This window comes from Meriones unguiculatus, chromosome 5 (assembly GCF_030254825.1).
Source record: "Meriones unguiculatus strain TT.TT164.6M chromosome 5, Bangor_MerUng_6.1, whole genome shotgun sequence".
NCBI classification, from domain to species: Eukaryota; Metazoa; Chordata; class Mammalia; order Rodentia; family Muridae; genus Meriones; species Meriones unguiculatus.
In genome coordinates, this window is record NC_083353.1 from 14,347,286 (window position 1) to 14,634,736 (window position 287,451).

The following is a 287,451-nucleotide window of genomic DNA, read 5'->3' on the forward strand; positions in this document are numbered from 1 at the left end:
TATTTTGAAAATTTATTTAATTATTTGTATTTTATATACATTGGTGTTTTTCCTGCATGAGGGTGTTTTCCTGCGTGAGGGTGCCAGATCCTCTGAAACAGGAGTTGCAAACAGCTGTGAGCTGCCAGGTGGGTGCTGGGAGTTGAACCCTGGTCCTCTGGAAGAGGACCACTGAGCCATCTCTCCAACCCCTTGTCATGACTTTTCAAAACAACAATTCTTTTTATTGTACATTTTACACGTTAAACACTTCTTTTTCAGAACTAAGATTGCCTTGTCCTTTTTGTTCAGCTAAAACTCTGCTGTGCCGGAAGATGTGCCGCCCGAACACGGGCAGGCAGGTGAAAATCACGCATCTTCTGTGGCCTCTTCCAGCCCAGGGAGTCAGAGGCAAGTCTTGGTATCTGCTCTGTGCTTACTCTCACTGCAGACTTCTCACTTGTAGATAATCCCCTTCTCGCTTGGCCCTCTGCCTCACCCTCAGAATTTGGTTAATATATCTAGATTAGATAATACAGATTATAATACATGTAACGCACGGTTATATACTATAATTAATATCGTTAATATATTATATAGAGTGTGTGTGTGACTCTCTCTCTCTGTGTCTGTGTGTGTGTGGCCGTGTGGCTGTGTGGGTACCCAATGAGGCCAGAAGAGGACTTCAGCTCCCCTGACGCTAGAGCTGCTTTCAGTTGTGAGCCGCCTGATGCGGTGCTGGGAACCTATCTCAGGCCTCTGGGAGAGCAGCAAGTGCTCTTCCACTGAGCCATCGCTGGGCCCCCTCACTTTGTTAAGAGTCCAGGGTGGGGCTGTGGCTGTAGCTCAGCTGGTGGCATGACCTAGCATGCCCTGGGCTCCTTCTCCAGCTCTGTGTGGACGAGGCATGGTGCTGGCGCCCGTGACCCCAGCACAGAGCGGTGACTCTAAGCTCCGAGGTGACACATGAGACCCTGTCTCAAAAGAAAGTGGAGAAGCCATGGATGTCTTTTGGTTTATTGCATTTATTCCCCCCCCCCTCCAACCAGCTTGAATGCCCCTTGTTATGCTTTATGGTATATTCTTATCTAGTTCACTGGTGCATGCTTGGGTTTTCAGCTCTTAATAAGTGTTTCGTGCATTTGTGATGGCTACAGGACAGCACTATGAGAGACGTACAGACAGTCACTGGTTACCATGGTGAGGCAGACTGGGCATCTGTCATCCCACATCTTTACCTTTTTCCGGACAAGAGCTATGAAAAGCCCCTCACAATACACTTCAATTAAGATTAGTCCCCAAACCTATTCCCTCTCCATGGCTGGTAGTCTGTGTCCTTTGACGCGAAAGGCCCCATTTCCTCCCCCACCCCCGCTGTGGTAACCACTGTTCCTTATCTATCTTTTCGAACTGAGCTTTTGTTTTTTTGGTTTCACATCTAAGTGATATGCATTAGTTTTTCTCTCAATACTAGTTTACTTAGCATAACGTCCTCCAAGCCTATCTACCTTACAGCAAACCGTGGGATCTTCATTTTCACAGTGCAGTAATGTTCACTGTGTATTAAATACACCATATTTCCTTCATCAAGGGACACATAGGTGGCTTCCATATCTTGGCAAATGTGGGTGATGTTGCAATGAACACCACAGACTAGAAGAGGGATTCCATGCCACATGGTAATTCTCTCTCTTTTATTTATATTTGCAGTTAAAATTTATTTTATTATTTTCAATTATGTGTATGTAAATGTGTTTGTGTTAGGCTACGTGCCTCTGAGTGCAGGTGCCCTGGGAGGTCAGAAGAGAGTGTTGGGTCACCTGGAATTAGAAGTGGGTGTAAGCTGCCCACCCACTTCTGACCTTCTGGGAGGTCAGAAGAGAGTGTTGGGTCACCTGGAATTAGAAGTGGGAGAGCAGTATGTGCTCCTAACCACTGGGCCATCTGCCTACTCCCTTCTCTCTTTACTTTTTTAAGGAGCATGTTTGTGTGCTTAGGTGTGTGCATGCTCTCGTGTGTGTGGGGGTCAGGGAATAGCTTCCGGTGGCTCTCTCCTTCCACCACGTGGGGTCAGGAGCCAAATTCAAGTCATGAGGACTGATGGCAAGTGATTTCACCTGCAGAAACACCCCGCCGCCATCATTTTCTCCTTTCCTTGAGCACCTCCAGAGTTAAGCCACCTCCCCCCAGACTTAAGCTGCAGCAACCTACATTCTTACCAACCGTGTGTTGAGGGTCCTGTTCTTTACACCCTCAGCAATATTTGTCTGTTTTAATAGTGGCCACCCTTACGGTATGAGGTAACATATTATTGGTTTCAATTTCTCTCTGATTATTGGTGGTATTGATTTATTTAAATCACATAGCTCTTAGTCATTTTTTATTTTTTAAGCAATGTCTGTGTAGATAGAGATATCAAGACAAAGTCTCACGCAGAGCACGCTGCCTTGAATCTGCGTATGTGGCTGAGGATGACTCTGAGCTCCTGATCTTGCTGCCTCCACCTCCAGAGTGCTAATAACAGAATCGTGCTCATTACGCCCAGAACAACGTGAGTGCTGGGGCAAGCCGTCTGTCAATTGACCTATACCCCAGACCTGCTTTTTGACATTTGAAAACCAGGTCATTATGACTCCTAGTTTTTGTCACTGAGCTTTATAATGTGGGGATCTTGACCACTCATCAGATCGTGACTGACAAGGATTTTGCTGTCTTCGGCTAAGCTGATGATTCGTTGACCATGAAGAAGACTCTTAGTTTATGCATGCAGTGCCCCGTATTTATTTTCACTGTCACTGTCCGAGCCTTTGTTGTCACATCTGAGAAACCATCAAAACCAGCGTCAAGGAGCCTAACCAGGAATAATATGACTTTGGCATATTTAGTGTGCGCTGGCTATGAGCTGACCTGTAGTGTGGGGTATTTTCTTGACACTATTTACTGGAGACATCTCTTCTCTGTTGTGTCCTGTTGCCTGGATTCAGGAGGCCAGCCAGCCAGTCCCTGGCTCTGCACCTCAGTCCTACAGCTCCCTTTGTGTCTGCCTTTGGGAGCCACCTTTGATCTTCTTTGGAATTCGAGTGTACAAGAAACAAATAAGCACATTGTTAGATTTTTTTTAATGCATTAAAATTTAAGTCAATTAATGAAAACAAAAAGAGAAATTATTTATAATGAAGTATCTCTTGCTCCTGAAATGAAATTAAGTCTCTTTTGCGGAGGGAGTTTTCTTTTCACCCCTACATAGTGTGGTCTTGAGGCGGGTGTCCTGCTTCGGGTGGTCTCTGTCTCCTCATATTCTGCACAAGTGGCTGTGCATCCAGAGTTCTGTTTCCTGTGGGTGACCAAGTTCTTTATAAAATTACAGTCATTTGTACACTTTCTGAATCTCATTTTTCTCCTTAGTGCTCTCTTGTATCCCAGTCAACTTTTCCTGACTTGAGGATATCCTAGGTTGAAAAGGTGTTGACTCTGCCTGGCCTGCGAAGCCCCCAGCTCGCGGCACTGCGCATCAGGAAGTGCCGTTTTCGGCCCCTAGGACCTTGTGGCCCACCGTGAGCCACAGCGTGCTGTCGCTGCTCCACTTTTGAAGACTGTTATCACACTGATCTTACTAACCAAGGCAAGAGCAAAACTCAGAACTCAGGCTTCGGTGTCTTCTGAATGTGCACACTATTGCAAAGCCAAGAGACCGTAAATCCAGGGAGGTGGAGGTTGGAGTCCATCCACCTGGCAATCTTGCCAATTCATTTTCAAAATAAATCTATCTATCTATCTATCTATCTATCTATCTATCTATCTATCTATAATCCATCTATCCATCTATCCATCCATCCATCCATCTATCTATCTATCTATCTATCTATCTGTAATCTATCTATCTATCTATCTCTATCTATAATCCATTTCTCTCTCTCTCTCTCTCTCTCTTTTATCTACCTACTCTGTTAGTAGGTGTGCATGTCTATGAGTGTGTGTTTGTGTGCGCTCCAGTGTATGTACTTGTGCCTTCCACAGAGCACTTGTGGAACTCGGAGGACAACTTTCAAGAATCTGTTCTTTCCTTCCACACTGTGTGTTAGAGTGATTGAACTTCAGCCATTAGGCCTTAGGACCCATATGCAATGAACAATTTTGCTGGCTTTCAACTTATTCTTTTAAAGTCATTCTGGTGGTTCGTGACATTTTGGGTTCTACCTAGCCAACACTTATTAGATGATTATCTCTTGATGAACTTGGGGTTATTAGTTATTCTTGTACCCTCCAGTTAATATTGGGGTGATGATCTTCGTGTTTATTCTTAAGGAATGATGTTTTTTCCTATATTGGGGCTTCATTCCCAGGGCAGTTGAGCTAGACCATCACTGTAACTGTCACAGACATTGTCACCAAGCTCCTTTCCGAGTAGCTCAAGTGCATCTTCTCACCATCAGCCATGCCTTGGTCACAGCTTTTGAGACCTTGTTGCTTGTCTCCAGCTCCATACACAGTATAGGCTGACCTTAGGCCTTCTGATCCTCTGGCCTCCACCTCCCAAGAACTGGGATTTCACGCAGTGCTCCCTTACACACAGACACACTCTTGTGCCGCCACATATGGCTGGCCTTACCCTTGTAACATTTCACCTGCTGAGTGATGCGTATGCTGATGACAGCTTTCATTTGTCCACAAAATCTGTTTGAGACAAGTTGTCACTATGTTAGCCGGGCTGTCTTGGAACTTGCTGTGTAGCCCAGGCTGGCTTCTAATCCATAATCCTCCTGCCTCCAAGTCCTGAGCTCTAGGACTATAGGTATGTATCTCTATACCTGGCTAGAAAAGGTATTTTTGTTGTTGTTGTGTTTGTTTGTTTGTTTTTGAGACAGGGTTTCTCTGTGTAACCCTGGATGTTCTGGCACTCACTCTGTAGACCAGGCTGGCCTTGAACTCAGAGATCCGATTGCCTCTGCCTCCCAGATGCTGGGATTTAAAGGCATGCACCACCATCACCTAGCTTGGAAAAAGTATTTTTTAACTGGGCCCAGGAGGCGGAAGTCAGGGTGATCACCGGGGTAATGACCACCTGGGCTACATGGTCTCTAAACAAAACCAACAACAAACTGATGAGAGATTTGGTATAAACAAAGGTCACAGGAAGAAAAATGAGAATCTGTGAGCCAGCTTTCCCCATTTACACACTGACACACACAGGTTCTTGATGGATATTGGATCCAAAAAGGAGAGGAGAGGAAAGTGGGCATGTTTGAAATTAACAGCCACCAAGACTGGCCAGGCTGGGAGCTAGCTGTTCAGTGAGGAGCCAGTGTCCTGACAATCAGGAATAGCTACAGGAAAAGTGTCCCTGGATCCTACCCTGCCCTCACTTGCCTTCCTCAGGGTACCTACAGGCAGGCTTGCTCTCAGCCAGGCAAGCTGACTGCCTCTCGAATGATGACTCCTTTGTGTGCTGAGTGGTTGTCAGGCTTCCGGCTCAGGAGAACGTGGCTCTTCCCTGAGCCAAGCAAGCCTTTGTTCTCTTTGTTCTCTGTTGGCCCCTGTAGCCCAAGGCAGATCACTGGGTCTGGGACCAGACCCGTAGAAGGTCTTCCGCACAGGCCTGCGTGCCTACAGCAAGCATTGTACTTCCGCACCTCTGAGTTTAAGCAGCAGTGTGGCTTCGGGGTGGGTGCTGGATGGAGGGGTCAGCTCTGATTCTCCTTCTCTTGCTGGGGCTTGAAGGCAGGCAGAGCTTTGTGAAGGTTGACTTTCCCGCTGTCTCCTGAGGGTGGAGCACAGGGGCATGGCCTGCCCTGAGCCTGGCCTGGTGCGGACCAGCAGCCCGCCTGAGGCTCACAGGATGCTGGAGGTTCTGGGAGGGGCACATTGAGGAAGGTGGGCCTCCACCCCCAACCCACACCAACCCATTCTTCCCTCATATCTTTACCCCCACCCAACCACAGAGACCTTCACAAATCTCCTGTGAGAGGCTGTTGAGACACCTCACAGCCAATTTATGCCTTCTGCCTCAGGTCATACCATCCCGGCATTTTTCTCTTTGTTTGTCCAGGGCTGGTACTAAGCCTGGGACTTCCGGGCAGTTATTCTCAGAGTCAAGCAAGTGCTGACCTTGAGCCAAGGTCCACCATGAGCTTGGGCCGGGCTACATGTATTCCATTCACAGCTGTGTCCTTGGGGTTTACTGTCTGTGCCGAAGCCTCAAGGCTGGCATATATGGGCACCATTCACAGCTGTGCCACCGAGCTTGTGTTCTTTCTATGATCATGAAGCCTGTGCCACCTATTCTGGGTAGAGAAAGCATTCCCTGGTACCTGATGGCCTTGGGGAGCTCAAAAAGCACATGGATGGGGAGCTTCAGAAGGGGAGCACAGGAGGGAGACAGAAGGGGAGCACTGGAGGGGAGCACAGGAGGGGAATACAGGAGGGAACACAGGATAGTACAGGAGGGGAGCACAGGAGAGGAACACTGGAGGGGAGCACAGGAGGGGGATGCACTGGCTCACTCAGTTCAGGAGAATCTGCTTTGGGAGAGTGAAGAGCCCTATTTGGCGTTTTACTTGGTTTCCTCCTCAGTTTCCTGCACCAAGGCTTAGGAACACTGCCCGTGTGAACACGTGACAGGAAAAGCCGGTGGGCTTCTATAGGCTGTGGCTTTCTCTGGTTGGTGAACAGGACCCTGAGGGGTCTTCTTGAGCCTAGCGCCCCGCTAACTTGGTCTTTCCCTGTTGCTCTCCTCCTGATCCGTGTACCAGGACAGGGAAGAAAGCTGGCCCAAATAAGTCCATTTGAACTAGTACCAAGATTCCCGAGGAAGAAGGCTCAGACTCCACAAGGAACAGCCTATCTCAAAGCAGAACAGTCAGGCACAGAGGCATGCTCTTTTAAGCAGCACTTGGGGGTGGAGGGTGGAGGTGGACACAGGAGGGGAGCACTGTCAGCAGCTCAGTGACAGCCAAGACTACATAGCAAGTTGTTGTCCAGGACTTTTGAGATCCGGTCTCAAAGGGACAATAAATCAAACCAACAACAAAAAACAAAACCGAATACAAACAACCTCCCTAAAACAACAACACCATCCCCCTCCCACAAAGCCAGAGGGGTGGTGCGTATGTCCACGTGTCCCAGATTGTGAGAACATGGATTCAGATCCGAGTCCGTGCACTCTAGGGTGATTCCGGGAAGCAATGACTCATGTCCTAAAGAGTGTCAGTGACGAACTGAGGAGGTTTCCTAAGAAATGGCAGAGGAAATCTCTCTGTCCTTTGCCACCTGGAGAGGCCTGTGACCCCAGGGCTGTTTCTCTCTTTCTCTTTGACTGGGTGGTAGATTCGATAGGCTTCACAGCCCACAGGAGCTGGGGAATCTCTTTCTGAAAACAAGCCGCCCACTTCCTATATGGTGCGGCGGAGCTGCTGTGTGGGGGGCACAATGAGTGAGGATGAAAGAGAGGGAGGGCTGGTGTCGGAGCCCCCCGCCGCCCATGGATAGGCCTGGTGGGCAGAGCACCTGCCGCTGCTTTTCTTTGAAGGAGACAGAGACCACCAGGGCTGTTTCTAGATGCCTCTGCTTGCTGTTGTCAGTCCCCCACAGGGCAGAGGGCAGACACGGCTGCTTAAAGGCATTATATCAGACAGCCAAGGCCGTTCAGGCTGCAGGCGAGGGGCCTGCCATGTTGTGGCCTCAGACACACTACAATAATTGTCATGCTACATTTATGGAAGAATTGCTTGTATTTAAATATTGTAATTTTTTTTTTACAACAGCAATGTCTCTTTTCCAAAAATTAATATGTGAAAGCACAGATCCACACAACAAGAGGATCAAACACTAATTTTACTCATTTCTGCAATGTTCTATACTTGAGGTTTTATTTTTATTTCTCTATTTTGAGATGAGGTCTCAAATTTATTATGTAGCCAAAGATAACCTTAAACTTCTGATCCTCCTCCTTCCACCTCCTGAGTGCTGAGACCACAACTATGGCACAGGGTTCGTGAGGTAACACAGCTGAGCCCAGAGCTTCATGCACACCAGAGAAGCACTCTACTACCCGAGCCCCCTGCCTCTGGCTTATGCTTCTACAAAGCAGAAATGGAAGGTCACTGCCAATAACAGCTTAATGTAAATTCTTTTTTATTAAAAAAATCATTTTTGTGCAGATGGTCTTTAGCCTGCATGAATGTCTGTGAATCCTTGCATACCTGGTGTTTGAGGCATTGGATCCACCTGGAACTCGAGTCACAGACTGCTGTGTGAGACCATGTAGGCGCTGGGCTTGAACCTGAGTCCTCTGAAGAGCAGCCAACATTCTTAACCAATGAGCCATCTCCTGGAGTACCCCCCCAATATAATGTTTTTTATTGATTCCTTGGGGCTTTCACATCATACAACCCATCACATCTGCTTCCCAGTCCGTCCCTGCCCTTCCCTGCCCTTGGCACTTCCCCCCTCCCAGCAAAAACAAACAAAAATCACCCAGAACAAAGCAAAAAGTCTAATTTATGTTACTTATGTATTCACTGGGGCATGGTCTAACCCTCAGTGGCCTGCCTCTGGATGGAGCAGAGTCCTTCCCCCCCTCCCCCCAGAATCCCTGCTGGACGTTATCCACCTTGGAGGGAGATGCCCAGCATGCTACCACAGTCTTTAGTTTTCTCTTGGAATGCATTTTTATAGCCCCTTTTCTACAAATATAAAAATATGTTTGGTGGTCTCAGCAGATTATTAGAAAAAAATCCACCTTGTAGAACAATGGGGTGATAGTTCCTTTTTCTTAAGTATTTTATTATATATATATATAACACACACACAGATATATATACTTTGAGACAAGATCTCACCAAGGCCCTGCTAGCCTTGAACTCACAGAGATCCACCTGCTTTTATTTCTGAAGTGCTGGGATTAAAGGCACTCAGCTAATATATTTCTTAGCAGTGGCATAAACTCACTTATAAAGCTGGATCATGATTTATCTAACTAGTTCCTTGATGCTTCCACCTTTTTTTAAAACCATGCTGGGTGTTGAACCCAGGGTTTTGAAATCATTTTTGTTGGGCCTTTGAGTGTTTGCAATTTTAGGCTACTAGGCAGAACCAGGAGGAACAATTCAATGTGTGTTTCCTTGTGCTTGGAATGTGGCCTGTTTAAAGTGAAGGCCGGCATAGTAGCATAACGTATTTATTGGAGACATTTCGGCAGTAGTGACAGCTCAGCTCTGTCTTGAGTGCTGAGTACAGAGCTCCGCACCGCAGCCCCCTGCAGCCAGCCTTCATCCAGCTGAGCCATCTTAGCAGCCCCCTGCAGCCAGCCTTCATCCAGCTGAGCCATCTTAGCAGCTGTCTGCCACACTGCACACGGCCAGCCCAGCTGCGCCTGAACGTGTAAACAAGCAAATGTAACTGCAGAGACAGAAGCAGGGAGATGCTCAGACGCCACAGTCTGAGGTGGATGAGCTATCTTGAGCTGTGCTCTTCCTTCCGCTGTGGACGGGTCTGAAGCTGCATGCAGCTGGGTTGTACTGTTTCCACAGCGTGGCGAGGGCAAGAGACCACCTTGACCCTTTGCCGTCCTCCCTCGAGTCTTGGGACATGGCCTGTCATTTGCAGAAAGCATTTGTCTCACCTGGGGGCCTCCTGCACCCCACTGCGTGACCCCCACCAGCACACCCAGCTCTGCCTCAGTTGCATCTCAGATGCAGGAGTGGGCTGCACTGCGCTACCTCTGGAGGGACCCTTTCTTCTGTGACTGTCAGAGACCTCAGAACACCCTTCTCTGAACTGCAGCCGGATGGATGGACCACGGTACAAGGCTTCTGTGAATGCACACGCCAGTTGCAGCAGGCTTTGCCTTGCTGGTCATAGGCTGCAAAGCCCACAGTGGGGTAATAGAGGGGCTTGTTAAAATTTGGAATTCTTCCTCTCCACCCTGACTCCGGCTCTGCCGTTGCTCCTTGGTCACTCCCTCTTTGGCTGCAAAGCTAAAACATGATTAGCAAAGGAACAAATCGTAACTCTGGTTTTACACCTTTGCTTTGGTACGGGCTTGTCTTGATGCAGGAATCCCTGGCTTGACCTTCATGAGCAAGAGCTGAAATGGAAATAGGCCTGGACAGTGGGGACGCAAGGTGATAGGTTTTTATGTCTTTATTCTGTAAAACCTGTTACCTACAGAAGTTCCTCTTTGTAATTGTCAGCCATGTATGTTGTATGCCTGTTCTTTTTTCCCCTTATCTTATTACAAAAGAAAAAAACCAAAACCTTAGCAAGATGTATTCAGGAACATGACGGCTACTGATGTGTAAAACCCCATTATGCTATAAAGAAGAAAGTTCTTTTTTTGAAAAAAGAAAAGTTGAGCTGGGCACGGTGGCACAAACATGTGATCCCAGCACTCTGGGAGTTCGAGGCCAGCCTGGTCTACAGTGTGAGTCTAAGACAGCCAAGGCTACACAGAGAAACTTTGTCTCAAAAAAAAAAAAAAAAAGAAAGAAAGAAAGAAAAAGAAAAAGAAAGAAGGAAGGGAAGAAAGAAAGAAAGGAAGGAAGGAAGGAAGGAAGGAAGGAAGGAAGAAAGAAAGAAAGAAAGAAAGAAAGAAAGAAAGAAAGAAAGAAAGAAAGAATTGGCCAGGATCGGCTGGCAGGATACCTCAGTACAAGTCTCATGACCTGAATTCTGGAATCACAGCAGAAGGACAGGATCAACTTCTAAAAGTTGTTCTCTGGCATTTACACATACACACCACACACATACATGTAATAAAAAGTTTAAATTAAAAAAATTGCCAGGTATGGGCTCATACTTTTAATCCCAGCACTCAGGAGCTAGAGCCAGGTAGATATCTATAAGTTTCAGGCCATTTTTATATTGAGTTTTAGGCAAGCAGTAGCTACATAGTGAAACCCTGTCTCATAAATGGCTGAATGAATGAATGAACAAACAAATAAAATAACTCTCCTTTTTGCTAACAGACTCCAAAGTCCTTCAACGGCTGGCACAAACACCTGTTCTTTTCTATCAAAAGAGCTTCTAGTATCACTGTGGGTGAAAGCGTGTGTGCGTGTGCGTGCGTGTGTGCGTGTGCGTTGGCCCCAAGGCAGCATGGCCTGGCTTTGGGAGTCCCGGGTACTTCCTAACCTCTTCATCCACAACTCAAGTTATGGGCACATTGTGTGCCCATGTGAGGGTTTTAGATGTAAGCTAAGAACACACAAAATGAACTCACTTTCTCCCATCTTTCTCTCCCCCTTCCCCGTGCCCTGTGCTGGTGACTGAACCCAGGACCTTGTGCACTCAGGCTACACTCCCAACCCTTGTTACTTCTTTTTGACTAAAGTCAACACTCTTGCTATAGAGGGTCTATCCTTGGATGTCACAGAAGCCACTTGTGTCTTTAACACAGGATTTTATTTGACAACCAAGACATTTTCATAAAAAGGGCAAAGAGAAAAAATATACAAGCCACGAGAGACGAGAAGTGAAGCTTAAGGAATTTCCTGCTAGGAGATTCCTTAGTCTTACTTCTAGCAGAAGTCTGTCTACTGACCCAGCAGGTTCCCACCCCACAGTGAGGCGTGAGACCGCGCTGGCTGTGGAGAGCCTGGGGGCCGCTTGCAGGAAGTCTCACTCGAGAGCTGGCTTCTCCTTGTGAGGATGAGCAGTCTTTAGCGGCTCTCTCCCGCGAGAGCAGCTAAAGAGGCTCTACCAACCTGCCCTACCAAACAACTTACAAAGACCGCCATCCAAGGTCCAGTCCAGGAAGGGTACAACCCGCCCCCACACACACCTGGGGTGCCCCGGTGGGAATTCTTGGTTGCTCAGCACACTCCGTGAGTGACCCTGGATTCTGGGGCCTTCTCCGTGAGACTCCAGGTGAACAGTCAAGTGGTTCCCACGCCTGCCGGCCACAGACAGAATTTGCAAGTGTTCAAAGCAGGCAGCCTGAGCAAGGCGGAGGAATCTCCATCATGGAATGGGTCCTCTGTCGGTAGTCCAGATCTTGTTTTTTTTTTTTCCAGATCTTGTTTTTTACGGAGGGCTGCCACTGTCCTTTTGTAGCAAGTTCTTGGTGTTATGGGTGCTAATCATTTGTGAAACCTGGGAAGCAACAGCAAGTTGTAAGACTCTTATTTTCAGGCCCAGTGACACTGCGTTTCTTTAGCAGAAGCAAATGGCAGACGGAGGAGGAAGCAGGGTGCCTGTGGCTGAGAGCTCTGTTAGAATGGTGTTTAGTCTGTTTCTATCATTTAAAAAGGCAAAAGGCAAAAATAAAATAAAATAAACCCAAAAAATGAAAACAACAACAAAGAAAACCAAACTAACAAAATAACACACATACACAGAAAACATATCTCAAAACTGATCTAGCAATGGGGGCTATGGTGCATGCCTATAGTCCCAGCAACTGGGGAGGCAGAGGCAGGCAGATCTCTGAGTTCAAGCCTCGTCTGGTCTACAAATCAAGTCCAGGACAGAGAGTGCTACACGGAGACACCTTGTCTCAAATAACCAAAACCAATGCAAACAACAACAATAAATGTTCTAGCTTTGAGGCCAGTGGGTAGGAAGCTTGTTCTGATGATGTGGGTTCAATAACCAGTACCAGCTGTTCTGACCTGCCACAGAGTGTGCGTATTGGCAAAATAATTTTTTTAAAAAGCCCCAAACTTCAGCTTTGATTGCTGTTGCTTCTTGAAGCCCTTTCTAAGATGATTTGATTACAAGGGCATGCAGGAGGACAGAGGTGATGGGCCACTGGTGCTCTGTGATGGTAGAAGCTTGGGAACACCTGCCTCAAACTGTGGCTTGAGGTTGCTAACGGCTGAGCTGTGAGGGCCGGGACTGCTGTGTCCGTACCTGGACCATAAGAGCAAAACCAGAAGGAGTTTTTAAAAGTTTCAAATCCACAAACCAGCTGGGCGTGACAGAGAATCAAGAGTTTAAGATGAGCTCAAGGCCACCCTGTCTCAAAACACACACACACACAAATCCGAAAGTAAATAAATCTAAAAACATTTTCTTTGAAATACTTTCTTTTTGGTGTTTTGAAATAGAGTCTTTTTGCTTATCCCTGGATCTCCGCTATGTGGAACAGGCTGGCCTCAAACTCACAGGAGACCTGCCTGTCCCCCAAGGGCCAAGACTGAAGGAATACGCTGCCAAGCCTGGCTAAATTACAGGTTTTTGTTTGTTTGTTTCCCTTTTTGAGGCAAACTGGCTGTGACCTTGAACTTCTGATACTTTTTCCTTACCTCTCCACCTTGCCAATCAGCACATCTTATAAGTAAATGTGAAAACAGACCATAAGTCCTGGTGTGCAGGTGCACAATTTTTTTATCCCAGGACTCAAGAGGATCTCTGTGAGTTGGAGTCCAACCTGTTCTACAAAGTGAGTCCAGGACAGCCAAGGCTACACAGAGAAAACCTGTCTCAAAGCCCTTACCGCCCCCCCAAATATCAGAGGACATGTTGGGGTGTGCCCGGGTTAGGCTGGCTCTCTACAAAAGTCCACAAAGAATAGGGTTCCCCCCACCCCCACAGAACTCAATGGAGTCTAGTCTTCTGTGCTCTCAATTTACGGTTATCGTCTGTTAGGTGAGGATGGTCTCTAATTCCTGCCCACAAAGCGGAGCTTGCTCACCATTCAAACTATAATCGTCATTTGCCCATAAAACATAGCAGGCAGGGCAGGCGGGATGGCTCAGTGGGCAAAGATGCTTGCAGTCAATTCAGATCTAGACCTGTCTCTCCTTGAGCACAAGGCTTTATTGCCCTCTTCCATCTGGAGGCATGGCCTTTACTTTCTTCAAATGTGTGTGTGTGTGTGTGTGTGTGTGTGTGTGTGTGTTCTGAGATCAACTTGATATATATGGCAGCCAGCTGAGAAACATCCTCCATGCTGAAGAAAAAAAATAAATCAAATCCAAGGTCTGGGGTGTGGCTCTGTCGGCAGAGCTCTTCTCTCAAGCCCGGAGTTTGATCTCAGCACTCACCTACCAGGCATGGAGGTGCACGCATGTAGTGCCAGCACTCAGGAGCCGGAGGTAGGAGGATCAGGAGTTAAAGGTCAGCCTTGGCAAATAACAAGCTTGAGACCAATGTGGACATAGGAGACCCAGTCTCCCAACAGCAGCAGCAAATCAAATCCAAGAACCTTGTCTGAGCCTGGGATGGGATCTTCGGCCTGAAGTCAGGAGTAACCACAGCCTCTGCCTTGTGTGAGCCTCTGGCTCTTGCTAAGGGCTGAAAGATACAGAGGGCTGACCTTTTCCCAACGCATTTTTAAAACTTATGTAGCTGGTTAGTTATTTCTGAGATAGGGTCCGTAGCACAGGTTGGCTTTGTACTCACTAAGTAGCTGAGGATGGCTTTCAACTATTTGTTTTTAAAGACAGGCTCTCTCTAGCCCTGGCTGTCCTGGAACTCACTATATAGCCCAGGCTGGCCTCAAACTCACAGAGATCACCTGCATCTGCCTCCCAAGTGTTGAAATTAAAGGCATGCACCACCACACCCACTAACTTTGAATTCACGTGCTAGTTCTGGGATCACGGAGTAAACCACTACACTTGGTTTACGCCGAGCTGGGGAATCGCTCCTCAAGTCACCCGTGCCCTCAGGCCCGTCCAGGACTTACTGTTTCATGAAGCGGATTCGGGCTTTCCTCCGAAGGCCTGGAAGAGCAGAGAGAGGCAGGTCAGGGCTGGTTGGTAGATCACAAGCATCAAGACTCAGAGCCAGAGAGGAAGACAGCGCGGTCAGCCAGCACCCACGACTTCATCTGGGGGTGCGAGGGTGGTTCCCAAATTCTTCACATTTCACATTTTGTTGTTTGCTTATATGTTTATGATATTTTAAATCATTCATTCCACGTTTTCATCAGCCTTCACGCATGCTACTAGGTCCTTCTACTACTCTGTCCCTCTCACATGTGTAGAAACATTGTCGGATAGCTTGCCGGAAAGCCGTGTGGCTAGTGCCAGGGTCTTAATGCAGTTCCTCTACTCCAGTTTTTTACCTTAAATAAGCTTTCCTGGGGACTGGGGGCCTAACATGGGGATGGAACCCAAGGTCTTGGGTTCAAATCTCAATAGAGCAAAATAAAGGTCATTGCCTTTTGCAGCAGAGGGCACTGGAACTTAAGAGGAAAACTAAAGCAGCTCACGCGTGCTCCTTCCAGGCTGCAGGGGAGAACGGGAAGTGGACTGTGCTTACTTCTAGAGAGTTTCTAGTTGCTTTTGAAACAGGGTCTTAGGTGGCCCAGGCTAGCCTCAAACCTCAAATCCACTACGTTGCCAAGGCTGGCCTTCAGCTCATGATCCTTCTACCTTTACCTCCCAAGTACTGGGCTTACAGGCCTGTGCACCAGGATCCGAGTACTGGGGTTCTTAGAATTGTGTGTGAGGGTAACAGTATACCAAGATATTCATGCCCTCAGCTGCAGTTCCCTGGGGAGGGAGCCCACAGCTCTCAGAAGCCGTGACCTGAAAAAGTTAAAAGCCCCTGATCTGGTCTGTGTCCCAGATGCCGTGGGAGGAAAAGTGATGTGCTCAAGGTGGCAGAGGTAAACACCAGGGCTGCTCGGGCCTCTCTCTGTTCTCCTGTCCATTTTGTGAGGCCAGTGTCTGCAGAGCCCGGGGACAGAGGAGCTAGGGACAGCAGGCACATGAGTGAGTCTCTATGAAGTGTCACTGAGGGGGCGGGCCGGCTTCTAGGAACAGCATTTAAAGGCCACTGGTGAGCTATTTTGGGTACTGGGCTTTCATCTCTACTGCCCTGAGCTCCCATGTACCCAGCACGTGGGTTCTGAGGATGTTACAGATAGCAGGTGCTGGTAAGCAGGCAATGTTCTACAGAGGGTGAAGCCCCTGAGGCCCACTGAGGCCAAGATCAAAGTCATCCGAGGAGGGAGCTGCCTCAGCGGACCTAGGGTTTGTCTGGCTACAGACCCAGGAGGAGTCTCACATTGGCCTCCTTGGTCGGTGAGGGGGGTGTCTCATTGGTAGAGAACATCCAACATGCCCTGGGTTCAAGTCCCGACACTCCCCCCAAGTCCTTCAAAAACAGAAAGAGCCACTTGCAGACCCATAGCATTTGTTGGGGCAAATTTACCACCTTCTCTGCTGCCCTAGTGAACAAAGTATGCCTATGTATACCTCAGGGAGCAAAATGTGGGCCCTTCAACATCCTGTAGCATGGACTTACAGAGAAAGTGGACGGCCACACTCAGGGACACCAGCAGGACCAGGATGCCTGCCAGCAGCAGGCTGAGGGGAACGAGGCTGCACATCAGGCCTGAAAGAGACGCACAACACTTACAGTCAACACTGATTCAGACACGGCAAGGAACTGGCTCACTTCTAGGCTGGCTTCTTGTTTGGTTTTGACACAGGGCCTCACTATGCGGCCTTCATTTTGTAGCCCTGGCTGGCCCAGGACTCACTTAGACCTGTGTGAGTCATCTCCCAGAAGGCAGCACCTCTGGTTGCATTTTTCAGAATTCTTCCTTATTGTTCATTTTAAAAATCACTTTAAATATTACTGAGGTAATTTCATATTATGTCATGTTACATATATGTTTTTGAAATGTTAGCTGGAGAGATGGCTCAGCAGTTAAGAGCACTGGCTGCTCTTCCGGAGGACCTGAGTTCAATTCCCAGCACCCACATGGTGGCTCACGACCATCTGCAATGGAACCTGGATTCCTTCTGGCGGTGCGCATGAAGACAGCACACTCACCTACATAAAATAAAGTGTTAGTAAAACTCAGGGGCCATTTATGTTCAAAGAAAGTAGACACATCTCATGCCTAGTAATGAGATTTTACTATTCATTAAAAAAAACACCTTTATTTGAATTTCACACACACACAAAAAAGCTATATTTTCATTGTATTTTACACAGGGTTAGAACACTCACAGACCATCACTAGTAATTTGGCAGTCTTCCCCTTTGCATCTAACACACAGCAAACCCAGAGGTTCTCCTGTCTCTGCCCCACCCCCAAAGCTGGGGTGCAGGTGTGTGTTGCCCAGCTTTTCGTGTGGGTGCTCATGATTTGTTCAGGGCCTCGTGCTTTCCTAGCGAGCACTCTAACCTGAAAGCCATCTCCCTAACCTCTCTCTTTGCTTTTTGATTTTAAAGATAAGGTTTCCTGTGTCCCAGGCTGGTCTCTGATTCACTGTGGCCGAGGATGATCTTGAACTTATGATTCTCCTGTCTCCATCTCTCAAGTGCTGGGATTGCACTTGTGGGCCACTATGACCGTTTATGCAGGGCTAGGGATTGAACCCAGAGCCTTGTGCATGCTAGGCAAGCACTGTACCAACTGGGCTACATCCTGGCCCCTTAGCTTTTTCCTTTTTCGTACAGTGGGCTGTACTGTGTCCATTTTTCTCTGATATGCATCCCTCTCTATATATAAATGGTCTCTCCTCATTTCTTACTTTCTTGCTCCTTCCTTTCCTCCCTCTCACTCTTCTATTTTGCCCCTCTCTCCCTCCCTTCTCCCCACTTATATATGTGCATACATATATATGTATGTAGACATATATGTATGCATGTATGTGTATATTTCTTAATTTACTTATAGACAAGGTCTCATTCTGTAGATTACCCTGGCCTAGAACTTACTATGTGTCCCAGGCTAGCCTCAGACTTACACTGACCCTCCTTGCCTCATCGTCTTGAATGCTGAGATTATATGCAAGAACCTTCGTGCTTAGCTTATTTATTTATTTGTTTGTTTGTTTGTTTGTTTGTTTTTGACAATGTCAGAGATTAGAAAAGACTTAGAATGAAAAGGCCCAGAAGGTGCCTGGCTGGCTGGTCTGTGTGAATCATCTACAGATGTTCAAACAAGGAACTCATTGGCATGTGACACTCTCATCTATGTGCGTAGCTTGTGATTTCATGCCCCTTCACTGGCTATTTGTAAGAGAAGAAATCAAGGCTGTCCCCATATCTAGTGCAAAACAAAATTTGTATTTGTGTGTGGTGGGGCATCCAGGAAATGTTGAGACTCATCGTGAGTAAGGTTTTTAAAGGTGTTGGGATTTTACACTTCATTCCAACATCCTTAGAAATCCCACCACATCCACTGTTTCTTTTCTGAACTCTTACAGCTTCTTATAGAACTGTGCTTCACAGAACATGATTCATCTCATTATGTTATGCAGACTATTCTCAAACTTACAAGAATAGTAAGTTTCTGGAAAACTAGGCCTTCAGGGGCTGTATTTTGTGGGGTTTGTTTTTATTTTGTTGCTTGCTTGTTGTTCTTTCTAGTAAAGTTTTCAGGGCATAATATATTATAAAATAAAGTCACTCTATCTTCCCCTTCATATTCAGTAAGACTTTACCTTTCTGTTCATGAGTTTAGGTTTTCTTTTTCGGTTAGCGTCTTGATTTGTTTAAGACAGGGTCTCATTTAGCCCAGACTGGCCTCAAACAAGCAGTGTAGCTGAGGGTGACCTTGAACTCCCGATCCCTTGCCTCATCCCCAACCCCAGGTGCTGGGGTTACAGCTGTAAGGCACCAAGCCTGGCTGGGTTCTGATTTTCTCTCCACAGTGACCTCAGGAGGCAGTCCCTCCCCACCTCCTGGACCCTACAGGGAACACCTCCGCTGGGGCTTTTGTGTGCCACCATGAAGCCAGGCTGTACCCTGCAGCCTGGGCTGCTCTTGTGGTTTCTGCTCTGGGCAGTGGCAGATGTGGAACTTTCTGTTTGTCACCAGTAACTCTGGGGGGTTGAAGTCAGTATTTTTCCAGAAATACCTTTGAGCTAATGGCTTCAGAGGAAGTTCGCGTGTGCCCTCCCCGGCCGAGATGCCTGGCTGTTAGCTCGCTAGCTTGCCTGACTCCCACCCTTTGTGTTAGGCCCTCTGCTAGACATAAAGGCTGGAGAAGAGGGACGGCTGCTCCTCTGGACTAGAAGGTTTTGTTCAGTGACAGCTTGATTGGGATATGATTTGCAAACCAGAAACCCCACCTGCTTAAAGTATATAATTTTGAGCAGGGTGTACAATCCATGAGCCTAAAGTAGAAGGATTTTGAATTTGAAGTCAGCCTGGGGGGTTAAGCAGTTAGTTCCAGCCATCCTGTATCTACATGGGAAAGCCAGGCCTCCGTAAAAACTTAAAAGCACACTGTAAGGATTTCTAGGGTCCTCCTAGAGGCATTGAGCCATCACACCATCTGACTTTGGGACATTTTGAGAATCCCAGAAAACACAAAAGTCTGTACCAGTTAAGGCATTCTCATCACGCCCTCGTGCCCTCCCGTTGGGCAGCTGCTCATCCATTTCCATTTCCGAGACCCTCAGAGTGAGTCATGGGCGTTCACGTCTGTGGAGCCACACAACACATGGTCTTCGTTTTTATCAAGACAGGCTCACAGTGTAGCTCTGGCTAGCCGGTAACTTTCTTAGTAGACCAGGCTGGCCTTGAACTCACAGAGGTCTGCCCACCTCTGCCTCTGAGTGCTGGGCTTAGAGGGGTGGGCTACCCTACCTGGCTAAAACATGATTTTTGTTTGTTTTCATGTTTGTTTTTGTAACTGACCTTTCACTGTGAACTTTTCATGATTTATCCAAACTTAAGCATGTATCAGTATTTTATTTTGTTTTTTTATGGGGGGTGGCTTTTGAGAAAGGGTCTTATATAGCCCAGGCTAGTTTCAAATTTGACGTATAGTTGAGGCTATATTTGAACTCCTGATCCTCTTGTTTCTACCTCCTTGTGTTCTGGGATTACAAATGTGTGCCACCACATCTGGGCTCTCTCTCTCTCTCTCTCTCTCTCTCTCTCTCTCTCTCTCTCTTTCTCTCTCTCTCAAATCAGGGCTTCTCTACATATCTCAGGCTGACCTTGAACTTGTGATCTTCCCTCAGCTTCCAGAGTGTTAGGATTATAGGCATGGACTGCCATACCCAGCCAGTACTCAATTCTTTTTTAAAACTTACATTTATTGAGTGAGTGAGTATATGGTGTGGGCGCTTTAGTGCCACAGAACACATGTAGAGGTTAGAGGACAGCTCGCAGGAGTCTGTTTTCTCCTTCCACCATGTGGGTCTCAGCGACTGAACACAATCAGGCGGCAAGCGCTCCCAACGGAGCCGGTACTTGCCTCTTTATGTGCCCTGTATTACCTGCGCTCTGTCTTGACAGCCTAAGCATCGGCTGAGAAACATTGTTTCCACTTTTCTGGCTATGATAAATTGTTCTGCTGTGGTCACCTGTGTGTGGGGGTTGGTAGATATATTTTCTTTAAGTCTTATTCTGCGACGATTTGTGAGTGTGGCCTCATTAGACTGCTGTTATACTCAGTGTCCTTTTTTTTTTTTTTTGGCACCATTTTGGAGCTAGAGAAATAGGCTACAGAGCCAAGATATGGTAAGTGTTTGTAGAAGGAAGAAAGGATGGAAGGAAGGAAGGAAAGCAAGAGAAAGAAGGGGAGGGGCAAAGGGGAAGTGGAAAGTTGTCCTTTCTGTATGGGAGCAACTTACCCTTCTGGGTCTTCGGGCTGGGGAACGGGCACTGTTTCTTCCTGAGGCTAGTCTTCTTGGTGGTCTGGGGAGTCGTAGAAAGGACATCAACTACAGAGAGAAGCAAGATCCATATCTTAGCCGGGGAAGCGGCAGGACACACAGGCAGACTGTGTGCCTTCCTTCCAGGCACTGATCTCCGCGCCGTTGTTCTGTGTCACAGGACTTCGGGTCACAGAGCTCAAGAGTTCATAGCTAATTTCTCAGCGCTCAGATCAATGTGGGTGGAGATTAGCCAGGTGTCCTGGAGAGCGGCTGTGGGGCCACCAGATGTGAGCAGAGCCTGGTGCCTATGATTAACGACTGTGCAGCCTGGACTAGGTCCATCTGCTGCAGATGGACTTAAAGGGAGCTTAGGGAGAGGCAAGTAAGTTCTCCAGGCCCTTCTCCTTTCCTTGAGTGGCCCCTCCTCTCCTCAGTTTTGATCCAGCGTCTCACAGTGAGGGGTGGGAGAGGGGTGGGAGAGGACAGTGGGACTGATGCACTGAGCACGTTCTGAGGCGTGCAGAATGGGACCATCTACCCTTCAACTTTGTTAGCCAAAAAACCAGATCTCCTGCATACTACTTTCAGCAAAGCAGTAAGGGAAGGGCTAGGAAAGACCGTCTCCTGTGCCTGACAGAACATCAGCCACATTATTAGGCCACTGCAAGTCTTTGACCATGGCACCGAGGAGCTGTTTGCTGTAAAGTGACAGCCAATAGCAATGACAAGGTCAAAGAGTCTGGCCCTGCTGAGTATTAAGTCCTTTAAATGCTCAGAGCCCCTAAACTAAATCCATTTGCCTCATCTTATAGCACAGAAGCAGGCGTCTCTCAGATACTCAGGGGAGAGCCTTGGGGAGCAAGCTGCAGCCTCCAGTGCCTTGGCTGGGAACAGCAGCCTGCTCTGATGGGAGCGATGGGGACAAGAGGAGGTTGTTTTAATTTCATCTTCTCTGAGTCAGGTCCCTCCATCATCTTTGCGTTCGACCTCTCCCTGTCTATTTTGGAGAGAGTTGGGTCCTTGGAACTCATAGTGTGCCCGAAGGCCTGAACAAGGCCTGTTTTCCCTAACAATATGTATACTGCTCTAGCTTCTTTTCCAAAACACTGGGACCCTTCAGCCAGGCAGGTAGGCTCAGGCTCAGGTGGCCTGTCACTGGGGAGATTTTATCCAGGGACAAACTTTGGGAAGACACTGCTGTTCCTGGGCTGTTCCTGCAGGACTTGGGAATGTGGAAGCCAGGATAGGTAGAGATGGAAAAATTACCATTTACCTTTCTCAGACCCTGAAGCACTGGGAAGGCATGGGGCTCATAGAAACAAACCCAAAAACTAACAAAAACCAACACAACTCCCAAGCCCCACAGAAGCCCATGGTCTCATCTGCCCTCATGTCTGAGCAGACACTAGAGAAGCCATGGAGACCTCGCTCTGTCTTTGTTGTCACTGTTTTGTTTTTTTGTAACCCCAGCACTACCCCATTTGTCTCTGCACCTCTTTAGGCCGAGTGGCCTAACTTTTGGGGGTACCCTGGGTACACTTGTGACTTTTAGCCTACAGGTGAGTGGGAAGCAAGAGTGAGAGGCCAGTACTCTGTTGAGCTGGAGAAAGCTACAGCCAACCACTGGCCTGAGAGACTCTATGGTGACCCCTTCCACCCCAAGAGATGAATCCTCACTGTCCACTGGGGCTGATCTAAACACAGATAGGCTGTATGCATAAAATACATACCAAATGCCATGCACGAAAACAGGTCACCTGTTGGCATGCTAATACTATTTTGATAAATTTGGTTCATTAAAATGCACTATTTTGTCCTACACAGATGCCTCTTTGAAAATGGAAAATTATGCCTGTGGTTTGAAATGTACTTCTGCATTTAACTCATGAAACGGAGGCTTCTGAGAAGTAGAGGTGGGCCAGCAGATATGGAAAATGAGGTCTTGGTGGGGAAAGGCATGTGACGGATTGAAAGCCCGGTTAGGCCTGGGGTCCAGTTTCTTTACCCATTGAAGCCCCAAGTGTGGATTTGATCCGTAGAACCCCACAAAGAATGCTCAGAACAACCTCTTCTTTGCTACCTCGGAAATGCTGAGTGTGTGCCCAAGGCAGTGAGAGTCTATATGTACACTCAGCATTCCTGAGACTGCTGTCTTGTCTCCATCAGAATCATAATCATATGTATACTGACTGACCTATCTGTTTTCATCTCATCTGACTCCCATCTTCTGGGTGGATGGCAGCTTTAAGGGACAATGCAACCTGAAAGGGTGCTTGGCCTGGGTAACTCAATATATATTTTCTATTAGACTTAGCAGTGGTGGGTTGGTTATGGCTGCAGTGTGAGATAGCTCCAGTACCTGGTGTGAATGTGTGTGTGTGTGTGTGTGTGTGCGTGCACTCTATCAGAGCCCTGAGAGCATTTCTTACCTACTCTCAGCTCTGTTGCTCTCCCAAAGATTATCCTGGGGGTCCCAATCATCATGCAGACGTAGAAGCCACTGTCCTCCGGCTTCACATCGGTGAGGTTGAGAATGTACCGGGTTAAATCTGAAAATACCATTATATTCTCCTTCTTCGGCTCTTCTCCGTACATAGTGATTCTTTTGGAAGGATTCCAGGAGGCCAGGAACTCATAGTGCTTGTCCTTGGTGGGGCTCTGGCGGTCTCTCAGCCAGTAGATGATGTTGTTCTTATTATTTAACGTCTTAGACTCACAGGACATTGTTGCTGTTTGGTTGGTTAGAACTGTCATGGACTGAGGGGTCTGAATGAGGGCAGAGCTGCTCCAGAGAGCTACAAGAAACCAGAAGAAATAAACCAGGCTGTTGCTATCACATATGAGCTCAGCACTATGGGCAGAAGCACAGGAACGTCAAGTTTCATTACATAGTGAGTTCAAGGCCAGCCTGAGCTACATGAGAACTTACAAGAAAGAGAGAGGGGGGGATGGGAGGAGGAGGGGTTTGTGAGGTAGCTCAGCAGGTAAAGGTGTTTGTCACCAAGCCTGGCCTCCTGAGTTCAACCCCTAGAACCTAAAAGAGCAGAAAGCATCAGCACACTTTTCTGGTGCACAATGGCAGAGCCTTAGAATCACAGTGAGTTTGTAACTTTTGGACACAGAACATGCAAACACTGACTGCAAGGCAGGCGTTCGCTGAGCTGGCCTTTACCGTGGCTGGTGCTTGGCGACGCACGGAAGTGTTATCTTAGCCAGTAAGCTAACTTGTTTGGAATCTCACTGGATTCAAATCCAAAGAGCCAAAGTTGAGAGCCAATGCTGGTTACCCACCTCACCTAGCTGTGAGTCTGCATAGATAAGCCCTGAGGAGCTCTACACAGCCGAAAGAGACCTAAAGCAAGCTGGGAGAGGAGCCTGGAGTCCCTGACACAGTACAAGGCTGGTTTGGACAATCAGATTTCCGGACTGAGTAAAGGGAGCTGACCCTGGGAGGCCATTACTCCCCCGCCCCACAAGGGCTTGATCACCACTTTTTCACTGCGAAGGGCATTTATTGCAGAAGCAAGGCTGGCAGCTCAGACTGTGTAAGAGGGGAAGTGTGGCCAGGCAGAAGGAGTTGCAGACATGGCTCTGCACAGAACTTTTGCCCTGTAGGAGCTGTGGGAGCCCAGAAGTCACCAAGCTATGGTATCCTGTGAAAGAAGGGCAGCTTGGCTTGGAGCTGTTGTCCTGCTTGCTGCTGAAGGTTCGAAAGAAGAGAAAGGCAGGAAGGCATGATGGTGCACACTTAGGATCCTAATGCTTGAGAAGTTGAGGCAGGAGGATTGCTTTGAGTTTGAGACCACCCTGGGCTACGTAGTGAATTTCAGGGGGAAAAAGAGAAGTGAAGCCATATGTGAACAGGGAAGCACTCAAACAGGTAATCATGGGCAGACAGAGGAGGAACCCATGTGACACGCTCACACAGGTAAATTCTGCTGGCAAGTGTAACGGTCTCAGGGGGATGTTCTGGGCACCAAGTGAAGGTGTGTGTGGAGGATCAGACTAAGTTTCTTTGACATCCATCCAAGACCATGTGGGTTCCAACAAACCCAGCTGACCCAGAAAGCCCTTTTTTTGTGGCTTAGAGCAGAGGGCCACACTGAATACCATAACCAAGATATGACACAGAGGACAGGTCTGGCTGGGCAGAGGCCAGAGGATATGTGAGCCCAGGAGAACCAGCTGTTTGGGTTAATGGTGCAGATCCCTGCCTGTAACTGTGGCTCGGGCCTTCTGGCCTCCTCACAGCCTTTCCCTAGGACTGCTGTGACGAACTAAGCCTGAACCCACCCGCAGATACTCTGAGCTCCCACTTGCATGGAGAGAATGAATATTCCCCTGTGGCTCAGGCGCTGCTACATCCCCCTTCCCCCGGGGATCAGGCTATCACTGCTGTGCCTTGGAGCTGTTTTTATGTTTTGGGTCACTGGCCCCTTTGGGAATGTTAATATGAAGTGATAATGTCAGTATGAATTGCGTCAGGCACAGTTCGATTGTTATCTGATTTAATCCTCAGTAAACCCTACAGGGACTTATTTTACACGGGAGCAAACAGAGTCCAAGGGAAAGGCCACACAGTCTGTGTGAAGCGGACTCACACTCAAACCCAGCTCATAGGACTTGGGTGAATGAACATGGAGCCATCGAACTGGGGAACCTGCGCACAAAGCGGGCCACATTTCCAACGATGGCAGGAGCCTTTCCAACAAGGACATGCACATGGGCTTCGAGTCACACAGAGTCTCCTGATCTGCTTGGCAGCCCAGGATTCCATTCTCAGAGGGACCTGGTAGTTCCAGAATGATTAGCAGTAGCTTTAGTGACTTGAAATAGCCTGGCCTCGTTTCCGTTTGTGATGCAGCTGAGCCAGCCTGGTCAGAGGCAGGTGCTGGTTTGGGGCTTTCTTTAAGTGGTGCCAGACCAGTGGGAATATGAGGGGTTTTTCTTTAAAAAAACAAGCTCGCTGGGTCTAGTCACAATGACAGTCTCTAGGCCATACCTCTGTGCCAGCTCCAATGTCTCATCTGCAGTGCTGCTTCTTGAGGGGGCCACACTGCACGGGACCCTAACTCCAGAGGACACTGGAGAGCAAGGCGCTTAGAGTGTCCTGCCGAAGCTGTCCCCGAGCCCAGCTACAGCAGTGTTTGTCCAGTGTACCAGAAGCTCTTCCCGGAAGTGATAAGAGTCTGTGTGTAGACCCTAGCCTGACCCAGACTGCACCTTTGGGAAGTTCACGGGGCACTCCTCTGTGGCACCCTGAACAACTACCTTTCCCCTTGGGTTCTGGGTTTCTCTCTCCCCTTCTCTTTTTTCATCCTTTCTACCCTCCTCTCCTAGTTCAGGCTGAGGGACAGAGGTGGCTTCTGCCCTAGGCCTCTCAGACCTCACTGGGTAATGAGCTTCCCATGCTCAGCCTCCCCCGTCCCCACAGGCCAGCTCATGTCTGTTCCTGCTGTTGCGGAGACTGCCAGTCCTTGCTCTATCGCAGACCTGTGGTAGCCCCACTCTGGGTCTTACCTGACAGCTTCACACTGAAGACCAGCCAGAGCCATGGCTGCATCTTGGTGCTCTTGGGGACACCGGCTCCCCTCTGGGCTCTGTCAACTGAAAGGCAGGTAAGGAGCCAGCACCAGCCTGAATGTGAGAAGTGGGGTGCTGATGGAGTAAGAGGGTGGGGCCACCAGGGCAGGGGCGGAGTCATGGTTTGTGCCTGTGTGTGTGTGTGTGTGTGTGTGTGTACCCCACAGCCTTCGTCCTCATCCTCTACAGCATCAAAGGCTTTGGCTTTTCAAAGGGCCCACCAGGACTCTGTTTTCTGGCCAGGAAGTGATAGCTCTCAGTTATGCCAAGCAGCTGTGTGATGCCGCTTATCCTGGGGAAGGCTCAGGAGAGAACACTGACACCCTGTGCCCACTGGGATAACTGAGTCCTGAGTCACAGAGGTCCGCATGCGCCAGGCCTCACAGCTTTCTGAAGCTGGGCCTTAACTCAGATACTTCTTCGCTTCTTTCTGGGCAGCGGGAAGAGGGGTTCATCTTGGTTTGAGGACACAGGCCACTGTGGTAGGGAAGACATGGGTGGCTGGAGACTGTGGCTTTACATCTGGGTGGTTCAGCAAAGAGAGCAGCTGTGGAGAAGCTCCTCAGGCAGGAGTTCAGCTGGAGCAACCAGACCCCTGGGGGGAGGAAGGAAAGTCAATAACACAGAGAGAAAGAGGCAGAGGGGCAAACTAGAGTGCTGCTGAGGGGCTGGACCTTGCCTGGAAGTGAGGCCAGGTCAAACTTGGATCTAGAGCCTGAGGAGTGGGGTTGGGAGGGTGAGTGTCTGCATGTCTCCCTCTCCCACCCCATCTTACAGTGCTGCACGCTCCAATTTTGAGATCAAAGCCCCAGCAGGAGCTCGTGAACATCAGGGAGACCTGGTTTGGCCTATGGAGGTTGGCAGAGGTGAGTTGGAGGAGGGCTGTGCAGGGAAACTGCCCGTGGTGATCTGTCTGCTGGGCAGAGGGAGGCCAGGGAAGGGCTAGAGGAGATAGAGAAGGACACAGTGTCAGCGAGCACCAGCCAGGCGGGACCTGGAGCCGTGGGCTGTGAGAGCTGGGGTGTCAGAAAAGAAGATGGGTATCATTGGTGGCTACAGCTGGCAGCGGGGTGAGAGAAGGAAGCGGTCTTGTTCTGAGCTCAGCTCTCCAATAGCGTCCACCATATTGTCCTCTTGTCATTGTTCCCAGGAGAACCTGCAAAGGCCCAGAGGTGCACAGGGTAGAAAGTCCTAGGGAAACCACAGTAGTGCTCAAAATGAAGGTGAAGCACACTTACCACAAAGGGAAGCATGTGAGAGGACACAGTCCGTTGGCAAATGAACGGGTGTTCGCTCCCCATCTGCCGCTTGTGCCAGACCTGGCAAGCGCTCCTCTTCATCTTTGTGCTGCACTGACCTCACAGGTGAAACTGCTCAACTGATGGCCTTAGTAAAGCGCCTTTTTGGTTTTTCGAGAAAGGGGTTCAGGCCCAGAGATGACTTTAAACTCCCGATCCCCCTGCTTCTACCTCCCCAGGACTTCTTAACCTTTTTATACTTGTGATCCTTTCTGCCTCTCAGAATCTTCTATGTCCCCTGGTATAAGTCTATGAAACAGATATGCAGAGCAACCACTTACTCATAACCAATCACAAACAAATCTGTTTTGTTCTGCTTTTTTAAAAAGTTTATATTTCTGTGTGTTTGTGGGCCAGAAGACCGCATCAAATCTGTTGCAGCTGGAGTTACAGGATGTACGAGCTGTCTGACACAGCAGTTGGGAGCCTAACTCGGGTTCTTTAGAGGAGCAGCAGGCACTCTGAGCCACTGAACTGTCTCTCCAGGTCCCAAGAAAGTTACTTCAAAGAAATTCTTTGCCATACATATAATGTTATCATTAATTAATGATGAAAATAAATTGCATACTAAAGGAATAGATATACTTGCTTATTTTTACATGAAGAATTAAATCTGACCTAAATATTTGATATTGCAGGAGCAATATACAGAGCAACAGAGTTGAATAACATTTTGATTTTATAATTGTTAATTCAGAGAAAGCTGCTTTACATAAAGATAGCACAGAATGGCAGATGTGTGTTTAGGGACACCAGAAATTATTAGCCCAATTTCAGGCCAAAATCCACTGAATGATTTAAAACATTTTTAAATGTATTTATTTCATTTTATGTGTATGAGTGTTTGGCCTGCACGTGTGCATGTGTTTCATGTACAGGCCTGGTTCCTGCAACAGTTAAAAGAAACTGTTGGGTCCCCTGGTACTGGAGTTACAGAAGGCTGGGAGCTGCTGTGTGGGTGCTGGGAACTGGCCCTGCGTCCTCTGTAAGAAGAGCAAGTGCTCTTAACTACTGAGTCATCTCATCATGGTTTTTTGTTTGTTTTGTTTTAAATAAAACCCAAGTCAGCAACTCAAAAATTAATTATAAAAATCAGACATCTTAGCCAGGCGGAGGTGCATATGGCATTAATTCCAGCACTTGGGAGGCAGATGCAGACAGATATTTGAGTTTGAGGCCAGCCTGCTCTGCAGAGTGAGTTCCAGGACAGCCAGGGCTACACACAGAAACCCTGTCTCAAACCACCCCCCCAACCCTGCAAAAAAAAAAAGAAAGAAAACTTAAAAAAATTAAGCATTTTAACATGGTACAATATAAAATATACTAACCCAATATTTGCCTGATAAGAGGTAATACTTGGAAAATACTAAAAGTTCTCGTTTTTGTAACTAAACCAGGGTGTTTCTGTAAGAGCAGAGAGTTTAGTACCTCCAATACAAACATACAATTCACAACACGAATTGTCTCAAATCAGACTTCAGTTGCTCATGTTTTGTGGCGTGACAGTGCAGGGCCAAGAACCTGCCCTCTGTATTCAGAACCAAGACTGCAGGGCCCCGTGGTAAAAATGAAGTAAGCACTGGGGTCATCAGACACCTGACTTTTTTGGTCAGCGCACATTCGGAAACCTTTCATCACAGCCAGATTTTGTACAAGACCCATATTCAGTTACACGATCGCGTCTGGGGTGGTAATCCACACTTTAAACTGGAAGTGCCCAAGTGCCGGGTGTATGCCGCCACACCCAACACAAGCACGTGTCTGAGTTCTCATTTTTTTAATCCTCTTGGGTTTATACCCGGGGTGAAGCTAGGTCTTTTGGTCAATCTGTTTGGGAACTGTCTGTTTTCCACAGCAGTGGCTTCAAGTGCACCAACAATGGAGAAGAGCTCCAATGTTGCCACCCCCTGCCAGGCCTGGTACTTGTGGGGTTTGCTTTTGTATCCAGCGTAGTGTCTGTGAAGGGCTATCTCAGTGTAGTTTTTGTGAAGGGGCTTTGGTTTGCATACTAACTAAAGATGTCAAGCCTCTTCTTATTGTTTATTGGCCATTTGTATGTCTTTGTATGCCTGTTTAAAATACTTGATTTGGAAAACACATTCTACCTCTTTCAGAGGAACGTCTGTGCTGTTCACGTGGCTTTCTTGGTCCTACTCACTGCTTCTCACAATAGAATAGAATTGCCTCAAGTCCGTTTGGTCAGCATGTCACTGTCAAGTGCCTCATCTCGGTCAGTGTGACCATCCATGTATACTCAGTGTCTTTCCACTTTCATGGACACTCAGCTGTGCTGGTTAGCTCAAACTGTCAACTGGACATAGCTTAGACCCAACTCAGAAGAGCTTCAGGTGAGGAATTAGCTAGATCAGGTTGTGGGCATGTCTGTGGGGGATTAGCTGTTAATTGATGGAGGAAGGCTCAGGCCACTGTGGCTCAGCCCAGCACAGATCCCTAGGCTGAGCCCTGAAATGTGTAAAACTAGAGAAAGGCACCAAGAGATCAAGCAAGCAAAGATGCATTTGTTCTTTTTGCTCTTGACTGTGGATGTTATATAACGAGCTGCTTTGAGTTTCTGCCTCAACTTCCCCCTAGTGATGGATGTGGAACTTTAAACTGATATAAACCCTTTTCTCCCTCAGGTTGCTTTTGATCAAGGTGTTTTGTCACAGTAACATAAGTGAAACTACAACACCAGGAAGCAAATTCTCAGTGAGGGATTAAAAGCAACTGTTCTCTCAGGGGTGTTACTCAAAACCACAGAGAGGGAATACCTTAGTGCGAATTTCCCTTGGTTGGAAACTCTCCACCTTGTGATAAATTAACCTTGAAATATTGGTGAAAAGCCACTGAGTCATTGGTGTCGTTCAAACGCAGTGTGCCAGGCTAGGAAGTATGTGCTCCACTTGCTCTGCCTGGGACCCCGATCTTTCCGTTTTCTGAATTCCCGTATTCAGCTCCAGGAATCTCTGTGCAAAGTAAAGCCAATAGATGACTTCACAGCTCGTGGTGGGGAGAGCCCTAGAGACCAAGACCTAAATCATACAGACTCCCCCAAACTGCAAGGATATAAAAACAAAACAAAACAAAAAACAAGAGGGAGGAACCTTGCTGCAACCTGAGAGGAGACAGAAATGAAGTCACTGTGACTCAGCCTGCATCCACCATGTTGGCATGGCAGAGAGGGTCCCATTAGCTTTGACCCTCTGTCACTTACTTGTCCTCAGACCTTGATGATGATGTCACCATGCAGGGCATCTCGAGTGCTTTTTATAGTGACATGCTGATTGAACATCACAGGGCTCATTCAGTGGCCACAGTCAAGGCTATTTATTCTTTCTTCTCCCCAACCCCCTTTCCCCTCTCACCATCAGACAGTATTTTAAAGCTTGTTACATGTGCACAGCATGTGTGTCGATGTCGAAGGACAACTTTCAGGACTTTTCCCTTTCCACCAGGTGGGTCCTGAGGAGTGAAATCACTCTTCAGGCGTGGAGGCGGGTGCCTTGACCTGCTGAGAATCTTCCCAGCCTATGGTCCCATTATGCTCCTAGTACCGGCCTTAAACTTGGGGACTCAAGCAGTCATGGCCCTCAGCCCCATCTTTTTGCACATGCTTGGAAGTGTCATTTGGTTATGGGAGCAGTTTGGAAGGACACTGAGGACTGGGCCAGCCACATTGGCAGGGTGTGCTCTGGCAGTTAGTGAGTAGGGTTAAAAAAAGCCAGGTCTGCAGCGTGGGGCCTCTCCTGGGGCCGCGCAGCATACAGCTGGGGGTCCAGTCATCCTTTATAATTATCTGCACTGAGTTCTGTCCTGCATCTCAACTTAAGTACATCTCTCTCTCCCTTAACATGTTTTAAAAGCCACCGTGGACCTCTGTCCCCCAGACAAGTGGCCTTTGCTGCTGATCAGCTCTGATGTTTCTTCACTCAGCATTTGGTCAGCAGCAGCTGGCCTGAGTGGTGAGGGACCTCACTTGACGGCAGGTGTGTCAGAGATGGCTGTCTGAAATGCTCATAGGTTCTTTTGTTACTGTCGTTGTTTTGAGGCAGAGTCTTACAATATACCCCTGATGCCCTCCCACCAGAGAAAATCCTCCTGCCCAGCTTAGCAGCACGAGTGAATATGAAGAGTTTCTTATTTGTGAATTTTGTTTCAAGACAGTAAACATGTCATCACAAAGATTTGTTAAAAGCACCAACCAAGTAAAGCTATTATGTATGTAGATATGTATGTATGTATGTATGTATTTCTGAGACAGGGTCTTTATACATAGCCTTGGCTATCCTGGAACTCAGAGATCTGCCTGCCTCTGCTTCTGCCTCTACCTCCCAAGTGCTGGGATTAAAGGTGTGAAATAGCACACCCAGCAAAACAATTGATGGCGGATCAAACCTCTCAGCTTCGCCCTTGAAGGTAGAAGCAAGAGGATCAGGAGTTTGAGGCCATCTCTGCTATACCCCCAAACACACTGAGTTAGAGGCTAGCCTGAGCTTCATGAGACCCTGTTTCAAAACCAAACAAAATGAAACTAAACAAAACGAAGCTAGACTCATTTGGTAAAGGGCGTTGGTCTGATGAGGTAGGGTCTCCTCTGGGCTGTGTGACCCGCGTATTTTGCAGTGGCCACTGGCATGGAACTCTTGAAATAGCTGTGGAAGGAATGACTGACAGGTGAAAGGCTGACTTAAATATTAACTGCGCTGAGGTTATGTTTGGTGGTGGAGAATGCGCTTGCGAAACCCAGAGTTCAAGCCCCACAGCAAACCAAACAGCTGTCAAAATACTATGAGCAGAAAATACCCAGCTGATCTTAACTCAGTCTGTCAGAGAACCCTTTGACTGTTTTAGGAGGGAAGCTTATTGAGTTGTTGTTCATGTTCCACTTGCAAATCTCACACTTATATCTAAACAAACAAACAAACAAACAAACCTAGATCTAAAGTACTCTGGCTTCAATGTACATGGCATGCCAGAAGGCAGAAGAAGCCAGTTCTCCAAACTCCAGGCCAGCCAGGGGCTTTATAGTAAGATCCTGTTTCAAAACAAACAAACAAACAAACAAACAAACAAACAAAAAAAGCCATTTAGATCATGTGGTGGACACACACACACACACGTTGCTATAGAGACCTTGACTTGGAATATGGAATTGTGCTTTGACTTGCAGAACAGTCGCGTACCTGCCAGTTGTTCCATTGGCCTGTGTAGGGAGCAGAAAAGGCCCTTAGTAGGTGTGTACTGCTGACATGGCCATAGGGCCCCAGAGCCTCAAATCCACGGAAGAATGGCTAATATTTTCTAACTGAAAACATAAAGAATATACAAGAGATCAGGCTACTCAAGGACAGTGTATGGAGAAATAAATGGAGGGAAGGCAGAGACAGGAGGGAGGGCAGGGGTGCAGGGACAGGAGGGAGGGCAGCTCCTGAATATACTTCTGCAGGTCTGACCAGCTTCTGTGCCCCCAGCAACCCGAGGCTATCTGCTGGCAACCAGTAGCCTCTACTGAAGACTTGGGCTGGAGGACATCACCAAGCCATTCTTCAGCTCTCTTCCTCATTCACTTGACCCTTTCTGGGTTGGCTCACTGTCTGAGGTAGACTGAAGGCACCACCATTATTATTTTTTTTTTTTGGGGGGGGTTATTTTGTTTTTCAAGGCAAGATGCCACATAGCCCAGGTTAGCCTGGATCTCAATGACCCGAGGTTGACTTTGAACTCCTTACCCTCCTGCCCCCACCTCTTAAATTCTGGGCCACAGACTGCACCACATCATGTTTATTCAATGGGTGGGGTTGAAGCCAGGGGTTTCTGAACGCAAGGCAGGTGCTAGAGCGACTGAGCTACATTGCAGCCCATGGCTTTATTTCATCTTTCCCATCCTTTCTCCAGCACCTAGATTATTTTAGCAACTTATGTGAGCTTAGCCTGTCTCTTCTTTGCCCCAGTTCACTCCCATACAAAGCTAGATTTACCTTTCTGAAAGAGCCTTCACCTTGATCAGCAATCTTCACGGCCTCACGTTCTGTGGGTAGGACCCAGTCCAGAGCCAGCCTAAGTCAGTTTCCTGTCTTTGTGTGTGTGGTGGTGATGAGAGTGGGGTGGTGTTGGATTTTCAAGACATTGCTTCACATAGCTCAGGCTGGCCTGAAACCCCATATACAGGAGAGGATCACCTTGAATTTCTGATCCTCCTGCCTCTGCCTCCCAAGTGCTGGGATTACAGGTCTGCACTACTCTTGCCGAGTTGTATTGCTTTGTTCGTATTTAATTCTGAATTGTTCAAAAGTAGCAGTGGTAGAACACTATCACTATGTAGCACCCACAAATCCAGAGTCACAGCAACATTTTTCTTTAAGTTTTACAAGTCCCCAGTAATCTTTAATATGTTAATTTGAGTTACTCCATTCCAAAGGGTAGAGCGAATTGTCTGAGGTGCATTCCAGCTTGTCCCAACAGCCTGAGACGAATACGAAATTCCTTACAATTCCTGAGTAAAGCATGCAAGCAGCAAGGCAGGTCTCATTCCTACCCATATGCTCAGGACCCCTTCACTGACCTGTGTATCTCAAGCTAACAACCTCATCAAATGTATGCAGAGTTCCTTTACATCATGCTAGTTTCTTTCTTTTTTTTTTAGATTTATTTATTTATTTTTTCATGAATATGAGTGTTCTATCTGCATTTACACTTACAAGAAGAGGGAATCAGTTCACGTTATAGAGGGTTGTGAGCCACCATGTGGTTGCCAGGAATTGAACTCATGACCTTTGGAAGAACAGACAGTGCTCTTAACCACTGAGCCATCTCTCCAGCCCCCCATGCTAGTTTCTTAAGACTTTCATTAACATTTATTTATGTGAATGCGTGTGTGTGTGTGTGTGTGAACAAAGCAGGGCTTGTGAGTGTCCATTTTCTCTTTTCAACACATGGGTTTAAGGAATCAAACCCTTTCTGGCCTCACATCAATTTAACTTCTGAAACGAAGGAAGGGGTCAGAGATCTGGGAAGATGGCTCAGCAGGAAAGGGAGCTTGCTATTAAGCTGAATGACCTGAGCTCCGTCACTGGAAGCATCCCCAAGCTTGCGGTCACCAGCCTTCACGGTAAGTGCTAAGGTCTTTACCTGTTGAATTATCTCTCGCACCTCCTTTCAGTTATGTTGGAGCATTCTAAGAGCCCTGGCCAGGGGCTGGGGCATCACTGAGTAGTGGAGCATAAGAATACACACACATGCACATGAGCTCACACACACACACACATGCACACACGTTGTCTAGTGTGGAGGCTAGCTGGCAGGAGGATTACTTGTAGACCAGAGTTTTCTACTGCACAGATCTTAGCCAGAGGGATGTACCCAGACTATGAGACCAGCTTGAGCAACATAGTAATATCCGTGTCTCAAAAGAAAACCTGAAAAAGCAATTTCACGTGCAGTGAACGAGTGCAAGAACACCAGTGCCGGCTCGCTCTTCCTCATTCAGTCCGAGGCATGCTACTGCCCACATTCAGGATGGGTCCGCCCATCTCTCCCCAGCAATCCCTCACCGGCATGCCCAAGGCCAGCCCCACCTACACAATCCCTTGTAGACATTCCTTTCCCTGGTGATGCTACGTCATGTCAGGTTGAGCACAGGTTTGCTGATCTCATGGGGGAAGATAGTATTTGATTTACTGTTTACAATTTAGGTCCAGGTTCTGTGACCTTGTTTACTTTTAGAAGGTTAAATAGCTGCAAAGGAAGCTGGCCAATACGACTCATACTAGTCATCCCAGAATTTGGGAAATGTAGGCAGGAGGAACAAGAATTCAAGGGTAGCCTCGGCTACATAGTAAATTTGACACCAGCCTGAGAGACTCAAGACTTTGTGTTTAAAACCCAACTAATCAAACTGAAAATAAATAGATATGTTACACGTAATCTTTGGAAGAGTGCAAAGATTTTCATTGAGTAGAAATGCTGACCTCAAAATTATGGGATGGCCCACAGGACGGCCACTGTTTTTATGTATGTGAATATTTGCCCGGATGTATGTATGTACACCGTGTGTGCGCTGCGCCCTTAGAGTTCGCATGAACTGGAGTCGCAGACAGTTGTCAGTCACCACGCGGGAAAGTCCTCTCCAGGCCCAGCCGATGTTCTCAGCTGCTTTGTCAGAAACCATGTTTGTGTCTAAATCAGCATACATATTCCAGCACCAATCTGTCCCCTGGATACTTTTTACATTAAGTCTACCATCCAGTCTGATCTTTCCTTCTCTGCACACATGCAGGAGCAGAGGGAAGGAGACACGACAGTGTGTCCTGTGCGGTGGTGTTCTGAGTGTGACGGTGTGTGTCACATGTGGTGGTGGTGTTCTGAGTGTTATTTAAAGGGTCAGGTCTTGCTCAGGCCCTCGGATGGTGGAAGATGCATCCATCTCTATTACATCATCTCTGCTTATCTTCCTGCCTGCGCCAATGTCATCTCCATCTCCAGCTGGATGTCTCTATCTATAGCAAGGCAACTATTGTAATACTCCCTATGTATGTGTGTGAGGTTCTGTTGTTTCCCAAAGCTCAAAATACTCTCCGAGAGGTTGGTCTAAGGCCAGGCCATGTTCTGAAAGACTTTGCGCTCTAGCTATATGTCTTCGGCTCTGCTTTGCAGTCTGTCTCACCTCTTTGCTCTAACCCACCAAGCAAAGAGGAGGCTGGCCGCTAACTACCATCCACTGCCTCGTTTGGACAGCTGTACCACGTCCTTGTTTGCAAGACAGAAATCTGCACCTGCTCTGGACACTGGCTCATTGTGTGACAGTCTGTGTGCTGCCATGGTTTAAGGCACACGCTCCACTGTCCCAGGCCCTGTACATTCTAGGCAGTGGCATGTACGCAAGAGCTAGGCAAACAGAATTTCTGTCCACAGGGGTATACAGTCTTCATGAGATAGACAAATAATAGATACTATGAAAAAATGGGCAATTTGTACAAAGTTGTGATAATCTAAATAATTTTTGGTGGGGGCTGGGGAGACAGTTCAGTCTTTAAAGCACTTACCTCACAAGTCTGAGGACTAGAGTTCAGATCCTCAGGATGTGTGTGATGCCTGCTGGGCATGACTGCCTTCCTCCAATGCCAGATCAGACATGGAGATGCGGGATCCTCAGAGCAAGCTGGCTAGCAAGACTAGCCACATCAGCGAGCTCTGGGTTTGATTGAGAGAGACCCTGTCTCAGTGAATAATGAGTAATCCAAGATGAACCCTGACATCAGCTTCAGACTTCCACATGCCCCCACCTGTGCCCGAACACATGGGTGTGCCAGCAGAGACACACACACACACACACACACACACACACACACACACACACGGAAATGGGAAAAGAAAAATAAATGAAGGCTCTCATCCTAGGCTGGCCTTGAACTGAATATATATCTGAGGATGACTGAACTCCTGATCCTTCTGCTTGTTCCTCCCAAGTGCTAGGATTACAGACATGCATTACTATGCCAGGCACTAGTTTAAAGATCTTAGCTGGTTTATTTTCTAGTCTAGAAGAGGGCAGCACTTCAGTTCAGAAAAGAGAATTAGTGTTCCTAATACCGAAAGCCCTTAAACTCTGTAGCCCTTCTGTTAAGACCTGCTTTAGTTCTTAGCATGACTAGCTTTTCTGTTAACATTCTCTGTTAACACCTGCTCTTATCTTCAGCACAACAGAAGCCATTTTGTCTGTAAGTTTCCTTTTGGGTCGTAAGGTAAAATTCAGCTCAGGTTCTCAGGATCTACCTGCCTAAGAACTTGAATAGTCTTTCACACAATTCAATACTTGTTGAACATTCTGCTTGAATTACTGATATATGTTCTACCTAAACAAATCCACGATACCCTGCTGTGTTTCTTTCTCCCAGAACACTAGGGAACTGCAAGACCAGCCAAATTAAAGGTTAGGTAGAGATGCTTTGCTTAGGTAGTCAAAATGATGTAATGCTGCCCTCCCCACACTTCCTGCACCTGGTTACCTGGTTGTTACCTGTCTACAGGTTTTTCTTATAAATTCCTGCCTTAGAAACAGACAGGCATCACAGTCTGGTTCCCAAATCCAGGCTGTGTCCCTGACCACAGCTTTTGTTCTATGCCCAATAATCTTCCATCAGTCTGAGTCTGTTGTTCCTGTGGGCAATGGGCAGCTATTCCTGAATGCTAATACTAACGGCTGATTTTCTTATGAGACCAACTTTCAACACAGAGAAGGACCAAAGCACTCAGAAACAAAACCAAGTCTGTGGACCAGGCCATTTCAAAGGCCCTGTCTTCTAAGGTGAGGACAGTGTGATGAAAACTAACCGATGGTTAGCATTTAATCATTTCAGGGTTTTTGATTAAAGGATGCAGGAACGCAAGGCAGAGGCAACATCATTATACATGAAGTTGGAAGAATCTGGCTGTTACCTTTCATTTCTTCAGTCAAATAAATGGCTTAGAATTTGATGGCATGGCACTTCAGCATGCTGACTTCTTTCTCCTTGTTTTCTCTTTCTTTGTCTCTTTGTCTCTTTTTTTGTGTGCATGTGTTCCTGTGTACATATGCATGTGTGCAGATATACATGGGGGCCAGGGTCACACACAACTGTCAACACTGGCTGTCTTCCTCAATCAATTTCTACTTTATCTTTTGAGACAGGCTCTCTCACTGAACCTGGAGTCTTCAGATTTACAGATTTATGTAGACTGGCTAGTCTGGAAGACCCAGGTATCCTCCCGTCTCCATTTCCCAGGGCCAGCCATACAGGTACTGATAAAAAGTCTACACTCAGGTTTTGTGTTGGGGCTGGAACCTGAATTCATGTTGTCAGGCTTGTATAGAAAATGCTTTACCATGACCCCCTCTGACTCTTTGTTTCTTGCTTTTGAAAACAGGGTTTTTCTATGTAGCCATGGCTGTCCTTGAACTTAAGAGATCAAGTTTAATCTGCCTCTGCCTCCCGGTTGCTGGGATTAAAGGCGAGCACCACCACACCCACCCCCTTTTTGACTTTTAATCTGTTGCAGTGGCACACACTACAAAAGCCTAGTCTGGAACAATGACCTTCTATATTTTTATTTAACAAATGAACTGATGAAGAAATATTCGTTTTATTCAAGGCCACAGTGCAGAAGTGTGTGTGCATGCATTTATGACTGTTCATCACTTTGATGCATGGGAAGACGTGTGTACATGTGTGCTTGCATACATGTTTGCATATTAATACCCTGATTGATACTCAGCATTCTGTTAAATAAGTTGAAGGCAAACCATTGGTTTATCCTTAACTTCATCATGCTGCAGCTCTATGCCAAGTTGACCTAGGAGAGAAAAGAGCCCAATTCCAACCAGGCAGCCGTCGTTGTCATAAAGACGCCTCCTGCACGGTAAGGCCTTTGTTTTGGCTTTTCTCAGCCCTTTTCCGCTGGTTAATCTGTGTTTCAGCCTTCCATCTGAGTCTGTGAACCCCTGCCTGGAGGATACCTGGAAGGGGGCACCCAAGTCCAGCTTCTCTGTTGAGCAACTTTATACCCATTATATACAGATATTTAAGCATATCTGTGAATCCGGGAACCCCACCTGCATTAGAATAAAAAGCAAAACAAAACCACTTCTGTCTAGTGGAATCTGCTGGAAATTCCTCAGCAGGCCCTGCGGCCTGAGCCACCTGTGAGGCAGAAAAGCCAGAGTAGGACCTAAGACATGTGTCTCCCCAAGGCACACAGGCTTGGGCAGCCACAGGAGCCAGCCCCCACCCCATCGTGGATTACTTTCCTTCACTTCCTGCTTGCTTTCTGCCTCTCCACCTTGGCCACAATTCTGGATAAAGACAAAATGTTTAGTCCTGGGGTTTCAGCCAGGACAGAGGAGTCCAGCCAACTGCACCCTCTGTGCTCAGCTCGGCCGTGGACACCGCTGAGCACAGCCCTCCAGAGCCAGATCTGCTGCTTACAGGATGCTGTGCAGGGTCTCCTGAGACTGAATCCTTCTGGTCAAGCTGGGCAGCTCGGACCATACAGCGCACAGCTAAAACAGATGCTGAAAGATCACTGCTTCCCGATTAGACAAGGCTAGCCTGGACTTGTCTGGAAAGCCCCTGTTAAACACCTCAGGGTTTCATAATTGGTAGAAATGGTGTGTCTAGCAGCACTGTTTCAGTCAGGGCTAATTCACAACCACAACAGGATTTAAGAAGAGAAAATTAAACACAAAAAAGTAACAATAGTGGGCATGCTGGGTGTGGTGGCACACGCCTGTGATCCCAGCACTGGAGGCAAAGCCAGGCGGGTCTCTGCAAGTACATCTGAGGCCAGTCTAGACAGCCCAGGCCACAGAGAGAACCGTCTCAAGAAAGAAGCAAGAAAATAATCTGCACAAAACAAAAAACCCAGGACTCTAGGTGCTCGCTTCTGCAGCACATATACTAAAATTGGAGGGATACCAACATTAGAATGGCCCCTGCGCAGATGGCACACAACTTCATGAGGCGCTCCATATTTTTGATGCTCAATCCTCATTCAGAAAGGCAAATGTGATAGACATTGGAAGGAGGTGAAAACAAGGAACAAGATAGGAGCCTACCACAGAGGGCCTATCTGCCCTCTGGGCATTAAAGTAGATGATGAGACTCATAGCCAAACTGTGGGCAGAGTGCAGGGAATATCATGGAAGAAGGGGGAGATAGAAAGACCTGGAGGGGACAGGAGCTCCACAAGGAGAACGATAGAACCAAAATATCTGGGCCCAGGGATCTTTTCTGAGACTGATACTCCAACCAATGACTATGTATGATATAACCTAGAACCCCTGCACAGATGTAGCCCATGGCAGCTCAGTCTCCAAATGGGCTCCGTACTAAGGAGAACAGGGACTGTCTCCGACATGAACTCAGTGACTGGCTCTTTGATCACCTCCCCCTGAGGGGGGGATCAGCCTTACCAGGCCACAGAGTAAGACATTGCAACCAATCCTGATGAGACCTAATACGCTAGGGTCAAATGGAAAGGGAGAAGGACCTCCCCTATCAGTGGACTGGGGAAGGGGCATGGGAGGAGATGAGGGAGGGAGGGAGGATGGGATTGGGAGGGGATGAAGGTGGGAGCCACAGCTGGAATACAAAGTGAATAAAATGTAATAAATATATTGGGAAAAAAAAAAAGACTCTAGGGTGTGGATTTACAAGACTTCTGTAAAAAGCCAGATAGTATTTGGGGGTTCTGGGCAAGAGTCACACTCAAGGATATCACACAACACAAAATATTTTCACAACATTTTTATTGATAAAATGGATGCATGTTTTAAAAACTGTCTTGTTTATTTATTGCGTGTTGGTTCTATAGGGGATGGGTGCATGTATGTCACACGTGGAGGTCAGAGAGCAACTTGGGGTAACTGGCTCTCTATCCTCCCACCACTCGGGACCAGGGATTGAATGCAGGTAGGCTTGGCAACAAGTGCTTCCACCCACTGAGCCACTCACCAGGCCCACAAGCATACACTTTAAAATACAATTCAATTAATGAAGGCATCTCCACTTGGTCTAGTTGAGATTCAAATACAAGAACCACAGTCAGCTCAAGACCACCCAGCAGGTGGCTGGCTGTGACCCGCAGGTGGCTTGCCTGGGGCAAAATGGGTGGGGCTGAGGAGGCACAACTCAGAGCTTAGGGTCCTTTCCCCACACTGTGGATGGAACTGGGTCACACCGCCCACCAACAAAGACATTTGCCGAGCCACTTAGGCTCCAGGTGGGCCCCTCTTTCTAGCACTTCTGCATTTTTTGTTACCAGAAAAGGGCAAACCAGGCAAAGGGGAGGAAAGACCCCCTTTTCTGAGTGTACTCTACAATGACCTTCTAGTGCCCTCTACTGGAAGAGAATAAAAAAACAAGTAGTAAAAGCAGATCTGTGCATAAAGGATGCAACTGGTCTACTGGAAAAGTCTGATGTGAAAGAAAATTCTAAATAAGAACAGCACACCGCAAGAGCTGGGCGCCCGGGATCAAACTCAGTTACGCCAGGCTTGGTGGCAAGCATCAGAAGAGGATTTGCACTGGGGCTGGGATGTAGCTCAATGAGAGCACTTGCCTACCACAACCAAGGCCCTGGATTAAATCCTCAGTCAGGCATGGGGGGGGGGGGGGCGGCAGGGGGAGAGCATGCAGCTTGATCAGTAGAGATCACAATTCTTTTCTTGTCTTCTTTTGGTCTTTATCATCAGTAGAGCGGCTGAGCGCTGACACGAAGGCGTGAAAGTCAGATTGGCAGCAATAGCAAAGGTAGCAGCAGCTTGTCCACGGTGTTTTTCATGGTCACAATGATGGTTAAGAATGTGGCTAAAATTTCCAGAGTGGCCAAACAATAGAAAGCAAAGGTACCACAGCCAACAAAAGCCATAGAAGGGCAAGTGGGCCCTGATCACAGGCAGAGTTTCAGGGAGATGCCAGCTGTCTAAATACCCGTCTTCAGAACTGCAGTCATGCCGTGTTACACGAGTTGAGCATTCAAATACAAGGAAGGCCTGCTTGCTGGGGCTGGCAGCTCCTGCTTGCTGCTATTTGGAGCCAAGGGTACAGCAGTTGCCAAGTGCCAGCTAGGGCCTGTGGAGGTAAAAGCCCAGGGCAGAACATCTCCAGCCTCAGTGCCTATATCTGTCTTGATTGACTGGCTTCTAAAGCCCGGCCACCTCAGGTTTGTGGCTGAGAGTCCTGTCCAAAGGCCTTGGGCACTGAAGGGTCTGTCACTACCATGCTGGATCCCCGAGCTTCTACAGCAGTAGAGCAAATGGACCACAGCAGCCATCTGCTGGCTAATTGCTTGGAGGTCATTTAATCCATCCTTACCAACAGAATCTTGGGACCCCAAATACCCAAACATCAGCAGCAACTGCCCAAGATGGCTTCATCCCACAAATCCCACTCCTCTGCTCTCCTTTCTCTGCAGGGCCAACGTTGGCCTTTGTTGGGGTCTCTCCCACCACGACGGCTCTCCTTTCTGTTCTTCACCTTCTCTGTACCTGCTGGCTCTGCTGAGGGCTTCCCTCTGCTGAGGCCTTCTCTGCGTGAACCCCTCCCTCTGCGGTGTTTCCCCTTGGGCACCCTTGGCTCCTCACTGATGGCTCCTCCTTCCTGCTGGCACTGTGTCCCCTCCTTTCTGTCTTGACTGACTGGCTGGGTTCTCTGATGATGTTTTAGAGATCCCACTCTCTGTCTGCAGTGAGGTGCTGGGTTTTCCGCAGTCAGCCTTTCATACTCAGTGGAGGATCTGGGGTGCTTTCTTAACCACAGTGGTGGCCCCAGCACTGGCGCTCCAGAGCGGACACAGCGAAGAGGGTCCTCTGCTAGTGTTCCGAAGCAGACCCTTGGATGTAAGCCTCTGGCTTTCTGTTTCCTAACAAAATCTTCAAGCTCACGTTCAAAAGAGTCGTTGGGCTGAGACTTTTCCATTACACTGACCATGAATGTATTTTTCTAGAGAAAAATGGGAGGGGGGGCTTCTATTAATGCATCATTTTACTGACGACATCTTCTCTATCCTAAGGAAGTGTATCATGTTACTTACTGTACAGTAAATACTGCGTAGTCACCTATGTTGGACATGAGTACTTTTGACATAGACTGGGGATAGGAAAGTATAATGGAGGAGGACAGTATTGCTCTTCTTCGATTTTGTTTTTAACTTGAAAAATTTTAAATTATGTCTATGAGTGTGAGTAGGAATTTGTGCATGGGGCTCCGATGGTGTCAGATCCTCCTAGATCTCACAAGTGTTGTGAGTCACCTGATTAGGTTCTGGGAACCAAACTTGGGTCCTCCCCTAGAGTAGTACATCCTCGACTGCTGAGCCATCTCTCAAGCCTGCTTTTTCTTTTTTAACATGGTGACTTGGTCCTACTAACCTTAGCTAGCCTAGAACTCAGCATGTGGAACAGGCTAGCCTCAAACCTGTGTTCCTTCTGTCTCTGTCTCCAGAGTGCTGGGGTTACAAGCACCTGTCATAGCTAGTGAGAAATGAGTTTTATTACTGTAAATGTTAGGCTCTAAATATATATACTAAACGGAATACATAGCAGTGTGTTTGTGTGTCTGCGCACACATGCATGCACGCCTGCCTCCTGCTTGTGTGTATGCTCATTTACGTGCAGCTGTATATGTGTGCAGGCCAGAGGCTAAACTCAGGCATTCCTCAGGAGCCTGTGTTTTGAGACAAGGTCTCTCAGTGTGACCTAGGCTTGCCCATTAGGCTAGGATGACTGGCCAGTGACCCTCAGGAATCTTCTGTATCCACACCCTCAGCACAGGGGTTACACATGTGCCACAGCACCCAGCTTTTTCTGTGGAAATCAAACTTTGGTCCCCATATTTGCCCTGCAAGTACTTCTCTGTCTAAATCACCATCACAGCCCACAGGTAACACACACTAATGGGTACGAGGCTTATCAATGGTTGTGGAAGGTGTAAAATTCAGACAATTTGGTCTAAAGATGATTCAGCAGTGGAGAGCTGCTTTTGCCGAGGACCATTCAGTTCCATGCATCCACATGGTGGCTCATAGCCACCTGTGAATCTAGACACAGGGGATCTAATGCCCTCTGCTGGCCTCTGCAGGCACTGCATGCACATGATAGATACACTGGGGAGGCAGAGGCAGGCGGATCTCTGTGAGTTCGAGGCTAGCATGGTCTACAGAGTAATTCCAGGATAGCCAGGGCTACAGAGAAGAATCCTGTCTTGAAAAACCAGAAACCAAACCAAACCAAAACAAGACATAGCAAACCAAAAACCCCAAACAAACAAAACCACAAAACCAAAAAGGGACTATCGTGCAACTAAAGTGAGCTGAACTCAAGCTGCTGCAGGCAGTTAGTCCCAGCACTTGCCAGGTGACCACCAAGCAGGTGATCTTCATGAGTTCAAGGCCAGCCTGGTTTACACAGCAAATTCCAGGCCAGCCAATGCTATCTATATAATGAGGCCCTGTCAAAACAAAAACACAAACAAACAAAAAAAGAGTACTAGAATGAGGACTAGCAACATTCAATGGGACACCGTTGGCCTATTCTGAAAACCTGACTGTATTTTACTGTATGATTTTGTTTCCATTTAGCTAAGGTAACTTGACTGCTCTAACAGAAAGCCTGTTGTAGCGGCGGTATGTGCCATACGACCTAAGCTCTGCTACTCTACCCTCTTGAGCTAGCTGTTTCTCTATTACAAACAGCTACAGACGCTATAAATGCATGAAGTCAGATTTGTCATGCTGGCTTCATAGTTAGTCTCCTTTTCCCAAAACAATATATAGTCACGGGCCACATAACACTTTGGTCAAGGACGGTATCCGTCTATAAGACAGTGGCCCCATGAGACTGTATGGCTGGGTCAGTGGGTGGCTCAGCAGGCAAAGGCACTCACTGACAAGCCTGACGATCTCCGTTAAATCGCTGAGACCTACAAGCTGTCTTCTGACCTTCACATGTGCCCTGTAGTACCCGTGTGAGTACTCGTCCATACACACAATGTAATAATTTTTTTTTTTAATGAAAATCTCCTTAAAACAAAAAGGGATTGTGTTGCTGAGTGAGTACACAGCTGTCTTGGTTGGAGTACAAGCATGTCGGCCTAACATTTCTCAATAAATCAGTCACTGCTAAGCAATGCACAGCTATATTAAGATCCACTCTCTATTTCTACGGATGGATGCAAGTAAGGAGGCTGCCTGGCATGCTTGAGCCAGTCTGAAATGCGCTTTTCAACCAAATCTCTGTGTCATGGGGTATATAGTTCAAAGCCAGAAGGCAGGTCTGGGGTCAAGACCCTCATTCTTGGGAAGTTCTGACTCCCTAACTCTAAAACAGATATAGGGGCTGAAGTTCCCACCATGGACTGAGCAATATCCCCAGCCTTGGGTTTTGTTTTTTCTGTGGGGAGATTGAAACTGAGTTCAGATTTTGCTGAGGTGAAAGAATTTTTGAGTGGCCCCAAGTTGTTTCTTCAATTCGGAAAGATGAAGATTGAACTTTTGACAGCAAAGTCCTTTGTTAGAATGGAAAGGAGGTTAGCACTCCGGTGCCCTAAGAACGGTGCCAAGGAAAAAAGACAGTGTCCATCCACAGGCAGGAGGCTTTCTGAAAGCTGGAGTGTGGCTGGGTTATACTTCCTAATCCTACTCTGGGCCTCTCTGAGCAGGCCACAGGTCAGGATGACTTAGGCGTCAGCCCGGTCGTGTGCTCAAGTGTCAGCTTGCTTGACTGTCAACTCCGTATGTGGCAGTATGCTGTGCTATGAGTCAAGCTGGTATTTTATGGTCTGTTTCTGTATACAATCCATTTGCTGGAGTTACTCTGAGCCAGGTACAGATGGGAGCATCTGACTGTGTATGATGGTCAGATAATACAGAATCTTTGACCTCTCCCCCCCAAAAAAATGCAAAACAATGGCTGGGGGTGTAGCTTGGTGGAGAAGTGCGATGTCCAGAGTTTGATCTCTAGCACTCCCTCCCAGAGCAAAGCAATCCTGATTAACAGGAAGGCCCAGGTTTTACTGGAAGAGGATGAGAGGGTGACATTAGACAGCATGGCTATGCTCACTTCTTCCCCTAGACACTGGAAGAAAATAGAGGCACCACGGGCTTCACCAAGTCTGGCTTGTTTACCTACTCATGGAGTTTACCTACTGCCCTCCATTTTGTGTATCTGTAATTCAAACCCCCTCACATTTTTTTTTTATTGCATTTATTTTTATTTTGTGTGAAGACAGATGTAGAAGAATGTGAACTCAGAACATGGCTGTTCTGGCAACAGATCACATCCAAAGACCTTCTAGGTACATGTGATCTGCCCAGAATACAGACACCCCTTTAATACAAGAGACAGAGGTAAGCAGATCCGAGTTCAAGGCCAGCTCAAATTTCAGATAAAGAAAAGCTTAGGTCCAGGCGTGGTGGTACACGCCTTTAATCCCAAGTAATGAAGGTAAAGTTCGTTTGTAAAAGGAGGCACCCATGTTTAAAAGTGATGTCTAAATTGAGTGGCAGAAACAGTGATGAACAAAAGAAAGAATTGACAGAATAGGATACACCCCACTCTCAAGAGAAGAGAGAGGAAAGGGAAGCTACTTAAGGGGCAGTGAGAAAGGAAAAAGGAGTAATTACCAGGGCAGTAATAGGTTGCAGAGAGAGAACTCAGGTGAAGACAAATGAGCTAGAGAAAGAGAAGGAGCTAGAAGATTAGAGCAGATTGCTTGAGTTAAGTTTGAGGCCAAGCAGAGCAATTCAGAGGCCGAGAGAAAACCAGATTGAATAAGTCAGCTAGGAGAGGAAGTTGAGCAGGAACAGCTGAGTTAAACCAGCCAGCCCAGATCTCAGAAAGAACAAGAAAGGCTGAGCTTATTCAGCAATAAGTCTCAAGCCTTTGTGTTCAAAGTCCCTAACCAAGTACACCAAAAGATTACTCAAGTCCTAAGGCTTGGTTGGAATGCTACCTCTGCTTTGATGATCTCCGTGTCACCCCTCAGGTGTCTTCTGCATGATCATCCCCAAAGCAACCAGCACCAGGGAGGCAGAGGCAGGATTCTGAGCCTGGCTAGTGAGTCTAGCCTTGGCTATAATTACAAACAACTGACTCCAACTGGTCCTTTCTCCCCAGCTCCCTGCTGCTGTTGGTGTTTCTCTCACCTAGTCCACAGAGCAAGAGCTAACTAACATCTGGTACACAGGCACGCAAAGTCCTCACCAGCCCTCACCACTGTTTCCTCACACTATCCAGGTATGCCTGGTGTCAACTAGGTGCTTCACAAAGAAACTGGTGAAGAAAGGCCCTGACCTAGCCCTACATGTTGAGGTCCCCTAGAAACCCCAGATCAAAGGAGCCCACTCTTCCACTCCCAGCCTTCCCTTGTACCTGAGCCATGCTCCTTAATGATGCTCCAAAATGCCGCCAAACAGCAGTGAAGGAGAAACACGTTTGAGTCCGTTCCTATAGTTCACTGAGAAAAACTGCACACACCAGGTGGATCCCTGGCCTCCTGAAGCTTACGAGCCTTTGGGGTCATTAACACGTAAGACCCTTAAGTACCACAAAGCCCCGGTGTCAACCTGGCTAGAACCTCTGCCGTAAGGGCCTCACGTTGGGTTGCAGAGTTCCAGTGAGCTCCGGAAGACTAGCAGATTCCCAGCGGCTCTACTAATTGCTCCGCCAGGCTGGAAGGCAGAAGTAGAAAGTCACGCCTCTTCCTTTGTCTGGGTCTGGTGTTTCCGCCTTCTCAACCGGTAGTTCACCTAGGAAATAAATCCAAGGTTTCGGTGTAAACCTTAAAGGGATTGGGGAACGCCCTCAATTGATATCACTGCCTTCGCACAAAAACCAGAATGTAAAAAAAACTAGTCAATCCTGTTTGGAGTTTATCTGAAAAGGGTAAACAAAATATCCCATTTTTAGCATACCCCACTCCCCCTACTCCTACCAAACATCTTCCCTTCCTCCTCATCTTTCTACTTTTTGAGACTGAGTGTTGCGGGGTTCACTTAAATCCGACAAAACTCAAACGCCAGGTCAACGCAGATGACAAAAATTTATTGTAATCAAGCCTCTACTACTGGAGCAGGACCGAGGAACAGACTTGGGAGCTGAACATGACCTTGAGGGACGTTGTACAGCATATTTAAAGGCTAAAACCATAAATCAAGGGGGAGTGGGGTAGGCTGGTTGAGCAAGGGAGTGTCTATCAATCAGGATAGGAGTAGGTTCCTGGGCCTGGAAACATGAACTTGGTTTGATGCTGTCAGAAAGATGGAGAAGTTGTCCTTGTGATGTCTGGACTTAGTCAACTATTTCCTTACAAGTTGTCCTTGAGATGTCTGGGCTCAGGCAGCTGTTTCCTTACAACAGAAGCTGTTCAGCTATTGAAAAGTCCCCAGCTCCTCTAGGGCCTGGGACCTTGAACTTTGTCTCTCCCTATGGTTAAATGGAGTCTGAAAACGAAATGGTAGCACTTAGAATAAGATCCTCTTGCTTGTTCCAAAAAGGTGGTCTTCAAATTCTGTATGGAGGGGGACCCTGAACTCCTTCCGGGTTTTTCTCACTCTACTTCTTGAGTGTTGGGATTACTGGCCAGAGCCAACGTGGATTTATATGACACTAGGGAGTGAGCCCAGAGCTTTGAGGGTACCTGCTACGTAAGCATTCTTATCAGCTGAACTACATACAATCCCTAATGTTGTGAAAGTAATTTTTATTTCCCTAAGGTAGTTGTAGTCTTGGAGGCTTACTGCCTCTGTCTGCTAACCTAGGCCTAGTCCTAGAAGCTTCTAGCCTTTGTATAATCTAATCTAGGCCTAGTATGTTTTCAGCCTCTGAGACTGGTTGAAGCCTGGAATATCAAAGTCTGCTTTGAGACACAACTGCAGCTTCTTCAGCTTCCATTTTGTGTCTTAGGTGAAATTAAGTTCAAAAAAATTAAACTTTTCAACTTTGCTTCTTAGAAGTGGTTGTTCATAGCTGGCGCTACAGACCCTGCCAGAGGGTCGAGCTGACCTGATATTTTACTGTAATTCAATAGTGTCATAGCTCATGCTTTATTTTCTCTTCACGTGGTTGCGCCTTCTTCTCTACACACCTGGCTACACTTTAGATGTACTCTAGAAGATCCTAAGCCCTATCTCACTTACCTCATTTAGGACCAGTCGACTCAAAGGTTAGCTGATAATACTTAGCCAAAAAAAACGTAATACTGCTTTATAAAGTTAGCCAAAATGGGTTACTGCCTTCTCCATGTCTTTTGCATTTGGTTCTTTCTAGTAAAACCCTCCTGTGAGACCTAGTCAATGTCACAGTTAGGCTCCAGAGTTCTTTGGTGTGTCCCTGGTCTGATCAGTCTTGGGGTGTTGTGTTCAGTATTTGATAAACCATTCATATCTGAGACCAGAGTCCGAGAGGGTGTGCAGCTATTCTTACACTAGAACAAGACTTGCTGCTGAATATGCTCATCCTTTCTAGTTCTTTCTGAACTCTGGCTGGCTGGTTCAACTCAGCTATTCTGGCTCAAACTCCTCTCCAAGCTGATTGGTTCAAACTGGCTTCTTTCTTGGTCTGTGAGTGAAATTGCTCTGCTTGGCCACATACTAACTTTAGCAATATGTTCTAATCTTCTAGCTTCTTCTCACTCTCTGGCTCATTCTATTTTCACCTGTGTCTAGCTTGTTCTCTCTACAACCTGTCTCTGTACAATTCTCCCAGTAAAAACTGCCTCTGAATTCCACGACCTGAACTGCCAAGAACTCAATTCCACTGCACTGCCTCTCAACTCACTAACTCAACCAAACTGCCTGAACAGTACTGACTAGAATTCAGACATCTGCATGCCTCTGTCTCCTGGATTAAAGGCGTGTCTGCATTCCAGCTCGATCACAAAGAGCTTCAATGTCTTGAGATGTGATTTCTTGCCAGAGCAGCCATGTTCAGAATTAAAATTCCTCTACTAATGCTGTACTTTGAAAAATATTGTCAAATCCAGCAGTCAGTCTTACAGAGATAATGTTTTTTATTCATCTTTTGCGTCATAATTACCAACTATTATAGAATCTAGTGGCTTTCATGATGACATTGTTATTTACACCTAAGTCATAATCTGATTCACTCTTATCTGCGGATGCCATTCTAGGGATGAAACACTTTGACTTCAGAACAAGCTGTGCTCAGGACAAGGTTACCTCTGTCTTCTTTACCTTGTCAAAAGAGTTAATCCTGACAGACCCTAGTTTCAAAGTGTCAATGGCAGTAGAGGATGGGTGAGTGGTCATGCTTGGCCACTTCTGACCCAAGGCAAGACTGTCATTGCCTGGGGTCAGACTACTGCTAGACACAGTAAATCCCAACTGCAACTACTTTAGGACACTGACACTGAGACACTGCTTGATGGCCAGCCCAGCCTTTCCTTCTCAGTCTAACAAGAGCAGCCCTCCTGCCCACTGTGGCTGTACCACAGCATAGCTCTACAAAGAGTTCTTCTGTCTTCCATGAATTACTCATATCCCATGTCTCTGACCCCTTGCTGCTGTCCTGCCCACCCATCCTTTTCCTTTTTGTAGTAGTCTTTGGATTTTCAGGTTATCTTTGCTTTGGTTTCTTTAAAAAACAAAACAAAACAAAACTGAATTCAAGTAATAAGCACAAGTTACAAAAGAGGATATAAGGGTAATTGTTTTTCTAGTTTTAACTCTGCCTTGATTTTGTTTGATTTTGGTGGAGGATAAATGTATAAAAATATTTTTGATAGTGAAAATGTAAATTTCATTATGAATTTGCAAAGCTTCTGTTCCAAATGGCTACTCCAATTGTATAGAAGTTTATTGAGTTGTACAGTTTTTGTGCCTGGTTAATTTTGATGTGTGATTTTTTCCATCTTCTATTATAATAAAGTTTCAGAAATTAAAAATAAAATTGAAAGTGTGTTATATTGCCAGGCGTGGTGGTGCAGGCCTGTAATCCCAGCACTGGGGAAGCAGAACAGATGGATCTCTGTGAGTTCAAGGCCAACCTGGTTTACAAAGCTGGATAGTCAAGGCTACTCAGAGAAACCCTGTATCAAAAAACAAACAAACAAAAAATGTGTGTTATATTTACTTGTGTATGAATGTGAGTACACACATACCATAGTGTGCTTGTGGAAGTCAGAGAATTTGCAGGGGTCTTTCCTTCTACCATGTGGGTCTTTGGGATTGAATTTGGGTCATCAGGTTTGTTGGCCAGTGCTTTTACCAACTGAGCCATTTTCCAGGAATTGGTTTCTAAAACAGGTCTTATTCTGAAGCCCAGCGTGGCCTAGAACTCACTGTGAAGCACAGCTGACCTTGCAATTGCAGCAGTCCTCCTGCTTCAACTTCCTAAATACAGGGATTAGAAATACAGCTCTCGTAATCCAGTGTGTTCCCTTCATTCCTATAGCCAGAGCCATTCTGATCAAAGTTGGAAAAAATCTGTCACTTTGATTTTTCTTTCCCTGATGGCTAAAGATAGTGAATATTTTTCCTTACATATTATTGTTCGTTTGTGTTTATTTTGAAAAGTACTTCTTAAATCAGTTGCCTATTGGCTAAATCACTCATTCTTTTGTTGTTGAAAAACATTTTTCAGAATGGGTTTACTCTGTAGTCCAGGATGGCCCCAGATGCATAGTCTTTTTGCTGTAGTCTTATAAGCATTGGGATTAAAGCTGTGCTGCTGAAGAGGTTAAGTTAGCCTGGGTATAGTTAGCCTGAGTATAACTCCATTTTGAAATAAAGAGCCATCTTGACTGGGAGTTGAATTCAGGTACCAGGAAATATCACAGAATGTACACCTGGCAGAGAACAAAGTTAACTCTCCTAGCAACAGCTTCCAGGAAATATCACAGAATAAATACTTCATAGAAAATAGAGACAATTTCCCTGGCAATAATCAATGAGAATCGGTTGAGAATTGAGTGGGAAAATTCTCTCCAATGTTTCAGATATAGTTTAAAAGAATAGCCATTGTGATCATATATCTTAAGTAATTGTGCCTCAGAGAGGCATATGTCTTAGGTAATTGTGATTCTGAGAAGGTCACCTTGCCCCTCTAACTTACCTAATTCTGTAACGTCAAGGCATATTACTCCCCTCCCCCCCGTTTGCTGTCATAGAAACATGTGTCCCCCTGTTTGCTGTCATGGAAACCCCCTCATCATAGACTTTCCCTTTAAAAACACTGCTCACTTAGGGCTCGAGGTCCCATTTTTCTACTGCTGCCTCACTGAGACTTGGGTCCCAAGTTCAATTGCTCTCGTAATAAAGCTCTCTTGCTATTGCATTGAGTCATCTCCTAGTGGTCTCTGAGGGTCGCATGAACCTGACATTACATTGCCACCATGCCTGACTTTGAATTCTTTTAATTTTCTGGTCATTAATCTTCTATGGGATGAATAGCTGGCAAAGATGTTCTCATTCTATAGGTTTTGTATTTACTTCATGAATAGCTTCTTTCCTTATGCAGATTCTCTAAAATTTGATATAGTCTCCTTTGCCAATTCTAGCTTCCCTCCCCTCCAACTAATAAAGTTCTATTCTGAAATCATTTCCTCCACAGAGATCTTGAAGCATTTCCCCTGTTCTCTAATACTTTCAAAGTCTTGGGTCTTACATTAAGGCCTTTGATCTATTTTGAGCTTTTCCACAGAGTGTAAAATAAGGATCTAGTTCTCACCTTTTAAACCAGCACCATGTGTTAAGGAGACTCTGTTTTCTCCAGTGTGTGCTTTTGGCACCTTTATAAGAATCAGATAGCTGTAGATGCATAGGTGTATTTCTCTAGATACCCTAGGCTGTTGAATTGGGCTCTGCTTCTATCTCTGTGTTAGTAGCATGCTATTTTTTGTTACTATGACTCTGTACGAAATGAGGTATTGTGATGTCCCAGCATTGCATTGTTTTGTTTTTTGAGACAAAGTCTGCTACATAGCTCTGGAAGGCCTGGGATTCATTATATACACCAGGCTGGCCTTAAACTCATATAGAGATCTGTCTGTCTCTGTCTCCCAAGTGCTGGAACTAAAGGCATGTGCCAACAGGCCCAGCAGCATTGTATTGTCTAAGAGTCCTTTGGCCTTCAGGGTCTTTTGTGTACTTTTTAGGATTGTCTCTTCTAGTTCTGTGAAGTAAGCCATTGATACTTTGTTAGGGATTGCATTCTATCTGTAGACCTTTGAGCAGTATGACCATTTTTTACAAAATTAATTATCCTAATTCCTAAACACACAGGCCTTTCCATTGTCTAGTTTCTTAATTTACAAAAAGTTTCTTTTTAGCTCTCTGTATGTGGCTGTGCATGTGGGTGCATGTTTGAGGAGGGCAGGGGCACCTGGACCCCTTGGTGCTGCAGTTTTGGGAGATTGTGAGTTGCCCTGTATGAGAGCTGGGAACTGAACTTGAAGAAGGCTTTAACTGCTGAGCTACCTCTTAAGCCCCTTTCAATATTTTTCTTCTATGTTTCGTTGTTTTATTAAAATTTGTTTTTACATTTGTGTCTATGTGTGTGTTCTATAGTGTGCGTGTGAAGGCCAGAGGACAACTTGTAGAAGTTGGTTCTCTCCTACCTTATGGGTTTAGATCAAACTTAGGTTGTCCAGCACAATGGCAAGTACCCTTACCTGCTAGGCCATCTCACCAGCTCTATTTTACAATTATTGTAAAAGTCTTTTACTTTCTTGAAATTTATTCCTGTTCTTAATGATAATTTGAGTAGGATTATTGTCCTTTCTTCTTAGTGTGCTCATAATTGATGTATTTTTAAAAAGGGACTTAGTTTGAATGCTGTTTCATTTTGAGATGACATGTCCTTGCCTGTGTATCCTAGGTTCAACTTGAATTCACAATCCTCTTGTCTTAGTCTCCCATAAGCCTAACAACTATAACAACTATAACACCTAATAAATATTTGTTGCTTATCTGAGATGTCTCATGTGGTCCAGGCTGAATTCACTATGTACCCAAAGATGGCACTGGCTTCCTGATTCTCCTGCCTTCATTCCCCAGGTGACAGAATCACATGTACTATCATGCCTTCCTAGCCCCTTGGTCTTCCTTCATCCACTCTGACTCTCCAGGAAGCAGATAAACTTTAGTTTCTGTTCCTCTGTCTCCACCTAAGTCCTTAGGTTAGCTCCATCACGCTCAGACAGGCATGTAATTTTTAAAAATCATTGAGTCTATTTATGTTATATATATATTAATATATATTTATATATAATATATATTTATGCTATTATATATTAATTTCTGTATATTGAACCATCCTTGCACTTCTAAGCAAAACCAACTTGATTATGGTGTATTTTTTTAAATATACTTTTGAATTTGCAAGCATTTTTCCATTTATATTCATCATCAACACCGCTCTTTATCTTTTTTCTTTTAAGACAGGGTCTGTTTACATAGCCCTGAGTATTCCAGAACTCACTACATAGAGCAGCCTCACCTTGAAATCACAGATATATACCTGTATCTGTAACACCATGTTCAGTCTATAGCTTCTTGTATCACCTATCATGTTTGGGTAGGTAAAATCCTGCACAGACATAATTTTGTCTCCTAAAAAAAGCAAGCTTTGGACATACGGATTCACTATTAAATTTTACTATGTCTTCTAAGAATCACTATGAATGTTTCTCCAACTATTCTGTGAAATGGAAAGGGAAGGAACTCCTTCTCAAATTAATTTTACAAAACCAATACTCAGCCTACCAAAACCTGATAAACATGACCAGTTGGACCTGGTGGAGAATTCCTGTAGTTCTAGCACTTGGGATGTAGAGGCAGATCAGGTGTTTAAGGTCATCTTTGGTGACATAGGCAACCTGGACTACAGGAGACCCTTTATTCTCTTCTGTCTGCCTGCCTGCTTGCCTCTCTCTATATCTATCCATCCACCCATCCATCCATCGTATATAAGGACATAGGTTGTAGGTCTCCACACAACCTGTGCTGTTGTTACTTCTGTTAATGCTAGGGGTATGTCTGGTGTGGGCCTTCAGGTTATGTTTGTTTGGAACTGGGTCACCAGCTGCAGGCTTATGTCTTCTCATTATTTTGTATATGAATGTTTTGCCTGTGCACTACATATATTCCTGGTACCTGGAGAGGTCAGAAGAGGGCATTGGATTTCCTGGCACTAGAGTTATGGACTGTTGGGAATCACCATGGCTGGAAATTAAACCCAGGTCCTCTGCAAGAGCAACAAAGTACTCCTAACTGCTGAGCCATCTCTTGAGCCTGTGTTCTCTATGTTGAAGAGCCACCAAAATCCAAGTGGGACTAGGTTGCAGCATACAATCTACAACCTTCCTTGTATTTCTCTGCCACGTAAAATGAGGTAATTTATGTCCCAGAAAAACTGTATTTACTGTTGGAAGCTTTTAAGTCTATATACTTGGAGGCATTGTGAAAGCAGGAACTATCTCACTATCCAGACCAGGATTTGTTGGTATGTGTAGCAGACAACAGGGCACAGATTCCAGTGGCCTTCAGTCTGTGTATCTAAGATGTGGCATTACACAGATATGATATAACCCTGGAATACCTGAGTGGAGGACGTAATTAAACAAATGTCTTTGATGGAGAGGGTTCATGGGAGCCAAGCACTTTTTCAATTCAGATCTTATGCTTTCAGACCTAGCCCCCATGTGAAACCATGTGACCATTTTTTATTTTTGTCAGAGGGACCACTGATGGCTGTCTCTTACTACTCATCTCTCCACAGCCTATATTCCCAACTGAATTTGAGACAGACATTCCTTATCTATAGTTGTTCCTTAGGGACTTTCTCCCACCCTGTCACTGCAGCAATGTATCTGCAGGGACCTTGAATTGTGATTGTTCATTTTCTGATCCACAGGGCAGTCAGTCCTGAATGATGAGGTACTTCTGATGGGCACTTCTCAAGACCATGCATAGCAGTGAGATTTTGCTGGGTGATGTAATGGATTTCTTCTCCAAAGTTGGCTTGTCTGGGCAGTTTCAGGCTAATCCTCCTGCTGGACTTAAAGCTGCTGAGAACTACAGGTTGTTCCTGCAGTTAGAACCATGCTGATGTTTCTGTAAGTGCTAGCACTCTGGCTTACCTTTCACTCGTGATCAATTGCCAATTGCTTTGTACATCTTTATACTTCTCTGTGGTATTTAGGCTTCTCTTTTGATTCCCAGACCTCTTTCTTGCTGATTCTTCTCACTTGTAGTTGCATGAAGGCTAATACTAACCCCCACCTTGTCCTTTGAATTAGTTTTTTCTTTAACATGATATTTAAGGCATTTTCCTAACTTTTGACAAGGGTTTTTCCATGTGTTATTTTGGTTCAGAAGTTTCTTTGTAGTGGAGGCTGTCTCGTGCATGTAGAAGGTTCAGCTTCAACCAGTTTTATATACTTTAATGTATTTCAATATTGAATGGAATTGGAGGTCACATTTTAGAAAAAAGGCTTGTCTTAAATTTAAAAAAAATGTGCTAGCCACAGTTGTTTCAAAATGATCAATATCACATATTTATATTCTTCTTTTGTTCAATAGCTATGATTTTAATTAAATATTTTAATATATATTTAGTGTTGGTTAATGTTCAGTTATAAACAGCTGTTGACTTTGAGTCATTTTGAAAAAAAATCAGAACCTCAGTGTCAGTATTTGTACAGCATTGCCAAGGATAGAGTAATAACATTTTCTTTTTCTTTATAAATTCCTCTTAGTTTCAATTATTTGGAAAATTATGGTAAGCCATAGATTTTTTTTTTATTATAAAACATGGAAGCCTGTGTAAAGAATTATGGTGAGCCATAGATTTTTATTATAAAACGTGAAAGCCTGTGTAAGGAATTTTTACAACCTTTTATTGTGTTCTACCTCCAAAATCTTTCCTCTTTAATATAAGGTGTGGTTACTGCTTTTCCCCTTCCAAAAGAAAATTACTAGAACAGATCACTGACACAAAGCAACATCCAGAAGTTAAAATATTTATTACTGTAAACATTTTCAGAATATAAACTGATTTTGTGTGAAGACTCTGAAACTTTTAAAACTATATGTAAGATAAAATTATTATAATTATTTCACTTTCCAACCCAGAAAATATATTGTAAGTTAGGTCTAAAAAAGGAAATCTAAATTGCTTCATAGAGAAAGCCAGTGAGCATAAAAATGTGACTCAAAACTAAAAGAAACCCAACCAAGAAATAGATTCCACAAAGTCTGTTAATCCTCCAATTTTAAATAAATGATCTCCCAAAGGAAAATAATTCCACTGCTATAGCAATTTGGTGAATAAAAGCAGAGCCATTCTCTTAATGGGAAATTCTATCATATTAAAGAAAAATTAATAAATCTTTTTAAAACTAGGAAAGTAATCTCCATGTTGGAAAGCAAGCATACTAAATACTTCATGTTCACTTTGTTAGAAGTTGAAACTTCTGTCCACATATGAAAGTGACATGAACATGAATGTATAAAACCAAGCTCCTTGACTGTTATTTCAGTTGAGCCTGAGGAGAATAGACTAAAGAGCTTCAAAATCCAAGGATAGACTGGTCCCAAAGCATCTCCTCCTCTGTCCTTTCTTCGCCTTGTTCCTTTTTCTCCTTCCTACGCTTGCGGTCCTCTTTCTTAGAGGATACATCTCTGCTTTTTTTCTCTTTTCTATTCTTAAGCTTTTCTGTACCGTCCTGTACAGTTTCCATTTCTGTCTTTGTTTTCTTTTTTTGGATGCTCCTATGTTTGTTTAAATCCATATCCTCAGAACTGCTTTTCCTCTCATGTTTGGGCCGTTCTTCCTGCTTTTCTCTGCCCTCCTCTAGATGTCTTTTCCTCTTCTGGTGCATTTGTCTATGACTGGCCTGAGGTTCAATGGTACTGTGTCGTGAGCAGAGGCGTTTGTGAACTACAGATTCTACACTGTATGAGCCACAATTGTATTCTTGCTGACTAAGGTTCAAGGGGACTGGTTTTTCAGGGAAGCCGTCCCTGGTAAACTGACAGTAGCTCAGAGAGTCTAGTCTCAACTTGCCATGAGCTGGTAACCACTGGGGTAACCGATCTTCTGTCTGTGAACTACTGCATGATCTTGGGTAGGTATAGTTGGTTTCAGATGGGAGTCTTTGATCAAACATTCTATACTTGGGCCTGGAATCAAACTCTTCTCTGTACCCACAGCTTTCCAAATAATCCCCTCTCATCCTTCTGAAACAAGTCTTTGGCTCTAGGCCTCTGGCTTTTTGTACTTTAATATAATCTTCAAGTTCATCTTGAAAAGAGTCATATGATTTGTTTGAATGCTTCATTAGGTTGACAAAAAGGGACTCTCTGTAGAGAAAATAAAGAAAAAATACTAGATTATTTTATTCTAAAAAGTTCTTAGGTTAAAATAAATTTTATTCTAAAAATTTTCTTTTTTAGAAAGGTTAAAATAACAAATGGAAGCCCAAATTAAAACCTACATCAACAACTGTTACGATATTTTGATAACTTATATCAAAGAAGTACCACAATGCTCATAAACCATGTGATAATAATAATTTCACTATTTTAATTTAGGAGGAAAAGTATAGAAAGGAGCTGACACATGACATGTTTCAAGGTTAAAAATGTAAGGCAACAGGGATTTGTGAATCACATGTCTATGGCAGTGGCCTGATCTAAATGTTAGATAATTTCTAAGGCTGTAATGCCTGTTCCCTTTATTATTGTTTTCTAAGACAAGTAACAGAACCACAATGAAGTAATTTAATCTTGTTTACGCAAATAAAATAAATGTACATACTTACCTGACTACAGTATTCTAAGGTTTACTAATGAAAGAATGTGATGTTTATAAAGTGATTTGGGGATGCTGGAAATGATAAACTTAGCTACAAGATGAGTACTTTCTTAGGGATAGCGTATGAGAGAAGATGAAGGAACAGAATTAGAGTTCTGCAGCATCTGTATAGCACTTGGATTCCCCTCTATTACTTCCAACTGGTATAAAGGCATTCTAGAATGCCTTCTGGTTTGTTCTCTTCAATAAGAGAAGTATGAGGTGGAAACTGAGGAGAAGGCAGAATGGACACAATAGGGACAGGATCTCATGTACAAAAGTTTCAGAAAAAACTCCCACATACTAGAATTTTAATTGTTTTTCTTGGTAGGAGGAAGCAGCAACTATTCTTGATTTTCTTTCTTTTCCCCACATTAAAATACATTTCTGATTATTTATTTTCTCTACATATTAGGCCGAAGCAGCAAAACTTTATGTACAACGGAATATTCCTTCCCTTTAAGAAGTACAGCCCAAGCCAGGCGCAATGACACATGCCTGTAATCCCAGCAGTCAGGGAGGCAGAAGCAGGCAGATCTCTGTGAGTTTGAGGACAGCCTGGTCTACAAATCGAGTCTGAGCAGCCAAGGCTACACAGAGAAACCCTGTCTCAAAATAAACAAAAAACAATCCAACAAAGCACTCCATAGTGCACTCCAATCACATCAATGGCTAGCGATTATTCTGAGAATACAGAAATGGTCTAACTGAAACCTACTTTGATAAATTTGAAAAATTAAGATACCATTTTAATTTGAGAAGCATAAAAATTCTGACTAGGATAGCAACAATAATGAAATAAAGACATACTACTTTGATACTTCAAAACAGCATGTATACAAATGGTCAATAAACATAGGAAAATTTTATGCATCATTAGATATAAAATAAGTGTGAAGTAAAAGCACAGTGAGGAAGGCTGACAGTGCTTAGAAGGTGGAACAACTCTAACTCTGACCTCTCTGAAAGGAATGGTAAAAGGGATAGTCATTTAGAGAACAATTTGGCAGCCTGTTAATCATGTTATATACACACTTATGTAATGACCTAGTCATATCACTCAGAGGCATTTACCCCAAAGAGAAGGATATGTAAAGACATAAACAGGAATTTTCATAGTAGTTTTATTTTTTAATAGCCCCAGAAAGGAAACAACAAAAAACAGGAAACAACAAAAAACCGAAAACACTCAAATATATCAACAGGTAAATGGGTAAAGCAAATAATGGTCTAACTAATGGAATAATAAGTGATAAAAAGTAGAAACAGTATCCAATGACAACTGGATAAAGCAGATGAACCTTGGAGAGAGACATTATGCTAAGTAAGACAAGCTTGTCCCTAAAGATCTCAGATTGAACATATATTAGTGAAACCTTACCGTTATCAGGCTGAGAACTTGATGGTGAAATATGGTCATATTCAACCATTAATTGCTTCAGTTTTTCAGCATGAATGCTCCACAAAGTGAAGACTAAAAGAATCAGGGAACTAAACCATGGAGATTATATCTATTTTTGTCTAATACTCATCTCTCATTCACCTGAAACCAAGCACAATTTTGTCAAAGATTAAAAGTTCATACCTACACAGCCAACACCAAATCTACAAAATTCAACTTTTGTTGTTTTGCTGTCAGTCTGAAAACTTTTCATTTATTTATTGTGTATGTAGAGGTGTGTACACATACAGAGGTCAGAGGACAACTTGCAGGAATCTCTCCTTCTACCAGATTGGTTCTGGGGATCAAACTCAGGTTGTCAGGCTCCAAAGGCAAGCATCTTTACTCATTGAACCACCTCGACAGCCACTAAAAACAGCTGTTTGTTTGTGAGACAGGGTCTTTCTCCATGGCCCTGGTTGTCTTAGAACTCAGTTTGTAAAGAATACTGGCCTAAAACTCAGAGATCCATCTGCTTCTGCCTCTCAAATGCTGGGATTAAAGGTGTGTGCCACCATGCCCATTATGTATTTTATTTAAAACCTTGAGAAAAATGTTTTAAGAATGCATTATGTTGCCATGTGCATGTGCAGTGGTCAACATCTGTAGTCCCAGCACTCTGGGAGGGGGAGGCAGAGGCAGAGGCAGAGGCAGAGGGAGAGGGAGAGGAAGAGGCAGGTTGATCTCTGTGAGTTTGAGGCTAGCCTGGTCTACAAAGCAAGTCCAAGACAGCCAACTACTTGTCTTCCATTCTGGTTTCTCTAGACTTACTTAGTCTTAAAGGAGCCTTTCCTTCCGATCTATCTCTGTCCCCTAGGGAACCTCTTGATGCCAACCCAGAGTCTACCAAGTTTTCTGCCACTTGCTCAGTTTAGCCATTACTTCTAGTGCATCTCCATTTCTCTGTAATACCCAATGACCTGTAGGAGCACACTCTACCAGGGACCTCTCAGTGGCCACATTAGACTGGGTTCTTAGACTAATGCATTGCTCTACTCTCATCAGAGCTTCCTGCAGTAGATGAGAATCAACACAGAGGCTCACAACTGGACAATGTGTTAAGAGTGACAGACTTTGGAAAACTCAATCCTAAATAGAATATTTTCATTGAATTCTTTTTTCTTTCTTTCTTCTTCCAAGAAAGAGTTTCTCTGTAGCCTTGGATGTCCTGGACTAGCTTTGTAGACCAGGCTGGACTTGAACTCATATAGATCTGCCTCCCTGAGTGCTGGGATTACAGGTGTGTACCATAGCACCTGGCTAAACTCCAATTTTCAAGGCTCAGAGATTAATGTGAAAGAGAAGACAGACTGTAAGAGTCACAAGTGGATGACTCCAAGGAAACAAGGTTTTCTAGACACAGCAGGACTGATGCACACATGAACTCAGACTGTTGCAGCATGCACAAGATCTGCATAGGTTCAAGCCAGACAGGGTTTCAGCGCTGAAATGGGAAGTGGACACAAAGTCCTACCCCCAACCAAGACACTATTTGTAATTGACATCATCTGCGAAAGGAAGATTAGTTTTTTCAAACTGAGCATATCAACCACACTTCCATGCCCAGGAGTAGTTGCCCAGCACACACCAAAAGAAAAGTCCATGTTTTTGTTTTGTCTCTCTCTCACACACACACAGAGCAAGAGAGAGAGAGAGAGAGAGAGAGAGAGAGAGAGAGAGAGAGAGAACATGAAGTCGGGTGGATAGGGAAGATCTGGGAGAATTTTGGAGAGGGGAAGAGAAACAAAATATAGTGTGCTAAAATTTTTTTAATGTGTATCACACTGGTGAGATGGCTGTGGGTAATAAGAATCTGAGTTTGATAACTCACATGATAGAACTGACAGACTCCTGTTGAATTTTCTCTCTAACCTCCACATGTTTACACCATGGCATGCCCCTCCCATGATGAGATGATGTTTGATCAGTGGATATATGTTGTCACACAATTACAAAAACCCAAAGTCCAAATTTTAAAAATGCATGTAAAGGCAGGTACACTACTAGCATGTGTCTGTAATCTATCAATCCAAACACATCTAATTATATTCTGAGAGTATACCCCAGTCAGAATGTCTAACATTAAGAAAACAATAATGCTTTCATGGACTTTGTGTATGTGTGTGTGTAGGGGGAAGTTATACATTGCTGGCAGGAATATAAACTTGACCAAACACTATGGACATGTGTATGAAGGTACCTCAAACAAACTGAAAACAGAACTTATTAACCCAGCTTTATCACTTCTAGGTATAAGCCTCTACCACTCAAGTGAACATACACACTTATTATAGCACTATTCACAATGCCAGGTTACAGAATCAAGTTATCCATCAAGAGATGGATAAGGAAAATGTGGTATATACTACGCAACAGAATTTTATTCAGCCATTAAAAAAAAGAAACAGAATTATGTTGCTTGCTAATAAATGACTGTAAACTAGATATCATATTAAGTAAAATAAGCCAGGTACCTGGGCAAATATGTTTTTCTCTTATTCATGGATTCTACACTGAACATCTAAAGGCACATACACACAAAATCTTAAGATTCTTTTTTCTGGCCATTATTAGGCAAAATACAGCCATATGATTAAAACAAAAACAAAACCAAACTCTCAAGTGCTGTATGGAGCTAGAAGACATTCCCCACCTGCTGCTGGAATGATGCCATAGGTGGATTTCAGTCATCACAGAACACGAAGAAGTGAGCCATTGACTCAAGGCAAAGACAAAGATCCTGGGTCCTTTCTAATCATACTGCGAAGGAAGATGTCCTAACAGCTTTGCATTTTCTACTTTCAAACTTGTTTTAAGAGAGGATCTAACAAAAGTAATCTCTGAATGTCCTAACAGCTTTGCATTTTCCAGTTCCAAACTTGTTTTAAGAGAGGATCTAACAAAAGTAATCTCTGAGTTTGAAATTATCCACATATTAATAACTGAAATGATACAGAAAAAAACAGAGAAATTAACACTTTGTGAGTACAATTGTGAATGGTTTTTCATTTTCTTGAACTTATATTCATCTTTTAAATTACTTCACAATCTTATAAAAGCTAACTGAAAATTTCAACACAACTCAAATATAACACTTTGATTATCTGATATTTTTTTCTAAAGAATTTGAATATATGGTTTGATACCTTCTTTTACCTAATTCTCACAAATACGGCAAACGGCATTCTGCAGGTGTAAGAAAGCTATTCAAAGTGACCTGCCCAACAATAATGGCAGAGTTGAGACTTGACTCTAAGTCCCCTCAACCCAAGGCCAGGAAATTGTAACTGGAGTATTTTATTAATCTCAACTACTTATGAACCAAGATGTAGTTTCAAACAAGATTACTAATGAATAAAACTAGATGAGGTGGCTGGTAAGATGGCTCAGTGGGTAAAAGGCCAAGCCCAATGATCTGTACCTGTTCCCTGGGACTAACATGAAAGTGAGAACTGACTCCATGTTCAGTCACTGCTGTGGCAGACATAAACCTACCCACAAAATAAATGCATATGTGTATGTGGCCTTGAACAAGGCCTTTATAAACAGCACAACTGACTTTTATGTTTCATTAAAATAAATGAACACCATACCAGACAGGTGTGGTGGCAAGTGGCTTTAATTCCAGCAGTCAGGAGGCAGAGACAGACAGATTGCTGTGAGTTCTGGCCAGCCTGGTCTACAAAGCAAGTCCAGGACAGCCAAGGTTACACAGAGAAACCCTGTCTCAAAAAACCAAAAATAAATATAAATAAATGTACCTAATAATTTTTCATCCAAAGCCAAAGAGATCAAGTAAGTAAATAAATGTACCTAGTAATTTTGCATCCAAGATACCAGAGCTATAGAGATCAAGTTTATCCAGGTCTCTGAACATTAGGAGACCAAAGCAGGAAAAGACAATTGTACACAGATATTTACAGATAGCATTTAATGGCTATCCCCCTGCCCTTTCCTAGGACACAGGCAAGATACAGAATGGAAGCCACACCATAGAAACAACACTGGACAGGGGCTCAGACTTCATGTATAGGCATACCCACATGCTCCTGTGTCTAGCTGAGTGTCACAACTCATCTGAGTCAGTACCCTCTTATGATCTAGAGGCAAGACTACTGAACATGTAAGGCACCTAACAGCTCCCATTTTCTGTGATCTGAAGCCTCTTTAAAAGGCTGCCAAAGGTAAGACTACTATCTATCACCTTTCCTTTAGTGGCAGCCACTGATGAAAAAACAAAACAAAACAAAAAAACCAAAAACACCAAAACCTTTTGATACAGATTTATAGTTTCTTGTTCAAGCTTTTGAATTTCTCTTTTAGTTATTGTATAAATGTGCTAAGTTACTAGGGACTTAAATTGCTGTCTGGATTCAGTGTAAAAGATTGGGAAAAACTGAGCTTCAGAGTTAGACAACCTGAATTTAAACCATAATTATCCAAATATATCAGTACATTATTTCTTTTCTGAGCCAGTCTCTTCAACCATCAAAGGGACAATACCATCTATCATACAGGTTCTTAAAACAATCAAGTAAAATGGCATGAGGTTTATCTGCTAGATTTCAAAGTTTCCAAAATAAAGGTAGTCTCTTTATTTTCAACCTTTCTTATAATGAAAAATCTTTTATTCAAGCAGCACCACTCCACAGACGGCTTCTATTAAAAAACAACAAAAAAACCTGTCTGTATTCATCCCTGATATCTACAAAGAAAATACAGGAAGGCAAAACACTGGAGGAGGCTTTATTTTCAATCTTCAGTTAGCAATATAATTTCATATACTACCTCAAATTTCAATTTAATTTTCCAACTGCTTACAAAGTTATAGTTATAGCTTTTTGCTCATGAGAAAGCCAGTTTTAATATGAAAACATTTAGTAAGCTTAATATTTAATATGCTAATCTTTCAAACTTAAAAAAATTAATGTTTTGTGTGTGTGTTGTGTGTACATGCCAGAGTAGGCATGTGGAAGTCAGGAAATAACTGGAGTCAATTCTTTTTCCTTCCACCATGTGGGTCCGAGGTTGGAGGTTCAAACCTTTGTCCACTGAGCCATCTCTCAGGATTTATGACCTCAATTCGTAATTTTCCTTGCTTCCGTCTACTGAGTACCTAGAATTATAGATGTGTGCCATCACACCTTAATGTAACATTTTCCTGTGGTCCAGAAAATATCACTCTAAATAAGAAGGTACCTGGGAACCAATGATGGAAGTAATTTGGGTCATAATATTAAAATATGGACTAAGACACTGAACCTAGGCATTTTTTGGGTAGCAAACAATCTCAAGAAATGCAGTCAATTTTATGAGTCACTGATTCTAACCTAGGTAAATCCCCCATATCTGTGTTCCATTTTTTTTATTCAATAAACTATTAACAAAAAAAATCATGTTTATAGAGTTAGAAAACTTATTTTCCTTATCATTCCCTGAACAATACAGTGTAACAACTATTAATATAATATTCACACTGTACTGGGTCACTGGGTATTATAAGTAATCTAGAGATAATTCAAGAATATAGGATACTATATATAGTATCATATACATATGATACTACAACTACACTGATTCAGACTTGAACATTTGTAGAGTTTGTTACAAGAAGTAGGGGCTCTGGAGCTAATCTCCTGCAGATAATTAAGAATGACTGTACACCAGTAATAATCTATGAAAATCACAGGAAGGAACTACAAACCATCACCTCCTGTAGCTGGCAACCTTCTCCTAGTTGGTAAAAATGTGACCATGTAAATTTCACTAAATGTGTAAGAGCACACAAACTCGAGGCTAGTCATGTTATATATTAACTTTTAGGACTTGGGCTAACTTTTCCCCTTCATAATAAATCTTACCCAAATCACCATATTTACATGGTCTACAGTTAAATGCAAGGCACTTAACTGCTGAAATTTATTTTACAGATGCTCACCAGTTTATGAGCAGGACAATGCTACAGTTTGGCAATATATCCCTCAAAGCCCGTGTTGGAATGCTGGAAACCTTATCCCCAGTACAACAGTTAGGTGAAACCTAATGGGAAATACTTAGGTCCTTAGGTTGCTACTTTAAAATTAATGCCAATTATAAGAGAGCTTGTGGCTGCAAGTCTGATCTCTTTCCACACACACACACACACACACTTTTGCCTTCCTCGATGAAGGTGACCTTCACCAGATAATGGCATCTTACAAGAGAAATCACCAGCCTTTAAAACTGTGAGAAAAAAATTAAGTAAAATAGTGTGGTATTCTGCTATATTAACATAAAATGGACTAAAGACAAATGCCAATTATTTAGCACCAAAATCGTACTTTACATGAGGGTATTTATTTTCAAGACAGGGTTTCTCTGTGTAGCCCTGTTTGTCCTGGAACTAGTTCAGTAGATCAGCCTGCCTCTGCCTCTCTAAAGGCATGTGCCACCACTGCCCAGTTAGACATTTGTTTGAGACATGGTCTGACCACTTAGCCCTTGCTAACCTGAAATTATGTAGAACAGGCTACCCTCAAACTTGTGAACTTCCTGTCTTTGCCTCCTGAGTGCTAAGATTACAGGCATATGCTAAAATGCCACCTCCTATGTAACTACTTAAATAAATTGTAAACATGTGAAGAAATGCCCATGGTATATTAAAAGAAAAATGTTGTATAATGATATACTTCCAATTTTGGTATCATCAACCAAAAACATTCAAGCATATAATTTAAAGGAGGAATTACTGTGGCTGGCCCATGTTCTATTCAGTTCCTTTTCCAAGGAAGCGGGTGATACTAGATATGAGTAAAGCCCTGAATGTATCTGCTTGGAGAAAACTCATCTTTAAATCCCCCTGGCCAAGGATTACTGATAGTAAACACTGCCCATATCTACAAGGCATAGCACCGTGAAGAATGCCATACAAGCTATCTAATTCCCTAGGATACATGGATATATTCATAACCTACAGTGTGAAATTACCCAGTGAATCTCACTTAGAAACTGTACCTATTATTTTGGGCCAGAAATACAAGTCTAAAACACCGTCTGAAACTTTTCACTTACCACTTTTTTTTTTTTTTTTTTTTTTGAGACAGGGTTTTTCTGTGTATCCTTGGCAGTTCTGGACTCCTTCTGTAGACCAGGCTGGCCTTGAACTCAGATATCTGGCTGCCTCTGCCTCCCCGAGTGCTGGGATTACAGGTGTGCATCACCATGCCCAACTCATTTGGGTTTCTAAATGATCTTTGAAATACTCAGTCTTGATACTGTATTATACTAATTCATGTGAGTCAGTGTTGCAGTTCAATTATATGTTGGCTATATTTTATTGAAAATAATTGGAAAGGACATACACTGAATGAGATTTGTTACATCTTCAAACTAAGCCTGAGTTCCGCACCAATATGTAGATTATTTAAATATGTGCTCAAACTGTTCAGTCAGAAGCAGTTTAGAAAGAACTTGAATATAGTGTTCTGCAATTATTTTGAATTGTTAAAAAATATGCAGCTTAGCTATATTTGACTGTAAAGTCAATACGGTAAAAAGGTTAAATAATAGTTTTTACAACTTCCCTTGACTCCAAATTAGTGCACACAAACTGAACACAATGATACTGACTTTCCTTGGGACAGGATGTGTTTAAGTTGGCCCTAAACTCCTGGACTCATGTTATTCAATCAGCTTCCTGCTTCAAAGTTTTACCGGTCCTATTTTGAAAATGAGAATGGAACTATGACTGGAAGTAGAATGATTCTTTTAACCTTTGGAGGGGTTTCCTAACACAGCCTTACTGACTTAGACACATACTTCCAAGCATTTACTTTTTTTTTTGTATACCAGCATTAACTGGAAATTACAAGGGGATTATACATAAATACATACAAACATATATAACTACCGAGATACTTTTTCAAAGACAGTCTCACTATGCAGCCCAGCCTTGTACTCCTGAACCTCAGCCTTTCAACATTTTGTCACATGCCCACTCCAACTTTTTTTTTTTTGTGGTGGTGGTGGGGAAGGGGTGGTGCAATCTCTATACATAGACCAGAGTGGCCTAAAACTCAAGAGATCTGTCTGCCTCTGCCTCCCAAGTACTGGGATTAAAGGCACACCTGGTTCTAGCCCACCTTTTATAACTATTGAAAATAAAACATACGGAGTTGTAAATTGGGTAGGGTGGTACATTCCCACAAACCCAACATTTGCAAGGTGGTATGAGGAGGATCCAGAAGGAGTTCCAAGGGCAGTTACCTATAATATTGACTAGGTAACTTCTTAAATCGTTGTCTTTGTTGTTTTCCAATCTTGGAAATTTAATTGACTTTAATTTGAATGTAGATTTTATTTCTTAAATGTCACTAAAATAGCCATTAGGAAGCCAAACTTCCATGTTCTAATTGTCCCAGAATGTAGCCATACCATAGAAGGAACACTCAACCAACAGACTGCTGAAAATCAGTCCAAAACTTTAAATCTAGTTTACTCAGCCCTTTACAGTTTGGATAGTGTAGCGTTCCTCAACCTTGACAATACTGATGTTCTAGGTAGGATAATAATGTTGTGTTATGTGTTAAAGTACAGGGTTGTCTCCTGCCCTTTAGAGTGTTGTGGCATCTCTATCCTATACCAAATAGATTACCTCTAGCATTTGCTTACCATGTTCCTCTGTTCAATGGCTACGAGCAAAAATGTCTCTAGGCAATCCCAAATAAATGGAAGATGGGGAGCCTGGGACAGACACATACTTGCTTGAGAACCACTGGGCTACTCCAATTACCCAACTCAGGAGATGATATAACCGAAGACCAAGTGTGGGACTTTCTCAAGGTCATATACTTTTAGAGAAACTAACAATAAAACCTATTAGTGGTCAAGACTCCTATCTTACTAGTCTCAAATTACCAATTATAAGTGGTAACGGAGGTTACTGCTACATGGATTATCACTTAAGTCTTTTGCACATATTAGAATCATAAAAAAAAAAGGAGATGTGGAAACTGGCAGAAAAGTTGGTTTGGTTTTTCCATGAAGAGCTAATTCTAAATTGTCCTGTGATTGCAGTGTTGATACCTATAAGCTGTTCAGGCATACTTGGTGATAGAAGTTTTAAAAACACAAAATTCACATAAAAATTCCTTAGGCTATTTTAGGCTGACTGAAGATACTTAATTGATTGTGATGAATTTCTTGTAACACTCTTACTTAATGGAAGTATTCATAAAAAAATATTTGCTTGTTTATTTTGGTTTTTCAAGACAGGGTTTAGCTCTAGCTGTCCTGTAACTCACTCTGTAGACCAGGCTGGCCTCAAACTCAAGAGATCTGCTTGTGTCTACCTACTGAGTGCTGGGATTAAAGGCATATAACACCACTGTGCAGCTCACAAAAATGTTTTAAGGATAATACAATTCTACATTTGTGCCTTCTCCAAGGTGAACTGTATAAAAACAGGTATAAAGTACAGATATGAAAAAAGTTACTTTTAGTGTTATGTTTACAGGAATCCTAGAAAACGGATCTAATTTGCCCTACAATATTCTGGCTTGTTATTTTTCACACTGCACAAGGTACAATATAAGGCAAAAGTACTAAAAATAATGTTTTTTCTGTTTGTGTTTTACTGAAATCTTCTGCAGTGGGGATCAAGGGCCATGGTATGTAACATTATTTCCAAAACTGCTTTAAAGCCATCTTACAGGCTGTCTGCAGGTGTGTAATGCCCATAATAACTTGCACATTTCTCCTGGGAGTCAACAGCTTTTTGTGTTTTGGTAAATGTGTTGGTGAGAACGTCAAAACTTTAAACTCCACCCATATAAAGTGACTTAACATGACTCCTAATAGCCTATGGCCAAGTCCCAGGGCCACCCAGCACCACTTTAAGGAAAAGCTCTGGCTGTTAGGTTTACTGTTTATTTTAGCCTCACCAGATGACAGGCCTCTGTCTGTGATGCTCTGGGCCTCAGAAGTCCTACCCATAGTAGAATCACTCGTAAAAAAATTATTTACTTTAAAAAGCTAACAATTCTGCCCCCTCCTCTTTTTTCTGAGGTAGTGTCTCACTAATGTAGTTCCAGCTGGCCAGGACATCTCTCATGCAGACCAGACTGGCCTTTGCCTCTCCAGTGCAGCGGATTAGAGACGTGCAGCACCACGCCCAACAATGGCTCTTTCTCCTCATTTTAAGCTTATTTCTCATAACTCAGCAGTCTTTCAGACTAAAGAAATCATTTCTTTTAAATACAGTTAGGAGGTGCTTTCCCAGTGTCTGGGAGGATAGGCGCCTAACTTCCCTAACTCCTAGGCGGCAGAAGCAATGACTAACCCTTCAGCTCGGCCTTCTCTCCTTACGTTCTCCTTTTTCAAAAGGCCTAAGTCATCCTAGAGCAATTCAGAATACAGCTCAGCTTTGCCCCTGGCCAGCAGGCATGGCATAAAATCTTGCTTCTCACCACTCTCACGTTGGCCAACACATCCTAAAGCTCGGCCCACTACGTCAAGATTCGTCTGTACATTTTTCTAACTTGTCTTCCAGGGGCTCCAGAAGCCTGGAAAAGCTTCAGAGAGACCCCCTCCACCTCACCTCTCCTCTTCCTTGAGGAACTTTCCAGAACCTCCTAATTCCCAACTACCTGTCCCTAAGTGGCCTGCTGTGTGGTCTCCACACTCCGCCGAACCGAGGCTGCCCTCTCCGGGGTCGCTTCAAGACGGGGCTTCCTCGCTGCCCCACTCCCCTCCCTGGCCCTCCGCCTGGCCGCCTCTTCTCCTGGCCCCTCGGACCTCGGCTTCCTCGCCAGGCGGTGGCGTCCCTTGGCCGCGGCGCGGCGGTGCTGAGGGGTACTGAGGAGAGCGGCGCTCCGGGCCGTCGGCCATTTCGCGGGCGGGCGCTCGGCCTTCACTAGGCCGCGGGAGTTGAGCGCTGGAGCTCGGGCCGCCCCCGCCGCCGGGCGGGAACTCACCTTCTCTGAGGCAGGGGCGGCGTCTACAACTACTGTCCCCCTCCCCGCCAACAACGCCGGCCGGGGGTCGGAGGCTGCGGTGGAGGTGGCGGAGAGGCAGGAACGCCGCTGCCGCCGCCGCCGCCTCCGCCGCAGAGCAGGCGGGGTGGGGGAGGAGGCGGAGCCCTGACTTCCTGAGGGGAAGTCGCCGCCACCACCCACGGCTGACTGGACGGCGCCAGCGCCATGGCGGCGGGGCGCGCATGCGCAGCAGGGCGCCCCGGCGCAGGCCTCCTCCTGGCCCCGCCCTCCATGCTGGCCCCGCCCTCCATGCTGGCCCCGCCCCCTCCCGCCATTTCGCGCTCTGAGCCGTTCTGTTTGCGCAGAGTAGGGTTTTGGCGTCCTTCTCGCCACTGGAGGAAAGAAATCTAGCGACACAGCTCGTCCGAAGAACGAGTGAGTACGGAAACGTATGGATCCACCGGCAAAGTATCTAAAAAACGCACTTTCTCTTTCTTGTTATGCTCTTAATCCTAAAGTTAAACACAACCCCTGCTCGTGAATACTTTGCCATCATAGTCCGTAAATTCCGTATGTAAAGTACTTCTCAATGTTCACACGAGGTGTGAACAACTGATTACGCCCAGTTTACCTACCTCAGATCGCTATGTTTGTACTCACCTCCTTTCCTAAAATACACACACATACATACTCCTAACACAGATACAGCATCTCACACAGGCACTGCTGAAGTATGCTGAGTTTTCTATTTGTGGATAGCATATAGTTGAGTTATATATATTTTAGATAGAAATAACTTTAATTGTTTTGTTTGTGTGAAGCGGGGGTGGGGGTGGGGCTCCTTATACCATACGCAGCCCAGAAGTTGGCCTCAGATCCCGGGGTTTGGCAGCAATGTTTACACAGAGAGCCGTGTGTGTGATAGGGTCTCACTTCAGCGCAGACTGGTCCCAAACCAGTGACTGAAGGTTTAATCACCTAAAAGCCTTCGGTGGACTAAGAAGCTCAGAGCCGACTGAGGACTTGGGAAAGCTTCTGATAAGGAGATCCGAGTACCAGCCCAGCTGCTGTCTACCACTTCCGGATGAAGGGGAACTGACCTGCAGATGGAATCTTCCAGCCCCAAAGCTCCCCGGTTTCAGTCCTACAAAACCACCAGGAGCTCCAGGGTCACATGCACATCACTTCCCGAGGGACTGTGGCCCTTCAGTTCTGATTGAAGATCAGTTCTGATTCTGGAGCTGCCTTTCTTTTCCACTCGCCTCCTCAATCCCTATCTAACAGTAACAACCCTCTTCTCTCAGCCTCTCAAGTGCTGGAGTTACTGGATGACTCAGAAGGCTCCCCTAGGGTTTTTGGCTCTTTAAAGACTGAAGACTCTAAAGTGCTGGAATTACAAACACCTTTATACACCTTTACCGTCGCACAGGCCCTGAGGATTCTGTTAAGACTATGCTGTATTTGCTTCCTTTTTCAGAAATTGCCTCCCCCTACTTCCTAATGAAGCTCCTCTATAGAAGGATCAGGAGCCTTCACACTCAGGCAGTCTATTACTGAATCCACCCTACTTTAATAACACAGGCTGCACACCCTTTTAATCCCAGTACTCGGGAGCCAGAAGCAGGCCGATCTCTGTGAGTTCAAGGCCAGCCTGGTCTGCAAACAGAGTTCCAGCACAGCCAAAGCTACAAGGAGAAACCCTATCTTGAAAACTAAAACCAAAACCCAAAGGCAGAAACCACAGGGACAAGAGAACACGCGATGTGTCTGCGCGGTAACCGGACAGAATATAATGGGCTGTCTATGTGAGCGACTTGTCTCTTCCCTCCAACTTTTAGAAATTTATCTTATTTAAAAATGTTTTCTTATATAAAAGCTTGCAAATGAATAGAAACGTGTTCGTAAAGACTTGCTTCTAATCGTGTGTGTGTGTGTGTGTGTGTGTGTGTGTGTGTTTCTGTGTGGAAGAGCGCATATACACGTGTGTACGCCCTATGTGTGTGTTTGTTTTTGTTTGTTTGTTTGTTTGTTTTTGAGACAGGGTTTCTCTGTGTAGTCTTGGTTGGCCTCGAAAAAAAATCAGAGAGCCCCACCTCCCTCTGCCTCCCCAGTGCTAGGATCAAAGGCAAGTGCCCCACGCAGTTTAAGTGGTCTGATGTGGGTGTTGGAAACCTAACTCAGGTCGTTCACAAAAGCAGGACAGAGCTCTTAACCTCTGAGCCATCTCTCCAGCCCTTCATATTTGTTTTCAATGCCATTCCCCCTTTTACTTAGCACACCTTTTATTCAGTCTCTGAATGAATGAGCCCGTGAGTGTACTCAGAGACAATGAGCTCTTCCTGGCCTGTTTAATATTGCCAAGCATTCTGAGCATTCTATTATTAGACTCAGCAGGGGCTGGCAAACATTTCTGTAAAAGGTCAGCAGTAAGCTCTCTGGTTATATGCATTGCATTTTGGATACAGTCAACGCTGCTGTTGTACTAATGAATACAACTACAGAGGAGATGCAAACAAGTGAGCATGTTTGTTTTCTGATAAGTTATATTTACTGAAATTTTAATTCTGTCTCGATATTTGGCCACAAAATTTATTTTATCCCAACCCCCAACCATTCAAGAAAGTAAAAACTAATTTTAGTTCACAGCTATAAAGGGCCCTGGAAGACTTCTGCCCTAAATGTACTTTTCCACCAAGTAGAAAGGTGGTTGAAAGGTTGTCCTTTTTGTTTTTTTCTTTTCAAGATAGGGCGTCTCTGTGTAGCCTTGGCTGTCCTGGACTCACTTTGTAGACCAGGCTGGCCTGGAACTCACAGTGATCCGCTTCCCTGAGCGCTGGGATTACAGGTGTGTGCTACCGCACACCATGTTTTACTTTTTGTTTTGTTTTGTTTGTTTTTCCATAAGTGTAGAAACTGTAAATGCTCGAAGCTCCCTTGATTTGCCACTAGATGGTAGTCTTTTTGAATGTGACTCAGCCAGTAGAGCTTAGGCAGAGGGGACACTGCAGTTTTTACAGGCTGTGGTAGCATCCCTGTATTCATACAGGTGCCTCAAAAACATACCACAAACCATATTTTTACTTTACTTTACTTCCATACATATATATATGGCCCTAAATTGTAACATACACAGTTGAGGAATCACTCTCCTGAGGCCTCTGAGGTGATCAGTTTAAAGGTTTGGGACAACCATGTATATACATACCAGTAACAGCTAAAACTTTTAAGTGCTACAACATGATTCTGGAAACACATTTTACCCAAAATTCAGGTTAGCAAAACGAACTCCTTAGGAGGCTGTCTACACAGGGGTGCTGGTACACTGGCAGTTCCAGCAACTAGGAGGATAAGGCAGGACAATCACAACTTTAAAGCCAGCTTGTCCTGCAACACTGTTGTTTCAGACAGCAGCAGCAATGGATATCTGAAGTCACACCTAGGTTTTGTGTTGATCTACCGATCTCTCCAACACAGCCCCTATATCTGGCTTCTTTGCTCTGCCTTTGTTTATCTGGCTTCTTTGCTCTGCCTTTGTCTACCTTTGAGGATATAGTCTGAGTGGCCCCTCCCCACCACCAAGCTGGCAGCTAATGCCGATGTGCGCTATCTCACTGACGCTTGCCAGAGATGCAGTATAACCTAGGGAACAAAGGCCAACCTTAGACAGTGAAGAATCTCTGCTCATCTCCAACACCCAGAGGGATGTTTCAGGTATGTGAAAAAATTAGTCAGTGTCACCTGAGTCTAGAACTCTGCTGTTTAATATTTAGTTTTTGTTAATTCAATATTACATTGATAAGTGTGTATGTGTGTAGATTTTAAAACATGCTAAAAGATTTTAAACAGCATATATTAAAGATTTTAATATTAATATTAAAGATTGATTTTAATATTTTAATTTATATTTCTAATTTATAATTATATTTTTTTGTTCAGCACTCTACTAAGAGATGCACCTTAAAGTCAAGGTATAGGCTTCAACTCCCCCCACCCTCCAGGAGATTTGTGTATCCAGAATCAAGAATCAACTGCATTTTTTGCTTTCACTATCATAGGGAACACGTTTGGAAATGCTTCTGGCGATCAGAAGCAGATGTGGGGTTCCCCTTGTCAGTGGGGCTGAACTCCTTCTGGGGGCTCTGAAGTGGGAATCTCTTTCTTTGCCTATTCCAATTTCTGCATGTCTCCTGGATTTCTTGTGACCCATCCCTCCATCTCTGAAACCAGCAAGAAAGCATGCTGCAGTGTCGCTTTGACTCTGACTCCCTCGCCTCCATGCTAATCCTTCCTATCCCTGCTTTCCTCATATGGGGATTGCTATGATTACATTGGGCCCACCGGGATTAATCAGGATACCCTCCTCACTGAAAGAGCCTTAACTTAGTCACATTTGCAAAGTTCCCCCTGGCATATGCCTCAGTCCATCTTCTGATGCCCCAACTGAATATCACAGATTAATTTATGAAGAATATGCTTTTTGACTCATGATTCTGTAGCTGGGAAGTCCATGATCAAGTGGATGTGAGTGGCAGAATCCTCTTGGTAAACTTCCTGCAGAGGTTCAGGGTGGAGAAGGACGTGGCACTGTGAGACAGAACACATCTTTCCTCTTACAAAGCCACAGTGCTGTCAGATTAAGGTCTCCATTATGGCCTCATGTAACTTGAATTACTTTCCACAGAACCTTCAAACATACAACTGGGTTATGCTTCCATCCTTTAGGTACCTCATGATAAGAAGTCTATTTTGACATGAATAGATAATGGTTGTAAGGTGGCATTTATAGTTCTGGGTATTTGAACTGGGACATCTTCTAAGGACCATCTGTCTTCCTACTACATAGATGTACTGTGATAAGATGAATAGCCACAGACAAAGCAAAAGCTCAGAGCTTGATGTCTTTGTCTTTCCTCTCAGTCAGGTAGATTTCTTCTTTGATGGTGGCTTAGGCTGAATATGTTCCAGTACAGTATCTAGAGTAGGTTTGAGCCCTTGCCAGACTGAGCACTGTCTGAGAGCAGTTGTTGCAAAGGCTGTGAGTTACAGAGCAATGCTGATGCAGGGCACTTCCTGGAGGTTGAAAAATTGGTACTTCTTTTCACTTTCTTAGTATCAGTAATATTTACTTTTGTTGTTGTTTTTATTGCCTTTCTTATTCCTCCTCCTCCTGTTCTTTGAGATAGGGTCATGCTAGTTAGTTCAGGACCTCAAACTTACAATCTACCTGTTCTAGCACCTACAGTAGCTGGTATGGTGATTTGAATGAGAATGGCCTCCCTAGGCTCCTGTTTAAATGCTTGGTTCCCAGTTGGTGGACTGTTTGGGAAGGATGAGGAGATGTGGTCTTGCTGGAGGAGGTATATCACTGGGGGTGGGCTTCTGAGTTTTCAAGAACCTACACCAGGCCCAGTCTCTCTCCTGCCTCCATTGTGTAGATAAGATGTGAACTCGCAGCTACTGCTCCAGCATCCTGCCTGCCTGCCTGCCTGCCTGTTTTAATGCTTCTCACCATGATGATCATGGACTAACCCTCTGAAACTAGAGGCAAGCCCTCAAATTAATTTTTTTCATGAGTTGCCTTGGCCATGGTGTCTCCTCACAGAAATAGTACAGAAACAAAGACACCTTACCTTGTAAGGTGGGCACCACCAAACCCAACCCTGAGGTTTACCTTTTCCATGTATTAATTTCAAATACTTTAAGTTTTTGAAATACTAGATAGTCACTGAGCTCATTTAGCTCTGGTGTTCCAAGAATCAGGACACACTGTCTGATGAAGGGGTTGACTGGGATTCCAAGGCTTGAAAGAATTTTGAGACATACAGTTTGGCTGAAGATACATTAGAACTTCTGGTACATCCTGGTAACTTAGAGAGGATATGACAGAATAAATAAAGTGAGGAAAATCACTGAGTGAATACTTTATGAAATACCAAGAACTGTGCTGTCCTTGCACAGATTACCTCATTTCAGCCTCACCACAAACCCAGTGAGGCAGAGATTACCACCCTTGCTTCACAGGTTCCATCTTCAGGTGGTAGTAGCAGACTCAGTGCTCATGAGCTACTGCATTTGTAAAGATCTAGGGCAGAGGGTCCCCCTTAAACAAGCCTGTCTTGGTTTGTATTGCTATAACAGAATGTCAGAGACTGGGTAATTTATAATGAACAAAAATTTATTGACTCATGATTCTGGAGCTGATGAAGACCTTTTTGCTGAATCGCAGAATGGAAGAAGCCTCCCCCCCCAAAAAAAAAGCAGGAATCCATTCTCTTGATCATGGGAATAATTTATTCATGAGGTCAGAAATCTAATGAACTAATCATTCTTAGAGGTGCTCACTCTCCTGAATGCAGGTCTCAAACCCAGAACAGTTCTCACTTAGTACCTGTGGCTCCTCCCAGGACTTTCACTCTGGCCCCTACCCTAGATCCCCCTCCCAGGGCTGGGCTTCCATGACCTCCCCAGCCTGATCCCTATATACCCCAAACATTTTGGCTATACTGGTCTCTTCTTGGTCCAGGCTGCCTCCTAGGCAGGACCTTCTCTCTTGCTCTCCCTCCTCTCTTTTTTTCATGGTCCAGTTTATTCTGCCAGCCACATTCAGCCTGGATGCCTCACTGCCTGCTTTCTCCCTTACAGCTACAATAAAAATCTCCATACTCTGAGAGTAGTCATGTCCTCCTTTTCTTTTTTGTTTTTGTGTTTTCATTCAGTTATGTTTTCCGACACTTGAACTTTGATGGTCACACTCAAACCATAACAATCTAGAATCTACCCATACCCAGACACTAAAAATACTACATAGCTGCTAAACCAGTGCAGAACCTGCAGGAGCCTTCTGTCGACCTCGGTGAGATCAGCCTACTGGCTGAGGAGCAGCCTTAAGCTCATGGGGATTTTAGAATCGTGCCTCTACCGTCCTCCCTCCTGCGTGAGAGGAAGGACAGAACAAGTTGATATTTTCCTGGCAGAGGACACATGCTTGCAGGAGTTCGGCAGAAAGGGCTCGGAGATGGGTGTGTTGTTTTCAAAACCTGCCCTCTCTGTATCCAACTCTCTTGCACCATCAGGGATACTCTGCCTTCCCTGCCGTGGGGTGGACTGCTGTGGAGACCCAGGTGCCACCAGAGAGAAAGGATGCCCCTTGAGTCTTAAGAGTGCTGGTCTGTATATGACAAAAGGCTGTTAGTCTCTGCTGTTTCTTTCTTGCCATGGGTAGAAACTGGGGTGGGGTAGGTCAAGGGGCCCGAAAGTCTGTGTCTGACAGCTGATGAGTCCCAGAGCAGCCATATTACTTTGCCTCTTCTCTTGGTTCACTCCAGTTGTCTGATTTTGATTGACAGGGCATCTGGAGGCTAAAAATATCCTGCTAACTAAGTGCTCTTGATTTCAACTCAAGCTGAATATGATTGCAGTTTAGAACGCAGCACATGCAGGAAGTATGTTAAACAGGTTTTCATAACCTGGCAGGCTCCACGCCAGGACCACAGTAGCCTGTGGTTATTATCTGTCTTGGGGTCTTTTCTGGGTGATGAATGTGATCTTTGACAGGTCACTGTTTGTGTCTTCTTTCCAGAAACAGTGGTGGAGGGGGGGGGTGAGGGCCCAGGACTGGAGAGAAGTTGGGAAGGGGAGGTGGCCTGTCCATTTATAGTCCTGCTCTTTGGGACGATGAAGGTGCTTAAGAGCAGCAAGGACAAGAGGCTTGGCTCAGTGTGAGCTACCCACCTCGCGGGCCTGACTGACTCTAGGATGACAATCGGCAGCATGGAGAATGTGGAGGTCTTCACTTCTGAGGGCAAAGGCAGAGGTCTGAAGGCCACGAAGGAATTCTGGGCTGCGGATGTCATCTTTGCTGAGCGGGCTTATTCTGCGGTGGTTTTTGACAGGTACGGAAGCAGAGAGTGGCCTTCCCCTGCTGGTTTGACTGGTGCCAAGCCCTCAAGTTCTGGCTCCTGAAATCATCAGGGGAAGGAATAAAGTTCATAGGGTGCTTAATTTCAATTAAAAAATTATTACGTTTATTTATAGGTGCATGTGTGCAGAGCGCACACGTGCCACAGTGTAGAACACATGCGTGCCACAGTGCATGAGCTGAGGCTGGAGGACAGCCTTCAGCTGTTGTCTCTCTTCCACCATGTAGGCTCCAGGGACTGAATTCAGATAGTCGGGCTTGTCGGCAAGCGCCTATGCCAACAGAACCATCTCTCTGGCCCTTCAGACTGCACTTCTGATGGCTGCCTGTTGGCATTCCTTTTCTGCAAGGGGTCTTTGTCTCTACCTTTCTATGGCTGCATCAGCGTGACAAAGCTGAGCTGGGCCTTTACGCACTTTGTCCCAGTCACAGAGAACCTGCCTGAGAGGCCGTGCTAGTGGTGGGCGGGCGGATGTGAGCAGCGGGAAATGTTTTCTTACAAAACCTCTATTTCCTTAGGCTATACAAAAGAGGCTAAAAGTCTGTATAAACCTGTTAAAACACTTGTTGAAACCTTAAAAATTTAGTTTTAATTATACATTTACTTCCAAATGTTAGAGTTTTGCCAAATGTCTACCTCAGGAGTAACTTGTGCTTTACGTTAAATCAACTTTTCTCAGAGTGCTCTTCTGTTATTTCATACACTGATTTGCAGTGAGTGTTCTGGAGAGCTACAGTTTGTCTTTTTCGCTTTTATGGAAATGATATCATGCATCAGGGGTCAGATTAGAGCTTGCTTTTTTCCCTTAAACAATGTTTCTGATACTATACTGGTGGGAACAGTAAGTGTTTAAATACCTCATTTGTTTTTGTGATAGTAAAAATTGTGGGTGTGTAGGTGTGTTCATGCCATTGCGTACATGGGAGGTTAGAGAACAGCTTTCTAGAGTTTCTTCTCTCTCTCTGATATGGGTCCCAGGGATTGAGCTCGGGTCCTCATCCTTTGGAATGGGCACCTTTACCTGCGGAGCCATCTTGCAGGCACTGATACATCTTAGATATCCTCAAAGAGCTGTTTATTTTAGCTCCCTGTGGAGCGTTCCACATTGCTCTACAGGGGATAATCATTTTAACTGTTGTAAGTGTCCCACCCCATAAGTATGCACAACATTTTACTTGTCTGTTTTCCAATCAAGAGACATTTGATGGGTTCTTATTTCTCATAAAATCAAACATTCCTGCAGGGACACAGTGTGATTCTCTGTGGCACGTGAGTAGAAGATGGCTTACTCTTTCCAGCTTGAGAGGGGTCTGTTAAAATTATCTTCTCATGTCCCTACAACCTTGTCTATGTGGAACTATCACATTTTTAGACCAGGACTCAGTCCTTATTTAAACACAACCCACCTACATAGTGATTGCATTGGAATGACAGCATTTTCTGAGCCACAGTTGAGTGACCTGTCTGGCATTTGTGTGGCTTGAATTAAGACAGCCTCTGATAAGCTTGGCGGGGTGAGTACTACAGAGTCAGCTGTTGTTGGAGGTGGGCGCTGCTTTTCAGAGATAACTTGGTTAGCATTTAAACTCCGCTTCCTCCTCGCTACACCTCCAGGGACCTCCAGGGAAAAAGGCCGTGATCCAGGACATGTGGCTCACCACCATCCAAGGAGCAACCAGGAGCCCGAGTGACACTAACAGTGTTTCAGAGGAGTCTGTGTTTGAGTGTGTGAGTGTGTGAGTGTGTGAGTGTGTGTGTGAGTGTGAGTGTGTGAGTGTCTGTGTGAGTATGTGTGTGTGAGTGTGTGAGTGTGTGAGTATGTGAGTGTGCGTGTGAGTATGTGTGTGTGAGTGTGTGAGTGTGAGTATGTGTGTGTGTGTGTGTGTGAGTATGTGTGTGAGTATGTATGTGTGAGTGTGTGAGTGTGTGTGTGTGTTTGTGTGTGTGTTTCTGCCACCACCACTGTACCTTAAAGTCCTCAGAGCCAAGGTAGGCAGATTCTGTCTCAAGGCTCTGGAGTTGAGTGGGGTTTTCTAGTAAAAATATTCTCTTTTTTCTAAGATGGCTCATACTATGTAGCCTAGCCTGGCCTGGCCAGGAACTCGCAGAGATCCAAATCTGCCTCTCTCTGCTTAACTCAGGATTAAAGATGTGCACCACCACATCCGGCTTTCTGTAGAGAACTTCATTAATAACATGTCAGGCTCTTTCTTCTGGCTCATTTCATTCATTTTAATACACAATACAGCTTTTGTAGAATACTTTTTTCCCGTTTAATAATCTGAACATCTGTGTTTAGCCTTGTGTCTATGTGCATATCATGTGTGAGTGTGAACATGCCATCACCAGTGTGTATGGAGATCAACAGGCTACCTCAGGGCTTCTTTCTTTCTTTCTTTCTTTCTTTCTTTCTTTCTTTCTTTCTTTCTTTCTTTCTTCTTTCTTTCTTTCCTTCCTTCCTTCCTTCCTTCCTTCCTTCCTTCCTTCTTTTTTTTCCTTCCTTTCTTCCTTTTCTTTCTTTTTTTTTTGGGTTTCTCTATGGAGCCGTGGGTGTCCTGGACTCACTTTGTAGCTTAGGCTGGCCTGGAACTCACAGAGATCCACCTGCCTCTGCCTCCCTGACTGCTGGGATTAAAGGTGTACATGGCTGCACCTGACTGCAACCTCAAGTTTTGCTTTTTTTTTTTTTTTTTGTCTCTCCAAGACAGGGTTTCTCTGTGCAGCCTTGGCTGTTGTGGAACTTCTCTTGTAAATTAGGCTGGCCTTAAACTCAGAGACCCGCCAGAGTTCCGCATGATGCTCAGCAAGGCAGAGCGGGGTCTTTTGTTGGCAGTTGGTGTGGCCTGGGAGTTTCTGGGGATTCTCCTGTCTCCACCCCCTCAGAGAGCTGGGGTTGCAGATGTATGCTCTGGCATCTAACTTCATATGGGACATGGGCTTCAAACTCAAGTCCTCATACTACTTGGGCAAGCACTTTGCCTGCAGTATCCCAGCCCTTAAGGTGTTCTTTTTTGCAGTGATACCTAAGTTTTAAGCCTCTTTCTTGATGGTTTAGTTTGTGTATGTGTGTGTGAAAGTGTGATGAGCAAATGAGTGCAGTTGTTCATTAGGCCAGATGAGGGCTTCAGGTTTCCCAGAAGTGGAGTTACAGGTGATGGTAAGCTGTCTGACATGGATGCTGAGAACCAAACTCTGGTCTTCTGCAAGAACAATGAGTGCCCTTAACTACTTAGCCATCCCCTCAGTCCTCTCAATCTGTCAATTATTCCCCACTAATAATAAATAATAACAATAAGACTAATAATTTTATTATTTATCATCATCAGTTCCAGATGCCTTGATTTTAGAGTTAGTTTAGCATCTGGACTCCATGGAGCCTGAGCTAGGGAGTAGATTTCATTGCTTTTCAATGGTTCTCAGCACAGAAGTAGAGACCCATTGAGTTATCTGTTTATTTCTGACAGATAAGGAAACTGAGACCTAAAGGGATATTCACCCTTCCCAAGTCAGGGTCACAGGGCAAGCTTGAGGCTCTCCGCTGTCTTTTCAAGTGATCACTTCTCAATGCTCTCCCAACAAGCGGCCTCCAAGCCTTGCCACTTTCATCCTTTTGCTCATGTCGGTGTATTAATATTATTTAGTATTAGAAGATTGCTGTCAGTCAGGCTGTTTGGGACAATGAAATCAGTTATGAGCTTTCTTAGGCCCACTGGGGCATCTGAGCTTTTAGTCAGTGTATTCTCTGTGGGAGAGTCAGAGTTTAGTCCTGCATAGCACAAGTGACTTTTAATCTGATAACAGCTGGTGAGCGGGTGGTGGAGGACAAGTGATGTTATAAATGGAAATAATTTAATAACAGGATTAGAGAAATTCTTGAGCAGTTAATTCAGAAAATGAAATAAGTGTTTGCTGAATTATTTAGGCTTCTCTCCTCAATGTTTAAAATAGTTGAAACTAGCTGTAATAGATTTAGAATTATGCTTTTTATTTGGCCGTCCTTGGGTATAGAGAAACGATATGTTAACATGCCACACAAACTGTGTGAGCTGTATGTCTAAACTCACACAGAGTTTAAAAATAATTGACATTTTATCACTGGCTTTTGGAAACAAGTCTTACTGAGCTCTGGATGGCCTTGAAATCTGTGTTGTAGAAAGCAATCCTGAGCGGCTGTTCTGCCTGCCTCTAGTTAGGATCAATGAAACGATGATGCACACAGATTTTATATGAAAGAGGTTTATTGGATGGAGATGAAGAGGGAGAGAAGGAGAGAGTGAGACATGATAGTGGGAAAAGAGGGGGGTGCCCCAACAGAGAAAGGGGAGAGAGCCAGAGAGCGAGAAAGTAAGAGGGCAAGAGGGCAAGAGAGACAAAGTGGTGGGTTGATCCTTTTATGGAGCAACTGAACCACACCTGCCAGGTGTGGCTACACATGATGACATCATAGGTTGCTAGGCAACCCAGAAACAGGCTGCCTAAATACTAACATTCTTCACTTTTTCTATAGTTAAAAAATGAGGAGCTTGGGCTGCTTCTCATGTAAGAAAAGTTAAAAGTATATAAATGTAGGTTCATTGGAAGCAGCTCTTGGTTGCCATGCAAGGGAGAGAGAGAGAGAGAGAGAGAGAGAGAGAGAAAGAGAGAGAGAGAGAGAGAAATAATAGCAACAAAATGTCCTGATTACATGGTCAAGAGGAGGAGGGGAAGCCCCTGCCCTGGAAAGTTCAGGGTAGAGGGTTGCCAGTAGAGAGTTGCAAGGCGGCAGGTAGAAACTGAATGATGCGGGGAGAACCTGGAGCTACTTGTCCTGGGCCTGAAGCACACCATTCCAGCCTTTTGTTAATAATAAGTGAATATTGGGTGTAGATTCTCTTCTAGCTACTTTCTATTGACACTGGGGGCGCTGCAGGGAGGTCAAAAGGCTGAAATGCTGGCCAAGTCCAGGAAGAACAGGTTGTTTTGATGCTGTCCAGGGTCTGTAAGAACATCCATGGCTGGGAGGGAAAGTGCAGGTCCAGCTTGATAGAAGTCTGTGAGGTCAGACTGAACACTTGTGGTAGCTACTTTAGCACTGTTGTGGATGTAGGATTTAGCACTGGGTCTGGCAGGATACTGGAACATGTATATAGACAGAAGACAAAGTTAAGTAGGTTATGGAGAAAATTCCTTTAGGTGTACGTTTAAAACTTTTAAGAGAACAAACAGAGATGGAAGAAGAGAAGACTTGAACATGGGAACCTCCATTTACCTGAGGGAAACTCCATTTACTCAATCACTGACAATAATTAAAGAAGTTTTGCTTTGGATCTGTCATCTAAGGAAATTGAGGCCAAGTTTGGTTACAGAATTGTGTAAGCTTAGAGGCCCTTAAAGCAGGCACTAGGTGTAGAAATCTGAAATTCTCCAGAAGACATCCCAGAGGAGAATCTGGAGGAATTGACGAATGGACTATTCCCATTGGTCAGGTAGGAGTCAATAACCTGTCAAGGCATCCCAAGAGCAAGGTTTGACTCAGTAGAGTAGTGTGGTACAATCTGTTCCAACAGCTTGTCAGCGTTGGCCAGAGACCAAGGGCACAGTTGCCTGTAACAGAAATGGTTTACCTAGCGCTAGGATTTCCATAGGCGAGTGAGAGGGGGAGGGAGAGAAACCATGCTGGTAAAGGGAAAATCTTACCCAAGGGAGAAGAAGGTCCTAGATGAAGGGTTTGGATGTAGGTTGGTGAGAGCAGTAGGAAGCATTTGTGCCAACCAGAAGTGAAGACTCATCAATCAGCTGGTGTTGGGTGTAGGAATGTAGCAATCAAATAGCCAGGAATTGATGCCAACCAGAAGACTCACCAATCAGCCACTGTTGGTTGTGTGAATGTAGCGATAAGCAGCCTGCTTCTGGGTTGCCTAGCAACCTGTGATGTCATCGTGTGTCACCATCAGGTAGCCACACCTGGCAGGCATGGTTCAGTTGCTCCATAAAAGGATCAACCTGCCACTTTCTCTCTCTTGCCCTCTCACTCTCTGTCTCCTGCTCTCTCCTCTTTCTCTGTCGGAGCACCCCTTCCCTTCCCCCTATCATGTCTCACTCTCTCTCTCTTCATCTCCATCTAATAAACCTCTTTCATATAAAGTATGTGCACATCATCATTTTATTGGTCGTAACACCTCTACCTCCAAATGCTGGGATCCCAGGTGTGTGCTGCCATGTTTGGCCCTGTTTTTTAGTATTTTGAGTCTGGGTTTTACCTTGTAGCTCAGACGGTCCTGAAATTTCTGGTACTGCTGCATTTGCCTCTCCAGTGCTTGGGTTTATAGGCCAGCAGCAATTGCCATTTAAACCCAGAACAAAGTGGCAAATGAGGTCCCTTTTCTGAGGATGTGACTTGAACTTGGGAATGAGGGTGTCAGCTGGAGGACAGGAAGCATCCAGGTATGAATATGGGTGTGTGTATCTCACCCTGTGAGAGCTGTTGTGGAAAAACATTGAGGATTGGCAGTATGCTTTTTTAATGTTTTATTTGTGTGTCTCTCTGTGTGTGCACGTGGGTGCATTCGTGCCATGATACACATATGGAAGACACTCCCAGAGAACAACTTTTGGGAGTCTGTTCCTACTACTGTGGATTTTGAAGGTAGAACTCAGGTTGTGAGGCTTGTTTGGCAAGTGCCTTTGTCCACTGAGCCCTCTCACATGCCTTCTCAATCTTAGTTTTCAAGGCACAGTCTCTCACGGAATCTGCTCACCATTTCAGCTAGACTGTCTGGCCAGTGAGCCCTGGGAGCCACCCATCCTACCTCCTCAGCGCCGAGGCAAAAGACAGGCAGTGACCAGCTTTTATGTGATGTTGATGAGCTGAACTCAGGTTTTGTTTTTTTATTGTACTCTTTCAAATTAAATTCTTTCTTTCTTTCTTTCTTTCTTTCTTTCTTTCTTTCTTTCTTTCTTTCTTTCCTTCTTTCTTTCCTTCCTTCCTTCCTTCCTTCCTTCCTTCCTTCCTTCCTTCCTTCCTTCCTTCCTTCCTTCCTTCCCCTTCCTTCCTTCCTTCCTTCCTTCCTTCCTTCCTTCCTTCTTTCTTTCTTTCTTTCTTTCTTTCATTTGTAACAGAGGTACTACACTATTTGGATGTAGCGGTCAGATGACAACTCTCAGGAGTTTTTTCTCATTTACCATTCAGGTCCCAGGTTGCAAGTTCCTTTACCTGCTGAGCTTGCTTTTCCTCTTTTCTTATTTCCCCTTTCTTTCACCATATCCCATATACATGTGACTGTTCTTCAGGCTCTCCTGTTAGGTTTGAGGTGCCTGTGCTGCAGGTTTAGGCGCCTCCTGGATTGTTTTGTGGGTGGAGACTTTAGGCTCAGTATTTCCTTTATGTGTCTTATGAGAATGCGTCTGGATTCATCTGCTTCTTGATGTTTCTGTGGAACATATTTCATGTAGTTTTAGAAAGAAAGCTTTAGTCTCAGCTGTCCCCTGATCTGGTTCGGAAGTGACTTCCTCAGCTCAGCTCTTTCCTCGTGTTAGTTGAGGGGACAACCTTCAGCACATCTGATTTGAGGGAAGCATCTAGAATATACCCTTCCAAATCAGCTCCCTCTTCAGATCCTGTAGACCAAAGAGCCCTTTGGCATGTTTTAGGAGAAGACTTTGGGTTTATCTGTATCTTGGCACATTTTTAAAGAATGGGTTTTGAAGAACAACTATTTTTAGCCATATTTGGAGAGGGAGACCCTCAGGCTTGCCGTATGTTAGTATGTTTCAGAAAAATGGCTCTCTAACACTGCTTCTTGGTTCTCAGAAGAATCAGTTCCTGGCCCAACCTCATCATGAGACATGGGGTGGGCAGGACAGGCTGATGTCTGTGGAGCTTGATCCAGAGGCAAGTGGCATTGCACCTGTTTCATACTTATTATTCTTGTTACTTCATTAACTCTCGCTCACCTTGACAATAAAAAACTGAAGTGTCTATCTATCTATCATCTATCAACATATATCTATTTTTATCTATCAATATCTATTTATCTATCTATCTGTCTATCTAGCTATCTATCTCTCTCTATCTCTCTATCTATCTATCTATCTATCTATCTATCTATCTATCTATCTATCATCTCTTTCTCTCTCCCTCTCTTCTCTGTCTGTATGTTTCTCTCCCCACTGTCTCTTCTCTTTCTCCCCTTTCTCTCTCTGTATAGGGTCCAGAGAAAGTGCTGTGCTGGATTCCCTGGAGTTATAGGCAGTTGTGAGTCACTCAAGGTGGCTGCCAGGAGCTGGACTCAGAATGTCTGCAAAAGTAGCAAGCACTTTTAGCCACTGAGCCGTCTTTACATTCTCTGGTTTTACTTTCACATGAGCTCAAGGCCTGAGAAAGAGTGTAAAATAGAATTTAAATCATAATGGGAAGTTCAGTGGAATATTTGGTGGTTGACATTTGAGTTCACAATGAGAAAACAATCATTCCAAGTTGATAACATTTGTTTTTATGAATGGTTTTTTTATGGTGAGGTGTTCTGCAGAGAGGCTCATGGGATAAAAGGATGGGTGTCCAATTCTCATTTCTGCTGCTGTGACAAAAACACCTGACAAAAGCTACATGGGGAAGAAGGATTTATCTGGCTTAAAAAGCCCATCATTTCAGGAAAATCAAGGCAGCAACTCTATCACATCAGTCAAGCACAAAGAAAGAGTAAACACATCTTGCTTTCAGCTAGATGGCTCCTCTTTTAGCTGTCTGGACCCCCTGCCTAAGGAATGGTATCAGATACTATGGTTAGGTCTCCTTAAATCAATTAATAATGAGATGTTCTCCAGACATCCCTATAGGCTGATCAGATCTAGTCAATTCTTCACTGAGACTCACTTCTCAGGTATTCTGTCTTGTGTCAGGTTGACAGTTAAAACTCAGCAGCAAAGTGAGGAAATATTCTTGAGCTGGCATGTATTTTGATTCAAGGCTTAGCAAGCGGCTGTGTTTCCCTGTTGCTCAGCCATGGGTGATATTTGCCTGTGGGAACCTCAGGGATCTACCACAGCTTTCTTCTGAAGACATTTGGGCCATGCAGCTGGAATTATTTCTAGAGATATAATATAGTTACACTTTGTGGCAAGCAGATCATTTTAGAACTGGGCTCTATTCAAAGAGTATTACGTCAGTTCATAGGCACCTGGAGGTAATTGCCAGTTAAGGCACGATCCTTCCTTCTGTGCCAGTCTGAGAAACCTTGTCCCAGTAAGCAACAGGTTGTGTGGACCAGAGAAGTGCAGGGCAGGACATCCAGTTCATGCTTGGTGCAGGTGGCAAAGGCATTTTGGTACAGAAAAAGCACTTAGTAGTTGAAACAAGACAATCGGAAGTTCAAGGTCACCTATGTAGTGAGTTGGAGGCTAGCCTGGGCTATATGGGACCGTGTCAAAAAACAAAATACGAGGTGGAGAGGCGGCTCAGCAGTTAAGAGTGTGTACTATGTTTGCTGAGGACCTACATCCAGTTTCTAGCACCCCATCAGGTGCACAAATGCTGCTACTCCAGCCCCAACTGACCTGATGCCATCCCACCTGAATCCAGTACACATGCCCCTACAGGTGCACACACAAAGACACAATTCCTTAAAAACAAAACAACAAATAACAAAAATAGTGAAACCAAGAGTCAACCTTTGTTTAAAATCACCTCATGCCATTGACTCTAAATAATGCCAACAATAGTACATCCTTCCCCCTGACCAGTGATGTCTCAAGTAATCTCTGTGGACTGAACCTCAAAAGATCACCTTTAAATAGTTTGAAAATGTATTTGTTAACTTTACATCCTGGTTGCAGCCCACCCCCCTCTCACTTACCCTCCCACACACCCCTCTTCCCATTTCCCCCCTCTCCTCCTTAGAGAAGGGGAGGTCCCCCATGGGTACTAACCAGCCTGGCACATTAACTCGCTGCAGAAATAGGCACATCCTCTCTCTTTGAGGCCAGACAAAGCAGGCCAGTTAGGAGAAAGGATCCAAAGGGAGGCATCAGATTCAGAGAGGAGTCCGCTTTGGTTGTTCAGTTCATAAAGACCAAGCTGTGCCTCTGCTACATCTGTGTGGCGGGAGGTGCGGGGTGGGGTAGGACCAGTCCATGCATGCTCTTTGGTTGGTGCTTCAGTTTCTGTGAGCCCCCAGAGGCACAGGTTAGTTGACTCTGTAGTCTTCTTGTGGAATCCTTTACCCCTCTGGCTCCCTCAATTGTTCCCCCAACTCTTCCATGTGACTCCCCGAGCTCTGTCTAATTTTTGGCTGTGGGTCTCTGCATCTGTTTCCATCAGCTGCTGGGTAAAGCCTCTTAGAGGAGTTATGCTAAGCTCCTGTCTATAAGCATAGCAGAGTGACATTAATAGTGTCAGGAACTCATTCTCTCCCATGGGCTGGGTTTAAATATTACTTATCCTTGAAAAATGTGGTTTTTCTCCTGAGAGTTATTTTGACAGACTCTCACGAATATGGTCATCTCCTAATACAATGTAGCCTCAGCTGCATAAGTCAAGTTAAGTCATTTCTAAAGTTGTTGAACTACTCAAGCTGGCTCTGGTCACAAAGCAGAGCACTTATCCCTGTGATGCTACATAGGCTAGTATTTAAGTAGACAAGAAATGAGCAGCCATGGCAACAATGAGAAAACGGGGCTGTCATACTTCTGGCTTCCAGGCAAGCATTCTAGGCTCGGTTTTGTTCTGCTTTTGACAAGGTCTCACATGCTGGAGGGCACAGCCAGCCAAAGTGAGTACTCTCATTCTTCCATGGGGGACCAAAGGATGGAACTCAGATTATCAGGCCTAGAAGCAAGTGCCTTCACCAGCTGAGCCAGCTCACCAACCTTAAAGATTACTGAAAAGAATTAAAGCATATCTTCCTAATCAGTTACACCCACAGCCCCAGTATTTAACATCCAAGACATAGGCACCGATGAGAATAGTCTTCGGTAATATTTTTTGGTACAACATGTAGATACAAGATTTAATGTATGAAATATAAATATGCATATATGAGTTAAAATATGAGGAAATTAGACTAGAATGTTCTAGAATATCAATTTGGAAACAAGCTGAGCAGATAGATGTGGAGAGACAAATGACAGCCAGCATGATGTGCCAACATCTAACCCGCCCTTCTTCAGCTCCCTTCCTAGCTCAATCCTATTCCTTCCTGACTTGGGTTTGTGTTTCTGAGACAGAGGTGGGCACTAGTTCCTCTTCTTTTCCAACCTGTGAGGCCCTCAGACTTTCAGGAGACTCCAAGCTCAGGAGACCAGTATAAAAGATGACTGCATACTTCAAAGTGACCTTGACTGTTTGGAAGCCACACTGAGAGCAGCTGGACTAATGTAAAGCCTACACTTCCAGTTAGATAACTGAGTGTCTGGTGTGACCCTCTGGCAGTGATATGCTGGCTGTCTTAATGAAATATTTGGCAAAAGCTATCACGAAGGTGGACTGGATGCTTTGTGTGATGGGCATGAGCCTGGAGGACACAGCAGAATCCTACAGTTTAAATCTTGACTGTCCCCCTAGAGGCCTCGGTCGGTGTTAAAGGTTTGGTCCCAGCCTGTGGCACTACTGGGAGCAGTAGATCTGTGGGAGGCAGAGCTTGATGGGAAGAAGTAAAGTCATTGGGAAGTACAGTCAGGGGATGTCAGGATCCTAACCACTGCTCTTCTGTTTGCTCACCAGTTGGTGAACAGCTTCTTCTGCAGAGCACCCCGTCATGATTTACTCTCTTGACACAGGCCTAAAAGTAAGGGGCCAACTGACCATGGACAACGCCTCCAAATCCATGAGTTAAACGTTTCTTTATTGTTAAACTTTCTTCTTTTAAAATAGATTATCTGGGGGCATTTAAAAATTATATTTCTCTCTCTCTCTCTCTCTCTCTCTCTCTGTGTGTGTGTGTGTTTGTGTGTGTGTGCATGCGCACACGTGCATGTGGAGGTCAGAGGACAATTTGTAGAAGCTCTTTCCTTTTACCACATAGTCCTGAAGACTGAACTCATGTTAGGTTTAACAGCAAATGGCTTCTCTACTGAGCCATCTCTGCAGCTCTATTTGGGTTATTATTATTATGAATTATGATGATGCTGCTGCTAGGGATTGAACCCAGGACATTAACATGCTAAGCATGCTACCTCTAAGCTACAAGCGCAGTCCAAATGCATACTTGGGAGACTAGCTCCACTCTGATGTCTTGATCAACCCTACCTCCCAAAAGGCCCTTCCTTAAAACACATAGTCTAAATGTTTCCACTTTCTTAATACTTCTAAATGGGAGCTACAACTCCCACATTCAACTATGGGGACATATTTAGGCTGTACTCCAACCGTAGCAGGGCATATGGAAAGGACACATTGCTGGCAGATGAGAGCCTGGGTTCCAGTTCCAGCTCAGAATATGGTCTTTATTGTTCTGAGTTTTAGACTCCCATTGGTCAAAATGAAGATCTCATTCCAAAGGTCTCTTCTAGATGGAATTAGTTATTTTTGTTTGTTTGTTTGTTTGTTTGTTTGTTTATGAGACAGGGTTTCTCTGTATAGCCCTCACTGTTCTAGAATTCACTTTGTAGACCAGGCTGGCCTTGAACTCAGAGATCTGCCTGCCTTTGCCTCCCAAGTGCGGGGAATAAAGGTGTGTGCCACTGTGCCCAGCTTTGGAAGCATTTTGTTGTTGTTGTTTGAGACAGGATTTCTCTGTGTAGCTTTGGCTGTCCTAGACTCTCTTTGTAGACCAGGCTGGCCTCAAACTCACAGAGATTTGCTTGCTTCTGCCTCCTGAGTGCTGGGATTACAGGTTTGCACCACCACTCCTGGCACACGTTTAACTGTGAACTAGAGTAAATCTGTCTTCTTTCTCCCTTGAATTGTTAAAGCTGGCTTCAAACTCTCCACCCCCACCTCCACCTTCAGAGTGCTGGGACTTTTAGGTGTGCCGTCCCTCTAGGCTGATCCCTTTTATGACTTACCTAGTTTGTGGAAATTCATTATTTGTAACAAGGTATGGTCAAAGGCATCCCTTCTTCTTAAAAATGATCTCTCTCTCTCTCTCTCTCTCTCTCTCTCTCTTTTTAACCCTTTTAATTATGTATGTGCGTATGAGAGTGGCTGGCCTCTGAGGCCATCCTCTAAGCTGGTGTTAGGAGCAGTCATGAGCCACCAGTGTAAATGCTGGGACTGACCTTGGCTCCTCTGCAAGAGCAGTGCTTGATCTTAACTGCTGAGCGATCTCTTCGGCCCCATCCCTTGTTCTTGTCTTCATTTAGTTTTCCTCTCTTCACTTTCAGCCTCATTAACTTTGTGTGCCACACCTGCTTCAAGAGGCAGGAGAAGCTCCACCGCTGTGGGCAGTGCAAGTTCGCCCATTACTGTGACCGCACATGCCAGAAAGATGCCTGGCTGAACCACAAGAACGAGTGTTCCGCCATCAAGAGATACGGGAAGGTGCCCAATGAGAACATCAGGTTAGAGGGGCTTCCCATGACAGAACGTGGGGTTTTCAAATGTCAGGCTGGGATGGCAGAGGTGTCAGCATTCCCAGGCCCCAGAACGCCAAGCTGAGAGCAGATGTCTCAGGTCCTTTCTTCCAGTCACTCCTTTAGGGCTGAGAGGGACACTGAGGGACACAGTGATTCCAAATTGTAGCTCCTAGAGAGGCCCATGGCCCCCACAGCCCCCACAGCGCTCCTCAGTATTTAATTTAAAAAACTGGTCTGCCAAACCTTGAAATGTGGAAAAGCACACACTGAAAAATGAAGGTTTCTGATTTCTCTGGAGAACAAGAATAAAAGCGAGGCTCTGACAAGACATGCTGCAGCACAACAGTATGTGTCTCTTTTCTAGTCACTGAGCTCACTCTACAGTGATTTTTTTTTTCTGCAGCCCAGGCACTGCCTTGCTGATGCAGACCTCCACACAGGGCCATCGCTAGGAACCTCGGGGCTAGGGTGAGAGCTCCCATGGAGAGCTCCCAAGTGCTGGTGGCTCTTCCGGAAGGTGTTGGTGCTAGGATGTGGGCAGCCCTGTAGGAATCCAGACTGACCTGGAGGAGACGTGGGTGAGGATAGTGATAACTATAAAACATTTGCAGGGCACACAGGGTGTGGCAATCAAGAATGGCACCCTCATCTGGGAACTTTTAGGAATCTACAGGATGAGTCCATCAGCCTCTCCAGGCTCTCTCTCTCTACTGGAGTCATATTCTTTGAGATGCAGAATAAATTCGTTTCCTGGCTTCTTTTCTCTGCACAGCTACCATTTTTTACTTCTGTTACTAACTTCAAATCTGTCACAAATTGTTCTCCCTTCTCCTTGGGACCATGTCCATGGGATTTAGAAGCTACTGATATTTCCCACACCTTATCCTGAATCCTATTTTCCTCTGTGTTGCCCTGGGCTCTATGTGGAGGGAGACCTTTTGATTTCCGAGTACCTGGAGAACCTAGAAGGGCATGTTTCTAAGTATAATTCTGACCCAAACAGAAAAAAATCAGGCCTGCACTGTGCCATGCAAGGGGAGAAATCTCTCCTTACAGGAGCCGGTCTGCCTGGACCACCAATCCCCAGTCATCACATGAGAGTGTGACAGCAAGGGTTTCTGGGACACAGAATTCATTTTTTGGGGGAACATGCCACCTAACAGTTAACAAAAGAGCCCTTGGGTGAAGCATGCCCTGTATGTCAGACTCAAAGATCATCAGGGTCCTCTCCTATCCCATTTTGCCTTGTTTTCTTATGACTTAGGCCCAAGACTCAGGATGCTGCATGTCTCTGTGTCCCATACCCCACGTGAGCTGGCTCCTGTCTGTCTGTCTACCTTCTACTCATCCTCTATGCTGCAGCCACCTGGGCTTTCTTGCTCTGTTTGCCCTGGGCTACAGAATAGCATGGCTGCTCTTCCTTCAGTCCCTAGAGCCAGACCCTGTGTCCGTTCCAGTTCCTGCTCACCTGTATCTGGTGGTTCACACTGCTCTGACCACCTTAGCTTCCCCTCCTCCGCCACTCCGTCATGTCACTCTAATTTATTTTCTGCATAGCCCTCAGCGCTACTTTAAAATGATCTTGTTTACTGAAATCTTCCACAGTGCAAGAAGCTTTTGACAGAAGTCTGGCCCTGACACCGCCTGGCATGCTTAGGCACTGGTGCTTGCTGAATGAGTGAATGAATGATAAGTGCCTAGGCCTCCCTAACGCTGTCTCTTCCCAGGCTGGCGGCCCGCATCATGTGGCGGGTGGAGAGAGAGGGCACTGGGCTCACGGAGGGCTGCCTGGTGTCGGTGGACGACTTGCAGAACCACGTGGAGCACTTTGGGGAGGAGGAGCAGAAGGAACTGCGCGTGGACGTGGATACCTTCTTGCAGTACTGGCCTCCGCAGAGCCAGCAGTTCAGCATGCAGTATATCTCACACATCTTTGGTGTGGTATGGCCTGCCTTCCCCTCCAGCACCCCTGCTCCGCCCTCCACGTCTGTCTCCTTCCTCTTCCCTTCTTCCCCCTGAGAACAGACTTTCTTAGATGGAAGGAAGCCCCAGCTGCCCTGAACAGTGACTTCTGTTTCCATGGCAATGGCTGCTAGCCCAGGCAGCTAGAGATATGAAGTCTGCCCTCTTGCTTCCCAGACACAGCAGGAATACCTACTGCCACCTCTGCTTCTGAACCCAGAGTCAGACTCCTAAATGATCCCAAAATAAATGTAGAATCTTCCAGTATAGTTTCTCATAATAGAAAGGCCATGGTGACTCGCTATTATCCAACTGAGAAGCTTCTGGAGCAGTTAGACCAGACGCAGGAGAGAAGGCCAAAAGTCTGGAAGGGACAGAAACTTCAAATAATGCCAGTTTTTTTTTTCTACTGTATTTTTTTCTTTGTTTTTATATCTATCTGTCTATCTATCTATCTATCTATCTGTCTGTCTGTCTGTCTGTCTGTCTATCATTTAAGGTAGTGGTTTGCTATGTAGCCCCAGCTGGCTTTGAATTCTCAAATCTATTGTATTCACCTTCTGAGTCCACCTCTCCAGCTCATAGTATTTGCTCTTATTTGCTTTGGACAGACAGACAGACAGACAGACACACACACACACACACACACACACACACACACCAGAGCACTGAGAAGTAAATCAAGATGAATACTGAAAAGGAGTCCTGAGACCCAGATGTGGAATTGAGGAGCCAACATTCCTTTGATTGTACTGGGCTAGAACTACTACAAATTCCAAAGTGGTAGGACTTTGGTAAGTGTGGGACTCCCCTCACAGCACTCATCTCATAGGTCATCTGGAATCACGCAGAAAACAGGAAAGGGTTTGCAGACACTAAGCATCTTCAGAATTAGAATGGGCTCTCTTTAAAAAATTGATCAGTTTTGCTTTTTGTCAATTCCACATGCACATAATTTATTCTGGTTGCTCTCTCCCCACCCCTACTGTTTCTGTCCTATCCGTGTTTCCGCCCCTGTTTCCATCTCCACCAGTCCCTTTCCCAGAGTCATTAGACCCTTTGTTTTTTAAACCTTTTACACAACTGTTTCAACAATTACATTCTGTAGCAGGTCTGCTGACTGACTCTGTTCTCCTGTCCTTCGGGTAGATCAACTGCAACGGTTTCACTCTCAGTGACCAGAGAGGCCTACAGGCAGTCGGCGTGGGCATCTTCCCCAACCTGGGCCTGGTGAACCATGACTGCTGGCCTAACTGCACTGTTATATTCAACAATGGCAAGTGAGTGTCTCTTTATCCGGACTTGCACAGTGGGGACCGGACACACTTTTCCACTTGATTTCAACCAAAGTCAAACTTTTGGACTTGAGCTACCATAGTTAGGTGATGTCAGCGAATCAGAATTTCACTCCAGACTGTGAGGAGAGGAAGGAACTGGGGTAGATGCTGAAGAATTCTACCCTAGACATTCTAAATGCCTAATGTATTAGATAATCATTAACTACTGCTCTAAAACTTGAACTCTGGGGTTATTTACCTAGAGCCAAAGCATCAAAAAAAGTATTTGGCAGGAGCCTATGCTAGCTAAGATTCTAGTAGAAATTAGAAAGGACTTTACTAAACAGTACTTAATGAAAGGACAATTTTCAGGTGTATGGGCAGGCTTCAGGAAGGATCAGGCAAGGACTGGTGAGGAGTCCAGTGCTGAGCACACAAAACCATTCCTAGACTTAGCAGACCAAGCAGAGAAAGCTCTTGCTGCAGCCAGTGGCCGTTTGAGCCATGATCAGGCTCCTTCAGCTGAGCTGTGCCACACATGGTGCCTGCACAGAAGCTAGCCACTGCTAGGATTATGGGCTAACAACTTCAGCTGTATTCTCCTCCCCTTGGCCAACCTCACCCAGAAGCCAAAGAGCAAAGGAACCTGGGTGATGCAGTCCTCAGAGCTCAGCCCTTTGCCCCCAGGAAGGTACACAGATCAAATACACGTGGGCAAACACTTGCATCTTGGGAGTGGGGCACCAAAGGATAAGGATCAGTGAACAGCTTGGGGCCTGATTGTGCATGGCTTGGGCTGGGGAGATCTGGGGGATGAAGCCTGAAAAACATACATTGCATTTACTCTAAAGATGCTCTCTTATGACAGATAAAAGCCAAATTTGAGCCATCAGTCAGCAACTTTATGCCCTTTCCTCAAAGCTAGGCACAGTGATTTCTGGGTCTCAGCTGAGGACCAGCTTGAAGTGGCAACATAGCCAAGACTGATTCCTTATTTCCTTCCTCTTTCTGACTCCAGCGTGTCTAATGCAGTTAGACTGGGAAAGCTTATTTTGGACTCTGAGAATAAAGTTTTCTAGCATGTTATGCTCCTCTCTCTAAGTCTCTAGGAACAATTGACCCAGACTGTAGGGAGTCTTTTTAGAGGGTGTGTTGCTCAGGTTTAGCCTGGTGAGCAGAGTGAATCCTGTTTAGCTGCGCACAGCTTCTAGATGGGCCTTCTGGAAGTGCCAGTGACCCAGGGCATCCCTGGTGTCTGCTGTAGCTTCTGTGAATGTACTAATTGTGAGCAGCCATGTGTTCCGTGGGTTTGTTGGCTTTTCTGCAAGAGAGGAGGTCACCGTCATTGCCTATCTGCCTACTGCACTGAAAGTCACCCTGGATATGGTATTAAGGCCCAACTTTAACCTCAACAATACATAAGCTCTACATACACAATCCCCAAGAGAGTCAGCCAAAGAAGCCATGTTTATTTACCCCTCATGCTTGTCCCTGGGACAGTGAAGACAGCCCCACATTTCTTAGTTCTCAGTTGTGTTGTCTTGTCACAGTCTCATGGTTGTACTCTAAGTGGAACACTGAGGACCTGGGAAAGGAAGTCATTTGTTCGGCAGTGAATCCTGCAGCCCTGTGTTGTAACCCTGTCCCGTGTGCTTTCACTGGAGCAGGCAGCATCTTGGCAGGGGAGCCCAGGCAGGCTGTCAGTGCTCTGATGTCGTGGGCGCAGAATGCTGTGCACTGTTCTGGCTGCAGTGGTATTGATTTCCTTGTGGGTGTCTGTTTTGTCTTTCAGTCATGAGGCAGTGAAATCCATGTTTCACACGCAGATGAGGTGGGTCAGTCTTCTCACACATCCCTGTTTCTCTGACCCATCTCCCTCACTCACCTGGCTTCCCAGGCTTCCCTGGCTTCTCACTCTTCCTGGCTTTCCTGCCCTTGCCTGCTGTCATGTGTCATGCCCTGCTCTGCACTGTCTTGGCTTCACTGAATGGCAATTTTTCAAGTACTTGAATTCCCTATTTCCTCCTCATCCATCCACCTGCCACTTGCCTGGCCTTTGTTTTTTCTTTGCTTTCTTCCTTCCCCCTCACTCCTCACTTCTTTACTTTTTCCTAAACTGTGAACCTTTCTAGTTATCATTTTGGCCCCAAACTGCATTGTCTCCATAACCTCTGCTTTCCATGGAATAGAATGCCTATTACTAACGCACCAAAAACTGTGTTCATCTGTAGACTCAGCTTTTCACCCAAGCTGACAGTGCCCAGAGCTGTGACATTTTGGTAAATATGTATTCAGAGTGTACTTTTTACTGATCAAAACTGTGAACATGTGGCTTAGGTAATGTTTTACTTTGAACTTTTTTTTTTTTTTTTAAAGGAAACAAGAGATAGTTTATTCTGGAGCTATTTTGAATGACATAGATTTAGGCTGCCCTAAATTCCATATTCCAAAATTATAGCATTTTCATGAAGGTTTCATTTTTATTTTATTTTTTTCTATAGCTTCACAGAACAAAGAAAGACATAAATCAAGGCTAGTTTAAAATACATTGATCAGAGAAGTGGTACAGCAAGACGAGGGATGATCTTTTCTATAGGCCCAAGATGCTATCTGATAATATCCTTATCTTTGGGGTTGGTGAAAGCTAATAGTCTGCTACATTAATAAGTTCTAAGAGGTTTCTACCTATAGGTCACAAGACAGTTAGTTCTGACACGGAGGTGGGCTAGAACTAGCCTATGGTAAAGTAACTTGCTCTGGACCTGCAACATTCCAGCTGCTCCGCAGTACTGAAATGCCAACCAGCCAGTCAGTGCAGACACAGCTTCTCTTCAGGAGTTTTTGTTCACAGATCCCCATTCTGGCCAAGCATCCCATTTCATCCACGCAGATGCGATATATTGATTAAATATTATAAAAATCCCTCATAGCTCGGAGGACTCACTCCTAGGATCTGATGCAGATGAGGCTGAGCAGTAGGCACGACAGTGACTTCAGAACAGATGCAGAGCTGCCAAAGGCCACTAAGAAAGAAACTCCTAGGTCACATCAAACTTATTACTCATTATGACCCACATCTGAATTTTTTACACTGTCTGTTTCTGACAAAACACTGACATGTGACATTGGATGACAATATCTAAAATAAAGTAATCAAGAACACAGTTTGGCTTAATGTGGTGAAGGTAAAATATGAACCAAACATTTCTAAAACAACCAAAACTTACATGTTTAAATGGGATTGACTATATAGATCCCCCTGACTTTACAGTTGTTTGTACTTTATGAATTATCTTACTTATATTTAAATTGTTAGAAATGGAGCTTTAATGGGAGGAGAAGAGGGAGGGAAGAGGGATTGGGAGGGGACAAGGGAGGGGACTACAGCTGGAATACAAAGTGAATAAGCTGTAATTAATAAAACAATAAATAAATTTAAAAAAGAAAGAAAAAAGAAATGGGACTTTAGAATAAGTCGATGTAGCAATGTTTCCTTTTTAATTAGTAAAAATAAATATTGCTCAATTAATTTTTATCTTGGCTAATTGTACTTTAGGATATTTTAGATACTAATTAAAATGAATAAACATCAGTACTTAATGTATAAATCATCATGAATGTTGTTGCTATTAGAGACTGATGCCCTTTGTATAATTTGGATAAGAATAGTTAACTCAAATCTTTGGATATCTCTAGCTACAGTAAATGGAGTGAATGTTTAATTTAAAAAGTAAATGTTTTGTTTTGTCCAAATTATACTGAATAATGAGAATATACATATTTATATATTTATAATATATATGTACTTATAAAAACAATGAAAAAACTTGAATCCTTCAAACATTAATTTTGAATAAGGTAGGGTTCAGGGTAAGCAAATAGTCACAACAAAAAAGCATGACCAAATGAAAGGACTTAATATCTTAATTTTGTTAAAACCAAAATTATTTATTTTATTGTTTAGAAATATATCAGGGGAAGCTGGAGAGATGGCTCAGCAGTTAAGAGCTCTGTCTCCTCTTCCAAAGGTCCTGAGATCAATTCCCAGCAACCACACAGTGGCTCACAACCACCTATAATGAGATCTGGTGCCTTCTCCTGTGTACACATACGTGCAGGCAGAGTATTGTATAAATAATAAATAAATAAATCTTAAAAAAGAAACATATCAGGTAGAAAAAAGGATATCATAAGCATTTTAAACATCTAGTTACAAGGACAATTAAGAAACATAAAAAGTGAGCAAGATGCTTAATCACTTGGAGGGCTCGCTTGTTGGTGGCGTTGGAGGGAAGTGTCATGCAGCACTGTGAGTGCGCACTAATGTGCTCTCAGATGAGAAGAGGAGCTCCCTGGTCTCCTAGCAGTGACTTAGAAGTGCCTGGATACAGTCCTGATCTTTTAATCAGAATGGAGTTTTTGATGTAATGTCATTTTCTTTCAGTTGATAGAATATCTGGCTTCTGTTTTTCTGAAGACTCTGCAACTAATTTTGATTTTTAATTACTAAAGTTAATTTTTTTATAATATTATGCATCTTTTGTTTATCTGCTAGATCAAATTGTATTGACCTGGCCTCCTCTGTCATTCCTCAGTGATAGGGTCCTAATGGGGAGGACCAGAAAGAAGATGAGAAGATAAAGAAGATAGAAAAGCTGGGTTAGGTGATCTTGCATTAGCTGTGTCTTATACCAGGAAGGTTTATGGAGAAGTACAAAATCTTATGTGCAATTGTTGGAGGAAAATAGGGCAGCGTCAGCAGAAAGCCATCATACAATTGGACAAAGTCAGCAGGAAGCTAATCAGGCACTATTGCACAAGGGGAATCACAGACGGGGCATCCTGCACCGTGGGGCTGATAACTCCTATCTTTTCAGGGAGAAAAGCCAGGTTCCCAGGGTTGAAACCTCCACTCCAGCTCTGGCTTCAGCCCTACCTAGACTGTCCCTCATTAAGCCTGCCCTTGGGCAAGGACACAGATCTAGGTTCCTTCTGTCCTTTCATCCGGGCCTCTGAGAAAACCTTGGGTTATCTGGCTCTCAACATTTTATGAACAGATTTAAATATTTGTCCATCAAAACAAGTTTCATAATCACTCTTTAAGTTAGGAATATTCTAAATAGGCATCACTCTCTAAACAGATGTACACATGTATATACATATATGTATATTAACATATATGTGTGTGTTTAAAACAATGGCTTAAGATTCTAAAGCAAAAGCTCTGTGCAGTGGTAAACATATTAAATCACAGATTTTAAATGTCTGTGTAGTAAAAGGATACTAAAATCAAATCAAACCTTGAGAGAATATCATAGAAAATCAAGCATTGATTTTATCTCAGGGTATATGGTTTTGAACTAAGTTACAACTATATTTTTAAAATGATCTTTTACAACATGCTTTAATCTTAACATTATTATTAGTACAAAATTTAGAAAACAATTTTAGTGAGGAAATGTTAAATGAAAGCTAAGGAGGCTATATCTAAAATATAGAAAACATGATGTTTTAGATATCTAACAGTTATCTTAACCAAATTTAAATTAATTACTAGTAAAATATTAAAGTTATTTTAAAACTTCAAGTTATTTTAAAGCTCGAATTTTGTTGTTAGTAAAAGTATTTACTTTGACTAGTGTTTCTGAGGCGCCAAAGATAGGAGAAGACTAGCCAGGCGTTGTGGCGCACACCTTTAATCCCAGGGCTTGGGAGGCAGAGGCAGGCGGATCACCGTGAGTTTGAGGCCAGCCTGGTGTACAAAGTTCAGGACAGCCAGGGCTACACAGAAAAAAAACAAAACAAAACAAACAAACAAAAAAAACCCCTTAAAATAGTAGGATAAGGCATCCAGAGCAGGATAAGGTTTGCCATTCATAATTTTATTATTTTTTAAACAAAAAACAGAGATGAATAATTTTCAAAACTACATCATTAAGATGTAATATACTAAGGTGATCTATAAACTCTAGGACTATTTAAAGTGAGAATAAAAAATTTTTAGGTTTTTTTTTTTTTTTTTTTTTTTTTTTTTTCTTATATAGGCCTGGCCAAACTAAGAATCTTGAAAAACCTCTTTGTTTATACATTTGTTTTTAAAAAGGCAGTAATAATAAAAAATATCTTTAAAATCTTTAAATTTTGTTTGTATACATACCACACATATCCTCATGCAGAAACAAAACATATCTATTCTAGAATTTATCCATTATTTTGAAATAAAATTGTAAACAATTTTAATATCTAATTTAAATCAGATGTAGAGTTTTTTGAATAACTTTATTAAGAATTACCAAGTTTATCAATTTTTGACAGATATTTTATGTTTTAATTAGAGCAGGGTGCCTTTTGTGATTTATGTTTTTAAACATGATTGCCCAGGACTTTGTTAAGCATGCAAAGCATTTTAAAGGTAGTAAATTGTAGTTGTTTGAATGAGAATGGCCCCATAGGTCATATACTTGAATGTTTGCTTCTCGGTTTGCAGAACTATTTCTAAACCGTTAGGAGGCGTGGCCTTCGTGTAGAAAGTGTGTCATGGGAGGTGGGCTTTGATGTTTAAAAAGCCAATGCCACGCCCAGTTTTGCTTTCTCTTTACCTGCAACTTGTATGTCAGATATGAGCCCTTGGCTACTGCTCCAGCACCATGTCTGCCTGCCTGCCACCATCTTTTCTACTGCGATGGTCATGGACTAACCCTCTGAAACCATAAATAACCCTCAGTCAAATGCTTACTTTATAATTGCTTTATAAATTGCCTTAACTTGTGGTGTCTCTTAACAGCAGTATAACAGTAATGACAGAAAGGTTTAGGTTATTTTTTAGATCTCCCAATTTTCTAACTAGTTGCAGGTTAGGAATTATCACATATCAAACTAGAGAATCTGATAGCAAACATTTCCTCTTTTTGTTTACAAAAATGGGAGGGGCTCAAGACCCTGAGTGGCCAATCTCTCATTATGTGCCTTCCTGGGTGAGCCAAGACAGTTCCTGCCAACCCAGGAATGGGGTATGTTTGTTTGGTTTCCCTATGAGGTCATTGTGCATCGTTTGGCATTGTTCCTTATATCAGTGTTTTGGGAGAGAAACAAGTGCCTCTTCCCTTTAGCATTGTTATTGGCAGGTCATAAAAGTCCTAAGTTAAAGTCTGGGTCAGGTCACAGAAGAAACAGCAGAAAAACACAGAACTATGAATTTGAGGAAGAATACCAGGAGACAAAAGCCAAATAATAAACCAGAACATTTCAAAGACAGTGAAAACAAAGACAAGCAAAACAAAAACCAAAATGCCTTCCAAGTTCCAAAAGAGAAAAAAACCCTGAAAACAAGCTAAACAGAATCCAAAATGGCTTTAGAGATACAAAAGCAAGCAAGCAAACAAACAAAATGTCTAGACCAGTGGTTCTTATTAACCTGTGGGTCATTCTGCCTTTGGGGTCAAAAGACCCTTTCACAGGGGTCACAGATCAGATATCCTGCATATCGGGTATTTACATTAGGATTCATAGCAGTAGCAAAATTACAGTTATGAAGTAGCAACAAAAATAATTTTATGGTGGGGGTCTCTGAAATATGAGAAACTGTATTAAAGGGATACAGAATTAGGAAGGTTGAGAACAACTGGTCTAGACTGGAGCATTTTCAAAGCAAACAAAGTAGATACTTTAACCAAATACTTACAAAGCAAACCAAAAACACATCTTCCAAACTAGGATCTTTGTTAACCTGGTTGAAATAAACAAATGGACTATTGACCAAACCAAGAGAGTCTAAAGCTTCTCTGCCCACCCCTCCAAGAATGTACCAATAGCTCACCTGAGGAAGTTGTTCATCCTAAAGATTTGAGGGGAAAGACCACCAACTCAGATCATCATGACCAGATTAATTAAAGCAAGCTTTTATATTCATGTACATGGGTTGCCCCACCTAAGTTGACTTCCAGAGGTTAGCGTTGGATATGCCGAAGACAAGGTTTTCATAGTTCAGGGATAGGGGGTTTCCAAATGGGGGAAAATGGAGCAGAATGGAAGCATAATAAGTTGATCATAACAACCTTTTGAAACAAAGACATGATTGCAAGGTGGTTGTAACAAGGTAGTCATAATAAGGTAGTCATAACAATAGGTAGTCATAATAACCTTTTGAAACAAAAGCAGGGTTGCAAGATAGTCATTACAACTTTTTGAAAAAAAAAAAAAAAAAAAAAAAAAAAGACATAGTTACCATTTCCCGAGACAGGCCATTTGTAGCTAAGGTTACAGGTGGGGCATAGCCCAATCCTTGAGAAACAGAGGCTTAATCATAAACAGGAATGATCTTAGTTTGTCTTTACTGTAAGATTGCTTTTAAGCATAAGATGGAGGCTGGCTGCTTCATCAGAAGTTACACCGGATGGTCTGGACTCAATGGGTCCATGCCCGTGTCTGGCTTCTGTTCAGGTGATTCCTCTGGTGAAAAGTATATCATTCTCATGTTGTGGCATGGTAATTGTCAATTTTAAAACCACATCTCTCCTCTTAAATGGTAGAAGAGATAATTTATTCTGCAGCCATTTTGGGTGAGCCTGGCCTGGAAACACAAATTTCGCTCATCTGAAATTCCATATTCCCTGGTCTTTTCTCAGTGATGACCACCACATGGGTTTTTGTTTCTACTAGACTAAAAAAAACTCTTCAAGTGGATTTAAAAAGAAATATTGTATTCCAAAGTTTGAGCTTTGCAGTGAGGGGCAGGAGTGGTTGGTTTTTCTGTGTCAATGTGTACTACTTGTGACTTTGGACAGTTATCCTCCTGTCCTGGGCTGGGGTACAAACCTGTAGTATGGAGGTTAAAGGAACATATATGCAGCAGTTGGGCAGTAGGGCAGGAGGATCAGAAGTTCTAAGTCAAAGTTGGGTACAAAATGAGTTTGAGACAGGCTGGGCTACATAAGACCTTGTTTCAAAACAAAAAAAAAACAACAAAATAAACAACAGTAAAAAAGGCAACTCTCAGGACCGTCCTAGTTCTAAGCTTCCATGGCTTGGCTGTGTTCCTAATGCCTTCAAGAAACACTCGGATAAGCTGCTTGCTTGTAGTTTGGCTAGCTCCACTACAGAAGTGTAGTGTACTGGAAGGGGTGGGCCCCAGGGGAAATCAGACTGGCGGAGGAAGCTGCGTGGAGGCAAGAGCAGGGCTAAGCCCTCATTGGCTCCTGCAGTGATGATTTTAATCACTGTTCATCCCTTCGTTCCTGATTCTGGATAAAGATAGTTTGTAATTTATGGTGGTTTGACTTAACGGTTTCAATGCTTTATGATAATAACAAACAGGTAGTGATATAACCATGATGTTTCTCAACTTTAGTATGGTGATAAACTATGGGAGACATTCATCCTTTCGCTGTAAAACAGGCTTTGTGCTGGCTGGTTTTACCTGACCATGGGCTATTGAATATGTTTTGAGCATATTTAAGGCAGGCAAAGCTAAGCCATGATGCTCAGTATGAGGTGTATTAAATACATGCTTTAGTGTTTTCAACATATCATGAATTTATTTGGACATACCCTACTATGTATTGCGAGGCATTTGTAGTGTGAAATGGGGTGGGATTTATGGATTCTCTCTTTCCTCCTCCCTCACCTCTACTCTTCTTTTTCCTTCTTTCTAGTCCTAGAGAATGAACCTAAGGCCTCAGCTGTCAAACAAGCAATCCACCACTGAGATATACCTCCAGCCTTTTTTTTTTTTTTTTAATTTTGAAACCATCACTAATTTGCCTAGGTTTGCCTTAAGCTTTGTTGTCTAGGCACTTGAGCTTATTGCTTTAGTCTTTGGAGTAGCTGAGATTATAGCCATATGTTCATATTGAAGTGACAAAGTTAATTCCCTTTTGGAAACTTCCTTTTTCCTCTCTTTCCTCCCGGTCCTTCTCCTTCCCCCTTTTCTCTTTTTTTTTTTCTTGTTTTCCTTCATTTTACTCCTCCTCTTCTTTCCTGTTCCTCACTCGCTTCTCTTTCTTTCTTTCTTTCTTTCTTTCTTTCTTTCTTTCTTTCTTTCTTTCTTTCTTTCTTTCTTTCATATATGGGAGCCTACTGAATAACCCATGCTGACCCTGAACTTCCTATGTAGCACTCATTTGGTTTTGATCCCCCTTCCCAACTATTTAAATAATCTGCTATATCTGAGGTCTTGCATAGCAAGACCTCAGTTTCTGAAAATACTAACCAATTTGCCACTGAACCATACTGGAACATGATATGTCTCCATTGTGGCCAGCTTTGTAAATGGGTCTAGTGAGGAGTTCATAATCCCCCAAATTTCATGACCAAAATATAGGATATGGAGGCTGGGGATGTGGCTAAATAGAAGAATGCTTCCGCTTTGCCATCCTATTATGCCAGGACACTAGCCATCCACTGTCTTTACTAGCCCAGGAATGGCTCACATAGGACATTTTAGAACATCAGTGGAGCCCTAAAAACAAGGCCCTTCCCTGTGTATCCATCACAGACCCAGGAGGCAGCTGAAAGCCATTGGCTGTAAGCCTAAAGGGCACAAAAGGTACCTGAATTCTGACCTTGGTTCAGTCTTCTTGAGCTCTGGTACTTTGAGGGAAATGACTTATTTCTCTGATGTTGGCAGCCTTTTCTATGAAATGAGGGTCCTCTACAGCTTGGAAATATCAGGACTCTCAGGAGAGCAGTGAGCAGGGTCACACCTGGCTGTCCTCTCCTGCTTTTTTTTTTTTTTTTTTATAACTTCAGCTACAGCTGTGCTGAAAATTGGAAAGTGACCCTGGAATGCCAGAGCTCTGGCTGCCTGGCACCACAAGGGCTTAACATTGAAACTATGCTCTATCAGAGAGCCAACTGTCTGCGAAGGCAGCAGACTACATCCTCAGAAACAGCTGCCTTCTCTGTGGTCTCTGCTGGCAGATTATAATGTGGGTGGGGGGGACACAAGCAGTCAGCCATTCTGGAGCAGAGTCTTCCCCATCAGGTCAGTGGACAGCCACATCTCTGAGACGCAGTGTCTGTGCTTCTCTGGTCATCATTCCTTACACTCTTAGTTCACTCTGTGGCTGTTTGGACCAAGATGCTTCATGAAATACTGGGTCTAGTTAGTGTGTCAGTATTGACCTTGTACTGCTCAGTGGGCTCTAGGCTGTGTGTGTGTGTGTGTGTGTGTGTGTGTGTGTGTGTGTATGGTGTGTTGATAGTGGTTATCTCAGAACACACAAATCAGTGTTATCAGTAACATGCAGATTCCTTTTGACAACATGGGCTTTACATGTATGTTATAAGACAGGATATGAAAAGTGCCCCTGTTCTTTCTTCTTTCCCCTTTCAAAGGGGATGAGGGAGCAAGAGGAGAGTGGCATTCTGGCTGCCAAGGCTCTGCTCGGTGGTGTCTCTCCACATTCATTCTCTCCCTTTTCCCGGCTTCAGTGCTGGGAGAGCCAGGGGGTCCTGAACACTTAGCAAGCGCTCCCTACCAAGGTGCACTCTGAGCCCAGCCCTCGGCATTAGCACATGTCCTCCACTTTTGGGAAAGGCTTAAGTGACGACCCCAGATAGCAGGGACTCCGTAGCCCTGCCTCTCAACAGCTGCTTCTTTATCTTCACAGAAGACACGGATGGGGGTGTCTCTGGACCTTTCTGGGGCTTGGGATCTTGCTTTCCACATGGTACCTAACAATCTTTCTGGGAGGTGATGACCAATAATTTCTTTTCAGCCTGCTGCTTTTTGCCACTTGTTCCCTGGGCAGTGAGACTCCAGGCTCTTAGTATACAGGAACACTGAGGACTGGCCTTACAGGCCTTGCCCCCGCCCCTCCATTCTTGCAGTCTGAGTTTGTGGTGGAGAAGCATGGCTGAGAGGTACTGTAATGGCTTAGCTGGTTGGATTTCAGCTGTTCGGGGCCTTTTCACTTCAGCACCTTCCGTGTTATTATACAGTAAGGTGGCTAGTTTTCTGAGTAACTGGAGGACCATAGCTAGACTGAGTGGAAATAAAAAAGTAAAAATACTGCTACTAATGGCCAGATAGCACCACCTTCCAAAACACTAAGTGGACCAGGGTAAGAGCCACAGCCTTTATGTATTTAAATTCCTTTGATGGTCTACAGTGAACATAAATTCCCTTTATAATGTAGGCCTGAACTGTTGATTAGAAGCATAAGGTACAAAGGACCTTAAAAGGTTTAGCACAGGATGGCCCACGATGGTGGCAGCTTAACAGGTATGTTACACAGGATGTAGTCTTCAAACTAAGAACACAATGTTTAGATTTGTGTTATTATTCCCATATGTTACAGGTGATCCGTGACTGAGCATATGGAACTATAGAAACTGCTAAGGGCTTTAAAACCAAGCCAGGTCCTTTATGGGACTTCTATTTGAACCAATTCCAGAAAAATTAGCTGAATGGAGCAGATGTGCTATCGAATGAGTCTGATAACTTTGCTCTAGACCATGACCTCTCTGGAGAGAATGGGCATTTTCCAAGAGCCTTAGTGGAAGCTGTTGTCATTGAGGCTGGGCTCCTGGAAGCCCTGGAGAACGCTGACCAGCCTGGGTTCTGTGACTTTCTTTTGTCTTGCACCAGAATTGAGCTCCGGGCCCTGGGAAAGATCTCGGAAGGTGAGGAGCTGACAGTGTCCTATGTCGACTTCCTCCACCTCAGCGAGGAGCGCAGGCAGCAGCTGAAAAAGCAGTACTACTTCGACTGCTCCTGCGAGCACTGCCAGAAGGGGCTGAAGGACGACCTTTTCACGGCCGTGAAGGAAGATCCCAAGGTACACAGCACCTCCGGGCCAGAGGCTGCCTTCCCAGGACCTGGGCAAGAGTGGGGTTTATAGCCTTGAGGAATGGCATGGGATAGAGCGCAGAGCAGGGCAGGCAGGCCCCAGCTGGTTCGGGGGGAAGTTTGAAGAAGCCAGTCTTCTCTGTGAAAGAACAATGGCCTGACTACATGGTTATTGTGACAGTGGGTGAGATGACCTGTGTAAAAGGGCGGGCACAAGGCACTCGGGCTTATGTTCCCCACTCTCACCCTGCGCAGATGACGTAATGCGGAGAACTGCAGATCAAAATCCATCAGAAAAAGGGATTTGATATGGTTTGCCTAGTTCTGTAGAGGTGGGTACTATGAAGATGGGCCAGGCTTGCCGAGCTGGGAGAGAGCTGAGCTGCCAGGGGACAGGGTAGCTAGCGAAAGCCTCATGCCAAAAATGAGAGTGAACTAGTCAGACACTTACATAACATAGGAACAGGAAGCAGAAAGCAGAGAAGGTGCCAATTGCTCATGTGTTTCCTGCCTGGGAGCGTACAGGAGGGGAAAGCGGGGCAGCAGGGCATGGGACACTGTTTTTCACCAGCGAGTTCTCCTTCTAAGAATCCAGCCAGAAGAGGCACTTCCACATTCACTAAAAGGTGCGTGGATAAAGATAGACGGTGGTGGTGCTGTCAGAAACAATGAAATAGTGAAAAAACCCCACATCAATACACAGGGAAATATTTAAACAGAGAAAAAGACCCTACGCCATTTAAATGCATGAAGCAGGTGTGTATATGCAGCTCTGCAGTGAGATCTGTTCCTCAAGGGAAACGAGGTAAGGGGCCCAAAGATGCCATGTACATATCTTAGATTGCTCGAGGTGCCACAGCACATGCTCCAAACTGGATCGTTTAAACCTCGGTGTAACCAGTCTTACGGCTCGGAAAGCCTGAGGCCCATGGTCCAGCCATCAACAGGCTATGCGAGAAGGATCTTCTAGATGTTTCTCCTGAGCTTGTAGAAGGCTGTCTTTACCAGTGTCTCTTTACATCATCTTTCCTTTTGCTTGTTGGTCTTTTTTTTTTTTTTTTTTTTTTTTTAAAAAGGTTACCGGCTGTGTGGTTTGGGATCCACCCTGCTTCCTTCAACGTGACTCATCTTAAGTAATTGTATCTGCAAGGATGCCACTTCCAAGTCAGGATGCATTCTGAGGTCTTGGGGCTTAGGACCTCAACATATGATTTTGAGAGGTTGCCGTTCAATTTATAATGTCATGTCTGTTTACCACATTAGGAAAATTAAAAGAGGCATGCAAGCATAGTCAGTATCCATGCAGAAGGAACTAGAAGAAAGCTGTGACCAGTTGGTCAGTGAAGCATGGGGTAGAGAAGTTTAGTCGACTCCCATGCAGGAGATAAAATAGTTCGGGCCAAAAACTATGTGTTTACAGGAACAAACTCTTTTTCTTTTTCTTTTCTTTTCTTTTCTTTTTTTTTTAACAGAGTCAAAGGACTTGTATACTGTTAGTATTTTTTAAGTATATTTTTTTGCGGGAAATAAACAAGATCCTTTTTTCCCCTTTCAAAATTCTACAACACGTAGTAGTTTAAGTCTTTCTATATTTTTGGCGGGTTCCCACCATCAGGAGGCGATGGTGGTTTGGGGCCCAACTCTATTGCTGTACACCAGTTGCTAGTGGGAATAACATGCGGATTCTCTCAGGTTGACATGTCTCTGAGAAATGATTGATGGTTTCTGCTCGAACCTAACTAGATTCAAAGCAAAATCTTTCTCATATTTTTTAGACACCAAATTGGGTTTTCTATCTTAAGACATTTAAATTAGATTTATTGGCTGGGTGTGGTGGGACATGTCTTTAATTTCAGGGAGGTAGAAGTAGGTTGGTCTCTATGAGTTTGAGGCCAGCTTGCTCTACATAGTGAGTTCTAGAACAGCCAGAGCAACATAATAGAGAGACCCTGTCTCAAAAGCAAATAATCAACCCCCACAAAAAAACAGAATGAAAACAAAAAGCACATTTATTTATTTGTGTATTTGTGTATGTCCCTATTCTGTATGTATGCCTTTTGGCCTGTACGCATGTGTGTACATGTGGCGATCAGAGGACAATTTGTGGGAGTCCTGCTGTGTGGCCCGCGCTGGTCTTAAGCTCACTATTTAGGTCAGACTATCTTCTAACTCATCACCTTCCCAAGGGCTGAGATTGCAGCTGTGTGCCTTGCAAGGCTATCGTTTTTCTTTTCTTTAATTTCTTTTTAAGCTATTGTAATGCATTAAGCGGGGGAAAAAAAAGAAAAATGAGGAGACCTATTTTCTAGACCAGACATAACCCTGAGTGTCTGAGCTTGGGCAAGTCTTTCCCTTTGGGGTCTCATTTTCCTCATCTGTAAAATGGAAGGTTGAAAGAATTTAACAGTGTTCCTTCCCCTCAGCTTGAACTATGTACTGTGTCATCACAATTATTTTGCTTTGATTTATGTAAGACAGTGTCTCATAAGGCACAGTTTGACCTGCACTTGCTGTGTAGCTGTTGATATACTTTTTAAAAACTTTTATTTACATTTCTTATATCTCTTTCACCCTACTCCTTTCCAACACCCAACACCAGGTAGGAGAGAGAAAGGGTTAGTGGAAGAGGGGGCGCAGTTCCCTTAGCTGCTTCCTGCTGGTCAGGGTCATTGGGTTCCCTGGAGCCAGTCCAATCCTTGTTTCAGGAGACCTCCAACTTCTTGTCTCACTGCAACAACAGCAACAGGACCTGACGGGAGGACAGCAGCAGCCTGTTCTTTCTCAGGACTCCTCCATGCAATCTGAGCTCTGGAATTTATTCTCTCTCCAGAGTCCTCAGCTTTAAACTATCTGCAGCTGGCAAAGAGCGCCTCTCAGAGCCCCAATGAGGCAAATAGTCTGTTACTGTGGACTATCTCAATCAGTCCCACATCTTACACCTGGGACCAAAGCATGTTTCTATCTACAACATGTAGCCAAGGAGGCCCTTGAACTCTAGGCCTCGCAACTCAGGCTCTCAAGGGCTGTAACTACAGGACTGAACCACCACACCAAGCTTGCTGTTTCCCTTCTCTTTCTCACACAACACTTTCCCAAAGCTGGATAAGCAGTGTCTTGGTCAGTCAGCACCAGAAGGTCTTCTACCACCTTCTACTGTGCTACTGTGAGGAGCACAGTAACCTCCGGGAAATGCAAACAAAACGTTTTAAAGGAGAAAATATAAAACACCTTCCTCAGTTGTACCTCTGGACACTGTTTAGCCTGATGAGGTTTTTCTTTTTCTAGGCTTCAAGGCTACTTTTCCAAGGCCAGGAACAAACATCCTTCATACTCTGTCCTTTTCACTCTTTGGCTCATGCTGCCAAGGACAAGGGGTAACAAAGTTCTGAGCCTTAGTCACTGACATGTAAAAAGGGGGCTGTAGAGGTGGTTCAGTGGGTGAGTGCTTGCTGCTCTTCCAGAAGACTTAGGTTTCATTCCTAATACCCATATTGGGCAGGCAGCTCCCACCTGCCTGTGACCCCAAGTCCATGGAAGCCAATGCCCTCTTCTGGCCTCTAGAGACATATGAACATACATCTCTCTCTCTCTCTCTCTCATACACATAAATGAAAAAATAAGACAGGCCTAGTTCAGGTTGCATAGCTTATTTAAAAATCCATATTTAAAATGCCCCCCCTTTGTGTGTGTGTGTGTGTGAGTGAGTGTGTGTGTGTGTGTGTGTGTGTGTGTGTAGTTTAAATGGAGTTACCCAACCTTGGCTGATAATGCTCTCACTCAGAACTCTAGACTGTCAAATAAAAACTCCAGTGCCAGGTATGGGTCAGGGATGTCCAAGGGACTCCCCAGACAATACAGGCTACTGTCTTTGCTCTTGGTTGCCTCCCGGCACTTGGAGCTAAGACCGTATTACAGAAGACATCACACACCAGAAATAGGACTTGGAGGAACTGTTCTTGGGGAACAGTTCTCACAGAACTCTTTCTCCCTTTCAGGGGAGAAAAACTGGTAGTTCTATCCACATGTAAAGCCTAAAAACCACAATGATGATTGGCCGGGCAGGATCTCAGTGATTCGGTAGTGTCAACTTTATGTTGGAGGTAAAGAGCAAATATCTAATTGGACTTAAGGCCCAATCATTAGGAAAGAGTTCCCACCTGACACTCTACCCATGGATAGAGAGGCCATGGAACCCAGAGGAGGGCCTACTATTTTCCTAAAACAATATAACTTTTAACTGTATTCTAAATATTGATCCTTAGATCATAGATAATGCAGTTCTTACTCCACATTAAAGAAGCTTCTTTTTTGCACTGACAGAGTATGACAGATCCACAACTGGCCAAAATGCAGAGGATAAGTGACCACAGGGGTGACCAGCTCCAAATGCTGCACCTGCAATGCAGCTCCTACACTCAGGGCTCAGGGACAGTGATGTTAGAGGAGCAGAAAGATTGTAAGAGCCAGAGGACCAGGATGCCTGCTGTGAAGTAGTGTCTTCTAGAGACACAAAGCCACACCCATGAAATCTCAACAGTACGATTGCCTGAGCAAGACCTTCATAAGGTCAATAATCAATGTTCCGGGGAACACTGTGGACAGGGAACTCTTACAAGGTTCTGGCCTTACATGAGGAGGGACATGCAGTCAGTGGCTGCTGAGAGACAGACACTCAGTTTTCCTCAGAGGCGAGCTTCCCGATAAGGTGTCTAAGCCAAGTAGTCATCCTTACGCTGTATAGGAGCAGCACTGGGAAGGGGTGCAGCAATTCGGCCTGCGGTGGGAAGAAGGGTGGAGACACTGTGAACACAGCACCCGTCTGTGGAACCCTCCCAAACAAACCGACCTAAACTAAAGTGGGAAAAGCCGCATGAAGAGGCAGTTGGAAAAGCTACAGGGATCTTGAGAAATGTCATTCATTTCTTCAAGTGAAGAAGAATGAAGAAGGCTGATTCCTTCACTACAGTGAATAAATTCATTACGGTGACTGTCTTAAATGGCAGATGTCGGAAGATAGTTTACTTTTGTGTCCTTTGTGGTAGTAGTGGGATTGAACCTTGGGCCTTATGTGTACAAGGCAAGTGCCCTACCCTCCCAGCCTTCAGGTACTCTGAGATAAAAATGGGCTGCCCCATGAGGTGACCTCAAGCTGGATGCCCCTCTCTTTTCCAGCCATCCCAGGAAGTGGTGAAAGAGATAACACAGTTCTCAAAGGATACACTGGAAAAAATAGACAAGGCTCGCTCTGAGGGTTTGTATCATGAGGTGAGAGCACTTCTAAGAGGGGATAGTGATGGGGGAGGGTGGAAATAAGGGAGGTGTGTGAAGGGAAAGGGGGATAGTACTGAACAGGCTGCGTTTCCTAGAAGGCCATATCTCTTCCTGCCTTCCTATCTTAGTGCCCTTGAAGGGTGTGTTCTCAGTGAATGCTCAGCCCAAGGAGAGCTGGCCCAGAAGAGCAAAGACTGCTGGATCCATGTGCTAGGGGTTGGGGGTGTGTGCCTGTGACAGCCCAGGTGGCATCAGAAATGGAAGAACGGACCCTGAGAAGGGCCTGCTTGTTTTCCTGTCACTGAATATATGCCTCTCACACCCTGTTGCTGCCCACTGGGCATTGCACTGTCAGGTGGAGAAACCATGAAAACTGAGTGTTATTTATGGTAGGGAATCTATGACCTTTTTGTTAGGAACAAGAATAAGTGTGGGGCTCCACCAGCTCCATTCCCCAGCTTCTCCCCTCTCCATGCCTATCTTCCAGTAACATTACAGGCTGATGACTAAGCCTTGAACCACAGGCCTTAGGAGTGGACACTGAACCAAACCGTATCAATACACTTCCCTTGATTTATCTATACACACATATGCGCAAGTTTAGTGTGGATGTAGATACGCACACATACATGCATATGTAGTTTCCACTGCTCTGCTGCTTACTGACTGAAAATTCCTCACTTTGTTTATCATCTTTATGTCCCAACTCTACCCTTTCCCATGCCTACATCTTAGCCACGCAGGCCATTCTGTTAGTTCAAACCACAAACCTTGTTTCCCCTCCCCCCATCAGAAATCTCTGCAGCTCTCAAGGAGTGAGCGTAGTGTTGTCTTGATGTTCCACCTGTCAGGCAAGCATGTACTGTGGCACGTGGTGAAGATGAAGCTGTGTCTCCCCTCAGGTTGTGAAGCTGTGTCGGGAGTGCCTGGAGAAGCAGGAACCGGTGTTTGCCGACACCAACCTCTACGTGCTTCGGCTGCTAAGCATTGTGTCAGAGGTCCTCTCCTACCTCCAGGCCTTTGAGGAGGCCTCGCATTATGCCAGGAGGATGGTGGATGGCTACATGTAGGTGATGGTCCTGAAACTCAGGTAGTCTGAAACGGTCTATTTCAGGAACACCAGAGAGATGGCACACATTTGATTGCTCCTCCTTTACACACAAACAGCATTAGCAATAGGTCATGGTCATGGTCGTGCATCTCCTTACAAATGAACCTTTTACCATGGTGTTCCAAGTAATAATGATCAAAAGGTCATCTGATCCTCAGGTGACGCCTACTTGCCACCTCTGGTTGGTTTGTGTTTACTCCTTTATTTGTCACTTGATCCGCATCTTCTGCTTTTGATTTTCCTAAATGAAGCTTGATTTTAAGTGCTTGGAAAACTTTTTTTTTTTTTTATTCTCCCTTTAATAACCTATGACAAAGCCTTTAACACAGGTTTTCTGGGCAGGCACTATTTAAACCATAGCAATATATTTGCCTTGTGTATATCTTTATATAGTAAGCATATGTGTACATAGATATACACGTAAGTACATGTGTATGCAGATATATACCATACATGCATAGAGTTTTCACAGACACACTATGAAGAGAGAGAAGCCATTCTTGCTTATAAATCATAATGTGCTGCTTCCTCATTTTCCTCCACCAATGTTCTCGATTGCCTTCTATGTTCACATTAGCATAGGAATTTGTGTTTCTGATAAGATGAGTGCATTGTCATAAGAAAGCTTTTCTTTGAAGGAGGATGGTCATCAAAAATTCAGGTACGCTGTCCAGCATGCTACAAAGGAGCCTTGCCAGGAGAAGAAAATACAGTGCCATCCAGGAAGAACACTGAAGTTATAGTTCCGACCTTGAGCTTCTTTATACATTCCCCAGAGGACAAGGGATGCTGCAGATGGCACCCAGCTCCCTAGGCTCAGGCATAGATAGGTCTGTTTTGTCATCCATGAAGCCTTAGCTTGGTGGTCCGTGTCAGATTCCCAACTCTCCTGGCTTCACCGTGTAGAACATTAGTCACTTCTATGTATTTCAATACCCCACAACAAGCCGCTGGTGCCTCATAGCACTAGTGGGAAGACTGCATGGACTTGACCAGTGCTGGCTTTGGTGTCATTTCCATTTGCTGTGACAGAATACGGATTAGAAGCAAAACGGTTTATTTTAGTTTACAACTCCAGGTCACAATCCATCATTGCACAGAGCAAGCTGAGGTCACATCAAACCCACAGTCAAGGGCAGAGAGAGGGAATGAATGCACGCAAGGTTGCTCTCAGTTTGTCCTCGCTGCTCAAATCTAGGATCCCCTTCTCAGGGAATGGTGCTATGGATGGGTCCTCAGGACAGATGCCCACACTCATACCCATAGCAACCTAACCTAGAAAGGTCCTCATTGAGACTCTTCTCTCAAGTGATGCTAAATTATGTATGTCAAGGTGTCAGTGATAGCCACCAGGGTGTGTTAGGAGTTGTCCTGTGCGGTCGAGATGTAAGGACAGTTGGAATGATGGGTCATGATCACATTCTGTGCCTCTGCAGGAAGCTCTACCACCATAACAATGCCCAACTGGGTATGGCTGTGATGCGGGCAGGCCTGACCAACTGGCATGCTGGTAACATCGAGGTTGGGCACGGGATGATCTGCAAAGCCTATGCGATTCTGCTGGTGACACACGGACCCTCCCACCCCATCACCAAGGACTTAGAGGTAAATAACCCAGCTGTCACTGTACTGTTTGGGGGTCTCTTGAGATGGAAGTCCTGGTTCATCTGGACTTTGCTTTGTGGATGCCAGCTAGACCAGAAAGGAACTTAGAATGCGTTAGCCCTCTCCCTTGATTGATATGAGGAAACAGACTTCCAAGAGAGGGGTACACTCTGTCTGTAGCTATCCAGTGGTTTGATGGGGAGGTCGGAGCTGGCTAGTTTTATATCCAGGATATAAACTTAGTACATTGACTAAGCTTGTCAAAGGCAGAGCCCCTGTCAATCTTACCACTGTGTCTGGAGCCTCTGAGCACCAAGCTCTTTCTGCATATCCTCTGTGGGTATGTGGGAGAGCAAAGACTTTGTTCTGTGTTGTACACTCCAAGCTTCCCAACCTGCTGTGAAGTGCACAGAAATCTCACTGTCTCCTGGATGGTGAAACGGGGCTGAAGTGGTCAAGCCCCTTTGTTGAGGTCCCACAAGCACAGAGTTCAGGATCAAGGATTCAGACCCAGCTCCTCACCTGACGATGACAAGAAGCATTCTCTGCTGACAACAACCCTTCAGCTACTGTCTCCTGGGTCCAGCTCCCTCCCTCTGTGGTGCTAGGCATATTGCAACACCACCAGACCACATGGTGCTTCCTTCTTTCTCTCTCCCCTCTCTCCCCCCACTCTCTCCCTCCCTCTCCCTCCCTCTCTCTCCCTCTCCCTCCTCTCTCTCTCTTTCTCTTTCTCTCTCTCTCTCTCACACACACACATACACACACACACGACAAGTTTCTGAAGGGATAGAGTTGAATTTTATTGACCAGGGGCATTTATCCAAAGATATGTCACGACCATGTCTTGGGGACATGTCCCTGTCAGTGGTATATCTATGTCCCACAGGCCATGCGGGTGCAGACAGAGATGGAGCTGCGTATGTTCCGCCAGAATGAATTCATGTACTACAAGATGCGAGAGGCTGCCCTGAACAACCAGCCCATGCAGGTCATGGCTGAGCCCAGCAATGAACCAGCCCCAGCTCTGTTCCATAAGAAGCAATGAGGACCTTGTTGGAGAGTGAGGGCAATGTGCCTGGGGGTCTGCGGAGATTTCTACCCTGTGTCCTACTGTCATTTTGCTCTCTCTCACCTCAGACCTTTTTCTATATGTATTGGGTGCTGGGTTCCACCATCTATTTAATAAAGAAGCCCCAAATATAATTGGTCTAGAAGGACAAATGTAAACAAATAAGGCATAGCATAAGAGTAAATGCAATGGTGAACTCTATGAAGAGAGGTTCAGAGGAGGTGAGTGTTTGGGGGTGGGTCGGGAGCTGGGGGCGACACCTGAGCTAAGGGTAGCAGGTGCCTAGAATCTCGGACGACTACTCGTTTATCTGTGCAGGAGTCTCTGGGGCTATGGTCTCATCTATGGTTAGGAATATTCAGGGTCTTGCAGCCAGGGATGGGTGATGTCTGTATCCCCAGGCTGGTGTAGAGTTATGATCAAAGGGCTGGGGCTGTGTTTGGCCCTTTGAGATCTACTCAGAGGCCTGAAACTCATTTGCAATGGAGCCTAGAAGAAGGCAGGAGCCTTGTTTGGATCACTTGTGGTCTCAGTTCCTAGTCTGAGCTTGAAACATAATTTTAGAAATAACTCTAGAACACACAGAGAAGGAATCTTTCCCTTCCTGGTCCTACTCGCCAAGCCTGTAGATGTTTGTGATGTGGGGGCTATTTGAAGAAAAGCTGAGGTTTTTCTGGCTGAGATGAGGAGTGAGGAGGGCTTTTCAGGGTGAAGCTGAGGGTCTGCATGCCTGGCAATGGTGGTCCCAGCAGAAGTGGATTGTGGGGGTTTCAAGCTGGGGCAGTCTGCATCAGCTTAGGCTTCATCATTGCCTGGTGAGACTCTGCTCATACAAGTGAATGACTGTGCTTAATTTCTTTATGCTGTCCATATTCTGGGGGCTTCTGCCCTTAAGAGAAGGCGGTTCAGTTGGCCTAGGAGCACATCAGAAGTGTGGCTAGTTTGCTCTGGAAAGACATGGAGGTTTCTGGTGCTCAGGTCTGTTATCTGATCTTCTACCAGGAGCTCCAGCCCTCACATCACCTGGCTGCTCTGCTGCTCTGCAGGTCAGCATGCTCCAGATGAGAGCCCTAACAGCTCTTCTAACACCTGTCACTCTGAGAACACTCAAGAATGCCACCTCTGTCATGTCACTGGCTCACATGACAGGGCCACATCCCTTTGTTCATCTTTCTATCTCTCTCTAGCATAAGTCCTGGAACATAGTAGGTGCTCATTAAATGTACATTGAGTGAATAAATGAATGAAACCCTTATCTTGGAGTTAAGAGATACACAACTGTGAACTTTTAGCATCTGAGTCATAGCATTAAACAAAGCTCATTAACCCCCTCTGTTTATGGAGCATGGCTTCCTGTTTCTGACAGTCTTTCCAGAGGTGCTCCATCTCATGGAATTTCCTGTGATGATGGAGGGGATGTCTGTCTGTGGTCTCCAGTTTAGTACTCACTAACAGCATGTGACTGCTGAGCACTGGAATAAGATTAAGGACATGAAATTAGAATTTTATTTAGTTTCAGTTAATTTATGTCTAACTAGGCAAGGTGGTCAGTAAATACAACATTAAACTGTAATTTTAGGGAAATTCTTTAGTGTTGTTTTAAAGAGCATGGAGGCTGATAAAAAACCATCGAAGTTTGCCTTCTTCACAGCTATCCTGATACCAGACTGATAGTTCTCCCCTGCCTCAGTTTCCTCATTTATCCCTCTGCCTAGGTTGGCAGTGAAGACTGGATTTTTAAAGTGCTAGCCTCTAAAGTCCTTAGGATAGCAGCAGGCACATCAGCAGGATTTAAAGAGGACTTGCTAGTGTCACACTCGCTGAGACCACATTTCTGCTAGTGTTTCTATTTTCCCAGCTAGAAACGTAAGGGTGGTTTGTGGTTGTGTGGAATTGGCTTTGCCAGCTCTGGGAGCCACTGGCACAGGTCTTCACAGCACCATGCTCACTGATATCACACTGATAGGCAACTTGAGGTCGGCCATGATGGGAATGCCAAAACCATGCTCATTGCCTTAATCTCAGAGCACACGTGTGAACTTGTAAAAGGGGAGAGACAGGGTGGGGTCTTAGAATGTTAGAGGAGCCTTTGCTTACACCGGAGTGGAGACAGTACTCTTGAACCTTTACCCCTCAGAGCCACACTAAACATGTTCTGGGCTGAGTCCAGGCTCCTTTCCAGAGTGAAAGATTTATTGTGTACACTCAGTTCTCTCTGTCTCCCCTCATGCATGCCCTACTTTCATCATACCCGCTGGCAAAATAAACACCCTGGGATGTTCTCAGCCCTCCTGTGATTCTTTTCTGATGTGGAACACTAGAAAATTGTGGATGCTCCATGTGTATATAAGACATGATCCAGGACCAGGGAGCTGGTTCAGTGCTAAACATGCTTGCCATTAGGTCTGACAACCTGAGTTCAACCCCAGAGTGGGAGGAGAAAACAGCTTGTCATGGCCACAACATGTGCACATGACATCTACATATCCCCTTCCCCAAGTAAATAAATAAAATGTAATACACACACACACACACACACACACACACACACACACTCGGGAGGCCTGCCTGCCTGCTAGCCTCCATACCTTGTGGGGGGGCAAAGGATGCCCAGAGGCCTGCCTGCCAAGTGTACCACCTGCAACAGGAGCCACTCTGATGTGCAAGTAACATAGTGGTGGGCAGATGGGAGAGAAAGAGAAGCAGAACAGTTTGAGCATCATGAAGAGAGGTGGAGTCAGAGATGCTAGGGTGGAGAGGAGCAGCCTGCCCTGCCACCTGAGGCGGTGGTGAGGCCCTGGCCCATGCTGTCACTGAGCACCATGTCTGGGTCTGTGGCCTTGCAGCAGCATAAGTCTGTGAGAATATCCGTGGCTTATGTTACCACTAAAGACCATGCGGATGTCCCTTATCTGGACTGCTGCCTGGAAACATGTTCAAGTCCAAGGGCTGTGCAGAGATGGCTCCACCCCTCACTGGCTGTGGCACTTGGGGGCTGGCCCACCTCTCACTGACTATAGCCCCTGGGAGAGTGGGCCCTGCACCTCGCCTGGGCAGCACAGTAGAACTGTCCCTGTTGGCTTGGGAGAGCCAGTCTCAAGAGTATGAGAGCAGGAGAACTGGCCCAACCCCTGGCCAGCAGCAGCACTCAGAAGAGTGGGCTGCACCGCAGCTGGGCAACACAGCAGAGCTGCCTCTGGTGGTGTGGGTGTGGGTGAGCTGGGCCTGAGGGCATGAGAGCAAGAGAACTGACTCTGGCTCCTGCCAATGGCAGCATCATATGGCGCAGCAGGAGCAGTGCGGGAGAGCTAGTCCTGTAGGTGTGGAAGAGCTGGCAGGCTGACCAATTCAGCTGCCTCCCAGGAGCACATCCAGGCCTTTGATTTGGCCCACCCCAGCATTTAATCATTTATTAATCACTAGAGTGTGTGAAAGGGACAGTCCTACAGATCCAAAGCTGCAGGATCTCCGTGACGCAGGCCGACAACAGGATATCCAAGAGGAGTCCTTGTGAGGATCCAGTATTGATGGTGTAGCAGAAGCTAGAATTCTCCAACCAGACCAATGACTCGTTGCAGTAAACACTTGCAAGAAGAGATATGTGGACACAAGGGTATTCTGTGAGACACACTGTGACACAATAGCTTCCAGACAAAATGTTTTTATGTTTTGCTTATTATTTTATTTTATTCTTGTTTTTTGTTTTCTTTTGGGGGGCAGGTTATAGGGGCACAGGGCAAATATGAAGGGACAGGGAAATGAGTGAGATTGGGGTACATTACGTAAAGAAATAATCACAAAGAATCAATAAAAAGTATATTTTTAAGTACCCAGAAGCTCAGGCCTAGACCTTGTTAGAAACTCTACTGCTTTACCCTTTCAAATCGCTTTCTCTACCTTAATGCAGTCAATTATAAAGAAAAAGAACAAGGAGAAAAACAAAAGCATGGGGCTGGAGAGATGGCTCAGAGGTTAAGAGCTCAGTCTGTTCTTCCGAAGGTCCTGAGTTCAGTTCCCAGCAACCACATCATGGCTCATAACCACCTGGTGCCCTCTTTTGGCCTGCTGGCTCACATTCAGGCAGAATACTATATAAATAACAAATAAACGAATCTTAAAGAAAAACAAAAGCAGAAAGAGAAAAGGAAGCAGTTATTTTACGGACATACTTAAGAACGTGTTAGCCGCGAAAGAGTTCTTACAGGAATGAGAACTCCCTGTTGGTGAAATGTCCACAGGCTCGGGAAAGGGCTGTAGAATCAGTATATGAGCTCTAAGTTCCCTGGGCACCTGTTGAAAATCCAAGCAAGCATATCCAACTCCTCCCCAGCCCAGAGCTAGTCTCCATGTACGACCCTGGTAGGAGTCATTTTGGGAAATGTTTTGTTGTTTTGTGTTTTGAGACAGAGTTTCTCTGTGGAACCCTGGCTGTCCTGGAACTTGCTCTGTAGACCAGGCTGACCTTGAACTCAGAGATCTGCCTGCTTCTGCCTTCATAGTGCTTGGGTTAGAGGTAAGTGCTGCCACTGACCAGCTCATTTTGGGTAATTCTGTCTGATCCCCAGAAACTTTGCTGAAAAACTTTCGAATTACTCTTTCCTAGCTTCAGAAACAAAGAACTTAGTTGTCAACTTGTTGATAAAGCAAGCCTCTTTTCCCCATATGGCATTCAGCTGAGTTTCTTTGGTCATGACAGTTTCTGTCACTGCTGTGACAATCACACTGTTCTAGTTTTATTCTGTTGCCAGGCCAAACACCATGACAGAAAGCAATTTGGGGATAAAAGGTCTTATTTCAGCTTATAGCTTCCAAGTAACTGTTAGTCATTGAAGGAAGTCAGGACACAACCTTACCCTGCCTACAAGACCTGAAGGGAGAAGATTAATAATAATTTCTTAATAATTTCATGTAATAATTACTATATACAGAACAGTTAATTAATTTTACAACCGTATGCTATTATGTTGGAAGTATGTGATATTTTTTAATTTTGTAGGGGAGTATTGGTTTTTTATTTTTTAATTAATTAATTAATTTTTATTAATTACATTTTATTCACTTTGTATCCCAGCTGTAGCCTCTCCCTCATCCCCTCCCAATCCTGCCCTTCCTCTCTCATCTCCTCTCGTGCCCCTCTCCAAGTCCACTGATAGGGAGGTCCTCCTCCCCTTCCATCTGACCCTAGTTTATCAGGTCTCATCAGGACTGGCTGCATTGTGTTCCTCAGTGGCCTGGTAAGGCTGCTCCCTCCTTAGAGGATGGTGATCAAAAGCAGGCCACTTGAGTTCGTGTCAGACAGTCCCTGTACCCGTTATTAGGGAACCCACTTGGATACTGAGCTGCCACGAGTTACATCTGTACAGGAGTTCTAGGTATTTCTATGCATAGTCCTTGGTGGAGTATTGGTCTCAGAAAAGGCCCTTGGGCCCAGATTTTTTGGTTTTGTTGCTCTCTTCAGGTTCTGAGCTCTTGTCCCTCCAGGTCTTTCTATCTTATAGGGGAGTACTGTTAAGAGATTGCATGAATCTCAGAAGAGACTTTGAACTGTAGACTTTTAAACATTGTTGAGAATGTAATAGATTATGAATGAGGGCTTTTGAAGTTGGACTAACTTCATTTTGCATTGTTATGGCTACAGGCCTGTGAGGGCCAAGGAACGGAATGTGGAGGCTTGAATAGGGATGGCCCCATAGACTCCTGTGTTTGAAAGCTTGTCCCATAGAGAGTGGCACTATTAGGAGGCGTGGCCTTGTTGAGGGAAGTGTGTCACTGGGGGTGGGCTTTGAGGTCTCCTGCACTCAAGCTATGCCCAGTGTGGCTCATAGTCTTCCTCATGCTGCCTGTGGAACAAGATATAAAACTTGTGGCTCCTTCTCCAGCACCCTGTCTGCCTACACACTGCCATGCTTTCTGCCGTGAGGGTAATGGACTAAACCTCTGAAACTATAAGCCAGCATCAAGTAAATGCTTTTTTTGGTAAGAGCTGCCATGATCATGGTGTCTCCTCACAGCAATAAACCCTAAGACACCACTGTCCTGCATGCTGGGTGCATTAAGCAGCAGACCTCACAATTCTGGAGGCCAGGAATCTGAGATCCAGTGTTGGCAGGTTAAGTTCCCTCTGAGAGACCAAGGAAAGCATATGGTCCAGGGCTCTGCTGGCTCCTGAGAACTTTTTGTTGTGTGTCGGCATTATGCCAGTCTCCACATAGATGCTTCCCAGGAATGTCTAGTAAGGACATTGGCAATATTGAATTAGGAGCCCACCATCATTTTTCCATGGTCTCAGATAGCAGCTAATGTTGTTTCCATAAAAGCTCACAGTTTGAATGACTGGGCAATAGGATTTCAATGCATGGATTTCTGCTGCCGTTCAACTCCTATCAAACTCCTGGCGGTCTGGGACAAAGCATTATGCAAGGGGTTGCTTCCCCTTTCTGCTTCTTCCCATGTTGTGGACTACGTCTGCATATTAAACCCTCCAATAAAAGAAAAAGTTGCTCATTTGTAGCTGAGTGCCCAACCTTTCAGAGCTTGTCCACGGGTGGGTGGGCCATTTGTGGCTGCACTCATGGCAGTGGCTCTCCCTTGCCTGCTGTCTCCTGATCTCTGTCCTTACTCAGAGACACTCTCAGAACCGCTGCACACCCTCTTGTCCAGCTTCTTGGCCTGTGGCCGACAGGAAAAAGACATGCCAGTCACTCTACAGATCCAGCCACCTTGACATTCCTGTCAGGTACACCCAGGTCAGAGGTCTGTGTTCAGGGTGAAAACGACACCACAGATCTGAGCAGATGGAGCGATGCACACAGATTATAATTACAAAATCATAGATGATCAGTGATGATTGGAAAAAACATGGCTTGGGGGTAATAGAACTTGTGCCGCACATGTGTAAGGCGTGCGCGCACGCACACACACACACACACACACACACACACACACACACACACCAATAAAATGAGAAACAGTACTGCCATGGTGAGAAGCCATCAAGAAGAAATGCTTTCAAAACAAAGTTAACTTTATTGCATTAATTTTACACTGTAAAAGAATATGAAATGCAGCCTTGTCTAAATCCTCTTGCTGACTCTCTTGTAGACAATGTCGCCCAGGGTCATGGTCTGAAAGTCGAAAGAGATGTTATCAAATATTTTCTTGATGATTAATTGTAAAACAGACAAACATAAAAATTGTCTCCCCAAATGGCCCCAAATGTGCTAACACATGACAAAAAAAAAAACTTCAAAATTTACAATTTTCTTTAAGACCAGAGGAATGGCTCACAACTTTTTCTAAAACACTGTGCTGGGTCTTGTCACTTCTCTTGTCATGTGGAGGGAGGGCTGTCTCGCCAGCCGTTGAATTGCTTCCTGAATCAATGATAGCTATAGGAAAGCCATCCAGAGCAGCCCAATACAGTGTCTCAAAATTTCACTGATCTCTGTTCCTGTACACTAGCTGCTTGTGGCTGAACACAAGCATACGTCCGTGGACACACGGGAACATAGGAGGTGCTAACTACTTTCCCTCTTCATCTTGTGAGGGAAGCACATGGGAACACGCACATTCCTGCTCTGCTGTGGGGTGAGTGGCCAGGGTGGGGTGAATGCTGCTTCATGACTGATGCCCCTGCTCTCGTGCTTGAGGGGGGCTTTCTCTTGACCTGATCCTGTCACTTAGACAGGTGTTTGCCTTCTTGACCCCCTAAAGTGCATCCTGGATACAACGGAAAGTTGGGCAACCCGAGTGTGGGAGGAACGCTACGATTACCCTACAAACTGGGGGCAAAATATGACCAACAGCCTGGCGTGGAGGATGGTTGCATACGAGTGCATACTCAGGGTGTATGTGTTCATCAGCGGCCATAAACTCGGCAGAAAGAACAGTGGCCTCACACCATTGCCAAGTGGGCAGAGGAGTTTATTCGGCACTTGAGCTGTGGAAGAAGGGGCCTCTGTGGCTCCTTGGTTAGTGCTGGGGCAGGAGGAAAGGCTGTGGCTGTTGGTTATGCTGAGGTAATCAAATAGGACCAGCAACGAACAAAGTCTCCCTGTGTAAGTTTTGTTCTGAGGGAAGCAGCACTGCAGCCTCCAGGGCAGGCCGTCGGCACACACCGTGAACTCTGGCACGTCTCTGGATTGAGTGGATTTCTTTCACACTGAGTGTGCGGTGAGGCCCCATTCAAGAGCAACAGGAAAAGGGAGCTACGTTCTGCACACCCTGCTCTGTGCCTCAGCACATCATGCACTTTCCACCCTATCCTGTTTGGGTGCTGTTGGGAAAAGGGACTGTGGCAGGGAGTGGGCAAGGAGGAGAGAGGCGGAGTCAGGGCTGCGGAAGTAGCTGACTGAGAAAGTGGAAGTGGAAGGAGGGGTGAGACACCAGGTGAGCTTCCTCACCTGGGTGCGGCTTCCTCAAACACGGCTCTTCTGTCTGTCAGGAAATCACCCTGATATTCTGCTGTGGTTTGGCCAGAACAAGATGGCTGTAGATGTACTGAGTGCAAATTCCGACTGTCTACAGTGTGAACAGATTCCCCTAGGGCTTGAGCAGTGAGATTAGCCCAAGAGACAGGTCCAGTTCAGGGAAACCCTGACTGCCTTACTTTCCCTATTTAGAAAAGCGTTGTTCAAATGATTCCATACAGTGTCTATCAATTACATGGTAAATAATGGATCCTCTTACATGGTTGAAGACATTGACAAGAGGCAAGATAGAGAGTCAAGGTCTCGGGAGGAAAAGATCCCCCAGGCACTGGGGTGGCAAGACCAGAGTGCCAACTTACATTGGTGATTGTGTCTCCATTGAGTTCAGTCACAGACTTCATGCCTTTGAAACTTGTCACCATTTTATTGTCACCTTCCATCGTTACCACTGCCTGCAGAGAAGAGAGATCATGGCCCATGAGGAAAGGCCTAGCAATGAAGCTAATGAAGTTGGATCCATTATCAGCTGACAATGAATCAAATGTCCTGCTCATCTCCTGTTCTTTAGTCCTAAATGTAAATAGGGCGTATTTATGAATGAAAGAAAATGTCAATCCTACCTAAGCAATTCTCCCCTCAAAAAAAAAAAAAATCTAAAATAAAATGTAAAATCCAATTTCTCAAGCTTATGGGGGGAAGCGGTAGTAATACTCCAATCACCAGCATCTGAGGGGATTCAGTTTGCTTTGGTAGATATTGCATCTTTTCTATTGTGGTGCCAGTTCCAGGCCTTATACACCAAGGATGGTAGTAAATAGAAACATAGCTGTGGCTGAGTGCTGCGGGTTTGAAATTCCAGCACTCAGGAGGTAGGGACAGCAAAATGTTAAGTTTGAGGGCAGTTTGGGCTTCAAAGCAAGATTAGCTATGTAGTTTAAAAAAAAAAAAAGGAAGCAAGGGAGGGATCAAGAAAAGAAAGGAAGGGAAAAAAATCTAATCAAGAGCAAAAGACATCAGCCAAGGTTAAAAATATGTCTCTGCAATGGCCATTGGAAAAGAGCTGTCGTAAAATCATGACACCCAACCCCTTGTCACAAGCACATCAGGAGAATCTCCTGCTCTTCACCTTGATACGCAAAACAGGCAGAAATAAGCACAACCAGAAAAGATAAAGAGGCCTGGAAAGGCAGGAGCGGAGAGAACAGATTCATAGTCCACTGGCTGCCCTGGTCTCTGCAGGCCTCACAGGGAGGGGCAGATGGCAGGACCCACAGCCCCTGGATCTCTCTGCTATCTCCTGTCCACTGCTCACACAGCCCACAGACAACTGGCATTGCTGCTGGGAACCAGCTCCCAGGGAAGGTGGAGCTGCCCTGGCTCAGAGAAAGGTTTTCACTGACACCAATTTGCCTCAGTTCTGGGCTCTCCTCAGAGCACTCAGAGAGCCAGGAGTGCTGTGTCTGGGAGACCCTGAGACTGATGATCCTGCTCTGTACCTGTTTCCCCCACATGCTCCGTGAGAGCCCAGATGCCCGTGAGCCCCGAGACAATGAGAAATCTGTTCTCAGAGCACTCCGTGTCTCCTGCCTGAAGTAGGCTCAGTGACATGGTCTCTATTGGGAGAATTTTTGGGAAACAGGATGTAGCAGGAACATACCTTGACCTTTTCCCCACTCATGGTCTCCAGTTCACACTCCTCTCCCAAGGTGAATTCGTTATGGAGCACTTTGGGCCCGTAAGTGATGGTGAGTTTGACTTTCTTCCCTTCATGTACGATTTCTGACACTCCTTTGATATCCTTCCCCTTCTGGATGAGGTCCTCAGGCAGACCTGGTAGAGACCATGTAAGGTTAGAGACTGGAGGAGCAGAGTTGGTCACTGTATGTTCCTGAGGCCCCACAAACTTCTATATAGCAGACCTGTGAGCAGTTAGGCCTTTTGCTTCTGATAGAGAAGTCAGTAGTCTCTATTCTCTTGCCAATTAGTACTATTATTTTTGAGACACAATCTCTCACAGCCCAGGCAAGCCTTAACTCACTATACAGTTGGTGATGGCCTTGGGTGTCTGACCCTCCTGCTTCCACCTCTCTAGTGCTGGTTGTCATACTTGGCTTGTATGGTGCTAGGGATTGAAGCCAGGGCTTTATGCATGCTAAGAAATCAACTGAGCTGCATTCCCAGCCCACCGATTCATTTATAATAAGGACCCTCATTTAGCCCAAGGGCCCTTTCCTCTGTGGCTCCCTGCTTCTTACTCAGTCTCCTTCCTAATTCCCTCCTTTAGAGGCTTTGTTCTTGGAGTGGGGACACTTCATCCTCCAGGATGTTTATCTTCCAAATCAAAGTACTGCTAAAGTGATAGGGGAGCTCCTAATAATTAGGCCACGCACGAAGTGGGACCATGCCAGGCTGCTGTGGCCTCCGGAGTCAAGACTCTTGTGGGTAATGTACAAATATCTTTTGCCCCAGAATAGGGCTTTGCAAATTTGTGCTTTTACATGAAGGTTCACAAGAACCACAGAGTTCACAACAAGAGTGGAGGGACCTTTGTACAACTAAGAGATCCCCAAATTCCTGATCTGTGACTTGTCTGCAAAGGAAACTGTGAGTCCTGGAACGAGCTGAATGTCCTCCTGTCCCTGCTCTTGCTGTTGCTCATCTTTTCCTGTTGGTACCCTCTTTGTCCCCCTTCACCCTCTGCCCACAGGGCTCTCTCTTCCTGGAACATATTCTTCTTTCCCTGGTTCCAGGTGTAGCCTTCGCCTCCACAGAATCTTCCCTCCCATACCCTGGGAGACATAGGGTGTTTAAATAGGGTCTCTGGGACCCAGCACCTACTTCTAATGCCAACTCAAACACTGTCTATACTAGGACCATTGCCACAGCTAATTCTGCTTTCTTGGCCCTGTTTTTGTCTCAGTTATAAAATGGGAAAAGAACAGTGATCAATTCAGGTTTATGGTGAGGACTAAATGTGGGCATTGTATGGCAATACCTGGTCTAGCATCAGACAAATTAGGGAACACTTCATTACCTTTATCTTCAAATAATTGGTCAGGATTGTACCTCATTACACTTGGTCTCCCTGATGTATGCACAAGCATAGTGCTTGTGGTACGGTTGGCCTTTAATCAATGATGGCTAGAAAAATGAATGAATGGGTGAGTGGATGAACAAGGGCTTGAAAAAAATTACCAGCAGACACACACTTCAATCCAGTTCCTACTCCAGTTCAGTGTCCTTTCCACTGCCTCAGGGTGGCCTTGGCCAGAGAGGAACAAGACAAGTAGCAAGAGACCAGGAAAGTTACTAAAGCACCCCTCCATTTGGTATAACCTGGAGCCCTCCTTCCACCTCAACATCAGACCTTTACTGTCTGGTGATAGTAAGGTTAGACCCTCATTGCTGTTACATCAGCTTTGGCATTCCATCTAGCACTCACCAATTGCCTTCATGAAGGGCTCAAAGTTCTCTTGGCTCTGCAGTTGGTACTTGCCAGAGAAGTTCATGGTGGTGATGAGGCTCCCTTTCAATGGGTGACCACAGCAGTTCTGCCTGCCAGGCCACCCACTGTTGGCTATTTTATAAGGGGCTTCTTCCTAATCAGATATAGGCCATAGGTCAGTGGTTGTCGATTTCTTTATGGCCAGGTTCAAACATTAACTCCTGAGAGCAATGGTCAATGATAAAAATCAGAATGGGCAAGGCAGAGGTTTGTTCTCATTCTGCAAACATTAATGAGCGCCAATCAAGTGCAAAGCTCTCTGTAAATGTCGCCTCTGTGGTGACTTACCCTGCTCATGAAATAAGTGTGAATGCATGAAATGTATGTGCATAGATGTATATATATGTGCAACAGACATGCGAATCATGTCTGTAGCAATGCACGTGTGCATATATACATATGTGTACGTATTATATGTTTGTACACTTGTGTGTATGCATATACATATATGCATATATAATACATTTATGTATATGTGTATTACATGGGGAGAAATACCTTTGAGCTCAAAACCTTTTTTATATAACCTTATGTTTGTTCCTCAACCTTTTTATTATTATACAAACGTAACTTCACATACATGTCATCAGTCCCTAAAGTTGTTTTGTCTTCTGAGGATTCTTCCTCAATGATTCCAGGCAAGCCTCCCTTTTGACGTGCTAACAAGGCCTCTGCTGTCAGCAGGTGTAAGCTCTTTAAAGCAGCAGTGTGAAAAAGTAGATGCATTTTGTTTGGTGGAGAAAAAGTCAAAGAAAGAAAAAAGGCATCCTCTGCCCATTGCCTGCTGGTGTGTTCCATCCCTGCCTCAAAGCCAGGAGCAAAGAGCTGAGGTGGTTCATGGCAGTTTGGCGAGATGGAACTGGCCTGGGGAGAGTCGTAGGGATGCTTCCAAAGATCTTTGCTGTTCTTGTTTGTCATGGGGAACAGAGGCTGTGTTACCCAGGGCACCCCAGGTCTTGCATCTGAGGCAGTTCTCAGTAGGTGCCACTTCACACCCTAGTTTTCTCTGCCTAGACTTTAGCACCAGCCTCTTCACTCACAGCTGTCAGCCCTCTGTCTAGTCCTCTCTACCTTGAGGTTACACAGACTGTTATAAGTCAGTGCCTGGGATATGCCATGCCTCGCTTTTAAACCTCTGATGGTCCCTACTGCTCGAGCGGGGACCGGTCCCTGTGTCTACTGTCTTGACTGTGATGACTGCTCTCAACAGGACTTGCACCTTGCTGTCATGAGCTCTCGCTTCCGTCTTTGAAAAAGGCTGTCATTGCCTTAACTTCTGTGGGGCTGTTAGGCTTGTGAAACCAGCCTAGTCACACCTGGCTTCTCTAGAGGTCACAGCCAGAGGCCAGCTAAATGTGTCTGGGGTGTGCACTCCTCTGTGTTTGAGCCTCTGTCTCTTCTTCTACTCTTTTACCCTTTTCCAGCTGTCTGCCTCCCTGAAAATCCTCCCAGCTGGGGGACCACTTTATAACATTGCTGTTCATATTTCTGCTGCCTCCACTCAGCTGGGCTGGCTGCTCTACATTCTTCCTCACCGGGCTCCTTCCTCGGTATTCTCAGTGGCTGGCACATGGGGTGAGTTCCATCAGTGCTAGTTCAGGGGAAAAATAAAAAGATAACGAGGCAATGACTCTTATGATGAAGAAGGAGAGATACGGAATAGTAAAATCAGCAGGTCAGTCCTGTAATCAGTGAGTCATATGAGTCTTGAAGCAAGGAGACTGGAGGGCAAGCGTGAGTCTGTGCATGTGTGAGGGCCTGTGTGAGCCTCATGTGCACAGTTTGTAGCTTGTGCGTGTGTGCAGCTTGGCCGACAAGCCAGTGAGGATAGTGTGAACGGGGTGTGAAGTATTGCCCCCGGCCTGAGGGCCCATGTCTCTTTCCACCCCGGTGTTCTTTCTCTTTTTGCTGTAACCCTGCTCTGTCATTCAAGCCTGCTAAGCCCATGGCGGGGGACTTTGCATGGAATCTTCTCTGTTTCTGGACAGTTCCCTCCCACTTGCATCGTAATCACCCAAAGGATGGAATGTTTATCTAGCCCGTCTGCCCAGCAGCAGCTCCCTACTCCACTCAGAAACCTGCTGGGTTGCCATGTCTACCTCTAGGCCATAAGGTTCTAGTCGGGAAGATCTGGGGTGGGAATGAGAGGGAGGAATTTTAACTGATGAAATCTCATGCCAGGGGCATCATGCCTCAGGAAGACAGCTTAGGACCAACAGCCATGCCAGCCTACAGTAGGGATGTATCCACCACTTCAATGTCTTTGTACAGACTCTCCAGAACCTATGAAATTTGCAGCTTCTGATCCAGCCAATGAATGTACATGCCACATAGCCAATACCTGAGCGCTTCTCATTCATCCCCGATAGATGGTATTTATATGCACCTGTTACAGGCAAGGCCATTGCTTGGCATGATGAGAGTAGAGGCATTAGTTGAATGTAGCAGCGCACAGATCTCGGCCCCAGCACAGATGACCTCTCTGCCCTCCCTGCTCAGCCCTCTTCTAATAGTGGTGAGGACATGAAGTGCCTCCTGGTCCACACACTGAAATAACGCATGGGAGAAGCACACATATTAAGCCAACTAGGAGCATATGTGGCCTTTAATTTTAGTTGGTGACCAAGAGTGAGCTAATGCCTCAGACTTTCTTGGTACTGAAGCTCAGGAAGACAGCATTTTTAAAGGCAAACCCCACAACAATTATAATTTATATAAAAGCTAGGTGAGAGTTGGAGTAACCTTGAAACAGTCATTTCTGGCAGAGCACAGTTATTTCAGGCACAACATAACAATTATTTTTGACTTATAGCTTCTTCAGGTAGTTTAGTTTATGTTAAGTTTATATAAACTTAATACACGTGGCCCATCATCAGGATCATGGAAATCTCATATGTGTCACCAAGGCTAATGGGACTGCTGTAACAGCACATGCAGACAGCTGAGATCTGTCTAAGAAAACACAAAGTAGAGTCAGGACAAGATGGTGCTCCCTTGGTCACTTCAACAACAAATCAGGGCTGTCCCTGCACATCTTGTGTGTTGAGCATCTATATTCATTTGTAGTTACCCGACCACTTGAGCACAAGGACAGGCAAAGTGGCTCAAAGGATGATGAGAACATCAAGGTACCTTCGTGCTCTGAGCCTAGAATGTGTGTCTTTTAAGGTGACTTACTGTACAAAGGGGACAATGTAGACACAGATCTCTAAGTGGTACCCTGAAGTTTTGAATTTACATATATAATGAATTTAAAAGTCTAGTCTATTAAGAAGTTGCATTGGAATTTTGTTAGGTGATTTTGCCGCCCCGCCCTCCCCCCCCCCCCCCGAGTGCGCACGCACACGTGTTTGTGTGTGTGTGTGTGTGTGTGTGTAAATGACTGGATGAATTATTTGAGAAAGCTTGTTTGAAGCTCCAATCTGGGCAACAAGAGCCAAGATAGAGAAAGGAAAATTTTTTTCCTTGTGCTAAAGACCAGAAAGGCCTGGAGGGGAAACGGAGGGACCAGCAAGGCTGCAACAGTGCTTTGGTGACTGCCAAGCCTGCTGCCGTCTTGTTCAGTAGACTAGACTCAAACAAACAAGTGAAAAAACAATAACAAGAGGAACCAGTGTGGGGTTAGAGCATCAAGCCACTAAGACCCCTCCCTCGAACAAAGCAGGGATTCTAAGAAGGCCAGTGTTGACTCCGAGAGTGGCTCTTTACTCCAAAATGACTACTTCCTTTGTTTTAAAACCTGCTCCTCCTCCCTCAACAGCTTCTGAAGATGGAGCTGTTGGACTGGGGATTTGGCCCACAGGCACAGCTGGCCTGTGCCTGTCTGATGACCACGCAGGAGTGGAGCTATGACGATACCTGAACTCCCTTCACTAGAGCCGCCTTCTTCATAGAGAGCCACGCCACAGGAGCGTGGGGTCATGAAGCCTGGGACTCCGTGTTTTGGTGTGCTGTGATGGCTGCAGTCACATGAGAAAGCTGGATTCGTGGGCTCACTGCAGAATCTGCAGAATGTAGGCGCAGCATCCTAGCATGAGGTTGGAAATTTGAGCAGTGGCTTCATAGCAGCTGAGTGCTGGAGCGAGCAGACGTGGCCTTCTACAAGTTTGTCTATTGCCCTAGTGTGAGAGCTGAGGACAGTTTGAGTTGGCAGCAGCAGCTCCACCCAGGAGAAGTTCTGTTTCCTCAGAGGAAGATCATCAGCCCTGATTCTGAAGACTTCCAGATTTTGGTGCAGAAACACTCCTGCCTTCCGTATGAGGCTGTCCCCGGCCACCACACGTGTCAGACAGCACATATGCTGTCACTAACCTGACCAATAGGAGCTTATGCCCCCATTCAGCCCTCCTCGTCCACCACCTGTCCAAAGAGCTAGTCCAACAGGATAGAGTACTAGCTAGCATGCACACAGTCCCTCTCAGAGCAGCTAAAAAGATAGAAATGAAGGAAGGAAAGGGAAGAGGGCAGAGAGGAGGGTGGGGGAAAAGTCCTCACCACCCAGCCCAGCGATCAAGTGCCTGCTTTGGGAGGCTGTGTGGGCAGCGTGCTCTAGCCATGCTCTCTCACGCACCCAGCTGCATGTGAGATGACACACTCATGTAAAAGCAAAATCTGACACATAAAAACCTTGCACTCGGGGCTTCTGCTGACCATAGGTGTCAAGCTGCAGCTTTCTTGGTCCTCAGACACAGTGAAGTCTGGGGACGTCTCTGGATTGAATGGACTTCTGTCCTGTAGGCTGAGTGTGAGGTCTGCAGGCCCACCCCAGCAGCAACAGGAAAAGGAAGCTATGCTCCCCACATCCTGCCCTGTGTCTCAGCACCCCACACATTCTCCACCCCATGGCTTTTGGGTGCAGTTGGGAAGATATTCAAGAGCAGTATCTTGAGGAAGGGGCATCCTTTCTAGCTCACCTGGTGTCTCACTCCTCCCATTTCCACTTTCTGAGTCAGCCACTCCTGCCGACATCTCTGCCTCTCTCCTCCCTGCCCACTCCCTGCCCACTCTCCTTTTTCCCAACGGCACCCAAAGGAGATGGGGTGGGAAGTGCTTAGTGTGCTGAGGCGCAGAGAAGGTTAAAAAAATTGGGGGGCTGGGGAGACGGCTCAATGGTTAAGAGCATTTGCTGCTCTTTCATGGGGACCCTGCACCCATGTGGCTCACAAGCACCGGGAACTCCAGCTCCAGGGGATCTGCAGGCCTCTTCTTGGCTCTGTAGCCACCTGCACGCACATGGTATAAACTTACAAACAGACACAGACACATACACAATAAAAATGAGTAACAGTAACAAAGAGTATAAAGTCACAGCTGTGCGTAGTTTTATATAAACATTAGGTGACCACTATGACATAGTCCACCTATACACTGAACAAACATGAGAGGAGACAAAGCTAGCCACAATGACAAAGTTCGTGTGGCAGCCATGAAAACATAAAAAATTACAAAAAGAAAACAAAAAAACAAAACAAAACCAAAAGAACAAAAAAACCTCCGCAGCTTTGGATTTTGGTCACCTCAAAGACTGTGTCTCCTCTTCCAGTGCCACCGGCCACCTCTCTCCTTCCGGTCTCATCGGATGGGCAGCATGGAGCCCGTGGAGAGGAGGGAGGAGACACGCCTCTTGGCAGCCAGGGTATGTATTATTATTGTAACAGCAACGTGCCTGCAGTGCCAGTGAGCCTATTTCCTGGGCACTTAGGACAGAGGCGGTGTCTGAGGAGCCCATGCTTCCCTCCGACCTGGCTACAGGAGGAAAGAGCCTGGGTTAGGGCCCTGCTCTTCATAACCAGTATTCCACCCTTGAGCCTCATCAGGCCTCAACTTTCCTTACTGTTACATGGTCATAATTTTTTTTTTTTTTTTTGGCCTGGTGAAAACTGGACACTTGGCCTCTGCACCTGCCACCTTCCCTGCTGTGGCCACTGGCCTGGGAACTAATTGTAAGTTCATCCCCTGGCTTGGGGGGCCTTCTTTCCCATCGCTGCAGGCTAGTGGGTAGTGCCTCCAATCCCAGGTTTGCCGATGGTTCAGCTGAGCCTTTTACAGGCCTGAGCCATAGTCGTTTGCTTGCAGGCCACGTGGACTCAAGCTGCCGGCCACTTGGGACTATGACTAGGTCTGGCAATCAGCCCAAATGACCCAGCCTGATCTCATTGCCTTTTACAGAAGTTTCTGCTTTTTTTCAGAGTTCCCAGAACTTGGGTTCATCTGAAAACTGTTAAGATTCAACCTTCACTCTCCAGCCAGGCTTTGGGGAAAGTGTCCTTAAAGAACAGCCCTGCAGCTGGGGACATGGCTCAGAGATAGATGTCTGCCTGGCGTGCACGAAGTCCTGAGCTGCCTCATGGCAATTATGCTCTGCCTTAGAGCAAGATCTGTCTTCACAGACCGTGTGGGAGTTTTGTTGCTTTTGTGTTTTTAGAAATTTATCTTCTTGGAAGATCTCACTGTGGGGACAGAAGTCAAAACTGGCACCAGACAATTACAAGTGGTTGGGGAGCCGTTCATCAGGTCAAGGTGATGCCGGATGACACTGACTACCTGAGTTTAATCCTGAGAACCTTTGTTAAAACAGTGAGGCAGGGCACACACCTGCAATCCCAGAATTCCTATGGAGGCATGGAAGGTGGGAGCAGGAGATTAGTCTGAGCCGGGTTCCGGGAGTACACAGCACAGCAGCAGGAAGAAGAGAGACTTCCCCTAATAAGGTGGAAGGAGAGAGCCAACTCTTGAAACTGTGTCCTGAGCTTCACATGCCAGCACTGGCGCACCTGCACACACGCACAAATAAGTAAGTAAATAAACATTTTACAATCACAGGCGTGGTGTGCAGTGAGAAAGGAAATCCTACCACATGAACTACAGAGTCCACTCAGTGTGGAGTTCACCAAAATAAAGGTTTTGAACCCACAACAACAAAAATTAATTTAAAATCAAATGTGTGCTGAGTCCCAAGTGTTTCTGGCATGGGCCAATTGTTATCTCAGGAAATTTTTTTAAACTTCCTGATAAGGTCTGAACCCAGGGCTTCTTATCCAATCACTCTGTCGCTGGGCTATATCCCCAGTCTTGGTTCTGAACCCTTGACAGACACATTTGCACTGAACATGCTGCCATGCCACTGAACACCAGAGAACGGCTGCCTGAACCGTGGCTTGGTCCAGGCGGTTGTCTGTTACTGAGGTGGTTTGAATAAGAATGGCCCCTATAAGCCCATATATTTGAATTCCTAGTCATTAGGGAGTGGCACTACTTGGGAAGGATTAGGAGGAAGTGCGTCACTGGGGATGGGCTTTGAGGTTTCAGAAGCCCACGCTAGGCCCAGCGTCACCCTCTTCCTGCTGTTTGTGGACCCAGGTGTAGAACTATCAGCTACTTCTCCAGCACCATGTCTGCCTGCCTGTTGCTGTACTACCTCCTTGATGATAGTGGATTAACCTGTGAAGCTATAAGCCAGCCCCGATTAAATGCTTTCGTTTATAAGAGTTGTCTGCTCAGGGTGTCTTTTCAAATCAGTAGACACCAGTTAAGACCATTATGAACACAGTATTTTGCCTGTGCACACTAAGCTTTTGTAGACATATAACAGTTTAATTACAGAAAGCAAAGACAGTATTTTCCTAATGCCATTCTTTAGCATATAGGTACAAGGTGATATATCTTTTGATTGCATTGTGTTAGGATATTTTATTTTATTTTTTTAAATTCCTGTCTCCATTGCTGACCCGAGTTTTATTAAAAAAAAATTTTTTTTCAGTGAATTTTGGGTTGGACAGAATCTCCAACTTCTCAAATGGTCTTCCGCCATTTTGTACTTATGTGAGGTAGTATTTTCAGCACTGACTGTTCTAAAATCAGAATTCTGATCAACTCTGAAACATGTTACAGTGTTCTATGCCCTACAGTGTCAAATATTGCATCAAGGTTTGTTTATGTAAAAATAAATAAGAACATGAATGTTATTAGCATGCAAATTTGTTTGATTTTTAATAAATGGGGAAATTATATATATACCAGAGAATCATTTTAAAGTAAATTTCTTTAAAAATTTAATTTTATTTATTGTTATTTGTTTGTGTGTATATGTGTATTTATGTGTGTGTGTGTGTGTGTGTGTGTGAGAGAGAGAGAGAGAGAGAGAGAGAGAGAGAGTATGTATGATGAGTGCAGGTTTGCACATGCCACAGCGAATATGTTGAGGTCAGAGGGGAACTTGAGGAGTTCTTCCTGCTACAGGTTCTGAGGACTGAACTTAGGTTGTTGGGCTTTTGTGGTAAGTACACCTCTATCATTTAACTACAAGCCCTCCAAAGTAAATGTCTTTCTTTAAAAAAAAAAAAACACAAAAAAACCATGCTTTTATCATCACTTTACTTTATGTATATGGATATTTTGTTTGCATGTATGTTTATGCACTATGTGCATGCCTCATGCCCGTGGAGGCCAGAAGAAGGCAACACATCCCTGGAACTAATGTTATAGACAGTTGTGAGCTGCCAGGTGGGTGCTGGGAATTGAATCCTGGTCCCCTGGAAGAGTGCTAGTGTTCTTGATGTTCAAGCCATCTTGTTAGTGCTCCTTCCTTCCTTCCTTCCTTCCTTCCTTCCTTCCTTCCTTCCTTCCTTCCTTCCCCTTCCTTCCTTCCTTCCTTCCTTCCTTCCTTCCTTCCTTCCTTTTTAATTAAAAATAGTATTATTGGTGTGTGTGTGTGTGTATATATATGTATGTATACATATAGTATGAAAATGGGTGTGTACATGCCAGTGTGAGCATGTGAAGGTCAGGAGGCAATTTTCTGGAGCCTGTTCTCTCCTTCCACCTTTATGTATGTTCTTGGGATCGAGCTTAGGTTACCACACTCAAAAGCACTTTTGCTCACTAAACCTTCTTGCTGGTCTGTAAGTTTCTCTACACACACATGCGCACCGCACATACACACACACACACACACACACACACACACACACACACACACGGCAAGTGAACTCAATGGACAGCTTTTCTCTACACAGTGACTTCTTAGAACTGTCCTTGTCTAAATGAGACCTTCTAAAACTTAGACTGGAGAGCTTCTGCATTCTTAACAGATCTCTTGGAGATTCATGATAAGCCTATAAGGGGATGGCAGGAGTTGGGCACGACCTTAGAAGCTTCATGTGGTAACCATGGTGATGTTCGTGCCATCTGCTGAGGGGCACAATGGGATGAAAAGCAGTCAGCCTTCACTTTCCCTATCTCCTGGGGATATTTTCCTCTCACTTTGAATCTCTACTATAGACACATTCTTTGGATTGCTCTCTTCTTTCATGATACTCAGGTTCCCATCTTTTCATTCTGGCTGGTGAGGTGATGGGTGGAAGAAGGGTACAAAGAGTCTGGTCCCATCCAGACAGGCTTGGTGAATAGTCAAGGGAATAATGGCATAATGACAGCCATTCCTTGTCTTCTTTTAGCTTCTGGCAGTTGATTTGTCCATCGTCAGATGTCCTATGTGCCCTTCAAATCTTGAGGGCAGGAGCCAAAGAGCTGACTCAATGGTTAAGAGCACTTCTCTTGAAGAAGACCTGAATCTGGCTTTCAGAACCCATGTTGAGTGTCTCACAACTGCCCATAACTCCAGCTCCAGGGGGAACTGACACCCTTTTCTGGCTCTGAGGGCACCCTCATGTACATGCACACATACACATATAATTAAAAATAAGGAAAATCTTTAAAAAACAAAAATCTGGAGGTACAACCCTAGCATCTATATCAATGGCCCAACAGATATGGTCAAAGGCAGATGAAAGTTGTTGACATGTTCATTTTAACCTCCCTTCCCTGCTTCACTTCTGTTTTTAGGTTTTATATTGCTGCCATAAGACATCATAACTAAAAGCATCTTGGGGTGGAAAAGCTTACACTTCCACATCACTGTTCATCATTGGAGGAAGTCAACATAGAAATTCCAACATAGCAGGGACCTGGACACAGGAGCTAATGCAGAGGCCATGGAGAGGTGCTGCTTACTGACTTACTCCTCATGGCTTTCTCAGCCTGCATTCTAGTAGAACCCAGGACAGCCAGCTCAGAGAGGTCATCACCTACAATATGCTAGGCCCTCCCACACCAATCCTAATTTTAAAAATGCTCTACAGAAGTGGTTCTCAACCTGTGGGTTGTAACCCTTTTAGGGGTCAAAAGACCCTTTCACAGGGGTCACCTAAGACCATCAGAAAACACAAATATTTATATTACAATTCATAACAGTAGCAAAGTTACAGTTATGAAGTAACAACAAAAATAACTTTGTGATTGGAGGTCATTACAGCACAAGAAACATAAGTAAAGGATCATAACGTTAGGAAGGTTGACAACCACTGCTCTCCAGGCCTACAGTCTGATCTTATGAGGCATTTTCTTAATTGAGGTTTCCTCCTGTCGTATGACTTTAGCTTGTGTGAAGGTGACATAGAACCAGCCAGTACAGCAACCCTCAGCCAGTGAGAGTCCGTGGGTTCCTAATTTAAATAGCTAGAAGGCCTGAAAAAGTCCTATTAAAAACCAAAAACAACAATAACAATAAAAATTAAAAACCAGTATTTGTGTTTAGCTTTTCAGTCTTTGTGAAGATTTTAACTTTTGGGAAATAAACATAGAACAAGTCAAGGGTCCAATGTGAAACTAGACATGGTAGTTTGAGGGTTTATAATGATATGTTTATTTATTTTCTTTTGCCTATTATTTATAAGTTTCTGAGAGATTTGTATTTATCTTTATCTGTATTTTGGGGGCTTAAAAATGTTGTTGAGAAAGGTCCTCAGGTCATGCATGTTGAATGCTGATCTGATAGATAAAACTAAAACAAGTATCACAAATTTCACTTTCAGGGGCCTCCTAGCAGGATCTTTGATTACCTATGGGGACAAAAGCCTTACACAGAGTGAAGATTAAAAAGTAATAAGAGATCTATGAGAAAAAGCCTGGAGTCTGTTCAATGGCTTCTTTATAAACACCTATCGAAGGGCTGGGGATACAGATCGGTCGGCAGGGCACCTGGCTATCGTACACAGCATGAAACCAGCTACGATGGCACCCGTCTACAGTCCCACCTGTTTACAGTTGCAACACTGTGGAGGCGGAGGCATGAGAATCGGAAATGGAAGGCGTCATTCTCTGCTCTGTAGAGACCCTGCCAATAAATAAAAAAGCAAACATTTCATAAGAACCTTAAAACCCCTGTTCGGTGTGAAGGGTCCTCAAGAAATAGCTGCAACAGTACCGGATTCCGTGGCATCCACAGAACTTAGGAAACTTACACTGCCCATTGAGAGTGGTAAGACAGATCACCCCACCTGCTGGTAGGCGTGTAGATGGGGATTGTTTCTAATCATGCGGACAGCTCTGGCCCAAATTCCTCATTTCACAGAAGCTTTTGGCAGTTCAGTTAAATTTCAACTACATTTTATTTGACTGAACTGTTCCCTGATAACTTAGCGTACTGTCAGCCCTCTCTGGCTTTGCTGATAATAGCACGAAAGGGGGTTTTCAAAAGCAGGGCAAAGGGAAAGTTCTATGTCTTGAGCAAGAACAGCAGCGCTGATACAAAGAGGGATGCAAACCTTTACAGAGATGTGTGGGCCTGGCGAGAACAGCCAGGATGCCATGGTGAACTTTGTCCTACAGGGCATAGCTCACCAGTTTCCACTCAAGCCCACAGGAACAGCCAGGAAGTGATGATTACCTTTGTCCGATATGGCCATACTTACCTAGACTCACTCATGTCTAAGCTCACTTCTAAGCACCTGTTTGGAAGATGAGATGCTGACAATCACCCCATCTTATCAGAGAGCGTCCGGCTTTGGGGAAAAGCGTGTTGCCTGAGTTCGCACCCTCATGGGGCAACAGGGAAGACAGGCCCCTGAGAGCAATCCCCAGAGGTCTCTACTCCCTAACATGCCTTCATTTCACGGCTTCATCCTAAATACAGGGCAACATTTGTATTTGAATGAAGAACTCCAGGACTTGGAGATTTCCCTTTGTCTCAGTTAGGCTTACTACCGCTGTGATGAAACACCATGACCAAAGCAATCTGGAGAGGAAAGGGTTTGTTTGGCTCACACCTTCACACGGTAGTGCCTCACTGAAGGAAGTCAGGACAGACACTCAAACAGGGCCAGAACCTGAGGCAGAGGCTAATGCAGAAGCCATGGAGGACCGCTCAGTCTGCTTCCTCAAAGGACCTGGGACCACCAGTCTAGAAATGGCCTCCACCCCATCAACCACTAAGAAAGCACCCTAAAGTCTTACTTACATCCCTGTTTTATCAAAGAATTCTCTAATTGAGATGACTTTAGCGTACATCAAGTTGACATAAAACCATGCCGCACAGCCTTGCTACATCACTGGAGTGTAATGGAAGTTTGGTTTCTTTGTAAACTCAGTTATGTTACATAAATATGTTTTTGTTTTACTCTGAAGTGTGGGGTTTTACTTGGACTTCAGTTTGTCCACAGCTGATAACTGTCTCCTGTGAGGTGTGGTTTTGACAGCTGGCAAAGGCCTGCCTCAAGCGGCACAGACAGAGGTGTGGCCTGGTCTCTGAGGCTGTATATATAGGGGAGCCCAGAAAGAGAAAGAGTGGCGCGTGCTGAGTGGCAGTTTGGAGAGACCAGAGACAGTTTCTGGTTTGGAGACAGACAGGGAGAGATGCTTCGGGGCGCAGTGGCTTGGAGGAGACTGCAGGCTGAGTTTGTTGTTGACGGAGATTGGTATAGCCCTAAAAGAACCCGTCGACCCTAACCATCCGGGAGAAGTAAAGGAGTCTGCGATCCCGCTTCCCACTAACCTTCTCTCTCCTACCTAAGGTTTGGGGGTGTGTGGAAGGGAGAGGCTTAAAAAAAGAGTGTAAAAACGCGCACCACACTGGAGGGGTGGGTATCTGCGCTGTTGTACTATGGCTTTTCCCTCTAGGCACAGCGTGACTTTTCCACTGCTGAGGTCTGCTAGACATGCCAATGAATCAAGAGCCACACAGAGATAGTTATATCTACAGTAATGATAACATGACCATAACACTCTACGTGAGAGTGTGGGACACTTGCCTGGGACACCTATAATTAAACCCTTCTGCTTCTTGCTAGCGGCACGTGATCCGGGAGACACTGGAATAGACAAACAGGAAGCAGAAGGTGACTAAAAGTGAGACTCCATAATGCAGCTTCCATGAAGTCGTTACCAGGGATTGGATGGAACTTCATAGGGTTTCAATTGTTTGGGGTTACAGGTATGGCCCCTACCTGTGCTCCATAAGTAATTCCTATTAATGCGCTGGTTCACCAATGTGGACTTCAGTGGAATTGTTACTCTGGTCTGTTGTTGGTGACTTGTCTGGGGTAAAGAGGCATTTGTTCACATCTTCCCAAGGAAAAGCCAATTCAGTAAGCACAGTGTTGAGTTGTAAATGTTAAGCTCAGAGGCTTTGAAGTCTTCCTTGTTAAGCCCAATGAAGTGATAAAGGAACAGGGCCCAAGTCTGACTCTCTGAGATGATTGGCTCAAAATTTCTAAAGGCTCAGAAGAGAATGTTCTCAATGTAAGCACACTGAACGCTGTGCCCATCTGCCAGGTGTGCACAGAGTTTATTTTTGTATTCAGTCTTTTTAGTATCATTACTGATGTGGTATGACATAGGAGGGGCCCCAAATGACATAGCTTGTATGCAGAGGTCAGAGGATGGCTCTGTAGAGGTGGTTCCTTTCTTTCCCCTTTACATGGATTCTAGGGATTTAAGTAGATGGCTTCTAAGCCATCTGGTCAGCCCATTTTCAGTATTTCTAAGAATGCCACAATTCAGACAATATTTGCTTGTCAGAGCACTTGCCCAGCCTCAGCATTTCCACCAAAGAGCTGATAACAGTTTCTGATCAATTTCCAAGAACAGTAAACCCTGTGTCCACATAGCCTACATAAACCTCTCTATCTAAATATCTTGCATAAATTTCTCCCTTTTCCCTTTAAATCCTTCTGCTTTCCAGACTGGCAAGCTAGGTCAATAGGTAAAAGCACTGACCATGCAAGCCTGGTGACCTGAGTTCAATTCCAGGACTCATGTAAAAAGTAAAAGTGTGCACAGTTGTGCATGGTGCAACCTGGGGACTCCTGTGGTGAGACGGGAAGCAGGACAGACACTGCCTGGAGCTTCCAGGTCAGCTAGGCTGGAGAATGCAGCGCAGCAAGAGAAGCAACAAGAGACAACCTGCCTCAGGACCACGCTGGCAGGAAAGAACCAACTCCTGAGAGTTGCCTTCTGACCATATGCAGGTGCATGGCACGTGTCTGCCTGTACTCACACACACGCCACACATACAGTAATAATAAAGTCAAACTTAAAATGTAAAATAAAACCTCGTCTTGCCTCTTTCTCAAATATGTGCATCATTTACTGTGGCAGAGTAGTCCACGGTAATAGCCGTACCCCGCTATTTCCAAATAAGTATCATTTTTTTTAAAACCTCTCTATGATTATCATTTAGATTGACATAAATTTTATGTAAGAAGTGGGAAATAGTAAGATCTGGAGAGGACAGGAACTCCACAAGGAGAGCAACAGAACCAGAAAATTTGAACACAGGGGTCTTCCCAGAGACTCATACTCCAGCCAAGTACCATGCATGGAGATAACCTAGAACCCGTGCACAGATGTAGCCCATGACAGTTCAGTGTCCAAGTGGGTTACATAGGACTGGGAAGAGGGACTGCCTCTGACATAAACTGATTGGCCTGCTCTTTGATCACCTCCCCCTGAGGGGGGGAGCAGCCTTACCAGGCCACAGAAGATGACAGTGCAGCCACTCCTGATGTGATCCGATAGACTAAGATTAGAAGGAAGGAGAGGAGGACCTCCCCTATCAGTGGACTTGGGGAGGAGGACCTCCCCTATCAAGAGGGAGGGTGGGACCAGGAGGGGAGGAGGGAGGGGCTTATGGGGAGATACAAAGTGAATAAAGTGTAATTAATAAAATAAAATAAAATAAAATTAAAAAATCTATTGACGAATGGATGAATAGATGGAAGAAAGCATGAGACAGTTTCTGTATTTCCTTGGAAACCCATGTACTGCACAGGCACCCTTTTCCAGATTTTCTGTTGTTGGTCCAGAGTGAGCCAAGGAAGCTCAGGGAGAGCAGAGTCCTTATTCCCAGGGATTGGGTCCAACCCAGCCACTAAGATGGCATTCCAGCCACCACATCTCACTGAGCTGATATTCTGAAGTACTGTGCCCCCTGAAGTACTGTGCTCCCTGAAGTACCGGGCCCCCTGCTTGGCTTCCAGCACTGAGCCACTAAGGCAGAAAATGTGTTTTGACAATTGGCTCTGCCTTCATACAGAATTGACACAAACCTCCCTGACATTTCTAGCACACATCACTCTTTCCTCTGTGATCCTCATGAATAAATCAGTGGTGTCATAGGAAGAGACTTAAACCCACTTTAGGAGGAAAAATGAAAACAAAGAAGGCACAAATCAGGAATCTTCTTCTGTACTCCATCAAAGAGTACAGCCTGAGCCATTCCCAGGGACTGATCTGCAGAAGAGGCTGGAGGTTTGCCGATCTTCGGGTCTCTCTGGGAGCTTTTTTGCTTTGCTTCAGCCCCTTTGAAAGGACTCTACTTGCCCTGAAGGTTGAGCACTGTCTTCTCCATCATGTCTCCATTAGCTCCCTGACCTAAGAGACTCCCCTACTCGAATGAGCAAATCAAGATTGCCTCTTGTTGCACCATTCTCAGACTCAAGCGGCTACATCTTCAGTGACTCGTGGGGAGGATGTCCATTCTCTACCCTCACCTGCAGTTCTATTCTCCTTAACAGACATATGAAATAGGTACCATGAAAAACTGAAAAGTGAAAGGCTGCAGCTACTTTTATACATCATGGATTTCTGGATTTCTGGATACACAGTCTCGGAGGCATTGGCCTCCTTCACTGCCATTTATCCATTTACAGAATAAGCAAGTTGCTTATCTGCTTGCATAACAAATATTTATCAAGCGTTCAACTAGAAGTTTCTAGAGTAGCAATGATCCTCAGGATCAACCCTTGCTGCTGTCTGAGGTTGTTGGGAGCATGGAAGGAGATCAACCATTGGTACTGTTGCAAAGAAACAAGACCAGGGGTCCTAAAGGCTAAAGCAGCTTCTTTATCCCAGGGTTGCTGTGCAGAAGTTAAAGATGTTAAAATGGAGTCTTGTAGAGTGGATAACTTACTTAGCTTTTCCTAAGTCCGGTACCTTAATGCTGAAATGTAAGGCTAAACATACAGAAATCAAGTATCCAGAACTTGCAATCATGGATGGTATAAGAGAGCAAAGACCTTAAAATCTCAGTCTCAAAGTTCCAGTGCACTTGTGTATTGAAGCTGTTACTTAAACTCTGGGCTCTTGTCTCCCACTCCAAGCCTGTTTTCCTACACAGACTTAGTAATGCCTCTCACGCTTGGAGCCAGTTCACAATACATCTCTCTACTCACCATCTATTCGACAATCCCAGTTTTGTTCCTAAATCACCAGAGAAAGACGTTTCAGCTTTTTTGTGTCATCCTTGCCAACAATTGCTATTGTCCCATCTTTAAAAATATAGCATCCAAAGATGCTTATGCAATGTCTCCCTGAGGTTTTGGGCTATATTTCTTCAAAGAAGTATGTATGTTACATGGACAGATCATAGGAAACAGTACAAGCATGAACACAAGAGCACGTCTTTAAAGAGATGCTAGAGAAAAACAGCACTGACTACCTAATTCTAGTAGTGAAAAGATCTCCCAGAAGAGAAGGCAAACACAGATTGCATTTCATGCAAACAAAGGCTTTTTTGTTTCATGCTATTAGAAGTAAAAAGTTCCTTTGTGCATTTTTGTCCTAAATATGCTTCTTTAAAAAGAAATGTATGTGTAAGTGTGTGCCTGGTTTTCAGTATGTGTCATGTGCAAGCAGCTACTCTTAGAGGCCAGAGGAGGACGTTGGAACTCTTGGAATTAGAGTTACAGGTGGTTGTAAACCACTAGACATAGGTGCTGGGAACTGAACTAAGTCCTCTGCAAGGGTGGCGACTGCTCTTAGCTATTGAGCCATCTCTCCACCCCATATGTCTTCACACACACACACACACACACACACACACACACACACAACACATGTGAACACGTTTGTTCACATTCACCTCCCACTCTCCTCCCCTGTTCTCACATCTCGCCTCTTTCTTCCTCTCAAATAGCTCCTCTCTTACTCACCCTTAAAAATCTGTATTTCACATTTGAGAGAAAACGTGGTATTTGTCTTCCTTCATGTAGCTTACTTCACTTAAGGTAATGATCCTTGGTCAATCCACTTTTCTGAAAATGACATGATTTCATTATTCTTTATGGCTAGCATAGCTCCGCTGTATAAATATGTACCTTGTTTTCTTTGTGTTTATTTGTTTTCTGAGATAGGGTTTTGCATAAGCCAAGGCTGGCCTTCGATAGCTGAATTCACCATGTAGTCCTGGCAGTACTGAACTTTTGATTCTCCTGCTTCCACCTCCCAGGTTCTGGCGCTTTTCCTTAATCCATTCATCTGTTGATGAACATTTAGGCTGAGTTCACCTGTTTTGAAAAAGAGTGTGTGTGTGTGTGTGTGTGTGTGTGTGTATACATATGAGAGCAGTGCTTACAGAGGCCAGAAGTCAAGTGTCTTACTGTCGCTCTCCAGCTGGCTTTTAGAGACAGGTCTCTCCCCGAACCTGAAACTTGATGCTCTGAAGACTGGACAACCAGAAAGCCCAGGGGTTTTTTGAGTGCTCGGTGCTAGTATTCAAGGCACGTGCCAATGTGTCCAGCTTTCATGTGGACTTTAGCTAAGAATTCCAACTCTGGGTCCAATAAGAATATTTTTGTTTTGTTAAACACAAAATCTATATTTACATTCCCATATAATAACATAACTCTAATATGTAATATATCATAAATAAAGCATGTCTACTGTCTGACAACCTAAGTATCAACAATTAAATCAAGCTGGAATGAAATAAATAAATTAACAGAAATTTAACAATTTGTACTCTATTACATGTACTGCTGTCTTAAAGGGAAAGACACATAAAGCCAGCAGAATCCTAAAAGTTAATAATGATGGCAAGAACACAAATTGAAGAACACAAAGGGCTGTTTAAAAACAAACAATAAAAAATAAAAAATAGAAATTTTACTCATTCAGAAAATGTAGTTAGAGAAATCTGAAAGCCCTCAAAATTTCAGCATTACACACATTAACTTGTTTTCTAATAGATTTACTGTTTTTTAAAATGTGGGTTTAATTTTTGTCCCCCGTGTATATAACCTCCCCTCATGATTTCCATTATTGCCTCTGCGAGCTTCCTGTGCACTCAACGGGTTTAGGAAAAGTAGAGTCAATCATTTTGCAGTTGTGTTAACTTCAAAAGTAAGCTATAAAAGTGCAGAACCCAAGAACACGGTCTAGCTTATGTACATAGGACTCAGCTTGTGGATGGGAACAGGGCCTAGTGTGCATGCTTCTGATGCAAAAGCGCTTTCTGCAAGAGCAGACACATCTTAAAGCAGGTCTCTCCTACAGAGGAGGTGAGACATGTCCCCAGGTCCTTGTCTCATTTTTAAGAGGAAATTCTTTCAGTATTTTCCTCCACACGGTTATAATGTTGGCTCTTCAGAGTTTGCATCTATAGCCTTTGTGATACCGAAGCACAATCTTTGTATTCCTAGTGTCTCCCAGGATTGGATCATAGAGGAATACTGAGTTTCATCAAAGGCTTTTTCCGAATGTATTGAGATGATCATGTAATCTCCTCTCTTGGTTCTTTTTTCCTTTTATTTATTACAATTTATTCACTTTGTATCCCAGCTATTATAGAGTCCACCAATTCCATCCTTTCTCCCTCTTCTCCTCCCATCCCTCTCCCCCAGTCCACTGATAGGGGCGGTCCTCCTCCCCTTCCATCTGACCCTAGCCCATCAGGTCTCATCAGGACTGGCTGCATTGTGTTCCTTTGTGGCCTGGTAAGGCTGCTCCTCCATTTCGGGGAGATGATCAAGGAGCCAGCCACTGAGTTCATGTCAGAGACAGCCCCTGTTCCCCTTCCTAGGGAACCCACTTAGAGACTGAGTTGCCATGGGCTACATCTCTGCAGGGACTCTTACATAATACATATAGAATATAAGTAATGTAATTAAGTATATAAGTAAGTAATATATTTACATTAATTGATTTGCTTGTGTTGAACCATCATGGTATCCCTAGGATGAAGTAACTTTTATAAGGGCGTGCTATCTTTTCAAAACATTGTTGAATTCAGTTTGAAAATATTTTATTAGTGACTTATTCATCTATATCCATCAGGGAAATTGATCTGTATTTTTTGTCATTTTTGCTATGTCCTTACTGAGTTATGGCATCAGGGTAATGTTGGCTCTGTAGGGTGGGTTTGGAAGCACTCTTTCCATTACTAATGTATGGAATGGTTTGAGGAGCAAAGGGTGGTCAGTTCTTTAACAAGGACAATGATGCCAGGGGAGAGGCTGGACCGCACAAGGGAGGGAGCAGCAGAGGAAATAGCAATTATGTGATAAGATTTCAATTATTACTTAAATCTCTTTAAAAGGTAATTATCCATTTAAACATTAATCACAGTGCAGTGTGGTTATGGGTAAAATGTGACCACAATTCCCTCACAGGCTAAAAGGAGGAAATGGAAGCATACAGCTTCAAAGCTTTTATGCCATACGTGTGAGGTGCACTATGATTCAAAGGTAGTATTGATAAGTTAAGATGTGTACTCTAAACTACAAGGTAATTGCAAGAATAATAAAGACATGGAGCTGATATACAAGCAGAGCAGATAAAAAAGGAAACAAAATGTATAATCAATCCAAAAAGAACAAAGAGACACATGAAGTAAAGAAGAGAAACAAAGGAGGAAATAGTAAATAACTAGAAAGACAGAACATGTAAAATCAATGTATCAATGAGCCCTTTAAAATTGATGATCTAGGACTGGCCTCTGAAGGTAGCTCCATGCACATGACACACACACAGAAAAGCAGGCACACACTTACACATACATTTTTTCAAAGGAGCATGTTTAGGACAAAAATGCACAAGAAAGAAACCTTTTACTTCATATAGCATAAAACTGTTATATGTGAGTTTCTGTGCCTTTTGTTTGCCTGAAACAATCTGTGTTTTGCCTTCTTTTGTGGAAGATCTCTTCACTGCTAGAATTCTAGGTTGTCAGTGCTGTTTTTTTCTCATCTCTTTAAAGACAAGCTGTTGTGTTCATGCTTGTACCATTTCCTATGTGAAGTCTGCTGATATCTCCACTGTTGTTCCTTCCATTTAAACCCAGCATTTTCCTGGCTTAGTAAATATTTTTCTCTTTACCATTAGCTTTAGACAATTGACTTATGATGGGCCATGGTTTAATTTTCTTCTTCTTACTTGTGCTTGGAGTTTGTTAAACTTCTTTCATGTTAACAGTTGTAATAAAATTTAGAGGGACTTTGGAGATGACTCACTGTGTAAAGATGCTTGCTGCCAAGCCAAGGCCCTGAGTTTAATACCCAGGACCCACACAGAAGAGGAAAGTTGACTCCTGCAAGTTGTCCCTTGACTGCCGTGCACATGTGCATGCACACACCTACACACACAAATAAGTAAAATATAAATAAGTTGATTTTAAAAATTAGGCTATTATTCAAAATAACATTTCAAAATATTTTATTCCTGCCTGTCCTTTGAAAGCTTCATTCACGATTCTAGCACATTGCTCAAACCTCAGCTCACCAATGCTCTGTTTTCTAAATACAATTTTCTTTGTGTCTGTGTTCATATTTGTTTGCTTCTTTGGATTCAGTGTTCTTTATTATTATTATTTTGCAATATCTAATTTTTAATCCATACAGTTCAATAAAAACAGTTTGGTGTGCATGCCCACATGTGTGTATGTGTCCACAGAGGCCTAAAGGGGGCGTCGGTTGCTCTGTAAGTGAAGTCTCAGGCAGTTTGAAATACCCAGTGTGGGTTTTAGGAACTGAAGTTGGCCCGCCTAACTCCTGAGCCATCTCTGCAGCCCTCTTTCATTCATCTTTTGGCTTAGGCATCAAGGCATTGCAGTTTTCGTCTGTAGAAGAACAGTGTAGTTTTACTTGTCTCTCAGAATTTTCTTATCTCTGTGTGACATGGTTTACATATGGAATATGAACAACTACTTCAGTGTCTTTGTCTTCAGTTGTCAGTGTCAGTTGTGAAAAGGTGACATCCATCACATTTATCCTTATTATGCATGTGTTTTTCTGGTAATTTCTGACTGGACGCATGTAAGTGTTAACATTGGGTAGTGGATATATTTTTGTGTTCCCATATATCTTCTTAGCTTTTTTTCCTGGGATGCACTTGGACTCTTTTGTCTCTTGGTTTTAACTTGATAGGCAGAAATGGGGAAGCAGTTTGTCTAGGGCTGATTATTCGCCAGGGTTGACTTGCCCAGAGAAGGGACTTCTCATGGTGATGTAATCCGTAGCCACTGCTCTTCCCAACCGATGAGTGTTTCATCCTGACTGTTGGGAAAAGGCAGTGTTCCTCATCTAGTGTGGTCACCAGGAACTGTTACTCTCTAGTTTCTTTGATTGGTTTTCTGACTCTTCAAAGGGCACCTTCCAGAAGCTTCTCACCCGTACAGCTCTTTCCTTTCCAGTACACTGTCCACCCACTGTAACTCAGTCTTCCTGGATTCTTCATTTTGTCTTAACTCAGAATTCATCATTGTCTGTACAGGGTTGCTCAAACTGTGCCATGCTCTAAAAGCTCCCTTCAGACAATGAGCTAAACTAAGTCTAAGGCTCTTGTCACTTATTTGAATCTCTCAGAGGCTAGTGCCCTGCATAACATCATGGCCGGTGGCTTGGACATTGTTGTCTCATATATTTTGTTAGTTCTTTGTTTTATCTTGTTCAGAAACAGTGGCAGCAAGTAGCAATGGTGGTAGCAATAAGAACATAGTAGTAACAGTGGTGACAGCAATAATAGCACAGTAGTAATGATGGTGGTAGTAATGGCACAGTAGTAATAGTGTTAGTAGTAATAGCACAGTAGCAATGGTGGTAGTAATAATGGCACAGTAGTAATAATGGCACAGTAGTAATAATGGCACAGTAGTAATAATGGCACAGTAGTAATGGTGGTAGTAGTAACAGCACAGTAGCAACGGTGGTAGTAATAATGGCCCAGTACAATGGTGGTAGTAGTAACAGCACAGTAGCAACGGTGGTAGTAATAATGGCACAGTAGTAATGGTGGTAGTAGTAACAGCACAGTAGCAACGGTGGTAGTAATAATGGCACAGTAGTAATGCAGCAGCAACAACAGCACAGTATTAACAGTGTCAGGTGGTAGTAACAGCACAGTAGCAATGGTGGTGGTACAGGAGTAGCAGTGGTAGGAGTACTAACGTTAGTTGTAATGGTGGTAGCGATGCTGGCTCGGGACTGACGGTGCTTTCTATTCTTTCCCCCTCCTCCTCACATTATCTTCAAATGATGGCGGTTTCATCTCTTCCTCTCTAATTTTCATAGCCATCATTTCTTTTTTCTTGCATTATAATCTGCAGAGCCATGACAGTAACAAGTTAGTAGTGCGTTACTTTGTCTTATTCTTAATTTCAAGTTTCCGTACATTTGAAGTGATCTAAGCTTGCAGTCTATTTGCTTTGTTCTGTTTCACTGAGTTCCTGAGTTCAATGGACACTTCATGCTGCTCTTTGGCTGGTTCCTAACTCAGCAGATACAACCAGATTGTAAACATTCATGGCCTTCATCAAGATAATCTAAGTCTTGTGGGAGAAGGCAGGTTTTCTTGGAAGGGGTAGGGCAGTCTGCACGTGTGAGGTTCTAAGGTCTTTAGCCATCTTGGTCAAACCTGAGGTGACCTGGTAGGTGGAAGTGGCGGCTTGGCTTTGGGATCACCAGAGGTTTCTGGTTATGTGCTGATCTCAGGCTAGCCCAGGCCTAATCACAGGAGTCATTGGTCCAGCTGCTCCTCTAATCTCAGGGAGATTAATTAATGATCTGAGGCTCCCAGCCAAGTGACCAATGGTCACCGAGCTACTGAGCCATCCACGGGGATAATAACCTAGCATAGTGCTCCTGGCCACAGTTCATCATTGCTCCAACGTGGAGGAGCTGGCTGTGTGTGTGTGTGTGTGTGTGTGTGTGTGTGTGTGTGTGTGTGGTGTCTCCAGGCTGCAAGCCAGAGCCTTACCCAGGAACTGGGCTACACAGCCCTTCAGAGTTGGTTTGCTCCCTGCTCTGAGGCCCTTCCTGTTCTGGTGTTGTTGTTGTTTATGATGCAGCTTTAGCATCTGCACACCTGGGTGTCATGTTTCTGCTTAGTTTAACATTCTTACAACTCAGATACCCCAGAAGATTTAATGGTTCATGAAATTAAAATCCAGTGAGGGAGAGTTCGTTAGGTTGCTAAAACTGCCTTCTCGTCATCTTGCCCAGTTCCCCTTATTCCTGTACTTCTCTGCTATCACTCCACTAGTGAGCAAAGGGAATAGGCAATTAGGAGAGCTGTCACTGCCATAGACAGACAGACAGACAGACAGACAGGGGTTCTGGCCCCAGCCCCAGGACAGACACATGGCAGAAACTCTGAACAGGGGTATCAGAGTTCCTGTGTCAGAAGTGGGGTATCTGTACACCTTCCTGGGGCTGGGGAGATTGCCGTCCCCAGACCTGGACGGCGGCACCCACACATCTGCTTTTACTTGACTCATCCCTCTGAATGAAAACTCAGTGGTCCTCAGTCCAGTCACGTTCTCACCCACATTTGCTCTTCCAGCCTCGGTTCCCATCACACATCCTTTCTTTCAGGCAGTCGCTGGGGCTGCTGGCCTCCCTCCACACCCCTCTGTTTTGCATTTGCTTTTCCTTTTGCAAATCTCACTAAAATTTCCCTTTGCCCAGATGAATTCAAGTTTGTCGTTTGAGATTATGCCCGGAGATCACTATTCTGTAGACATTCATGATTCCTCTCGTGTCTTTTCCTGAGCGTAGGTCACATATGTAAGAACTCAGTGTTACCATCAGTATCAGGCCTGATACTTTGCAACAACTCTCTTTGTACACTGACTCACCTTCTGAGACACTGTGAAGCCCTAGCTACCAGACTTCCTGGTGCCAGACTCTCCCACCTGAGAAGTGAGTTATACCAAAGGGGGCATTGGTGGCCATACATCCCATTCCCCATTTCCATACGTACTCTGTGAAATCTCCCCAGCCCCAGGAAGGTGTACAGACACCCCACTTCCGACACAGGAACTCTGATACCCCTGTTCAGAGTTTCTGCCATGTGTCTGTCCTGGGGCTGGGGCCAGAACCCCTGTCTGTCTGTCTGTCTGTCTATGGCAGTGACAGCTCTCCTAATAAACTCCTTACTCCCACTGGGTATTCCTCTTGATCCCTCCTCTGAAACCCTCCACATGTATTTCCTCTCTGTACCAATAGCATCCCTGGTTCGCCCCCTGCTCAGTGGGTGTGGAGCTCCACTTTAATGAGTTCTCTCTATTTCCTGATTTCCCAACTCACCTTCTTCAAAGCCTCTACCACATGCCTGTCACTGAACATCCCATTTGGGATCCTGACACTGCTGCCTAGATTGAGGACATGATCTGATAAGGACACATCCCTTGACAATACTTTTTCTAAGAGACTGTCACTACCCAGGAACAACCAAATTGTATGAAAATTTTCCTATTGGACCTTTCTAGATCTTCCATCGCATTCTCACCCCTATCCTTCACCCTAATTCAATAAGACAAGAATATCCTCAAGCTTGTGGTTCTCCTGCCTTGGCCTCCTGAATTCTGGGATGATAGGCGTGCAATCACTATGCCTGTCTAGTAGGCATCACCATCTAGGATCCCAAGACAAATCTGGTGGTTTCCAGCTGCTGTCCTAGGCACACCTGTCACTTCAGCAGCAATGCTCCCGAGGCAGACCTGATATGTCTTACTTTGCTTCCCATCTCCACGGGGGTGTTGGTGGTGGTGAGTTCCTCTGCTCACAGGGGTGGAGACTGGTCTTAGGTGGCTCATGGTCTCTGTCCTGTCCCTTCCAGGGCTGCTCTAAGTGCACACGACACCTAGGAATGACTGGAAACACTGCAATAGGACACTGAGGGTGAGGGAAGGATCTGTGTTTTCTCTCTGCTGATGAGGTCACCCTGGCACTTCTCTGTGCCATTCTCCTATGCCCAGCATTTGTGTCTGCCCCTGCTCATCCTTTCTTTACTCTATATCACCTTTCCAGCTTAGAAGACATTCCTGGAACAGCCCCTCACTGTACAAGCATCTGCAAGGCAGAGACCGCCACATTCGGGTCGCCTCCTCACCCCGATGTGTGTCATGCTGCAGACGCCTCATGGTCACCAGTGCTGCTTTCTCCTCCCCAAAACAGTTTCCTGATGTCCCTACTGCTTCTAGTCCACTGAAAATATTTTCACAATTCAGCATCGTTTGTTTATCGTGTGTTTATGCATGTCTGTGCACAGATATGTGCATGCCTATGTTTGCAAGTGTGTGTGTGTGTGTGTGTGTGTGTGAGCATATGCACGTGGAGGCCAGAGGCCGATGACAAGTGTGTTCTTCGATTGCTCTTCCCTTTACTTCTTTTGGGACCTTTCATTGAATCTGGGGTTTACATTTTTGGCCAGACTGGCTTGCTGCAAGCTCCTGGGCCCCTCCTAGGTGTGACCCCCTCCCCCAGCAGTAAGGTTACAGGCCACCTTGTGTGGTGCTGGGGATCTGAACTCTGGTCTTCGTGCTTGTAGAGCAAGCACTTGCCGTCTCTCCAGCCCCAGAAACAACTGAACACTTTTAAACAGTTCCTTTGTTATTTTCTTTGACTTTGTTCTCTCTGGGCAACAATGGATCACTCTTTAGTAGGGAACTTTCACTCATTGAACTACAAAGAAAAGAAGGTCCGCAAGAAAAACTAGAAGTTAGTGGCTTCAAGGTTGGCAAGATGGCTCAGTGGGTAAAGGCATTTGCTGCTAAGCCTGACAACCTGAGTAGGATCCCAGGATCCTCTGTCAGAGAAAATAATTAATTTCGATGAGTTGTCCTTTGGGTTCCACAGACAGTCTATGGCAATCACTGACACACGTGCACACTCATGTGTGGGCGGGGTTGGGCTCGGGAGTGATGCTCTGCCTCAGTCGCTGTGTGCAGATGAAAGACTCTCCAGTCCCTTTGCATAGACAGGGCTGGCGCTCTGGTGAGAAGAAACTTTCCGTTTTTTCATCTTCCACAGCCTTGCGTTCAGTGTTAAGTAATTCAAGTGTTTGGGGATGTCACAGCCAATGAAATTTCTAGTAGGCTTTGAAAATGTTTTTTTTTCTCTCTCTCTTTCTTCTCTGCTGGGTTCATCTCAGGCGATATTTTAGGAACGGCTGCACAATTCTACACAAATTTCATCATCTCCAATTTGAATTCCCTAAACCAGATACCAGGTGTTTTCACCCTGGCAAGCATTGTTGTCCACCTGCTGCCATCTAGTGGCAGCAAATATAACCACCTTCATTTGAGTGCGCAGAGCAGGAGTACATTCAGGAGGTCAGTACCACCTACAGAAGAGTACATGCAAGGCAGGAGGAAAATCACCTCGCAGGCCTGGTGCAGGTGAGACTGGGGGCAGAGGGAGAGGACATCCGGGGAGGCTGCACCCAGGCTGTGAGGGGAACCGGAAGCCGAGCGTATCAATTCGAGTGTTTAGCTCAAGCTGACGAAACCTGGCGAGGCTGCCTCTGCAGGGACTGGCATCCTAGGGTGAGCTAAATCGGCCTGCCCCTTGTTTCTGCTTAGTCGGTCAGCTGAGAGTGGCTTTGTCACACTTAAACGTTCAACAGTCTCGGCATGTGGTGCCAGCAGGATCAGAAGTTCCGGGCCAGCCTTCACTACATAGCTCAAGTGCAGGCCGAGGTACACAAGACTCTGTTTGAAAATGAGAAACATCTTATGGCGTGTGAAACATGTTCATTGAAATTTCAGTGCCCATAAATAAAAGTTTCTTGAAACTTGGCCACACCCCATTTGTATCTTACTTGGGTTGCTTTGGAGTTGTAAAAGCAGAATGGAACACAGTGGGACTGGAGGATGAATTGTTGGGTAAAAGCCCTCACTGGACAAAAAAATCCCCTCAGGACGTAAGGACCTAAGTTCAAATCTCCAGAACCCATGTAAACACTGGATTATAATGCCGCTTTCTGTAATCCCAAGGTTTCTGTGGGGGAGCTGAGAAGTGGAGACAGGGGCCTCGGGAAGCTTGGCGTCAGCTAGCTCCATGTGTGCAGCAGAGAAGTAAGGAGGAGAGCCTGTCTCAGGACAAGGAGGGCGAGCACTGACTTCCATGTGCACTCCGTGGTAACAGAAACTGCATATCCCTACATGAACGGGCGCATTCACTCACACACGGTGGAGCACAGTGACAACAGCCAAATGGCCCATGGGGCTGAGAGTATTTCCTTCCTGGTTCTTTCCAGGAAGTTTTCTGATCACTGATGGAGAGTGCATGACAGTTTCAGTTAGACATACCCTTTATACGAGAGACAATGAAAAGGAACCACTGTGACTGCTCTTCCCGAGAAGCCAAGTCTGGTTCCCAGAACCAGCACTGGGCAGCTCACAGCCACCTGCTACTCCAGCTTCAAGGGGTCTGAGACCCTCTTCTGGCCTCCTCTGAAACCTATCCAGGGTATAAACACACACATGTCATAATAAAAGTATTTTTTTAATTACTAGAAAGTGGAATATTGTTTGTTTGATGGTTGATGCCTGGCTTTAGAGCCTGTCCCCTGGTGGGTGGGTCATTTGTGCTCATGGCAGTGGCTCTCCCTTGCCTGCCAGTCTTCCTGACTCCTGTCCTGAGACACCCTCAGACCCACCACATAGCCTCTGGCTCCAACTTCTTGCCCATGTAGCTGGCATGGAGATGGCCATGATACACTTACAGATCCAGCCAAACCTGGCATTCCTGTCTCTGACACCTGAGTCAGAGGTCTGTACTCAGGGTAAAATGACCTTTCACACTTGAGCTGGTAGAGTGATGCAGAGATTGTAATTATGATGTCATAGAGGATCGAGGGCCACTGAAATCAACAGCACACACACACACACACACACACACACACACACACACACACAGAGACAGAGAATGAAAAACAGCATCATTGATGGAAAGTCATCAAGAAGAAATGTTTCTAACACAAAGCTCACTTTATTAATTTTTCATAGTAAAGAATATTAAATAGGATGTTACATAAATTCTCTTGCTGATTCTCTTGAAATCATAGAAGTCTGAAAGTGAGAAGAGAAATCATGAAATATTTTTCTGATGTTGGATGTAAAACAAAGACATAACTGTTGCTCCAACCAAAGACCATGTACGATTATAACCTAGAACCTTTGCTCGGACGAAGCTCGTGGTAGCTCAATAACCAATTGGTTTCCCATAGTAAGGGGAACAGGGACTATCTCTGACAGGAACTCAATGGCAGGCTTTTTGACCTCCCCACCCCCCAAGGGAGGAGCAGTCCTGCTAGGCCACAGAGGAGGACTTTGCAGCCAGCCCTGAAGATACCTGATAAAACAGGGCCAGACGAAAAGGGGAGGAAGTCCTCCCTAATCAGTGGACTTGGAAAGGGGCAGGGAGAAGCTGAGGGAGGGTGGGATTGGGAGGGAATAAATAAGGGAGCGTGATACAGCTGGGATACAGAGTTAATAAAATGTAACTAATAATAATAAACAATAAAAAAGGAAAAAACAAACAAAAACAAAGACATTTCCCCAAATGTGTTAGCACACAAAACAACACTAAATTTCTATAGGAGCAGAGGAATGGTTGGTAATTTGTTCTAAAACAATGTTCTGGGTCTTTGTCACTTCACTTGCTCATGTAGAACCTTGTCCCACCAGCTATTGAATTATCTGCTACATCAATGACCCCTGTGCCAAGACCATCCAAGCCAGCAGCTCAGCCTGTGAAAGACAGCAGTTCTGTGCTTTACTGGTTAGTGCAGTGGCAGGAGGAAGCACCATGGGAATTATTAAAGTAACCCCGTAAGCTAGAAACAGCAAAGAGACAGCCTATCTTTTGTCCATAAATCCCACTTGGGTGCTGGAGCGTCATTAATGGGGAAGGTTGTTCAGGAGTCTCTGAGGCCCCAGGAGGGGGAAAGTGCAAACATAATAAAGTCTGTGGACTCGGTGGACCTCTGCCTGTAGTCTAGTGGAGAAGCCTGCGGCTGTGTTCCAGCAGTCAGGAAAAGGAAGGCCATGGCCCTGAGCACCGGGCGCTACGCTTCAGCCCAGCACTCATCTCTCGGTCTGCAGCGAATGTGTCTGTTTCTGGGAAGCAGGGCAGGGCAGCAGGGGTGGGCAAGGAAGAGCAAAGTGAGGGTGGTGGCGGAGGCTGACTCTGAGGGTGGAAAGGAAGGGCATTGTGGAGGTGTGAGGGCAGATGAGGACAGGTCAGCCATCTGCATGTGTGCTGGCTTCGGTACATGAGTGAAGGCTGCCTTGTCCTCACTGCTCTGAGGAAACCTCAGAGGTAGAGGTAGAAGCCTCATTGAAAAAAACTAAAATTCTGCCCTGGTTTGGTTAAACAAGATGGTTGCACTGAAGGTGCAAACACACATTGTCTGTATAATGTGACAGCTCCTCTTGAGCTGGAGGTAAACAGCTCTGAATGGTAGCCCAAGACAGAAGGAGGACAGAGCAGCCCTGGCTCTGCCATTTCAAACTTTGTTGCTTCAGCTTCCTCATTTAAGAAACTGCTGCTTAAACTATTAGAGACAGGGTTGGAGAGATGGCTCGGGGGTTAAGAACACCGGCTGTTCTTCCGAGGTCCTGAGTTCAATTCCCAGCAACCACACGGTGGCTCACAACCATCTACAATGAGATCTGGTGCCCTCTTCTGGCATGCTGACTCATACACAGGCAGAATACTGTATAAATATATATATAAGATAGAGCCAAGTTTGGTGATTTGGTGATGCACACACCTTTAATCCCAGAACCTGTGAGGCAGAGGCAGGTAGATCTCGATAAGCCTAAGGCTAGCCTGTTCTACAAAGTGAATTTCAAGACAACTAGTCCTAGTCCTCCAGCTCATGCAGGGAGCAGATAGCAAAATACGCGTCACTGGCCCCTGGAGGGACACATGGGTTTCTCTAGCTGGTGCTGAACCTTCCAGAACACCATTCTTTCCAACCGTGGCTATGCTTTGAAGCTTCAGACATCCAGGAAGAGATAAACAGAAACCCAAACACGGCAGGGTACATGAGCAAATAAGATGGAAAGGAAGAGAGGGAGGGAGAGGATGAGGAAGAGAGGAAAGAAGAAAGATCAAGAGCAAAAGACATTGGCCAAGTTTAAAAATCAGCCTCCAGCATTGGGAATTGGTAAAGGCCTTTAGGAAAACCCACAGTGAGCCCCCTTGCCATGAGCAAATGAAGGGTCCCCTTCTGCACCTCACCTTGACTGTAACGCTCTATCTTAAAAGGCAAAATAAGGAGCAACCAGAAGAGGTAAAGATGCTCCTGCTGAGCCCGAGGCACAAAGCTATCTGGGAAGCCAGGAGCAGAGAGAACCGACGAATAGTCCACTGGCTACCCTGGTCTGTGCAGGCCTCCTAAGAGGGCCTGGGCTGACAGGACCCTAGGTCTTTCCACTATCACCTGCCCGCTGTTCACACAGTCCAAGACCAGCTGCCCTTGATACCTGGATCCAAATCCCTGAGGAGGTGGCTCAGAAAAAAAGGTGTTTACTGACATTAATTTGCCCCAGTTTGGGGCCTTCCTTATAAAATTTTGAAAAACCTAAGACCAAGAATCCTGCTTTGTGGTCCATTTCCTCCACCCCATCCATACAGGAGTTTCAGTTTGGATGTCTGACAATCCCTGAGACAACGAGAGTATCTTCCCTGAGAGGGGAGGCAGAGATGTGATGTCCGCTAGAATTTTAAAGCGATTTGGGGCAGCGATCCCTGGGGCTGAGTTGTTCTGGAAACAGAGGTTAGCAGAGGGACCGCTGCTTATCTTCACCTTCCCCAGGATCTTGTCCTCCCAATCACACTGTTAGCACAGGCGACCTTCTTACGCATGCCCCTCTCCCTCACTGTGCTGCCACTGAATGGTTGGCTTTCCGGAATAATTTCCAACATCTCCTTGATCCCCGCCTGCTTCTGGATGCGGACAGCAGACCTGTAGAAACCATCTGCAGCCAGAGACTGTAGGAGTGGAGATTCCAAGGCCTAGGTAAGCAGAAGAAACTGTGGCTTGGACTGGGTAGAGGAGGTCCTGAAACAATGGGAGAAATATTAATAGTTAGGTCTGGACACCGTGAACCAAGTGGAGCCTAGGCAGGAAACTGGGCTCGCCTGACCCTGGAAGACTCTGGAGGAGGGTGTCCCAAATGCTCTTTACCCTGGCACATGGCTTGGAAAATTTCAGAGCACACCTGCACTTTTACGTGAGTGGAAGTTTGTAGGAGCGGTGTGTCACAGCAGCAGGATGAAGGGTCCTTCTCACAGGGAAGGGCCGCTGAGAGCAGTCAGTGGTGTGACTTGTGGGTATTTCTTTCCCTGCTCTTGCTGTGTCCCTCATCTTCTTCCTCTCAGCACCCCCCCCAGCCATGTTGTACCCTCTGCTCATTGGGGTCCCTTTCCTTGCAGCAGTCTATGTTCTTTCCCACCCTAGTCTAGGCTCACCCTTCCCTCCATACCTCCTCACCCTGAGAGGTAGCGGAGGTTAAAGTGAGGTCTCTGGAAGCCAGCACCTGCTAATAACTCCAACTCAAATATTTCCTGTTCCGTGACCCTGTCACAGTCACTTCCCCTTTCTTGGCCTCAGTTGCCTCAACTATAAAGTGGGAAATAACATTGTTCAGCTCGGTTTCATGGTGAGGACTGAATGGGGCATCGCAGAAAGTCAGTGCTTATGTAGAGTTATGGGTATTAGAGGACACTTTGTTCCATTTCTTTCTTTCCCCTCTAAGCTGTACTCAGCACTTTGGCTCATCACACTCTGCCTCCCTGGTGTGTGTACAAGCATGGTGCTTGAAGTGTGTTTGGCTTTGAGCCAGTAATTGCTAGAAAAATGAATGAATGGGTGAGTGGATGAACAAGGTCTTGAAATGAAGTACCAGCAGACACATGCTTCAATCCAGTTCCTACTCCAGTTCAGTGTCCTTTCCACCCTGGGTGGTCTTGTCCAGCGAGAAACAGTGTAAGTTACAAGGGTCACTCTTCAGCTTGGGATGGTCTGGACCTGTCCCTCACCTCAACATCAGACGTTGGCTAGCTGCTGATAGTAGGACCAGACCCTCATTTCTGAGGTCTCAGCCTTGGTGTCCCATCTAGCCATTACGAGCTGCCTTCCGAGAGGGCTCAGACTTAGCCTACCTCTGCTTGAGGTGCTTGTCCATGCTTTGGTTCACAGCTGACCACAGCTGCTCTGCCTGCCAAGTCACCCGCTGCTGGCTATAGAGAGCTTATTCCCCTAAAACAGTGGCCATATATCACTAGCTGTAGATTTCTTTGTGGCCAGATTCAAACATCATTAACTCTTCAACAGTAAAAACAGGGCGAGTAAGGCGGAGGTTTCAGCAAGCATCAGTGAATGCCAATCAAGAACAAAGATCTATTCACTGATGTCTTTAAGGTGATTCCCCACCTCACATAAAATAAGTGTGGATGGAATGTATATGCACACACATGTACACATATGTATGTCTATTCAATAAGTACCTGTGAATTGTGTCCACAGCAATATAAATATAAATAGGCCTGTATTATGTATATGACTTTATGCAGGCACGTTCGTACGTATGTATTGTGTGTACATATTTATACATACATGTAGCTAGATGTGCATAGATGTGCATAGATGTATATGGGAGAAATACCTTTAAACTCTAAACCTATCACACATAACCCCAGGGTTGTCTTCCAACCTTTTCATTATTATACATATTTAATACTTACAGCTTGTCATTGACCCCCAGTGCTGTTTTGTATTCTGAGAATTCTTTCTCAGTGATTCTGGGCATTTCCACCATCCAGACAAGCCTCCCTTCAGAAGTGCTAATGGAGCATCTACTATCAGGGGGTATAAGCTCTTTAAAGCAGCAGTGTGGAAACTGAGGTGCAGATTATTTGACAGAAACAAGGTAGTGGAAGAGAGAAGACAGGTGTTGACTTGTCCCATGCCCACCCCAAAGGCAGAACAACTAGAATGATATAAGGGAATTTGGCCTGACTGGTGCTGGCCTTGGGGGAGTGGCATTAGAATATTCCCAGAGATTTCAAGATGCTCTTGTTGGTCAGGGAAAGCAGAGACTGTGGTACCCAGTGAACTCTCATCCTCCAACTTCTTTCCCAGGAGGCAATTGTCAGCAAGTGGCTTTTTATCTTCTAGTTCTCTCTGTCTGGACTTTGGTATCAACCTCTTTGTTTGTAGCCTCTGGCTTTCCATCATCCATCCATCCACACTGAGGGAACACAGACTACCAGATCAGAGCCTTCAGTGTATCACTCCTTAATAAACCTCTGATGGCTCCTATTGTGCTGGTGGCCACAGGCACCTGGATACAAGGAGCACAATACTATCCTAGCAGTGGTGACCATTCTCAACAGAATTTGTATTTAGCTATTTTGTCTTCTTTTCTTTTTTTTTAATTAAATTTTTATTTTTTAATATCAGTTACAGTTTATTTACTTTGTATCCCAGCTGTATCCCACTCCCTCATTCCTTCCCAATCCCACCCTCTCTCCCTCATCTTCTCCCTACCCTTTTCCAAGTCCACTGATTGGGGAGGACCTCCTTCCCTTTTCATCCGACCCTAGCTTATCAGGTATCTTCAGGCCTGGCTGCAATGTTCTCCTCTGTGGCCTAGCAGGGCTGCTCCTCCCTTGGGTTGGGGGTGGGGTGGGTAGGTCAAAGAGCCAACCATGTCAGAAATAGTCCCTGCTCCCCTTACTAGGGTATCCACTACTGAGCTACCATGGGCTACATCCTAGCAGGGGTTCTAGGTTATATCTATACATGGTCCTTGGTTGGAGATACAGTCTCACAAAAGACCCCTGTGCCCAGATATATTTGGTCCTTGTGGAGTTCCTTTCTTCTCCAGATCATACTAACTCCCCCTTCTTTCATATGATTCCCTGTAGCAGCTTTATTCATAATAGCCAGAACCTGGAAACAACCCAGATGTCCATCAATGGAGGAATAGATATAGAAATTGTGGTACTTTTACACAATGGAATACTATTCAGCAATTAAAAACAAAGAAATCATGAAATTTGCAGGGAAATGGTAGGATCTAGAAAAAATCATTCTGAGTGCAATATCCCAGAAGGAGAAAGACACACAGTATATACTCACTTATAAGTGGGTACTAGACCTATAAGATAGGATAAACATACTGAAATCTGTACACCTAAAGAAGATAAACAAGAAAGAGGACCCTTTGAAAGATGATCACTCTTGAAAGATGATTAACCCTCACTTAGAAAGACAAATGAATAGGATGGACATTGGAAGTAGGAGAAAACAGGTAACAGGACAGGAGCCTACCACAGAGGGCTTCTGAAAGTCTCTACTTAGCAGTGTATCAAAGCAGATACTGAGACTCATAACCAAACCTTCAGCAGAGTACAGGGGATCATATGTATTTAGCTATTTTAAGCTCTCAGTTTTGGCTTGGAAAGCATTTCTTTTATCTAAATGAATACTAGGGCTGCCAGGCTTGCAAAGCCTTTCTCTACCTCCCCCCCCCCCCCGCCTTTCTTTCTCTGAAGGTCACAGTCAGCACTAACAGAAAGTGTAAGGAGCATCTATGCCTCTGTGTTCACATTTTGTCCTCTTTGTCTCATGTCCACATGTCTGCCTCCTTGGGAATCCCTTGCGCTTAGGAAATCACTCCATTCTGCCTCCTTCTGTCAGCTATGATGGGCTTTCCATGTTCTTCCTCACTGTGTTCTTTCCTTGATAGTCTGAACCCCTGGCACAGGAGAAGGGCTTGCTCAGTGATAGTTCAGTGGGATGATTGATTATGCTAGATCCATTAGATACACAATCTAGAATCACCAAGGAAGACTGTCAAAAATGAGGGGTTGTCTATTTCAGGTTGCCTGTGGGCATGTCTGTTGTAGATTATTTTGACTGTGTTAACCGATGTGGTATGACCCAGCCTAAAAGAGGCACCACCTTTCCCTAGGCAAGGGGGTCCCGAACTATGTGAGAGAGGAGAGTACTACATGTGCATGCATTCATTTCTCTCTGCTCTTGACTGTGGATCTGACCCCTATCACTTCCTTGAACTAGTATTGAAATAAACTCCTTTTTCCCATAAATTGTTTCTTATCTGGATATTTGATCACAACAATGAAAATGAAACTAAATTTTTAAAAACTGGTACTGAGGCAGTGGGAGCCATTATTATGACAAACTGGACCATGTTGGGTTTGGGGAGAAATGTGAAAGTGTTTGGAACTTTAGGCCTAAAAAGCCATTGCATGCTGTGGACAAAGTTTATTGAGTTTTCTTGTAGAATCTTGGAAGACAGTGATGCTAAGAGAAATGTGAACAGGGAAGGTTCAGCTGAGGTTTAAGGAAAACAAGGACTTTATCAGAAAGGGCACATCTCCAGGGGTTTGTCTTGATTGTGTTATTTAAAGGAGGAAGACCAGACTAAAAGTGGTCAGCACTATTGCTAGGGTACGTGAACCCTGAAGAGTATGAGTGAAGAAATTGAGGTGCGTATCTTGTACTATTTTGGCGAATAATATAGCTTTATTCTACCTGTGTTCTGAGGACTGAAGCAAAGTTGAAGACTGGTTTGGGGCACAGGACATTTTAGAATGGGAGAACATTCAGGCTGTGACTAAGAAAACTGCTATGATAATTAGAGAGATCATCATCACTGAGGAGAGAACTGCTCTGCTATAGTGGGACAATAGAAAGGATGTGCCTAGGGCGGGGCCCCAGGTATTAGAGATGTGGAGACTGAGGGATATCCACCAAGGAGAGTTTCAGCGGCAGCTGGCTAAGCCTAACAGAAAATCTGTGTGTGCTGCAGGCAGCGGGGCTAGAGAGGTGCAGCTGCCCACATTCTTTGGAGCCCAGAATATTATAAGCCCCGTATGCTTGAGGTTTGGTAATTCTCCCTGGTGGGTTTTGATGTTGCAATGGTACGAATGCTTTATCATCTATTCATTTTGAAATAAGAATGTTTATTCTGTGCCATTTGATATCAGTAGTGTATGACTTGGGCATTATTATTATTATTAATTATTGTTGTTACTATTTTATAAGAGAATACAGGCAAGGGACTTTAGACTTGTAGAGTAGTTGGATTTTTAAAGAATATAGGACTTTTAAAGTTAGATTGTAGTTTCTATTGTGAGATAAACGTGAAACTAGGGACAAGGAGTAGCAGGGTATGTTTTCAAGCATTTTCTTGTGTGACAAGTTGACAAAAAGTGAGGTTTTTGTGACCAGGCAAAGATTCCTCCATTTTGTGTCAGCTGGAGCCATTTTCAGTTTAACCTGAGACTGATCCTCTTTTCTACACTGCTTTGGAAGGTCCCATGGTAAAGCACCCAACCCTGGGGTTGAAATGCCCCAGCTAACTGCATGTTTTTGGCTTCTGTTAAAGTGCTTGCTTGCTTGCTTTATTTCCTCCTACAGCGGCTAACCAGCATGTAATTTTTATGTTCTTTGCTTTTAAAAGCTCCCTGTAAAATGCACTCAGGGTTGCTCTGTGACAGTGTTTCTCTCCAGGAAGTTGCCGGCAGCTTAATATAAACTCTCAATTCAGACTTTGGCCGAAAAAGTGGACTTTGGATCTCTACCCTGAAACATTTTGATCATTTTAATTGTCAAAACACTCTAGAATCCACCTGATGTAGGAGCCTAAGTAAGGGAGCTTTTAATTCAGGATAGCCTGTGGGTATGTCTATGGGGGGCTATCTTAATTATGTTAGCTGAGGTGAGAAGTCCCAAACCAAACATGAGTGTTGGAGGTTGGTCTAATGATAATTACTGGCCCTGAAGATCTGGTCACTGCCATCCTTGTTTGTGTAAACCTGCCTAAGACGTCTGATTGGTTGATCAAACAGCCTATACCTGGGTGAGACACAATAGGGTAGGCATGGCTAGGGTTCATGGGCTTTTGAGGAGAATCATGGAAACAGACAGACTGAAGAGAGGAAGAAAGAGGATGCCTTGATGCATTAGCCTAGAGAAGAAACCACATGGAGCTGGGAGGAAGGACTCCAATAGTGGCATGGAAAGGCCCAGATAAAGAATAAAAGCAAGTATTTATAAGAATATGGATGGAAGATAGGATGGTTAAGGAGGATGGCATTGGATGGGGGCTGGGAGATGGATGGTGAGGTGATTCAGATAACGCAGGTAAGACTATCTGCCCGGCCCAAGGTAAATAAGGCAATTATAAAATCTAACATTTGTCTGTGTCTTATTATTTATGATAGCAGGTTAGATAATACCACAATGATATCATATCATAGGTCAAATAATAATAAGCATTATATAGCCCCAACACTCCATATTTTTTTATTTACTACAACAGGTGAGCAACACGAATCCCTAGGTAGGGGATCTAAATTTTGTGGGAGTGGAGAAATGGTGCTGAGCACTTACTGTACATGCATTAATTTCTCTCTGCTCTTGACTGTGGATCTGAACAGCTGTTTCAAGTTCCTGCCACTGTGACTTTCCTACTATGAAGGACTTGACCGTGGAACTGTGAACTGAAATAAACCCCTTCCTCCCCACATTGTTTTCAGTTATGCTATTCTATCACAGCCACAGAAATGAAACTAAAACCTCCAACAAATAAAAACAATAAAAGATGATGAAGCCATGACTTTTCTGGTCTTTCTCTTTTTCTTCTCAGGTCTTGCCCAAGGCAAGCAAAATAACCAGCCATACACTCAGGCAAGTTCACACAACCGTGAGACAGAAGGCGCTGGACTAGAACTCCCCAACCATCCTGTGTTCCCTGATCCCTGTGTGTCTCAGGCATTTTCCCATGGTGCCCCTCGGCAATAGAAATGCCAACGCTTTCACTTATGAAGTAATTATGTAATTAAGCCCAAATGACTTAATAAGTATTTATGGCTTAAAAACTTGGTAGCCATTTGAAAACTTAACACACAAAAGCTTGAAAGAAAATGTATTTGTGTTTCATTATTAATTAATTATAGAGACTTGTTTATGGGTACCATTCCTCACAGTGTGGAATCGGGCTGGTTCACACAACCCTAGAACCTGTGAAAAAGCCAGATGCAGTAATGTAAATGTGTGAATCCTGAAGCTCCTATGAGGTGAATCTGGGTAATTATAATTATAATTATAACTTATAAAGTTATATTAGTGATGGCTTACGCATCACTAATAGGACCCTGTCTCAAATTGTTGCAGAGAAAGAGAGCAACACCCAACTCCTCACGCTTGATAGTGGACACTGTTGTACATGCTCACACACAACTGACTGCATTTTAAGACATGCCTATGCCCACATGCCCACACATCCTCAGGAGGCAGGAGTGAAGGGGTGATAAGGAGAGAGACTCAAGACGGAGGTCTCAGAGGCTGACCCCTGGCCTGAAGGGCAAGACTGAGCTCCAGAATGACAGAGTGGCTTAGTCTCCACACCCTTTCTGCCTGTGTCAGTGGTCCTCAAGCTTCCTAATGCTGTGACACTTTAATAGAGTTCCTCAGGTTCGGGTGACCCTCAGTCATAAAATTATTTTGTTGCTCCTTCCTAACTGTAATTTTGCTACTGCTATGAATTGTAATGTGAATGCCTGATATGCCAAGAATCTCTGCCCTATGTACTCTGTCGGCCACAGTGAAGTTGAAGATTGGGGGATGTTAATGTAACAGGGCCTCAGACCTTAGCACAACTGACTCCATGATGGAAGTAGCATTCAGGTCCTAGAACTTATCACATAGACAGCCCCACCTGCCAAAACTACAACAAAGACCTAATCCATCAAAGTCCATATGGTTCTGGGAAAGTCTCACCGTGTACCATCCTTGCTTTTTAGCTTCTGTAGTTCCCCTTCTGGCTAACTGTCCTTGTTAACTCAAGTATGTCAACGCAGGACCTGGCCTTTGTGTTTAAGAGCTCACCCTGAGACAGTCAGTGGTGCCCTGTGAGCCCGAACACCCAGTATAACTGCTGGCTGGCTAATAGAGACCTCCTATTGGCTTAGACCCACGTCCAGGCGGTCTTCACTGGTGGACACCCCACAGCAGTTAACATTAAACAACCATCCAGTTTAAATAACCCACTGTCTTCTCAGATTGCCAGCTCTCTGGAGAAAGTAGTTTTAAGATTCATCTGAAAGGAACAGGCAACAATAAATCCTGGGATTCTGGTCACAGCACCAACCTCCTTCCTGGACTTGGCCTATTCCTTAGGACCCTGGACACTTTCCTATCTGAGAAGCATATATATATACACGCACACGTCTCACAATTTTAATTATAACTTATAAAGCGTAGGCTTCGGTTCCTTGGCACATACAATCCCACAGTCCCTTTATAAATTTACAAATATGTGCAACTGCCTTCAGCATCTAAGTGCAGGAGGTTTCCTAAAAGAAACACTGGTGGGTTGGGCAGGAGGACCAGAAATTCAGGCTCATCTTCCCTGAGGACACAGTGAACTGGTGGGCAGCCTGGGTGAGCCCTTCTGAAGCTGGTGGAGTGCCATGGACTGGCCCAGTCGGGCTCCTGTCGTCCGAGGGAGAACAAGGCTTTGGACAGGAAGACACGGTTTCGGCGAAGAATTGACAGACAGAGACACCTTGATGGTTTTGACTCTGCTGCAACTTTACTGAAATCAAGCTAGTATTTTTATAATGATTTCACAAAAGGCACCTTAAAATTGGCATACTTCCCAGAACGTTCAGACTTTTACCAAGAATACAAAGTTTACATTTTAACTCAAAATGCAGTCAAACATAAAGCAGTACCCACAAGTAATCTTGGCCTAAAAACTTTTTGATCAGAGCAAACAAAGGAAAAGAAACCTCAAATATAGTTTCATTATTGCTAACCAATGAAGAGGAAAGTCAGGAGCTAAGTCAGATGCCTGCCAAAGTCCCTCTCTATATCAAAATCTAATTACACCTTTGTTAACTCTCCTCCCATATGTCCAGCCCAAGATTTATGATCTTCTCTAGGAACAAGGTACTGAAGGGAGGGGGAAACTCCCGCCAGCTGCACCTCTCATGCTATTATTTCTTAAGAAGGAGCCTATTATTTTTCCACTATTCTTAATGCCTATTAATACTAAATCTAATTCATTACCTTTCTTAAACTTATTATTTTTATTAAAGCCTTTAACAATCTACTAATAATAAAATTTCTTTATAAAGTTAGTTGAGCTGTTTCAGGAGTCACAGAGAAAGATCAAAGAATTCATTATTCCAGCCCCAGAGCCACAAATGAAGAAGCGTAGAAATCTCAGAACACATCTCTTTTCCAAGTGGGATGAGTTTGCCAGGGACCTTCCAGGGGGCGTATTTCCGGGGAAATCATATCCCCCGCCCTGTAGCTTATGCTACTATGGCGACACTGGCGTGGGTGTTGGCAGTGGAGTCTGCCCTGGGGCTGCCTCCGAGCCTGAGCTGCCCTCCTGGGAGCGGCCAGTTTCCGCCAGCTCCTGTCATAAGATGGTTGGGGGTCCTTAGGAGGATTACAAACTCGAGGGTGGAACTTGATTGGTGGTGTGTCACCTCATGATGTTCTGAAAGGACAGATTCAAGTGGATGAGCAGGGGACAGAGAGGATTGCTGGCACCCACACTGATTGGGCTGCTCTTCTGCAGTGGCTCTGCAGTGCCCTCGAGCAAAGACCAGAGGAAAAGACCTGGAGCTAGCCCCGATCTTTAAAACCACGACATCATCAAGGAGCTCTGACATCATCAAGGCCATTATGGCTGATTATAAACTGAAACAGCAGCCAGGAAAGGAATGACAGAGGAGCCGTGAGCCCTGGTCACCGCAGCTTCCTCTCTCCTTTGGGTTCACTTGGGTGTCCAGCCTCCTCACATGACTACGTCAGAGAACCTCTGAGTCCTGCACAGATCTGTCGTTTACTCTGTGAACGAAAGCAAAGTACGCTGCTTAATTATTCTGAATCTCGCCGATTCTTTCTGCTCTCTCTTGATGCAACCTCTGTGGTTTTTTTTGTTTGTTTGTTTGTTTGTTTGTTTGGTTTTGTTTTTAATTATGTGTGTTTGGCCTCAGAACTAAAATCAATTTTGACAGCCTATGAAGTGCTACATCTAATTTTACCTCATCTGTTTGGGGCAAGATTGTCAGTAAGAATGCCTTGGTCTGTTGATTTTTATTTTTTATTATTTTATGTGTGTGGGTGTTTCGCTTGCATCACTTGCATGTGTGATGCGGATGGAGGTCGAAAGAGAGAGTTAGGTCCCATTTCCTCCCCCAATCTAGGTTACAGATGGTTTTGAGCTGCCCTGTGGGTGCTGGGAACTGAACTCCAGAAGAGCAGCCAATGCTTTGAACTGCTCCAGTCTCCAGCTCTAGACTGCTTGTCTGATATAACTAATTACTGTATATTTATAATATCTGAAAATATGCAAAGTGAATAAATTGTACTAAATAATAATAGAAGAAAAATCTGAAAATACATTAAAATAAAGGACTGTTAAGAAAATGAAAGAAACTCATAAGTGGAAGCAACATATAGAGAGAATATGAACACCAAAGTTTGCTGTGCTTCCTGCTCTCAGACTTCAGCCTTCTCCGGGGCCTTCCGTAGCTCCTGTCCTGTGGCTGTCCCTCCAGCCATTAGCTCCTCTCCTAAGTGAGGAGTCAAAGCACACTTCACAGAAGAAGCCTCCTGCCCCTGAGCCACAGGATGGTGCTGTCCTGTAGGCCTGACTGAGCCAGGCAGGGAGCCTGGTGGACGAGCCCTGTGGATGGGGCTGGATGGGGCTGCTGTCCTTGGCTGCTGAGAAACCTTTCTTTGGGAACACTGTAACAAAAGCTGCTGACTTCTATGGCGTCTTGTGAGTCTCAGTTTTCCTGGCCTACCTAAGGGAAGGCACAGAAACACTTTGGAGGAGATCCCTGACTGACCTCTACCCCTCAATGGGTTGGCCTCTCTCTTCCTCCTGTCAACTCCCTGGCAAGCCTCTGGCTCCATCTTGTGCCTCCTACTCAGGAGACTATGAAACTGACATATGTAGCCACATAGACAGCAGAGACCACAGGAGAAGGGAGGGGCTGGCAAAACCACCAGACGTTTCTATGTTTTACAAGCCCCAGAGAGGCTCAGCGAGCACGCCCCTTCTCCTTTTCCAAGCCCCTTCTTCCACCCCTCCTCCACGTCCCTCCACGCCCCTCCTCCGCCCGCCCTCGTAGGAGCTCCTCCCCAGGCTTGGCACTGAACTAGAATCTCTGCGAGGAAAGCGGAGGCCTGCGTGCACGTCTCCCACTGGACTCCGGTCACCAGGCAGCTCTGCGCCCCCACGGTAACCTCGCGCGTGTCGTCGCCCCCACACCCACCCCCGCGCGCTGACGTCTGAGCCCTGGGGCCTGTGCTGGTCCCCGCAGCCCAGCCCGGCTTCCCAGCCAGCGTCTAAAGACCAGCCCCGGCTTGGAGACAAGCAGCCAGCGCTGGAGGGTTTCGCTTGTTTTCCACCTGCAGCAGGGTTGGGCAGTGCAGAAAGAGACCCGGGACAGTGGGCTGTGTTCAGAGGCTGGGGAGGAGCCTTAGGCCTCTGCGAACCCGCCAGCGGGTGTAGACCTCCCTCCCTGGCCCAGGCCTTGTCCTAACTCCAACCTGAGGCTAGCGAGCTGAAGCTCGCCAGGTCTCCATGCCTTCCCAGAAGCCAAAGCCCTCCCCAAAGGTGGATATTACTGTTATTATTATTGATCGTGGTTACTGGCCTCTCTCCACTCTGGAATAAAATCCAGAGAAGTTCCCAAAAGTAATTCTACAATAATGTACCGTGGAGGTCTGAATCCAGAACCTTCATACGCAGTCAAGCGAAGGTTCAGCTGATTCGTTTTTTGAGCTTTGCTTTAAAAACAAACAAAACAAAACAAAGAGCCGTTAGCTGTGTTTCTTGTAGCTCTCATCTGATGTCCCTTGACGTGGTCCATAAGAACCGAGACAGCCCTTACTGGCTTGGGCCTGTAGGCTAACCAGGTCAGCTTCTTAAGCATGTGCTGAGTTCAAGTCAGGCTCTTGCCTCTGTTTCTTGTTCATGGCTTTCTTGAGTTGCAGAATACGAAGTTTACCTTGGTGCCCAGGTACCATTGGTCCATTCCACTGAAGACGGGGTTTTGGGAAAATGTTCTTTTAGATGTTCGAGGTATAGCGCCTACCTGCTTCTTCTGCCCTGTCAGAACACCTGCAGTTTGTATGGTTAGGGTTTTTGGTAATAGCTCCCGCATAGCATTTCTTTTCATCTGGCCCGGGAAAGTTATGCAGCAAGGATTTCAGGGCAGTTCACAGAGGCACTGACACAGCCCACACAGCATTCCAGAATTCGCTGGGGCTACTGAAGGCACTGCTAATCCTTTGACCTCCTGACCCTACTTCTGCCTTCTGAAAAGCTGAGACAGTGTTGTTTATCCACTGCGTTGGGCTTTTGGGATTGTCTGGATTTTGTTCTTTTCATGAACATCTGTGTGGGCTGACTATAGATCCCAGATTCCTAGAGTCATTTCTGTGTTTACCCATTGTCCCCGCATCACAAATCCACCCAGTTCTACTTAATAATATTCTCGGTTTCAGGAATGTCTGACACACTGACTGAGGATTGCTGTGAAACAAAATTGTGAACTTATCTAAAGCATGTGATTTCATTTATTCACTTACTCTTTAACTTGACGGTACCATTCTGAGGCTTGAACCTTATAGATAGCAGAGTCGTGTTGCAACGTCAAAAGGTCAGGTTTAGCACAACCCCGTCCCTAACTGAATGCCCTCCCGCCCGTGCATTTGTAGGCAGCAGAGTGGAAGCTTGCAGCTCGTGTAGAACTCACTGTGGACCCACAGGTGTCAGAGCAGCCACAATTTCAGGGCTGGAGGTGGAGCTCAGTGGCAGAACAAGCCTAGTATAGGCTTGGGGTCCATCTCCAGAGACAGGGGGAGGCCAAAGGGGAGGAAAGGGAAACCAGAATTCTTCCAAGTCAGTGTCAGATTTCCCCCTTTTATGGGCCGGGATGCAGAAATGCCTAAGTGGTATTGAGAATTGTGTATAGTCAAATCGACCCCTGTAGAACACTGGAAACCTAAAATTCTGCTGTGGTCTCTGTCTTAGTCAAAGGACCAGAAGACCCTGAATCCATGCCAGAGCCAATCAGCCATGGCTAGAGAGTTTCAAAGACAGTATGGAAGCTCTACTGCCAGCCTTCTAGAATTAGCTGCAAGACAGGGTGCTGGTTATTGGTAAAAAATGCCCAACCATCCTGATTTGAATAAGACCAAGGGATTTCCTGGGACATGGGACTTGCAATTTTACACACACACACACACACACACACACACACACACACACTATTCACACCTGCATAAATAATGTATTTTGATCAAATATCTTTCACCATCCTTCCTCTCTGATTCGTCCCCACCATTTGCTTCACATGCTCTCCCTCTTTAAACAAACAAAGCCACTGAGTCCACTTAGTACGTGGAAGCGGGACCATCTGCTGGAGCATGCGTAGCCTCTCAGAGCCTGCATCCCTAAAGAAACCCGACTCGCAGCTATCCTGTCATCTGGGTGGTCTCCAGTCCCTGGCTGGTGTGAACAGACAGCAGTGATCATGGATGAGCAGGTTTCTCTGCAGGAGGATACAGAGTCCTTTGCGCATGTACCAGAGGTAGTATATCTGGCTCACTGGTAGATTCATTTCTAGCTTTATGCGGATTCTCCACACCAATTTCTATAGTGGCTGCACAAGTTTGCACTCTCTCTAACAGTGAATAGGTCCCCTTCCGCCACATCCACACCGGCACTTACCAATCAGCTGTCCAGGTGTTTTCCTGTCAGGTTAGCAGCTACCTGATGTTGATCTGATCTTTCTCCATTCCTCACTCTTCATCATTGATAAGGGCTGTGATTCTCTTTTCCCAGCATACTTCAATATCTGCATGCTCAGTGGAATGTTGCCTGTTTTGATCAGAAGGATCAAGACTCCAGTTAGGGTTGCCATCACCATGTCTGAGATACATACCCCAGTGAGTGGTGGCTCAGAGGTTAGGTCAGAGGACCGTGTGTACCCAGCTTCATCCTGTGGGTGCTGGGAACTTGAAGAACAGCTGCCTCTGGACCTGTCCCTCTGCAGGCCTCCAGGATCATGTGGTACACCACCACCCGGGGAATGGCCCCACGGGTCAACTTTGAGGGGGCCCTCTTCTCTGGATACGCACCGGATGGGGGCCTCTATATACCAGAAGAGCTTCCACAGCTGGACCGAGAGACCCTGCGTCACTGGAGCACGCTTTCCTATCGCAGCCTGGTGAAGGAGCTGTGCGCCCTCTTCATTGGCCAGGAGCTTATTCCAAGACATGACTTAAATGGTGAGGACCCCCTCAGTCCCCAGTACAGCTCCGCACACTCCCTCCTTCAATTTTCAATTCATCACCGAACCACTAAAAGAGAGAAAGAAAGAAAGAAAGAAAGAAAGAAAGAAAAAAAAATTCCTACTTGCCTTTCTCAAATCTTGCAAGCTTTTTCCTGATTCTAGAATTTCAGAATTAGAATGTCCAGAATCTTCAGTTACTCTGTTCTACTTCCACTGAGATGAATGACAAAGTGGCCCACTGAAAATTGATTATTATTTAAAAACATAAAGACTAAGGATTTTCCAGCTATCCCAAATGCTTGTGTCAATGAATGTCTCCCTCATTTGTCAGGACAGCAGATTACTATTTGTCTTGTTTTGTGTCCTGGGACTAGTTGTTTCCACAATAGGCAACGGATTTCCCCAGCAGACCTCATTTTTAAAGGCAGATTGTGATTCAACAGGTTTTGGTGTGTATAGTTACTTTTCAATGCTGTCATAAGTCACCATGAACAAAGTAACTTATAGAAAAAAAGTTTATTTGGGACTTAGAGCTTCGGAGGGTTAGAGTCCATGACCATCACAATGGGGAACATGGCTGTGTTGGTTCACAGGAGACATTTTAAATGACAAGAAAAAATCCGTAGGCTGATGTTTTTTAGTCAGGGTTTCTATGGCTGTGATAAAGCACTGTGATCAGAGCAATTTGTGGGGGAAAGGGTTTCTTTCAGCTTATAACTCTCAGATCTCGCTCTATTACCGAGGGAAGTCAGAGTCAGGAGCTCAAGGCTGGAGCCAAAGCATAAAGACATGGAGGAACATGCTTGCTGGGTTGCTCCTCATGGTTTGCTCATCCTTCGTTCTTCTATACCTGACCCACCTGCCCAGGGTTCGCACCACCCCCAGTGAGCGGGGCAACTCTTACACAGTCATTAAACAAGAAAATACCCCTAAAGAGACTTGCCTACCGGCCAGTCTGATGGAGGAAATTCTCAGCTGATACTCCCTTTTCCCAGATGTGTTTAGGTTTGTATCAAGTTGACAAATGCTAACCAGCACAGTAGTGGAAGATGCTTGGAGTTAGGGAGAGAAGAGGACCACATAGAATGTATTCCACTGACCAACACTGATGGCATTGCCTGGACAGTTGTTAGACTTTTCAAAGTCACATGAGACCTCTTGACTCAGATTCTGTATTTTAATAAGGTCCCAGATGTGGTCCACAAACAAAAGTTCCTAAAGCTCAGTTCTAAACTGTTGCTAAGTTTGTATATCAACCATGCCCAAGTCCTGACACCACAGTTATGAGATTTAGTATTATAAAGAATAAACTAACAAAACTTACATTTTTAGGGAAGAAAATTAGGAGGTTGAAACTGACTTATTTGTTCTATGACTTGATATTCTATTGAAATACATGCTTATAAAAAGACTCAAATGAGCTGGAGAAATGGCTCAGAGATTAAGAGCACTTACTGCTCTTCCAGAGGACCTGGATTCAGTTCCCAGAATCCACATAGTGGCTCATAACCATCTGTACCTGTAGCCTCAGGGGATCAGACTCCCCCTTCTGGCATCGTCAGGTGCTGTATACACATGGGACACACATATACACGCAGGCAAAACACCCGTTCACAGAAGATAAATAAAAATAAAATAAAAAGTCGCAGTGAAAAAGCATGCAAAATGAAAACTAGACATTTTTCTAGAGTAATGTATGGGCAGTTTAATAAATGTCCTCTCAGGTTTTTCTAGTCTGTTCCGAAGTGTGTCATTTAAGATGATATTTTGGGGGAGGTGGGCTGAGGCAATAAGAGAACTTGGAGAGCTAACATCGTCACCTTCTGTTCGATCTCTACTAGATCTGATCGACCGAGCCTTCAGCAGATTCCGCCACAAAGATGTGGTCCATCTGTGCAAGCTTCAGAATGGGCTGAACATATTGGAGTTGTGGCATGGGGTCACATACGCCTTCAAGGACTTGTCCCTGTCCTGCACAGCGCAGTTCCTGCAGTACTTCCTGCAGAAGAGGAAGAAGCATGTCACTATTGTTGTAGGTGGGTGCTGGGAGTGGCAGGGTCCCTTAGCGCCCTAGCTGGAGGGTGCCCACACACAAGATGCTCTTGATTGACCCTTTTAAGACTTATGCTGTCAGTTCTTAGAGTGGTGGTTCTCAACCTGTGGCTCGCAACTCCTTTGCAGGTCGAATGACCCTTTTGCAGGGCTTCCCTAAGACTGGCAGAAAACACAGATATTTACATTATGGTCCATTCTAGTAGCAAAATTACAGTTATGAAGTAGCAATGGCTGGAGGTCACCACAACATAAGAAACTGTATTAGAGGGTCACAGCATTAGGAAGGTTGCGATCCAGTTTTCAGAGGGTTTCTGACCTGTTTTTATGCCACAGTTTCTGTATTAGTTACTTTTCTCATTGCTGTGACAAAAGCATCTTAAGGAACTTAAGGAAGGTTTATTGCTCACAGTTCAGTTCGATAGTACACGTCACCATGGCGGGGGAGGTGTTGGGACAGGAGCGTGAGGCATCTGGCCACAGTGTCCCCACAGTCAGATGACATTGCTGCTGGTGCTCAGTTGCTTTCTTGGTTTTGTCCAGGACCGCAGCTACATTCAGGGTCGGTCTTCCCTTTTCAGTTAAACCTTTCTGGAAGCACCCTTATAGACATTCTCAGAGGTGTTTTCCATGGTGATTCTAAGCACCAGCAAGTTGACAAGATAAGCTATCACAGTCCCCTTTATCAGTCTGCTGGAGGCTGTGGATCCTTCTCTGAACTGTCTTTTAAGTGGACAGAGTACCCATTGATGTTCTGAATTTTAATTTATTATTCACTTTGAATCCCAGCTATAGCCCCCTCCCTCATCCCCTTTCAATCTACCCTCCCTCCTTCTTCTCCTCCCATCCCCCTCCCCCAGTCCTCTGAGAGGGGAGCTCCTCCTCCCCTTCCATCTGACCCTAGCCTATCAGGTCTCATCAGGAGAGGCTGCATTGTCTTCCTCTGTGGCCTGGTAAGGCTGCTCCCCCCTCAGGGGGAGGTGATCAAAGAGGCAGCCACTGAGTTCACGTCAGAGACAAGCCTTGTTCTCCTTACTAGGATACATACTTGGAGACTGAGCTGTAACAAATCAAGTAATCCAATTAAAAAAATGGGGTCCAGAGCTAAACAGAAAATTCTCTATAGAGGAATATTGAATGGCAGAAAAATACTTAAAGAAATGCTCAACGTCCTTAGTCATCAAGGAAATGCAAATCAAAATGACCCTGAGATTTCACCTTACACCCATCAGAATGGCTAAGATCAAACACTCAAGGGACAACACATGCTGGAGAAGATGTGGAGAAAGGGGAATCCTCCTCCATTGCTGGTGGGAATGTAAACTTGTACAACCACTTTGGAAATTAATCTGGAGCTTTCTCAGACAATTAGGAATAGTGCTACCTCAAGATCCGGCTAAACCACTCCTAGGCATATATCCAAAAGATGCTCAAGTATACAACAATGACATTTGCTCAACTATGTTTGTAGCAGCTTTATTTGTAATAGCCAGAATCTGGAAACAACCCAGATGAAATTGTGGTACATTGACACAATGGAATACTACTCAGCAATTAAAAACAAGGATGTTCTGAATTTTATCAGCATATCCAAGGACCCTGGGCTAAATTCTAAGTGCCCATCTTTCAAGTATTTGAAAGCCTATGTTGCTGCATTGGACACCAGTATTTTAAGGCCAATTCCATTCTTTATCTATTCCCCTTGTTCTGAAGGGAGGGGCTCTCCTTTCTAGGAACTTCTGGGGACACAGGAAGTGCTGCCATTGAGAGTGTGCAAGGATCCAAGAATGTGGACATCATAGTTCTGTTGCCCAAAGGCTACTGCTCGAAGATTCAGGAGCTCCAGATGACAACGGTGCTGAAGGAGAATGTCCATGTGTTTGGAGGTAGGTGCAGGCGCTGTGTGGTCCTGGCTTGGCTGGCTGTTTGGGTGGCAGTGGAGGGGGTTAGTCAGGTGCATTGGATTCACTCTGGGAAGGATTCTGGCTTCACTGTCTTCTATACTAGCTGGCATATGGCTTTAGGCCTGCACTTACTATACTGACCTGTTACAAGTGATTCAGGTGTCTGTCAATGCTACCTCCATTCTGGTCCCACTTGCCAGTGTCACGTGTAGGCAGAACCCTAACTGAAGCCAAGCAGCTTGCTCAGTTCCAGGGCATTGAAGTGTCGAGGGCACAAACATGTTTCATAATTAAATGTGTGTCAGTGTTTGTTGGCAGTCCGTGCCCTTCCTTACAGTACAGTCAGGGAGACCATGAGTGTAGGTACATGTAGTTTACGGGGCCAAGTATTAAAATAGGAAGCTGCCCAGGGCTGCCTAATACCAGTTCCACTATAGCTGGTTGTATAATGAGGACTTTGGCTTTATCATGGGAACAGTAGCATTCTGTGGTTGGAGAAAGGAGAAAACCATGCCTTTTCATGCTACACCAAATATCCAGTTATCAGGAGACTTATGGTGAGGAAGGGAAGGGTGAGGGTTAAATATTTTAATCCTTAGGAAATTGATAGTGGAGAAGAGGGTGAGTATGGGTGGAGTTATAGTTTTATTTTCACTTTTCACATGCTATCTGACCTCACTGACCTCAAGGTGGGGGATAAGAATATGAGGTTTAGAGGTCTTGCTTGGGGTTTTATACACTTTAGCCATGCAGCCTTGCATGTTTTTTTTTGGTCACTCACTTGATACAAGAAATGTTCTAGCAATAAATAAAGAAACATAAGAGCCTGGAGAGATGTTTCAGTGGTTAAGAGTACTGGCTACTCTATTCTAGTGGACAGAGTTCAATTCCTACCACTCCTATGGCAGCTTATCACTGTCTACAACAGCAGACCCCTTCTGGCCTTCATGGGCCCTGCATGCACACGGTACACAGACATACATGTAGGCAAAACATCCATGTACATAAGATAAAACAAATTTAAAAGCAGATAAATAAGATCCAGGTGTGGTGGCTCATGCCTTTAATACCAGCACTTAGGAGGCAGTAGCAGGTGGATCTTTGTAGACAAGGCCAGCCTGGTCTAGAGAATGAATCCAGGACAACCAGGGTTACACAGAGAAACCCTGTCTTGAAAAACCAATAATAATAATAATAATAATAATAATAATTCTACAGCTTTCCTGGGTCCTGGTATAATTCTGTGGTGGTTTAATGAGAATGGCTTCCACAAGCTCATAGGTTTGAATCCTTGGTGGTGGAAATGTTTGGAAGGATTAGGAGACATGTCATGTTGGAGGAGTTGGGTCACTGGAGGTAGGTTTTGAGGTTTCGAAAGCTTGGGCAAGGCCCAATCTCACAACCTCTCTCTCCTCTCTCTGTGTGTCATCAGATGTAAGCTCTCAGCCCCTGCTCCAGCACCATGGCTGCTGCCACTCTTCCTGCCACGATGATTGCTAATTCTCTGAAAGTGTAAACAAGCCCACAATGCTTACTTAATGCTTCCTTTTATAAGTTGCCTTGGCCATGGTGTCTCAACAGAACAAACCCCATAGAGAATGTTTTTACGTTAATATACCAGTGTTGACAAGGAGCTCAAACACTGGCAATAAGTCGTGAGAGCAGCAAGAATACCCTTTCTCTGTTTACTCAAGTGCAGAGGAAAAGCCCCTCTGCTCTTTTCTTCAGCAAGCATATATACATTCCAGTTTAAAGTCCGTGGCTTGGCTAATCCACCGCCGCCAAACTCCTACACATCATATCTAGTCACAGTTTCCTATGGCCACTGTGAGACTTTAATGAACAATGGTTGGGCTCCTGAGGGTCCCGTGCTGTTTCCCAAGCTTGCTAGTCATGGGTTTAGTGCTTTCTTTTCCTTGCATCAATGCAGAGACTTGCTTTTTGTACTACAGTCCTTCTCTCTTGCCTTGTACAGATATACTGGAAGGCTTTTTTCTAAGGGCACGAATGAAATCCCCTGGGGGCTGGAAAACATCACCCATGTGTGAAATAGTGGCAGATTTGTGGTTGATGATGAATGTAGCATCATATGTCATAATTATTGGTAGAGCTAAGGTGTTTCTGTTTTGTTAGTGGCCTGTGCATCAAGGAAATAGTTCAGTAGGCTTAGAAACATCAAGTTTGTTTATAAGCTGTACTGTTCATGTCCTTTTCCTTCTTAGTCCTTCTTAGGACTATTATGAGGATGTGTGTAATCTCAGGAGCTAATAGAAAATACATTTTTTCCCTTTGTGAGCTCAAGGAGGAGGGTGGACCACATGGACACTGAGTTTACACTTTGTTAATTCATCATCATCATCATTATTCGTGTAATGAGAGAGATGCACATGACACAGGACCACATGGAGGTCAGACAACAGCCCTGAGGGGCATCTCCTTTGTTCTGCCTTTACATGGGCACCAGAGAACTCGGGCCGTCAAGCTCTGTGCCATTGTATGTTGGAAGCTTATGTTTTTATTTTATTTTGAGTTTATTTTGGATTATAGTTAAGAGACTGCCTTGAGTCTCAGAAGAGATGTTGGACTTTGGATCTTTCAACAGTGGTGAGACTGGAAGGCTACACAGGCTCTTGAAGTTGGATTAAATGCCTTTTGCATTATGATATGGCCACAAGCCCAAGAGAGTCAAGAAGTAGAATGTGGCGGTTTGAATGAGAATGGCTGCCATTCTCATATATTTGAGTGTTTGGTCCCCAGTTGGTAGAACTGCTTGAGAGAGATTAGATGTGGCCTTGATAGAGCTGTGTCCCTGGGGTGTGCTTCGAGGTTTCAGCAGCCCACAGCCATTCCCAGTCAGCTCTCTCTGCCTCGTGCTTGTGGATGAGGATGTAAGCTCTCAGCTACTGCTCCAGCGCCATGTCTTCCTGCTTTCTGCCATGTTCATAGCCATAATGGTCATGGACTTGAAGCTTCTGAAACTGTACGCTCCCAAAATCTCCTTCTTCTACAAGTTGCCTCAGGCATAGAATCTTATAACAGCAATAGAAAAGTAAAAAAGACACGCAACAAGTGTCATACCCAACTACTGGATTTATAAAGGTAAAAATTTCCATGCACATTGTATGCTTCCTAAGCACCAAATACTTAGTAAGCAGTGGGTGTTCACTGGTTATATTATATTGGATTTTTTAAACTGGAAGTAACAGAAAATCCAACTCAGACCATCTGAAAGAAGAGTTCCCAGCATCTATAGCTGGATGTCCCAGATGCAGCAGGCTCTCACTTGATTAGTTCTGAGACTCAGTATTACCTCCAGGAACCCAAGTGCTTCTCAGTCTCTGTTCTGCCCTCACGGTCCTAGAATCCTTTCTCTTGTGGTCACAGTATGGAGAGTTGGGGTAACCAGGCCTCCCTTTTCCTGTAGCTCTCTTTTAAAAAGCACCGGCCATTTCTCTAGCACCCCAGCAAATGTCCTTTTGAGTCTTAGGAACCTGAACTTCTCACAGGTTCATCTTGGACCCAACCCTTGACCCCATGGACATGACAGGCACAAATTGGCTTGGCCCAGGCAAAGGAATGGAGACACCACTAGTGGACCGGGCTGCTTGGAGTTCATGTAGGGGCTTACAGCTGGTCCCCTACCTTTCTTACTGCTATAATATGATGAGGAGAGAAGTGTTTACAACCTGAATGGCTGTCTTGGTGCTTTTTCCCAGTAGCCTTCACTCCCTCCAGGTATGGACCCAAATGGAGAATTAGATACAGGTATCAGGTAAGGGTCAATACCAGTACAATTACTGAGGCAGCTAGACTGGGGTGCTGGTGTTAGAGTGGTGGATAATTTACCCGATAACTCACCCCTTAAGCTAAACCAGTGTGCTCACCTAGCTTCAGGGAGAAGTTCTGCCCACCCAAGCTTACCTAGCACATAGGAGCAGGGATCAGGACACCCACACTTGACCCACAGGGGAGAAGGGACCATTTGCCCCCAGCCTCAGTTCACATTCTCTCAGTTGGGCAAATAGTCCCTTTTCTTTCCAGGAGAGTGAAGGACATACTCTTTGCAAAATAGCAAAGGCTTGAGATACACGGGAATTCTTTTCCCAATATCCCAGAAGGTTGATGTTTTCTATCTTATTTTATAGAATGCAAGACCATTGGAAATGGTTTCACAACATTTTCTTTCCTCCCAAGTAAAGACAAATACTCAGGGTCACAAGAACAAGAGAGCTAGATTCTACCCCTAAGGAGCTTGTACAGAGCCTGGAAAGCCAGGCTAAGTCATGTACATGTGAAAGAAACAAAGGATGAGCCAGATGGGAGAAGATGGGCCAAACCTGGGAGGGCCCTGGGAACGTCTGGGGTTCCTGCCAGGAGCTGCTACTGCTCCTGAGAGCTGTTCTCTTCTCTCTCTCTCTCCTGGTAGTGGAAGGAAACAGTGATGAGCTTGATGAACCCATCAAGGCCTTGTTTGCTGATGAGGCTTTTGTCCAGAGGCACAACCTGATGAGCTTGAACTCCATCAACTGGTCTCGGGTGCTGGTGCAGATGGCGCACCACTTCTTCGCTTATTTTCAGTGTGCACCCTCCTCGGATGAGCACCCCCTGCCCCCTGTGGAAGTGGTTGTGCCAACAGGGGCTGGAGGGAACCTTGCAGGTAAGGAGACCCTGGGATGGAAATGGACTTTCCTAAAAGCATCCAGGCTTTCACACTGTCTTCTGCCTACAAACATGGAGAGAAAGAAGGCTGTGTTTTATTCTAAAGAGGACAGCAAACCACATGAGATGCCTTCTAACTTGCAGGGGCTGCGGGCAAAACATTCCAGGGTCCTGCGGCGGAAGGAGACTGAGAGGTCAACCCTGGGAGGTCTCAGCAGCCTAGCCTGAGCTTACTCACACAACCGCTCATAGACGGAAACCAAGGTGCAGCCACCAAACAGCCTTTCCCAAAATTTGCACTTTATTCCACGTCTGCCCACTGCCTCCTGAGGGACACTCTGTGCCATTGCACTGTGTGTGCTCAGCACCCAGGGAGCATGTGAGGTGGGAGGGCCCTGCCATCAGGAGTGTGGCCTTGGCTCTGCCCTTTACCAGCTGAATGATTGGTGGCGTTTCTCAGACTTAACTTCTGAGCTACAAAAGGAGACTGGCTGGCTGATCACATGCTCAGAGCCACCTGTGAGGAGGAAGTATGTCAGTTGGGTGCACCTGAGCTTTGGACAGGGAAAGTGCTGTCCAGCCATCTGGCACCACAAAGTAACAAACACTCTGAGGCATTAACTCTGCATTAGTTGCTGTTGTTCTAAGTGCTTTTTAAGGGTTAATGACTCCATGGGACCGGGACAACATGGCTGTCTCCTACATACATGGACCCCTACAGATACCAAAATCTGCAGATGTTCAAGTCCCTTATGTAAAATGGCATGGCCTTTGCGTATAACCTTTGTACACACACACCTGCGTACTTAGCATCACCTCTTGATGATGTAAAATAATTAATGCAAATGTTATCTAAATGGCCACTGTGCTTTAGGGAGTAATGGCAAGAAAGGATCTCAGCATGTTTAATAGATGCCTTTTTTTTTTTTTTCTTTTGAGATGGGTTCTCACTGTGTAACTCAGGCCGCGCTTGAATTCAGTATAGCCCAGGCTGGCCTTGGATGTCTCCATCCTCCTGCCTCAGATTCCTAAATGCTAAGAATATGGGATGTATTACCATACCCTGCTTCAGATACTTTTGATTTGTGGTCAGTTGAGTCTGTAGATGCAGACACCATGTTTCCAGGGTCCACCTGTGCTGTTCTTACCTTTGTAGACCGAGGAGCCTGACATAAAGAGAGGCTAGCTCATCCCTGTTTGCACAGCTTGTTCATAGTGGAGTCAAGCTGACATTGAGGGGAGGTTTGAGTTTACATCTTTGCCATCACTCAAGGAGGCAATGGTGTTCGTGTTTCTGGTAGCTCTGTCGTCTCTGGTGTTGCTTGTCAAGGTACCAGGGATGATGAGGTGAGATGACAAAGTCATCTTAGTGGTTAGGAGAGCCCTGACTTCTTGCGGGAGGTAGCGGTGACAGTGGGCTGGCAGTTAGGCAAGGAAGGCTGGTTCTCCCCACTCAGAACATGACAGCCAGGGTGCCTCCCTTTCGTGTCGCCTTCCAGGTAGCAACACCCTCTGTAGCTGTGCCCTCCCTCTACCTGGCACAAAATAAACACATGGACAATACCCATAGAGGACATTCCCATGTGGTGTGTCTCCACAAGGACCAGTTCAACCTTAAGTCTTTGGGCCCTCATGAGCTTCCATTTTCCCTTGTCACCGAAGAACACTGTGATGCTTCCATAGGGCTCAAGTGATATAAGAGTGGGAACAGGATTTACAAAATTAAGTGTGATATTGGTGAAACATTCCTCCTCTCCCCCCTCCAAAAATAGGGGCCTGGAGAGAGAACTTGGTAGATATAAAGTGTTTGCCACACAAGTCTGAGGACCTGAGTTTGGATCTTGAGAAGCCACATACCAACATATGTGGTAGTATATATCTGTAATCCTAGTGTTCCCACAGCAAGATGTCAGAGACTGGGGCATTCCCAGAAGCTGTGGGTCACTAGCCTGGCATGTCAACAGGAACAACTAGAGTACCCCCCCCCAAAAAAAAAAAATGGAGCAAAAGACATGAGCCCTACCGTTTGGCCTGTAGTACCTTCACTCCCTCTCCTGCAATGGGTTGACTCACAAAACTTGATATGTATGTTAATTTCTGGTAGGTGGCAGAAACACAGAACAAGGCACCATGACCCTCCTCCTCCTCCTTGTCTTCCTCTTCTCTGCTCTTTTATCTCTATTCCCATCTTCTCTATTCTCATTTTCACACAGTAAAAGGTTTATGTTTTTATTAACCTCAAATTAAAAATAATTCTTTGTCTCTGTCCAAAAATCCTGTTGTCTTCCTGTCTTGTCCCAAGCTGGGTGCATTGCTCAGAAGATGGGCCTGCCCATCTGCCTGGCTGTGACAGTGAATCGCAATGACATCATTCACAGGACTGTGCAGAGGGGAGAGTTCTCTCTGTGTGACGTCAAACCAAGCCTGGCATCTGCTATGGACATTCAGGTGGGCCTGCGGGAGAAGAGAAAGTCTGGTCTGGACAGATGTTGGTGGGGCAGGATGGCTAAGGGTTGGAAGGAGGGTGGCCTATGATTCCGCCTCTCCATTTAGGTGCCCTACAACATGGAGAGGATCTTCTGGCTGCTCTCTGGCTCTGACAGCCAGGCAACAAGGGCCCTCATGGAACAGTTTGAAAAAACCCAAAGTCTGCACCTACCAGAGGAGCTACATAGCAAGGTTGGTCACTGGCTACACCCTAAGGAGTTGGGGAATCGGGGTCTGTGTGATCTCCACAGCCAGCAGCATGACCAGAGAGGCAAGAAGGCAATTCAGGTTAACAGGACTCAGTAGACAGTGCTGTTCAAAGTTCTGGAGTCTGACCTCTGATGTTTTATTTTAGGCACATTTTAAGCACAGCACAATGTAATGAATGTTATTTTTGTAATGATTAACTCAGTCCCATGTGCACAGCAAAGCATATTTTGTTCTTGAGGAACAGAATAAGCTGCATACAGATCAGACATAACTACATCAAAACTCATTGTAAAGTCCATAAAGATTGATTCTATAGATTGACTGATAAGTGTCTCGGGGAGGATCCAGTGCTGGAGAAGGCTCTACCACTCAGAGCGAAGGTCACCAGACTAGTAAATAAGTCTCCATCCAACCTTCTAGGTAGATAGCACTTATTGCATTCCTTGTCTTGAAGGAACACGTTAACATTCCAGGTTCCCCTAGTGCATATCTGTGAGCACAGAGACCTTTGTGCCTCCCACAACATCCCATGGAGGAAGGAAAGGACAGGCTTGAGGTTTGGAAGTCTGGGAGAGGGAAGGAGACACCTGGCCTTTGAATATCTTCTTTGAACCAGGAACTTTCACAATTAACACTGATTGAATGAGAAAAGTCAGTTGTGAAACACTAAGCTAGTTTTCCAAATGCAGTGTCTCCGTTTCCTCATCTGTAGAGTGAGAATAATAAGAATGCCTGTCTCATAAGGCTGCTGTGAGATTTGAGTCAAAGATAAGTGAGAGGCGCTTTACATCCTGCTGGAAATATGCAGCTCCATACAGTTACTCTTTCTATTTTTATTGTTGTTAATTTCCAATAAGAGCAACAACTATACAACAAGGACAAAGCTATTCCACCCTTTCAGTATGGACAGAGAGCATAGCTCCTGCTGACCTTTATCATCCTCATTTGTCCTTGTCTCTGTCTCTCTTATAGTGAAGGAGAAATTTTATTTAATTAAGAAGAAACTTTTATTTATTTTAGGAAGTTAGTTAGAATGCATTGTTTTTATTTAAATGCAACCTGGGGCCATTTTCTGGGAACTCAGGGATGGACCTGGCCAGAGACCATCTTCCTGGACAGTATTTAATTAAAATTTGCTTCAAATGGGGAGGGGGTGCTGGAGAGATGGCTCAGTGGTTAAAAGCCCTGGCTATTCTTCCGGAGGTCCTGAGTTCAATTCCCAGCAACCAAATGGCAGTTCCCAACTGTTTATAACGGTATCTGATGCCCTCTTCTGACAGGCAGGCACATATACAGATAGAGCACTCATATAACTAAATAACTAACTAACTAACTAAATAAGAACATCATGCAATAGAGAGATAGATAAGTAGATAGATGATAGATAGATAGATAGATAGATAGATAGATAGATAGATAGATAGATAGATAGCAGGCCTGATGATAGGTTCTTCTTTTACAGGATATCCTAAATTTCTGTACCCCATTCCCACTCAGTGGTCCTGTGAGCTCTGTATCCCTCTACTGGGTGATGGGAACCACATTACCGTACTAAAGCTCTAATCAACACAAAGTTCTAGAGTATGCCCGTTCTAGCTTGCACAGCCTGGTTTTACCTCTTGGCGTCTTCCACTTAAAGAGAATCCTTATTTGCCAACTTGGCCTTCACAATTTTTTAACTTAGTCTTTTATGTGACCTAATTGTCCGTGGTTGGTATCTCTATTGAGGGGATCTTCTCAAAACCAGACACAGTTATTTGAGTTGAGCTATACCCTTGAAGACCAGAGTGGCACTTTCCTATTTTAGAGAATCTATGCTGCTTTTATTAAAAACAACAACAACAAAAACCTTTTCCATTATTTTTATTTAACATGTTTGCCTGTGTGTATGTATGTGTACCACATGCATACAGTGCCTGTGGAAGCCAGAAGAGGGCATCAGATCCCCTGGAATGGGAGTTACATGTGGTTGTGAGCCACCATGTGGGTGCTGAGAACTGAACCTGGGTCCTCTGCAAGAGCAGCCAGTGTTCTGCATAGCTGAGCCATCTCCCCAGCCTTCGGCTGCTTTTGACATAGCCAAACATTTGTTGGCCCATGGTTTGTGCAGACATCAATACTCCTTCTCCTTATATAAATGAGATCCTTCATTAAAAGTGGACACTATTCCCTGGTTCTTCCTTTTCTCCTTGGCTGTACTCAAAGGACACTGCATTTGCTGAAAGGGCAAACATCCATCCATCCATCCATCCATCCATCCATCCACCCATCCATCCATCCATCCATCCATCCATCCATCCATTCATATTATCTATCTGCTATGGTTCAAGAATATTGTTAGGTGCTGGAAATACAAAGAAGAAGTACAGCTATCTTACACAGTAATGCATCTCAGTGGCAGAGCAAAGGTTTAAAATGCATTAGGCTCTGCATTCAATCCTCAGAACTGGGAAAAGGAGGAGGAGGAGGAGGAAGAGGAGGAGGAGAAAGAGGAAAAAAATTGGTTGCCATCTCTGACTGTAACCAGGAAGTAGCTATATAAGCAGTCTATAAACCACTTGATCTCTGATGTCATTAAGTACATGCAGGATGTTTGCTATGTTACAAGCATGCAGAACATCTTCAGAGAATGACCTGGCATACCAAACATCCTCAGGGAACACTGGCAAGAGTCTTCCTCTCCCTGTTAGTACTAGAAGGTTTCCCAGGGGAGGTGCTCCTAAGCAGGGTAGGAACTGACAGGGTAGTTCTCATGCTATAAATGTTTGGACACCCATGATTTGTGTTGTGTCCTGCTGGAGAATGCGACTGTGCTGATTAGATTCATTTGCTTAAACACTTGGAGGGGTACCCAAATCTTCTATGAATCCTTCTGCTAAGTAGGCTCAAAACCGTAATTGGCTCAAAACTAGAAAATTGATTTTGCTATGAGCTAGGCCAGTATTCAGTCTGGACCATTCAGCTGAGTTCCTGGTGTTGGTGTGACTATGTGGGTAACAGGGTTTCAGTCTTTGTGTGACTCGCCGAGCCGACATCCACTCCTGACCCCTGACGCTTCTTCAGCTTTCAGAGGCAATGACATCTGAGTCGGTATCTGATGAGGCCATCACCCAGACCATGGGCCGCTGCTGGGAGGAGAACAAGTATCTACTGTGCCCCCACTCAGCTACAGCAGTGAACTACCACTACAAGCAGGCCGATGGTGGGCAGTCCAGGTACCAGCAGTGCGGTCTGGGGCCCTGGGAGCAGGCCTCCTTTTCAAGCAGGGTAAAGGAGAATGACATTAGCAGGCATAGTGGTTCTGTGCCCAAGAACTAGAACTGTGCTTAGATGTGTGAACTGTAGCCTAGGTTATGAGGGGAGGCCATGGTTGAGCTGGGTCTTTATTGGGATGCTTTGCAGGGATACAGTTAAGTTCAAGGTATTTACTAATCGTGTCTTTGTCTCTCTCTGCTCTCTGCCACACCCTACACTAACCTTTCCTCTGGTCCTCACTCTGTCTTCTCCGTTCCCATCCTTCTGCCTATTCTCTCCTGTCTTGCCCAATCCTCTGTAGCATCCCCAGGTGCTGCCTGGCCCCTGCCTCTGCAGCTAAATTCCCAGAAACCGTCCAGGCCGCTGGGCTGACTCCCCAGACTCCTGCAGATATCCTAGCCCTGGAGCACAAGGAGACACGCTGCATCCTGATGCGGAGGGGAGAGGACTGGACACAGATGCTGCGGGACACAATTGAGGGCCTGTCCCAGCGGTGGACAGCTCATGCAGGGAACCCCTCAGAATAGCCATCCTGGAACTGGTTTGAAGACTCTTGTCCCAGGGCTGGCTGGGACAAGATAGTAGCTAAGAAATCTCACTGCTCTTCCAGGGGACCCAAGTTTAGTTCCAAGCACCTATGTCAGATGGCTCACAACTATCTTATAACTCCAGGGGTTCTGACACCTCTGGCCTCTGTGGGCAGTGCACTTGATACACATATCTATGTATGATTAAAAATAATAAAAATCAATATTTTTAAAGTTTCTTGTCCCCGCTGGATGTGGTAACACACGTCTTTAATGCCAGCATTAGGAGGAAGAGACAGGCAGGTCTCTTTGGGTTCTAGATCAGCCTGGTCTACATAGAAAGTTCCAGCACAGCCAGAACCATGTCCATCTGCTGCACCATGCTGGCTCAGCAGAGCAGGCAGGGGCCAGGGAAGCCTGTGCTGGTGGTGTGGGCAGAAGATGATCACTAAATTAAAGGTTGTGTGGGGCAGAAAGTCGTGGTGGCATCAGTGTACCAACCAAGCCATCCAGCTTTTCAGTTGTTATGTCACGAGGTTCAGGTATTATTGCTACAGGAGAAGTTTTAGGCAAACGCAAGCCCACAAGTGGCAGTGGCAGCGGCAGTCCTCAGGCCTTGGATGGTGGCCTTTCCTCTGGAAAGACAGAGGTGGAAGTAAGTAGAGGAAGTTTGGTTGTTTGTTTTTGTTTTGGGTACTAGATGATGCTATTGCCTCCCACCCCCTTATGGCTGCTTGGGCCTCAGGAACTTCTCCCCAGAGGTCTGAGAATGCCAGGACCAGTCTGATGGGTGCATCCCATCAAAACATGCCAGATCCACATCTCTGCGGTACCTGAGTCCTGAAGGTGAGGCTGCTGGGAGCCCACTACTGGAAAGGTAGCCATTGAGAACCAGCGTTCAGTAGGGAAGAGTGGGGATACTGAACGTACTCGGGGCAGGGATGGCAGTGACCCCCTAGAGCCATATCACAGTTTCTGGAACTCTACCATCCACAGTCAGACACACACAACCTCCAAGGTTCCACAAACTCACTGTCCAGGGGCCACCATACCGACTGAGACCTACAAATATGTCTTGAATTTTGTTTTGCGTCTGTGTGTGTTACTGGAGGCATCTGCTGCCTATGGCAGACTAGCCGGCCTTCAGACTTACTGGGATCCCCTGTCTTTGCCTCCCATCTTGCTGTAGGAGTGCTGTGTAACTGGGCTTTTTTGTTACTTTATTTGGGTTCCTGTATCTACCACACTCCTCTGCTACAATCCCTTCTAAGTCCCCAACACTAGGAAGGTGAGAAAGAAGATTAGAGGGGAAAGGAGGAGTATGCCTCTTTAGACTATATCCTGCAGATTAAGAGCATCGAGTTCCTTAGGGCAAGTCCAATCTTCGTCATCAGAATATCGCCAACCAGCAACCAGCAATCCAGCAGCCAACAATCCAGCAATCCAGCAGTAGCAAAAGCAGCAGCAGAGGGAGCAGCAGCCAGCACAGACCCTCTTGAAACTCTTGAATTTATATCCTCTCAAGAGTCCCCAGAGTTCCAAACATAAACCATCTGCAGCTGGCAAATATCACACCCCTCATAGAGCATGAGATAAATCATAGCGGCTGTGGACAACCTGAAGCAGTCCTATATCCCACAGCTGGGAATTAAAACAAAAACATATTCACATAACATAACTGCTTTTAAATAAACCAAAATTCTGACTACAGAGCTGGGTCTTACTGGACACTGCCCCACAGGTCTGTTTTCTGCTCTTCCTCCATGACTTGGCCATTGCCGTAATTCGCTGTTAGTCAAAAATCCACCAGGCCAGCCTTTGTGCACACCTTTAATCCCAGCACATGAGAGACAGATGCGATCAGATCTCTGTGAGTTCTGGCAGCCTGGTCTACAGAGTGAGTTCCAGGACAGCTAGGGCTACACAGAGAAACCCTGTATTAAACAAACAAACAAACAGAGAAACAAACAAACAAAAATCCAGTAGGCAGCAGACAGCGGCTACCGCTACAGACAGAAGACTGTTCGCAGTTAAGGGGTTGGCCACCTGCCTTCTGAACGGAGGCTGGATGCCAATTAAACAAGCCCAAGGCCCTGTAACAGGTGCAGTGTCAAGAATTAAGGCAGGCTGTGGGTCCTCAGATGGAGTTGTGAGTGCAGCAGACCCTCCTTGGCTTGGCTGCTAGGGACGCACGTGGAGGGCCACCTCTCTCCTCACCTCTTCTCTGGCTACTGTCTCTCATCCAAGGCTCACTCCTAATCAGGGATCGTGCTGCTTGCAGAACTGATTGCGGTGGGTTGAGACCCAGCTCCGTGTAATTCTCCTGCAAGCAAAGGTAAGTTGTCTCTGGCTCCTCCGGGAAAACAAGCCTTCCAGATGTTCAGGGAAGCCCTGCTGGTAATTCTCACAGCCAGCAGAGGGCAGCAGAACACGCTCAAAGTCCTCCCTCCACAGTAAGTGGGCCTGGCCTTTCCACACCACTCCTCCCGTCCCTCCCAGGCCAACCACCTGTCTGACTGTTTTCTGAGAAGGTTGGAGGATAGAACCTAGGGCCTTGCACACGCTAGGCAGGTGTTGCACACGCTAGGCAGGTGTTGCACACGCTAGGCAGGTGCTCTGCTCCTGAGCCACACCTCAGGCTCGGCCCAGAGGGCAGCCTCAGGTGTTGATCCTCAAGGGCTGCCCTTTATTCTTTTTTCAGACAGGCTTTTTCATTGCTCTGGAGCTCTTTAAGTAGTCAAAGATACATTTTTTTTTAATTTATTACATCTGAAGTTACTATTGGTGCCTCTCTCCTTTTAAAAAGTTCAAATATGCCTTCTCTCTCTTCTCTCTCTTTGTGTGTGTGTGTGGGTAGTTTCTGGGGGAGGAGCAGTGGTTTCATGGGGAGGGGCCGGTATGGAAGCCCATGTGTGTGCAAAGGCCAGAGGAGGAATCAGGTGACCTGCTCTGTCCCTCTCCACCTCATTCCCTTGAGGCAGCATCTCTCTCTGAACCTGGAGCTAGGCTGGCAGCCAGCCCTGTCTCCCATCATAGAGCTGGTTACAGGAGTCCCCACACAGCCACATGGAGCTTTTCACGTGGATGCTGAGGGTTCCAGCTCAGGAACTAGTGCTTGGGCAGTGGGAGCTGAGCCGTCTCCTCACCCCTCACTCAATATTGTTTTAAATGATTTTTAGTTTTGTAATAAAACTGCTTTAAACATGTTATAAATGTAAAACGTCCTGCTAACTCCTTATACTGACAAACTGCTATACTCTTTTTAACTAGGAAGAGCAGAGGTAAACGTTCAGGTTAAAGGTGAGCAAATGTATACACAGAATCAAGAAAACCAAAATGACCTTGCACTGTTACCAAGACTGCTGCAAAGGGACTCCAGCGCTATCTTCCCGGGGCGTGATCATTGCTGCTGTCTGTTGACATGATTTAATCTGGGCTGCAGGAACTTGGCTGTTCTAAGCTGTACCAATGTTCACTGCAGAAACACCCATCACAGCAGCTGCCTCTCCTTCCTGTGTGACGTTGCTTACGATTGGGGATTACCGATTCTCATGCAAATGCAGGTGCTGAAATTATGCAACGACTTCATTTTAAGTCATTCAGATGGATGGTCTAGAAAAGTGTTTGAAAAATAGTGTACAAAATCACACACATGAAGCACACTGCTGCTGGAGAATTTTGTGTGTGTGCCAAAGGACAACTGTTGCTCCTCGGGTGCTGTTTTGTTTTGTTTTGCTTTGCTTTTCTTTGAGACAGTTTCTCTATGTAGCCTTTGCTGTCCTGGACCCGCTTTGTAGAGCAGGTTGGCCTCGACATCACAGAGATCCGCCTGCCTCTACTTACCGAGTGCTGGGATTAAAGGCAGGTGTCACCATGCACAGCCTGATTTATGTATTAAGAACCGGTCTTTTGTTGGCCTGGAGCTCTCTAAGCTGGTACATCAGCAAGTCCTAGTCAACCTTTTGAGAAATATCACTTCTCGATCTTTGCTTCTTACAGATGAGCAAACCAAGGCTCAGACAGCACCTTAGCCATGGTACACAGATCATCATGGTGGGACAACTGAGAACTCCCACTCTGCACAGCCATTACCCTGGTAACACCCTCAGTCAGAACAGACTTGGCCCAGGGACAGAGCATGGGTGTGGGCGATCCATAGCCATGTCAGTGTGGGCGCATCCCTGGAGGTATCCAGTCACCTCCTTCCCAGTCTGGGAATGAGAGAAGGCTGCTGAACTCAGCCCCTGCCGCTGTGGGAAAAGCTGAGCAACAACGGCTCCAGACTCGGGTGAGTTCGGGCTGTCTTAGCTCCGTAGCCCTCCACTCCGGTGACGTCCAGAAAATGCTCCTCACCTGGTTCTGGGCTTTTCGCTACCAAAGAAAACTCACCCCAACTGGCTCTGCCTCATACCATAGACACAGAGATGGAGAAACGTGAAACAAATGCAAACGCCTTGCCCTCATGAGGACTGTGGAGCAGAGAGGGATGGCACCCTTTGTCCTGAACTGAGCAGTCCTGAGGGGAGTGGCACCTCTGGAATTCTTGCCAGAGGAGATAGCAAGACATATATTTAAAGCTAGTTCAGGTGCATTTGAAAAAAAGGTAATATGGGAGTTGTGATGCGATAGCCAAGTGGGTAAAGACACTTGTCACTGAGCTAGAGGGCCCGAGTTCAATCCTTGAACCCACATGATGGAAGGAGAGAACAAAGTTGTCCTCTGATCTCCACACATGCTCTGTGAACACACACACACACACACACACACACACACACGAGAGAGAGAGAGAGAGAGAGAGAGAGAGAGAGAGATCTAAAAGAGGGAACAGGACTATATCAAAAAGGACACTGAGGTCATTCTAAGAAGCTTAGGATAATTCTATGAGCCTAAGTGGGCAGAACAGGGTATTAAATGATGGAATGAAGAGACTGAAAAGCTGTACTTTAAACACTAGAAAGACTACTTTCAAGGTAGTTTGGAGAACGGGAGAGCACAGAATGGCAAAGACATGGGCTGAGGTGATAAAGTCACCTGGGAAAAAGAAAGCTCAGCTGAGGAATTGCTTCCCTCAGATTGATGATTGATACAGAAGGGGCCATCCCTTGACAACTGATCCTGGTTTGTATAAAAAAAAAAAAAAAAAAAGCAAGTTGAACAGGCTGGGAAGCAAGCTAGTAATCGGTGTTTGTCCAGCTTTTGCTTGTTCCTGCCTCGGCCTCCCTTGGTGGAAGCGGTGAGCAGTGAAATAAACCCTTTCCTCCGCAGATTGCTTTTGGTTATGGTGTTGGTCACAGCAATAGGAAAAAACCTGGACATGTGGTAAGTGAACATTTTGGAGCAGGGCCTTATGCAGGCCTCAACTTGATTAATAAAAGAAGTAGGTGGATAAGTATGCCAGACCTGCAGACTGACTGTAAAACTCAACTTGCAGGGCCCCTTCAAGCAGATCCAGGGTCACAGGCTGCACAGGAGACAGGCCTGCTGCTCATGCCCAGGTTGGTCCTTGACATCTCTAAAAAGGACCATAGTCTTCTTAATGCCATTTTAGTACCAGGAAACTGCTCTCTTGGCCTCTGCCATTTTTTTTTCCAAATTGGTCATCCTTCTATGGTTTAAGTGGTTGCTCTTGGCAGTTTTCAAGTACTGAGTGCATGGTTCTTAATTATGGTCCCTGAGCTGCATTGTATATCTCTTGAACTTGTTCCTCAAACTGTCGCGCCTGTCTTGTCCAACAAGAAAGACACAACCACCAGCTCTTCCTCAAGCAGTTTATTCAGGCATTTGCAAGCTTCTTCTCCCCCCGTACCCCGAGCACCTCCCAATTATATAGGCAACCATATCAGCCAATCACAGCCAACCATGCTCACTCATCAGACCTGCAGCGGGCAGCCAATGGGCCATGCAACGCTTGCCTTGACCAAACATGGACTTGTTTATCAGCAGTCAGTACATCCGGCAGGCGCCATCTTTTAGGCGCAGCAACTTAATAGCCACGGCTTGCCACAGTTCCCCCTTCCTTATTAAAACAAGCAAGCAAAGAACAGAACACAACGGGTAGAGGTAGAGGTTTGATCCCTGGTGTGCAAGACATGTGGGGCGATGTACTGAGGTCAGCCCCAGGCCCATCACCAGTAACTGACCCAGACCTGTCCAGTACCTTTTTTCCCAGGGGGAGGGGCCTAGGGTACAAACCTCCATGCAATCAAACATGCCTCTCAGAGAGCTGCCTAACCGCTCACAGGCTAACTCTCCGTGCAGTGCTTAGCCTCACACCCCGAGTGTGATGATAAGCTTACTTTATGGCAGCGAGCCATACTTGAGGGGACTGTCCGGCTTCTACTGCTGCAAAGGCTTGTGTAATCACGGCCTTGGCATGATGTTGACATTGCTGCATACGGCACATAAACCACACACATAACACGCAAGCACAACACATCATTATTGCCAAAACCCCTAATCCCACCCATTCCTTCAGGTGGCTAAACGTTGCAGAAATCCAGGACGTCAGGCTCCCGGCAATAGAAGGATCTACACGAGTGGAATTCACCGTCACGATGGCCAGTCTCAAATCTCTAAGGAGGTGTTCAAAATTCTGCGACCAATTGCTGAGTAACTATTGAGATAAGATCTTAAGACAGGTTAGCAGCTCTGGTGAAATTATGAAATTGAACTGAGGTTACACATAACCCTGGGTACTTCCATTCACAACCTAATTGAGCAAGCTGCCAGAGAGTATCTATCTGTTCTTGCACCAAATCCACTCGTTGGTTTAATACCATAATGCCTCCCTTCAAATGCGAATTTAAGGTTGCTAGCACATCCAATGCTGCAGCCACTTCTGATGAAAGATTATTAAGTGTATGAGCTGTTTGCACTGTAGAATGTAGAGACACTGCAGCTATAGCAGCCCCAGCAGCAGCAATAACAATAGTGGCCACAATGGCTGTGGTAACACCAAAATCTCTCTTATTACTGAACAATATTAAAGCATCAGGAGCCTGGACGGGTACTGGAACATATCTTGGCAATCTGGTTGCTACGGCAAAAGGAAACGAGGTTCCATCCCAGCAGAGTGAATAAAAGCAGGTCGTAGGACTACAGTCCAAGACACTCTCCTTAAAGCTTCCATTATATAACACAAACATAAATGGGGGCCAAATACATACTGGGACTTTGCCAAAGGTAATATTTTTTCCCTATAGCAATCCGTGTCACCGAATTTTCAAAAATATCAGAGGTGTTCCAGGTAAAGGAAGCATTTCCAGCACCACCACCAGCGATTATAGCAAGTGGGGACAAATCAGTACAGCTGCCATTTATTCCACACAATAACCAAGAATCAAAGGGGTTGGAAGGTCTTATTTGGCCAGGATTTTGATACGTCCAATTATACCCTGCAAAAGCGTAATTAAACTGGGTGCTAATATACGGGGAAAAGGTAAAATAAGGTTTCACAACCCAGGCTGCCTTGTGGGCTTGGCAACTTGTCCAAGGAAATATAACATTTGCTTTAACTCCTTGACAAAATGGCGCCCAACGTGGTTGTGGCGGTATAGTATCATTACCTCGAGGGCGACTGGCGGGCCACCATCCTCTAATCCAAGTAGCATTAGTAGCATTAGCAGGGTGATTATGTAATAAATCTTGTATAGAATCAAACCAGGCAGCACTTTGATTATATAAATTTATACAATTACTTTGCTCACTAATATTCCTTACAACCTGAAAGCACAAAAGTCCTTGCAAAGAAAAGGAATCATTTCCTGGAACGGGCTTTAGTTCCTTATCCAATGGTAAAAAGCAATTCTAATGATGTATTTGTAGCAAAAAGGTGGGGAAATACTTGAGCATCATGACAAACAGGCATTGGCTTCGGGAACATGGAGAGGATCCTCCATCGAACCTCCAGGTAAGCCTGCAGGCTCATTCATGCTCCCCAAATCAACAGAAGAAACAGGAGCCGCATGTTGGCAACGGCGAACCAATCTCTCTGGCACCCAAATAAGATCAGGTTGGTCCTGTGGAAACACACAAACGGACCCTCTCGCCCATGCCAACACAGGATCGGAACCCTTCCATAGTCCTGTGATAACATCCTTCCATTTAACATAACTCCGCTCACAGGGCATGCATGTGACATGCATGTGACATGCATGTTGATCCGCAGCTGTTCGGCCGTTGCCATCCAGAGTCAAATTAAGAGTATAAAGGGCTAAGGATATCCGAACCTTTGGTGACTGACCATGTCCTAGTCCCCCTTTTTGCTTTAAAAGACATTCCTTTAGAGTTCTATGGGCTCTTCCAATAATTCCTTGACCCTGAGGATTATAAGGGAGACCATGTTTAAGACAGACATCCATTTGTTGGCAAAGGTAACAAATGAACGGGCAGTATATGCAGGCCCATTATCCGTTTTTATTTGACCAGGTTTGCCCCATGCAGCCCAGGCTTCAAGACTTTTTTTTTTTTTCCTCATAAGGAGATGGGCAATTCCAGTAAATAAGGTTGAATTTCCCCGGAATGTCCCTCTTCATCCCTCCATCTTAATTGTCTTGTACTGACATCTGGTGTTTTTGCATATCCCAAACCTTGGAGAATCTGGCTAGATGCCTGTACTGGCCATCCAGAGGGCCAGTCCTTCTTAGCTATAATACTTTTATCTGCCCCTGTATCTAACAATCCTAAAACTTCCTTGTCATCTATTATAAGTTTTAAAACAGGGTGCTGATCCAAAGAAAGGGAGAGGAAGGTTAAATCCACTCCCATGGAGTCAAAAGCTCCCTTATCCCTACTTTTGGATGAAGCAGGAAACCTATCATGAAGACTAGGAAGGATAAGCAGCTGCGCAATGCGATCTGCAGGGGATATGGCTACGACACCCCTAGGGGATGAGACCATAATTTTAACCACTCCTTGATAGTCAGGATCAATAATGCCTGGGTGAACTATTAATCCCTGCAAAGCAGATGAAGACCAGCCAAGTAGCAGTCCCACCGTGTCCCTCTGAAGAGGTCTGGCAAAATCAGTTTCCACTATTTGAGTACCCATTTTTGGGGTTAATACGAGTCTGGTGGTGGCACGGAGGTCCAATCCTGCCGAGCCTGCAGTTGCTCTCCTTGGCTCCGTGGACCCCGCAACGTGGGCCAAGTTTCCCTGTCCTGCTGAGGGTTGCTCATGGCCCCATATATTTGTGGGCCCTGGGGACGTGGGCCCCACGTCCCGTTTTTTTTGAATGCACTCCTCCATAACCTGAGCTCAAAGGATGTCCATTAACATCTTTGACTGACCTACATTCATTAGCCCAGTGATTTCCCTTTCTACACCGAGGACAGAGTCCAGGTGATTTTTGCTGTGCCCCTCCTGAGCTATCTTCCCTTTCTGGACTTCTTTTCATGTGCCCATGTTTCCTGCATTTGAAACAGGCACCAGGAGGAACTTCCTTTCTTTTTCTTTGGAGTCGTAACACCGCAGCTGCTAAGCCAGCATTAGTCAGAGGCCCTCCGAGTTCTCGGCACACTTTTAACCACGCCTCTATTCCTTTATTTTTATATGGTGTGATGGCTGCTCTACATTTCTTAGTACATTGTTCAAAGACTAGTTGTTTTACTAGTGGCATTGCTATGTCAGGATCACCCCAAATCTTTCCCGCTGCCTCAACCATCCTGGCCCCCAAATCTGCAAATGGCTCTTTTGGTCCTTGTACTATCTTTGTAAGAATGCCCTCAACTTCCCCTTTATTAGATAGAGACTTCCATGCCCGAGTGGCAATTTTATTCACCTGCTCATATACCTGAACAAGATACCCGGTTGGCTGGTTGGCAAATCTACCTTGTCCTAACAACAAGTCTCTATCCCAGGCAGGATTCCCAGCAGCCTGATTTTCCGCTGCCTGTTCATTAGCATAGTCAATGAGGAAAGCTCTCCAATCCAGGTATTGGCCTGGTGAGAGACAGACCCTGGCCAATCCAGCCCAGTCACTAGGAGTCATGCAGAACTTGTTTAAACTTTCCACCTGTGCTAATGTAAAGGAGGCTTTTATGCCATAAGCTCTTACGGATTCAGCTAGACTCTTCACAACCTTGAAATCTATCGGGTCATGATATCTGTTCCCTGCCTGATCCATGAAATCAGGAAAGCCAAGCGAAGATGATTGCACCTCCTTCCAGACTTCGGGGCAAAATGACCTCTGATGACTAGGTAACGGGTCTTCCACCCTCCTCTGGTCAAACATGTAAGGTGGTGGGGCAGAAGCCAGCCCGCGCGACTTCTCTGCCTTCTTTTCTTTACTATAATTTTTCTTTCCACTAGATATCATAGTCCTAATTGCAACTTCCTCTTCTCCTGAGCTTTTGCTCTCAAACTCGCCCAAGTCAGAATATACCTTTGTTCTTTCCATCTGCTCTACCTCTTCTCGACTTCCTCTTCAGAATCATTATCAGATTCACCTGAAGTGGAGTTGCCCTTTTCTGTTACTGATCATTCTTCCTTCAACTGGTCTAGGGCCAGTTGACCAGCTTCCACAGCCTCAAGCACCTCACATCTTCCAGACAGCTTCTCACCAATTTCCATACGGGCCTCGCCCCTCCTTTCAGATGTCCTTGTTCCCAGGCAGAGTCTAAATCCTGGCCTAGCTTTTCCCAACTGCCTACTGTTAGATTACCTGAGGCGGCACACCAAGGAGCAACCGTATCACATTCCTCGAGAAACCTATCGATTGTCCCCAGTTTTAGTTTTAAACCCTTCGAGTTGAGGAGCGCTCGCAGGGCTTTAGAAATTGGGTGCGAAGATGACGCGCCCATAGTTTCACTTTTGAGCCAGAATCGGCTCGGATGGTGCCTGCTTCCTGGCAACCTAAAATAGCCTCTAATATGTGCCGAGGACCTTCCCCAATTTCCTGGGGTTGTAAGCTCTTTTAGACTTACCCCGTCCCGTCGACGTTCCCTGACTACCTGAGGTTATGAGCCGTTCCGGTGGGGGAGATAGAGGAGGTTCCCTGTACGGGCCACCACTTCTCGCGCCTGTCTCGTCCAGCAAGAAAGACGCAACCACCAGCTCTTCCTCAAGCAGTTTATTCAGGCATTTGCAAGCTTCTTCTCCCCCCCCCCCCCGCCCTTCCCAATTATATAGGCAACCACATCAGCCAATCACAGCCAACCACACTCACTCATCAGACCTGCAGCGGGCAGCCAATGGGCCATGCAACGCTCACCTTGACCAAACACGGACTTGTTTATCAGCAGTCAGTACATCCGGCGGGCGCCATCTTTTAGGTGCAGCAACTTAATAGCCACGGCTTGCCACATCAAACACTCTATTGTGAGGGGTTGGCAAATGGCTTAGCAGGTGAAGGTACACACTTCCAACACTGATACCTGAGCTCAAGTCCCAAGATCCACAAGGTGTAAGAAGCTGAAGCTGGAGAAAATCAACTCTATAAAGTTGTGCTACAGCTCTTAAGGGACACACTACTAACTACACAAACAGAGAGAGAGAGAGAGAGAGAGAGAGAGAGAGAGAGGAGACCCTCCATTACACAAATAAATAAATAAAGCAATAATAAAAATTTAATACAAAACCGTATTTTTCCTCTAAGATAAAGAAATCTTGCTGTGCTGGAGAGCTGACTCAGCAGTAGGAGCACTTGTTGCTCCTACGGGGGACCCAGATTCAGCTCCCAGCACCCACCTTGGGTGGCTCACAACCACCTGTACAACTCCGCTTCCAGAGCACCCAATGCTCTCTTACAGCCTCATTGGGCACCTGCCCAAACATGGTACATTCCTGTGGATGTATGCATAAAATAAATGGCTCTTTAAAAAAAAGAAATCAAGAGGCCGGGCGTGGTGGCACATGCCTTTAATCCCAGCACTTGGGAGGCAAAGGCAGGAGGATCTCTGTGAGTTTGAGCTCAGCCTGTTCTACAAAGCGAGTCCAGAACAGCCAGGGCTTATTACACAGAGAAGCCATGTCTCAAAACAAAGAAAGAAATCAAGAACAAAAGTTTGCTTGCTGTTCTGTGGTAAGTGGGTTTATGCTGTCATCAGTCTGGAGATTGGCTATAATCTCTGGAAATAAAGGCCTATTCTGAGGCTAGAGATGGAGCCTAGGGCGGGCATGTGTTGGGAGTCAGGGAGCCCCATTCCCACTCCTGAGTCCATCTCCATCTCTCTAGGTACCCGTATGCCCCACCCCCTCTCAGCACTGCAGGGCATTTGTCTACGAAATGGTGGGGTGAGACCCCATGTCCTCTGCTTCCCTTCCCGGTTCAGTCCCCAGCACCACAAAAATCATGCACAGTGGCACAGGCCTGTAATCCCTGTACTTGGAATGTGGAGGCAGAAGGATCAAGAGTTTAAGGTCATTCTCAGCTACAGAGGGAGTTGAGGATAACCTGGACTACATAAAACCAGTCTTCAAAAAATAGGAAATGATATTTTATCTGGTGGTGTGGTGGCACATGGCTGTAATCTCAGCACGTGAATAACAGAGTCAGGAAGAGGATGAGTTTGAGGCCAGCCTGAGCTTCTTCTAGATCCAGGCCAGCAGAACTATACAGTGAGACCTTGTCTCAAGCAGCCACAGAAAGTACCGTTCATTTATTCATTTATCAGGATAGTGAAGGTTACAGACATGTTTCATCTCACCTCATTCTGTGCAGTGCTCGTATGGAGCCCAGGGCCTCTCTATCTAGGCAAGCCCTCTATAGCGATTTGAGTAAAAGTTAAGTTAATATTTAAATGCTTAGTCACAGGGAATAGAACTCTTTGATGGGATTAGAAGGATTAGGAGGAAGTGTGTCACTGAGAGCAGGCTTTGGGATTTCAAAAGTCCATGCCAGGCCCAGTTACTCTCTCTTTCTCTCTCTTTTTCTCTCTTTTTCTCTCTCTTCCTCTCTCTCTTTCTCTCTCTCTTTTTCTCTCTCTCGTTTCCTTTTTCTCTCTGCCTGCAGATCAGGATGTAGCTCTCGACTACTCCTCTAGCATGTCTGCAGCCATGCTCCCAACCATGATAGTGGACTAAGCCTCTGAAACTGCAAGCAAGCACCCAGTAAAATACTTTCCTTTATTAGGGTTGCTGTGACCATGGCGTCTCTTACAGCAATGAGCAGTGGCTAACAGGCACTCTATCAACTAAGCCATATTCCCAGCCCCACATTTTATATTATGTATATTTTACCACAATTTAAGAACCAAGAAGACTCATGTTGGTGTGCAGGGAGGAGTGGACCGGCAGCGTGGACAGCAGGACTGTATTTCCCACTCTTCTATTACATGTGGCTGGCTCAGAGTTTCCCATCAGAGATCTCTGCCGACACAGCTTCCTCCACCATCTTCTACTTGGTCTTCTGCTCCGCTGTCACTTGTTGCTGGGGCAGCTGTAGGCTGCCAGCTGCCAGCGGCTGTCCTGACCCTGCCTCCTCCCAGGATGGAGCATCCTGATCTGCAGCAGGACCCCCGCAGGCTCCTTCCTGTAGCCAGGGCCAGCGCTGCCTGGGCAAGTCCTGCAGAGGGGAATCACCCCACCCTGAAAAAGACTAGGCGAGAGAAGGAGAAAGCAGTACAATTAAAATCTTAGTGTATGAATAATTACGTTTTAAAAATCCCCACTTTTTTTTTTAAACATCAAAAGGACTTCTGCAATCAGAGGTTTAATTTGCAGATTTAGCGGCATTTGGCAGGGTAAAAGTAGGGGCTGTGAAGTGAGTAAGCGTGGGATTTGGGGCTGCAAGAAAAGAATGGGAGTATCTGTTTGGTCAGAAATCCATCTTTGAGCTAGCTCAAGCTCTGGGGCCTCACTTCCTCCGCCTACAGCCACCCTGGGACCTGGCTGCTGGGGTTGGGGGGTGGCTCTTAAAGGAAGGGGTGGGGAGAGCAGGTTAGCAGCAGAGTTGAGTTCTCTGGCCCTGAGGCCTCACTTCATCCTTAAAAATAACTTTATCTTCCCTGAACATTATTTGCTTTTTGCAATGAATTATTGAAACTTGGAAGTTCTGAAAATACATACACGTTGAATAAATTTTTTTTGAATAATGGGAAGAAAACAACCCAGCATACTCACGGGCCAGTGAGATGGCTCAACAGACAAGGTGCTTGCCACCAAACATAATGGCTTGAGTTAGATCCTTGGGACCTACATAGTGGCAGGAGATAGCAAATTGTCCTCTAATCACCCATGAATTGTCCTCTGAACTGTGTGTGTGTGTGTGTGTGTGTGTGTGCGTGTGCGCGTATGCGCGCATGCGCGCGCGCAGATTAAAATTCTAAAAATACAGGACAGCAAAACAACAAGATGAAAACAAAGATCACCTGTAGCTTTCTGGCCTGGTGCCATAAGGAACTCTGCATCTTTCCTGTGATAGTGTGACAAAAATTCCTTTGCCAGCTGGATAAGGCTTTGCAGACACACAGGCATACATGCTCTCGCACACACACACACACACACACACAGTTTTATCATTTTCACCCCTCTCAACTTTTCCTTCCCTCTTAAGGGAGCCTCTTTTTTCACCACCTAAATTTAGGAAAGAAAAAAAAAAAACCCACAAAGGAGACCTGGGAAAGATGCTCAGAGGAAGAGACCCAGATATGTGTGAATGAGCATGGGAAACAGACTGAATGTACCTGGCCCGTGGAGAGGAGTGAGAAGAGGATGGCCATGTCTGGCCCCAGGCACAAGACCCTGGTTTGCTCCGTGAGGCAGTTTTCCAAAAGGAATGAAGAAGGGTCTGTGGCATAATTTCCAACGTTGGAAGGGCTGTGGCCTCAGTTCTGAGGGGGGGTTGTGCAGTACTGGGAATTGAACCTAAGGCCTCAAGCAAGGTAGGTACTGTGTCTTAGTCAGTGTTCTACAGCTGTGGAGAGACAGCGTGAGCACAGCAACTCCTATAATGGAAAGCATTCCATTGGGGCTGGCTCACAGTTCAGAGGTTTAGTCCATTATCATCATAGTGGGAAGCATGGCAGCAGACAGGCAGACTTGGTGTTGGAGAAGGAGCTGAAATTTCTACATCTGATCCACAGGCAGCAGGAAGAGACAGTGGGCCACTAGGCTTGGTTTGAGCTTCTAAAACCTTAAAACCCTGACCCCAATAACATACTTCCTGCAACAAGGCCACACCTCTTGGTAGCACCACTTCCTGTGGGGGCCATTTTTAAACCACCACAAACTGTACCACCGACCTTAAACCCCTAAGCCTCTTTTCACTCTTTGATTTGAGTTACTCAGGCTGCCTTTAAACACGCATGTCTCCCATGCTGTCTAGAAGCTGCTGTCTCCTACCTCAGCCGGCCAAGAATATGGCATAACAGGCCTGAACCACCAGCTGTCATAAGTGGGAACCATACAGCTCCCTGTTTTGTTGCTGTGGTCTAATACCTGAAATAACATCAAGAAGAAAAATGGACTTTATTGCATTATTTATTTTGCCTTGCAGTTTCAGAAGTAGCCATCCATATGATGGGGGAGGGGCATGCACAAGAGCAGCTTATAGTGTTGACCAAGAACATAGAAAACCAAGATTGGAAGAGGCCAAGAAATGATGGAGCCAAGGACCAGCCCCAACGACCTACGTCCCCTAACTAGGCTCTATAACTTGTAATTTCCAGAACCTTTAAAACAAGGCCACTCCTTGGGGATCTAACTCTAACAGCCTGTGAAGGCGACTCAACATTAAAATCATAATGAAAGCCATTTTTTAAAGACATGGTCTTGCTGTGCAACCTACACTAGCCTCAAACTCAAACTAGTTTAGCCTCCTTAGTGTTGGGATTATAGACATGTGCCCATCTTGAAATAATTTTGATAAAAAATTAAATTTAGCCCTCTGGCTTCTACATATGCAGCCTGCAATAATAAATCATTTTAATTAAAATTTTATTTTTTAATTTTTGTTTCTTGTATGTGTGGGGACATATGTGTGTATTCTTGCGTGTGGAAGTCAACACTGGGTCTCTTCTTCAGTTGTTGTCCATGTTACTGTTTTTAATTTTTATTTTATATGTATGAGTGGTTTCCCAAACTAAGGGCAATTGCATAGGACAAACATCTGAGTTTTCCCAACAAATAAATGAAAGTGAGGAAGGGAGAGTTTGCATTCAAAACTAATCTCTAAATGTTATCCTTGCTAGTATCATAATTTTTTAAATATAAACTTACCTTCACTTGTTATTTTTTAAGTCTATTTATTTTAGGGGTGGCATGTCACACCCATGGGCAGAAGACAACCTGTAGGGATCAGTTTTCTGCTTCCACCGTGTGAGTCCCAAGGATTGACTCAGGTGTTCGGGCCTGGCAGCAGCTGCCTTTCCATGAGGAGCCAGCTCATTGGCTGGCATTGTGCACTGTTTGTACCTTAGCAAGACTCCACTTGATAAAGAAAAAGCATGTGTGGCCCTCGACCTCCTTCCACTTTGCCTTCTGGCTCATGGTGTGAACCTCTGTGGTCCCTTTTTCTAGTGCGTTCTCACCGTTGCCACTTCCCACCCTCACTGAAGTCCAAAAAGTGGGACAGCTGAATTCATATCTGGATATCCAAACTATGAAATCAATAAACCTTTACTCTTCATAGCTTTTTATAGTTTGTATTTATCATAGTTCCTTGTGTGTCACAGAAGAATAAAGGGTTCACTCTTCAGTAGCTCCTTCCCAACTCCCAGAATAGCAGGAGAGTAAAACTTATATAACAGATATGGAAGAAGAATTTAAACACTAAAATTACTAAGCAAATTAAACTGAAATATCGTCAAGACTTGGACTTGATTTGTACCAATGTATAAAGGTGGAAAATGTCTCACCCTTGATGGAAGCAGCTCTGCAGCTCTGCTCTGTGGCTTCTAGAGGTCCTCAGAGTCAGTGAGGGCGGAGGAGGCCTCCCGGGTCTCATTCTTGCTTTCTCTAAAAAAAGGTTTCTTGACTGAAGTCAAATGAAGACCCTCCAAAGCCTACACCCTGAGGCTTCCCTGTGGCCTGCTTCCCCACACAGGCTCCTTTGCATGCTCTCAGCCGTGAAAGTATGGGGAATCTGGGAGATTGTTTTAGCTCTTCTTCAAGGGCACTCTTTGGTCCTAAATAAGCTTAAGGACTGTTTCTGGTTATGAGGAGCACAAGCCAGCTGAGAGTGATAGGGAGGGAGTCTAGGGCAAAGGCTGAGTTGGCTCCAACTTTTGTCTTGTGTCTTCCAAAAGTCTGGCGTTGCTTTCTCTCGCCTAGCGCTCCGTGGTTGTGAACTGCTGAGGCCTGCTGTGGAAGCCAGAAGTGACCAGCAAGTTCCTGTTCCCACTGAGCATCTATCTCCTACTGTCTCTACAGAACCTCATCAATGAATATAGGGGAGTTTGGGTTTGTTTGTTTGGTTTTTTTTTCCTGCCATATTTTTTTTTTGGAGTATGACCTGTCTTCATCACAGCTCTATTGCTGTGAGGAGACACCATGTTCAAGACAACTTACAAAAGGAACTATTGGGGAGCTTGCTTGCAGCTTTCGAGGGTCAGCCCATGATTTTCATCGTGGCAGGCAGACAGGCATGGCACTAGAGCAATAGCTAAGAGCTTGCACCCTGATCCTAATGCAAGAGGCAGAAAGAGAGAGACTGGGCCTATCATAGGCTTTTGAAACCTCAAAGTCCACCCCTAGTAACACATGTTATGGAGTTTGTAAACCGTGGGGAAAGACCAGTTATAATTAAAGGATTTATTCATTGGCCACTAGCAGGAGGCCAGCCTTAAAAGCCGAATCTCAGGAATGTTGTAAAGGAGGAGTATGAGGAAGATTTTTTTAAAGATGAAAAACACAAGAATATCTTTAATATCTATGCAAGCAAGTAGGGAAACAAACAAACAACAAACAAACACCTGTCTTCCTCTTCCGGGGAATTAGTCACAGTGTGCTCTCTCAGCCTCCCCACTTTGCTGATGTTCTGAGCTCTCTTTTGGGGCATCCCAGTACTGGTGGGGGTTGACAGAGTATTTCATGTGAAGAGGAGGTTTCGTTGTTTAAATTTAAGTCTGTCTAATCCTGCATCTAACAGCTCGCCATGCATTTCTCCAGCCTTGGCTTAAACACCTCCTTCATGGGTGATTTGTTCTCTGCCGAGCAATGCTGGCATGCCTTCAGATTATTATTAGAAAGTCTCAGATGAGGCCAAACACGTCACCTTCAAGCTTCCATCGCTTCTTCCTCTGCCCCCAGGGCCCCTGTGAGTAATTTTAATCCCTTTTCCACATCTGGCCAGCCCCATAGGGACGAAGCAGTGCTTGCAGTGAGCCTGTCCCTGCTACTTTTCTCCTATCCCTACTTCTCAGGTAGTCCCCCAGCTAGTGGGAGCACAAGCAGCCGCAGTGAACTGAGGGCCAGGTGCCAAAGTCACACAACCTGGTGGATTTTACAGCCAAAAACTAGCTTGTCTGATTCCGGGGTTCCTATTTCTGGCTTTGAAGTTATGGTTTTTAACCTCTTATCTTAGATGAAGCTGCCTTAAAGGGCTGATGAGATTTCCATCAGGGTAATTGGTAAAGGGGAAAAATACCCTATCCAATACTCTCTAGCATTATCCAGAGCCAGAAATCTGAATCAAGGCATGCGCTTGTCTAGCAAAAGCTCTGCCTCTGCTCTGCTTCTCTTTTAAGGAGATGGGGCAAAACTGTGGCTACTGTGACCAATGGATATAGTAGCCAGATGTCTCTAAGGAGTATGGAAAAAGAACCCACGATAAAAACTGCAAGCTGCTCACATGTGTTGTAGTTAAAACGGACAGGGTTAAAAGGAGGAGTAAGGTTAACACAGCAAGGACTAGAGCACTGAGGAAGATGAATAAGAGCACTTGTAGTTGTATGTGACATAGCCAGGCTAGACAGAGAAGGATAGTTGGACCGATGCATTCCAACCCCACCCCACACACAACTGAAGTTCCTGTAGAACGTATATAAGGCACTACTGTCCCTTCCTATATTCTTACTTCTAATGAAGCCAATCGTAACATTAAATTACACATAAGGGTGGCTTAAAACAGGAAGCTTCTGCCTGCAAGACCATCTCAAACAAACCCATGGACATTAGCAGTATGATTATCTTCCTGGTTAGATGAGGGTGATTGGGAGGGGGCGTGCTGTTGGCTTGGCCCATACTACCCCAGAGAATTAACCAATATCAATAGAAATTTCCTCAGCCTTTGCCCAGTTATTGCTATGGTGCTACAAACAAACAAACAAACAAAACAAAACAAAACAAAAAAACCTCAGACCAAATTGTTCCACAGTTTTTCCTCCCTTGGAAACCTCTCCCACTACTGAGAGTGTCTCCAACCTTTCCTTAACTTCTCACGTTTCTGTAGTTCTTTTTTTTTTTTTTTACTAAAGCCTAACTAATTCTGCTTTGTGTACTTCTAGAAAGGTCTGCACCTCTAGTTTTGATCTCTGTGAGACAATGAACTTGAATGAAGCCACTGTCTCAGACTGACCTTTGGTGAATGAATACCTGGCACCTTAGGACCCTGGGTAACGCTTAACTGGGCTGAGAAAGGCTCGGTCATAATTAAGTCCTGCAGCAGAGGGGGGAGTCCTTGGACCTACAGAGTGAGGACTTGGGTTTCATTAGCTTCAGTCTTATCTCTTTCTTACCTGGATATCCCTTGCCCTGTGGTAGGAAAATCATGGCTGAGGTGTGGAGTGGCGTGATTGGTGACTCACGAAAGCCCATCAACACCATCAAGATGGCTCAGCTGGTTAAGGCACCTGTTGCCAAATCTAATGACCTGAGTTTTATCTCTGAAACCCACCAAAGAGAAAACTGACTCCTGCAAATTGTCCTATGACTTCCACACATGAGCTGTGACATGCGTCTGCATGCATGTGGTATATATACATAAATGTAATTTTTAAAAATTTAAACCCAGAGGGGCCCCTGGAGAGGTAGCTCAGTTGGCACAGTGATTGCCTGGCACAAAGACCTAAGTTTGGTCCTCAGCGCCCCATAAAACTGGGTGTGGTGGTGTGAGAAACAAGATTACCACTCCATAATAAGTAGACTCTGTATTTACAGGATTGGGGTCAGTTTGCAGTGTGGGGAAAAATCGCTGGGTTTTACTTTTGAGATTTAGAAGACCCAGCTGAAACCCCAAATGCATCCTGCTATGGAGGTGTATACAAGGCAGCCAAGGAGGTGTTTCTACAGAATATAAAATTATAACACCCTCATAGCACAGAAATCACTGAGAACTCTCTGCTATCATCAGGGAAGGGGGACAGTATCAGCCTGACAGGACACCCCAAGACCAAGTTTTCGGCACAAAGGAGATTTATTTGCCCCAGAGGGACAGAGGGAAGGGATAAGGGACAAAGACAAGAGACAGAGGACGTGGGAGAAGGGGAGGGAATAAGGGAGAGGAGAAAAGGACAAATAACTGTCTCTGGTAAGAGAGAGGAGACAGGCATGGCTCACACAGACAAATGGCAGTAGATGAAGGTAAGAGGGGGAACCTCTGTGTTAGGTTGAGGTGTTTAAATTGAACTGGGCTTGTTAATTAGGTGAGCCAAAGGGGAGTTTTGATTGCTGGACTTCAAGGCTTTAATAGCTGGACCCTGTAGTCAGCCTCAGGAGGAGGAACTGGCCAAATAAGGGAATAGACCTTGGGAATAGAGCTAGCTTTGGGACTGTAATCTAACAGTTTTTAGCATGGCAGAAGGAATGAGGGAGGGAAGGCAGAGCTATCCATGTCTTCCACGCTCGGGCTGGCTCCAGTCCCTTCAGTCAGAACAGGCCATCATCCATCCATCCATCCATCCATCCATCCATCCATCCATCATCCATCCATCCATCCATTTGTTCACTGGTTCACTCACTCAAAGTGTGTTGATGCCTATCACATGTCAGGTGAAGAGACAGGCATGCAGGACAAGCAATGGACCTTACTTCCAGGGAACTCTGGGTATGATGGCATGACCACTGTTACACCTAGCATCAACAGGAGCGGCTGGGTGTTCATGGCTCCTCTTGTTGAGGTGCCTATGGGAGGGTCCTGCTTAATGTGGGAGGTGGCACTTCTGGGCAGGTGGACCTGGGTGGTATAAGAAAGCAAGCTGAGCTCAGCCCTGATGTGGCTTGATGTGCTGGGAGGGGGGGTGAAGGAGGGAGGTGGATATGATCAGATGTAAAGTGAATAAAAACAAACAAAAACAAAACAAGTAAACAAAGGAAAGAAAGCTGAACAGGCCAATAAGCAGTGTTCTTCAAGGCTTCTTCAGCTCATGCCCCTAGGTTCCTGCTTTGAGTTTTTGCCCCATGTTTCTTCAGCATGAACGGTAAGATGAAATAAACCCTTTCCTCCTCAGGCTGGTTTTGGTCAGTGTCTCATTACAGCAACAGAGAAGCAAACTGGGCAGACATCTTTTGACAAGATGGGAACACATTTTGGTGTTTTCTGGACTGTTTATGATGGATTAATTCCCTAAAATCACCTTTACTGCGTCCTCCTGACCCTACTGGGGACTCAATGACAGTCTGAGCCTCCACTCCCATGGGAGCCAGGCCTCTGCAGGAAGTGGGCCCTGGAGCGGGGGCCCCCTGAGCAGCCTGGGGGCTCTCAGGAAGAGCTATGCCTCTTGGAGGGTGCTGTACCTCCACCAGCGTTTCACGGGAAATCTGGGTGCAGAAGATAACACAGCTTCCTACCTGATGGGACTTGCTGCTGCTCAGATTGGCCAGCGAGCTTTGGTTTGCAGCCAAGTCCATGGTGGGCTTCCCTGCTTTGATGTGGTTTCACAGGAAAAACATCCGCAAATGAGCAACAACCAACAGAACCTCTTTTCTCTCTTAGCCCACCTTGAGATTTTTCAAAGTGGTGCTAATTAGTCTCTGAGTTGGCTGGGTCCTCCAGCGCCAGGGAATGAGCCGAGGGACTCAGATCTGAAAGTGGAAGTACATTTAACTTAATTTAGGATTTCTAAACAACTACCAAGCATGTGGCACTGGTGTAAAAGGGGAAGGTGGGGAAATTGAAACCAGGAAACCATTCATGCTCTACCAAGCTAAACACTTGTCAAGCTGAGTTCTGCCTTAGTATTAATAGTGTCCCACTAAATGATGCCTGTGGTGACCTGGAAAATTTAAAATTCACTGTCCATGCCAACAACTAGTCAGGGAGAAAGATCAGGTCCAAAAGAAGACGAAGGAACTGTTCATTGGCACTAGGGGCAAAGTGTATTACTCAGGGAATTTTTGTTTGTTTGCTTTTTCTGTGCAGTTTTTTGAGACTGAATTTTTCTCTGTTGCCCAGGCTTCCCTCAGTCTTTTTAAAAGTTATTTATTTGTGTGTGTATGTGCCTGAGTGTGTGTATCATGCCATACGCATGCAGGTGCCGGCGGAGGCCAGATGAGGGCACTGTGTCCACTAGAGCTGCAGTTGTGAGCGGCCTGATGTGGGTGCTCAGAACTGAAGCCAGGTCTGAGTGAATGTCCTTGGCGTCAATCTTAAAATCCTCCTGCACCAGCCTTCCAAGGGATTGTAAGTATGTGCTATCATACCCAGCTCAATTATTTTTGAAAGGGCGTTAAAATGATCCAGATATGCTTTATATCACAGTGGCAATATTTATAGCAATATTGCTTATAAAAATAGTTGTGATATTAGAAATATTAGAAATCATTTTGGAAAAAAATCCACATTAAAAGAATCTGGCACTTTGGTTGTACAGAACAAGGTGATGAAGTCTAACCTCACTGCTTTGACTTAATGTTTTATTGTAGGACCCAGGCATTAAAATAAAAAAGAAAGAAAGAAAAGGGTACCAAAAAATTAATAAAATCATTATCTTAGTCTGCTTGGGCTCCTGTCACAGAAAATTAAGTGAAACAAAAACAGAAAGAATGGGGAGATGCTTCGTAGGTAAGAGTTCTTGCTCTGCAAGCATGGAGGCAGCTCAGATCCTAGCACCAATGGTGAAAAGCCTCTGGCCACACACAGGTCTGTAACCCCAGCCCTGTAAGAGGCGAGGACCAGAGGTTCCTAGCGCTTACTGGCTGCCTTCCTAGCCTCAGGGTCAGTTAGAGACCTTGTCTCAGAGAAGTAAAAATAAATAAAGAAATAAAGGTGTAGCTCTCGGTTTTGAAAATGCTTGTCTGGCATGAACAAGGCTCTAGGTTTGGTTCCCAGCAGTGCAAAAATAAACTGAAGACAAAAAGAAAAAGAAGAGGAGGAGGAGGAGGAGGAAGGCTAACCAAAACCTAAAATAAGTTAGAGCAGGACCCTGGACATTCTCCTTTGGACTATGTATACTCAAAGGCACGTCTGCCCACCCATACATGTGAGCATGTGTCGCATACATACACACACATGTACACACACACACACACATAAATAACAAAACCCAAAACATCTATAGTTGTCTTTTCTTTGTGATGTGCAGAATATTTAAATTATTTTGAAAAAAAATATAATTTTCAGGAAGTTGGGAATATGTACAGGGAGGGCTCATGATCCCTTCACTCAACTTCCCCAAGATTAATATCTGAATACCTGTAATAGGATATCAAAACCAAGACATGGACTTTCACACAACCCACAGGGCTCGTTCAGCTTTCGTGAGTCACAAGCACTCATTTGTGTACCTAGAATCACGCAATTTAATCACACATGTAGCTGTGCTGCAGGCAAGGTCCAGAGCTCCATCATGACTGCTGGCAACAAGTCTGTTACATAAATAGACTCATGATGTAGAAGCTTTGGGGTTTGTTTCCCACTGAGCTTCATTCCCTTGAGATTTCATGCCACCGTGTGTATCAAAACTTGCACCTTTTTACCATCGTGTAGGTGAAGAGGAGGCAACACAGTTGATTTGGCCATTCGCTCCTTGTGGGCTACTTAGGTTGCAATTATCCTTTATAAAAGATAAATATTCGGGGCTGGGGCTGTAGCTCAGTCGGTAGAGCGCTTCCTAGCATTCACAGAGATCTGATTCCATCCCCAGTAGCACATAAATCCAGCATGGTGCACATCTGTAATCTCTGCATTTGAGAGGTAGAGGCATGGGGATCAGAAGTTCAAAGTTATCCTCTGACACATTTGAGGCCAACCTGGGCTAAATAAGACCTTTCTCAAAAGAATGAAAAGAAAAAGATGCTGGAAAGGTGGATGACTTAATGGACATAAGGGCTTACTGTTGAGTCAGGAGTTAAGTTCTAAGTACTGGAAAAGTTAGTTCTCAGTAAGGAAAAGACCTCATGATAAAAGCTACACATTTCCACATCCTCTACAGCATGATCAAAACAGTGAAGCCAGGAGAAAGAAGAATGATAAAGACTCTGATGGCTAGATATGCAATAGACCTGAGAAGAGACAAACAAGATCTAAGAAGCAAAGCCGGTGATGGCAGGCAGGCTGGCTGGCTGGCTTCCACGAGAGTATTCCCCCTAGGGAAACACATGCTAGGCACTACTGTTTATTATGTATTCTTGCTTTTAATGTATTGCTTATAATGTAGCAATTATAATAGGCTAAGTGTAAGTAAGGATGATTTCTAACAAGCCTGTCTTCATTTTAGGAAAGAGACCCCATATACTGTCTTCATTTTAGGAAAGAGACCCTTGGATATTTGTTAGCTGTGAAAACAAAAAGAGCTTAGTATAATTAATAGCATGTGGGATACTTTGCAAGAGTGAAGGCAGCAGCACTAGCCCATAGCTAACTACCAACAGGTGACCAAGATCCGTAATTAACAAAGCCAGAGCAGAGATGAACCACTAGCTTAACATGTGTGAACAGCAAATGATCACATCTGGTTGGCGAGGGGCTGGAGTAGAGTCTGTGGGCCCTCCGCGGGGTTAGCCTATGATAACCCAGACATTAGCCAGGCTCAGCAGACAGGGCATCAGCTGGTAGCCAGTGTCTGCCCTGGCCCTAGAAAACTCTAGACAACAGAAATCCAACAGCTCTTTTTCCACTCTTGGAAACCTCTCCCATTCATGGGAGTTTCACTTTTCCTAAATTTTTACACTTTTCCATAATTTCACACTTCTATAATAATTTTTAATGAAGCCTGTTCTACTTTGAAAACTCCCCGAAGAGCCTGTGTCATTAATTTCCCTTGGTGTGAGACAATGAACCCACTGCACAGGGTCAATTTTTGATGGCCCTGAGTCTCTAGCATCTAGGTGGCATCACATCAAAGACTCTGTGTCACTGTGAAAGCACGAGGATCTGAGTTTGGATCCTCAATACCCAAGTAAAAAGCAGGGTGTGGTCACATGTACCTATGACCCAGAGCTGGGAAACAGGAAGACGTGATGAGCCGTGTGTCTCACTGGCCCCGAGCCCAGGCAAAAATGTCAAGCTGCTGGTCTGGTGGGAGACTCTATCTCAATGAAATAAAACAGAGAAAAACTGGGTGTCCTTCTTTGGCCTTTTCGTGTGCATAAGCTCACGAACACAGACGCATACACCACACATAACACCACTCTCACAGGCAAACATACATAGCCAAAACCAAAGAAAAGGGAGGTTTTCAGAAAATCCAAATACTCACTTACGGTCACTTTTTATAGCATTTTGTGTCCAGGCATGTCGGCAACCTGTGGGAGCTGATGCTCTCTTTCTAGCATGTGGGCCCCCGTATACAACTCCAGTTCTCAGGCTTGAAGGCAAGTGTCTTCAATCAGTGAACCATCTCACTAGCCTCTCCTTATTTTTGAGACAGGGTGTCCCATGGCCCGGGACTTACCGATTCAGCTAGTTTAGCTGGGCAGCAAGCCACAGGACTCTGTCTCTGCTCCCTAGTGCAATGATGATAGGAATGCTCCATTCTTCCTGCCTTTTTTTTCCCTTTAAGGTGGGTTCTGGGATTGAACTCAGGCCCTGTGCTTGCATGGCAAAGCACCTTACTGACTGAGCCATCTCTCAGCCACCCAGGAAGTGAGGGAGACTTGAGGCTCATTGAATGCAGAAGCAATCTATCCCTTCAATGCAGACCCAGCGTCAACTGAACAGTGACAGCCAAAGAAGATGGTCGCAGAGAGCAGCACCACCCACGACCTCCAATTTTGCAGTAACACAATTAAGACTGCTCCGTATGCAAAAACTGAAACCGAGTAGGGGCTGGCAAGCTCTGGCTGTGGGCCAATAGGGCTCGCTCTTTCTATATGGCCTGCCAGCTAAATATAGTTGTTGTATTCTTTTTTTATTTTAATATTTTTAGTTGTTTTGTTCTTTAACAGTTAATTTAAAAAAGAAAAGAAAAAGATCAAGGGCCAATGAGATGGCTCAGTAGGTAAAGACACATCCAGCCAAGCCTGACAACCTGAGTTTGATCCCTATGTGATAGAAGAGAGCCAATTCCCAAAGGTGGTTCACTGGCCTCTTGTAGCACACCATGGTGTACACAGGACTACACACACACACACACACACACACACACACACACACATGCTTAAATAGTGTGATAAAAATGTATAAGTCAGAGGACTAATAATATTTCGTGATGTGAAAATTATACAAAATCATGGGGCTGGAGATTTGGCTCACCGATTAAGAGCACAGACTGCTCTTGCAGAGGACCTGGGTTCGGTACCCAGCACCCATGTTGTGTGACTCACCAATGTCTGTAACGGCAGCTTTTCAGGGGATCCAAAGTGTCTGGCCCCCAGGGGTACTGTACTTTATGCACACAGACCTACTGCCCCCCATGTGTACAGAACTAAAAATAAAATATTTTAAAAAAATTATACAAAATCCAAATTTTATTGTCCATAAATAAAGTTGCATTAGAACATGCTTATTTATTCATTTATTAATTTATTTACATATTGTCCACGACAGAAGCAGAGCTGAAGAGTTGCAGCCAACACCAGCCGGATCTGTGAGTCCCCACTGCGAATCCTCTAGCCAGCTGATTTGCACAAGGACAAACTCAAGATGACCCAAATGATCCCTGATATTTATCCCCATCCTTGAGTGGAAAAGCTGTGATTTCTAACCTATAGAATCCAGAGAACAATATTTATTCTTGTGATTATTTTACATAGGATTGCAACTTTCATTTTGCCAATTGGCTATCTTTTTGCAGCATTGACAAAGCCAGCCACTGTGTTGCAAGATGGCCTAGGGAGAGGCCCAGGTGGCTAGAGACTGAATGCAGCTTGAGAGGACAGACAGCCAAAACCAAAGCCCTGGGCCTGACTGCCTGCCAGGAATCGAATGCTGCCAGCCACCACAGGAGCCAGGGAGTGGATCCTTCTGCCACTGTGCATGGATGAGTCAGACAGCATGCGACTTCTGTGAGTTCATGTGGAGCCACCTATCCTGTTTTCCAAGTTCTGCAGAATTCTCTTGATGGCTGGTCCATCATTAACCAGTTCTCCACTGCTGGACTGTAAGATATAAGCAACCATTGTCAGGCTGTTTAGGCACAAGCAGTGGTGTGACAGCTGCCCTGTACACAAAGCTGTGCGCTCTTTTATAAATGTCCCCACAGCATTCAGTCTTAAAAATGGTTTTGTTTGCTTTTTGTTTGTGTGTGTGTGCGTGCACGTGTGCTTAAGACAGGATCTTGTGTAGCACAAGCTGGTCTCCAATTTGCTATGTTGAGAATAATCCTGAACTTCTGATCCTCCTGCCTCTACCTGAGTGGGAATTATGCAGTGCCAGGAATGGAACCCAGGAATGTATGTTTACGGGACAAACACTCTAACAACTGATCTATTTCCCCAGCCCAGAAACATTTTTTTTTTCTTTTAAAAGAAAAGCTTGTTGTTGGTTCTCATAATGAGCTGTGGTAGAAAGAAGATGAAACGCAAAGTTGGGAGTCCCAGAGGTACCAAGCCCCACCTTTCACTTGCAGGTGACCTGGGACAAATTGTCTGGCTTCTGCCATCAGCTCCCCCATCTGCAGCAGGAGGAAAATGGTCCCTCATGGGCTCTTCTCTTGTGATGAAAGAACACACGAACTAAAGAACTGGAGAGTGTGCGAAGAATGTGCAGTGCTATGCGGGGGGCGGGGGGCGGTGTTGGCAGCACAGCTTATGAGGTTAAGCATGGTTGGGGTTATGAAATTTTCTCCGTGATTTAATTAACTTTAATTTTTAGACCCTGCCAGCATAGTCTAAGGGTAGGAGGGAGGGTAGTGAAGGGTGCCAGGGCCCTGGACTCACAACAAATGTGAGACTTCTCTGGCCGGACTCCAGTGCTTGTGTGCAAGTACCTAGAGGGTTATTGGCCTGGACTTAACATGTGGCTAGAACGAGACTAAAGGTACATGGTCCCAGGAGGCTGATCCTGACTCGCTCTGCAGACAGGCTTCTAGTAGTCTGTGCCATCCAGCCTGTGAGATCTGACTCAGAGAGAGGCACTCAGTAGCTGGCAGTGCACGGATAGGCAGAGGGGAGCCTCGGAAATTCCCTCAGGGATGATTGTCTCCAGGAGTCCTCAGATCGTCCCATTTCTCCCCTGGGAGTCAACCGTTCTCAGCCCACTATTAGCAGGGGCTCTGTCTGGCAACTGAGGGCTGGCAGGGTCTAAAAATTAAAGTCTTTTTCATCACCTGAAATCTGCTGTTATTTACTCTATCTTGGTGAAATCTATTCTTTACTTTACTCATTTATGTCGTTACTTAGTTGTCAGTCAGGTAGTTCGGTGGTGAGCAGCAAGTTCCAGACCTTGCATATGCTTGGCATGCACTCTGTCACTGAGCCCTCAGCCCATAACCCCCTTTTCATTAGGAAGTAATGAAATGCTCTTCATCGTGGTTACGGAGTCAGAGCACTCGGACTTTTCTCACCACTTAAAACAACCAGGGTTGCTACCCTGATTCGTGGTTACGGCCTCCCACAGTAACCGCTACTTCAGAGGTTGGCTGGTTTGTCAGACACACAGCTATGAAACTTCCGAACCACTGCTGAAGCCCAGGCCATCCAGACCTCTGTTCCCCAGTAGAGATTTCTTGGAAGAACCCTGTGATGGCCTTTCTCCAACAATAACAGTGCCATAGACTTCCCCTTTAAAGACCTTTAGATGCTGCTATTGTCATTAGGGAAACAGGGGTTTGAATACCAATGCAACTGCTTTTTCTTCAAGAAAATGGGAAACTCAACACTGCTGTCAGCTCCAAGGAGCAAATGAGAACAGATGCAAACACACTATGAAGTTACTTTGGAAGAATTTTCATCTTGTGACCTGTGCAAAGGTAGAGACTAGCACGCATGGCCACTAACAGCATGTCTGACGCTTCATGCAGCTAGAGCTCTCTGGGGGTTAGTGTCCTAGGAAGTGATTAAGAGCTATGTATTTCCTGCTACCTCTCAGAAGTGCTACAGAAGCAAAATGGGGCACGCAGGGAGAGGCAGAGGGTTCTGGGCGGTCGAGCCCCCACCCTGCACTTGCGCATTCACACCCAGAAACTCACATTTAATGTCCCTGGCATGTTGTAACTGATGGCTTCATTTTGCTGTGGTCTTTCTGTCATGGACAGACTGCTCCACACTGCCACCTGCCTGAGGAGTTCATGCCATGGACTTCACTTAGGTGAATCCAAGATTCATGATTTTGGTGCAGAAAAGAACTTCAGGATGAACCCATATGAAGCAGGATTAGAGTTTATTGAGAAGAGACTTTAATGTAGTTTTCAGATCAGGAGTTAGTAGAGAGATTCAAGGAAAGAACAAGACACAACTAAGTGTGTTGCTGAGGGGAACCGTTCTGAAGACTATTTAGTGGTACATGGCTGTCCCATTCACTGGCTCCATTCTACCTGTATGCCCTCTCCCCTGGAGGTTGCTGAAACAGGTCTTAGTGACAGGCGGACTTCCTCCTGCCTAGGCTGGAAGAGGGACAGTCAGGACAGTTGGAATTTGGCCAGTACATATACGCCACTCAAAGTTTTAATCTGCAAGGCCGCTGAACAAACCTGTGCTGGAGCCTCCTCGTTCTCATCCACCAAGCTGCAGCGGGAAGCAGAACCCCAGGGTCTGCATGAGATCTGACCTGCTGCCCTGGACGGAGCAGGTCAACGAGCTCTGGCCAGCTTGTCCTCTCTGCAGCTGGAGCCTGATGCGGAATGGAAGAGATCCAGAGAGGTGGCAGTCACGCTATCTGGGTTCTGCATGTGTGAGTTGGAGCCCGTGTCAGGCCATGCTCTGGCCACATAACAAAGCATCACAGATTTTAACAACACAACTTGATTTCTCATAGTTCTGGAGTCTAGAAGCCAAAGATCAGTGTGTTGGCCAATCTGTTTATCCCTAAGGCCTCTCTCTTTGGATGTCTTCCCATTATGTCCACGTGTAGCCTTTTCAAGACCCCAGTCCTAGGAGATTAGAACCTAAACTTGAAACATCATTAAACTTTGCCTCTTTCAAGGCAGAGAGCACTTTGGATTCAAACCATAGCAAAATCCCTGTGTGCAGTTAGATTGGAAGTCAGGGCCTTGGTAGAACAAGTTTTCAGCTCATAGCAGCTTTATTGATTCCAATGGCCACAATGAGGATATCTTGCAGAAGCAGCAACTGTCCCACAGTGAGGCTGAACATGCTCTGTCCTGGAGATGGAGAAGCTGCAGAAGTGGGGGAAAGTGTAAGCCGCTCCAAGACTGCCAGCAGGTAAGTGACAGAGCAAGGGACGGACGCTGCCCGGCACCCCTGCAGCCCACACACACTGCTTTGTTTGGGCCTTCTTCCGGGTGTGCCGAGTCTGTGCTGTGATTCACCTGAAGCAAAGGGAATTGCTGACCGTTGCAAAGCTGCTGGGTGTGTCCTTATCAATTTGATGTGTTGGAAGACCACATCTATCAAATAGATGCGTCAACAGCATTAAACATCCATCCCATGCACACCCGTCACACACAACGGCCATACACAACTGCAATACTGTGCTACATAACCATAACACACAGCTACTTCATACACAACTGATAACACACTGAGCTCTGACCCCCAAAGGATACCGAGTCCCTTTCCCTCCTCAGGAGGGTGCTCTTTCTTCTTCTAGCCAATTCAGATTCCCTCCGTATCCTGAACCATAAATACCATAAATACTGACACACCAGGCTAACTACTGTTAGCACATCTTACTTTGAATGGCAAGGGAATGGAAACTGGGTAAAAAATTAGTTAATACATAAACAAACACACGTAATAAAAATATCACTGTCTTGTTTTCGCAGCTGGCCTTGTGGTGGTAGCTGAGGTTTTAAACTGTCTTTTTCCATTGGCTGTTCCATTTTTGCTGAGGTGGGACTTTCTTCTTGAAGGGCCTGGGCTATAGCACTTGTGCTTGAATAGGGTTGTGGTTTTTATTGAGAAACCACAGGGTGTAGGAGTCTTGAGAGGTGATCCTGAGAAGTCTCACACTTGTCACCAGTGTGTAGTCCAGACCTGATTTCTCCATGTCAAGAGGGCTCAGTCACAATACCATGACCTCTTTGCCCTGTCAATTGGCTTAAATGAGATGCCTGGGTGACCAGGTGAATCTCAGCTTCTCCTCCATGGGACCTCTGCCTTGTGCCCTGTGGAAGTCTTTCCCTTGGAGGACTGTAGACTAGTAAAGACCTGGATTTAGGGAAGAAATGCATGGATCACTGTGGATAGCAGTGAGAGGGAGCCAGTCACATCCCTGTACCAGATCCCCCAACCTTGCACTGTTCACTGACTGGAGGCATGGAGACATTGCCCTTGACTTAGATTTAAGGACCAACCTTCTACTTTTCATCAGGGTTACCTGGAAGGAAAGATGCTCACCTCCGATTTTCCTTTGTTTTGGTTTGTTTTAATTTGTTTGTTGCCTTGTTTTGTAAACAAGAGTAATTAAACACCACACCAGGATGATGGAGAAGTTTGCCTAGAGGGCTTCCGACCCCTAGCTTGATGCTTCTTTTCTGGCCAGCAAGGTATTTTGCCACTGCTAGAACTTTTGCCATTAAAGGCAGTAGTATTTGCTGAGTGCCTGGTCAAGAATTTGTGCAGAGTTGGGGGTGGGGTGGGGGTCTCACAGCTATTTCCTATCAGTCAGTGAAGCTCTTGATGAAATGACAAGTATCCCACAGCTGCCATCCCAAATCCACACAGTGTATACAATCATACACCCAACAAGCACACTGCACCTAGTGTCCATCCGCAAATACGACGGTGTAAGACTCTAATGGAACTAAAAGAAATCCTTCCCTCCAGTGACATCATAGCACTGCGGAGGAAGGCAGTACTCACACATGCTGATGTGGTGTGAGCGACGCATACAATTACACAGAGCAGGTGGCACTCAGGAGCGATGACAGACATCTGGGCAGCTGCCTCGTGGAGCTACGATACTCTGCTCTGTATCGTTACTTTAGAGTCACCCTTCCTTCGGGAACAGTTTGCTGTCAAACAGTTGTTTTTTTCTGGCAGGAGCCTCGCACGGCTGTTTGTCTCTTGATTGCATCAGTTACTCCTGAGCCAGATTAAATATTGTGTGGTTTTGTTCACCGTGGTCCCGGAAGCAATAGGCTCTCCCATATACAAATGTCATCTACCCTAGGTGCTGGGGTGCAGAGATCCAGTGGGCTACACCATCTAAGTCTGTGAAAGGGTGATGTTTGTACAACAGTCACCTACGAGTCATGTTTTTAGAACTCGTCCTTGTTATTAAGTGCCTGACGCTGTTTTCATGAGGGAGACAGACTGCACCAGGGCCTGCATGATAGTCTTTCTTTTGGTCTCAGCAGAGGCGTCAAGGACTGCCCCACTGTAGGGAAATTCTACCCCCTCCCCCTCCCCCCTGTTCTCCAGTGCCTGTCCTTCTTTGGCCCACAGCCTTCCTCCACAACAAGCATTGCTGTCCTAAAGGATCTTATTTCTGTTTCCCTCCATTTGTACGTGTGTATTATGCTTGCTTGAATGTGTGTGTATTGTGCTTATTTGCTTATGCATGTGTGTGTGTGTGTGTGTGTGTGTGTGTGTGTGTGTGTGTGTATGTGTGTGTGTGTGTGTTAGCTTGGTGTTTGTGTAGGGGGGGAAATGTGGACACCTAGGGTTGATGTTGAGAACCACCCTCCCTTATTAAGTCTTCCATCTTATTCTTTAAAGCAGGTCTCTTGATCAAAGCCAGAGCTTGATCAAGCAGGTCTCTTGATCAAAGCCAGAGCTGGTTAGTCTTACTAGCCAGCTTTCAGCAGAGAATCCATTGCTCTGGATTCCAAGGCTGAAATCACAGGCTAGTCCCCTGCTGACCTGGCACTTTCATGGGTTCTGGACATCTGAAATCCAGTCGTTGTGTCTTCATGGCAAGCACTAACCACTGAGCCATCTCCCCATCTTATTTATATCTTGGTGTGTTTAAAGGTTTTGGTCATTCCCATCCCTTGGAACAAAGCTTGTTGAAGGTAGAAAAACTTTTTGTCCAATTCATTGATGAATCGTTTGTATCTAGCACAATGCTAGATGGATAATGTGCTCAAAGACCAGTTTTTCTCTTCTTTCTTTCTTTCTTTCTTTCTTTCTTTCTTTCTTTCTTTCTTTCTTTCTTTCTTTCTTTCTTTCTTTCTCTTTCGAGACAGGGTTTCTCTGTGTAGCCTTGAAATTTGTTCTGTAGACCAGGCTAGCCTTGAGCTCATGGAGATCTGCTTGCCTCTGCTAGGATTAAAGGCATGTGCAGCCACTGCCTGGCTTCAAAGACCAGTTTCTAAATAAATGAAGAGAAGAGAAAGGAAGTCATGTTTCTTGTTCCCAAAGACAGAACCTCTGCTGTACTGTCTGTGGATACAGTCCCCATCAGTGGGGGACAGACACATGACTCTTCCCCATGAACACTTTGAGGGAGTGCAGAGCAACAGAACGCATAGCTGATGTGGAAGCTCAAGATAAGAGCCTGATGGTGAAGGTGTAGGTGTTGGAAGGGCTGAAAAAGGGAGCAAGATCAAGGCTAGCCTAGGCTGCATGAGACTTTATCTCAGAAAGGAAGAAAGAAAGAAAGAGAGAGAGAGAGAGAAGGAAAGAAAGAAAGAAAGAAAGAAAGAAAGAAAGAGAGAAAGAAAGAGAGAAAGAAAGAAAAAGAGAAAGAAAGAGAGAGAGAAAGGAAGGAAGAGAAAGACAAAAGAATTAATTTTTCTTGGCAAAATTGAAAATTATAGACATATTAAAAATAGATTGGATAGAAATACAACCACAAAATAAAGATCAGTGTTGGGGGAAAGTCAGCAGAAGCCATGAAAGATGACTCCTCCTGTGGAAATGGCGCACCATGAGAGTGCGAGGGACAGCATGACTGCCCAGGTGCCGTGGCCATTGAAACAGCCACCGATTCTACTGGCTTACTCCATTTTCAGCTTAGCCCCACAGTCAGTGAGAAAGCATTTCTACTTTGAAGACTGACTTGAAAATAGCTCCTGCCACCTTCCAGGAGCAGTTCAAACTAAATTTTTGCCTCACATTCACAGATTGAAAGTATGACCCTGGATTCCTCTGAAATTTAATTCTGAGTTCTCACTAAAAGAAAATGTTTTTGTTGCTTGATTATTTATTATAACTGAGTTATGGAGCCCAGAGTGGCCTTGAGCTCACTGTGTAATGAAAGATGACCTTGGCACTAGGAGGCATATTGTACTAGGCCTTGAAATATTTTGCATTTGTTGGCAGAATGTCACCACTTCTCTGCTGGCAAACGAGTCTAAGAAATGTAGTTCTCAGGTTTCTAAGCCCCTGTAGACATTACAGAGCATAAACAGAGGTGGGGACATTTGGTGGGCACCATTAAGCAGTATCCAGCATGGTGGGATATCTTGTGTCCAGACAGAGACTTAGAGAGGCGGCCTGGACCAAGACCACCGTCGGAGGCACGGAGGATACAAAGATGATGGCAACGGTGCCCGCTGCCTCCAAGCGCACAGTGGATGGGGGAGGCAGGTCTAGAAGCAGTCTCTTGGGAAGTATAACTGGCTGCATCGCAAAGACATTTAAGTTCAGATTAAACTGATGGTGAGGGAGTGATTCCCGCTGCCTGGAACTGAGGAAAGGTTTGAAAACTCAGCAGCGGATTTTTGTTGTGTTTTTTTTTTTTTTTTTTTTGTTTGTTTGTTTTTTGAGTATTTAAATATAGCTGACTTTACATGGCAGGAAGAACCAGGGTTTATCATGAGGAAGAAAGCCTGGACAAAGGCTCGCAGGGCCCTGTGTTTGGATAGACTGTGGCTTGGGTAGGGAAGGCCTCTGGCATGCAGTTGGTACATTAAAAGTAGAGGCGCATCACCAGCAGGCCCAGGTGGTGGTTGATGAGCGCCCCTGTAGGCCACAGGCACGAGGAGGGCTCAGGGTCCTCGCGAGGAGTGATGAGCTAAGTGGCCAGACCGGAAAGACCACTCTGGCCCAGGTTCTCCAGGGGCATGGAACTGCAGGACTGACTCCAATCCCTTCCTTCCTCGCACAATTCAGTCCTTTGTTACAGCTAATCCACCTCCTGATACCACTTTCTTTTCTTTTTTTGGCTGAAGTTTCTTAGACCTCCATCGAGCGTCTGCGTTTTGTAATCTTCCAGATCCTCCGAAGCCATTCACCCAAAAGAGCTGCTCCAGCTGCCACTGCACTGAGAGATGGGCTGGACTCCCCCAAGCATGCCTCGGTTCCCACAGCTCTCTGAGGGGGCCCACGAGGTCCGTACTCTGGTTCAAGGTCTTCAGTGGTCCCTTGTTGGCAGATGCCCCGATGCTTTTTAGGTGAATTTACTCAGTGGACTCTGGAGAGTAAAAGTGAAACGGGTCGTTAAAGGGGGAGATTGCACACATTTTGCAGATGACATCGATGAGCCCCGGGTACTCAGGAAGTCACCACTGAGGCATGAACTTCAGTCCGCAGCCTCCAAGCCTGCTGCACTTCCTGTTGAGCCAGGAAGTGGCTGGCTCTTATTCCGACTGGCCTTGTCACCTTGCCTTCTCTGCTGTCCATCCCTGGAACAATGTTCTGTAGTCAACACCCCCAAAGGGAGGCATTCTGATGTGCATGTTTATGCCTGTACGGTGTGTATATGTGTGTGCACATGTGTGTTTGAGCATATGCATGCTGAGCCCATGAGGCAAGCTTGGGTGTCATTCCTCAGTCATCATCCACTATTTTTTGTTTTGTTTTTTGAGGCAGGGTTGCTCACTGGCCTGGAACTCATCAAGGAGGCAAAGCTTGCTGCCCAGCAAGCCTCGGGGACCCACCTGTGTCCACCCCCTCCACACTGGGATTACAAGTGTGTGAACTGATTGCTTGGTTTTAATTTTACAAGGTTTCTGGGGCTTGGATTCAGGCCCTCGTGTATGCAAAGCTAGCACTTTATTAACTGAGCCATCTTCCCATCACCCCCCACACCCCCAATAGGGACGTTTTTAATACGACAAATGGGAAACGGGATGGGCTGGCAACACAGAAGGAGCAAACTAACTGTGCCCTTGAGACTGAGTTGTGTGGTTGCCTTACTGGGAGTAGGCAGACTTCAGAAAACAGAGGGAGAATGAGGCTGTTGAGGCACCAAGGTATGTCAGTGGGTAAATCTGATGCCAAGCCAGACAACCAGTGTGTTCTGCATGTGTGTGCATTAGCACACACACACACCACACTAAGTGTAATTTTTTAAGTGTGAAAAAATAAAAGGACAGAGCTCAGGATGTAGGCTAGTCCTTGATACCTCTGGGCCCACCGCTCTTTTCTCTCTGTTGCCCATGCACGAAGTCTTCTGTGAAGAGCATCCATCTGCGTGCTTCTCTCCCTCACCAGTCTGCTCCCTCGCCCACATATCCTCTTCTTGCTGTAATCTCCATTAATATTCTGGTCTGAATTGCGTCCTGTGAGGAGGCAGCGGGAAGCTCTGGATGGATTAGCCAGGCATAGTGAGCCACAAAAGACATCTAAATCTTGCAGCTGTAGGGTGAATCCCAAGCTTACTTGGTAGGAGGAGAGCCCTAGAGGTTTCCGAAGATATGTATTTCCTCTCTTCTCCCTTCCTGTTTCACACACACACATGCTCACACACTCATATGTAAAAATCTTCCCTGGCGATTTTAAAAGTCAGTTGCTCTTGGCTATGAAGGACTATATCATATCTCACCAAAGAACCATTGCATAAGATCCTACTCATCCCTGCATAGTCTGAGCTAGTTGGGTAATAAGGTAGTTAAGAACAGCTGTTGATACTGAAAAGACACAAAGCATCATGTGACCTCAGGTTTCTGCCTTTGTGCTCACAGAACATGAGCCCTTTGTTTCTCTGAGAATAACAGTCATTATTTGTGATATTAAAATAATATTAATTTATCAAGCTGCTGAAGTCTCAAATGGCACACTTATGAAGACAAATGGCAAATTCTAGTATTAATGAAAATGTGTTGCATGATGATAATGACAAAGAAAATAATGCTGAAAGATGATGATGATGCTGGTGCTACCAAATAAGAGGGAAGACAAAGCTCCAACTAGACATCCAAACAAAACCTTCAGTGTCAGGAATGGGTTGCATCTTGTTGAGTCACTCTAATGTCACAGGTCTTTGCCAAGGCTATTGATTGCTTTCACTTGCCTATGTCATTGGACACAGAAAAGTCAAACTGGCACTTAACTAGACACTTCAGCCCTACTGACTACTGTCCATGGTGCCGAAAGGTACTCTACTCCTTGAGAAGAAAGGTAATCGTCGACATCACCTAGCCGCAAACCTTGGAAGACGCCTGCAAGATATACTGGCGCAGCAATGGCGCAGGAGAACAGTAGAAAGAGCTAACCACTTTTTTAACCATTTAAGGCCCACCCTAGGAGATGGAACCCATGCCTAGCACTGCTAAAGAGGCCAAGAACATGAAACTAGATAGATCATGGGCTTAGGGAAAACCTACTACTAGCATTCTGCTAAAGGAATATAACAATAAAAAGACACCTGATTTCATACCGCCGTACCCTCAGATTAGCGCCTTGCTCAGCCCTTGCCGGAGAAGCTTCTTGAAGCAGATGGGAACTAACAGAGACCCACAACTGGACAATCTGCAGAGAGTGACTTGGCAACACTCTGTCATTCTAAGCGGGACCTTTGATCTCTACAGAAGAGAAGGCAGAAGGACTGTAAGAGCCAGAGGTGGTGGGTGACTCTAAAGAAACAGTGACTTCCAGATAAAACAGGACTGATGGATGTACGAACTCATAGAGACTGTGGCAGCATGCACAAGACCTGCACAGGTTCAAGATGAAGTCCCAGCACTGAGCGGAGAAGTAGGCGCAGGGTCCCACCCCTAGCCAAGAAGCTATCTTCAGTTGATACCCACTGGCAAAGGGTAAATTAGTTTTTTTCTGATGGTGTCTCACTGGGCATATCAACCACACCACAGGTCAGGCCCAGTAGTAGCTGGACAACACAGAATAGTCAATGGCATATTTAGACCTTTTGTTTCTTTTGCTTTGTTTTTATTTTGTTGTTGTTCATTTTTGTTGTTTGTTTTTATTTTGTTTTGGTCTTACTGGTCTTTTGCTTGGTTGTTTTGATTTTCATTTTTGTGTGTTTTCTGTGTTTCTTGTTTTTGTTTCTTTTTTATTTGTTTGATATTTTTTAAAGACAGGGAGAAGAATTTATGCCAAGGACATAAATTTGGGTAGGGAAGTGGGGAGGATCTGGCAGGAATTGGGGGAAGGGAAAATATGGTCAAATATATTTTATGAAAATATTTCTTCAATAAAAACTTGGAAAAAGATTTTGGTGCTGATGCTGAAGGCATTGATGAGGAAGAAGATGAGGAAGAGGAAAAATGTAAAAAGAATGCTAAGATTTTTAGGGAACACTCCACAGTTGATTTCAGGCAGCTGAGTTGCGGGCAGTGACACAAAGAGTAAGTGTAAGCCCCCCAACTCGAGATCCGCACAAGAGAAGGAAACCTGTGTTTCCTGCCTTTCCACAGGGCAGTGAGTGTTTTCACACTCATCTTCTCCCTAGCCACAGCAACTTGACAAAGTGCCCCTGTTCATCAAAGCAAAGCAAAATGGTTCCCGGTAGGTTAGAAAAAAATGGCAGACCCATAACTGAGGAGTTTCTTTCTGTTTTTACAAATTCTTAACTTTCACATTTATTGGTTCCTCATATAAGGAAACTCTTTCTATGCCAACAGAATTAGCCCCTCAAGAGGACGAAGGAGCAGATCAGCTTGGTGCACATCTGATTCTCCAGCACTCAGGAGTCCGAGGCAGGAAGATCCAGAAGCTGGAACTCAGCCTGGAATGTGCAGTAAATTACAGGCTAGCCTGAGCTTCAGAGTGAGACAGTCTCAGAGAAACAAGACCATCATTGTGCTGCCCGGAAGTATCTCCTCATGATAGCTACTGTGTTGCAAGTGGAGCCAGTGGCCTCTTGTTCCTATTAGCGCTGAGTTCCAAACATACAACTGTACTCTATTAATTACCTGTGACCCTAAAATAGCAAAAAATATTTCCCCTTGGCATGGGAGCTGGAGAGATGCCTCAGTGGTTAAGAGCAACTGGCTGCCCTTCCTGAGGACCTGGGTTCAAGTCCATACAATGGCTCACAACTACCTGTAACAATTCCAAGGGATGCAATGCCTTATTCTTGCCTCTGGAGACAGCAGACATGCACATGGTATACAGACATACATGCAGGCAAAACACCCATACATGTAAAATAAATTTACTGAGGCAGTGTAAAATGGTAGCGAGGATGTAAGAGTCAAGGCCCAGATTTGTCCCACTATATCTACTTTATAAATAGGCAAGAACGGGCCCGGAGAGGGCAAGGGGCTTGCGTGAGGAGGAGCAGTGGTTGACAGAGGCTGCAGGGTCAGAACTCAGCTGTGGATGTGTCGCCATCTCTGTGGGACCTCGCCTTCATCTGTGGGTGCCTATCTGCTGCCCCCTGTCTCTCAGGTGACAGCTCCTGCACATTCTCCCAAGCCAATGGGCCACTACTGGTCTCACCTGCTTCTACAAGATCATTGTGGACCTGGCTTCTTCCTCAGAATCAAACAGAAACCCCGGAAGGACACTAACAGTGCAGTGTGTTGGCACACCTGTGATAACTGTCTACCTCCGTGATTTTATTGAGAGCTCAGGCACAGTTCTGGGAAGCAGTCAGGGCCGGGATAATTAGCTTTTGTTTTCAGGTGAAGTAACTGAGGTTCACAGGGTTTGGGGAGCAGTCACTCCCCCCTGTGGGCCTCAGTCTCTTCACCAGGGCACTGGTGTGTTTTCTCATTTCTGTCAGCAAGTGCCCTGACCAGCTGAGCCTTTTCATCAGCCTTTTAGTCCAACTTCTGGTGGACCAGTTCTCAGGTGTTGACAGTGTCGGCTCCATCTTCACCTGGCATCGGAAGAGACACATCTGCACAGCATCGGAAGAGGCTCATCTGCTGTGCTCTCCTTTCATGACTCTGTGTCCAGATTTCATCTTGCCCCACTCCCTCATGTTTGGGTGCATGCTTGTATATTTGTGGGGCTGTTCAGAGAGGCCAGAGGCTGAAGTCAGTTACCATTCTCTGTCCATTTTGTGAGATAGGGTCCCTCACTGAACCAATTCAACAAGACTGGCTGGCCAGCGAGCTAAGGACCCTTCAGTCTCTGCTTTCCTAGAATTGGGGTGACAGCAAGCTGCTGTGTCCAAATTTTTATGTGGATGCTGGGATCTGAACTCAGGTCTTTACAACAAACATGTTTTCATCTGAGCTATCTCCCAGCCCCAGATTTCCTCTTTTTCTAAGGACATGGGTCATATTGCATTAGACCCACTCAGATTACCTCAGCTTAACTGTATGACATCTACAAAGGCCCTATTGCAAATAATGTGGCTGGAGATTAAGTATTCAACTGGGGGCACATATATTCAAACCCATAAGAAAAAATAACTTTAGGAGAGGAGAACAGAGGAGAGGACAGGAGAGGACAAGAGAGGAGAAGACAGGAGAGGAGACAGAAAGACACAGAGAGATACAGAGAGACAGAGACAGAAACAGAGACAGAGAGACACTGAGAGACACAGAGAGACAACTAAAGAGACAGAGACAGAAACAGAGACAGACAGACAGACAGACAGACGAGAGGCTTGACTGGCTGATTTTCCTTCCATCCAGGTTGGATAGCATGGGCCATCTCACTCAAGGTGTATATGAAATAGTTGCCTACTATGTTTATAACTTTTTATGCTGAGGAGACTGACAAGTGAAGGTTTTCGTGACCTGCTCAAGGCCAAACAGGTGCTTCGCTAGCACCTGACCTTACCTCAGGTAGCTTGAGGCCACACCCTTAACCACTGGGCAACGCCATCCCAGCTGCTGTGGTCCCGTGGCCCCTGCTCTGTGGTTTCCCATGAGGATGGCTTATAGAGAGGGCTGTGTTTGCATGGGAAGAAGAAGCAAACACGGCTGGTAACTTTGTTTTCTCAGCTGGAACGCCAACACACAGTGAGTTGATACTGAGTCTGGCGTCCTCTCTTAGCTCCCTATGTGGCTGTGGTTTCCCAGAGCAGCCTGCGGCCCAGGGTGAGGTCACTGGCAGGGAGTGGGCATGGGAGTCCCAGGGAACACTGGGAACTTCACCTCCACATCATTCTTGGGTCCTGGAGAAAGCAAAGGCCATGGACCAGCCCACCTCATACAGCTACAAACCCTGAAGCACAACATGGCTAGTAGGTGCCGTCAGAGGTTTGAACAGAGCCTGGGCATCAGTCAGCCACAGTCCTTCTCTGTCAGCTATGCGACTTAAGACAAGATGCCTCCATTCTCTGAGCCTCAGGTACCTCAGCTGTCCCTACTTCATAGAGCTGTTATAAAGATACACAGAAACTAGGCTAAAGCCTTGAGCTGGCCCAGTGTGGGCACAGCGAACACCCACCAATATGGGCTGATTTGGGGTGTACCAGAAAGTAAGAAAGAATGCAGAATGCTGTTCCCTCCAGGAATGTGCAGACAAGAAGTCACACAAGAACATGGCCTCAGTGTATTGAAAGCAAATACAGATTGGATTAGAGCTAAGAGTTGGAGCAGGTAGGGAGGAAATAGAAACTTCATAGAGAAAAGGAATCCTGAAACAGCTTTGATGATTCTAGAACCTTCTACAAGAGGTGCTCTGAAGACCATGCCCTAGACTCTTGGAATTCCTTTCTCTTCTTCCCCTGAAATCAGTGTTCACACACACAGACACACACAGACACACACACACACACACACACATCACAGTCACATGCACACACACACATACACAGTCACACAGTTATGTGTACACACACACACACACACACACACACACTCACACATACCGTGTGCCACTTTCTTGTTTGAAGAATCACCAAACCTGGGTTTCCCCTGGGATGGGCCTGTCAATCAAGCAGTGTGTTACCTAGAGCTAATGAGTAACTCAAGAGATCAAAAGATAGAAGTGATGCCTTTTATTAAGCACACAGATTTATTATAAGTGAGTCGGCAGGACCACACAGGTCTCGCGGCCCAGTGCAGGGAAGCAGAGTGTGTGTGTGTGTGGTCTCCAGCAGTTGCAAGGCAGAGCGATGGCGGGTGGGAGCCTAATAAAGGCTATAATTGGCACCTCTCTTCCAGCAAAACCCTCCAACCATCTTCTCCCTGCTGCCTCTCTCCTTGGGAGAGAGTACTCCTGGGGAAGCTCACCCTAGGGGCATGCCAGCTTGTGCAGAAATGTCCGGATGGGAGCTATTTCTTGAGGTTCAGAGTCTCCTAAATTGAGCCCAGTAGGGGCAGCAGGGGCAGGAGGGGCGGCAGGGGAGGGCACTTCTTTCTGGGAGATTAGTTAGTAGGGTGACCAAGTCAGGGCAACCCTGATTGGTGCCCAGTGTTCGACTATATGTTCCTTTCTCAGGAAAGGGACACAGGGAAGCTGAGTCATTTCCATAAACTGGTGTCTAGTTATTAGAAGTATTACGATTTCATTTAATAAACATCGTAAATGTTTGCTGCCATAGCCACCGTTTTTTGTTTGTTTTGGTCTGTTTGTATGTTTGTTTTGTACTGTAAACAGTTGGTTTTGATTCCCACAGAGTCCAGATACCAAAGGAAACCAACTCTATAGAAGTATCTTGGCCCTGCCAAGTACCTAGCCCCTGCTTTGCACTTAGACAAGATGGGCTCAGCATTTGACTTTGTCTTAAAGTTGCCTCCTCTGAAGATGACGTCTCGGCAGCTGACCGTAGGAACTGGCCCCTTCCCTCCCAGCCTGACCTGTGCATGTCAGCACACACTGCGCCTCACTTTTGTCCTCTGTACAGTGAGAATGGAGTCACCTGAGGTTGAAGGCCCCTAGCCTTCAGCTCCTCCCTCCCAGGCTCCTATCTTTCTTCTAGCATCCCCCATCTGCACTGCACCCCTAGCTGCTCTGGCAACACACATCGCTGATGATAATTTCCCCCCAACATTCCTTGGCAAGTGCCCCTTTCCCTTCCTTGGCCAAGATTTAAGAGCCAAGAGCAGCCGTGAGCTCATGTTAGGCTCCAGCCCCATTACTTCAGAAAGAGCTTCGCGTATTAATGTGAGATTAATTGCTGCTTCGAGGGATTGCATCTAACTTGAACAGTCTGAGACAGCTTAAAAAGAAAAAATTATCTCCAGTCTGGGAGGTTTGGCTTTGAAGGTTTTTTGTTACTGGCTCTACCCTAGGATTTTGCTCTTGTGGAAGAGGGGAGGGGATAAAGTAATGAATAAAATAAAAACATATTGTTGATGCCAAGCAATTGTACTCTCAATAAGCCTGATTTTTGTTTTGTTGTGTAGGGGGAGTTGTTTTGAGACAGAATCTTACTATGTTGCCAAGGCAGGTCTCAATCTCTTTGTTTTAGTATTTTAAAGATTTAAAAATTTTATTTTATAAGTGTTCTGTTTGTATGTATGTATGTATGTGTACCACATGCGTACCTGTCAAAAAGAATGTCTAATCCCCTGGAACTGTAGTCACAGACAGTCGTGAGCACCTTGTTGGTGCTGGGAATCAAATCTGGGTCGGTTGCAAGAACAGCAAGTGGTCTCAACTGCTGGGCCAGCCTTCCAGTCCCCTTGTTCTCGATCTCGCCACCAACTTTCTGCCCTGGCCTCCCAAGTGCTAGGATTGCAGGCGTGTGCCATCACACCTGGTATCTAAGTAAGTTTACATTGATTTAGCAGATGTGGGAAGGAATGCCAAGATGGAAAGGTGAGGGAGCTAACACTATGGAAGTGCTCATATTCATGAGTCATTCACACATCAGGGCAACTGGTCATTACTGTTCCCATTCAACAAGTGAAGAGAGCCTTTCTCAGCATATGGGTCATAACCCCTTTTACAGAGGTACAATATCACATATCCTGCATATCAGTTATTTACATTATGATTCATAATAGTAGCAAAATTACAGTTATGAAGTAGCAATGAAAATAATTTTATGGTTTAAGTCACCGCAACATGAGGAACTGTATTAAAGGGTCGAAACATTAGGAAGGTTGAGGACCACTGTCCTACATTCTGGCTAAGGGTTTAGACACAGGCCTGTCTGAGCCTAAACTCCCATGATGCCTTCTGTCTCTGTGCATTAGAATGAAATTTCTGCAAAGGGCCTGCACGCACAGTACTCACATGCAGCTAACCCTTTCTCCGCTGCACCCTCTTGAACCTAGTATTTTGTATCATCTCAAGGTTTAGACAGCTGAAAATATTTAGACCTTAGAGGAAAAAACAAAAAACAAAAAACACTTAAAATCAGAATAGCAAGAAAACGCAGAAGCATTGCTGTGGAGAGCCAGCCGACCCAGGGCTTTCTCAGAGACCCTGATGAAAGGAGAAAGATAATGTTAGTTCTGTGTCCTTGACCAGCAGTGGACTTGGAAGGCTGGTTCAGGGCTGGAGCCAGTGCCTAGAAAGGGTCAAGGCTGTGGTTTCTGGAGATCCAACTCTTCCTCCCTGGGCGGTGGTATCAATCCTCAGGCAGCTGTTTCTGAAGTTATCATATGTTCTGACTTAGCTCTTTGCTAACCTTGGATATTTTCCCTCCTGTCAGTAGTCTGTATGATGCTCTACATTTTAATAAATTTGTTTGTCATAAGTCATCAGCTTATGCATGACTTCCTAGTCCCAGCTATTGCTTTTGTCCTCTCTATTTCTCATCCCTGGTCCTAACTTGACACCTCTTCCTTCTGGACCCTTATTTCTGTGGGTTCAGGTCACATTGTAGTTAGCAAGACAGAACTTTCACTTCACAATATGGTAATAGAGAGAAAATTATGAGTTGGGAAGATGGCTTGGTAGGACAGGTGCTTACCTTCTGACCTTGAGGACCTAGTTTGGTCCTTAGAATCCACGTGAAAAGGCCAGATGTGATGCACATAGTGAGCTCTGGGCCAGCCAGGACTACAAAGTGAGACCTTGCCTGGGACAAACCAAAGCAAATAGACAACAGCAAAGCAGGATATGGTGGCACATCTTATAATCCCAGCTCTAGGGAGGGAGGAGCCCTGGTTACCTCGTTTAGCCTACTGGTCAGTGTCAGGCAGGGAGTGGTCCTCTCAAAAAACTTGGATGATGACTTAAGAATGACACCCAAACTTGTCCTCTGCCCACCACAGACAAGCACATGTACATTCACTCTCTCACATGTATGTATCCGTGCACACCAATATACAAGAAAAATTTCCTAGGCCTTATGAAATTTTTCCAATGTAAAGTGATATTAAAATACACTATAATTTTGCTGTGTGATTTTCTTATTTTCAAGTTTTTACAGTAAATTTTATTAAATAAAAAATATTATAGTGGCAAAACAATTTAAAATATTTTCTCCCTTACAAATATTGCCACATCTATCGTGACATTTTTTTAAAAGCCATACTTTATAGGATGCTCTGGCTTTCCTTAACCCTATACAGAAAGGCAGGGATGAGGTTAAGGACCGACCTCTTGAATGCTAGCACAAGCATGTGTTAGGGGACAAGCAAGGTAGGAACTGAGAGAATATGCAAATCTTAGGCAGTTGTCACATGTGGGTTCTAGGAATCAAGCTCACTTCTGATAGGAGTGCTCTTCTTCGCCATCTCTCCAGCATACAAATTCTACCATGCTAGAGAGCAGGTAGGCGAGAGAAGGAGATGGCGAGGGATCATGGCAGCAGAGAGACTTGGAGCGATTTCACTCTTCTTACCTTGGAGGTCAGCAACCTTCAGCTCATAGTCAAATCTGGTCCACACTCTGCTTTTGTGTATTTTGTAAGCTAAACCATGTGCTTATGTGTTGTTGTTGTTTGGCTTTGCGTTGTTTGTAATAGATTTTTAAAAAGTCAAAAGAAAAATAACAATCTGTGTCCCATGAAAATTCTACAAAACTCATGTTTCAATGTTTACAATTTGTTTCATCAGACCACAGCTTGCTGTTGCCTATGGCTGCCTTTCTTTGCATTGATTGAGGGGCAAAGTTACCTTAGTAACTATGTGTCCCATAAAGCCTAAACTATTTACTCTCTGACCTTCACAACAAAATCAGTTTGTTTTTTTCTGCTTTAGAAAGTATCCACTGGGGTCAGCCTCCTCCCCTTCTCTTGATTCTCATTCCTGCTTCCTCACCAAGTCCCATACCATCAAAGAAGGAAAGAGGAAAGGAAGGTGGTTTTATGGAGTTTCAGGTTGTGTTCAAAATAAGTGAGTGTGTGTGCACGCTTGTGTGTTCAACTGGATAATGCTCTATTTCCTTGAGAAGCAAACTGTATCATCTGGAAATTTCATCTTCTAATTTACTCGCTTAGGTACTGCGTGACTCAGGTTCAAGCTTACTCATGTGATCATACCAAATAGATGAAGCTTTAATGACTGTGTAAGATCGCAGCATTTGTCAGACTTGTAGGCTGGGGAGTAGGGCAGAGCTGAAAGAAAGGTAGAGCTAAAATAAGTAGCGGGATAATTTGTAACCAAAGCCCAGCTCTTACAAAGGAAGTGGAGATGAGCCTTCATTGCCATCGTAGACACACCCTTCTGGGGCTGGCTGCCTCCTCTGGGTGGCAGCAATGGATGCAGCAATTGGACTCTGCACTGGAAGAAAACTCTTTTCACGGCACAAAAGGCCGTGACTGGCATTATGCTCAGTGTGTTACATTTCCCCAGTCTTACTCCTGATGCCAGTGAGCAGGAGCACAAAGAGATGGGTTCAAGGAAGAGGGGATGAGCCTTCCTAGGGCTTTAGCTTCAGAAAACGAGTTGCTCCTGTACTTTCTGATCCCCATGCTCTGAGTTGCCCTTTGGCAGCCTGGCTTGGATGATGCCCCGAGAACCCCATCTTTGCAAACTCATGCCTTCTATTCTTAAAGATCTCACATTCCCTCCGATGGCCAGATGGCCTTGGTACTTGACCTCCACCAAGGTGCATAACCTCCGAACTTCTGCTGAGTCCTTGTTCTTCCCAACCTCTGCAGGTTGAGGAACCTCAAGCCAAGTGCCACCTTCTCATTCAGACTTTCTTCTTGGGAGATCTCATACTCCTAGGATTCAGGCAGTCTTTCCGAGTATGTGTAGGTGTCCTTCCCATCCATTTGTTCTTATACTCATTGGTGATGCATTAAGAGTGTGCCCTGCTCCAGCAGCACTCTGCTGAGCACTGTGGCTAGGAAGATATGAGCAGGTCTTCTGGATAGCAGAGAGACAGAGACAAAGGGAAGGCTGCACAAAGTCTCTGCCCAAAGCCCCAGAGCACAGGATGCACGGCTGCAAAATTACATAACAAAAGGGACTGGGTCCCATTCAGGGGAGTCAAGCAACTTTCTCTAGGGGAGAAATGCATTTTATATGCTGCTAGGATGACAGAGGACCACTGAATGGCCCGTGCAGCCTTAAACTTTTACCATGTAGTGTGCTGTAGCTATGACTATCAGAAATTCACTTTAGGCTGGCCTAAAAATAAGATGCCAGGTACAGAGGCTCACGCCTGCAGTCTGCACCCAGGAAGCTGAAGCAGAAGATTGCCATGTATTTAAGGCCCACTTGAACTACTAGTGAGTTTCAGGTCTGACTTACATGAAGAGAGAGAGAGAGAGAGAGAGAGAGAGAGAGAGAGAGAGAGAGAGGAAATAAGCTGGGCAAGGTGACACATACCTGTAATCCCAGTACTTCAGAGGTAGAGGCAGGAGGATCAAAACCAGTTTTAGCTGCATATGAATTCAAAGTCAGCTTGGGTACATGAGCTCCTGTCCCAATAGAACAAAACAAGACATAATTATTCAGAACAAAATAAAATAAAAACAAAACCCAAGCAAAGAAAGAAGAAAATGTGTTGACTTGAACATTGAGAAACACTTCCGAGGTTGTTAAGGCACACTTTTGAGTACATCCTGCCAATGTTTCCAGAGAGACTTAATTCTATCCTGCTCTGGCCCAATAAACGGTCTAATCTATCAACATTTAAGTAGATTATGGGCAGAGTCTTGCCCTGTCTCTCCTCTCCATTTAAAGTGTGTGCGTGTTCACATGAATGTGTGCATGCCATGGCACATGTCTGGTGGTCAGAGGACAGCATGTGGAGCAGATTGCCTCCTTTACCTGGGTTGCAGACTTTAAACTCCTGTCAGTTCTACTCACTGAGCATCTGGCTTGCTCCACCCACTTTCCTGCCCAGCAGCCTGGTGCAAGCTGTTCTGTAAAGACCCTACCACCATGAACTGAAACATGTCAAAGAAATTTTCTCTCCTTTAAGAAGAGAAGAAAAGTTGCTGTTTTAAAAAGTGGGCCAAGCCCAGAGTGGTAACACACACCTTTGATTCCAGCACTTGAGGAGGCCACAGCCAAGGCTACACAGAGAAACCCTATCTCAGAAAAGAAAAGAAAAAAAAAAGTGGACCAGTGAGTTCCAGGAGCTACATTGTAAGACTCTGTTTATAAACAAACAAACAAACTGAGCTGACAGCCAGTGTACTGCAGATAGCAAGGAAGGAGGCTGAGCCTTAGACTACGCTGAGGAACACCTACAAAACCCAGGGGCCTGGGATTCATGTGGTGGAAGGGAAAACTGACTCCAAAAGTCGTCTTCTGGTTTCTGCATGCATGGCACGGGTATGCACACATACATGAGATCAAATGAATAATTTAAAATACAAGTTTAAAGTCTTTTTTTAAAGTTCTGTTTTGAAGCTCTCAAATAATTTGCTTTAATTTTGCATTTAGCAAATTATGTTTTCAGGAGAACATTGAATGAGCAAATTGAAAAGATGGAGTTGAAGGTGAATTATTTTTCATACTTCGACTTGAGGCAGTATCGTTACATTCATATGGCATAAATGACAGTTCTTTTGACGTTTTTTGAGGTAAAGTTTCATGTAACCCTGATGGGTTAGCCTTGAGCTCCTTCTTCTTCCACCTCCACGTGCTGGAATTCTGAGTGAGAGCCACCATGCCCAGCTAAATTATAATTTTAAAAGAAAACAAAGCATTTAGGAAGTTTATTTACCTAGTTCCTGCACAGCATTAGTGCTCAGCACTAAACGGGTAGCAAATATATGAGTAACTTTTTGAAGCTCTGAAAGAAATCCTCGGTGGCTGGGGAAATGACCTAGCAGTTAAGAGCACGTGTGACATCATCTTTTATTTTTATTCTTTTAATATTAATCACAGGTTATTTACTTGTATCCCAGCCGTAGCCCCCTCCCTCATGTGTGATTTCTTTTAAAGGACCGAAGTTCAGGTCCCAGCACTATGGCTGTAACGTCAGCTCCAGGGTCTCCGGGGCTTCTGGCCTGCACACACATGCACGCACACACACACACACACACACACACACACACACACACCATGATTAAAAATAAAATAAATCCTTTAAAAATATGTCCTTTATTTTTATTTATTTATTTACTTTTTTATTTCTAAATGGTCTCACTATGTAGCCTTGTTTGTCCTGGAATTCACTATGTAGACTAGGCTGGCCTTGAACTCACAGAGATCCTCTTGCCTCTGCCTCCTGGGTATACACCTGGATGTCTTTTTTTTTTTTTTTTTTAAAGAATAATTTAATTGTCGATTTTCTTTCTACAAAGCAGCAGAAAGAGGCTGCATTGGCTTGCCTGGAAACCGGTGAGATGTAAGCAGAAGCCAGACAGCTTAATGAGACAGGCTGTGGTGTGTGAGCTGGTTCTAACTGACTCAGACACCTATTAGTTGCATGACTCAAGCCAGATACTAAAGATCATGGGGCCTCAAAAAAGTTTTCTTATAACCTGTGCATGTGTGTGTATGTGTGTGTAGCGAGCTTGTATGTAGACACACACACGTGCAGGGTGGGGGGTCCTGCTGGGTAGTCTCAGGAGACCCAGCTGGAACCCACCGGCTAATACAATACAGGCACTCACTAAGAGGTAGCTGAATATGAAAGTTTTTAAAGAAATCACCATGGAAACACTTCTTGTTAAACTAAGATTGCTCCGGGCTAAACACGTTAAGTATTTCATGTGGATAATTCAAAGAGCCCCCTGTGTTTATGCTAGGTTTTCTTTGACTTCAGAGCAGAAATGGATTTGGCAGTTCCCTTTGCTCCTCATAGGATACATAGAGGCTGTTCAGTGAAGGAAGAAGTCTGAGAACACACTCTGGCCCCTGTGAGTAGACCCCAGGCCTCTCTGAGGTTTACCGTCTACCTCACTGCCTAGCTCCCACAAAGTGTCACCGGGGGTATCAAAGAGGGATGGAACCAAAAGGCTGGGATTCAGGGTCTCTGTTGGTCTCTTCCTTCCTTCCTTCCTTCCTTCCTTCCTTCCTTCCTTCCTTCCTTCCTTCCTTCCCAGTGTTTGAAGAAAGCTCACAGGCATGACAATTACTATGAGGTGCACTACCCAAGACCTTTAACACAGGAACCAGGGAGTTTGGGAACAAGGAGAGAAGGGGTCCTTCCAAGGTCGGGTACAAGAGGGTGTGGATGTGTTCATGCATGAAACAATGAAGCTCCATGAGGGAACGCAAGAGAAAAGAGACCTGCCCCACCCCCACCCCCAGCCCTCACTGTCTCAGCCTAGCATGGGGTCAGTGAAAGGATCTGGGAGGAGAAGGAGGAAACTGACTACATGTGACCTGCAGCTAAAAGAAAGGATGGAGGAGATGGCCAAGCTGGATCTGAAGCAGAAGTGTTGCCAGGCAGCTAGCTGTGGGATATGGGATCAAGGACGAACTCCTATCAGGACATCAGAGGCTGACAAATACTCCCACGTTGTGTACACAGCACATAACTACGTGTCTACAGAGAGTGGATGGGCGTGTTTAGGTGTCGCCAGCAACCATCTTGCTGCTGGCATCAACAAATCTACCTCGCAGGCTTCTTTGTAAGCAGCACCATATCACAAGTTCTTCCCCAAAAAACCTGTATCACCTTCTCCTACCTTCACTCCCTGTCTACTTTTCCTATTTTCTCAGACCTTATCAGGACATACAGTCATCACCGCCCAATGACCCTTCTGTCCAAAGTGGCTCACCATTACCATGGTGGTCCCATAAGATTATAATGGAAACTTCATGCCACCCAGTGATGCCACAGAGCATCACATTACTCATGGGGAGAGGGGTGCTCAAGTCAACAAACCTCCTGCCTATACTGCCCTATAAAAATGTAGTACATCCAATTATGTGCAGCATGTAAACTGTGAAAACAATAAACTTAGTTGTTTGTGTGTTTACAATACTATCTCTATTATTATTTTAAAGTGTACTTTGGCTCATAAAAATGTTTACTGCCAAACAGAATGTCCTGCTAACCAGAAGCAGCCCTCATATGCCTGAGAGCGTACCTGCTCATTGGCCTGTATCTTCCTGAACTGTGTAAGTCCACTCTGTGATGTCTCCAAAGGAAGAAAAGGGCCTAATAACACCTTGCTCAGAGCATTAGTACCATGGTCAAGCTATGCGCAGTATGATTTCACTTTTCTGTTTCTTTTTCCCAGATAAACTTAAATCTGTTTTAAAGAGGGGGAGGGGCGATGGCGTTCTTTTGTCTATTTCTGTATCCCAGCTTTAGCGATATCTTGTGTTTTTATTTTCTAATAGTAGTTGACCAATATATTTAATTTTTTAAACAAGGTCTCATTATGTAGCCCTGGCTGTCCTAGAACTGGCTTTGTAGAGCAGGCTGGTTTTGAACTTACAGAGCTCCCCCAGCCTCTGCCTCCTGAGTGCTGGAGAATTAAAGGTTACACCACCATACCCAGCCAGGCCTACAGGCTCATAAAGCTATCTCGAAAAGCCTCCAGAGATTTCCCAAACTCCGCCCTCCTGTGACACTTCCAACAGGAAGAGTGGCATGCACGCAATGGAACTGATGTCTCACAGCATCCCTGTGACATGGTATGGTTAACATCGTGGTGTTCCAGAATATTCAGGACAAAGAGGTCAGCTGGTTTACCTGCCCAACCTGACCCCTAGCCTAGCCTTGCCACAGATGCGTGGATCCTGAGGCTCTCTTCCTGCCACACCCAGCCTTGCAGAGGCTTTGTCTCTTCAGAGCAGCTGGGACTGCAATCCTTGGCCCATTTCTTCTAACCTAAGGATCCTTCCTGATAATTTCATTCCCACAAACGTGCTAATTGCTGGTGGTGGCTTGCAATGCTAATCTCTGAAGAACTAAATGAGATAACCCTGCAAGGCTCAGTTCACCTGCTCTAAGCATAAAACAGACAGAAGCTGGTAATTACGGAACAATGAATGCTTCAAGCAGAAGAGGCCAGTAATTTTTTTTTTTATTCATTCATTTGTGTGTGTGTGGTAACTATTACTGAGGTTAGTGGGAAGCCAGGCACCACTACCCTTCCCCTTGCCCTTCCTTTGTCCAGCTACCTGTCATTGTCACCCAACTCTGAGCTGTCTTAGACAATCAAGACACTTCCCTCACACACAGTATTTCTTTCTGGTTTTGCAACAAGCAATGGAGTGGCTTGACAGCAACACTTTTCAGACAAAGAAATTAAGGCTCCCAGGCCAGGGCAGGCCAGGGCTGTTCCTACCTGTTCATCCAGCCTGCACTGATTCTCTTCCCCTGTGCTTTAAAGAGACAACAGACACGTGCTCAGATGGAGACAGAGAGGAACAATGGTGTTTGTCTTTAATCCTGTTTTCTTTTGTGACTTGGCCTCAGCTTAGGAGTATGCTGTATGAGAAATCAAACCGCACAAAATGGGAAAATCTCTGCCAAGCTGGCCCAGTGAAGCTTTCACTTTCCACATTGGAAGTGGTGACTGAAGATTTGGCTTGCGCTATTTCTTCTGGGAAGCGCTTCCAGGTGAGGAAAGTGGGGCTGGGAACAGAGGGCCAGAGAAAGTTGTTTGCAAGACTTGGGGCGGTACTCTTGTTTTTGTCTTGGCCCACTTGGCAGGTCTTACTTGAGGCCAAGATTGGCCATGGATTGTGGTGCACATCTGCTATTTCTGTGGAGGATTTGTGAACTAAAGAGCCAGTAGCCAGCCAGGTGTGGTGGAGCACTCCTTTACTCTCAGGACTCGGGAGGCAGAAACAGGCGAGATCTCTAAGAGTTCAAGGCTGGTTTGGTTTATAGAGTGAGCTTCAGAACAACCAAGGCCACATAGAGACCCTGTCTCAAAACAAGACAAAAAAACAAACAATGTGTCAGGAGCTGGAGTGATGCTGAGCAATCAACCATGCGTGCTGCTCTTGCAGAGAACCAGAGTCCAAATCCCAGAACCCACACTGGGCAGCACACAGCCACCTGCAACTCTGGAGTCAGGGGATCGGATGACAGCTTCTAACCTCTACTTGCACACGTGTGTTCACACAGACGTTAAGTGAACACACGCATGATGTAAATCTGAAATCTGTGTGTGCTGGAACCAGTCGAAGGGCTATCTATATGCAATCAGCTGCTTCAGCCTTCTACCTGGGAGGCCAGCAGGTGCCTCCTACCTGTCCTCTCCCTCAAAATCTCTTTCTAGTTTTCCATAGTACCCTCCTTCTATTACCTCAGGCAAGGGCCTCAGACTCTTCATCTCCTGACCCTGCTTTGTATATATCCTGCCATCCTTCAAACTATATCTGTCTTAGCTTACTTTCTATTGCTGTGAAAAAAACACCATGATCAAAGGCAACATGGAAAGGTAAGGGTTTATTTGGCTTTCACCTCCCCACCACTGGCAATCTTTAAGGAAAATCAGGACATGAATTCATTCGGAAGCAGAGGCGGGAGCCAGGCTGCTCAATGGACTGCTCTTCATGGTGTTCCTGCCTCCTCATACAACCCGGGACCACAGTGAGCTGGGCCCTCCCTCGTCAATCATTAATTGAGAATATGCTGTACAGGTACCTGCTGTTGTCTCCAGTCTGTTGATGTTTTCCAAACTGAGGTTCTGGATCCTTCTTCCCAGATCACTCAAGCTTATGTTAATTTGACAACAGGCAAATAAACACCCTAGCCAGTATGGCACCTAATTATTTCACCAAGCTATCCCAAGTGACTTGTCTCTGACCTTTCAGGTCTCCGGCTTGCTCTCGATGCTTGGTGAAGCTCTTGATTTTTTTTTTTAAGTTTTATTTGAGAAGTCTGTATTTATTTTTAGGTGTTTTTAGGTTTCCTTATGTGCTTCACACAACACTGTTAACTGAACAACAGTGGTGGGGTGAGGGGGATACTATGATGTTATCAGTCAAAGCTTTCAGCCCCAAAACACGGAAAGAATAAACTTTGACACTATGATCATGGCAGATGGGGCCTTCTATGACTTCGTGCCCTAATATCTGTTCTCTCAATGCTCCTTGGTCAGCATTCAATGCTGTAGGACCGTGAATAGGTGCTGTGGTTGGACCCAATTCTTTCCTTGTAGTACCTTTTTATCTTCCTCTTTGCTCCTGTAGTTCTCATGTGTATGTCTGTCATTGTTTATAGCTTTACAGCTGCTACTGTATTCTACCAGAAGTCAACATCTGTTTCTTACTCATCCTTGCGTTTCAAGCACATGGTATAAGTGTTCAAAATAAGTGCTTTTTAATAAACAAAAACATGCAAGATATAGCCTAGTTGGGCCAATTTGTATATGATGTTATAATATACAAAATAATTTACTTTTCTTTATTTTATCCTGTAATGAGAGCCGAGGAGTGTGTCAGACATGTTGGCTATAGCCTGAATGTTTGTGTACCTCCTAACTTCATATCGTCATCTGGGCATGAAAGTATACATCAGTATTCCCAGTGTCAGGAGGAACTTGAATGTGAGGGCATCCCAGGCTAAGCAGTGAGACCCAGCTTCAAAACAAGACAAATATAATGCATGTGTTCAACCTCCAATATGGTTAGGAGTTGAGACTTTGGTAGGTGTGAAGCCATAAGGCTGGAGTCCTGCTGAGTGGAAACAGTGACTTCATGAGGCCCAGTGAGCTCTCTGACCTCTTTCTGCCATATTGAGGCTACAGGGAGAAAGAGTTTCACTGTCTGCAATGCAGCAGAGCGCTTACCAGAATGTGACTGTCCTCCAGAACAATGAGAAATAAATGTGTGTTGCTTAAATGACCCAGCCACGGTCCTTTGTCATAACAGCCCCAATTCATAAGACAACGCCCACTTACCGACGAGAAAAGGGTCATAGAAATGAAGTGGTTTGCCCAAGAATACATCTTCTTATATCTCAAAACTCTCACAAGCCCAAGATTTCTCATCCTTACTCCAGACTGTACTCTAACAGGCTTCACTCTTGACCCTACTGTGGACTGAAAGAGTGTTGGAGTGAGCATCACAGACAGCAGATGACTCACTCATATCATCCACTGCTTACCCAGTGCCCACAGCCCACAGCAAGCACTCTACATGGATTTGCTGGATTGCTTCATGTGTTGCTGGATCTTAACCTAAGGTCAAGTTCTGTTGGTTGGTGGAGAAACTGAGCATTTGAGAATTTGATAAGGATGTGTGGAATGGACACCAAAGTACCAGTTCAGAAGAGAAAAAGGACCACTTTCTCTGAGTCCAGATAGAGGATGTTGTCCATAGAGTCCCTGAAGCCGAATCCTCCAGAAACTCCAGCCATGATCAACAGGGGAAAGGAAGCATTACGGGGCGACAGCCTCTACCTCCCCAGAAGTGGGGTCCTTGGAAAGGTGTGTCATTTTTACTTCTCTGTGAAGAGCAGGAGCTCATAGCCTTCCAAGAATGTGACTGACGGCGGCAAATTCAGGTTCAAAAGAAGATTAGATTTCAAGGCAACTGGAAGCTATTCAATCAAAGCCAAGTTTTACAGGGAGAGTTTCCGTCTCCTCTCTCCTCCTCCCTCCAGGGCAGCCCAGGGCTTGTTGGAACGTGAAGAAGAACTGACAGTGTCTGCCTGTTTCTCTAATTGGGGAATGGAGAGATCCAAAATCAGGCTCTGGACTTGTTCCCAGGTCCAGGAAGGAACCAAGGCAACTATCTCTCAGGTGCTCCTGGGAAGGTAGATGGCTTATAAGAATGAAGTCACAGTATCCAGGGATGCCAATGTCCAGCACTCAACAACTTTTCTCTGAAGGGGTCTCTTATTGTGGTCTTCATTGCCCCTAATCAAAGAAGAGGCACTAATAACAAATTCTAGCCTTACGTTTATACAGAGAGTTTTGTTTGCAAAGACTTCATTCCATTTTCATCTCAATCCCACAATGAAGGAGGGAGTTAATGCCACCAACACAGGGAAGAAATCCGAAGCTAAGAGATGCTCAGGGCTTAGGTCATGGTCACACATGGTGTACAGACTACCGCTGGGGTCTTGATGATGACACCTGTGCTGTACCTGGAACACTGCTAAGCAGTTTCACATATTGGTGGTGAAGTAGACGCTGCTTTTATTCTCATTTTGATTGATGGGGAAACAAGCTCAGATGTGTTACAAATACGTTAGGTAACTTGCTTAAGACCACAAAGCTGAGCAGGACACGGTGATGCACGCCTGTAATCCCAGCACTCCAGGAGGCAGAGGTAGGTGGATTTCTGTGAGTTCAAGACCAGCTCTGTTATACTCTCCCACTGCTACACTGTCACCACCCAGAGATTCTACTAAAGGGCTGAAAAAGCCCTCCTAGCTCAGCCAATCTAAACTGTCTCTGCCTCTGCCTCATGTATCCCAGTTCAGCTTCAAACTTATATATATCCGAGAATAACCTTTACCTTCTTGTGCTCCATGACTTCCTAAGTATTAGACTTATGAGAGTGCACCCCAGTGCCCTCTATATGAGGTACTGAAGATGGAACCCATGTTTCATGCAGGAGCCCACGCCTCCTACACGCTCTGTGAGCACTCTTCAAACAGCGCTGTCTCCAGCCTTCAAGCTTCTCTATATTCTAAGTCACTATAAGTTCCCCAGGTTGTCTTCTCCTCTTGGTTCAACTAGAACCCCACAGTTGCTTAGCACTGAAGGTACTTCACTGGAAGTCAAAGCAACCTAGCTTGCAGCTCCAGCCAGCACCTCTGAGGAGCTGGCAGATCCTCGGAGGCAGAGTTCATGCTCACATCAGCTATCAACCCCTGGTGAACTGATGCTTTGTTTGAAGAGTAGAATGTTCTAGGCATAGGAAACGCTGCATAAAGCACTGAAAACACAACACAACAAACAAACAAACATGGAAATCACTTTTCATGCCCTCATTAGTACTAACTTTAAAACATGTATTAATAGCAATAAAACAAGTTTACTTAAAATAGACACCTCATTATGAAATAAGAGGAAACACCTGCTGCTTAGACCCTCAGCTCCTCTGAGTGGGAACACGCTTGGAGTGAGAGCCCTACGAGCCTCCAACCACTTAGTTAATTAGAGTTAATCTTATTTATGAGTCCTCCTGGCCTTTCCCTGGTTTTGTTTCCTTCTGGTTGAAGCTTGTCTCTTTTACTCAGAAACAGCCGCTCTCTTTATCTTTTCCTGGAGCTCCTTTGTGTCCTCTGGGGAAAAAAGACTTTCTCTCTTTCTTCTCAGGTCTGGCCCAAGGCAAGCAAAGCACCCAGGCATAAAGCCTGGCTGGCTTTGCAGGCGTACACTCAGGCAAGCGTATAGATGCTAGTTCACACAACAATATGACAGAAGGTGCTGGACGAGAACTCCCCAACCATCCTGTGTTCCCCAATCCCTGTGTGTCTCAGGCATTTTCCCATGGTGCCCCTCGGCAATAGAAGTGCCAACGCTTTCACTTATGAAGTAATTATGTAATTAGGCCCAAATGACTTAATAAGTATTTATGGCTTAAAAACTTGGTAGCCATTTGAAAACTTAACACACAAAAGCTTGAAAGAAAATATATTTGTATTTCATTATTAATTAATTGCAGAGACTTGTTTATGAGCACTGTACGGCTCTTCACTGTACGGGCTGATCACAGCCAGCTTTGTTTCCTGTTTCACACTGATTTTCTCATGAAAGCTTTTTTTTTTTTATTGCAAGGGTGAGAGGGTTGTCATCAAATAGACTATGGCTCTTGAAATATGTCCCAATGGTAGGAGGCAAGGGATCAAATCACTCTCAACTGTAGGTCTGGGAGCTGTAGGTCTCTTACCAACTCTGCAGTCAGAATACCATCCGGGAGGGAACCTAGTCTGTGTTAGGTCCGTATAGGAGGAAGATACCAAAAATGTAAAAGAAAAACAAAGGATGAGATATGACATCCAATATTAAAGGTGCGTGTTCTCAAGTGAGGGGTTTGTAGGCTGTCTGACAAAGGTTTACTTGAAGAAAAATCTAGCATACTTAGAAACATCCTGGGGACTTTTGAAGTCACCCTGAACATCTCAGCACCTGATTTGAGAATCACAGTCTTGTATAATAACGGCACTGAGAGTTCAGAGCAAGAACAAAACACTTCCCACTCAGGTGTTTACGGAGGTGTCATGGAGTAGAAACTGGAGCCTGGTTTGTTGGCCTGAGAGGAAAGGAATGGGAGCTCGCTAAAATAGAAGGGATAACTGCACAGAACTCGGCAGAAGCCAGCAGAACACTGGACTGTCAGAGAAGAGAAGAGCAGCTTGAAGTCTATGCCAAGGGGTCACAGAGCGTCTTTAGTCTCTATCCATTTTCTGAATGCCCACCTGTTTGTTTATCAACTCAGCTAGACCAAAGCCGTCTGCACACTTTTGCATTCTCCACAGCAAGGAGCTCAGAGCTTTACACGGGGATGTCTCCATTTGCAAAGTGCTTTTGGCGCATATCTGAGAACCTGAAGTCAGGTTCTACAGTGTTGTTCGTCTGTAACCTCAGTGCTGGGAATGTGAAGACAGGAAGATCCTGGGGCTTGCTGGCCAACCAGTCTAGCCAATTAGCAAGTTCCTGGTTCAGTGATATTGTCTCAAAACTAAGGTGGGGAGTGACTAAGGAAGATGCCCAAAGCCACTCTAGCTTCCACATTCGTGCATGCACACGCACACGCACACACACACACACACACACACCCATATTCACATGAGTATAGAACACATGGACACACCATCCCTGAGTGCTAATACATGGAACATGGCAACAGCATAGGAAATGATGGCATTCCTGCAGTGGAGTGAGCGTGCAGACTCTTGGAATTCCTGCTTTACCTGCCTAGCTGGCCAGCTTTTAGAGAAATAACAGGTGAGTACAGTAGCCCGGTGCCGTTTGCAGAGATTATAGAAAATGCTCATTTCCAGACCTCTTATCTGTTGCATCTCCAATCTTATCAGCCGGCAGATCTTAGCACCCTCAGCCAGCCCAGCCTCCCAACAGGACTTCCCACGCAGCAGCCCAGATGCAAGCGGCAGTAGCTCTCCTGAGAGCTGTTTGTGTCTCTCTTATTTACAGTGTCAACAGCACTTAGACTGCAGCTTTGGAAAGCCTCTGCTATTTGTCCCGGTAAATCCATGGCCCTGGATGTGGTTCTGTGCAAGATCTCAAGCCAATAATACTCAGGGAGTTTGCAGCAGCTCCTGGATTGTTTGCTGCCAGCCATTACAGGAAGAATAAATCAGCTGGCCCTCCTTGCTTTTGCACCTGTTCTGTTGATTTACATGTTACAGAGATTGTCTCCTAAAAGAAGAGAAGGTGCCTGCTCTTCTGCATGTCTGCCCCTCCTTACCACATTATATTTGGGTAGCAAATTTCTAGAGAACATGGTTTTATAACATAGTTCTTTAAAGTTCATAATAAGGCATTTCAGAGCTGAAACCCATAGGGCAGTCTGTACATATGGATCAAAACAAACAAACAAACAAACAAAATGAATTCTACCTTCTAACAAATTCATGAGCTGAAATTTCCTGGTGTCATTAAAAATGAGCAGATATTCATAATAGTGGAATCCTTCACTTTCTGACAATTTGAGTTCTACCAGGGCTGATAATGGGTTTTGTTTACAAGGAGAGTCTATAGTTTTCATTTTATTTTCCTTTATAGATTCTCTCTGCTTTTCATACCTCTGAGAATCTGGGTTTATAAAAGTAGCAATCAAAAGTCCTTTCAACTCCTTTCAGATATTTTGTCTTCAGTTAGAGAAGATTACCACCCCTTGGGCAGTAATACTTCATGAGTGAAGCTGCCTCTGCCCTCACCCCAGCGTGAAGTGCACATAATTCTTTAACTGTGTCTTTCAAGTACTGTGTCATAAAGTACTTATGCAACAATTAGTAGGTTGGGATGCAGCTTGCTGGTAGAGTGCTTGTTCCTCATTGAGTGGTGCTCCAGGGAGGAGGGAAGGAGGGAGTGAAGGAAGGAAGGAAGGAAGGCAGGAAGGAAGGAGGAAAGGAAGGAAGGCAGGCAGGAAGGAAGGAGGAAAGGAAGGAAGGAGGAAAGGATGGCAGGCTTGCTTCTGCCTTCATGGCATGTTTCATTACCCTCTCTTTTTCCACTTGAGATCCCTTTCTTCTCTCTCATGATCCTCTTTCTAGTGTGAGGCCTATTGATACACACATATATGTATAAACACACATACACAGTAAATAAATGTTATTTTAAAATTGGAATACATAAGCTGGGTTTGGTGATGCAGTCCTTTAATCCCAGCACTCAGGATGCAGAGGCAGGCACATTTCTATGAGTTATATAGCGTTACATAGTGAGACAAAAACAAACAACAGACTAGAAGAATAGGGAAGAGAACCATCATTTCTAAAGATTCTCAGTGACTCGGCCAGGTGCCTGAACCACTGCCCTAAGACTACCTTATTTAAAGTAGGCAGAATAGGTGGGATCCGGGCTTCTTCAGTGTAACTAACAGTGCCTCATGATTATCTGGGAGAGCTCTATACGAACAGATTCTCAGGTGCATGCTTAACCACCTCAGGTGATTTCTAATTTTTAAATTATGTGTGTGGGTGTTTTGCTTGTATGTGTGTCTGTAGGGCACATTCATGCAGTGCCAAAGATGGCCAGGAGAAGGCATCAGATCCCCCGAAACTGGAGTTACTAGCAATTATGAGGTGCCTTGTGGGTGCTGGGAATTGAACTTGTTTCATTACATTATACATGTATGTGTGTGTATTAATAGGTCAATAAAAAAGTCAATAAACTAGAAAAAGGATCATGAGAGGGGAGGAAGAGATTTTAAGTGGAAGAAGAGAGGGTAATGAAGCAGGTTTGGTGAAAGATCAGTGCGGGCTTTTCTTTTCTTTCTTTTTTTTTTGGACAGCATTTCTCTGTGTAGCCCTGGCTGTCCTGGACTCACTTTTTGACCAGTCTGGCCTTGAACTCACAGTGCCTGCTTCTGCCTCTGCCGCCCAAGTACTGGGATTGAGGGATTGAAGGCATGCACCATCACGCCCGGCTTCAGTGAGTAGTCTGAACTGCTGAGCCCTCCCTCCAGTCACTTGGTTGATTTGTGAGGCATGGCGCTTGAACCGCACTTAGGGAAATGTCTAGTGACATGCTCTCCTTGTCTTCTGTATTTCCTTTACTGTCTACAGGTTCTTTGTGCTTTTATTTTTATTGATTTATATTTCTTTGGGGTCTACCCCCTCAGCCATCTTGCTGGCCACTTCATTTGTATGTATATACATATATGTGTGTAATATATATTCTTATATGAATGTATGTGTGAATAAAATTGTATTGTTGATGCTAGATTCTCTCGCAATAACAAACTCCTTCATCTCAAGGAGCACATATTGTTTGGAATAAATGGTGTCATTTCAAAATTCGTGTGTTGAAGTTCTAACCCCTGAAGATGTGACTGTATTGGAGACTGTGCCTTCAATGGGGTTAGTAAGGATGCTAAAGAGTGGTCTCTAATTACCTTAACTGTGTCCTTTACTTTTCTTACTTTTTACGTGTGTGTGTGTGTGTGTGTAGGAGCAGGTGTACATATGGGTATGTGAACACGTGTGCATGAATGCAGAGGCCAGTGTAGGACCTTTGACGTCATCTTCCAGGTATGCTCTATTTTTGATACTCTCTTTTGAGGGTCTCAAAATACGCTATGAGTCACCAATTAGGCTATGTTGACTGAGTCCCGGGTATCCTCTTTTTTCTAGTGCTCAAGCATTGGGATCACAAACACTATCATCATCACCAGCATTGGGCCCTGGGAACTGAACTCAGGCAAAGCTCTTTACCAAATGAGACATCTCCCCAAGTTCTTGTATCCTCTTTTTCTGGTGTCTTTGTTCATTTGTTTTCCTGTTTTGCTTTGAGCAGAGTCTCACGCAGTCAAGGCTGGCCTCAAAATCACTGTAGTCGAGGGTGGCTTTAAATTCCTGATCTTCCTTCCTCTACCTCCCAAATGCTGGGAGAGCAAGCATGTGCCAGCATGCCTGGCCTGACTGGTATTATGTTATTGGGACATCAGAGATACTGAAAAGACATAGCAAGACTTCAGCAAGGCTGAGAGAGAAACCTCAGAAAACATCACACACAAACACACTAGCATCTTGATCTTGGATTTTTACCCTCCAGAGCAGTAGGAAGTAGAAAACGATTGTTTGAGGCACAGTCTGTGTTATTTTATCAAAGCCCCAGAAACTAATGTGCACATGAAAGTTTATTTCTGATGACCCCCCATGACTTTCCCGGTAGAGTCACTGCTTCCTAATGCTTTGTTGGAGCCCTCAAACTGATGAGAACACCAAGATGTGGTTACACAGCCTTACCAGCAGGGGGCAGAACAGAAGACCGAGAGGAGCATGGGAAACCTCACCGCGGCTTGAAAACCTTCCCGTGGTAAATTAGCTCTTTTCTATTGCGGTGATAAAACACGTGACGAAGGCTTTGTTTGGGTTTACAGTTCCAGAGGAACCATCACCAGGATGAGGGGAAGCATGGCAACAGGCAGGCTTGGCGACTGGAGCAACAAACTGAGTGCTCAGGTTTTAAACCACAAGCAAAAGGCAGAGAAAACAAACGGAGGATCACGGGAGTCTTTGAAAGCTCAACCTCAGTGATGCCACTTCCCTAGCAAGACCGTACCCCCTAAGCTTACCCAAATAGCACTGGGGGCCAAGTACTCAAATATCTAAGCATGTGGGGCACATTCTCATTCAAGTCATCATAGGGAAGAAGGTTTACTTGTTGCTGTGCTCACGGATGACTGATTGGAACTGACCTAGTGAGCCCCAGTCCAGAGACCAGGGCTAGAAGGGGAGCTGCAGCCGCTGCTGTGAGCCAGTCTGTCTGCCTGTGAGACTGCAACAGTTGAGTCTTATCTCTCATTGCTTTTTATCTACTAACGATATATTATCTTTCTTCATCAAGTACACATTTATTAAGTCCAACCCTGTGATCAGCACTGTGCCAGGAATTAATGCCAGACAGGCTCCAAAAGAAATAAAGGCTAGCATTCTGGTGGTGTTGATCCTTCAGGGAGATAATGTGCAGTGATAAGGCATTATGGAACAATAGACAATGTGGCGTGGCTGAGGGCAAGTGATTCAGACAGGTTGGCCTTGCAGGCAAGCGGTAGGGCCCGCGGTGGCCACCAAGAGGGGAGCAGGGAGGACGATGTAAGACTTGGACTTGAAGAAAGCCTAGGCAACAATCTGGCCATGGTGGATCATGCCTGTAAATTCTTGGTAGGTAAAGGAGGCAGGAGGGCCGGGAGATGAAGGTCATCTGTGGCACAGAACTGGAGGCTAGCTTGTTGCATGAGAGCCTGTCTCAGAAACAAAGTGAGGGGCTGGAGAGATATGCTTAGGATGCACTGCTCCTGCAGAGGACAAGGGCCCAGTTCCCAGCACCCACACAGAGGCTCACTAATATTTATAACTCCAGTTCCAGACAGTCCAACACAGCCTTCTGACCTCGTGGGCTCTAGTTACACATGTGCTACACACACAGGCCAAACAGGTAAAATAAAATAAATAAATCTAAAGACAAAATGAAAGATCTAGAGAATGGTTTAGAGAGATGAACAGGAAGATCTGAGCCTTACTCTGCCAGAGGACTAACACACTGAGCGCCCAGTTTGTGCAGAGTGACATACAGCTGGCCTCTTTGCCACTGCCACGTTGATTTCAGCTTCAATCGTGGCGAGTTACGGAGGGTTACAAGCACCTGAAATCATGGCAGGCATGAAGGGTGACCCTTTACTATAACTGCAGCTCCATCTCCTGGCCCTGTAACTAGAGAAGTGACAGTGAAGAGCAGGCAGTGGGATGTGAGCTCTGTTCACAGAGCCTTAGATGGGGCCTAACTCACACTTTGACATAGTTCTTTAGCCCATGACAGTGAGAAGAGCTTGCTTGTGTTATTCTCTCTAATGTACCTCACAACCAAACAAAAACAGATTTTTCTCTCTGAAGACATAGGCAGGGTGTTCCCCAAAGAGGACATGAATGCTGAGGGTTGGTACTGATGTTTACAATGAGGGACATTCACCCCCCTGTCATGTCCTACAGCAGGAAGGCTTTGAATTCACTATGTAGCCAAAACAGCCTTCATCTTCTGATCCCCCTGCCTCTACCTCTGACTATTAGGATTAGGTGTGCAGCACCCTCCCTGGCTTAGGCAGTGGTGGGGAACCGAACTCAGAGCTTTGTGTGTCGTAGGCAAGCTCTCGACTACACTGCATCCCTGAGCCCTGGCCCACCTCTGGAGCTCTCTTGACTGCCACGGTTCACGTTTCTGCTGCTTTCCTCGTGTGTAGAGGGTACCAGTACCACTGGCTTCCAGTGCTTTCTTGCTACAAGCAGAGTTCTACCAGCCAATAAACCAGCAGGAAAATAATAAATAGATGCTGTCACTGGCCCGCCAGTGGAGGCTTGTGCAATCTCCTCACAGATGCTGCTGCCACAGCTCCTCCCAGGGACAGGAGAGGCTGAGGAGGAAGCAGGTCCCTTGAGACTATAAGCCAAGTCTCAGAGGGATGAGCAAGGTGCTGGAGGCAGTGCCCGGGGTGGCCACTGAGCCCGTGGCCTGCTGGCTGTGTTGAAACGGAGTCTCGTGCTGGGCCTAGAGGGACAAAGCTGTCTGCAGATAAACACCGGGTGGAAGTCTGGGTCAGCACAGGCTTGCTCTGAGAAGAGCCAGCCTGGCTGCTAGGAGAAGAGAGGTCTGGGCATGCTTACCTTGCTTGTGGCTTTGGCCCCCAGAACAAGGCGGGTGAGGAGGGAACAGAAGTGTTGAAAGTGTCTGCACACAGCAGCAGAGACGATTCTCGGGGTGGCTATCAAGGCAAAACTTGGGTAAGAAGGGATCTGCTCAGAGTCTGAGAGGAGATGCTTTTCAAAAGCTGACAAGGAGGTGGTTTTCCATTCCCATATCACCTCCAGGAAATCATAAAGTGTGCCCCAGGTTGAAAAATCTCTAGTCATAGGGGCACATGCCTTTAATCCCAGCCCTCAGGAGGCAAAAGCAGACGAATCTTTGTGAGTTCGAAGCCACTCTGGTCCATGTACTGAGTTCCCGGACAGCTGAGCTACATATTAAGACCCTGTCTAAAACCAAACAACAACAACAAAAGAAACAAAACAAAGCAAAGTCCTCTCTAACTCCTGTTGCAGTTTAGAATAATGAAGCTTAAAGAGACCCATATAGACTCAAAGTCTAACAGTGAATGAGGGCAGAGGGCGAAACCTCTCTTGTCTTCTGTAAACCATATCCATCCAGCTGCCTGTCAGGGCAAAATTCATACACACACACACACACACACACACAAACACAAACACACACGCGCGCGCGTGCGCGTGCACATTAGTAAAGGAGCCTGTAGAAGACAGAAGGTGTTGGATCCCATGGAACTACAGTTACAGTCATGGTGAGGCAATATGCGACTGCTGGGTACCAAACCAGCGTCCTATGCAAGAACAGCAAGTGCTCCTAACCACTGCACCACCTCCACCGACTCTGAGTGGCAATTCTTGGAGCATGGTAGGAAGACAGAACAATGCCTTCCAAGAACTCCTCAGAACCCACTGCCACTCCACTCCTTGCGTGCTACAGGGCCGCCCCGTGGGAAGCGCTCGTTTCGGGCAATCTGTCCTTAATGTTATGTCACAGAAGAGACAGTCATCACTTCAGGTTCCCTTTGGTCATTCCAGAGATAACCTATGGGCACAGCTTTGAAGTGACCCTGGTGTGGAATCACCCTGAAAGCCCGGGAGGGCATAGCGAAGAGGAATTTGGTTCACTAGGAAGATGTCACAAGAAATAGGTGTGTTGCACTCTATGACTCTCTGAAGAAGTTACCCCTTGCCCAGACATGATGGCTTACCCTTGTACTCTCAGCACTGGTGAGGCAGAAGCAGGAGGATGGGAAGTTGGAGGGCAGCCTGACCCTGTCTCAAAATGAATTTTTTAAAGTTACATGAGGACTCCTACTCCTTGAGAGAGGAGGATGGTACAGAGCAGACTCCAGGGGACAAGTCAAGGGGAGGCTGGGATGGGGCAGACAGACCAAAACCTATACCATATCCAGCTGCCTGGGACAGACTCCACAGGTGGCCTTGTGGGCGCCTACATTGGAACTACACTGGAACTACATTGCGGCAATTCTACACCCCCTTCCACACTTCCTGCTGTAGGGGACAGGGGTTGTTTACATAACGAGCTGAAGGATGTGAGCATAGTGGTTAAGAACCTACAGATGGCTCAATGACTAAGAGTGAAGGCTGCTCTTCCCAAGGACCTGAGTTTGGTTCTCAGAACCCACTCCAGCTTCAGGGGATCCAAAGCTCTCTTCCAAACTCCAAGGGTACCTGAACTCATCATGTACACACACACACACACACACACACACACACACACACACACAATTAATAAATAAAAGCAATCTAAAAGGAAGGAAAATAAGAGGAAAAAGAAGAAGAGGAAAAGGAAGAAGAGGAGAGAGGAGGAGGAAGAGGAAAAGGAAGAGGAGGAAGAGGAAATAATCCAGACTGTAGAACCAGGCAACTTGATGGCATGCAGCTATAACACACACACACACACACACACACACACACACACACACACACCTCTATCTGTCTCGCTACAGAAAAAACACAACTATTCAGATATGGCTCCAGGCTCAGCTTAGCCTTCCCTTGGGTCCCCAGCTGCTCCCCACACACCCATGATTGTCCCTGACTGCTTTCTGAAAACAGGCATAGCACCTCTCCCAGGTGAATGAATGACAGCCGCCTGGCATGCCTGGGTCCCACCTGGGCACCCCTTGGGAGCATTTGCATATTTCCAAGGCTCTCCTTTTGAAATTCCACACCAATAATTAAGAATTTCTAATTCTCTAGTAATTGAGTACCGTTTGGGACTGATTAAGCAGATGCTATCTAAATAATTATCTGTTCCACCTTGCTTCCCTTTGTGTGGGCTCTGAGTGGCATGTCAAAGCAAACGTCAAGCACTTCCCCACCTGCTTCTTCTAGTGTCTGACAGATTCCCTCCCTCCGCCTCTCTGACTCTCTCTCCTTCTCTTCTCACTTTGCCATGCTTTGTCAAATACCACACTGGGATAAAACTATCATCCAATGTTGACTCCACCGCAATTCCAAACCAAATAGGCAGTGGGACCTTTTTCCTTTTCTTTTAAGTTGCTGATAGAATTGTCAAGATGACTGAATGACTGAATGACTCTTTTAATGGCATGTTCAATAGCCAGGCCCTTCACTGAGACAGTTTAATTTGATATATTTAAGTTAACCAAACCATCTGATGACGTAGCAAAATAGATATAATTGTATTTACCAGCTAAGAAATGCGAGTATAGTCTAGGGATTGGCACGGCAGTAATTAGTGTCTATCTAGCATGTACAAGGCCCTGGGTTCAGTCCCTAGCACCATAGGAATTAGGCATGGTGGTGCATGCCTATAATCCCAACAATGCCAGGGTAGTGGCAATCCCCAGCAACATAATAAATTTGTTACCAGTGTGAGACATTGTCTCACACACACACACACAAAAAAAAAAAAAAAAAAAAAAAAAAAAAAAAAAAAAGGAAGCACATTCCCAACATCCCTCAACTACTAAAAGATAGAACAAGTGCTGGCTAGTCTTTCTTCCTTTCTCTCTCCCTCTCCTTCTTTCTTTCCTTCCTTTCTTGTTTTTGTTTGTTTTGTTTTGCTTTTTTGAGGCAGGGTTTCTCTGTGTAACAACCCTGGCTGTCCTAGAACTCACTTTGTTTTGCCTGCACCTATGTCCGCATGAGGGTGTCAGACCCCCTAGAACTGGAGTTATAGAGAGTTGTGAGATGCCGTGTGGGTGCTGGGAATTGAACCCGGGTCCTCTGGAAGAACAGTCAGTGCTCTTAACTGCTGAGCCATCTCTTCAGTTGAGTAAGGCATTTTCTTAATTAGAGATTAAGGGGGAGGGCCCAGCCCATGCTGGGTGGTGCTATCCCTGAGCTGGTGGATTTTATTTAAAAATAAAATAAAATAATAAAATAAATAAAATAAAATAAAAAATAAAGCTGGCAAGGCAAGCCTTGGAAAGCAAGCCAGCAAGCAGCACTCCATGGCCTCTGCATCAGCTCCTCTCTCTGGACTTTCTTTGAGTTCCTGTTCAGACTTTCTTCCATGATGAACATTGCTATGGAAATATAAGCAGAATAAAACCCTTCCTCCTCAACTTGCTTTTCAGTCATGGCGTTTCACTGCAGCAATAGAAACTTTAAGACGACATGCATAGCACATGCGGACACACATGAGAAGCAAACTCATTTCATTTCCTTGAGACTCCACCAACTGAGCTAGATTCCTATCCTCAAAAACCCCTCTTTATTCAAAGTTGAATCCTAAGGTGATGCAGGGCATAGAAATGCTTCCCTCTAGACCTAGGAGTGTTCTACTCCTTCCTCCCTCCTTTCCTCTTCTTTCTCCCTCCCACCACCTTTGGAGCCAATCCAAGCCCCATGTAGGCTAGGTAAAATCTCTACCACTGAATTTCATTTCCATCCCAGTTCTTCTCTCTTATGGCTCTATCATCATCGATATCATCATTGTCATCATCATCAGTTCTCTACACATTCAAAGGCCAAATGCTTGGGATTCCCGGTATCTTTAACTCCTCAGAACCTTCCCCACCTTAGGGCAAGAACCCACTGGTCTTTAGCCCTCGGTCTGCATCCCATACACACTGGATCTTTGGACTTGGTTTATGGAAGAGTTCTTAGTGCCCTTGGCTTGCAGGTTGGGCCTCACTGATCCCTGACATTAGCTTTGAGGAGCCTCTGTAGAAGGCAAAGACATGAGGTTTGTGAGTTACAGGCCAGTCTGGAATATAGAGTCCCCAACAACAACAACAACAACAAAAATAAATTAAATAAATAAGCACATGCTGACTGGCTAGACAAACAAACAAACAAACAACAAACAAACAAAACATAGATGCCCCAAGCCACACACCTGAGGATATGGAGCCAACAAATCTGAAGTGGGTTGGTGAAATTGTTTTCAAATACAAGCCCCTTCTATCTGATTGTGGTGATACATGCCTGCGATCCCAGCACTTGGAAGGTATAGGCAGGAGAATCTGGAGTTCAAGAATAGCCTAAATAGAGTCGGAGGCCAGTCTTGGCTACATAAAAGCCTATAAATAAGCAAAATGAAATAAACCCCAAGAAGTCTCAGTCCTTAACCTGACTTTAGAATACAATGTTGAAGCTTCCTTTGCAGGAGGGTGGGATTCTGGGAACAGCAGAACCTACCTGTCTGGGAGTGCATTATCCAGTGGTCCTTACATTTTGTCATTGCAAGGAGATGTCCATGAATCTGTCATTATCAGTTTGTCAGACCTGTGTCCTTGTTTTTCCCCCTACCTTTTAAAAACAGAGCTTCACTATGTAGCCCAGCCTTGCCTTCCATTTGAGATCTGCTTGCTTCTCCTGAGTGCTGCTGTCACAGCCAGGCTGTGCTCTCAGATTCCTCATGCTTTGATTGGCAAGCAGGTGTCTGAGCATGAGGACACAGATAGAGTCCTGGAGAAGGAACTTCCAAGAAAACTGTTCTTGTGACTCTGAAGACAGCAAGATACAGCAGGAATACAGGTGCTGAAGCTGGGATGCTGAGCCTGGCATCTTAGCTGGTGCTGCTGATGCCACGTAGACAAGTCCAGGATACGCAGTGAGATCCTGGGCTGTGTCTGCCCAGTGCACTGGGCACTGCCAAGCCTTGCATATTTTGTAGTCCTCTGTGAAACTGGAAAGACGATAATAAGGGCTTTCTAATACTGCCATGAGAGTAAATTAGTTAAAATCCAATCCATGACTAGGAACCTGGCAGATATACTGCCCCTCTGAGGTTTTGATCACTACATACTTCATGGCAGTGGTTCTCAGCCTTCCTAATGCTGTGACCCTTTCATACAGTTCCTCAGGTTGTGGTGACCCCAAACAAAATTTTTATTGCTGCTTCATAACTGTAATTTTGCTATTATTATGAACCATAATGTAAATATTTGTGTGACCCCTGTGAAAGGGCCATTCAACCCCAAGGGGGTCTCGATCCACAGGTTGAGAAGTGCTACTGTGGGACAGACAGAGTTCTTGAACTAGCAATATTATTCTTTCTCTTCCCTCTTCCCTCTAAATAGTGTAGTCTGGTGCCCCCTTTCTCTCTGTGCCAGTGAGATTCCCAGGGTGGAAAGGTGCAAAACTATGTCATAAATCCTGACAAGTGGCTCTAGTTGCTTCTCTTGACTTATGCAGGCTCCTACCAACTCCTTGTCTCACCTGGTCAGGGAGACAAACATTCCCACCAAGTGTCTTGCAGACAACTCTCAGTCCCATAGCAGAAACTGATAGTCAACAGTTGAACCTCTCCTGGCTGTTAACCAGAAGGACTTCAGGTCGACACACCCCAGAGATACTTGCACATCAGTGTTTATTACAGAGCCAATGTAAGTATCCATCAATAGAGGAATGGTGTCTTAGGTTTCTATTGCTGTGACAAGACACTATGACCGAAGGCAGCTTGGAGAGGGATGGTTTATTTCAGCCTACAGTTTCACATCACAGTCCCTCATCAAAGAGTCAGGGCAGGAACTCAAGCCCAGAATTTGGAGTCAGGAACCAGAGTGGGAACCATGGAAAGAGTGCTGCTAATTGGCTTGCCCAGACCGCTTTCTTATCCATGCCAGACCCCCTGCCCAGGGATGGCACCACCCACAGAGGGCTGGGCCCTCCCATGACAATCATTAACCAAGACAATACTGAAAACACTTGCCCACAGACCAATCTTATCCAATCTTATGGGAAGATTTTCTTAATTGAGGCTCCCTCTTCTAGGTGACAAGCTGGATGAGCCTAGCTTGTGACAAGTTAACAACACTAACCAGGATCAATGTCTAAGGAAAAATGTTCACATATACAATTTTTTTTCATAAAGAATGACATAATGATGTTTAAAAGAATATGCATGCAACTAGAAGTTATCATAAGTGGACTAAAGCAAATTCAGTAAGACAAATATTATCTGTTTTATCTCATTTGTGATTCCTAGATTGCGCATAGATATATATAAAAACACCTTTATATATGGCATGCAAGTAGAAGAAAACTGTATAAGGAGGCAAAGGGCAATAAAGAGAGATAAAGGACAGGAAAGGATGGACAGGGGAGAACATGCTCAACATACAATTTATGTTTGTATGAAAACTTTAAAAACAGATAAAAATCTAAAAGAACCCGGTAACGCTGGAGACATGGGTCAGTATGTACTGTTCTCGCAGAAGGCCCAAGTTCCAGTCCCAGTACCCACACTGCAGGTAGCTCCAGTTCCAGAGGACCTGATGCCCTCTTCTGACCTCTGCAGGCACCTGCACCCATATGCACATACCCATATACACACACACACACACACAGATAATGTGAAATAAAATCAATCTTAAGCAGGGGAGAGGCCATGGCAAGATGGCTCTTGTTTAAGCCTCATGATCCGAGTTCAACCCCCAGAACCTATGTGAAGGTGGAAGAGAAAATGGAGTCTGCCAGGTTGTTCTCTGACATCCATTAGCATGCAAAGGCACGTGTGTACTCACACACCTCTCTCTCACACGCAAACAAACAATGTAATAAATAATAATAACAAGAAAACAAAATTTAAAAAAGAACCCAGTGGGGAAAGTATAAGTGAAAACATTTTGATTGAAAAAAATACACGCTGAAAATGAAGTACCTAACACTTTAGGATGGCCTGATTCTTCAATCATGTGCATGTAGCAGGAGCAGCAGAGAAAAAGAACCAGCTACTCAGGGCAAGTGACCACCCTATTGGACCCCAGTGGGGGAGAGCACTTGGAATCTGGAAATGTAAAATTAGTCTCTCTTTTCTTGGAGGAGGACCAGGACCCACATCTCCAGACTCCTGTGATGTATGCTCTGTCCACTGGGGGCACTTCCCAACAGGGCTGGAAGGAGAGAGGCATCTGTGCTCCCTGGAAAGCCCTGTAACATTAAACTGGATTATGGGGCGTTCTTACCCCTAAAGCCCTGTGAACACTGTCGGGAACACAGAGGAGAGGACGAGAAGTGCTGCCTGCAGAGCCGCACACATTTCTTAAGTCCCTAATCTTCAAATAAACAGCTTTGCTCTTTCATCTTCTCCGGATGACACCTCCTTTGTTAAAGCTGTCAAACTCTGTGACACCTTAAGCCTGACTGGCTACATTAGCGGGTGGGGTGGGGGTAGGGGGTGGGGGGCGCTGACCTGGCTGGGTCACAGCTTCCTGTGCATAGGACCAGCTCAGCTTGGCAACATTAGCACAAGACCCTTTATGTCCCTATTCCTAGCCATGCCATCTGAGAGGAGTAAGACGGCCTATCACTCAGCGGAGGGGTTGGGGGTAGCCAGCTGGGCTGTGCCACTCACTGCAAGCTCACAGATGACCTTGGGAATGCTTTGTTGTTGTTGTTTTGTTGTTTTGTTTTGTTTTTTTTTAACTTCTCTGGGCTTTTGGTTTCATCATTTGTTAAAAACAAGACAATCAAGCCACTTCATAGATGCTTGTAGAATGAAAAGGGTTAACGCTTGTACCCTGAGAACAATGCCTGCCGTTTAGGGGGAAAAGCCTGATAAACACTAGCTGTGTTTTAGAGTGGGCTTTGACAAGGAAGTTGTGGTTAGGAAGATGGCTTTGAGCAGGTTGCTTAATGTGTCTGTGGGTCAGCATTTTTTAGGTCTAAATTATAATGAGAACAATGGAGCTCCCTTATTAGGAAGATGAGAAAGTGACAGAGAGGGAGGAAGGGAACAATAATATTTTTGTGTGGCTATAAAGGCTTCTATAAAGCTTTCTCTGCGAGTAATATTTCCTGGGAAGCCAAATTATCATCCTGTGGAGCGGCAGCAGGGTCCGCTGTGCATGCTAGGAGCCCACACTAGTCTAGAATAGAAGAAACCATCTTGGAACATAGGAAATATGAGTGAGGACACAGCGGGCTAAATCCAAAATGCCTTGGGGATACAGACGATGCTGTGTTTAATTAGTTGCTGTCACGGGAGACGTTTTCCTCGTTCAAAAACTCGACAATGTGATAACCAAGTGCAGGCCAGGCAAGCCAGGCGGGCTCAAGGTGCCAACCTTCAGCGGTGACGCCGCCTCACCTGGTCCCCACAGCCATGCGTCCACAGACCTAATTCCACCCTCTTTTCACTGATGAGGAAAATGAAAGGGTCCAGTTTCCCCTTCCCAAGCCAGAGGCCCTTTTTTTTAGGCTGAAAGTTCTCAAACTGATGCCAGCCTGGCTTCAGTTTGTGGTTGGGCCCGCTCCGAGTTTCTGGTTCTGTAGGTAGCGTCTCTGAGGAGTTCCCAGGGAAGGAGCTGGGGCTGGCTCAGGGGTGCGCTCCAAGAGCCACTGTCCAGCTTTAAATCCCTTTCAATTGGAGCCTTCATCCTGGTGCTGACCTAGCAACGGACTTGGCTCCTATTGACCGTTCCCCGAGCTGCCTGCCAGACTGCTTTTCTCCTTTCCTCTCCTCTTCTTCCTCCTAACTCCTCTTTTCCTCCCCGTTCTTCTTCCTCCCCTCCCTACTTTCTCCTCTCCTCTGTCTCCTTCTCCTTTTGCCTCCTTCCCCTCTTTCTTCTCCTTTTTTCGTTTTCAGTTTTTTTGAAACAGAGGCTCACTGTGTAGCCCAGGCTGGCCTGGAATTCATTCATTCCTGATCCATCCTTTTGAGTGCCGGAATTTCAGGTGCGGGGAATCTGGCCAGGCGTTTTATTCTGTTCTTTTACCACCACACTCACTTTTCCCACCTGCTTATTAACTGAAGAAGCAGCTACAGCCCTAACTCCGTAACCCACCCGCGGTTTCCCGTTTCCAAGGCCCCTCTCTCAGGCCACCGTAGGCAGAAGCAGGGACATGCCCAGAAGCACATAGCTCTGCCCACTGAATGCAGAAGCCCATCACCATTTGAGGCCCATTGGCCTCTTACGCGGGGGGGGGGGGGGGGGGGGGGTGTAGAGAAGTTCCAGAACTTTCCAAGTAGGAAGGAGGTCTCAACACTCAGCATGAGGAGCCTTTGCACACCGGGTACCAGAGTCTTCACGGATATTTGCATCTAAATAATCACAGTCTACTTGGTCGTCTGTCGTTCCTGTTTATCTCTCTTGAACACCTTCTGTCGCCAGATGCCCAAGAGCACCTTGGAGCAGCCCGCACCTGTTGCCATAGACTACACGCAGCCTCCCCAGAGCAGCAAGAATGTAAAGTCTGCAGCTGCAAAGAAGGCGACCAAGGTCATTTTTTAAGAGAAATCCAGAAACGCGAGGGTCGGCGCCGCCCCTTCCCCCTCCGCGCTCCGGAGCCGGAGCCTTTGATGTCAGCCCCCCGCGAGGCCCGCAGCGCCAGCCAAGTTTCCCGGGATCCAGCTGCTCCCACCCTTCTCCCTGGCCGCGATCTGCAGCTGCCGCCTACCCCCAGGCCCGCCCGATTACCGGTTCTGCACCTGGGAGGGCCCCAACCTGGCTTGCAGAGTCTCTGTCCCTCAGGGGTTTCAGGAGCGCCTGGCGGTGTCTAGGTCAGGAGGAAGGCCCTAGGGAACACTGTCAGGACAACCAGGCCCAAGCTACAGCTTCCTTTCTGGGAGGGAGAAGAGATGGGTGCTGTTACTGTGGATTTATCACCTTCTTCTTTTCTACAACGGGAGGGGTTGTATCTTGAGCCCCGTGAGTTCTTGTGGTTTGCCAAAGTAATTGGCAGGGTTGGGTCCTTACGCTCCCCATTCTTGTTACAGGTCTGCCTGCCAAAAGGGAAAAATGGGGGTCAAATGACCCAGGACCCTTATTTGTCAGATCACTTACTGCTGGGTGTGGAGAAAGGTGAGAATGGAGAATGGGTCTTACCTAGCCATGTAGGTTTAATAAAAATCGCTGGTGCTGAGCCCTCACTATTCCCCAGACAAGACAGTTCACTAGGGGCTTGAATTGTTCTCACAGAATCCCACCAGTTCTGTCAGAGAGGCATCCAGAAACATTGAGTGATGGAAGAGATGCAAACCCAAGCAGGCTGATTCTGAAGCCTGCACATCAACCCTTATAGGACAAGGCTCACATGTTTACTGCAGAGGGGAGCAAGAGGATCCTTTTCCTGGCTCACCCTCAGTGTTAGGGACTGAAGCTTAGGCTCCAAAGCCTGGAGGCACCTGTCCAGCCTGGTCTCAGGTGACCTCCCTATCCCTTCACCCCCAGCTTGGACACTGGTCAGCAACTTGTAGGATGGGCCCACAGAAATAAACATAAGGTGTGATTCCTTGCATGCTTGTGGTTTAGCTTTGCATTTATACAAATAAACAAACAAACAAAATTGAAAATGATTTGTCATAAAAATGAAACAGCCAGGTATAGTGTTAAATGCCTTTGATTCCAGCCCTTGGGAGACAGAGTCAGGTGGATTTCTGTGAGTTTGAAGCCAGCCTGGTCTACAAAGTGAGTTCCTGGACACCAAGGGCTGTTACACAGAAAAACCCTGTCCTGGCAGGAAAGAAAAAAAAAAGAAAGAAAGAAAAGAAAACAACAACAACAGAAAACAAAATTAATACTGCTGCGGGGGAAGAAGTTAGGAATGAATCAGACTGTTCTTAGAGGGAGAGCTGCAAGAGTTTCATTAGGCATGAATAAAATACTAAAGTTTATTTTCTTCCTCTTTTTTTTAAATGTGCATTTAATAGCTAAATAATCTAGAATTCTCAGGCCTATCTTGATTTCTAAATATTTTTTTTCATGTGTTCATTAGTCATTAGGAATATCTTTTAAAAAAAATTGGAATCTGAGCCTATATATTGTCACTTGGACTCTTCATTTTTGCAGGCCACAAATTGTTGGTCTTGGGTCTGTCTTAGGGTTTCTGTTTTGAAGAGACACCATGACCATGCAACTTTTATAAAGGAAAACATTCAGGAAAACATTCCTTTTATAAAGGAAAACATATAACTTACAGGACTGGCTTACAGTTCAGAGGTTTAGTTCACTATTGTCGTGGTATGAAGCATGGTGGCACACAAGCAGACGTGGAAAAGTAGCTGAGAGTTCTACATCTAGATCTGAAGGCAGCAGGAACAGAGAGGGACACTGGGCCTGGCTTGAGCATCTGAAACCTCAAAGCCTGCCCCGAATGACGTACTGCTTTCAACAAGGCCACATCTGCTCCAACAAGACCATGCATCCTATAGTGCCACTCCCTATGAGCCTATGGGGGCCATTTTCATTCAAATCACCACAGTGCCACACTTTTTGACATAAATGACCATTTCTAGTATCAAAGGTACTCTCAGGCTAGGTGTGGTGCGTACCTTTAATCCTAAGACTTGGGAGGTAGAGGCAGGTGGATCTCTGTGAATTCAAGATCATCCTGACTTACACAGTCCCAGGTTAACCAGGGCTGCATAGTGAAACTCTCTTTAAAGAGGGGGTCAGTGGGACATTGTGTGTGACTAGAGAGAAGGCTCAGTGGTTGACAACACTTGCTGTTCTCCAAAGGACTGAGTTTTGATTCCCCGTACCTACATGACACCTCTCCTCTAGTCCTAGGGTATCTGATGCCTACTTCTGCCCTTCCTGGGCACCAAGCACACATATGGCACACAGACTACATGCAGACAAAAGACCCATACACATAAATAAAAATTTTAAAATGTTCTAAATCTACGAAGGCAAATATCAGCTCTTTCATCTTCATACCTGTCATCTGGGGCTAATGTAGTTAACGGATACAAAAGCCTAGGCAGCCCCACGCCTCCAGCCTGAAGCATGCATAGTTTCTTCTCTTAGGCCAACTCCACTCTACATGCTTTCTTCTTGGCAGCTGTCTCAGAGTCCTGGCATCCCCAACACATACAGCCTCCATTGAAACTTAGACTTCACCTTAAGAGCATCGCCCTTGGCTTTCTAGGGCTCCTCTCCAGGATTCCAACACTGCCTTTTAAGCCATAACCTTTCCCCCTTGTCTTTTAGTCCTTAACAGTTCTAAAACCTTAAAAGACCGATATCTTAGGGCTGGACAGATGTCTCAGTGGCTAAGAGCGTTTGCTGTTGCAGAGGACGCAGTTCCAGTTCCCAGCACCCCTGTGGTGGCTCGCAACCATCCATAACCCCCGTTCCAGGGGATCCAAAAGAACAAAATGTTTATACTCCCTGCACTTGGCTGGCTGGGACAGAACAATTGTTAGGCATTCTAAGCCAGAGTCTCAGAAAAAGGAAAAGAAAAAGAATTTTAAGAATCACAACGAGGGCTGGAGAGATGGCTCAGAGGTTAAGAACACTTGATACTCTTCCAAAGGTCCTGAGTTCAATTCCCAGCAACCACATGGTGACTCATAACCATCTACAGTATGACATGGTGTATAAATAATAAATAAATCTTAAAAAAAAGAATTACAATGAAACACTACTAATCACTCAATTAGAAAGCCAAAATAAACCTATAATACCAAATGTTGTCAGAATAGTAAGCAAGATTCTTTGTATTTCAAAGATAGGATTGCCAATGCCCCCTATAGAAAACTTTCAATTATTTATAAAATTTACATGTACATATGCTTGGCCTACTAATTTATCCTTATGTATTATCATAAAAGAAACACAAGAAAATGTCCACTCACATATTTGTCACCAATCTTCATAACTGCTTTATTCATGTCGTGGCTAATCTTGGTTGTGGAGTCCATCTGGAATTAACCAGAACCCATGCTGCTGGGCCTGCCTGTGAGCTTTCTTAACCAGATTGTTTGAAGCCATAAGACTTGCCCTAAATGTTAGTGTTACTACGGGTGTCAGCCAAGATGAAGGGACATGGAAGAAGGAAAGTTTACTTTTTGCTGCTTGTTCTCACTCTTGCTGGCAAGCTCACCTGCCCTGTTGCTGCAGCATTCCTTTACTAATATTGGAACCAACTCCTTTGAGATTCTCATACAGACCAAAAACCGACAGCTCCCAAGAGTTCTCCAGGCCTTCAGTACCAGGTTAGGACTGCAGACATCCAGATTCATGGACTGAACAACTACTGGATTTCCAGCCTTTCCGTAGTCAGTCAGCCACCACTAACCACACAGACCACATTCTGTAAGTCAGTCTAATAAATCCCGTGTGTGTGTGTGTATAATGAATATATATAATAATATATAATGATGAATATATATATTCTATCAGTTCTGTTTGTTATAGAACCCCAGATAATACAATTCATAAGATTCCAAAACCAGAAATAACTCAATTTTGATAGCAAATTTACCGTATCCATAAAATGGAATCTCATTAATAAAAAGGAAGGGACTTACAGATGCACACAATGAAGGGATGAATCAAAAATTTCAGGAGGAAGAAAGTTGCCACACAACAAAAACATGCATACTGTCTAAGTTTATTTATATGATACTTCAGAAGAGAGAACTCTTCAAAGCAAATCAGCGATGAATTCAACTGCCAGGGGTATAAGTAAATTTTTGGTGTGTGTACACACACATACACACACTCTATATATTGTATATAAGTATGTATATATGAAGGTGCACATATATACTTTTGCATTGCATGCATGTGTGTTTTTCATGTTTATGCAGGTGCCCACAGAATCTAGAAAAGGCACGAGAATCCCTGGAACTGGGTTTGCAGGTAGTTATCACCTAATATGGGTGCCAAGAACAAAACTCAAATTCTGTGTAAGAACAGTAAGTACTCTTTGTCACTAGCCCAGGTTAGTATATCTTTTGAAGAAATTATTTACATTTATCTACTTATGTGCCTCTCACTCTGTGCGTGTGTGGGGGGGTTGATCAAATTTTAAGCACCCTTTTTCTTACCTGTTGTGGGTTGACGAGAAACATTTCCCATGGGCTCATTACTTGAACACCCAGTCCCTAGTTGGTGGAACTGCCTGGGGAAGTCAATGGAACCTTAAGGAATCAAAGCCTTGCTGGAGAACTCAGGTCGATGCAGGAGAAGGGAGGAGGGAGGGGCTTTGAGGGTTTATCCTGTCCCCACTTCCTGATTGTTGGATCTGCTTCCTGTGTGTGAATAAAATGTGATCAGCCAGTTTCCTGCTCCTGCCATTATACCTGCCCTTCCCTGCATTATATCCTCTGGCCTCCTGGAACCATAAGCTAAAATAATGCTCCTTACCTTGCTTTTGGCCATGGTGTTTTATCACAACACCAGAAAAGTAACTACTATGCCCAACAACCAGTTGATCCATTTATATCTATTTTTGCAGTGTTGGGGATTGAACCCAGAGTTTTGCACATAGTAGGCAAGTACTCTATCTCCAAGCTGCAATGTCAGCCAGATATGCCAACTCTTTAGCTACGTAACTTGTATTACTTTGTTTGCTTTTTAACCTCTTACTATTGACTGTTATCACAGGCTGGCCCCAAGCCCATGATGTCCTCCAAAGTGGGAGAATTACAGGCAAATGCCACTGGACCTTCTTTTTACTGTGGCTTCAATGTCCTGGAGATCCAGCCTTTTGCTAAACTTCTTACATACTGCATGACAAGTTAATTAGATGTGGGAGATGATTAGGGAAGAAACTGTCTAAAAAGGCTACTGGGGTTGGAAAGATGGCTCAGAGGATCCAAATTCAGTTTCCAGCACCTACATCAGGTGGCTCACAACTGCCTATAACTCCAACACCAAGGGATCTGAAACCTCTGGTCTCTGAGGGCACAGCACTCATTTCATATACCCACACACAGATGACAAACAGACATATATATATATATAATTAAACATTAAAAACAAATATTTTGAAAGGCTCCTTACCAGGTTGATAATAAATAAAGATTGAGATACACTAATCTAAGAGTCAGGAAGAAGTAACAAAATGGGTGAAAGAAGCCAGGGGATTTAAGAAATGAGGAATCTGTAAAGGAATTTCACAGACACCTGACAACATTTTTTTTTTTTTAAACATGGGATGTCATGTAGCCCAGGCTGGCTTAAAAATCTCTATGTATGGGCTGAAACAATGGCTCCTCAGTTAAGAGCACTGGTTCTTCTTTCAGAGGATCTGGGTTTCATTCCACAACCTTCCGTAACTCCAATTCCAGAGGATCAGCTACCTTCTTCTGGTCTCTGTTGTTACCAGGCACAAAAGTGGTACACAGACACGCATGCAGGCAAAATACTTCTACATACAAAATATATAAATAAAAAAATCTTTTTTCAATTTTCTGTCTTAATGATTAACTTTGAACTGTGATCCTCCTGCCAGGATTTCACGACTGTGCCCCCATGCTCAGTTTAAGGGCTTAGTATGTGTTAGCAAGCACTGCACAAGCAGGGCTACATCCCTGGCCTGACCTCCCCATTTTAAGGGGCACTTGCACATCCCTCTGGGCTCCAGCCGTGGCTGAGTTCATTTCCCCTGGCTGCTCAGTGATAGAACAAACCGTGATGGTAACTGAGTCATCTCCATGGGATACCAGTCATCATCAGTACTCTGCTCCTGGGGACTTTTGCTGGATGTCCTCCTCAGTGGAAAGGGAAGAAGACACTGCCTAGGAAAAGAGACTGGAGCTGGGTTGAGGCTGAAGCTGGGAACCTGGGCTGAGACAGGTTTGAGAATTTGTTCACTGGGGATCTGACTGATATCAATAATCTCTGCTATGCAAATGAGCACAAAACTGTCTTGTCTAGACCAGAAACCAGAACTCAGTGGGAGGCGGTGAAAGGGTGTGGTGCAGCTGGAGACAGAAGAATTCATTTCATCTGGGCCTGAACAGAACGGGATATTCATTCACCAGACTAGCTCCAGGGAGGCAGGTAGCAACAGCGCCCAGAGGCTAGAAGGTTGCTAAGAGTCCAAGACCAAGGGCTTACAGCCTCTGCCAGGCAAAAGTGGCGTGGGAACTAGCTGGCAGGAAAACCTCCACTTTGCCAGTCTATTTTCACTGCTGCTTTTTTTTTCTTCAAGTTTATTCATTTCTACATGTGCATTGGTGTTCTGCCTGTATGTCTGTGAGAAGGAACTGGAGTTACAGACAGTGGTGAGCTGCCATGCAGGTGTTGGGAATTGAACTCAGGTCCTCTGGAAAAGCAGCCAGTACTCTTAACCACTGAGCCATCTCTCTAGACATCTTGTTTTTTAAAAAAACAGGGTTTCATTACATAGCTACTGAATAATATGTTCTATTTCTGTTTACTTGAACTTGAAGTGGGTCTCTGGCTGTTGTACTGTTCTTCCCTCTTCTGTCCAGCGTCCGTGTTCCTAGAGGATTGTCTACAGTCCAGCCCACCTTCACAGAGCTCTGGGCCTTCCATCTTCCCACTGAAGAGGCCGACAGCGAAGCTGATTCCAGGACTGGGGAGGTAGCTCAGTTGCCAGAGTGCCTGCCTGAGGTGCATGAAGCCATGGGATGTGTCCCTAGCACCACAGATCCAGGCCTGCTGCATGAACTGCGCATGTCAGAACATGTCTGTAATCTTAGCACTCAGGAGGCAGGAGGATTACAAGTTCAAGTTTATTCTCAACTACAGAGCAAGTTGAAAGCCAGTCTGGCCTACATGAGACCTTGTCACAAAACAAACAAAACTCCACACAACGCCCTTTCCTCTTCAGAGAAAAACCTTAAGGTCCAGACAAATGGCTCCAAGTTCCCACATGATCTATACCCAAACATAATCTCTTTTCTCTGGCTTCATGCCCCACTACTTCCTATTTTCTCACGTCATGCCAGTCTCACTAACTTCCTGGCATGCCTCTGCCTCAGGACCTTTGCACTGGCTCATTCTTCTCTCTGGACACTGTGTGCTTGGCTTCCCTCCTTTAAGTTACCTTCTCAGGGAGGCTCACAGTTCTATCTCCATTTGCTACAAAACAAAGCACCACGACACATCTCTCTGAATCATCTTGCCTTGTGTGACGTTTCTCTTCTGAATACTTATGATTGGTGACACTGTACAATTGACTTGTTAGTTATATCTACTAGGTTCTTCCGAATATAAGTTCCTTGAGGGTGAAGATCTTTGCTTTGTTAGAGGGTTTATCTCAGGTGCCTAGAATGCTGCCTGCTATAAATAGAACTCCATAAATCTTTTCAGGGCTATATAAAAAGCTCATCAAGAGGCAAATACAACACAGGATTGACCATGACCAGGAAGGTGCTTTCCCCAGGGCAAAGCTTATCCATTACACTCCAGACGTGCTGACGCCTGTGATTTCTCTAAATGCAGGAAACTCCACTTCATAATTTGTGGTGGTGGTGGGGGGCTGTGTTCATGCTGTCGCTTGGGGGTGGGGAAAGAAGCAAACACAAGGTGGCTCAGCAGGTAAAAGTGCTCGCCAACGAGCCTAATAACCTACACTGGAACCCTAGGCCCCACACTATGGAAGGTAACAGCTGATTCCTGCATATTGGCTGGTTCCCACACACATGCTATGACATTCTCATCACACACACAAATATAACAACAATTTAAGCAAGAAGCAAATGCAAACTGGGTGTTGTGGTACTTTAAAAAAATATTTATTTATTTATGCATATGGGTGCTTTGTCTGTGTGTGTGCCTGCATGACAGAAGAGGACACCAGATCCCGTTTAGATGGTTGTAAGCTGCCATGTGGGTGCTGAGAATTGAATTCAGGGATGTTGAAAGAACAACCAGTGCTCTTAACTGCTGAGCCGTCTCTCCAGCCCAGTGTCCTAGTACTTAAAATTCCAGAGGAGTTTGGGAAAAATATAAAGAACCTATATTAAAAAAATGTTTTTAGCAGAATTTATTCTAGAAATGCTTTTGTGGGGGAAAATCCATCAACGTTCCTGTAGTTTATTTTTTCAAGTATTTGAGGTTTTGTTTGAATGGCACTTCTACTGCAGAGGACTAAGGAAATCGTATTTTGTTGAGGTATATATGCTCTCACTTGAAATACGGACCATTTTTGTGGTGAGAATTTCACCCATCCATTCCTCCATCCCTCCTTCCATCCTCGCACTCACCATTTATCCATCTACCCAATCTTTTTCCATGTACTTCTCTTTGCATTGGTCAGTTGTGTTCTTTCTCCATGTGCAACTCTTCTGCTGTATTAGGGTGTACATCCTTTTTTATACCTGCTCTTGTATAATATCTACATTTCAGATAAATACTTTTCACGTATTTCAATCTGTGTCTGTTTTCTCGGTGTGACAGGTACAGCCACCTTGAGCTGTGTATGTCTGGACTACTGATGTTCCAGCTATTACAGATCTATCTGACACACGCCACCGCTCTAGTGCGCTGGTGGTGAGGACCTGATTGCTTCCAGCGCTCGGGGCTCACAAGCAACCATATGTATGTAGGTGGGACAGTCTCTAGGCCACCTACCCCAGACCGTTAGGCCTTCAGAATGGCCTCATCAGTTACACCCCTCTGGCTGTAGATGACCATTCCTCAATCTGCAGTCCCTCACCATACCTGGTTATTTTGCAGATATTTCATTTTTGTTAGTGTAAAGTCAGAAGAGTGTTTTCCGGAGCTGGAGAGATAGTTCAGTGGTTAAGAAGGCTGGCTGCTTTTCTAGAGAACCTGGGTTCGATTCCCCGACGCCACATGGCAGCTCACAATCATCTGTAACTCCAGTGCCAGGGGATCTGATGCCCTCTTCTGGTCTCTGCTGGCACCAGGCACGCCTATAGTGCACAAACATGCATGCAAGCTAACACCCATATACATAAAATAAGTAAAATAAAATAATAAACGGTGTTTTCTGGCAATCACTTTAATCTGCATTTGTCTGGTTGTCATTAGTTTTATTATTTAGCCTTGCACCTGCTCGCATGTCCTCCTCCATGCCTGTTTCATGTGCTTATCTGCAGTTCCTGGGGGAGTTGTTTGTTTGAGACAGGGGTTATCTGTGTAGCCCTGGTTGTCTTGGACTTGCTTGGTAGACCAGGCTGGCCTCGAGCTCACAGAGATCCGCCTGCCTCTGCCTCCCGGAGTGCTTGGGATTACAGGCAGGCACCACAGCACCCAGCTTGTCCTGTGGTGTGTGTGTGGCTTTTTTCAGTTATTCATATATTTTAGACAGCAATTTCACACTCCTTGGACATTTGAAAATAGATTTGTCCAATCTGTTACTTGTCACAGTGTCCCTGGTTTTCTTCACCAAACACAAAGCTCTCAATTTTTGTATAATCAGATTTATCAAAGGGTTTTTTTGGGGGATATATTAATTATTTTTCCTGATGCTGTGATAAGATACCCTGAGAAACTAAACTTAAGAAAGGAAAGGAGCGTTTGCTTCTGCTTACAGTTTTAGGGTACAGTTCATCATGGCAGGAACGGGTTGGCAGCTGGCCATGTTCATCTCCTGTCAGGAAGCAGTAGGAGCTGACTACCTGTGCTCAGCTCCTTTTCTCAGTGTGGAGCCCCACCCCCACAGAACAGTGTAGCCCATAGTAGATGGGTCTTCCCACCTCTAACCTGAACTAGAAAGTTCCTTACAAGCATGCCCAGAGGCTTGTCTTCCAGGTGACTGCAGAGCCCATCAAGTTGACCATGAAGATTAACCATAATTAACCACAACAAGGAACTTTTCACTTGGCTTTGTTTTCTGTGTTTGGCGGTCTCATACTTTTAAAACACTCATGGCTGGAGTGATGCTCAGAGGTTGCTCGCGCTGGATGCTTTTCCAGGGGGTCAAAGTTTGAGTCCCAGCACCCACATGGCAGTTCACAGCTATCTGTAACTCCAGTTCTAGGGGATCTAGCAGCTCTTCCGGCTTCTGTGGGCACATGCATGCGTTACACTGACATCCCTGTAAGCAGAACACCCATACACATAAAATAATAATCAATAAATAAAAACGTTAGGGCTGGAGAGATGGCTCAGAGGTTAGGAGCACTGGCTGCTCTTCCAGAGGTCCTGAGTTCAATACCCAGCAACCACATGGTGGCTCACAACCATCTATAATAATAAGATCTGGTGCTCTCTTCTGTCATGCAGATGTACATGCAAAATAGAGCACTCATATGTAACATAAAGAAATAAGTCTTTAAATAAATAAATAAATAAATACATTAAAATAAATCTTTCCTCAGAAGGTGCTGTGACCCAAGCCTGTACTCTCCGCTACTCAGGATGCTGAGGTAGCAGGATCAAAAGTCCAAAGCCAGCCATGCAATACGATGAAACTGTCTAACACGAAAGGAGAAACAGGAGTATGGCTCAGTTGCAGAGCACTTGCCTGAATTCAGCCCTCAGTACTGAAAAGCCTGTTCTCAATTGTCTTTTACAAACATTCTTGCCATCCCCATTCCAATATTAAGTCTATTTGGAATCTTGTTTTATGTCTGAATTCTGGATTTTGTGCTAGTCTTTCATTAAGTTAAGTCATTTTTAATCTAATCTCACTTTCCATTCTCCTGCCCTTAGGTTTGTTTATCTAGGACTGTTCCCAAAGACCCTCAGTTCATTCTATTCTCATTCTCAACTGTCATCGCTATTGCTGTGATTAAACCATGACACAAAAGCAGCTTAAGGAGGAAAGGATTTATTTTACTTATACCTTCATATAACAGGTCATCATCAAAAGCAGTGAGAGTGGACCTCAAACAGGAACATGGAAGTAGGAGCTGGTGCAGAAGCCACAGAGGGGTGCTGCTTACTGGCTTGCTCCCATGGTTTGCTCAGCCTGCCTTTTATAGAACTCAGGACCAGGAACCAAGGGATAGCACCATCCATAATGGTACCTATCAATCACTAATTAAGCAAATACACTGCAAGTTTGTCTGTCTATAACCTGATCTTATGGAGGCGTTTTCTCAATTGGGGTTTCCTCTTCTCAGATGACTTTAGCTTGTGTCAAATTTACATAAAACTAGCCAACACACTTACGGTGTTTTTACTACTAAGCTGTGTAGAATACTATTTCAGTATTTTTAAAAATTGACACAGAGTTTCCCTGGCTTGCCTCAGACTCACAAGAAATATGCCTACCTCTGCCTCCCAAGCACCGGGTTTAAAGGTATGCATACCACACCCATTTGATAGTCTTTTAATGGAACCTGCCTGCTAGTGGGCTAACACTTTCTTGTATTTGGTTGGAATTACACTGAATATGTTGATGAAACTGGGGAACACTGGCATCGTTACAGTATTGAGTCAACTACTCTAAGAACATGTTTTCGTCTGTCCTTTATTAGCAATCATCAAGGTAAAATTATTTTCCATATCTGTGCTGGTTAGTTGTTTGATCAACTTGATACAAGCTCAGGTCATCTGAAAGAGGGAACCTCAATTGAAAAAATGCCTCATTCGGATTGGCTTCTGGGCACATCTGTGGGGCATTTTCTTGACTGACTGATGTGGGAAGGCCTAACCCACTGTGGGCAATCCCAACCTCAGCAAGTGGTATTGACTGTATTTACAAAACAAACAACAAAAAACAAGAGCCAGCCAGTAAGCAGTGTTCCTCCACGGTCTCTGCTTCAGTTCCTACTTTCAGGTTCCTGTTCTTGGCTTTCCTCAACGATGGCTGTGATCAGGACGTGTGAGCCAAATAATCCCTTTCCTTCCCTGGTTGCTTCTGGTTCTAGTATTTCTTTAGAGGGACAGAACTTATAGAAATCATATATATATATATGTATACATATATGTATATGTGTATATGTATACATATATATACATAAATGTATATATATACTCACATATATACAGATGTGTACATCCCATATATAAATATACATATTATATATATGCATGGAGTTTATCAGAATGGCTTACAGGTTGTGGTCCAGGCACAATGGCTGCCTACTAACATGAGGCCCAAGAATCCAGTAGTTGTTCAGTCTACGGGGCTGGATGTCTCATCTGGTCTTCAGTATATGCCGGAATCCTGAAGAAGTAGCTCTAGTGCCAGTGAAAGAATGGACTTGCCAGCAGGAGTGAGGGCAAGCAGGCAAAGAGAGAGGACTTAAAAGTATCTTTCCACCTCAAAAATCTGGATTAGAATTGGGTCTTCCCACTTCAAATGATTTAATTAAGAAAAAAAAAAATCACTCACAGATGTAACCCAGCCTTTTGGGTTTTAGTTAATTCCAATGTTGTCAAGTTGACAACCAAGAATAGCCTTTAGTCTTTGTCACAGCAATAGAAGAGAGACTCAGACAATGTCTTCTAACTTGTTTGTTAGTGTTGCAAATACCTTTTTTTTTTTTTTTTTACTAATTTTTTGTCAATTATTGCTGCTGTAGAGAAGTAATATTGATTTTTTGTAAGTTGAGTTTTAATTTTTATTTTAGTCCAAAATATCTATTAGCTCCCCCTGCCCCCACTCCCACCCCCCCCCTTTTTTTTTCCTTTTTGAGACAAGGATTCACTGTGCTGCTCAGCCTGGCCTTGAACTCCTGGTCCTCCCGACTTTCTCTTCTCTAGACACATTTGCTATCTTTGGTGGTTGTGCTGTTATTGCTGCTGCTGCTGCTGTTTTATTGTTGTTGTTGAGACCTCATGTAGCCTATGCTGACACTGAGCTCACTCTATAGCCAAGGATGATCTCAAACTTGTGATTCTCTTGTCTCTACCTCCCAAGGGCTGAAATTTGCAGGTGTGTCCAGCACAGCCATTGAATGAAGCCATCCTGGACTTCACACATGCTGTGCAGCACGATGCCAACTGAGTTACATCTCCAGGCTGCCATCTGCTATCTTGACTTTGCTGGTCTTTCTTCAGTTGCACTCCATCCTATATATATGGGGGGTTAAAAGCTGCCTGCTCTGCCGCTTTTGTCTGTGCGTGTGTGCGTGTGTGTGTGTGTGTGTGTGTGTATCCCTAGCTGTCCTGGACTCACTTTGTAAGCCAAGCTCGCCTCAAACTCACAGAGATCTGCCTGCTTCTGCCTTCATTAGTGCTTATGCCACCATGCCCGGCTCTCCCTGGTAAATCTTAATGTCAGTCTAGACAAAGATTTTCAGAGAAGAACCTAGAGAGGCCCAGGCTTTCCCAGGGTTACAGAGCATAGTTAAGCCAAAGTGCAAGAGCCTAGGACTTCTGAGTCAGTTCAGGGTTGGACCAACGTGTTGCATCTTTTAAAAAAGAAAAGAAAATGTATAGAAATTAAGAAATCTTCTGTGGTTAAGAGCACTATCTGCTTTTCCGAAGGCCCTGAGTTCAATTCCCAGCAACCACATAGTACCTCATAACCTTTTATAATGAGATCTGGTGTCCTCTTCTGGCGTGTAAGCACACTTGCAGGCAGAACACTGTATAACTAATAAATAAATAGTCTTTTTTAAAAAGAAAGAAATCTTCTGTGCCCTGCAGATAGGGCTAGCCTCTTCTTTTAAGTACCTTGTTTTGCTCTACATTAGTTTAGGATAGAAATGCTGAGGTTCAGAGAAGTGAAGTCACCTTCCCAATGTTGCACAGCTTACAGGCAGCAGAGGTAAAATCAGCACTCAGAGCTGCCTGATTTATAATGCTGCCCTCTGTTGGCAGGTCTTGGGAAAGCACTAGTTCTGAAAGCCTTCCATATGCATTGGGGCTCTTCCACTCAGAGCCCAGATAACGCTGAATAAAGTTAAAACTAGTTAAAATTTACTTTCCACTTAGTCTGTCACCTATTCATTCACGCATTCATTCCTTCACTTCTCTTTTTGGAGGCAAAGTTTCACTGTGTAGACTCCTTTGACTCCAAACTCTTAATTCACCTGGCTCAGTTACCATTATTGAACTTTTACTACGAATGAGGAATTTCACACATTACCTCATTTAGTCAGTAAAACCATTCTCAAAAGATAATTATTACACAATCTTCTTTTTTTTTTTTTTTTTTTCAGACTTAAACTGAGACTCAGGCTGGGCCGTGAGAGGCAGGCCTATACTCGGATGATAGAGACAGAGGGTCATGTGTTTAAGGCCAGCCTTAAGTGATAAGACTTTCTCACCAAAACAAACAAGCAAGGAGGTACCCAGCTGAGGCAGCGGCCAGAGGAGCTCACCAAACTTGAGGCAACACTAGTCTACATAGTGAGTTCCAGGCCATCTGGGCTATCTTGGGCTATCTAGCAAGACTCTACCTCAAACGGAGAAACAAAAACAAACAAAAAAATTAAAAAGAATGGTTTGCAGACAGGCTGGATATGTTCAAAGAACCAGATGAGGGCCTGCGAGCAGGTGTAATGTTTATTCAGAGTGTGTGTGTGTGTGTGTGTGTGTGTGTGTGTAAATTTCTGTGCACAATGTGTGTTCAGGTGCCTGAGGAGGTCAGCCCATGTCTGATTCCCTGACACTGGAGCTGCAGGCAGTTGTGAGCCACCTGTGTACGATGCTGGGAACCAAGCGTGGGTACCGAGCGTGGGTCCGCCACTGGAGCAGCGAAATCTTCTAACCCCTGAGTCTTCCCTCCAGCTCCCGTTCATTCCTTTTGATTCATAGTGTTTACTTGATGATGACTGAGCTGTAGGAAATACAGAACACGCTCTTAGGAGTCACTATGCTGAAATTAGATGTTACAACTTCTCTTGGTTTGTTTTCTGAGACAGAGTCTATGTATCCATGTGGGGTGGAAGGAGTGGAGCTAATGGTGTAGATCAGATTGGACTCAAATTTACAGTGACTCTCCTGCCTCCACCTCCCAAATGCTGGGATTACAGGCTCCTCCACCTGGTTTGTGCAATGTGGAGATTAAACTTAGTGTTTCGTGTATACCAAGAAGCAGTCTACCAACTGAGCTACCCCTGAGCCCTAGCAATGTAACTCTTTCATGTATTTATTTGAGTATGTGTATGTGTTCACACACGCATACCAAAGCATGTGGACATTTTATGGACAATTTACATGAATTAGTTTTTGCCTTTACTTTGTGGGAGCCAGACTGACCTGTGATCATTAGGCTTCAAGGCTAGGGCTGGAGAGCTGGCTCAGCAGCTAAGAATAGTCATTGTTTTTCACAGGACCCAGGTTGCCTTCCCAGCCCCAGTTCCACTGTCCATAGCTCCAGTTTCAGGAGCTCCAACCTCCATGGGCACCAAGCACAAATGCGCTGCACAGACACACGTATGTATTTAAAATAAATCTAAAACAATTTTAATTAAACAAAGAAAAGCCAGCACCTTTACAGCTGAGCCATCTCACTGGACCCGAGTGTTGGCATTTTTGAAACGACATTTTTCGATTAATCTATATATGATAGCCTGATTATGAAGTATCCCCACAAGCCCGTGTGTTAAACATTTGACCTCTAGCTACTGGTTCTATTTCGGGAGGTTATAGAAACCACAAGAGGTGAGACCTAGTTACAGGAAACGGAGCGGAGAGGACTTCTTGCCTCTGAATTCATCCTGTCCTCCACAAAGTGGGAAAAAAAAGTCTCTGCCATAGGCTCCCATGCTCATGGGGCCAAACAACCGTCTCCTGAGCCCTCTGAAACCGTGAGGCAGAATCCGAATTCATTTAAGCTGTCCTCTCAGATATTCAGTCATAGTTAAGATAAAACAACTAATTCAACATGCACAGTGATAGTGATCAGTATTTTTCATTCTTGCCTGGAGCTCAGTAGAGGCCATGGGGAAAACCTCAAGGATCCCGGGAATATTGATCCGTAGCTCCCCACATGTCCAGGCTCTGTGTGATTCCAAAGAACAGTATAAGTTGCTTCCTTTGACCCGATACACGAGGCTAGACAATTCCAGTCTTTCCGGATGCAAGCTCTAGAGTAGGCTTCCACCACGGGCAGCTTCAGGTGGCTCAGGGGCAGTAAATACTCAAATGTATAGTATCCATCTGTCCCAGAGGGCCACCGAGCAGTTGTAGATGGTCACAGCTACATCACCTGGACATTCTGCATAGATGCCTGGAAAACCCTGTCCCTGCCGCCCACATAAATCTGCTTGATGACTGGGCCCAGTGGGGAAGGGATTTACCGAGCATGCTGGGTGGAAGTTGTCCTGCCAGAGAACCCTGGCTCTAATTAAGGTCATTAATGAGGACAAAGGGAAAGACAATTGCCCTTGTTAGGCCCCTTATACCAGAAGTCTGGGCTGTAAAACAGTGGGTCACCCAGAAGTCAACACCCCAGAAGGCTCTGCACTGGTAATTACTCTCAAATCAATTTCTGTTTGGCCTCTGGAGTGACCAGCCATGTGCATGTGCCTGGGAATGAGGGGTTCCCCAGGGAGTAGACCAGTGTTAAAACTGGAAGGATCCCAGATGAGTTAGGCATAGAGAGCCGCTCTCCTTCTCTGCCTCGGTGCAGAGGGCTTGTGTGGCCCCTAAGCTAAAAAGGCAAAGCAAAGACAGTCTGCCTTGTTTTCCTGAGATGGCCAATACCTAGTGGGTTACTAATTTTCTTTTTTGGGGAGTAGGGTCGGGTTCTGAGACAGGGTTTCTCTGTGTAGCCCTGGCTGTTCTAGAACTCCCTCTGTAGACCAGGCTGACCTTGAACTCAGGAATCCATTTGTCTCTGCCCCCCAAGTTCTGGGATTAAAGATGTGTGCCATTACACCAGACGGCTAATTTCCTTGAAGGCAAACCCTTTCCCCAGAACCTCCATGTAATAGCACCAGCTACATTTACGGACTGTTAACACATGTCCACCAGGACCTACAGAAGATCTTTTTTTTCCTCCTATGAATTCTTCTGCTAATCCTAAGAGTTGAAAAATTTTTTAAAATGTTAGTGGTTTATTTGGAGAGATAAATATTTCTCTGTGTGCACATGTGTATGAGGCACACAGGTATATGTGTGAGTGTGCATGTGGAAGCAGAAGTAGACATCGCTCGCTCGCTGTCTTTCTCAGTCACCTCCCACCTTATTTTTTTCTTTTTTAACAATTAACTTCTAATTAATTAATTAATTAATTAATTTAGTGTGGAAGTCAGCCCTCTCCTTCTACCAGGTGGTCCTGGGGCTCTCACTCAGGTCAGCAGAGGTGGTGGCAAGTGCTGTTACCTGCTGAGCCATCCCACCAGCCTGCTCTCCACCCTGTCTTTTGAGATAGGGTCCCTCAGTGAACCCAGAGCTCTCTGGGGTTGCTAGGCTGGCTGTTCAGCAAGCTCAGGGATCCTCCTGCCTGCTTCCGCACCCCACCCCCAGGCTGGAGACAGGGTTTTGCCTGGTTCTGGGAGTCCAAACCAGCTTCTCGTGTGTCTGGCAGTTTCTTTACAAACTGTGCCATCTCCCCACCCCGAGAGAAACGGTTTTATTCTTATTTTGTAAATGATGAGACTCAATCTAGAAGAGCCTCACTAATTGCTGTGGGCATATCAGGATGTCGCAGGCCTCTAACCATTGTGGGCACTTGTAACCATCACACCATCCTGCTTTCTAGGGGGACTGCAGTGCCTGACCTGCTCTTACAGTAATTGCAGGAATGCGCACTTGCAGCCTTCTGCTGTTAACAGTCTAAGTTTTGGAGAAGAAACTTTCCCCTTAGTCCAAAGCAAAACCTTTGGGGTTAAAAAATCAGAGCCAATGCTTGTGGTGGAGGGTGGTGGTGCACGCCCTTAATTCCAGCTCTCAGGAGGCAGAGGCGTGCGGATCTGTGAGTCCGAGGTCAGCCTGGTCTACAGAGCGAATATGCAAGGCTATACAAAGAAATCCTGTCTCAAGTAAATGGATGGACAGACAGACAGACAGACAGATAGATAGATAGATAGATAGATAGATAGATAGATAGATAGATAGATAGATTCGAGCCACGTCACAGGACCAGTGGCCCATGTCAGACCCTACGGTGCTGTAAGAGCTATTTCTATGGTGCACAGTGGTGCTGGGCCATGCTCTGGCGATCTCTCACCATGTGTTTTGAGTTTGTAGGCTACTGCAGATCCACAGCTGCTACCCTCGGCCTTCTCAGAATCCCTCCCTAGCAATTCCTGTGGCTGCTCCAGATGACCCTGCTTGCAGTAAACATGACCTTGGCCTTCAGCAGCCAACATGGCATTGGTATTTCTGTAAACACACTTGTGTTTTCAGTCTTGTGACTGAATCCTGCTACTCAGATCAACAGGCAGCAGGTCTCTGTTTACCTGTAAACATCAGTCCCACTCCCAGGCAGAGATTTAGGATGCTATTTGTTTTTATTATTTTACAGTAAGAGAAAAAGATGTTTTGTGGCCGGATGCTACGTTTCCCCCTCCCTCTCTCACACGAGGGAGAACATAATCTCTCACATTCTTTCCAGGTGTGTGCATAAATTCTTACCCCAGACCAAGAAAAAGGATCCAGTCTTTCTTGGCTATGGAGCAGCACTGGAGTAACACTGAAGAATGTGGTGGAAGTCGTCTAGAAATAAGTGTCTGGTGCCTTGTGGATTCCTTGCCTGTTGGTGGGGTTTCCTAAGGAAATCAGGTCTTGGGCCACTGCAATAGTTAAGTGTCTCACTGCTGTGAAGGCATGCCTGACACAAGAAACTTAAGGGTTTCTACAGTGGTGCATCCCTGTCATCCCAGCACTCTGGGAGGCAGAAGTGGGAGGATCCCTGTGAGTTTGAGGCCAGCCTAGTTTACACAGTTAAGGACAGCCATGCAGAGCAGCCCTGTCTTGAAAAACAAAAGAAGAAGAGCAGGAGGAAGAGGAGGAAAAGGAAGAAGAGGAGGAGGGGGAGAAGTTTCTCTTTTGGCTCATAGTTGCAGGGTGCAGTCCACTGGGGAAGGGGAGCATGCCTGCAAGAGCTTCAGGTGGTTTCCCTCATTTCATCCACAGTCAGGAAGCAGGGAAATGAATGCTCTGTTAGGCTGGCTTTCTCTGTATTACTCAAACTTCAGCTCCTTCCATGGTGTCACCTGCTCAGGGTGAGTTGTCTCTATTCTGTTAAATGGTGATTTTTTTTTTTTTTTGGTGGGGGGTGTTTTGGGTTTTTTAAAACAGGGTTTCTCTTTGTAGCCCTGGCTATCCTGGAACTCACTCTGTAAACCAGGCTGCCTTTGAACTCACAGAGATCCACTTGCCTCTGCTTGGAGAGTGCTGAGATAACCCAGCTGCATGTTGATTCTTAATTCATCAAGGTCAGTGTCACAGTGATGCAGTCCCTGTGTTCTGCTGTTTTAAGTCACTTGTAGTAGCATAGGCCTTTAACAGATTTGCATATTTCTGTTTTTATTTTGACTTTTTGTTGGTTCTTTCTGAATTTCACATCATGCATCCCAGTCCCACTAATCTCCTCCTCCCCTCATATTTGCCTTCCACCTTGCAACCTCCCCACCAACAGAGAAAAAAAAATCTTGTTGTCACAGTGTGTCCCACAGTATACCCTTTTGTCCACACTTCTTTGCTTGCAAATGTTCGTTGCAATGACTCGTTGATCTCAGGTGGCATCACTAACCACTCACATCAGGCTCTTCCTCACTGCTGCTCTTTATTGTGCCCACATCCTTCTGTTTCTTCTTTTTTTTCCATTTCTTCAGCACTTGCTCACTCCTCTTAGAGGTGCCCAGGATCTCTAAGTATCTAGGGTTGTCTCAGGAGTGGTCTCAGGCTTGCTATGCCCTGCTCTTGCATTATGGCGCCCAGCAGGGGTCATCTTGGGCCTGGTCTGCCTCTCCCCAGCCTGAACGGCATCTGACTGGTGGTTGTTTTATGTTAGCTCCCTGTCCAGGGCCCACGGGCCTGTCCGGTGGTCCTCTCAGGCTCACTCTTTTCCTGGCCCACCTGAGTGACCCCATTGGAGGGTTGTCTGTCTCAGGCCCACTTCCCACCCAGGGTCCTCAGTCCCAGGTAGGGTTCTTCTAGTCTCTGGCTTGCTCCTGGTCCTGGGAGGTGTTGGGGCCTGAGCAGCACAGGACTGGTGCTCAACTCAGGCTTGCTTTTTCCAGGGAAGTTAGGCTACTAGTCATTCAGATGTGCTTAGGTCAGAACAGTGGGCATAGATAGGCATTGCCTCTCCTCTCTGTCACCTACTGACACACAGGTGACACAGCGGCCAAAGCTGTAGCACTTCAGGGCACATTTCTGTCTTGAAGTCTTGCTATGTGGTTTAAGGCTATTTTTGTGGGGTTTTGCTTGTTTGTTTTTATTTTTATTTTTTAGTGAGCACATTTCTTTTCTCCCAATTTAAATTCTAGATACAAAGCTATATTCTTTAATAGATTTGCTTATAAATTTTTTGTTATTTGTTAAATAAAAAGAAAAGAAAAATCTATAGTTATTGCGCTGGAGAGATCTCTCAGTGGTATTAAAACCCGATGCTCTTACAGAGGATGAGTTCAATTCCCAGCACCCACATTGGGCAGTTAGTAACTCTGGCCTCTAGGGATCTGGTGCTCTCTTCTGGGCACCCTCCTCAGGCACATGACACACACACACACACACACACACACACACACACACACACTAAACTAAATAGAGAGTTATTAAATATGAACATCAGCTGGCATGGCAAGCACAGAGCTTAATTGGCCTTTCTTCTTACTCAAAGCTGAATTATCAGGAGTCGTGATTGGGGAACGTTAAAAGCTTTAAAGATTTCATATTTATATAGCATTCTGCCTACATGTATGCCTACACACCAGAAGAGAGCACCAGAGCTCATTATAGATGGTTATGAGCCACCATGTGGTTGCTGGGAATTGAACTTATGGATGTTTGGAAGAACAACCAGTACTCTTAACCTCTGAGCCATCTCTGCAGCCCAAGTATAAAAGTTTTGAACTATGTGATTAACAAACTTGAAGTAAAGGACAGATGTGGAAATGTCTACTAAACTATTAGGGAATGTACGTTCTTTTCAATCACAAACAATACATCTACAAAATGAGTCTGTAGTTGGCCATACAGTAAGTCTCCAACAAACTCAGGAATGGGTATAGAGCAGACAGCTTCTTCTTTACCAACAGGCTCATGGTGGCTTAAAGATCCTGTTTAAATACAAATAATAGTTCAAGGGGTTTGTGATGGACCCTGGGGCTCAGCCTTTTGACTTATCTCCCAGGTGCTATACGATCCTGCTGGATTGCAGACACACTTTCGCAGCAAGGGGTAGAGTTAGTGTTCTTCTTTCCGAGTTCCCCGAGAAATGGACCCTGAGGCCAAGATTCAAGACCCAGTGTGTACTTTGTTGCTGACGGCAGCCTCAGGTAGGACTGATAGTGAAAGTGGACCAGAACACAGCGGAGGATGGACTCCCAGATAATCTGATTTTAATGGATTGGAGAGATGGCTCAGTGATTAAAGACACTTACTGCTCTCCCAAAGGATCTAGATTTGGTTCCCAGTGCTCAAGCAACAACTCCTGTCTGTAACAACTGTCTGTAAATCCGCTTCCGGGGAATTTGACGCCGTCTTCCGGCCTCTGAAGGCAGTGGGTGTGTATGCGATGCACATGCATACATGCAAGCGTTCATATGTACAAGTAACATACAGTTCCCTGGAGTTGTCCTCTGGCCTCTGCGCAGCCATGGCACACGAGCGCACACCAAACAAGTGACAAGGTAAACGTTAAAAGGAAGGGTTTATT

At 45.3% G+C, this 287,451-nt stretch overlaps 6 protein-coding genes, 1 long non-coding RNA gene and 2 other non-coding genes across 14 annotated transcripts; 4 read left to right on the forward strand and 5 right to left on the reverse strand.

The window, feature by feature from the left end:
* Positions 1-11,375: 11,375 nt before the first annotated feature.
* Positions 11,376-27,547, reverse strand: Cd8b (CD8 subunit beta). Of its 2 annotated transcripts, none has more exons than XM_060383557.1 (6): positions 27,323-27,547; positions 22,931-23,296; positions 20,478-20,567; positions 16,177-16,266; positions 14,609-14,645; positions 11,376-12,069 (listed from the first exon to the last, which is right to left on the reverse strand). In XM_060383557.1, exons 2-6 carry the CDS (start codon positions 23,253-23,255, stop codon positions 12,057-12,059), a joined length of 555 nt encoding a protein of 184 aa, XP_060239540.1. In that variant the 5' UTR covers positions 23,256-23,296; positions 27,323-27,547; the 3' UTR covers positions 11,376-12,056. The 2 variants fall into 2 exon arrangements, with proteins under 2 accessions (XP_060239540.1, XP_021514640.1); XM_021658965.2 differs by lacking the exon at positions 27,323-27,547 and adding an exon at positions 26,022-26,178.
* LOC132654191 (uncharacterized) lies at positions 26,594-27,684 on the forward strand. Its single transcript, XR_009591829.1, has 2 exons — positions 26,594-26,950; positions 27,235-27,684. It is a non-coding gene; the product is annotated as an uncharacterized LOC132654191 (long non-coding RNA).
* Positions 27,685-39,789: 12,105 nt separating this feature from the next.
* On the forward strand, positions 39,790-39,891 carry LOC132654405 (U6 spliceosomal RNA). Its single transcript, XR_009592059.1, has one exon. It is a non-coding gene; the product is annotated as a U6 spliceosomal RNA (small nuclear RNA).
* Positions 39,892-42,089: 2,198 nt separating this feature from the next.
* LOC110562257 (lysine-rich coiled-coil protein 1-like) lies at positions 42,090-42,834 on the reverse strand. The gene has a single exon (XM_021658971.2). It carries the CDS (start codon positions 42,832-42,834, stop codon positions 42,265-42,267), a length of 570 nt encoding a protein of 189 aa, XP_021514646.1. The 3' UTR covers positions 42,090-42,264.
* A 14,045-nt stretch (positions 42,835-56,879) lies between these two features.
* Positions 56,880-71,292, reverse strand: LOC110562258 (lysine-rich coiled-coil protein 1). 2 transcript variants are annotated; one of them, XM_021658972.2, is made up of 3 exons: positions 71,124-71,289; positions 60,112-60,273; positions 56,880-58,237 (listed from the first exon to the last, which is right to left on the reverse strand). In XM_021658972.2, the coding sequence occupies exon 3, from the start codon at positions 58,213-58,215 to the stop codon at positions 57,445-57,447; it is 771 nt and encodes a 256-aa protein (XP_021514647.1). In that variant the 5' UTR covers positions 58,216-58,237; positions 60,112-60,273; positions 71,124-71,289; the 3' UTR covers positions 56,880-57,444. The 2 variants fall into 2 exon arrangements, with proteins under 2 accessions (XP_021514647.1, XP_060239541.1); XM_060383558.1 differs by lacking the exon at positions 60,112-60,273 and having other exon boundaries at positions 71,124-71,292.
* Positions 71,293-78,871: 7,579 nt separating this feature from the next.
* On the forward strand, positions 78,872-118,873 carry Smyd1 (SET and MYND domain containing 1). 2 transcript variants are annotated; one of them, XM_021658966.2, is made up of 10 exons: positions 78,872-79,015; positions 92,339-92,515; positions 94,258-94,471; positions 95,642-95,772; positions 97,562-97,600; positions 108,359-108,548; positions 113,732-113,824; positions 114,733-114,896; positions 116,378-116,546; positions 117,436-118,873. In XM_021658966.2, exons 1-10 carry the CDS (start codon positions 78,879-78,881, stop codon positions 117,592-117,594), a joined length of 1,473 nt encoding a protein of 490 aa, XP_021514641.1. In that variant the 5' UTR covers positions 78,872-78,878; the 3' UTR covers positions 117,595-118,873. The 2 variants fall into 2 exon arrangements, with proteins under 2 accessions (XP_021514641.1, XP_021514642.1); XM_021658967.2 differs by lacking the exon at positions 97,562-97,600.
* A 5,748-nt stretch (positions 118,874-124,621) lies between these two features.
* Positions 124,622-129,690, reverse strand: Fabp1 (fatty acid binding protein 1). Of its 2 annotated transcripts, XM_060383560.1 has the most exons (5): positions 129,490-129,620; positions 129,082-129,188; positions 127,705-127,877; positions 126,407-126,499; positions 124,622-124,742 (listed from the first exon to the last, which is right to left on the reverse strand). In XM_060383560.1, exons 2-5 carry the CDS (start codon positions 129,149-129,151, stop codon positions 124,692-124,694), a joined length of 387 nt encoding a protein of 128 aa, XP_060239543.1. In that variant the 5' UTR covers positions 129,152-129,188; positions 129,490-129,620; the 3' UTR covers positions 124,622-124,691. The 2 variants fall into 2 exon arrangements, with proteins under 2 accessions (XP_060239543.1, XP_021514644.1); XM_021658969.2 differs by lacking the exon at positions 129,082-129,188 and having other exon boundaries at positions 129,490-129,690.
* Positions 129,691-172,052: 42,362 nt separating this feature from the next.
* On the forward strand, positions 172,053-190,590 carry Thnsl2 (threonine synthase like 2). 2 transcript variants are annotated; one of them, XM_060383561.1, is made up of 10 exons: positions 172,110-172,198; positions 174,348-174,557; positions 175,023-175,257; positions 177,104-177,298; positions 179,048-179,200; positions 183,645-183,875; positions 186,180-186,325; positions 186,431-186,556; positions 189,638-189,789; positions 190,131-190,590. In XM_060383561.1, the coding sequence occupies exons 2-10, from the start codon at positions 174,501-174,503 to the stop codon at positions 190,354-190,356; spliced, it is 1,521 nt and encodes a 506-aa protein (XP_060239544.1). In that variant the 5' UTR covers positions 172,110-172,198; positions 174,348-174,500; the 3' UTR covers positions 190,357-190,590. The 2 variants fall into 2 exon arrangements, with proteins under 2 accessions (XP_021514651.1, XP_060239544.1); XM_021658976.2 differs by lacking the exon at positions 174,348-174,557 and having other exon boundaries at positions 172,053-172,198.
* A 95,222-nt stretch (positions 190,591-285,812) lies between these two features.
* Positions 285,813-285,946, reverse strand: LOC132654441 (small nucleolar RNA SNORA17). Its single transcript, XR_009592087.1, has one exon. It is a non-coding gene; the product is annotated as a small nucleolar RNA SNORA17 (small nucleolar RNA).
* Between the last annotated feature and the right edge of the window lie 1,505 nt (positions 285,947-287,451).

Excerpts from the sequence above, each read along its gene's own strand:
- Cd8b (XM_021658965.2), bottom strand. The coding sequence starts at position 26,064 with ATGCAGCCATGGCTCTGGCTGGTCTTCAGTGTGAAGCTGTCAG. Across the intron at positions 23,297-26,021 it reads CTTCAGTGTGAAGCTGTCAG|CTCTCTGGAGCAGCTCTGCC; the intron begins GTAAGACCCAGA and ends GGTTTCTTGTAG. Across the intron at positions 20,568-22,930 it reads AGCAACAGAGCTGAGAGTAG|TTGATGTCCTTTCTACGACT; the intron begins GTAAGAAATGCT and ends TTCTCTCTGTAG.
- LOC110562257 (XM_021658971.2), bottom strand. The coding sequence starts at position 42,834 with ATGGAAAAGTCTCAGCCCAACGACTCTTTTGAACGTGAGCTTGAAGAT.
- LOC110562258 (XM_060383558.1), bottom strand. The coding sequence starts at position 58,215 with ATGAAGCATTCAAACAAATCATATGACTCTTTTCAAGATGAACTTGAA.
- Smyd1 (XM_021658966.2), top strand. The coding sequence starts at position 78,879 with ATGACAATCGGCAGCATGGAGAATGTGGAGGTCTTCACTTCTGAGGGC. Across the intron at positions 79,016-92,338 it reads TCTGCGGTGGTTTTTGACAG|CCTCATTAACTTTGTGTGCC; the intron begins GTACGGAAGCAG and ends CTTCACTTTCAG. Across the intron at positions 92,516-94,257 it reads GTGCCCAATGAGAACATCAG|GCTGGCGGCCCGCATCATGT; the intron begins GTTAGAGGGGCT and ends GTCTCTTCCCAG.
- Fabp1 (XM_060383560.1), bottom strand. The coding sequence starts at position 129,151 with ATGCTTGTGCATACATCAGGGAGACCAAGTGTAATGAGGTACAATCCT. Across the intron at positions 127,878-129,081 it reads CCAATTATTTGAAGATAAAG|GTCTGCCTGAGGACCTCATC; the intron begins GTAATGAAGTGT and ends GGTCTCTACCAG. Across the intron at positions 124,743-126,406 it reads ATGGAGACACAATCACCAAT|ACCATGACCCTGGGCGACAT; the intron begins GTAAGTTGGCAC and ends TTCGACTTTCAG.
- Thnsl2 (XM_060383561.1), top strand. The coding sequence starts at position 174,501 with ATGGATGAGCAGGTTTCTCTGCAGGAGGATACAGAGTCCTTTGCGCAT. Across the intron at positions 175,258-177,103 it reads TCCAAGACATGACTTAAATG|ATCTGATCGACCGAGCCTTC; the intron begins GTGAGGACCCCC and ends GATCTCTACTAG. Across the intron at positions 189,790-190,130 it reads GCCGATGGTGGGCAGTCCAG|CATCCCCAGGTGCTGCCTGG; the intron begins GTACCAGCAGTG and ends AATCCTCTGTAG.